The sequence below is a fragment of the Pogonomyrmex barbatus genome, unplaced genomic scaffold, assembly GCF_055798465.1.
Source record: "Pogonomyrmex barbatus isolate J1 unplaced genomic scaffold, ASM5579846v1 scaffold2, whole genome shotgun sequence".
Taxonomy (NCBI): domain Eukaryota; kingdom Metazoa; phylum Arthropoda; class Insecta; order Hymenoptera; family Formicidae; genus Pogonomyrmex; species Pogonomyrmex barbatus.
The window spans coordinates 8,065,324-8,292,407 of NW_028297116.1; the positions used below are offsets into that span (position 1 = coordinate 8,065,324).

The following is a 227,084-nucleotide window of genomic DNA, read 5'->3' on the forward strand; positions in this document are numbered from 1 at the left end:
TCGTAATCTCACGATGGAGACTGCGGTGCCTCGGGATTTTGATGGCCCCAGGGGGGCCACCGCTCGTCACGACCTACGAGGGGAAGCGACGCGAGGGAAATAGATGATGGGGATAGTACCAAGAGAGAGAAAAAAAATCACAGAGAACGACGTTCTCTCTACGACTATTAGGACTAATTCGCGTCAAATCGCATTGGAACGTAACGGCGGCTTTTTCAAGTCCTTCAGGGATGGCGCCAGTACTTGTCGGCGCCCGTGGTGTGTATGCCCCACGCGTTGCCTACGTGACACGAACAAATTGTACCAATTTCCTGCACAAAACCCCACCTTTTCTTACGCACGCTTTCTACCACCCGTCTCGTCGTGCGTGGTCTTAGCGCGTGCAGATTTTATCGTCTTTCGAGCACGCATATGCACATGCGCGTGCAATTATTTTAACCCTTAACTGACGTGCAGCGCGATTTCGCCGACCGCCGCCACAATTATCCGTCTGAGTTTTTCATCACAAAAACAAGATGGAAACACGTAACGCTGCTCATTAAAAAAATGACTTTTCCTTAATCTTTTCTATGTGTTATTAATAGAATAAAAAATTATTTTCACGTTCATACATACGTAAACTTACCGCATATAAATAACGATATGCGGCGAGTATTGCGTCAACTTTCTCGGTTTCTCCGCACGGTGTTTTCTCACCGTACGCAAATAAGCACCGCTTATCGACGCGACGATAAGCGTAGGTTTGTAAGGGAGAAAAGAAAATTTTTAATTGCAAATTCACCATATCAACGATCTTGTCGTAGAGGTTTCACCGCGATATGAAGATCGATACGATGATTCCGTTGTAATACTATGTGCAATTTGAAATTAAAATTTTAACGGCGTATCATTTTGCGAATTTCACGCTAATGAAGTAAATGATAACCGGGCGAGAGTCGCTAATAAAAGCGCGATAAAACGGCAGGAAATGGCGGGTGGGTCCGGGTAATTATGTTAATTCTTCCACGGCGGTAAAGCAAAAAACGCACCCGGCACCATGTTTAACGGACATCGCTGATATTCGTTTACTCCAATTAACTTAATCGTCACGTACTCGACGCGGGTATCGGCGGTACGAGTTAAGGAGATTGTAAGACAGGAAGCTGCATATTAAAATTATGGTCATTAATAGTGTATCTACGCGACGCGTAATTTTTTACCGTTATCTCGAAGGCAACGGCAGTATGATTATCAATCTGCTGAAAGATTGCTTGGGGAAATTGATATGCCGCAGCGATCACGCTGGTAGTTATTGTCATCTATGGCCGTTATGCGTACGTGCGTTGGAAGAGCAAACCGGTTAAGAAATGTCTTCATGGCTTGTCATCAGAGTCTCGTGTAAACAGGCTCATAAATCTCATAAAAATTCTCATAGCTCCAAAAATATGAAAAAAATAATCCGTGAACGTATTAAAAAATTTTACCTTTATAGAAAACTATTAATTATTAATAGTAGCCTATTGCTGAGAACAGCATGATGCTCCGCCATTAAAACGGTGTTGAACATTTTTCTATTAAAATGTAGAACGATCGTCCAAAGTTGTAATTTCCTGAAAATACAGCGCGCGCGGATTCAACAAATTTAACGTTACAAGCACATTTTAACGTGCCATTTCCTTTCTTGAAACTAATTACATTGAAAAAAGGACGTATGTTTCCTCGAGCATTTTCGACAAGTTTTATTTACTGGAAAAGATTTTACGATCATCAGAACGAGACAGAGCATTCTGCACCATCGCACGTCTTTGAAACGATGGCTGTAAAGTTTACGTCGCTATAAAATTTTTAGCGAGAGAATCTTTTCTTATCGGCCATTTCTATTATACGCACGCGCGCACAAGCGGAAAAACAAGGAAACGAAATTTTTATAAAATTTATTAGTCACGCTATACATATTAAAAATATATTCAAACGGGAAGAAAGACAGAGACAGAACGCCTCGGCCGGTTATGCATGAAAATTTACGGATTTGGCAGCGTTCGTTTTGCTCCGTTTTCAAAGAAAACGTTTAGTCGGTGCCCGCGAGAGCAACAACTATAATTTTCTGATGTAGATTTCTCGCACGTGATTTCTGCGCGAATGTTTGTTTTCGCTGGTCGCTCATAAGCACCCGTACGAGACCGAAACTTCGGATAATTTATTTCGTACTCTGCAAAAGTACGAAAAAAGAAGACGTGCCATTTAAATATTCGTTCGCATAAATATTTCGCACAGTCAGGGATTAAAATCCTATTCCAATTGCCTCGCGATAATTATCGTGCGATCGTAGGACGGAAGAGGAGAATGAGAGCTTCGACGCAGGTGCAAATATCGTTCGTTGGAAATAGGTGTCTAAAAGATTGCTTTTTATAATAAAAGGAGTATTTTTTTCCTTTAATTCTCTGGCCTTTCCGCTTTTCCAATAGGATCCAGCGACACTGCCGGTGAGCGTGAAAATTAAATGTCGACCTCTTCATCCGCGAACAGCTACTAGCTTCCGTGACTACTCTAAACGCGTCGCTTTATGAAGGCGTTTCTCTTCCTTTTAACAAACGACTTCTGCGAACCATTCTTTCCTAGTGGTACTTAGCGCCAGAAAGATAATAACCTAATGCACGCCTGTAATAAAATGTAACCCGCGTTATTTAAATCATAGAGAAACGTAATTTGTTCGCCACCCCCGCGACGTACCGACACACGCATATCGGTGAGATACGCCCAGAATGACATCGGGGACGTCGCGCGTGTATGTAAAGAGAGAACGGAGCTATTCCATTTCTTCTCAGCAATTTCCAATAAATCTTTTGTCCTCGAGACACGCGCTTGCTCGTCTAGGGGAAGAGAGATACTAGCCACCGGGAAGAGATTGCGTCTCGACTTCCCGCTGAGAAGGGAGATTTAGGGTCCCCTAACCGAAAATTCGCGCCAGCCTACGCGCGACCCCGGCATTATATTTTCATTTGCGAGGCGCAAATTTCGAAATCGCAAACCGGCGGGACACAATCGCGGCATAATACGTAAATGATGATCGCGTCCCGAGGCAACCCCGACGGAAATATGACTGATACACTGGGATTCGCTTCTAGCCATATTTAATGTCCCTATGCTTTGCATATCCCTGATTTACTAAATGCCACTTTCGCAACGTTTCAAGCGACTATTGTATGTCATTCATAAATTTGAATTGTATTCATCTCGTTAGTGTAGTTAACATAATGTAGATAACATATATCTTGGATTAAAAGTAAAGGGTCGTCCATCATAAATTACAAAAATTAGTACTAATATGATAGTTCGTGAATAGAAGGGATAAATACAATTTGTCAAAAACAGAAAAAAAAAAGAAAGAGGAAAAAATACATTTCCATTTCCAACTTAAAAAGTTCATAGGACGAGGGACAAATGTACAGCTTGTTTCATGAAAATGTCGCTACTTCTGCCCGAGGCACATATTAAATACGCCATTCTGTACGTGCCTCGGCACGCGAAAGTGATTCGTTCTTACCGTTACAGCGGCGCGTATTCGAATTCCGTCTGGCACCGTTTCTCAACGTCGTGGAATCCTTCGCACGATCCATCTGTCCGGCATTCGCCGTCTTCGATACGGCAAAAAGGGATCCGCAATACGAAAAGTGGTGAAAAAGGGGAAGGCCGAGTGCACGTGGAGAATAAGAAAGCGCGGTCTTTAGGGAAATAAATACTAAACACACCTCCGTCGTTCCTGCTTTCCCGGCTTTATTTCACTCGGCCGGGTAAAACGCATTTTCTCAGGCTTCTCGTGAATTCGAAAAGAAACGTAGCCAGTCGACTGCGCTCGCCCGTTTCGGAAAGGATGTACGCCTTATCGAACGGAAACGTCGGAGCCACCGCGAAAAGCGTCCATTCTCGACACGGCAAAGTGATAAAGTTCGCTGATATCTCTCTGGAAATTATGTTTCGTGCGGCACAATTACGAAAAGTGTGTTATCGACAGACTATCGTTACATCAGTGAATCGAAGTTTCCCTCCGCAATTTCTAAAACGTTCGGCGGGGAGTAGGGAAAAGTTTGTGAATAAGAAAAAAAAAATCGAAGGCGAGAGGAACAGGAAGAGAAGAGGAGAAGAGGAATCGGCGGGTTTGTTATACTCTCGAATGTAAACTCATCTATCTCATTCTGATGAGAACCAAGAAGTTTGAACGTTAAGAAACTCATAATCAGAGCGCTGGAAGCCGTAAGAGTACCGACAAGATAAACACAAGCACAAATGAGATCGTGATTAAATTTAAAGGGCTGTTGTCTTATATTACGGGGTTTTTGCAACTTTGTTAATAGCCGTTGAAAAATTTATATGTCTTACATCAAGTAAACATTTAATTATTTTTTTTTTTGAAATACATATGTTTTAATATATACACATATATATTATTTCACAAGTGACGATCTGTCTGCATTTTCGTTATGTTTGTCAGACGAAATCCAACTGGAAATGCTTACTGCAAAATCACATCGTAAACTCCAACGTCTAATAAGCCGGTATGGAAACGTATGATTACAGTCAAAATAGACAGGTGTACGTGGTCAAAATGAATATTCCCCAGCCAAAGGGAACGAGGCAACGAACCTGAACGTTTCCTCATTATGTTGTTCATGATTACAGTAGCAATCGTCTTTCGTCCGCGACGGAATCGCGCTGCAGTGAAGGTTACTCTAATGGTACTTCGCCGTACTACTACTTGGAAAATCTCGAGGACAATGGGAATCCGTTAAAATGGCCGTGGAGGAATACACATCCGGCGGGTTGGAGAGTGTACTATCTTCCGAAAAAGGTGAAAAAGATGGCGACTCGTTGGGGCGGCGACGGCGGGACGACGGAGGGTACAAAGAAGGAGACGACGATTCCCATGCAACGAGTATGCCGAAAGCTTTTATCGTACGACGGAGAGACAGGCAAACGGAGATGGAAGGAGTTGTCCTACCTATACGCCGGCATTATTCTTTCAAGGAGCTTGCAAACCGACGCCTTCATCGCCCGCGCTTTCACACCCTGGCACTCGACGCAACGCGCAGAAATACGCGCGTCTGGAATCGATCGTCGACGGTAAGGACCGCGTATAAATGATCATCCGTTACTGAAGTATACTTTCGCGTATAGAAACGACGGCATATATGGTTAGGTTTGCAAGAAGTATTTGCTGTATTTGCAACAAAGATCTTTCCTACGTAGTATTTATGGCTTTTCGATTCACCATTCACCGACTGATATCTTTTTCTTCTGCCGATGGCGCTAATGAGACCAAAGCGTCATAATAAAATAAATTATTCAAACATATAATTCTTATCGTGTCTATTACGTACGTTACATATTTTTAATATTATTTTTAATATTATGTTAAAAACAAAGATCTTGATCCTCAGAAATCCTGCTTACTTTTAAGGAATCATTTGTAATGCAAGCTATCATAGCTGAGCATTTCCATTCTTCCGTTAATACATTCCTCACGAACTATATTCATCAAACTTGTCTTATATCCTGCTCGAAATAGCCGATTGCGATTGCTCGCTCCGTCAACAAGAGCTTCCTCGGGCTTAAATATATATCGATTGTGCTATCCAAGTGGAAACAGGCAGTCTAGCTACGTGCTCCGCTTGCAATCTTTATACTGAGTGGCTCGATTAAACGTGGGAGGCGTTTCTTCCTGGATTCCATTCGACGCGTGGTAATGACTGTAAGGACCGTCGTTTCCTGACTGCCGAGCTTCGGGAACTTATCTCGTCCCTCGATTCTACGGCAAAGGAGTGTGAGAGAGAGAGAGAGAGAGAGAGAGAGAGAGAGAGAGAGAGAGAGATCAGCGACGGCATCGCTGCAGACGAGATTAATCGACGTCGTCCCGTCGACGTCGCCGTCTCGGTTTTATCGCTCCAACTATATCGCGTCAGATCCGTTCAAACGCTTTGTCAAGGAGAAGTTTTGGCAGCGGCAGTGCGTCCCTCGTTTCTGCGGAAATGGAATATCGCCGATTCGGCTCTCGTGTCAGCCACGGCAAACTTTCTGTACTTTCCGACCAACTGCTAACGATTCCTTCCACTCCCGCGAGCAACGAGTACCGTTGTCTTTGTCTACGACACGAGCTTGCTGTTCCATTTGTGAAAAGCTCTCTACCGTGCGAGCCAGAATTGTTACGTTTATTCGTAAATCGAAGGGAATGAATCGCGCTACAGTACAGAACTCACTCGAACTAAGGCAGAATCGCGCTTAACGATATAGTCCTGCTAATGCAATTCATTAGACTTTCTACGTATGTACACATCACGAAAGAAGTTTTGTTCTGCTGGATCAATTAACGTACGTTTGTTGGAATTAAAACAATGTTTACTTTTCTCATTAAACAGCTCTTCCGCCAAAGCTTTGTTAACAATGTTTTTATTAAGACATATAAAATAATGTTTAATAATGTAACATATATTAAAATAACGTATAAATCTAATTCTTTCTCATTTTTCTTATTCTTCTTAACTTAGATTGCAGTTTGTTCCAATTTTTCATACTTATAAAAACCGGAAGTTTGTGAATTCGGTAAAATCAAGTGATTATATGGCTCAGGCTTATTTTTGTGAAATGTTACCATAAAGAAGTATCTTATTATTAATGTCTCTTTTTTTATTCGGTAAAATTATCATTTTTTGATCAGCACGGTTTCTCTTAAGAAACATAAATCTAATTATTAGAATAAAAATATTTTCATAAGACAGTATGTAAATAAGACAGTATGTAAAATATAAAATTAAAAGGATAACGAAATTATATCACGACCAAAACGGATATTCAATCTTGAAACAATACTTCAAGAAAGGACACATTTTTGGCGCAATCTGCTTGAAATAGAACTGGATAAATTTTCGAAAAGAATAACTATTATTAAATCTTTGCTCCTTCCTGTTTGAAAGAAAACGGTTTTTATATCTCTCCTCTCGTTCATCGCAGATAGGTAAAAGCGACGATTTTATTGAATGAGAAGGAACAGTTTCTGGCGCTAAATCACACCGCGGGTAGCCCGGTCGTTCCGCCGGAAAGGGCCTCATAACTTCACGCACCCAGCCACCCTATCCTGAACACCCCTTTTTACCGCGGTTCAAACCTGCGGCCTCGCCCGTTCCATTTTCTCAACGCCGGAACAGCCGGGCATATGAAATATTAACTTCGGCGCTATTCCGGATGTCAGGCTGAAAAAAAAAGGATGAGCAGAAAAGAATGGCGGGGCACCACTCCGACATTAACAATTCCGCCGACACATATCATTGTCGTTATAATATCAGATCTCCCGAAAATATTATTTTTTTTTTCCTCTTCTCGCTAACCTCGTGACGCGCGTGGGCGTATGAAGCAACAGAATTGTTTTCTCGCCAAATATTCCTTTATACCATCACAATGTTAGCTACACCGACAGAGGAAAGTTGTTGTCTAAGCTCATTCGATAAACAACCATACATTCACTAAAAGCGGTCGGGAAACTTCGAATAAACTGGTCATCCATATAATAACTAGCGATAAATTCTAAACCATGTGTACCCTGTTTTCTATCGTGAGTCTGAACACCGCGAAACTCCGATGCGACCCTGGCTCCAGCGAAATTATGCGAAACGAGATAACTTTACTTCCCGTATTTCGCAACTCGTTTTATTACGAACACGAGAAGACAGGAGGTAATGTATGTACAACTTTCTGTGACAAAGTAAGGATGATTAAGTAAGTGTATTGGTAAAGCAAAAATTATACAAGCGAAAGTAATTAACGGCAAAATACACGAAAAAATAAGAAAACGCGTGGGCAACATCAAAGTTAGTAAAAATATCGCCTCCGTAATATCTCTCGAGCGGAGAAAATTTTCTTCCTAGTCGCTTACTTCTGGTGAATTACCAAAAGCACGGTAGAACTTTTGTCGCACGCTCATTCTGACGATGAAATACAACATCCGCTTGTGGATTTCGCCGCGACGGCGACAGCGATTCAATCGACCGACTCGGTCAAGATGCGATTAAATCTGCAAACCGGGCTGCAGTGAATTCACAACAGCCCGTCCATTTTAAATTCATGAAAACTTAATGACTTTCCGTTTCGGATATGAAAAATGAGGCGAGTGGTAACGTATTTAGAAGAAAATTGACAGATGAAAGAAAACTAACAAACACACATAATGATGAATCAGAAAAGAAAACATAGTTCAAAATATTTTCAGCGTTTTGCGTTAATAATTTTTATGAAAAATATAATAAATAAAACGATAAAAATAAAAAAATAGAAAATTGTCTTGAGAGAATTTATCGATTACAATTGCATAAAGAAGTACCACTTCGAAAATTGTCTTGTCACTTCGGAGGAAAGTTCCTTCGGTTAAGAAATTTAAGTCGAGTTAATCTCGGTCGAGAGATGACATCCGCTCGAGAGACGTCACCGCGAAGGTCGCATCACGGACGTCAACGACGAGACCCACGAGCGCACGGGCGGCTCGTCGTCGGTCAAGTCGCAATTAAATCGGCGGGGCGCGCTTCCGCCGGCGTTTGCGGCAGAAGTGAATCGCCGAGATGAGGATTTTAGAGAGACAGAGAGGAGGGGACAGAGCGACGGGGGGAGGGGGGTAGTACAGTGGCGCCCGCGGGGTTTGCAAATAAGGTTAGTTAGCGGCAACGCGTGTATAATTGGGACGCCGACGCCGTCAACAACGAGGCCTCGCACATCCCACGACCAAGTTATAATGAACAGGAGGCTCGAGCCGAGGCCGCGCGCGGGACGAGGCGCCGTCTACACCTTCTAGGCGCTTAGCAGACGCGCACCGGAGACAGAGAGGAGGAGAGAGAGAGAGAGAGAGAGAGAGAGAGAGAGAGAGAGAAGATGAGCGGCTTAGCTCTGCGCTGTTCACGCTTGCATGCACATCCGTCGCGACGGCCACCGCCGGAACAGTCGGAGGCGTCTTCCACCTCCGCGTCGCGTCGCGCACCCGCGCTTAATCGACGAACTTTATCGAAGTTCGCGGAACTTCCGCCGCCGCCGCCGCCGCCGCCGCTGCCGCTATGAGTGGTTTTCAGCTGGCTGCCGAGCAACGAGGAGAGAACCGAAGAGCGCCACGACGCGACGTCGACAGGGAAGAGAGAGAACGTCAAAGACGTCCGTTTACACGCTCGCTCGTCCGTACCCTCTCAACTTCCTACGAGTAACGCTGACGATTATGGAATAAAACAACTGGCATTACGTCGCCGTCGAGTACGCATTCGCTCGTGGCCAGAATGATAATCCGCCTCAGCTTCTCTCCTCGCTGAAGCGACGGACTTCCGATTATGCACGGATATAGCAGCGTTGGGATCTACGAGACCGATAGCAGCTGTCGCGGTTTAGACAAACGGCGGCCGGCCATTCCCAGGAATCGAAGATCATTGCCCGGATAACGGACATTTGCCTCGTCTACGTTACCTTCGCATAGTATCCGATATACGACCCGAAAGAAATTATTTTTTAATATTTCTTTCCTTTCCTCGCCCCTCCCCCTTTTCTTTCTCTCTCATTATCACTCATCTTCATACGTATTGAGGCTCTTAAGTGGTCAATGAACTTACAGGAAGAGCCACATTCGTTGCATGTCCGCACAATATGAATCATATGTGATATAACCATCCACGTTCTTCGTACCAGGTTCGAAGAAGTCTTCAGCTTTAGCAGATTGCCGAGAAGCTTTCTTCTAAGAGCGAGGTTCACCTCGAGAATGGAGTCTGCTTTATTTCACGAGCGTCTCCCGCGACGGATGTGCGACTGGACCGACCGAAGGGAGGGGAGGAGGGGGAGGGGGCGCCCTCTCGAGACTGGATTGACACTTTAATGAACGAGAAAGACCTTCGGCCTGTATCGATTGTCGCGAAAGGGAAAGCGACGAAGAAAAAGAGCCGAGGCGCGCGAAGGAAATCGAGCGCCTTGAGAGGCGATAATGTCTAGTGCCGTGGCGCGTAATTGCCTTCGTTTCGTGTCGACCTCTATATCGTTGGGGCTAGAACGAAGGGCAAAGAGCCTTCGAGTAAAACGGTGTCTGTGTGATAACCCCCAGCAGAGGCTGTCTTACTACTCGGGAGAGAGATCGCTTTTACGGAAGACTGACGGCGACGGATCGCGTCCGTCTCGCGTGCGAAAGTCGACGGTGCGACTTAATTCGTGGGATTTATTTACGTCGTATACGTCGTCGGATTTTACAACACCGAGAAGTAGAGAAGTAAGTATGAACTACGGCGCTGGACGGATTAAGGGATCACCTCGCTGCCACTGCATCCGGGGACGCGAAACTTTATTTTCAACACAAGCTGCTTAACGTAGAGAGAACAGGAGCTTGACGGTAAATATATCAATGGTATTAAGGAATAAATATAGAGCTTTCGCCGAAAAGAAAAATAAGAGTGCAGTTGAAAAACGTTTCTATTTCATAATATCGATACGACATTGTTTTCACTGTGATATGCGGTATCCGCTGGAGGAAATAATGACGGTATCGCCGTAATATTTGCACGAAACTGTAGTGTAAATACAGCGTACAAGTTCCAAACTTCTTCCTAACTCCTATCTAAACCGAGCTCAAAGTTTGCTAACGATACAGAAGCGATGCATAGATATAGCAAGTTATGTTACTCAAGGGAACATTTACAACTTCAATAAAGTAAATCCACAGATTTAGCCGGAAGAATTAATATTCGAAACAAGCTACCGTCGATCACCGTTGATCTTTGTCCCCCTTATCCCTAGGGTCTAGAATTATTTCGAGTCATTCGGCGCGAAACTCTAACCTGCGCATAAGTTATTCGTGACGGCACGGAGTAATAAAATTACTTGGGTATTAAATTACCATCGCGCTCGAGATAGCAAAGCAGCGGATGATCACTGAAATGAAGAATCACGTAATTTTTACAGATGACCGAACAAAGCCGTTTCGTTTCCACAACGAGGCAGTCGGTTTGTTTTTTTCTCGTTCGGATCGCCGACGCGCACGATGCGAATGCGATGTTCACGATTGGTCGTTGAGCTTAAGGCTTAGCTTTTAAGCTTCCTTACGTACGACGGGCCTTAACACGTCGCGCGCGTTCGCCCGGGGATCCTCTTCTCTAGATGTGCACTCGTGAGTCGAGTGAGCGTCTCTCTCTCGAGAGGATTGTGGCTTTTCTCGTCGTCCTCTATCCTGCTTCCTCGACCCTTTGCCTTGCACTCGAGACCGGCGGTACCGGCTGCACCGAGAGGAGGACGTGGAGAAGAGGGTGTGGACGAATGAACAGAGTGAGCGAGCGAATCACTTTGCTGCTGAATCATATATACGTACCCTCCTTATATCCCTCGTCCCCCAACAGCGCTATCACCGCCATCGTTCTGTTTACCGGCTTTCGAGGCGACTTGAAACGAATCTGTGGCTCGCAGAGCCGAACTCTTTGCGGATTCCAAGCTGCTTCACGAGCAAACAGCTGAATGGCGACCCGTGAAGATTTCAGGCATCAATTCGATGAACGTCTCGACTGGTAGAGCACTTCAAGAACACGAAAGAAAATTCAGCTTCGCGAAGGATAGTTTAGAATTTGTTTCTCTCTACATTCTAATAGATAAGGGAGCAGACGAAAAATGACTAATAAAAAGTGTTGCGGCATACGAAATTACATGCTCATTTGATTCAACATGACTAATAGTCATGTTGAAAAACTTGCAGAAACAAAAAAAATTATATAGTAAAAGATAAAAAAAAATATATTATAGTGTATATATATATATACAATATAAAAAATATAAAAAAATGTGATAAATGTAAATATAAAAGTAAAAAAATACAACAAAAAAAAAGATAACTTTTAAACTTGCGAGAAACATATTATTTCACGTATATCTATTGATAGGCAAAAATACAATACGCATTTTACAATTTTACATTATATTTTTAAAATGTAAATATTAAATAAATCAATACGCTGTACCATATATCAATAAATAAATGGCATTATTTAGAGAAATTATTGAACACTTTTCAATAGCTCACAGAATCAACGAATAATAAGCAAATAATGTCCGACCAATGACGAAAAATCCCTTCGAAAGTCTTCTTAAGTCTTATTCAACTTAAGAACGTAATGAGGTAACATTATCGAGTGACGTCTATCAATGAACATCTCGACATAAGTCCGTGGAAGAATCTTAACGATCGTTGCAATGGCGACAGGGACAATATTCGTGACAATTGAATCGATTCGCAGTCACAGAAACGCAACGATTGCAGAAAAATCTCTCTCGCTTCTAACCGAGCGTGCGTACAACCGAGACAAAGGGAAAGGAAGACGACGAAACCGAATGAAGAGGAAGCGAGACGGAACGAAAGCAGTCAGTCTCACGAGTTTCAATCCGATAGGCACTCCGCGAGCGGAAGGGAAATGTCGTCGAAGCGATTTGTAAGCTGATTTTAATGTCGCGTTTACAGAGCCCCATAGAGCGCTTTGGGGAATCCCTTTTGCCCCTCAATTCTTTCCCGCTTCTTTCCGCCGTCCTTCGCCGTCGATTCGACGCGTCGGCGAATTTCTGCCCGAGGGTTCGCTCCTCGCGTTTTCGACAAATACTCCGCCCGCCCGCGTCTCACGTTTCTCCGCTCTCTGACTACTCACCCTCCCTCTCCCTCAGCACCGTCCTCTTCGTCACTCCGCTTCGTCATCCCGTCGGGATGTTTTTCGATAATAAATCACGTTTCGGGCTTTTCTCGTTACGCACGACTTCACCTAAGATAAGGTCAACCCCCAGGGTCATTAGAGGGTCATTAAGGCGACGCTAATGAATGCAGCGCGAAGGATTGATTCTACCACGCATAAGAGCGCCTACCGGCGCTGCGACTCGAGCGGATCTTTGCGCTTTCGTCGCATCGTTCCCCGCCTAGAACTGAGAAATAAATCAGAAACCACGAGGATTTGCTTCGTAATGGAGATGGGATCGAGACTCCGAAGCGTAAAACCCCGTGTTTATTACCTACAAAAGTCGAATCCAAATATCGAATCACAACTCTATTAAAAATATGTGATTATGACCAAGAAGTTAATTTGTTTTGAGCATGACGTGTATGACATAGCGATAAATCACCTGACAGGTGTGATCGCGTTGATTTATGTGCGTGCTCTTTATAACACGCGGCCCCGATGGCACAACAAAGGGCGACGGTAAGTGATAATGTCGTATCGATGACGGACGGTCGTCGCAGCGCGTGGAATGTCAACGACGTAAAGTGGCTTCGATTCCCGGCCCTCGTTCTAAACCAGTGAACGTTCCCATAACTGTCGTGAGAACGTTTACTCGTGGTGGCTCGTATCGTACCGTGAGTTCCGACTTACTCCACTTCGCAAGCCGATGGTCTTTAAAGGTCGCCACAGCCGTAAATTCTTATTGACACGCGCGGGCATGCAAGCGGAACGGTCGACCCAATTTTTCGCCATTTCGCAGGCGCATACGAGATATAAAAAAAAAAAAGAAAGAAAAAGAAAAAAGAGGAACGCCCCGAAACGCGAAGGCCTGGAAGAAATTAGATTGCTCCCGGCTCCGTGCGTTTCCGCCGTTTCGTGGGTCCTCTCGCCGTTTCCGCCGTACCATCGGCTTTCTTCTCGTTTCCGCCGTCACGCGATCTCTTCAGCTCTTTTTCCCTCTGGCGGTGATATTTCTCTCGTCTCGCGACCGTTCGTATACACACCGCATGTCGGATCAACCGCGGAGGAAACACGACGACGCGAGGAGGCGTCGCGTCGCGCCGGCAGAAAATCGTCGCGCGATGAAACGGACGTCGAGGCCGACGCTTTACAGATATTAAAAATCTCGTCGCCATTAATCACTCGCGCTCACTGTGCGCCGCTCGGTTCTTTATATATCCATCGCGTGTCCCGCTTTTTTCACGTCTTAATGAACGTGCGATAATTTAATCCGACGAATTCGCCGCGGACGGAGCGACACCCGGATGAATGCGTTACTTCAATGTCGCTGATTTAAAATTTTGCTACTTTAATTTGACAGTTATTCAATTAAGGTTATCTGCAATCTCGGGGCGCCGTGACCTCTCCGCGAGGGTAGCGAGCACAGGGTTTCTTCGGTGCTGAAAGAAGTTAAATTGGCTCTTCCACGGTCGTCAGTCACTCGGCTTTTTCGTCGTTTCATTTGTCCTCCCGCACCTTTTTCTCCAACGTCTCACGGAAGATGAGTCGAACCGATAAAAAATAATTTCAATAATATACTGATATCACTAGCAAGATAAACATCTTCGTAGTACAAATATAATTAGCCTTGTCTTCTCATATCTGTCTACTTACAATTAATAATGAATTAAACGTTTAACTGTACTCTGTTCAATTACTTTAACATCCATTATTTTTTCATTTATATATCATTTCCACCAATAATGAACTCTGATGATGTCGTTTATTAATTCAATGTCATCCTTAACTCGACGATCATCTGCCATCTTTAATCATGGAACCACGTTTCAATTTCAACGAATCTATATCCGTAATGGATATTTTATTTCTCTAATACTTCACGTCGTGAGTTTCTTTAGTATTATTTTTTTTTTCTCTTCTTCTCTCTCTCTCTTTCTCTCCCCTGTTCCTTCCTCCACCTCGCGTCGCTCTCATTGATCGTAATGTCTCCCGTTTCATCGGGAACTTTTTCGGTTCCTCTCGCTCGACAGGCACGTGACTCGCTGGATCGTACTTCCGGCCTATGAGCGGGGGTGCAAAAGGTCCCCTTTACTCGTAACTTGCGACACAAAGTTGATATATATACATGTATATAGTACAACGAGCAGCGTTGGCTCATCGGTTTCCTCGGACTTCCACGAACGATTCAAGGGTATCGAGATGGCAGGTTGACTTCGCCGCACTCCGGCTGTCCTTGTTGAGGCGTACTTCCTGACTGAGTCATAGATCAACTCAACCCCGAGGGATCAGACAAGCATCGAATACTTACCCCCTAGTGTCTCTTGTGTCTCTTGTGCGAACGTCCATATAGCATACATATACATGTGTCCTTCCCGTTGCCGCTCTGACCGCCGAATTCCTGAGAGAGAATATTGATTTCCTTAAAGGTCGATACGTATATATCTCGCGAATATAAATATCTCTTGATTTATGGTAGCGATCCGTTAGCTTAACATTTAGATTTATATCTTAGCATTTAGAATCCATAATTTTTCACAGGGAAATACGTCACATTATTGAAACATATAGCAAACTCGAAATATTGCTCTGTTATATATTGTGATACAGTTATCATTCAATTTCAATTCGCAGAATAAACTCATAAGTCATTTTTTATCACAAATTATTATCGCGCTATCTTTAATTGATATCGAAACAGTATTTCCAAGAAACGAAACGTAACACGTATTAAAAATGATTTACCTGATACTCCTCCTACTGCCCTCTGGTATCCCGTTCATTTTGCGGGATTCCGGCAAATATTTGCACTCACCTATACATTTCCTACCAAATATTTGTAGCTGCGTCGTCGAATGAACTATTCACATCAACCATTTTTCGCGATGAAAACGCCCGTTTTTTAACAGCCTTCCCCGATAGCAGTGCATTGATGCATTGTAAACGAATATTTCTCGCGCAAATTTTTGTGTACACTTCAAAATAAATCACTTTGAAACATTTAATTAAAATCTGCTTATATTGCGTGTAATACTATTAGAGCAATGTAACTTTTCTCTTTTGATTTTAGTCCATTAATTTTGGATAAAAGGTTTAAGAGAAAATGATGAAAAAAAATATTTATCGAGAGAGATATTCGTTTTTTTATTTCAAAGTCCATATAGCAGTTTAACAACATTTTTCGCCAGTTTGCCGAATACGTACGCGCATTTAACAGTTAATAGAATTATAGAAGTATATCAAAAGTGCACACACGTTCAACGTGCGTGGAATGAGAGGGTGGAGAAGGGTGAAAGTGCAATAATTACGCGCGTACCACGCAAGACATCGTCATCGCTGAGAAGCCTGCGGTGGAGACGTTTTATTGCGAGAGGTGCCATCCTAATTTTAGTCAGCTATATTTCTGTACATCCGACAACTATCCTCTCGACGGCGACGGGTAGGCCCGGTATATTGCGGGATACGCCTCCGTTCGTCGACGAACGATGATAGTCGACGAGAGTTGCGAACCTACACGTGTTCCATATTCGAGAAGCGGTCTTTCTCTCAGATCTCGACGCGGCGTGTTACGTTGTCAAACACATGGCGTTTAATGCTCGCGGTATTGCTTACGGGTCAGAGAAGCGGGGCCCTTTAATCTTCCGGAGCCAAGCCAACCAGCGTTTTTCTGTTCCGGGCGAGTTAATCGTTCCGCTCGCAATCCACCAATTCGGAGTATCGAACGATTCCTGGAAAACCACTTGTACTCGTCGAAACAGAAAGAGAAAGGAAAAGAGGACCCCGCGAATAATCGAGTTCCATACGCGCAGATTGGAATTTGATTGATAATAAAATCTCAAAAACTGATAATATCGTACTACGTAACAATGAATAAGTTTCAACCGTTAAATTAATTATTACTACCAAATTTTAACTTTTTTTTTAATGTCATGCGCCTTAATGTGCTCTTTAAAATTTCTTCAAGTAGATTAATAAAACAACTCAGCTCGTATTAGGTAATAAATAGGAAATGTAAAAAAGAGATAAAATAAACGAGTAAATTGGATGGATAAATAAAATGTTAGTACAAATAATAAATCATAGAACGTTTCGACTTAATTTACAATTAATTACCATTATCTGTCAGCATAAAAATGAAAATTAATAACAAATGAAGAATACGAACCATTGGATAAAAAACCTATTAGGCTTATTAGGATTTTTAATCATATTTTATCTAACGGTTCTTATTCTTAATTATTATTAAATTTCATTTTTATAATAACTGTGGGAACGTTCCATTTCTTATTATTCGTGATAATTAAACATTTTATTTATCCATCCAATATACTCGTTTATTTGATCCTTCTTCTACATTTCCTATTTTTCAAATGAATAATGCGAAATAACATTGTCGAATGATAAACGACGAGTTCCGCGCTCCAACGACGAAAGAATTCTTACAGTAGCCTCACACTCGCCCGCCGGAAAGTTCTCTTCCCAGAATTCTTCAACCGCGATTATTAATTTCGGACACCCATGTGTCGCGCTCATTTATCCTCCTCCTCCCGGACTCCTTAACAATGCCATCGTATTACGACGCTGGTAAGCGAGCCGTTTTACGGAATATTCGATGTGTCATGTTAATTGGAACTGAGTCACTACAGGGAAGCAGTAGTAGTCTCGCCGATCTCGTTTAAACTTCGCGGCAAGTAGCGCTCACGGAAAGCAGTCACGGAAACCGTTTATGCCACGAGGCCCTACGGCCCTAATATCCCTCCGGCGCGCATAATAAGTCGCGTTTACCTGGGAAAGAGCAGTGGCGCCGGTCGTTCATCGTCAGATACCAGTATCCTAGTCACCGAGGAGTCGAGGCGACGATCAATTAAGCGCAGCCCGCAAAGTGCTAAGACGTTTATGGCCGACATCTTATTATACCGAGCAGATGGGGTGTACTACGCGACTGAGCCGGGTCGTTGTCCTCCTCCGGGCGGCTGCTCGCGATCACAGGCGACGAGCTATCGAAGAAGCGGAACCCGTGAAGCCCCAATGGAACGCGACTGTCTCCAGCCGGATATCTTACAAGATTCGGTTAGGCTAATCTCGATGCGATCTCGTTGCTTTGATAACGAGGTTCAATGAAATTAGTAGATTCGTTAGATTCATCATCGAGCTGTTGTCAACCGTAATCGCGCATAGCGATCTCTGGGAACACGCGATCGAGAATATTTCTGAGACATGTTAGTATTTCGTTGTTTTTCCGACAAAAACAAGCATAAAAGGAATTTTATGTATCAAGACGCGGAAGAGAATCTAGAGTAATAGTAATAATAATAATAATAATAATAATAATAATAATAATAATAATAATAATAATAATAATAGGAAAAATAATACATCACATACCGTGAATTAAGAAAGAAGGGGTCGAACGTCCTTGCAAAAATTGCTATCTAAATCATAAGATTCCGTGTGGATACGTTCTAGCGTGCGCGGCCGCGCCGCACGAGGAAGACAATAGTATGGGAGAGAGAAACTGGCCTCGCCGACCATTTGCGCGGTCCACGAGGCAACCCGCTTATCCGGCGACCGTCGTAAATCAGCTCGGGAATAAATGAAAACTCCAGGTCCGCTCGCACGCGGGTCTCCTCGCCTCTCTTAAGGGGCCACGCGGAGAGGTCCGGCTCGAAATGTACGGCTGGCCAAGTTCCGGCGTAGTATTAAGCCTCGAATATCGCTCTCGAGAATTCGATGCGGCTTTCTTATTAGACCGGTGAAACTCATACGAAATGCTTCTCGTTAGGTACCGAACCGGTACCTCTACGCGCCGGATTAAATCTTTTTGTAAGTTTAATCAACCCGCCGCACTCCAAGCTCTACAACGGTGCTCCAGAATGTCGCCCGGGGGGCAATCATTTACGGTCGTTGTCGCCCGGGTGCGGACACCGCGTGCTTAATATGCACGCGCAAAGACCTGCGTCAAATAGTTAATTAAAGTTAATGCATGCGGCTCGCGAAGTTATTATCCCTAGACGCGTCAGCTGGTGCATGACTCGATGCCAAAGGGCCTACTTACTTACCGGCTGTATCGGCAGATCCGCTCATTCTTTTTCTCCCTTTTTCTGGCACCAAGCATTATTGCATGAACTCGACGGGACTTATAGTTAAGGTCGTGACGCGATGTCGATGGCTGTAAACGATTCAGATCGCGTCGTCCGAATAGCTGCCTTTTAACCTGAATTTTAAAAATTTGCTCTTAAAAGGGCGTTTTATATTTTAAGAATTTCAAGCCGACTCATTCTTTAATATACTCATTAATTTTTATTGTTAAGAAATAAAACACGTGAAAAATACTTTAATATTAAGTTTGCGTAACTTCGAAATTTCAATTTGTAAAAGAAAACAATAAGAAAAAGAATAAAATATGTATAAAATATTGAATCTTTAGTTTTTTTATAAAATTCCTAAAAATAATTATTAATTTTCCCTCAAGAAATGAAAGTCGGTGGATATGCTTTAGAAATGCACCCACACATGTACATATTTGTACACTTCTAGTTATCGTCACATGCGAGCTTCCTTCGACACGTATGTGGAACCCTCCAGCAATAATTCATTGCAGGGATCCAACCTTTCGGCGACGATTGACCCGTGGCATCTGCGCGACGAGAACTAGCGGGATGAAAGGGCAAGATTTTTAACGAAAGATGACCCCGAGGCATCGAGTGACCTTACCCTCGGCCGAAACGATAATCCGCCTTTTCCGTACATAAACTCGATTTCGTGACACGCGGCGGTATGTAAGTATCACACGCACGTGTGATAAACGTCCTCGAGCACAAGCATTGCTTTCGGAATGTCCATCAGGCAGCAGGCCCTTCGAAAATTCTCTCATATCTACCTCCACACTTCCGACCAACGGGTCTGGTTCTTGTCCTACGATACGATCTACTCCGCAAGTATAATAACGCTATTATCCTAAGTCCACGGCGTTTTCTCCTTGCCTTCTCGTGCTTGCGTAATGTTTCTGTTGGAGCGCTCTCGATTGATGGCGGACCCATCGACTTGTTTTGCGAAAATAAATACGACGCGCACTTCTCGTTCGTCACGCTCTTGATACCGGGGCAAAGAAAAGCGAAAAAAAAAAGTCTTCAAAGTACACATCATAAGTTTCATCTTTTCTTATCTTTCTTTCAGATGAAGAAAAAACGATGTATTATTATGATTCCACAGTTAACTTTAATATAAGTTCAATCTACTTCCTAAAACTATAACTTTCACCGTTCTATCGGAATCTTTACAAAAATGACAGATCGTTGAAAAATTAAATATATCTAATAAATTATCACAAAGATCCGAATTCTTTTCTCTCTCTATCTCCTTCTATAGAAATATTCTGTTACAACGAGAATATAAATTCCCATCATAACTTTTGCTCCATTGAAATAGGATATCATTAACTTCTTCGACAACGCATCGAAGTAAGAAGAATATAGCAGGCAATCGAGTTAGCCCGCTGGTCATCCGTAATTCGTGCTTGCAGCGACAGAAGCACCATCCCCTATTTTACTACGCAGCCGACCACTTCGGCGCGAGACCGCCGAATTGAATTAAAACTTTCCTACCAGTTGGCTTTTGCCTTCCTGCTCTCCGCATTAAAAGTGGGTACTGAGTTAAGTGGGATTTTAATCAGATATCCTAGATTCCCTGGTAATCCACGATTCAGTTAAAAAAACGAACATGGTTTCTGTACACTTTATATAACTATATAATTAGAAATTATATAATTACTGCATAATTTGTTTATCCACTAATTGAATATTTATTAATTACGTGAAACTTTTTACTAATTTCTAAAGTTTCTAGATCATTTTCATTATCCCTTATCCCATATACTTATCTCAACGCTCTTTAGAAGTCAACTCAAATATTCTAAGTCTTGAAAACTACTATAATCAAGTAATTAAATCACAACAAATAATCACATTTCATTTTGAACGTCGATAGGCGAGAGAAGTAAATCAATTTTTAAGAACTTATCAATGTTTTTAAAACATGTTCCAGACTCTGATCACGTGCGGGTACCCTGTGAAACGAGTACCTGGACTGTTATCGAGACACTTGTGAGATATACACCGAATGGAATGGTTTATAGGAGAGGTGCTGCGGAAAGAGGCTGCACGAGTCGCTTGATCCTTGATTCTGCTGGTCTCTGGTTAAGCTCGGACGCGATAGCAGCTTATCGATTCGCGGTCCGCTTTGAATTTAGCCGAGTTATCTGACGAGCGTGAGGCATGCATCGGCTACCGAGCGATCGGAGCATCTGTTCGAGTTCCTCAAGTTCTCCAGCAGCGTCCCCCGACTCTGCCAGTCTCTGTCTGTCTATCTGCGGAGAAGATCTGTATGCGCGCACTCGAGCACTACGATGACACACGTACTCGTCATACTTGGAAGGCGGTCGCTCGAGTGATGCTCGAATTCCCGATGGGAAACTCCGAATACCGGCCTCCGATCCCAGAGATACCATTGCATTAAATTGTACCGGATATTTTGATATTGATCAATACGTCGGGAAATGACACGAGTCGCGTCATCGTAACTTAAAACATTTTAATCAGATCGATGAAGAAATGGAGAAAAAGAATTAGAAAAGAAACAGAAGGAGAAATAAGCATAATGTGGACAACAAAGCGAAAATTTTCCATATTTTATGATGGCTGTAAGTTTCTCAATCAAAATGAATCGCTCAGTACGAATATGCGGGAAATGATTAATGATACCAAATGCATAATTTCTACGAGCCCCTATTCATGCCCATTAGTTAATAACGATTAGGCAGTAAATCTCATTTGCGGCCACATATAGTGGTATACTTCGATATAATCTGGTGTAATCCTACGATTAACGATAGGGAAATATTCCGCGCGCACTATAATCGTTTCATTTCGCCGAGACATTATGTTCGTAACCATGAAATTAGAGCCACTAAAGTCACATAACGCCCCTTTCATTCAAAAAAAAAAAATCTTGGATACAGTCCTTTATATGCGACACCAAGACAACCCGGTGCCGGTAGATACGTTATCGTAACATGACTTTGACGACCTCTATAACTTCGTAATGACGCGGTGCGAGCGTTACAGCGCCGTAAAATTTAAGATGACAATCTCATAACAATCCACGCTTTTCCGCAACGCCGTTTAGCGTTAAATTTTGCTTCAGAATGCATAAAAGGAGATCGTTTTATTCTGACATCAAGTAAAAGACGACTTCCTCCATCTTTAAAGTTCGGTTTACTTAAATCAGAGAAAAATCGTCATCAAACGTTTAAATATACATGGACATGCGGATAAAACCACGTGAAATCACGATGAATCATGCGTCATTACGCTGTCATTAATAATTTCAAGTTATAATTAATTCAACCAATGCTGTACATCAATTATTTACGATCGAACGGATTTCAAACTGCAGCATTTCTGCTGAAATAATCTTCCGCAAGTTTGATCTTCAATCTTACCTGCTTTCACTCTCCGCTTGGATACTCTCCAACTCGCTAGCGACCTCCGATAAGCGACGCTTATCCAATCTAGACGTCGAGCTAACGGCCAGAACATCCAAGTTTCTGCAGGTCAGTCGCCGGCGAAAGAAGCGTCCGTAACTCTGTTGGCCATTAGAGGTAATAAGCTTTCGAGAGTCTTAAATAACGCGAGGGTACCGCGGTAGATGACAGTTATGACAGGCACGGCCCATTGTTCTCGGGTACCAGTAATTATTGGAGTTGCGGCAGTAGCGTTATAGTGAGCCTGGGACACACAGAGCGTATTTCTGCCGCCTCACCTATCCGCGGTATTTCAACTTCAGTGACCGAGAGGGGCGACGGGGAGGGGGGGGGGGGCGGTGGTGGAGGGAGAATAGGTGGGCACTTCATGCGCCATTTAGGAAGGTAATGAAAAGACCGGCGTCGGATATGACGAGGGAGAGTAATTGCGCGTATACCCGAGGACGTTCCCGACGTCTCTCTTCCGTTCTGTCTTCGTCGTCTAGTCGTGCCCTCGTCCTTGGCGTTATGCCGCACTCTCCGCAAAAGAGACACAGAGACAGAAGGAGGCAACGAATAAGAGGAGAAGGGAGAGAGAGAGAGAGAGAGGGAGAGGGAGGGAGGGAGGGAGAGAGAGAGACAGAGATCCATGGACAACAGTCATCTACTCTAATTTCATTCTTGGAGCGTTTGGCATCTTGGACGAGCAGAGAGTCGACTCCGTCCTCTCCGGAGCGTCATCATTCGTACGGCGTTTGATCGCTCCAGCAGCCCTCGTTAGCAGACGCCGTGGAATTTTCAGACGCGACGCGGGTAAAATATTAGCGATAGCGAGGACGTTAATGATCGGTGATAAAACGCGAGGAAACTTCGCTGCTTCACTGACTCGATCCGTCGGCAGGATGAGCGACTCGTCGCGTGAAACTGTGCGGCCTCGAAGATAGATCCATATCTGCGAATATTTATGATAATAGTTGAACGTATACACGGATGTTGTTTTGAATTTGATTTTTTCGTATTATCAGCTGTTTTAGTTATTACACAGTGACTGTCATTTGTATATTAAAACAATAACAAAACAATAAAAAAAGATTCAAATTAAACGGAAAATTTGTTCATTAGAAATGAGACAAATGAAAAAATCGAAAAAGAATATCTATCCTGTTGATAAAATATTTAAAAATAATAAAGTTATAAATTATCAAAGAAAATACAGAATAAATTTCAATGTCTCAATATGTCATCGTTTCTCCGATAATAGTCCACAATGCCACGCAACAAGCGGTCACTTTTTGGCCATAAAGTTTGATAAATTCAACGAAATCACGAATAATAAAACACGGATCATTCAAGGCATTACGTGCAAAATATCGCAACATGAATCAAGACATGATCCTTCCGTCGATCGCCATACGATACTGGCTCAGAGTCGGACTGTTATACTTTCAAATCAGTCGAGTCCAAGAATACGAAATCGAAGATCATCCTCTCTCCTCCACTTTCTCTCTTTGCTATTCTTCGTGCAAAGACGATTCAGCGGTCAGTCAACGGCCAGCTGTATTTTCTGAGCTTCTTTTCAATGGCAGTCTTCCGCTTCCCAATGCCGGAAAGGAGGAAGAGGGAAAGCGAAGGAAGGGAATGTGCGATGGAAAAGAAAGAGGAAAACGATCGACGGGGATGAGACCGGGAGGAAAAGGAGTCTGGTCAATGCTCGCGAAAATTGGCTTCTAAATCTTGGGGCCGGAATGAGTGCCGTATACCCCTCCGTACCCCCTCAAGTGCGACCTCAGCCCACCGCCATCTTCTCACGACCCTTTCCCTCAGGTCCAGCGAGGTTGCTAAGGTGGAGGGAATGAGAAACTGCTGCGGTCGGAAACGGAGCGGCGGGATGAGAGGGCGGGGGTGGAATGGAAGGCCATTGTCGACGACGTGGAGGCTTACGGCCCACCCCACGAAAATCCGCGAGGCAACTTTGCGGAACGGACTTCCATAAGTTGCATTCAATGGGACATCGGTATAAAGAGGGTATAAAAAGGTGGGGAGGGGAGAGGAGGGGAGAAGGAATAGGACGGGAGTATTGTCGCAACGGCGAGAGGACGTCCCTATTCCCTGTCTGCGTTTGTATCTTATTCCCTTTTGCGCTGCTCGTCGAGACCATCATTTGCTCATTTGACGCAACGCGCGCAATTATCCACGCTGATATCCCTCCTGTCCGCTATTTTTTAATATTCGTGCGATTTGCTCTTTTTCGCGTCGCGATATCATTTGCATTTCCATTAGCGTTAATTTTAACATCGTTCCTACATTAACGTTAATGTTGCACTTATTTTGTGTAGGTTGCACAAAAATGAGTTTGCATAGTAACTCATGCAGTCAGTAATCAATATAATGATAAGTAAAGAGCATTATTAATTTCTGCATTTTGTATTTTTGCAAAGCTAAATTAATTATTCAACAAATGAGTATATATGAATATATATATAAAATTTCCAAGTTCGCAACAGAGACTGAGCATGGTCGTTGATGTATAATGCGGTTATTACAATTTCTTGAAATTCCGTAAGCAGAAATTTACATATAAATAGTTTTTATCTAGAGTTAGTCGGAAGTCTTTCCAACGTGACTTCTTCTTCGTTGCTTCGTGACAGTGGCTCAACAGGATTGTTACTGGTTGCTAGTTCACACCGATATAATCAAACCTGTCCATCTCGCATGAACTACGCGCACCTGTTTCTCCAGATTTCTCCATTCTCTTAATAGAGAATTTTCTTTATAGATGGTACTTTTTCTGATTAAGAAAAACTCAGGTTACATTGTAAGAATTTATTAAAATTGCAATCAATAAGCCAATCAAACATGATAAAGAAAAAAATACCATGTATACAAGAATCAATCATATAAGCAATAAAGAATTTTTGTCAAACCGTTTTATAGCTTCAAATTATTGTACTTTTAAAATGTCTCTTAAATTTAGATGGCGCATGATTTTTGCATCCCAATAAAGTGCAAGATTATAAAATATGGATCTCCTTTATTCTATTTACATTAATGTTTCGTGAATTACAACTGGAACTGATGCTCAAGCCAGAATCAAAGTTAGCTATCTACAGACCTACGTCAAGATCTTGCTCTTAAGTATTCCGAGTGCATCGGTCGCGTTATCTCGGACGTTATCACGTCGGGAAACTCCGGATAGGACGCGACAGGCACGCACATGCGTACCCCACATGCAGCCTAGGGGCAACTAACGCCGCGTGCAAATACTAACAGGCTACCGGGTGTGGTCTCGACCATGGAAACGTGATCCTCGTGGCAAACCGCTGTTTACGCAGATAGAGAAGTGGCTCTCCCTCTCTCGAGACGATGTTCACAAAGTTGATCGATGTGCGAGCAGTTAATCCCCCTGTTCAAGACGCGGATGTCAATTCCTTCCGATCGTCACCGTGGACAGACAACTTCCGCTTCTGAAGCATGAAAAATTTCGGATATCAGAGATGTCGGGACCAAAATGTGATAAGAAAGGATAATTTGGAGACTTCGAGGAAGTTTAGTTTAGGTTACAAGTTATATATCATTGAAGTGACAAGATTTCAACATATGTGATCAGAGATACGTAAATATCTAATCTCAGTTTTTTAGATAAGATACCTTTATGATACTATACATTATCTAAACCGAAGCGAAAAGAAAAAGAATAAAATTTTTTGGCTATATTAATAGGAATAAAATATTTGTTTAAATTAATATATTTAACTATTATTGATTTAGCGTGATAATTATATATTGCGACATTAAAGATTATATCACTGCACGATGGTCCAGCGAAGTTGCTCGGTAGAGGGGAATCGTTATACGCTTTTCACGACAGGAAACCGTCTGTTTGTTGTCTTAGGTCGAGTCCGAATGAAACGCGAGCGCTTCGATGCCGGCAGCGTTTGGAATTTCTTGGTGTGATCCTAAAGAAACATACGAGGCGCCAGCCGTTATGAACGGGTTATGAGAAAACAATAGTTTCCGATAGATAGATAGAGAAAGCTGAGCACCTGTGATTTCCAATATTGCAAGTTGATGTTCTCGCACTTCACGCTGATGTACGATTTATTTCCACGTTTGTATCTAAATTAACTCAAGCAGAGTTATCAATCGGCGAAAAAAATCCAATGTTATAAATCAAATTCGTATTTCAATTTCGTATATCGTTCAATAAAATATTCTTTCAATAAAATCCGGAGAATATTATTTAATCTACTGTACTCCATCTATTCCTTGTAAAATCAAAAAGATTAATTACTTAAAGAATATTAGTAAAAGTAAATATAATATAAATAATTAACGTAAGTAGAGACATGGATAAATAGAATTATAATGGAAACTTTCCATTTCATCAATCGTCGTCTCGCCTTTTCCTTTGCGGATAATTGATTATCTAATATCGCCTTTCACAACGAAGCGTTTGCGTGACTGAACGTTGACACGAAAACTATGCGCCAGTTGTATAACCCGAGATAGTATTACATATCTCGGAGATCCCATAGAAATCGTCTTCGCGGAGACGGCTGTGTGTTCGATACGCCTATCGGCGTTTTCCTCTAACTTTCTCCCCCGCAAAAATCCCTTCTCTCAGATTTCCTATATTTTCTCCAATCTCTCTTATCTCCGTATCGTCAGCTTCGTCGTGATCCTATCGAGAAAAAATTCGGAATGGGAATTCGGCCAGGGACGAACTTTTGTCAATCTAACGAAGTCGCTTGGATAAGCCGATTATTTTCTTTTCCTCTCCAGCGAAGCTGCCGCTTGATATATAACGAAATACATCTTGCTGCACCAATAAAACTTTCACGGGACTCCAATAAATTGATTATATTCGTAACAAATTCTATAATTGATTACATCTACAATTCATCAAATAAGCCCGATCAAAAGTAACCTTTGCCATTAAACATGATTTCAAAGTGATAATAGTCAAATTTTAGCAGTGTTCAATAATGTTAAATTTATTACAGTCTTTCTTTTTTACATCGATATTCAGTTTTCAGTCGATATTCCCCATACAATTTCTATCAATAAAGATCTATTCGAAAGTGGAACACGACTAGGTTCATAAATAAAAAACAAAAGGGATCAACACAGCTGTTGAGACAAGGGCACAAGATTGCCGTTTACGTGCTACGGAAGGATCCAGCTCGAATTACAACGCTCGTTACGAACCACCGGCGTCTCGAGTTCCGGAATGCACTTTTAATGAGTTCTCTGCCATGGTCAATTAGTTCTGAACTTGCGGCCCTCGCAAGACCGGAAGATTTGGATCGTTTGAGTATTAAAACTTGCTCTAATACGGTGAAAATTGTATAATCGTTATGGTCCTTATGGGTAATCTTATAGAAAGACAACGCAATCGCATCTGAGTGAACATTTAATTTGTGCCGAAAAATCTTTAATAAACTTTCACGTATAAAAATTAAGAATGTTAATATTAATTTATTAATAAATATTAAAATTTATTTTTCTTCTTCAATCAATTCCAAAAATACTTACTACAAAAAATAATACGTTTATATAACATTAATTGTATGATTAAATATCGGTATAAAACACATGTTGCGCAATTTTTTATTTTATATTATGTATTAGGTATTGATCAAAATATAATTATAGTTAATTTCGAAATCAAATCGACTTAAATATTTAAAACGAGCGTATCAAGAGATCAGACTTTATCATAGCGCATTTGTTTTTACTCAGATGGCAAGAATGGTGCTGTTCGTAGAGGAGAGTACAATTTCACGAATGTCAGATAGAATACGAGAGCGTGCAAGAGGCGATTAGATATCGTAGTCACGACCAATAATGCTTTTACGGTAGCAAGTAGGCCGACCATGCAGAAGAAAGTAGAACAACGACATAAAAGTTAACGATCCACAAACGTCTGGAGGCTGATGAGAAATGCCAGTCTCGAATATGAATGGCGCGGACCTAATGGAGTGCAGGTAGCTGATAAGGTTGAAGTTCTTTCATTCAAATTGCTTAGACGCTATCGCGTGAAATGTACTTGTTCCGCACGTTTAGGACGATATGCGATCCGAGAAATGGGAGCGGCAGGGATAATTTATAGGAATGCACTCTGACGACGATGACGAATCGAACGCGGCGGAATGCGCTCGATGTCCGCAATTAGGGTAACGAAACGACATCGGCGAGAGGACATATGCAACATTAGACATATATTCGGACGAACGAAAGCGAGAGCGTAGATCGACGTAACGTCGATCTTTATCACCTAACAATGAAGTAACGAGGACCATTAGCTTTTTGCTTTATTGCGTTTATTGAGTTCCTGCGTCGCCGACGACACGAGGGATCAAATAACCCTCATTAAGATAAACGGCTTAAACAACGCACGAATCGCGATTTATAGCATAGGACAAGTCGGGCAATGGCCTGAGTGCCGCCAGAATGCCGACATGTTATCGATTTCTTTCGTCAGCATGCAATCGGCAGTTATAATTAAGGCTATCGATTAACGCGAGCGTCTAATCAAATTCCTAACTTTTCCAGGAAGCAGCCATGATCTATTCGCCACGGAGGATTGCGAAACCGTTACCATTATAACACGAATGTGCTTTCTCATCTTATTTAATCCGACACTGATCGCCGAGCAATCTATCAAGTGTCAGCTCTCAATATATCTCGCCGACAATCTATACTTTATTGGTCGCACTTTTATTCAAAGTCGTCCCATGTCGTGTAACGGCGAAAAAATTTACGAGAAAAAGGATTAATGAATTCTTTTTAACAGAAATTTGTGTGTTCACGTGATAAGAATTCTTAATGTCAAATTTAAAGATATTAATTTTATTCAGTGGCACTTTCATACAATAAAATACGTAATCATCCGATAATCAGCAAATAAATTACTTTTTCGTTATTTAGGTTTTTTTTCTTTAATAAAAATATTTTACATGTCAATATAATTATCTTATTGCACGAGATATAAAGGTATATGGATTTAAGATGTCTTTTATTGATAGCTATTTCCGTCATCGAAGTCGCTTCTTTAGAAAAAGCGACGACTTCTCAGAAATTATAGAGACAAATATATATGAGGGTATCGACAGCGGAAATAGACCAACTGATAACTGTAACACGATGCACTCAATTATATCTTAATTTCATTTTTTATGTCCCTTACAAAGTCTTAAAAAATTTATATGTTTTACTTCAAACTTTTAAAACATTCAATAATAATAATAATAATAATATAAATTCAAATCTTTACATAAATAGGAGAGAGAGAGAGAGAGAGAGAGAGAGAGAGAGAGAGAGAGAGAGAAGTAGTTCAGTTTCTCAAATCTAATTGATTTAAACCAATATTTTCGTCTCCCGCCATTTTTTCTCTCCCTAACAAAAAATGCCCAATAACTCTCATTTCTTATCATCATATTTGAAAGGAGCTTGTCATCATCTAGCCTAGCTACCCATTATAACGATCTCGTTTCAAGATATACATGATATTAACGTAAATCATAGACAGTTGACACATCTATGACACAACGCGAGCTGTAATTGCCAGTTGAGAATCTTGTTCGAGGAACAAGCCGCGAAGTTACGGTTTATTCGAAAAAATGACGCTTGTAGTGATGCAGCGAGAGCACCGGGCCCTTTTTTAGGGGCGGACGCGGTAAGGAGGAAGGGGGACAGTACAACTAACGACGTGGCAGGTCGAGTAAATCAGAAGGGAGAGTGACGATAAGTTTTTGCTCGTTACAACCGGCCTGGGAAGCTCATTACGCGGCTCCCGCGCTAACCCCACCAGAAGGGCGAGATGAAGGTGGAGGATGCGGGATTGGAGGAAAGGGCAACACGGAGGCAGGCTTCGACCTTTTCGCCCTCGACCAGCCGGCCGGAGTAGTGCTCGGGGAAGGGGAAAGTTTCGCGTGGGTTTGTTACTCCGGAGTTAGAGCTTTCGATGGAAACTAGACGAGAGACGCCGTTGCTGCGCGTGGCTTCCCGCTGAGTCCAATTGCTAGAAATCCCTCCTAAAACTATGGCTAAGCGAAAAGTATAAAAAAACCTGGCGGGAGATTGATGCGGCACGAGATACCGAACGCCTCTCGTCCATCGTGAGAGCGTACAACGTAATCGTGGCGGACGGAAGCTAGAGAGAGGGTGAGCGTACTCCGTAATTGGATCTATCCGCTTTAAGGTAAACACTAACATAGCCGGCTCCCCAACAATTAGCAGAGTAATCGGGCGGAAACACACTATGCCTACTCCCAGGCGTGCGTAACGGCAACATGCTTTTTTACCGCAATTACAATCCTACATTTGTAGGATGTTCAAACGTGATGTAAGTAAAATTACCCTCCTAATCGGCAGTATCGTAATAATATTAATGCTGTACGAAACGTTGCGAAATCAACGAATATTTATCTTACATGAATTACATTCATACGTGCGTTTCACCCTTGGAATTTGCAGTAAGAATGCGGACTTACCGGATTGACAGAATTCTCGCGGTGCGAGGCACGACGATGGAATCAGCGAAATTCCGAGATCAGCGCATAGGGCCGTTAAGTGTACAAAGTTATCACACGTTCCTACCGCACATTGGCCAGGTTCCCAGCCTAAATGGGCGGCAAAATAAATTTAAGCGGCGATACCGGGCTTTCCCGTTCGCGGTGGCGAAGCCCAACGACGAACACTTATCGTCGTTGGCTTTAACGTAGGCCGGAGTCGCGTCCAATTATGTCCGAAACCAGTTTGCAGGAGGGGGTTGTCGGAGCCAGCCGGGACTGCCAACCCGGATCAGTGGCTGGCAAACGGCGAACGAGGAGCCTCGTGTACGAGGCAACGACGTGTTTCTCAGGGATCACGCGCGCGGAGTGTTCCACCGTGAGTCGTTACTTTTAATTACACGGAGGAAATACCCGGCGGTGTCGCGCGAGAAGCCACGCCGGTCTTTTCTATCGCTTCCCTCCTCCGTCAGATAAGGCGGCTGATAATTAGAAAGTATTGCTCCCCCTGCGCGACCCGGCAACGGAAACTACCTCTCGCCAGGAGGCTTTTCTCGGCGAGATGCCAGATGCATCCTTCTACCTCATCCTGCCGGCGCAACATGTTCGTCTGCCAAAATTTATAATCCATTTGATAGTCGATTAACTCCTTTCGTTTCTTTCGCAATCGGAACATTAGGAACATACTTCGAAGCGGGACTAATTTTCTACGTAAACTTCGATCGTTCTTGATCCTGAGGAAAATAATGTCTGGCCGACATCGAAACTCAATTTGGAATATTCAAGGAACTTTCCTGATTTTTCTTTCTATTTTTCTCTTAACTACGAAAGTTTGCCAGTGTTACGAGAAATCAGAAAGCAAACCGGGAAAGCGTTTCAAATTTTATTTTATTTAGTTGTAAAAATATTTTTTTCTGTTTAAGTTTCCTCGATCTCGTTCCTGACTATTATTGCCGGAATGAGAGTTCAAAAGTTGTTCAAAGTTAATTCTTTCCTTATTTCTTTCCTATTATCGGAGGATTGAGTGTAGATAAACTAATAACACATACAATATTATTGGCATAGTTGTAATAAAAGTTACAAACAACTGACTACGCAATATAAAGAAAATGTGCAATTTTCCGCGCAATAGCCGTTTCCACAGCGTACAATCAAATACCTACACACATCCTTTCGCGTCGGGCGGCGACATAAAGGAAATAAATTGCGGCGCTTTTGCGGAGCGTGCGACAAGGATCGATCGATCGAACGATCGAAGGGAGTTGATATAACGGGCCTTCTTTCCTTCCCCGAGCACATATTATCGAAACGTAATATGATATTTTCGCAGGAACGCGTCGCGTCTGGCCGCGACGACGAGCGCGGCGGTCGCAAACACGGTCCCGTTGTCTTCTAATCGCTTATGCACCCTAGCTATCTCCACACGATAATAACGGGAGCGCGCACCTGGCGCGCCGCGCACGCGGGAGAAATTGTCGGCCGAGACGATGCGCCGAGACGACGTACGCGAATAACCAAGTTTCCACCGCTGCCCGGGACGACGCCGCGACGCGACGCCGACCGGTCTCCACGAACTGGTTACCAATTTATAGCGTTTGTCCGTCGGTCGGACGGTGGTGTGTACCCGCGACGTGTCTACACGCGTTCACTACAAGTGTCCGACACGCGTAGTCCATTAATCGGGGAGACCCCGCTGCTCGCGGTGGCGAATCGTATCCACCGGTTCTCCTCTCTTCCAACCCTGGCCCGTACCGTGGCTGTCGTGCTGTCGTCTCTTTTGCCGCTCATTCGTACCCCCGTCCTGCTAAAACCATCGTCGTGGAAACGCAAGCCGAGCGTATGTTTTTCCTGAAACTTGAGCGGTGTTAAAGGTCGGATATAGATGGCTTCGAGGACGTGGACGCGGAGGAGGAATGGCAAAGAGAGAAGGCAGAGACCTTCGTCTACGTTTGCGAAGACGGATTTTCAGGGTACACTCCCTCTCTCTCTTTCTCTCTTGGTACATTCCCCAGTATCGTGCAAATATATCTCGTATACCTGTCCCAAGATACACAGTGGTTCTTTGAAACGACTCAGGCTCGGCTCGCTGTTAGCGAGCGCTTAGAAAATATCAAAATGAAATTTCGATGTAAATTAATACGGACGGGCGGAAACGTATCGATAAATGGATAGAGCCGACTGTACGCGTCCCATCGCGTCTGTGATTTACGCACTACAAATCTTCCGTCCTATTTCGGCCCGAACCGAAGAGATACGTAATGGACCGCGCGCTGGTCTCGGGCGCGACAACAAATAACAAATCATAAATACCTAAGGCGGCAGAGTTAAAACTGCGCTTAAATCTCGGAATATAATGGACTTCCTGCGGATAGCTGCTTATTATTAATGACGTCGCGACACACGGAGCGTTGTTTCTAATGGATTTTCCGAAAAAAAAAAAAAAAAAAAAAAAGATTTTTATGACTAGCGTTAGGCGCGTCGTCGTTTCTTCTCTTCTCCTTAGACGGTGCGTGGCTTCAATCTCCGCAGCTTCACTCCGCAGCTTCACTCCGTCACTCTGTGCGTCTTACCCACGGTACTTTCGTACGGAACACGTGGCGAGCGTCACTTTAAACAACTTTCTCTCCATTCGTCTCTCGCCGATGGCACGGGATGTGACAGAGGCGCGCCTTCTTTGCGGCGTCCCAGTGCCCTTCGCGTCTCTCATAAAGGGTCTAATTGTTCGGAGGGCTCACCGAAGAAACCGAAGGAAAAAAACGGCAGCCGGCGGTAGTAAATTATATCGTCCGAGATTCTCCGCTTTTGATTTAGTTACTTCCTGTATCGAGTGAGAATCTGGCCTAACGCTCGCGGCATTAAGATTGAACGGGAATATACGTCTTCGTTAAAGAAGCGCCTCTCTCAATATAATACCGTGCGCCTATGTCCGCGAAATAATCGAAATACTTGTTCCTCGAGATATAATTGGACACAGGATTCGATCTCGCGCGGCAAACGCAATAATGCGTTCCGCGAATAATATATTGCATAAATCTTCCTTCTTTCCATCTACAGTTTCCTCCTTAGACCATCGGTTGCCTTTTTCAGAGAATACACATTCTTCTTGTCGCGACGAGAGAGACGGCACGTAAAGCGAAACGGTGTGACGCGCACACCGTACACAATATATAATTATTTATCTACACCTATGTCATGCACACTTTCTACGAAGGCGCAAAGAGCGGGCGGATGGAGTTTCATTTTGCGCAAGACGCGCGCCAGCGCGATAGCAATCCTATTATTACCGCATCGCACTTTTCTATTAAAGAGCACATCGTATACGAGCGCACGTATCTCGATTACGTTCGACCGCAATTTTTCTCGCACGTGGCACGGCCTGCCCACACGTAGCCTCATCTCGCATCCACCCTCGTGCCGTGCTCACTTATTATTATAGTTCCGCGTACGATCGATCTTTTATCAAGACCGAATCGATCTACCCACAGCTGGATATTGATCGTTCGCCGCGTGATTTACAATCGGCACGAAGTTCGACGATCTCGTGCGTGCCGCGAACGTGGGGCCCACGTTGCCACGGCGGTAGATATTTCGCGAGGTACGTTTACACGGATCGAGGAAGTGCGATAAGCCCCGCGGACAGTTATCGCCGGCGCCTTCGAGCGCGAGCGCCATGCGAGAAAATACACATGGTGTGCGCACTCGTCCCATAGGATGCCCCGAAAATTACGCATTTTGTACAAATTTAGGGTCAACTCCTCTCTGGAAAAAAAAAAATTGGTTCGCTATAATCTTTCTTGTAGTTGCCAAATATGTTAAATGTTAAATTCATTCAAGTCATTGGCATTGAACAAATCACAAATTTCTCGAAATAACATTTATTAAAATCAGAGATGTTATCTGCACTTTTCGAATTTAATCAAACTTTTAAACTTCCAATCGTTCCAATTCTTTCGTTTCAACTCTCAAACACTATTGAATTTTTCGTAATAAATGTCATTTTTCTTCTTTCAGTTTTTATTATTTATACTTTCCGTGCGGAAGAAAGTAGCACGGATTTCTCGGACACGCTGTACAATGTTTCTATTCGCCACCGCGGCCGTCACTTCCTGGCGCGTGCGCTGCCGCAGCCAGGTCGCCGGCCTGCTCCGGAACCCGGACACCGGCGACGAGGTGTGGGATGAATGGCTGCGTTACGCTCCGTAGCCTCCGTTGGGGAGACGTTGGCATATCTCTGCCCAGGGACGTACAAAGTCCGGCAGTTTTACGATCATCCTGAAGAAGAAGCCGGGTTATCCAGTTTCCTCTACGACGAAAAATTATTCGAAGTCATAAGTTTCCCCATCGCCCGCATATAGTCCTCCTTTATATCTTTTCCTGTGTCGTAGCTGATAACAAATACGAGGTGCAGATAGTTTGGTGGCTACACATTCCATAGAATAAATGTTATCGTCTTTTTTCAAACATAATATATATTCAAATATAGTTTCCCTGAAACTTTATCGTTTATCCTATCTTTATCGCACAAAAATTCTTATATTACCGATAACATTAATGCTGTTAATTTAAAAGCGTCTAATTCGTTTAATTCTTTACGGAGGAAGTCTTTAAAATTTATATATATAATGATAAGTTTCAATCTATTTATAATCTCACTATATAACGAAGCCGTTTTTTATACCGTTTTGAGTCATTACTAAAACTTCCAAGCAGGTCTAGACTACACAAGCATGCCTCAGGCTTCAGGCCTATGGACGCCTAAGTACCTCACTAGCTCAACATGTGGTCAGAAACCACAAACTCGCACGGATAAGCGCCCAGAGCGATATATACTTTTTCTAATGTTCGTGGAATCGTGCTACGACAGAGAAAAGAGAAACGCGAGAAAAGGAGCGGAGACCACGGACTGCGACCGCTGAATATGAGTCAGCCGTCGAGGCCTCGGCTCATAATTACGCTCCAATTGTTGCCTCTCGGGTCTGTTGCGAGAAGAGGAACATCTCGCACCATCGCCAGGACGAGTTTTAATGCGTCTGACCGCCCCCGCGGTCTGTCGCTCTCATTTCACATATATTCGCCGCGTTCTCTCTCGTGAAGTACTGCTTTTTCACTCGTCGGTGACTAGCAAAAATTGCAACCCTCACGGCCGCCCTCGAAAACGGCCAGCCCGAAGAAATTACTTCCTGGGAGGAGAGGCACGTCCTCCTCCGCCGTCCTCGCGAGACCAGGAGCGCGGCTGCAGTAATGAGAAGAATTTAAAGCAGATATTCCTCGTAAACATCGACGAGTCGATCCATCCTTCAACTGTCGGAATGATTGATCAAGTGAATCTAGTCCGGCGCTTCTTACTGCGGATAAGACTTAACCCGTTCTCTGCCTCGGGGCAAATCGATAGGCCCTTTATCTCTTTGATGGATCGCTGATGGGATCTCGCTATCGTCGAAAACCGCTCATTGTCCGCGTCTGACCCTCCACTGCGATACATTTATGAAACATTGATCGATCGCGATAATACGGATCACTTGCTAGGAGCATCGATATTAGTGTTCTCTGGCTTCCAGTATTACTGTACTGTTGCTTACTCGGCAAGTTTCCCTTTGTCACTTGTGTTACAACTTCAGTTAGCACAAGATATCTATCTGTGAAACAAGATAAATTAATTTACTATCGTTCTGTACATATAATATAATTATAAGATAATCGTAGGATAACGTAATTTTGCGTATAATTAGCGTAATTCTTCGATAACAATCAAGTTATCGAGCAACAAATTACTTTAATCTCCTACTTGCATTACAATTTTTTTTTTAATTAAGCCATAAATTGCAAAAGATCTTCTTATCTAATATACTGTATTAATCGAGGATATAACAGGAACTAATCTTGCCAATGCATTTGTAGCTGATAGTTCTCAGCGAAAATACATTTAGCCTTCCGCAAACGCAATTAAATGCTTAATATACCGCCGAAGCGTGAAATTCACAGGGAACCAATTACAAATGATGCCGTAATGACATTAATGCAATAAACGGAATTGCAAAAAAAATTGCGGTGGTGCTTACCGCGAAAACCAGACATATCCCGACGCTACATTAACACATATCCCGACGCCGTCCATGGCCAGCATTGACCACTTAACGATACATTATCGGGCACTTCGGACTCTCTTCTCACCTCGCGCCAAATCGCTTGAGCATGAAATTGCGAGCGTTCGAAGTACAATCGCCGCGGTCGTCATTAAACTTTTTGCCGTAAAACGCTCGACGCTGACGCCGGTCCCGGGTCTCTCATCACCGTCATCGAAAATCTCGCGCTTTTCGCGAAAGGAAGGGGAAGCCCGAGATAAAAAAAAAAAGAAAAAAGAAAGAGACAGAGGGGGAGAGAGTAGCACGCGGCGATTTTGTTCTGCTCGCGCCCATTATTCCGGCCCATTGTTCCGCCCTGATTCTCCCGCGCGCGCACTCGCGCGGATATATAATATCCGCGCGACGATAAATCCCGCGCCGCATGCTGGTGTGCACCTATTCCGCCGGTGTGCCCTATCCCGACCATCCCCTGAAGGGATCCTCCGCGCGGCGGTAAATAAAATCGGTAAGCGCCGCGACGATTTACGAAGGTAAAGGATGAGGGGAAGAGTGGAGCGAGGGGAGAGAGGGAGGGGGGGGGGGAGAGGGGCAGTAAAGGTTTCCGCTCGATCGGCCGTAAGTGCGGATGCTCGATGTACCGATATGCCGATAACTGGTGCTTCCTTTCTCCATCTTTGCCGATAAGTCGTTAGTTTTCCGACGAGCCTCTGTCTCCCAACGAGATAGACCTTTTATCACCTCTTGCTCGAATCGTCTGAATATATATATATATATATAGTGTTTATAAGCACCGGATTTTATTGTTCCTCTCTCTCGCGCGCGCGATCGAGACGTCGGAACCATTAAGCCGGAGTCGCATATTTCGAGCTATGAGGAAAGTGGACGTGTGGATAACGATCGAATAATGGAGACCCACTGTCTCCTCGTTAATGCACGCTCGTCTCTGATTTATACGTCGACAAACATTCTCTGGTTGGGAAAAAAAATATGACAACCGAACACGAGGACCTCGCCTCGGGATGATTTAGTTACTTTCCGTTGAGTGTCCGTCGTGTTTGATCCGAAAAATCAGCGATCGAATTCGAGTGAAGCGCTATCACGCTGTAGACGATGGAAAAAAAAGTCCTTTTGGATTTGTCATCGTAAACAAACTCGTAAAATAAAACTCGTAAGCGCATTTTAGATACTTCGACTTTGCTATTGCCGAAGACCATAAACGTCCATCAGGACTATAATTTCACCGGAAAATTATAGCAATGTCATGCTCCTCGGGAGTGCTCGGAAAAGATTAACGCTCGTTACATCGCGCCGCAATAAAGAACGAGAAACCTGTGAAACCACATCATTCCGGTCCACCACAAATGTCCTTTCATACCGGGACGAAGATTTTTTTTATTAGACCTTTCGTTTCACGTTTACCCCGCTCCCCGAGTCCTCGTGAAGTGTCTCGGCGCAATGACCGAAGGATCCCGCGAGGTCCTCATTAATCTCTTGTCGCCGACGAAGAGTAGGAGGCGTTGACGAATCTCGAGCGGGCAAAGTGTACATTCTCGTTACCTCGTTCTCGGCTGTGTCTTCGTGGATGATGATCGGAGACTGCGGGACCGAGGGGGAGCACATCTTCTCCTCGTCCTCATCCTCATCCTCCTCCTCCTCGTTCTCGTCTCTTTCTCCTTACGTCTCGCCTTACTCCCAGAGTGGGCGAGAATTACAGGCATTGTGTGCGCTGGCCGTTGCGGTAATGCGGTTCGCTGATTTATCGCGGAGGTGAGCCACGAGGAGGTGTAGCTAATTGTTCTTGCATGCAGATCCTCGCCGTAGCGCGCCTCGGCTCGTTTCCTCGTCGCGACGCTTCGAAATTAATTGTCCGCCACGGTTCTTTTCACCTAAGTCTTTCCCTTCACCCCTTCCCCTTTATCGCTCCCGCCTGTCGCGCGCTATCTTGCCAGCTCTTTTTTGTATATTTTTCCCGGGTCCCTTATCATTCCATGCCCTTCCTCAGCGCAGCGTCGTGTTTCACGGTCGTCGTCGACCAAACCTTTCGCGCTGACCTCTGCACCTCGGCAGTAACGTATTTATTACGACACGCTAGAATTACATTATGTAGATATTAATCTTCAGAAAGCTACCTTTGATAGAAAAAAAAAAACAATCCGCGCGTAATCAGTCGTGGTATCGATTAATAATCTCACAAGAGCGCGCGTACCTTGTATAATTGTACCTATGTATAATTCAGAGTTCAAAGATTTATTTCGTGTACAAAGATTTACTCCTTCCGCAAGAGTTTATTTCTCAACTGCATACCACTTTCATCAGCTGTTTCTCCAGTATTTACTGCGATACAAATAATGCTCTCTTATCACAAAATATTTATCGCTTTCGCGCAAATTAAACAAAAATTAAAATTTGTTCTGACATAAGTTATAGCGCAAAAATTATACGAAAATTATACAAAAATTATGCACGATAATTATTTAGATAAATAGATAGGTGAAAAAGTATCAAGACGAAGTTGCAATGAATGAAAATCTCCCACGGTATTTCGTGCACATCTGGAATTAATAAATTAACTGTCTAAAAGGAGAACTCGTCGGCGCATTTCGTACTAAATATGCGCCGTTTATGGGCCGCAGCCGCTCGTCAACTAGACGAAAACGCCCAATTTTTCTCCCGAGTGGATACAGCCAACTTGCGCGCGCCGCGGCGAGTTGAAAATAGCAATCGGCGCGAGTCGGAATCTTGGAACGTAGTCGTCGTCGTCGTCGTCGTCGTCGTCGTCGTCGTCGGCGTCGTCGTCCGGCGACCCATATTAATGGAGCGCTACGAACGCGGCTCAAAGTCGGGGACCATAATGCCCGCGTGATATGAGGAACTCTCTCCTCGCGGATACGCGGTTTGCGGCGCGGCGAACGACGTCGTTCCACCGCGTCCTCCACATTTCGTACCGACGAATGAGGCCAGCCAATGCCGCCACCGGTCGAATCGTCCCCATATTTTTCCGCGATCGCGACAACGGCGAAAAGGAGCAGTCGGACCGGTCGGTCGCACCCCGGTGCGAGCCGGTCACCGCAATTATGGCGAAAACGAGGGAACGAAAGCGACGTCCGTTCTGTGCAACGAACCCCAGCAATTTGTTTTGACGACAAAGCACAGCAGCAAAACTTCTTGGAGACGATCCAACGACTCCGTCATTCCGTCTCTCTTTCTCTCTCTCTCTCTCTCTCTCTCTCTCTCTCTCTCTCTCTCCCTCTCTCTCGAGAGAGAGGAATATGTACTTCTCGCCTTCGTTCCGTCGTACATGGCATAGCGAGACGATTCGTTCGAGCTCCACGATACTCGCTCCTTTTTTTTTTTCCTCAACATCGTCCGTCCTTGTCTACGTGGTTCCGCGCGAAACCGATGGCCTCTGTTTGTCAAGAGGCATCACGGAGGAGGCACCCGTTTGTCAAGGGGATTACACTCGGCCCTTTCTCGCCGCCGAGAAATATTAAAATTCCAGCGTATCTTCGTCGAGCGTGGCGCGCGCGAACCCGCCTTCGTTGTACATACATCTCGCACGTCTGCACGGCCGCCCGAAGCCGTGACTTTTTTGTACCCTCGGGAGGGATACTCCGCCCCGATGCACGTTTCACTGTCGCGTTTATATAACGAGGTCTCGTTTGAAGGCTCTCCTCCGCGACGTGATGATATTCGATTATCCCGATTTTATTGCGCGCTATTAAGTTTTTGCGGAGATACTGTATGCATATCAAGTTCCCGGTATCGTTACGTTGTCGTTTCGCAACTTGAGAGCAAAAAGGCTGATCTCTCTCACCCTTTCTCACCACGCGTTAAATAACAAATGAAAGATTTGCGCGGATTAAATCCGCGCTTTTCCATTTATCACCCCGATCAATCCGCCGTCGGCGATCTGTCGGGCGCATTGAGATCGGTGATCGATCGGTCGATCGGTCGATCCTTTCTCTCAGTTCGCTCACGTTTCCCGGCGTGGATTCCAGGCTGCGTCGAGCAAGCCGGTGAACGCGCGCGCGATCGAATAGCGGAAAGAAAGTCGGCCGTGTGCGACACACTCGGCGCTCGTTAACTCCATTATTTATTCGCGCACGGGTCGCGGATACATATCGACTTTTGCGCGCAATTTGTGCCGCCGGTAGCGAGTGCATAAGCCGGAGGTAAAACGGCCGAGGAAACGAGAGCTCGTTTTTCCTCGGACGAGTTAATTGACTCGACGTGCTCGCTCGGAATAATAAATAAAAGCAACCAAACGGGACGTTACGTCCACCTTGCGACATTCTAGCGCGCGTGCCGTGTGCCGTACTGTGACGCAGAAAGAAAAGAGAAATAAAGAAAAAAAAAGACTCGCGCATATTCGCGACGCCATACACGTGGCGACAAAAAAAAGAAATACGAAGAACGCGCGGTCTCTCGTTCGTCCGTGCGTTGCGCCGTGCGATCGCATCTTGAAATGTTGACTCTCGCGCACTCGGCGAAATAATTTATCAGCTTGGAATTCCGCCTAGCACACACGATTGTTAACATCGGCGCGCACGCACACGCACACGCGCACGCGCGTGTCGCGTACCGCGTGCGTGAACGAGCGGCGCGCGAGCGCGCACATTATGCGCCTCGGTACCGCGTAATCGTGTTTAATTTGAAGTGACATATCTTACGTTATTATCTCGCATATTACAGGAAACGCGCTACCCGCCATTAAAACAGCAGCGCGACCCGATATATTACGCGAGACCGCTCAAACGGATGACACTTGCATTCTAACGTTAACTAGCTCGGTCTTACCGCTGCCATTAACCGGTTCCCGGACGACACATCGCAAACGCCCGGCAAATACTCCGATTTCCATGAAGCCACACGGAAAAATGTTTTATCAAGCATTTACCAGTTATACCCGCCCTATCCGCAGGTAACTTGCGCAGTAATCCACGTACTTGAAATCGTCAGAGATCAATATCTCCGCGTATCGATCGAAAGTCTTTACGGAGATCTCCCTGTAAGAAATCGTTTCCTCTCCGGTCGCATGTCGATCGATATGGAAATGCCGTGACCCAACTGCAACGTCACTTCGCGGTGTGCAGTCGCTACACATCCCTTTGCATGCGCGTGCAAAAGGGAACAGAGCGTACGTCTGTGCATACGATCGTTATCGAAATGCAATATCTCGAAATTAACTGCGGTAATTATTTACACAGTGCAGAAACTACACCGTCATGAAGCATTCATAATGTATTGCTCGAATTAAATTATCCTTCGTCGAATCTGGTAATAGGAGAAGGAGAATACGGTGATAACGTATTAATTTTTTTAAGTTAATGACAAATACTGATTTGATGTCCAATTTGTTAAAAATTTTGACATAATTTGTTGTAATGATTTGATTTTGAGAAATATAAATTTTTGAGAAATACATAAGTTTTTCCAAAATTATATTTTCAAAAAGTTGTATATATGTATTTATCAATTTTTCAATTTATAAGCAAGATTTAATAAAAAAATTTTGAAAAAATAAATTATCTTTATATTATCACAGAAATTAGAAAAAATTAAATCTTATCTTATTCTCCTTTCCATTACACATATTATCTTATGTGTATGCGCATGTTGTTAAAGTTTCATCGGTGTCGTTGCTGCATGAATATTTTCATACCTTTCAATCCTCCTATATGCATACAGCAATGATGTAATTAAAGCACAGAGTTAAGCGACTAGCAGCATTCTCGAGACACCTGTTTGCAAATAAACAAAGATAAACAAAGATTTCAGTAGCTTTGAAATAAGTGATTAAGAGAGGACTTGCTCCAAGAGGATTGTTCCACACAATTCAGCTCCCAGCGTCACCGGTATAACGACAAGCGTTTTCTTCTCCCATGATAATGGATAGCTGGCGATGATGTTTATTCCAAAGGCTGATAAGACGCGGCCTGCATTCTCGAGAGCGATATTCTTGGCTAATTGCTCTCGAGATAATGCAACTGCCTCGCGGAGGATACCGCGGCGGATGCCGCTCGAGTGTTCGTAGATCCGTCTAAATACTTTAAAAGAGTTTCACTGAATCCGGCTATCCAAGTGGATATATACCCAAGAGCGGGAGGATATACCCTATATAAAAGAATCCATTATCGCGGCAACTTTTACAGGCGCTCCGCGGTGGTCCAGAAGAAGTTATAAGTTGCGCAATCGGCAGAAAAGAGAGAAAAAAGAAACGGAGGAGAGACGGCTCGAAAAGTCAATTAAACGTTCACAGTGTTTACTCTCGATTGGACGGTAATAAGCGCGCGACCGAGATAAGTTATGGCTTTGAAATAAGTACAAAGAGCAAGCCGGTCCTCTCGTAAGTAACTCGTGACGCGACATTTGATTTGGATTAATGTATTCGTACCATTATGACCCTAGTGACGTTGTTACGAGCACGGGCGACGAGATGATGACTCTATTTATGAGTGATTCCGTTTTCCTACAGCCGTCAAACCTTTGTTGAATAATGGATAGCATCCTGACGTCATAGACATATAATATTCTTGGTATTCTCTGGTGTTATATGTCGATGATATATCGTATTATTCACGATGATGTAAGATGTAAAACCGAAAGCTCATTAATTAATTTTGGAGCAGTTATCAAAAATATTATTGTATAGTTTGCTTCGTAACCGTTCTTGCTACCTCAAGACAGAAATATGTATATATGTATATCGTAGCTAGGAAAAGAAAATGTTGGAGAAAAAAGACGTTCCCCCAATTTATCGGGCATACCGCATTCATCCACGTCGTCGGCAGGGAGTAATTAATAACCCGTTTAATCAGGCCTATGCGCGTTGGATCTCCAGCGAAAAAAGCGCATCCGTAAAAACGCACTGATTTATAGTCAGGCGGGAGAGACAAAATAAAAGCGTCCCGAGGAAGCGATGCGGCCTGGATTGATTGACGTTAAGTCGACCGGCTGACTCGATTATCGTTCGTCCCTGGTCATTAAGAAGAAACATCGTCTACTCCGAAGTAAAACCTTCACTTACGCGGATTAAGATAAGTAATTATGTCTTATGCTTTCAGGAGGTTTCCAGATTAATCGATTTCCAGCGAAAAATCGGATAATCGACTGCCGATGCGCGCGGACCATTAATTTTCGTATCATCCCATATTAATACCCACCGCTTTCATCGACGGGCGGACGGCAATGCTGTCCTGGCGCATCTGAAGCGTTTTATTTCTACATGGGAATCATTAAATCAATTAATTGCCTCATTACAGTAATTAATCGTACGCTGAATTGAGCAAATGAAAAATATGAATTACTCATGTAGAGCGAATATAACGATACCTGCGTGATTGATGATGCCGGCATTCGAACAATCTATTCTAGAAATATATATCGAATATCCAATGCCCCGTTTTCATTGCTCTTTCGTTTTCGTGCACTTTCGATTCTCGATATAGCGAGAAATGTGGGACAGTCCAATAAACTTCTCTCCGCATCTTAATTCGATCGCGACACACCTTCGCGCTGATACGGTGCTTTTCCCCGATATTCTCGTTCTCGACGAACTCCCCGGACTTGCCGGAAGTTCTTCGCAACACATTCAAGGACTCCCATTGTTTCGCAAGGCGCAATACACGGGTCTGCTGCCGGTTGAGCAACTTGCTCGCCGCAATCTCGCCAATATCGTCCGAGTTTGAGTATTACTTCTGGGAAACGTCAGTTTGCCGGAACTCCGCGAGAGGAGAGACCGGGGGATTCCGGTTCATGGAACGAGATAGGTCTCGCTCAATTTTCATATGGCTCCCGAGAATCTAGAACCATGAATTTCACGAGATTTCATGGCCGGTGTAACTCTTTCGAGGAATTAAATTCCACGTGAGAGAGGCTTCTTAATACCGTGGCTGTAATTCTTTTATATCCATTATCAAAATTATACGCTTGCCACCGCCGAGTATCGACCACCCGCAGTCATTCGACAAATCACAACGGGTTGTATTGCCGCATGGGAAAACGAGATTGAGGCAGGTCTCGAAGGTTGCAAGCAATTTCCGTTAGCATAAAATTAATGTCTATGTAATTTTAAGATAATCCTCACCTAGTCGATATCGAGTCACTTTTGACCCATGAAAGGCCAATGACAATGACAATGACCAATGACAATGAATATGCCACAAAGTGAATTAAATGTATGTGACACAGCAAAATATTTATGTACAGATGCATGGTATTTAGTAAAATAATTCTAAAGTATATTGAAAATTTCAATATGATAATTAGTAAGTAAAAAAATATCGGTTCTTTGCTGTTTACGATTTATGATCACCTATTTGAGGATTAAATAAGAAACTATTAAATTTTATGTGTCCTTTGAGGTTATAAATCTAATCTCAAATATCATAAAATCATCTATCGTATTTTAGAAAAACTCGTTCACACATTTGTATGAATATGTAGAATCGGTAAATAAAAAAGATGGGTTTTACGATCAATGTCCGATGCGAATCTGTCATCAATATAGTCATAATCGATGGGAGGCTTATTCCTAAACTTATGTTGAAACCAAAGACAAATTATCACATAAAGACATCGATCTTCTTGATTGATGTTCATGGATAGGCCAGAACAGATGCGAGCGGCCATTTCGATAGGCGCAAAAACGAACGACGGAAACAGAGACGAATGAAAGCGAAATTTCCCGAGTATGAAGAAAATTTTTTCGTAAACCAATGCGTTCCTCGCTGGTGAGCTGGAAAACGTACACCCATTGTACATTCGTTGAGAAGCGAATTAAGAGCGAATAGATTTTTCCGTCTATTCCTGTCTCTTTCCTTTAAAAGCGAGAGAAAGAGAAAGAGAGAGAAAAAAGAAAAGAACGCCGGCATCACGATAGGCAGACAGAGCACGCGTATACGCCGGCAATGCACAAAGGGCCCGGTGTTACCCCGGCGCATTGTGCAACGGTCCCGCAATCCATTGCGAGAGCCACGGGACTGTCAAGAGAGCAGTTCCTGGCCCTCTCGACTCTAAGAAAGGAAGAAAAAAAAATAGTGGGGCACGAATCCGTTCCGCCGGCCACACGACTCACAAGCGACACGGCGTCAAGGTAGACTGAGCACCGGCGACAGAGCGAATCACATCGGTAAGAGAAGGATAACGACTCCTTCCACAGATTTGCAGCTGCTAGTAAATAGAGCGGTCCTCATCGGTGGCGCGAAATAAACGAAATCTGCACCTGCGATGTGAATACAGGTCGGGGGTGTTAGACGTGGGATTTTTTCGAGACGGAGAGAAGAGATATCGATGGATTCGGCCATTCCACCTCTCGACTCTTTCCAACCCCGTCGCCTTTACCATTCTTTCTTTCCCCTCACCCCGATGAAGAGCTATCACCGAAAGGACAGACGGACTTCGGACAACCCCATCCGTCTATTAATCCGACCTTTTGTACCCACTATCGATCACTCCCTCTGCGCTCTGGGGGGCACTACGTATCTCTTCAAACCCTTCTTGATCTTCTTTATTCTCTTGCCACATCGTTCAGATAATTTCAGGTAAAACCACACGCTGGCGTAACCGAAAATCCCGCGGCTTGGGTCGGGAGCCGCAGGAGGCACTCGTCGGTCGTGTATTAATTATGTTAATTATGCCAGACACTGGTCAGGCCTGTAACGAGAGTCGCGGAGAAAATAACTCGGATGGATTTCCCTCAGATATGACGAAATCAAATCGTTGACTTGGTGGGAGTCTTACAAAACAAACAGCATGGAGCTATTCCGGAATTCGTGCTTCAACTTCGTCATGTAACAAAGTTGGAATGAACAAAATATCCCAGAAGTTTCAAGCTTAATTGGACGTACAATAAATTATTAAACAGTTTGTTTAAATATGTATCTTTCCGAAACGTGTTACACAACTTGCCGACTAGTTTTTAATTTAGTCCCTAATATTAATATTCACGAAACATTAATATTTACTTAATAGTATACTTTCACAACTCTCGCGTGTCTCGCATATAACTCAAGCTGCAGAATTGATTTTGTTAGATTTCGAAGTAACGATACACGACTCGTGCCCTCGTAACTTGGAGCAAAAATTGCACCAAATAACCGCTCGTCTCCTCGAGGCGGATAGCCCATGCGGGCAAAGCCTTCGAGTAGGCACAGCGTATTGAATCGTTTCACGAGGGCCGCGCGGGGAGCACGGCAGGGATGCCGACGCATTCACGATTGCATAAGTAGCGCAACGGCTGTATAAAAGCCTGTTGCACAAATGCATATCCCGCAGCGAGAGAGACCAGAGTGATCGTCGAGAGAGCCTACTCGAGTTACTCGCCGCCGCTCGCCCGAGCGGACAATTGTACCGCCCTGCGTGTGCACGCACGTAAGTCCTATCATCTATCTTTTTCTCCTCCCCCCTCTGTTCCCCTTTATGAACACACAGACGATTCGCAAACTATCGTGTAATAGCACGATCCACAATGTCGATTGCAGGGTGGCACTCGACATTTTCACAAAATGAAAGTACGTGGAAGCGCGCGCGTCGCGCGAACGAAACTCCCCCTTCTCCTCCGCCCGGTTTTCCTGATTATTATTATCCGCTGTCGTAAACTGTCGTCAATACAATGGAACTTTGCGCCGAGTTGGAGTTTGGCGCGCGAACAGTGCGTGCACGCGCGCTCGCCTATGGTAGTTTAATGACGACAACTTTTGTATACCATTGGGTAGTCCATTGTCCGCCTCTAGGCGCGTAGAAGCGCGAATCGTAAACTCGCGCTCGTGTTACAACGCGGATCTTCATTTGCAATGCACTCCGTGGAACAACACATGCGTGGTAACCGGAGTATTCTTCCAACCACAATCAACGGCGATTACATATCCATTTTGTGTCTCCGTGAATACAAGAGACATATAAGTTCGTATTCTCTCTTTAGCGCCGCTTTTAAGTGCGAAATATAACCATCTAATTTTGTATTCTATTTGCTTAATATATATATATATATATATATATATATATATATACAAACATTAATGACGAAATACGAGCTAGATATTCGTATATTATGAAGAAAATAATTTCAACTTGTCTACGTAAAAATTTTTATTTTTAAATAAAAATGGGGGATTCTGATTTTTTTCTTATATAATTTTTATCCCATTTTTATCCATACAGCATCGATTTATATAAAATGAAAATGAAGTAATATAAAATAAAATATTTCAGTCTGAAAGTACTTAATCTAGATAGTATTCACACAGTATTCAAAAATTAGAGTGTCGTATTGAGAATCAAATACTTGAAAAATAGTAGTATACTTTCGAGGAGTGGTTCCAGATGCGCCGACAATCTCGTAACAATTCCATTATATCACGGCACAATCGCGATAATAAGCGTTCCTTCACGTGGAACGTTCACGTCTCTCAGGCATTAGCGAGCTAATGAAACGTGAGTTGGATTCGAATCCGTGGTGTCGCGTTTCCGGAAGCTGAGAGGGGTCTACTATCGTACGTCCTGTTAAAGCAGGAAGAAGAAACGGGATAGACATTTGCGGGGAAAAAAAGGAGACGAAGGGTGTACAAGACGAGACGGGGAGAAACCTGATCAATTTATTTATTAAACGTTTTTCGTGCCTTTGTTGGGGCTGGCGAGTTCCCACGGGAAATACGAAGCGCTTAAATGAGTACTGGCGGCGGCAGCGGAGGAGGCCTGGAGTGAAATCCTGCCGCGAGAGGGAATCGTCGCGAGGCGAGATCAGGGAAGAAGAGCGAGATCAGGCACGAACACTTTTTTCCTAATGGAATCAGCGTGGAGTACCGGCGTCCGCCGTCCAAAGATTCAGAATATAGCCGAGTCTCAGATATGCTGTGTGGTGCGCGCGCGCGCGATAGCTCGAATTTTCGTCAGCGAGACGCTTTCTCATTGACCCTCCCGAGGAGGACAGGTAGAGCTCCTGAGAATCCGGTGCCGGTGCGGGAAAGGACGCGGAGAGGGCAGGAAAAGAAGCGAGAGGCCGATTCTTCTCTCGGGAGGAGACAGCGGTTCGCCATTAGCGCAATCTAATCGTCGGGGGTCCCTTAATAACAGGTTGGCCTCGAGTTCGTCAGAAGAGCTGCAACCGCGCCCGAAGGAAAAGAGAGAGACGATACACCGGGAGAGGCACCGCCGTGAGGGAGAGGGAGAAGGAGAACGATGTCAGACGCTGCGCGCCGCCTGAAATTCACTCGTTTTCTCGGATACCATTCTACGCGAGAGGATCCTCTCTGTAATCTCTCGACCGGAGCTCAATTAATGCTTAACGACAAAACCGAGAGGAACTCCTTGGAAGAAGCGGTGAGTGGTGGTGCGTGGGACCGACGAAGAAGCCCTGTAAGAATGCTGCCTCGGAAGATACCGCTAATTGTAAAGCGCCCTTGTACCGCAAATTGCCGAGCACGCGTCCGAAGAATGCGCGTCGAATCGCTCGGATAGGTCCTTCTCCCTTCCTACCGTTACAACCATATCGTCGATCGAATGTGTTCCCTCGTCCTTGGGCGGATCAGGTTCATCCTCCTCCTGTCTTCTACGGCGCTCTCGGCTTCCATCGCTTCCATCTTGCCCCGCCGCTAATTGAAAATCGCGATAGCGGTGCGGTACGGAGAAGTAAATAGCACGTTCGGATTGATTGAGTTTATTGAGTGAGTAGACACGGTATAATGTTCAATGATACACTCTGAATGGGGGCCTGATTGGCAGGCACTCGGCTGCGAGAAAGTACACGTCATTACGAGTCTTGATTCTGATAATGTGTAATCGAAATAAATATCGTTTTACTTTATCACATATCGCTCCTCGTCGTCTTTTCAGAAGCCGAACGTCTAACGAGCGATTCTGTTAGCCTTTCATAAATACGCGAATCGCTGTTATTACACGATACTGCCACGGGGCGAATCGTTCGCCGATCGAACATTAATCAAATAAATGTCCAGATTTCTTCAATTTATCGATACATTATTTAGTACGTGGCAAAGAAACGATAGAAGTCTTCGAGTCATTCTCCAGTATGTTTCCATAGTGATTAATAAAATGAAAGTATAGTGTTTTTGTTAAATGTCAAGAAAGAAAGGAAAAGAAAGATAGAGAGGAGACTGACGTGAACCAAGATCTTTGATATAATATGATGATAAATCGCAAATATATTTAGTATTGAAACATGCCACAATATAAGCTCATAAATACTTGTACAAAAGATCAAGTACATAGCGATTAATAAAACGTTTGTGCGAGTGGATTCCTATTGAATTCTGCATTATCACAAATTATATGTGAATATCATAAAATCATCAGCAGCCTCTCATAATCGCTGTTTAAAGATCTGTGCAATAAAACGATAAATCCTCTCGCCATAAAACTTGTATACAATCCCATGCATCCGTATCTATACAATTTTGTTGCACGGTTCTTCCCGGAATCCCATGGGATCAAGAGCTCCATCATTATCTCGATAGATACCGGGGACACCGCCCAGGAAAAAGCACGAGACAGGTGCAGCGAGACGAAGGCTACAGCTCAGTTAGAAGTGGAAATTGAGAGGGAGAGAAATATCTCGTTTCTGAATTATAACCGCCGGTGTAAAAGTCCCAGGAAAGGTAAATCAGCCCGGTCGGACCCTACAGCGGTCCCTTTCGCGTACAGTCGAGATAATTCGCCTCCTAGGCAGCGTTGGATGCAATCTGCCAGATTGTGGGGCACATCGAAATTGCCGGGTTACGGGAAGAACTTCGTAGACTGGGCTGGGGAGAGTCGTCGGCTTTCAGAAAACCAACGTGCCATTAGCGGCCGGTCTCCCTCGTCCGGTCGCCGATATCCCAGCGTGCACAGGCGTGTCGTATCGCCGGTAAATAATGCGCCGCGAGAGGGTGTGCCCCTCTGTGAGACAAAGGGAAGGACTCGGCCCCCCCCCCCCTTTTGTTTCCTCGGACCGAAGATCCTGACTTCCTACGCCGTGATCGCGTCGCCCCGCTTCCTGAATCTTCTTAGCTCGCGCCATGCGGCGGAGAGGCTTCATGATCCTTTTCATCGCCAACAGACAATTATTCTACGTCATGGAGAGCTTCCGAGTGATTAAAATCAGAAGGGAATGCGAAATGATATATAATTGCTAAGTGTGATACGCTTGAATACTCTTGGTATTTCCTCCAGTTGGATCTCGCAGCAATATTAGCGACATTAATAATGTACTCTCTCGTAAGTCATTTCTCGTTATCGCAGATTCGAGAATTTCGATAACGGAGGAAATTAAATATGAAAACAAGGACGTGTGGGCATCGAGGAAAAGGCCTAGTGCTGAAAATAATTATAGCGCCCATAAAGATTGCAGGTACAATAATCATAAAGATCGCGGTAGCTATAAAAAAGACAAAGCTAGCTTGCTTTAACTTTCCGATCCATGTATCGTCTAAGGTAGAAATGTAGTCCGAGGGATCGAACGGCGTACTAACATTCGAGAGCAAAGGTCAAATTTATGACTAGCGAGTTTTATACGTGGGATACCAGAAATTTGTCGTACAACTTATCGATTCCATTAAATACTATTAGTGGGGATCATGGGAAAGATGTATACCTCGAGGAACTAAAATCAACTAGGCACGCTGCCTACCTGAGCATTCCATTCGACCGAACTATTTTGTTTTAGGTAAGCTCCCAAGAACGCAGAGATCCTGCGTTCCAGATAAAGGACTCAATCTTCAACTTTCTTCCTCCTCGCACACGACCGAAAACAGACCATCAAATATTTCGAATGCATCGGCTGGACGTAGCGTATTCGTCTTCTGTACTCGTTTGGTCCCTCCGATATCTTCGTGAAACCCTCGAGACGTCTCCTAAGGTCCGTTGGGTGAACATTTTTCATCTTGTTCTTTCCTTCCCGGTTTCTTCGTTACTCTCTCGCTTCTGCTTTAGTCCCTTTTTTTATAAGAAAACTCGAATTTCATTCGTGGGGTCTTCGAAGAGACGTCGACCTCGTAATTCTAGATGGGCGACATCGATTTTCTCCTTGAAAATTAATGGACACGCTGACACGCGCAAAAAAAAAGTTATACCCCGTTCCACAGTGAGTTTTCTATGATCCTATCGCACGTCAATTTTGTCAAAGCGATTATATGGCTTCGTCGATGAGTCGCGCTGCATTTCTCTCTTGTTTTCCTCTTGAGTTCTTTTTTACTCAGCTCCTATTTCATTCTTACATTTATTATAAATATAATAAAATGGTAAGAAATTTTAAGCTATCGACAATATAATAAGAAATAAAATACAAATCGGGAAAAACAAATACAAAAAAATATTTTTCTACGAGCATACATATTCAGCAGATATATATATACTAGCTATTTTTATATATTCGTTTATTTACAGAAAAAAGGAATTTCGTATGGTTCGTATTCTTTATCCCTAATCATCCACCATGGATCTTCCTAACACAATATTCTATACATATTTATGCGAGTTTTTCTGTTGATATAAAACCCATTCCCGCAAACGTCTCTCATCCCCGATTCGATTCAACCATAGAATTTCAGTCTGGTTTCTCGAAGGGGAAAACGATACAGCAGCGGTGAGGGGCATCTTCGAGTTTCGTTGACCTCCTGGCGAAACGAAACGACCTTACAAGAGTTTCCTCTTAAGAAAAGCAACCCACGAGAGTGAATACGAGGGTTTGGAGAAAAAAAATATTCTACAGCTTGTCGGGCGAACCTTCGACGAGGTGCTTCTAGATGAATTCCGCAAGAAGAGAGCTGTTATATATCTGAGAAGGTTTCATCGAAATGTGCGTTGGAAACTCTTCAATTGCCAGTTTCCGTTTGATTAAGGATTGATTTCCGCGTTTCTAGAAAACAATCATATTTTGGCGATACTGTACACTGCCGCACGTCATTAGCGGACAGAAAGAGTCTCCAAAATGAGATACATTCGTGGGCGTAACATGCAACCGAGATTTTTGAGAACGAGTGCGTAACACATGTTACTGCGAAGCTGGCCAAGCCAGCTTCTTTTAGTCATTCCGAATATTACGGAACCTGTCTACCAGAAATGTGAAAATCATGAATATGATATATGATTATGTACATGTAAGAACAATAAAGTATTTCAAGAAATACTGTAGCAAAAAACTATAGCAAAAAATAAATTATCACTTTTTGTTTCTAATATTTGGTGAAAAGTTATTAATCCCTTGTAAGTTTGTATAAGGAACAACCATTGACCCTTAATTTTTTGTGTGACTCACCAGAAATTCATCACATACTAAGTATTTTATGATGAATCATCATTAGTTGTCGCTACCATGTTTTTTTTTTTTTCGATAGCTGTTATGACGATCCATTTCGAAAAACGAAGGCGTAGGTTTTCAATCGTATACATAAGACCCTTAAAGAACCCGGAGACTATTTCGACGGTCTGTATCATGGACCATTCACCCCCCGCTGTTAAGCAGCTTCGTGGCGGCAGACAGGAGGGGGTGTGGCACCGGTACACCCCCCGGGATCCTGTGGTCATCCCCGGCTGTCGGCGGCCTTTAAAGCTTCGTGCACAACGAATGTGGTATTATGCAGACTGGAGGTTACACGTTAGGCTGTTACCGAACCGCCCCATAATGGGATAAAAATAACCGTGTTTATATAGGATTACGAGGCGATCATCTTTTTTATTCGAGACACTACATAAAACTGAGATAGAAAGAGAGTGCGCTGGAAGGGTACAATTTTTCATCTCCCTCGTGCTTGTTATATTATTGTCTACCTAGTAGGTTTCTCATTTATCGATTAGGAGTCAAATGACAGAGGGATTTGAACGGTAAGTCACGTCGTGTTACCATGTTGTCAGGATCAGATATGAGATTCCCAGTAATTATGAATAACGAATGCACGAGACAAGCACGAGGCCAAAATAGCCAATGATATAAATGGACACGTATGAAGAGAAAATTTTATTTGTTCGTATTTAAAATCGTTTAATCAATATTTTACTGTAAATAACTGTAGAGAACTGTGACAAGTCGACGGAAACACAAATAAATAAATTTTTCATAATGATATCACACCGGGTATTCACCTTGCTATAGTTGTCCCGTTTGACACATGCGCATTGATATTTTCATGATCTATTTTTAATATTCAATTCTTGTGTCTCTGGCTTGAAATATCGTTGGGTTTTCTTACATCAAGTCTAGAAAAGAACTCTATAATTTTCTGTCTGCGTCAAACAAACGCCCGATATAGATCGCATGAAAGAGTGAGGAACGCGTTAAAAAGAAAACAGAAAAAGATACATCAGAGAAATTTGAATATTCTATGAATACAATTGAAATATTGCGGAATATCAATCACACTTTAATTACACTGACACGAGATTTGGCAAATGAAATTATCTTTAATATATATCGTTCTATAATAGATATATTTAAAATTAAAGAGATTGTGCTCCTCGTGAAAATCAATTTTTAAAAAAACCTACCCTTCTCATGTCCACCGACCCCTTTGCATGCATTCCCTTCGATCTAGGGTGAAGAAGGTAAAAGAGAGGAGGGTCGGATCAGACTATATATCGATGAAACTTGTATATTTGCTTTTGTAATGTGTGCGTTAACGAGACATACCGCGAAGTTGGATATTAAACATCGAGGATTATTTGATTACAGCCTCACGAATTTGCACGAATCCGATTCTCCTACCAGTTAGCGCCATTTTCTCTCGCATATACACGCTCTCTCTCTCTCTCTCTCTCTCTCTCTCTTCTCCCCTCTCTTGCTTTCCTTCTCTCTTACTCTTCTATGCCGTTTCTCACGATCATGATACCACCTCTCTGTCTTTTCGGTGAACCGTACGATCGCCGGGTGGAGAGCGAGAGGGGGGGGGGGGAGAGAGAGAGAGAGAGAGAGAGAGAGAGAGAGAGAGAGAGAGAGAGAGACGATACCGAAGTGGGAAACGCATGGAAATGAACGTTATTAAATTGTTCTACCGTGACGCCGAATCCACCGCAGACATAAATTGACACCGACAACGTCGAATTAGGTGCGGCGAGTTGTGGGGCAGTCAGATTGGTACAGGTGAAACTCAACGCGCGTGTATTCGCGCCCTCGGATTCCGCGAGTACACGCATATACCTCCGCGACGGGTCTGAATTTGTGTTATTAATGGATTTGTTTGCGGTGCCCCTACCGCGACAATCAATATTTATTTATCGAACGTAGCGACAAGAGAATGTCCACGTTGCACCGGCGAGCAGGAAAAGGATGACCAGGGAAAACGAAAAGAAGGACGGAGCTGGGCAAGGGGACACCATAAATAAATAGTCAGCATATTTATTTAATGAAACAAAAAACAAATTTATGCACCGACCGAAAACGCGGATTCTGTGATCAACGTGAGCCCCGTTGTCAGAAAGAGAAAGCCAGCTCTCCAGTTTCCAAGATTTTGCCTTTTCTTCAGACTTTCTTTTTGTTCGAGTAAAAGGCAGCAAACAAATGAGAAGCGCTTTTCTCGCTTGATGTACGACCTTCGGTCGATCTAGATCGACAGTTTCGTTTGCCCATAAAGCATCGGATTCACGGATATTCTCGATATAAAATGTATTCTTCCCCTTCTCAATACTTGATTACTATCATTATATATATATTTTGCAACAAGTAAACGCGTAACCATCGAATGTCTCGAAATTCGCCCCTGTGGAGTCTCTCGAGTAACAAGCATCGGGAAACAAGCAACCTGGACAAACATTCTACCGCGCGAGGGCACGCGATATACCACGACAACCGAATAGGATGAATATTTGACAAAGTTTGCGGCCATCTCTCTGTACACGGAGATGGTGCGCTCCGTCTCGTGTGGCAGTTCGGACGATACTCCGCAGCATCCGCGTGTACAGGAACGACTGCAGAGAACAGCATTTACGCTCCCACCAAGACTCCACTACTCTTAGCAGCCTCTCCGCCTCTACCGGCACCAACACCATCGAGTTTCGCCTCCGCCGTTACTACTACCGCCACCACCATCGCCGTTCAGCACCACCGCCACTACCACTACCGCCGTCCGCGATACCTCCACCACCGTTCGGCAACCTCCACCACCATCGCCACCACGTTCGCCCAGCACCGGCGCCCAAGAGGCGAAGGACCCCGAGGTTTCCGCGCTACGAGTCAGTTGGCCGACATGAGCCGCGCGTGCCGGGGCTCTCGGGTGTTTATCCGCTCTTAACAGCTAATCCCGAAACGCGTACCCTCGTACATTCGTAACGCGCGCGTGCACCGTATACCGCCGGTGAAACGTATACGAGGGGTGAAACTGAAACAGTTTCTCGCAGCTTTTGTACCTGTAGGGAGAGAGAATTTTTGACGTTCAAACTCCGGGGATCGGACTGCCGATTTGCGAACGGCGTGAATAGCTTCTCCGTGACGAAGGGGATTTGGTGCGTTTTTTACGCGCTGCCAAGATCAACCGCCACACATATGTGAACCGAAATTGTGACGGCGATGTAATAATTTCTCGCTCGATCGACGAACGAATACGTGTCTCCGACAATCGTGGCGCCCGGGAAGAAAAAAATGACGTTACCACGCGCGGTGTAACGAACTTGCAACGATGATAACGCCAGTGTCAGTGCAGTGGGGTTAAAGTGCCAGCCGGTTTATGGATAACCACGCTTCGCTGATTGGCTGCACGAGTAAGTGATATCCGATGTTAGTTGCGTAATGCGTCGTGTAGCAAATTTTTCTTGTCCTCCGCGCCGACCCAGGAAATGTGTCTCGATAGCGTATGTAAAGCGACGTTTTTACCTAAGGCGCAAGTAGAAACACGATATGAATTTCGCTTGCAAAATTTCGCTGCTGTATGAAAGCAAAGTATTGCAAAGTATGTGCAAAGAATTTCACAAAATTGCGAATTTCGGAGTAACAAAATCGGAGCAACGTGCATTCAAATTGTAGCCATTTGAGTATCGATTCGACGTGAAGAAAATTAATATAGCGCACCTTAATATCCAACTTCCTAGCTTAAAAGATTATATTTTTTTTTTTTTTTTAACGAAAAATGTCTTCCTCTTCTCGTCTACTAATTAAGACGTTTCAATGTTGGAGATTGGTCGCGATGTTTCAGACAACTAATCGAGATAATTCATTACACGCTCTCGAGGGACTAAGAATATTCCCGATTGATTCCAGTGGCTGCACATTTTCAAAAGCCCGCTAGGGAGCGAATTGAAAGATGGACGTTAATATTTAACCCCTGCACTCCTGCTGAGCCGCCGACATCGACGCGATCCGAAAAGTCTCCTCGAGTGCCTATTAAAAATTCGCGGCGAATCGTAAAACTTACGCTCGACGAGGCGAGCCTACTCTGTCCGGTTTGTTCCAAAAATACCGGTTGTTACGACGCGCGACTCTCGATGATCACTTTTCGATATCAACTACCGGATTTGCGCGAAACGGCTGTAATCTTCAACCGCATGCAGCCGCTGACGCTCTGGCAGGCTAAAGTACGCTATATTACAGGTCTGCGCATTAAATGAATGAAGTCGTTGGAAAAATTACACGAGGCGGCATTAACTCGCGATATACGCTATTACTTGTTGCTTCATCGGGGCTATGTTTATATTCCTCCTTTACGCCGCTGGCGTGAGACCTCGCCGAAGTAACGCGAAATTGCACGGAATGCCTTAAGACGTTTATTCGAAATCCATTTTACTTTTATTGGACAAAGTACAACGTATACGCGGTATACAAGCGCTGCGCGTAAATAAAAAATACAGTCGAACATGTCAATAAATGGCTCCCGGGCGACGGGGGTAACTACGACGAACGTGCGCGAGCACGCGTAATCGTAAAATATCCTCTCGGTATGCACCGTCAAATAGAGATTTACAAGTACTCGGGGGCACTTACTAGGATTACGTATACAGGAGCACGTAGCTTCGGCAGAGCTCTCTTAACGGCAGCAGTAAGTTGCCCGCGATTTATATCAGATACATGCCTGCATCTTTTACCCCAAAGCTTTAAAATTGCACGCTCGCCGTTACCTACCCCCCTCCCCCCCATATCTATTTGTAAATACGCGAAATACGTATGCACATCATATCGGGGAGCGGGGGGGGGAGGCCCCCGGAGGAAGGGGGAGAGAGGGAGAGGGGAAGTTCTCCGAAGGTCTGGAGATTATCAGATATCCATATGCGCGCGATGTCGATTCTCGATAAAAGCGGCGTTATTACGTTGTTAGATTGGCTGGATCGTCGACGGTGATTTGCAAAACGATCGATTCAATTACAGTCCCATCAACGGTATTCCGGTAGGACGATCATCATATCTATCGTTTGTGATAGATCAGTACGTTTGCACGGTTATAACGAGGAAAATGACGCTGAAAGCACGGCATTATCTCCAACAAATCGGTAACATTACGCTTCCAACTTTATATCAGGCATTTATTGACTGTGAATCTTTAGTCGTGACACTCACGACCTCACGATCGCTCGTAAAGATCGCGTCTTTGTGGCACGAGTAAAATAAATCGCTCGGGATAGAAAATGCCCGATCTATCATGACGCGCGCGCGTCGAATGTCATTAATTAATAATAACCGCGCTATCTCTTTAAACTGTGCAACGGTAGAATGTATTAATTATATCAATGGCACTGTATTAATAATTACCGCTTTGTTCCATTTCGCGGAGTCATGATCGTTGAAATATTTTCGCGTACCATTCACGATGGAACGTTAACCAATTATACCGTGCATATAAATTTCACGATAATTATACATGAAAGATACGATTATACATACATGAAAGAGAGAGAGAGGGGGGGGGGAGATAGAAAGCTTCGGTATTTTCATCATATCGCAAAAAAAAATTCGCACGCGATTGGAATCAGATGCGATCGATGAATGTGCAATCTGGAGCAGTCCAATGACGCATGATTCCGCCGTTATAAATAACTTCGGAGCGCGATACGGAAGATCGCGCGGTTTCAAAACGATTACGAGAGAAACGAGAGATCTAGTCGTTGACTAAACATCTCGACCGGGGCCACGTCCGCGATGCACGCTCGATGATCGAAAGGAGGGGGAACCTTATTTGACTTTGTTACAGACTTTATTAAGCGGCTAACTGTCGCTACATAGTCGCATAATGATCGTCACGACGTGGAACCTTGTATGTAGGAAAGAGCTCTCGAAAATAATGAAGCGGAGGCGCAAGGCGCGTTATGGCGATGGATCCCTTTATTTCTCTGCTTTTACTGCGTTAGTCGCTTTCTGTAAATACACCGAGCGTGACACGCGCGCGCTTCTTTGAATGTTCCCGTCACCGACAGGAGTTTGCCTCTCCAACCAACTCCAACATTGCCCTCCTCGTCCGTGTCGGTTCCGTATCGACGCTGGCCGCGCTTTTAACTTCCGCTTTTCTTCTCGTGTAACAGAGTGAAAATAATTATACACTGGAACGGTTCGCGTTTCTTACAAGATGCTCGTGGATTTTCTGTGTGCAACAGCTGAGGGCAAGAAATTTAAATTACACTAACGCTTCCTCGCAGAAAGGGAACAAACTCGACAAAGCTTGATGATAAATAAACACTGTGTAGCATAAACGCTTCATGAATGAAACGTACAAATACTACGTTACGTTTTATTTACTTTTCAATTTTAATAGCCAATTCAATGATAATCAATTAAAATTAAAGTAGTGCTATTTCTAACTGGTAATTTCAGATATATCGATCGGCGAATTTTAGAGGAGCAATTCACATAAGAGCTTATATATCGCTTCCCTTGCTCCCTCGTAACGTGCAATTTCAGCTTCATTGCCGTGTGCGCGCTTTATAATGCGTTCGTTGAAATTCCCTTCCTAGCTATCATGAATAAAAATATCATGTATATGGGATATTCTGGAGTAAAACTATTACATGAAACCTACACTCTTGAATCTCCACGGGATCCGTGTGGCTAAGCGGGTGGCCGGCCCGATACTCCTGGCGGGTTAATACGCCATTCACACGCGATATTATTCGCGGAAGATTACATATTCGTGCGCATTGGTCACGTTCGTGTCGGGTCCGACGATTTTATGCAGACGTCTATCATTTTATGTCGCCGCCACCGGCGTTTTCGCGGAGTGCGTTTCTTCTCACTCTCTCCGCGCGACGCGCCCGTTTCCTGAACTTCCGTTCTCCGTCTTTACGACGATACGTTACACGTGCCCGTGTCAAGAAGATCGTCGCGCAAATGCTCTATCGAGGAAGACAGGAAGCCCCGTACCGTACGTGCTGGGAGTGCGTGAGCCCCGGCTCAACCGACGATCGTGCTCGTCGTCCCCCCGTACCCCCGCGCTTTCCGTGCTCCGACCATTAAAAACTCAGTATGGTTTCGCCTTATCTCGCCGTCAAGATCGACGAAGCCCGCCGGGCCGCCACGCAGAGCGCCATGTATCGCGGTTTCGATCGGTTCCCTTCGCAGGAAACACCGTTGTTGCATTGGTTCGAGAGGACCTCGCATCGTCGAAAGGGCCCACCTGGCACGCGCAGAGCCCCATCTGCGGCGGCCGATTCATTCGGGGCCTCCGTGAGAACACGAAGTGCCTACCTGCTCCGGACGGGCGCACAAAAGGGGCGCACAAGAGAGCCCGGTGTGTCCGCGTGCGAAAAATATATTCACGCGTCGACGAATTTCGGCGGTGGCGAAACGGCTGTGTCTTCGGGCCGATCGGGACGACCGATCGATCGGACGATCGATCTTTAAAGGCCCACTGGTGCGGTAACGGCGTAATCTGCTCGGAGAACACGACCGATACAAATCGAAATGCGACGAGGTAAGATCAAACGGCAGATGGGCCAGACGTTAAGCACTTTAAAGGATTATTTGATTGATCGACAAACGACGCCGCGGAATAATCTAAAGAGTTAATGTAGGAAGAAGGAAGGCAAAATGAAGATAATAAAGAAACGAGTAACTACATTTTCAAATAAATTCGCAATTCGCGAAACGCTTTTATTCCCCGAGGCATCGATACGATAAAACAACACGGGTATAAAATGCTGAAACGAAAAATGCGTTTTAACGATATAGCCACCATATCAGTGAAATTTTAATAGTTCTAGACAAGAGACTCGGGAGTTTTCCACCACCACAGGTTACCTTACCGCAGGAGTTTACGCAGCAGACGAGACGGCGGGAAAGTCACGCGCGACGCGAAAAACCTCACGGAAGAGGAGCATCCGTCGTAAACAACTTTGCGCCATTTCCGACGCGCGAACTTTTACTGCACTCGGGATTTCTTATCGGCGCAGATAAAATCGGGAGAACTTTACAGGTTCGCGCGGGAGGCAGAGAAGTAGAGGAGATCGTCGTTCTTTACACGTCGTAATATCCGAACGCCTGAAAAATCTCATACGCTCGCCGCGCGCGAGAGAGCTTCTCGTTTACGTCCGATATATGTGCGGTCGAGGTGAACGGCGGCGCGTCGTCCTCGTTTCCTCGTATCTCCTCCCCGTCCTCCCCCCCCCTCCTCCTCCTCCGGCCTCGTCGTATCGTGCGCATAGCTCCATCGCGGAGCTGAAGGAGATCTCGCCCGGGGCGATCGTAGTCGCATTGTACCTTATATTCATGCAAAAACGTCGAAATAACTTCCAGGCACGGCGCTCGCCTCGCCGACCAAAAGCCGGCGCAGGAACGTTTGATCCTCCATCGGGTCCGCGCGCGCGAGCGCGCGATCGTCTCCGTGGGTATATTTTCAGCCGGTTCTACCACCCTTCTTGGCGTTTCTGTTTGCGAGATGACTACGCGCAAAGGAGCCGTAGCCGCGCGTTACACACAGCCGTTGGCTCTGTGCGCGGGCGATGAAACGATCAAAGAGCAAAGGGAAGGTGTATTTCGGTGTGTCGAGCGAGCGGAGCGCGCTGACGTGGCACGGCGCGATGCAACGTGACGCTACGCGACGTAGAGCTCTCTCTCTCTCCATCTCTCTCTCTCTCGTTCTAGGGTCGCGCCCGTGAGGATGCTCGTTTTTCGAAAATGCCCTTGAAAAGAGAGCCGTGGCAAGCATGGGAAAACTCTTTAACCGCGATCGGATCCTTTGATCCGCTCCGTAGTGGAAGTTGTAAAGATTCTTTGTGCCCGGATGCCCGGAATCGTGACATCTCCACGGAATCGTTGTTCTCCACGCTTGATTCCGCTCGCTTCCGTCTCGCGGGCGAAGCAATCGCGAGGTCCGCGGATACCGGCGACGCTTGATTTTACGGGTTGCACTCTTTTAAATCCCCCTCTCGCGAAACTTCCTTTGATCTCTCTCGAGTTATTACACTTACTTTATGTTGGAAGTCGAAGCACGCGCCACGCCGGAGTTTTACTTCGCTACAGCGGGGGAGGAGGAGGGGGGAGGAACGTTGAACGTTGAGATAGTATCCTTGATACTCACGAACAGATAATTTATGTTGTGTACCCGCGATCTTCTGAGTAAAAGGTCTCACCGTGCATTACGATTGAAATGCCGTGTGTACAAGCGCGGAGAAATAATTTCCTTTCGTAATTCGATAGCGTATCGCAAAAGTGAAGAGGTCACTAACTACGTCGGCGGAATATTGATATCGCAGAAAAGAAATTTTTACTCGTCTAGACGTATAAAATCACGGAAGTAGGATCCATCCCGTTATAAACCATTAATAACCAGAAATCGATAACCACATTGACACGTCTTCGAACATCTGCAAACGTCTTTTCTGACAATACAAACGCTTTTAAACCGCTGAAACATGGCGTACCTCAAAGGATACTACAATAAATCGAATCCTTCTGCCGCGGGTAATCACGTATTTGTACAGGTTCCACAAGACCGCAGGTTTCCCGCGGAGTGAATCATCTCGTTCTCATCGTGCCTCCTTTTCTCCCCGACGATGAAATAACGATATGTCTACATGCGAAGGAAAAAAAAAATCGTGCGGGCCGATACGATTGATCAGATAAAAATAAAAAATAAAAAAAACCGCGATCTATCCTTGATCCCCTGATTGAGGAGGATCCAGATCGTGAGCAGATAGGGCGCGTGACCGATCGAATTCGTGTGAACCTGACTAGACGCATCTGCCCGTTGGCTAAATAACAGCCGACGAGAGAAGGAGGACCGGTATCTTGGAGAAATCTACGTCGCCAACGAGCGAACGTCGTGGAGGGAAGACGACGTATGTAAGCGTGAGGTAGAGAGAGAGAGAGAGAGAGAGAGAGAGAGAGAGAGAGAGAGAGAGAGAGAGAGAGAGAGAGAGAGAGAGAGAGAGAGAGAGAGAGAGAGAGAGAGAGAGAGAGAGAGAGAGAGAGAGAGAGAGAGCGGGGAAGAGGCAGCGCGCGGTGAAGGAAAAGAAAGGCGATATCCTCAACGTGCGGTCTATAAAGACGCTGCGAACCCACATCCCCGCGGTCGCTGCGCCGCGGGGGAGGTTGACATGTTTATTTCGCTCCGTAATCTTCTCGGATTACGTTACCGAGAAGCGAGGAGGAGGAAAAGAGAGGGATAGTCAGAGAGAGATAGGGAAAGAAGAACGAAAAATGGGGGGGAAACGAACCGAACGAGAAATAGTCGGCCTCCGGGGCGCAGTTTCTGGATGATACCTGCGGGACTCGATGCGTGCTCTAAAGAGATCCCTTGCGGTTGTCGGTATATCCTTGAGGAATGTTTACGCGATTTACGCGGATTAGTTTCGCACGTTCGTAATATATACGATGCTCCGAAGTGTTAAATTACATCGCGCATACGTTACGTGTCCTGCGGAATTTGGGACAAAACAAATGGAAGCGATAGAGGAAGAGCGGTATCTCTCTCTAAACGCTAATCCGTTTATTATCCATTACAATGTAAAGGAGAAACCGAAACTCGCGTAGAACGTGTCCTAATACGTTCATTAAATTACCGGTTATTAAGACGTTGGAATTTATGTCCAGCGGACGTTCCTAATCCGGTGAGATTATCCCCGTTTATCACCAGCGAATATTGGACTACCGGAGCGCCTGACTCTTCTAAATGAAATTTATAACTATGTCTACATCGACCCATCTCTCTTTCCCAGCACGTAACATCGTTCACCTTCATCAAAAACTTTTCAAAGGTGCGCCCAGTGCTGTATGCACAATTTCTGACTCTTCTGAATCGAGAAAAATGAGGCGTCAAGAACCGGTAGTTGAATCCTTTTGGCTAGGTCCAGTCTGAGAGTCGCTCTACCTGTTGTTATACGATACTCGAGATGCATCGTGCAGGCTCAAAACCGCTCTCGCATTGTGCTCGCTTTCTACTTGTTACGAAAAAAAAAAGAGTATCATCTTTGCTCCCTTTAGTCGCGAACGCCGACAAGGCGCCCATATTGTGCCGCAAGATGCTACGGTTTACCTGAATAAATACAACGAAAAGAAGGAAGGGAACACTAGTAGGCTTTTCTGGTCGATTTTTTCCGACCAAATGGAGGTCCAGGACAAGCGGATTCGTGTCAACTGCAGTGTGAAATGCCATGTGGCCGCCACGCATGACGCAACGCCGTTCGCCGTCGAGTGTTTTAAACCTTTGAATGGATAATACAAAACGCGTTTATAAATTGAGTCCTCATCCCGGAGGATTAGGATGAGCCCGAGATGGGAAATTTTGTGCAAGGGTGCTGTAATACGCGTGGCCGTAATGCGCGTGTTGCATGGATCTTGGTCGGATTATTCCACGTCATGAATCTTCGAGAGTATTTTCGACCTGTATACACCCGTCTACATAGTTCGCACCATGTTGTGCAGTGGTTTCATTGATTTTCGAGAAATTATTCTGTTGATGGTAAACACCGATGAGCCGACGTTCAAGCATGAAAAAGTTATATTGAAATAATGTATGGAGATTGCGTGCTACATATGTATATCATAAATAATACAATAACCTTATCAACTTAATTATTTTATAAAATATGGCTGTGAGTGACAATTAAATTTCGTTATCGTGATTATTTCCGGAATTATTTCAAAGCTTGTGAGCACGGAACTTAAAGACGACTTGATATATTTTTTTTCCTCGCAGCGTAAATTTCATCATCATTCTACCTTATTGCATTGCGTTCGCTCACGAGAAAGCTGCTGTACAACAGCAGTTACAGTTGTAATCGAACATCTAGCGAAAGACCTTGACGAATGACATTGATAAACGATCCCTTAGTCGCGTTTCAACTAGTCGACTCGGCGGGATCGTGTAACAACTTGCTACTAACAAGCTTTGCATATACGCACGCTAAGCGTGTTCGCGATCATACGTTTCTGCGCGAATTTTGTTGCATGATATGCACACATCGCGTGAATTTTAAGCATCTCGCTGGGAGTTTAAAACATCGATCGATAAGCGAGAGTAACTCTCGCGTAACACTTAGAGTGTAATGCCCCACGTACACACAGCATATTTATTATTTAAATAGAAATATAAATTAATCTGCGCGATTAAATGTTGCTAAAATTTTTATCGTAATACAATGCAACGTTTCTCGGGTGATCAACGTTTAAAGGTAAATTCTGAATCTCGAATTGCGCAAATTCGTCACGGGCACAATTTTAAACGCATCGCAACGCTTCCTTCGAATTTCAAATCCAGTACACAGGTAATCCCGAGGAACCATATTTCCAGTAGACGAATCGTGCTTAATAATTAATTCCGACGGATTATCGATCGGAATTCACCCCCGAAGAAACAGCAGTTTCGCGTTCGAGGGAGCCATCGAACCACGGGGGAAAATTACGCCCTCTCCCTGTCTCGCTTTGGCTTTCCTTACGTTCCTTTCACGGTAGCAACGACTGAAAATGAAGGCGCCGCGAAGGAAATTTCGCGTGCGGGAAAGTGTCTGCCGCCGCTGGAATATTTAAATGGCAAGGGCTGCCAGCTACGTCGTAAGTGGCACTCTCGACTTTCCTAACCGTCTTTTACGCTTTCCGGTAGAAACACAACGCCGTGGCGGCGACCCGGCCGACGTTAAACCCGTTTCACCTCGATACTTCTTTGCGTTGTTGCGTGCGAGAAGGAATTTCCATTTTGTGTAAAGAGTAGCCTTCCGTACGGCGTATGTAGAAGCGAAATAAGCTGCGTTATCATGTTTCTCGAAATATCGCTAAACACAGCATATACATATTTCATTTACGTTCCTTAACAAAATACCAAGATTTATGGCGTGCATGATTATACCGCGCGTTGGTAGATGATTATCTTCCTCCAGCGTTAATTAAAACGGAACAATTATTGTACTAATTGTAGGATCCTTTGTAAAAATCAGCGCGCTAAGTCCTATAGCGAGTTGTTCCCTGCGACGGCGGCGCGTTGTCAAAGACAACGGTGACTGCCTTACATAAATTGAATGACGCCCTTTAGAGCTCGCGAAAGTGACGCCGCCAATCCATAATCGCACTTTGATGTATTGTGGCGATTATATCGTTGCATGCATTGACATCCGAATCAGCTCAACGGAATAGACTTATATATTTTTTATATTCTCTTGTAATAATTTCTTTTTGTATTAATCATATATTTCATGATTATATATTTTCTTTGTAACGTTATAACGTTATTTTCTTTGTAACATAATTTGTATGTTTAACGAAACAAGAGACAAACAATAATAGTAAACAGATTCTCCTTACTATTCTTGTTATTAAGAATTAAGATATTTGTTTTTAAGAAGGAGAAAAATATAGAGAGTTGACATACAGAATAACGAACGAGAGATTCGATCAACGGACACCGACGGGAACGGACATGTATTTAAAATAAGAATAAAAGACCTTCTGAGTAATCGGACTTTACGAATATTAATCCTTCCGGCTGTAACATTCCATCCTGCATATAACTCCAAAGTATCTATATAACGAGTTTGACATTGTAGTCATCCTGTGAATTCATTAGTTAGTCGTTCCCGGATTTTTGTAAGAAATAAATCCGCTGAATAAAGCTTTCTTAAATTTATTCTTACACAATATCAAATCACGTTGTTCTCTTTTTGTGTTACAGGTGCGGGCTCGACGAGTCAAGCCGACGAGTAGCCAGTGTCGTGTCGAGTGACGTCGAGTGACGGTATTTAAGTGTGGCTCCGACCGGTCGGTACCTCCTTTTACACCGCGTGCGAGAGATGAACGAATGACTGAACCGCGGTGATCCGTGATACGCGATGAGGCCGAAATCTTGCTCGCTGTTCCTGTTGTTCTGCGTGCTGCTGCCCGGAGTGGTTCGTCCCTTCACATCCGGCGAAGGTAAATAAAAACTTTGAGTCGAGAGTGAGGAAGCTCCGTCGTGCCGCTACGTCGTAAAGCTTCGGGCGGCGAGGCCGCTGCGTCGAGGAAGAGAAGATCTCGTAGAAGATCGTTAAGTTCGCCATTTAACTCGTGCCAAGCCTATAATGACCTCTCATCCCTCGTGGACTCGAAGTACCGCGCGCGGTCTGAGTACCCTCGCTCGAGGTACTCGCGCCGAACGCGCGGCGTCCGAGTACCACTTTACAAGTTCTTCTGCTGGCACCCGTTTGCAAGAGAGAAATTACTATTATGTTGTAAATTGCGTTGTGTCATTACGTCGTTGACGGTACGATCGCATTAATTTACCGGGAGGTTTTCACTTGGAAAGCTCTCAGACTCGTCAAGGTATTTCGCGCGTATTCCTCTCATTTCGCGGCTGATAGTTATGCGAAAAACGATAAACATCGAATGCGTTTCGTGAACCGTTCTTCTAATAAAATCCGCGTAACGGATAGCGCAACTTGCGACGAGACGGCGGCGAGCACGGCGAGCTACTTGAAAATATCATTCATCGACGCTCTGGTCCGCGATACTCGGAGCGAGACGTAATACACCGTGACTCGGACGTTTCGCTAACGATCGCGAGCGGGAAACCGAAACAGAGGCATGCCTTTTACGAGCTACGAGGCGTGGAAGGAAGATCGAGCTAGGAGGCTATACACGAGCGAGCGTTACGAATATGCAGGAATATCCTAGCCGCGAGAAAGAGACCGAAAGACTGCTAATTATACGGCGAAGCAGGCTGACTGATTAGTCGTCGGTATAACCGGCCGGTTACATTACACCAGCCCGTTTTCGATGATGGATTACGCTCCCCCGGAGCTACTTTTGAACGACCTCCTGGACTACCCGTGGAAATCCCCGTCCTCGTTGTTCTTTCTTCAATCTTCTCTTCCCTCGGAGGGACACCGCGGCTAACTAATTAACGCCCCCGACGTATCCTCGTCATCGTCGTTCGCGTTAACGACGGATTGTATCTACCGCGACGCGGACACAAGCCGTCTCTCCGTCCCTCCAACGTGCACGCGTTAACGTGAAAAAAGGGCATGCGACGATCAATCTCTGTTAACTCGGGACAACAAAAGTATCGCGCGCGACGTCGTCGTCCTAAAACAAACACGATCCAGTAATCCATCTTCCATATTCTTCCGTCGACACATCTTTTTCACGCATTGTCCAAATTCCGCCCCTGCAAAGTAATATCGCGACATCCGTTATCTTCGCGGGCGTTTTTGTTGGCTCGTGTGTCGTGTAACAGTTTTCCCGGTAATCGGACAGTCGCGAAAAACGGATGTGTATGATTTAACGCTAGGGCGAAACGAGGATACAATTATGACTTGTTAACCATTCTTCCTTTAAGATCTAACTGTGTAATCTTGGCGCACGCACATACACATATGCGTGGCTCCTATCCTTATTATCCCGCACGAACGCATGTTGCCCACGCGCGCACATCGACGGGAACAAACGGCGCCAGCTTGAAAACATTCGTTTTCCATTCCCCCAGGTACGTGCTGTACAATAGAAATCGCAACATAGCGCGCGTACACACATCATACGTATACACACACACACGCGCGCGCGCACACACACACACACACACACACACACACACACACACGTCATCTTCCTTTACTCATTTTTCTTTTGCGGCGCAACGGGTAGATAAATAATTCCCATTCTGGCGCGCATCCTCGTGATGGAAGCTACACAACAAGCGGCGTCTCGCCGGTATTCTTCGCACGGTCACCGATGCAAGAAATCATATCTCATGTGCGTCTCATGTACACGTGCTCGCCGCAAAGTGTGCTTTCCATTTCTCACGCATGTCTCTCGGATAAGTAACAATTATCTTGAACAAGCACGTCGCGTTTTCACGAGACAATATATAGCGGATATAGTAACGCGGTTAAAATCGCTACAACGTGTGCTTTGCGTGAAAGCTAACATATACAATTACTCGTCGCCAACCAAAGGTTTTATTGCCCGCTACGTCGGTTAAATAAGATATAACGAAGCGTTACGGTCTGGGATACCACGCATAATGACACAGGCGCGACCGCTGCACCTTTCATATGAAAAAAGCATATGAAAAAGATTGCGATCTATTCACCAAGTCATCGCGTGTAACTCGGAGATAATTGCCGCTCTCGTTATTATCATCGTTACGCGGGAAACAAGCCATAATGGCGATATACTTAGCCGCCTCGTCGGCCCGCTGATAAATAACAATTACGGCCTCTGACCTCGTAATAATTCCAGTGAGAGTTACACGCTCACGTGGCGCCTATCGCGTCCGCGTCAAATGCGATCGGTTCCTTTACCTCGGTTATGGTTCTACCTCGGCTAAGAATCATCGTCGGACGTCGGCGACGATGCGACGTCGTCGTCGTTGTCGGGCAGAAAGTGGCGGACAAACGGCGCCTATCTCCGTTCACTCGCAGGCCACGACCACTTCTCCTACGTGTAACTTGCCGGGCGAGAGAGCGACGTATTATATGCATGCACGCACACACGTGCGCCCATGTGAATAATTACCCCGACGATTTATCGCGACGTGATATCGCGTCATAATTTCGCTGTCTTGACTGGTCTGGCGCTGCCGCCGCGCGGCGAGAAAAATATTAGCCGCGTTAATAATTAACGGTGCGCCCGCCGCGGAGAGGTCCCGCTCCAGCGACTCCGCGTTCTCACGTTTTCGTCGGCCGCGCCGTGCGGTAGCGGCCGCACACAGCGACCGTAGCAGACCGCACCGGTTTTCACCGGCGTTCCGCGCGCAGCGCGGCGACGTATAATTTTTCAACCGCGCTCTCGCGTTATCTCTCGCGACTGACGCTGCCCCGAATTTCACGTCCATTCGTCGGGAAGGTATTCGGCACGCGGGATTTCTTTTTTACGACGCGTTTCACCAGACAGACACCATTACCTTCGCGCGCAAATCCTATCGCAAGCCCGGGTCCCCGTTCTCCGCATCTCCGCTCTCCATGCGCGAATATTAAATTTATGAAACCGATAGCGCCGCGCGTGCCCCCGGCCGAAAATTTATGTTCCGCGACGCGGGATTATGCGGAGAAATTGATCGTTAATTCGTGTGCGCGCCCGCTCGGAGTTGCTTCGTGATTTATACTGGAGCTTAATAAGTACGATGCGCGTAAGCATGAGGGGAATCTCGCGCAGCTGCGAGGAGAACTGCGAGAGTGTAGAATTGATTTTGTGATCGACGTTTTTATGACCCCCAATAAGGACTCACCTCGGCAGGTCTCGCCGTTGTAACGGATCGAGGTATCCTCGAAAAGAATTGTTTCGTTGCGCGCGCGCGCGCGCTCCGAAATAAGCTTCCTTAATCGCACGGTATAGTCAATTACGCGAACCGTGACGAATCCGTGTACCAGCAATAGCAACGGAGACGGCGTTTCTAATCATACCTCACGGGATAGATGATCACGCTATAAATCGCCGGGCGTTATATCATCGCTTTCACGATCAGATTCGTTATCCTCGATCACAGAGCGCGGCGCTTACACGTCGGGAGAGGATAATAGGAGGCCGCGCGCGGGCGCGCAAATGCATCGCGGAGGCTCGAAAGGATCCGCTACTCACGCCGGCCGGTGCAACCATCGCCCTCACCGCGTTTGATAAGTATCATAAGTAAATCGCGATTACCAATCGCGATTACCGTTCGCGATATAACCCGAGAGCCGGTCGCATGCGGTGGAAGCTGAGATCTGCTCTCGCGAAATTGTCACGGGCAAAAATGCAAAAGTTGCGCGCGCGCTCGCTCGATCGCGCAATTACCCGGTTGATTCCACCGCAGTCCGACCGTCTCGTCTTGACTCCAGACTCGGAAAGAGTGTTGTTTCTTGTGCGACGAGGCAGGGGAGGGAGAAGGAGAGAGAAAAAAAAGGTCCGAGCAACGATCGGGAATGAGAATGAGGACGCGGGGAGGGGGAGAGTTTCTTTAATATCTCTCGTAGTCTCTCATCGGTATACCCGGCCGACAAGGAGTCGCGCGTTCCTCTCTGTTGCGACGAAAGGTCAGGTCAGCTTTAATTATCGTAAATCAAACGAGCGCCCGCCGCACCAACCAGCCGAGGAGGCTCAGAATTGCACAAGCATAATTATTGTTGAAATCGAGGAGAATATCGACGAGCGGGAGAACCGAAAAGTACCCCGCGAATACGCGAGGGAACGGTGATCGTGAAATATCGGCCGATCGGATTATGTTCCTCGAAGTCATGATATTCTCGCATGATGAAATTCTGTTTTTTTATTTCTTACGATTATAGCACACGCGATTTTTTTATTAGCCTTAATTAATTATGAAATTATAAATGATGATTGTGCAAAGATCTGAAGTAAGAATTGAAGGGAAATATAAGAAACTTATCTTCATCTTAACTGAATATCGCAATTCCCGTCTGTATTAAAACGAAATGGTAAAATGTGAAAGTACACTTTTACGTTTAATAAGTTCGCGTGTTATTACAGTTGTAGTTTACACTGTACAAAAATGAAAAAAAAAACGTGATACGATATCTGATCCGGTTTATGAAACTCATCTTACCTCGGTCTTTTGTGCTTCATCGCGCTCGCTTTTATTTCGGACAAAACGGAACGGATCACTTCAATGCAATTTCGTTGCGGAATTGAAGATCGTTACGGAGCGCACACGTTCGATATATCGTAACTTTAGCGATGAGACTGATAATGTTACGCCAAGCGCAAATTTTCATTCAATTTTAATGGCCTGGAACCACAAAGGGATATATGTGAGAGAGTATCGAAGAAGCATATCGGCATGACGCATGCGATTCGACTTCTCGTTGTTATCAATACACCCTCCAAGAAGCCACCACGGGTGGTAACACGCGAACAGTATCTGATTCTGTTATTCGCTTAATTACGCGCCTTAACGTAGCGGTGCCGCAATCGAGTCGTGTAATACGCATCATCACCCTCCATTTTCCACTCTTTGCGCCACTCTCGCCCTCGCTGCTCATGCATTTTCGAGCTCTTTAATTCATTTAGCCGCCGTCGACGCACACATCGCCGTGCGTGCGTTGCGCTTCAGGCTATATTCGATTACTCTTTCACAAAAATTGTGATCCCCGGCCCTCCTGCGTTTCGTGAATTTTTTGCGAAAAATTTGAAAAAGAAATTCGAGCGAGCGAAATCGTGGGAAAATCAACTTGGAAGAGTGTCGAGCGAACGACATTGTCATGTGTGCCGACTTTAAATTTGCGAAACAGATTGCGAAGCTGTCCTACAAAATCCGCTGGATAACATGTGCCATTTTCGCACGCGTGCAAAATAATACGCTCCCGATAAGCGATCTCCCTCTAAGGGATTAAGATACACCGACCGAATATGGATCTCAGTTGGAATACATTAATCCGTTTCACACGGTGTCATCCCGTCGCCGATCTCGTCGTCGGAGAGCGGAATATCAGAATATCACGATCTCCATCGACTTCTCTTTTAGCTCTCGCTAGCGATCTCCATCTGCGTTGGACCGTGTCCCAGACGCGCACGCGGGCCCATGCGATACCGATCGATAAAGGAATCGTACCAACCCACTCATCGTCGTATCTCTCGTTAGTCGGAATGACGATTCAACAAAGTCCCGACGAGCGCGGAACTTGACTCACATTATTTAGGCCCGGAGGTCGTGATCTGTGAACGACCTGGAATACAATGGTAACCCGATCTGGCTAAGCGCCGTCGTCTATTGTGACGTGACGACATGGCACGTCCGCGACATCTTCAAACCGGAAACAGGCCCTGCGACGATAGGTCGTGGAAAGCGTTAATTCAATACGACTTTTCAGTCGTATTGTCGGCTCGCGCTTTCTCAAAAGCCATTCAAAATATTTGCCCAGCACCTGGATCGTATATCGTAACGCGCGACTTCGAGCTAATCCGATTTTAAAAACTGTCACCGGAGGGATCCCGTCTCTTCGCACCTTTCATGTCGCTCGGAAGGAGGGTGAGATATTTCGTTCGATAGGATTTTACCTATCGAGAAAGCTTTAAACGCGTTATTTTCGCGTGCCGATTCGAATTTCGCTGTTCTCTTATACGTATCATTCGCACACGCGAAAATCAGGAAACGGTACAAGCCGTTGGGTCAATGTTGTCGCGGCCACGAAATAACGACGGCGACGGCAGACGGTGGTGGCGAATGCTCGCAGTTCGCCGGCTAAAATAACAAGGCACGTGACGTGAGAAACAAGGAACCCCTTGTATCTTCCTTAATCCATCTCTCTTCGTTTCGTAGACGGCGCATCTTGTTGCGCTTGTCCATACACTCCGTGTATACCTTGGGCTCCTTTGCGAGCGTGGCGTCGATCGTGCAAGAACCTCTCGACCAGTGCTCTCTCGGTGCTGCTGTTGCAGGTACCTTTTGTTAATTAAGAGGCGTCATGTGTGGTCTCTCACCCTCCCCGGTGAGCGGACGTACCGTGAAACCCCGTACACGAATGCACAGTGGCTCGTGTCTCTGTCTCGTCCCGGCGCGATACGTGGTCAACCCGCATAGTAGCCACGTGGGGCTCGAGGATGCGAATGCACATCATGTTCGTGTGTACGTGTGTGTGTGTGTGTATGTGTACGTACGTAGCCGCCGTTGCCTGCCTGCGAGGCGTATCTAACGGAGACACGACTAACTAGCTCGTCCGCCGTGGCTAACGAGGAAGGAGGGAGGGAAGATGGGAAGGGGGGGATCTCATGCTGGCTGGCGCCGCGACCAGGTGATTCGACGACGATATGAGACCGGATACAACGTTTCCATCCGGGTCCTATCGCCCATTCGATCGCGCCCGAATTATTGGAAACCGATGACAATTCTCCGACCGACGGGCCGACACGACTGCCGCGCGTGTCGCGTGACGTCGCCCGATTAGACTCTTCTCGCCCCGACTTCTCGAGCGCGACATTTTTTTTTTTTTTCAATACCGCCGGTATTATTAATCAGTGGATCCAAGGTAAACGTGGCTTTCGGGCCGCGGAACCAATTCGAAATATGTATGTACACGCGACGGCGCGGCTCATAAGACGACGAGCCGTGTACGTACGTTATTCGGTTACGCGCGTGTAAAATGAATAATGATCGTGACGCTCTCCGCTCTCTCGCGATCATCGAATATTCATTGTGCCCAAGATTCTACGCGGTCGTTCGGAATAATTATCCAGAACCGATGGTGGGAGAACTTTTATCCGCCGCTGACTCGGCATTACAGTGTCGCGTGACTTGCCTCAATTAAGTCGTCCGCTTCGTGCTTGAATTCTCTCCCCGCGTTCTTGTTTTCGGTGTTTAAAGACTCTGGCCAGGTAGAGAGATTGCCGGGCAGCGCTTCGATATAGGAGAGATAACTGTGTCATTGAAAATTATTAAAAAACGTATGCGACACACTGCGTTGCATTCGATTCGCCGCTAAAAGAGACAGAGATCGAATCGGCGCATTCCTATCGATGATTCGATCTACTCGAATTATCGGGAACCAATAAAAATCCCATTTCAGCTCGTTCCACTTCCGCGTATCGCGTGACGTCGCTCGATTAAATCCACGTCTTGTTATCGCGTGCACTCTTTTCCTTTGTACGTATCCAATGTGCTGGAAAGGCCGCTATCGGTACGCGGGCTAGTCGCCGTACGGCGTACAAATAGATCATGACTACAAATTATACAGCGTCCGTCCGATTCGCAAGACGAGCGGCCGCTAAAACGCGCTCGAGGCACAATTGCAATTAGGAGAGAAAAACCCCGAGATAAAACCTAACCGGCAATTCCAATTGCCGGGGTCTGATAGTTATTTCACTCGTGTCAGTATTAAACGCCAACCTTTCGACTTTCATGCGACGTTACGCAATAAACAAGACGTATGACGGGCGATACGACAACTAACGTGATACCGCCGTTGCATTCGCGTATGCAATATCACGTTGTACAATAAAATCCCGGACGAATGCAACGGAGAGCTCTACGCATGTTCGAAATGGTTAACGAACTGGCCGCATGCGCCCAAACGGCTAACGAGAATTCGTATGGATGAATTCGCCATCAAGAGAAACCGGATAGAATGATTTCGATGGGTCCTATCGGCCATTCGATCTGCTCGAATTATCGGAAACCGATGAAAATCCTATTTTACTTGCGTCTCCGTACTCGTACGAATGCATCGCGCGTTACCGAATTTCGGCTCTGACTCCACCATACTCCGTCGCCGCCCCGCCGTTGCGTCCCATCCAACCCTTGGCGATTGTCAAACCCGATTGTAATATCACCACCGTTGTGTTTCTCTCTCCCCCCCCTCAAAGGCGGTGCCATATATTTTTTAACGCACTCATTTGATCTCGACGATATGTATTTCGAGCGATGGAATCAAACGATAGGACGAATGAAGCATTTATCGTTAAATTGTATCACTAGTCAAAACTATTGTTTATTTGCAAATATTCTTCTTATTGTATATTGTATTGTATATTATATCTCGTTACATCGAAACGTAAGACGATACTACATTGTAATACATCGCACACATTTATCTCGACAATTCGACAATTCCGATATGCGAGCGCATCTCGCACTCGGTTAACATTAACACCTCGCGTGATTTCTTCATTCGCGTATTTATGTCGCAGCGGCAATATCGGACGTTCGATATCGGGCTTCCCATTGACAAATCGAGTAGCGTATAAAAAATGGAATACAGACGGAGTTTATTACTGACGCGTTGCATTTTTTTAAACTTCTCCATACAGACTGCGAAAGAGGGAGGGCGAGACGACGGTGGGGGTGTGGAGTGGTGCGCGTTTATCGCGATAGAAATTGTGGCCCTCGGCCAAATGTCGCACGGGGATAAAGGTCTAACCACTCGTTGGCGGAAAATACATCGGACTTGTGCACCGGTGCGCCGCGTAAATCCGAAAATTCATTACTGCAGTGCGCACCGCGATTGTTCGTAGTCGGCGTTCGTAGTCGGCCTGCGCGAAGCGGCGTCGCATTAATGGCCGGGCGTCAGGATTTACAGGAGGGACACCATTGTTGACAGGCAAATATAAAATTTTCACGACTCCGATAGAACCCGCCACGTGAATAACGATCATCGTCGAATTAATAACTGGATCGTGAGTTACGGTTACGGTGTATTTGGAGTGTAGACGGTCGCGACTCCCTGCGCTGCCGCGCCGCCAAATTTTCGCTGATTACGAGGCATTATGATAGCTATAATAATACACAATCGATCCAATTTATTACGTAATAACAAGCGCTATCACGTATCACGTTTAATTGTCAATATTAACGTGCGAAATTCGTGTGCTAAAAATAAATCGATATTACTTTTTTAATTATTAATTTCTAGTATAGTAATGATGTAAGTAGATATATTATAGCGTTATTGTAATGATAAACATCTACAAGAAATAAAAATTTATAAAAAATTGATTTTTCGTCTTTTTTTCGTCAGAAGGTGAGGATGCCGCAGAGGAAGAAGATTCGTATCTTTTGGAAGATGACGATGTACCTTCGGCTACGATAGCCAGCGATACCGAGCTCATTTCTGAAGGCGGTGGTCATTTACCAGTTTTCCTTACGGAACCCGTCAACTCTTTCGTCGTGAAAAACAAACCCGCCACTCTACGTTGCAAAGCCGCTCACGCGCTGGAGATCTATTTCCGTTGTAATAGCGAGAGAGCGAAGGACTCTCAGCAGCAGGATTTTGTGGATCCCCATACGGGAACGAGGATCGTCGACTGCGAACTCAATGTTACGAGGGATCACATCGAGGAGTACTTCGGCAAGGATAAATTCAAATGTGATTGCATCGCTTGGTCTGGATCAGGGCAAATCAAGAGCCAGCCGGCAACTATCGATGTCGCCTGTGAGTACACATAATTTTTTCATATAATTGTAAATGTCTTATTTTATATTGGTAAAATTTGTAAGTTGGTAAGACGACAGCATAGTAATATTACAGCATTCTCATTAGAGAATTTGTAATATTAGATTTAGTCTTATTTCTCTTATTTCTAAGCTAGACAGTTATTATTCTTAATATAGTCAGAATATACGTGAATTTGTCGGAAAGGTTTGAAATAAACGTCGCGAGAGAATTCTGGGGACAGCCGACTTTTCGTTTCACTTTGTCTTTGTCCTCTCTTAATTATCTTGATTCTCCTGCCAGCGAACTCGTTATTTAATTCTGTCTCTTAATTGACGACAATGCAATGAGCGCCGACTTTCCAAGAGAATCAATTTAAAGAGAGAACCACTTGGCCAATTTTAAAGTTACATAATTCAAAAGCTAAACGTAAAAATACATTCGAAGAACACATATAGATCACCATTATTAAATAAGCTTACAAAGATATGAAGTATAAGAAAGAAAGGTTGTCAGGATACCGCAAAAATATTCTTTCAATAATTCAAAATGAGTAAAATTGATTATTGATATTTTAAATTTAATATGCTCAATTATAAGTTTATCTTATTATTGTATTTATCAAAACGAGCGTGTACAATTATTTCTTTCAGACTTGAAAAAACAATTCGAATCGCCACCATACTCTGTCTCCGTCGAAGCAGGTCAGAGTACCGAACTTAGGTGCTTGCCTCCGGTGGGAGTGCCACCACCAAGAGTTTACTGGTTGAGAAATAATATCCCCGTGGACACCGAATCGGACACACTTCTGGTATCCAGTGAAGGTCATCTTCTTATTGGCCAAGCAAAACTTAGTCATCAAGCGAACTACACCTGCGTCGCCGAAAATATTGCAGCGAAACGATCGAGCGAGCCAGTCAGCTTAATAGTTTACGGTAAATTCACAATCAAGATTTGTTTTTATATAATTGCGTATATTATTACTAAAGACCCAATTATAAGATCGAAATATTTGATGATTTTCATTTATATTAATTATTGTTTTTATTAGTTTTATTTGATTTTATTATAACCGATTCAATACCTAAGACCGCCATTGTATTTTGGCTTTTATGCTCCTTTCTTTAATTATTTATTTTATTACGTATGTTTGTTTTTTTATCTTACATTTAAAAAGTATTTTTACTGGTTTTGATTAGTTAACGGTGGCTGGTCGTCCTGGTCGTCCTGGTCGGAATGCCATTCGCGATGCGCGAAAGGCGGTCAGAAGAGAACGAGAACGTGCACGAATCCAGCGCCCATGAACGGCGGTCAGCCGTGCCTCGGTCCCTCTCAGCAAAAGATGGATTGCAACTCGGGCTGCTCCGGTGAGTCCCTTGAATTCATTATCTGTCAGCGCGCGCGCGCATAAGATTTTCGACGAAGAAACTTCTCTCTACCGAAGAATCTCCTTGCCTGCCATCGTGTACCTCTTTGTTATATCCTAACCGACTACGACAACGTCGCTCAAGGTACTTAAGTTGTAAGCAAGTGAAAATGGTGTCTACCTCTTTCCTCTCTCTGAGTTAGTGTCGCGCAAATGCGATAGGCGAGTAGGTTTTCGCCATCGCAAGGCGATATTACCGATGCCGAAGAGAGAAGATTCTCTTGATTTACGACCCGATCCCCTCTCGCCGTCCGTGTCCTCCTTCCTCGTCGAGCGTATCTATTGCACATGCCACACAGTCTCTACGTATGTACGTATATACTGTGAAGTCTCTTAAATCGTATTCACCTTTCAAAACGTTTGCGACATCTTAAAGGCACCTGTGGCTATCCTCGTAAAGAATATGCAGACTGCATGCAAATGACCGAGCCCATGGGGATAATGCCCGGGGAAAGTCGGTGTCCGCTTTATATCGGTGGTTAAGACATTGATCGATCTGATATTCTTTCGGCGTTTTCACGCGAGAGACACGTTAACTGCTCGCACTCACGTTGGTCAATGCACTCACGACGCACTTTTTATTCCCTTTAACGCTCGCTCGCTTTGGAGTAGCCGGGGCTTTGGAAGAATTCACTAACACCCTGGGTAAGTCCTTCACATGTGCATGAATCATGTCCCTCGGCCCGGAACGAAAATTAAACCGCGACACATACACGACCGCTTATACCGTGGCCGCGTATAAGGGCCTTTTAATAAAACGTAGTAAACCGTCAGCAAGTGCGCCGCGCTGTTTATCCGAGGGCGTTCAAGTGCCAATAAAGCAGCCGGCTCGGAGCGAAGGATTAGGGATGCAAACGGGTTTGGCGCGTCCTTGGTTGGGCATCCTTCCCGAATCTTTTCTTTCTTCACACGCGTGATGATTTAAAGAAAAACGTGTCGATATAAGTGAATTACATAAAAGAGAAATATACGTCGTTGTAAGAGCCGGTACAACAGCGATAAACGTAACCGAATTGACAAGTGTAGTCTCCCACCAACGAGACCGCGGGGATTCATGCGAGTTACGAGCCCGTTTTGTTCTGTCGAACTTTTTTTATTATCGCTACACGCCAATTCGGATTCGTCTTAACGACTCTGAACGGAACGAGATCTCGATCTTGCTTTTTTCTTTTGCCAGCCGTAGACGGACAATGGTCCAGATGGTCGGCATGGTCGGTGTGTGGGAACGACTGCACGCACACCAGGAGAAGATTGTGCGACGATCCGCCACCCAGCCACGGTGGACGGTCGTGCCAAGGCAGAGACATCAACGTGGCGAATTGCACCGGTGGCATGTGCAACGGTAAGTTACCGACCAACTTTTCCACGTCTTGATTGCGCCTTCCGTCCGTCGCAATCTTTTTGCGCGTCGTAAAGTTTCGATGAGCCACGAGCTCTCGTGTCGAGTTTTAAACGACGGGAGCGATACACTTTTCTCATTTCGCGTAAAATAAATATTTTTGTTTAATCTCTTTAATGTTAAATTTAACATATCCGTGGGGATTTCTTTAAAGTAAAAAATTATATATATATTTTTTTTTAAACAAACAGTAATGTATATTATTATTTAAAATTTTAACGCTGATTTCTTCATCGTTCCTTGATATTTATAGAATTAAGACTCAAAACAGTATATTGTTAGTTGTAACATAAAACAAATAGCAGATAAAACTAGCAGGTATACCGCATCTGCAAAAGTAATTTTATCAATACTATCGAAATCCTTTAATTATCCAACTTACCGGCGCTTCCTTTTACAGTCGGCAACACGAAGGTGGGCGGCGCTCATTTAACCGAGGAAGGTGAGTTGGGCAAGCAATAAAGCATTTTCCCGCTCTTTTAATCTCCCTCGATCCGTTTCCTTTTACGATTTTACCTCGCGTCGTTTCTCGCGCCGCTCGTTTCTGGGCCGACCGCGCCGCAAAGAGAAAAGTTTCTCGATTAGATAAGCTACGATCTCTCTGCGATGTACGCGGACCTCCTCCTCCGATTCGTTCCGGATTTGTAGACGCTCGCGAAAAATAAAACGAGAGAAGTGGGAGGTTCCCTCGCGTATACGGGGCGCGACCGAGGCGTTCAACCGCGAAGCAAATGTCCTTAACTCGTCGTGCGACATTCTTGGATGGATTCTTCACGCCCGATGCACGCCATTTATATTCCCGGCGACGCGGCGCTATACCCAACGATCTGATACCATTCAAATCAGATGTTTTATGCGCCTCGAAAAAGGCAGCAAAAATAGAGAGCGTGAATCCAGGCGCGGTGAACATTAGCATTATTCATTACTCTGGTATAATAACGCGAGTCGCGCGGCGCCCGCGCCCGCGCATCGGGCTCTTCGATCTGCCCGCTTATGCTAAAAATAATTTCCGAGAATTAAACGAGAGCTGATTGACTCTGCCCACGATATCGCTCGCTTTACCATCAAGTATTTGTGAAACGTGTTTTTCCGCGTCGATAACGAGCGCGAATGGTTCTATTGGTTCTCCCGCGAACGGTACTATTTACTTTTAATTACTCGACCGGTTAATTATTGACGCTCCCGCGAAGGCCCGACATGATCGTCGCGCGACCCCTCTTTGCGCGATCCAAACAATCGTAACAATGAGGCGGCTCGTAGCCAAGGGTGGCCCGCTGGTCCGCACAGACGCTAACCCCTACCCCTCTCCTTCCCTCGTTGCGCCACCCTAAGGTAGCCAATTCTATCGACCGAGGCACATCAAAGTTGCACGCGATACGGCTGCACCCTCTCTACCCCCTTTTGCATCGAGGGGCGGAGAGACTGGCTTTAATATCGAAGAAAATTATGTAATCGGTAGCCGTTACGCCCTCGCCGCGGAAGGGGGAAATTGATCGCGCATGCAAATAAAGTGCCATTATCCCGTAGCGCAGAACCGAGCGTGTACACGACTGGATCTCTCCTCGAGGGGGCTGGATGCCCCGAAACAGCCCCCTTGAATCCAGAAGTGAGTTCGATTTTCCTGAAAGCGGCGATAAAATATAGATGGAAGATACCGCGCGCGCATGCTGCCGGAGGAACGTGATGCGATTTACCGCCTTAGACGCCGGCAGGCGTCTTACGAGAATCCCGAGTCATCTCGGACGTCCCTGGTTTAAATATTTAAGACGCGATGCCGTCAATCGAGATAGGACGTTTAAAGTGGACAGCTCATATTGATCGACGCATGAGTGTGCGTAGATGCAGCGAGAATAGAAATTACAGAATTTTACTTTCCAATGATATAAGTAATATATAAGAATAAATTAATCTCTTGTAAAAATAATAGTCTTGTTAAAAAAAAAAAAATTATGCAATTATCATAAAAGGAGATGGATAAATTTATCAGTGGCAGTATTTGAAAGCATCCGCACAATACGCGGCCTCTCGGAAATAAAGATGAAAAATAGCTTCAGATACATTAGGTCTATCCGGTTTATGAAGCGTTATCAATAGCTTCGAAGAAAATAAATCCCGACACCCCTACGGAAAGCCACTTTTCAAACTGTCTTCGGGAGGAGGGTGAGATCCGTGCGCGTTTCCGATCTCGTCTCACCGCGTCCTGCGGGTAACGACGTGGAACTATTACGTTTTCGAAATCCGTCCTCTGAATTCGTATGCATTTTCGTCGCTGTCGTATATATTGACGTGCGAGGCACGTGTCGGGAACACGGCGTGCGCCAACGAGACACACATGATCCCGCAAAAGGGAGTTTGGACTCGAAAGTCACGTAGCAGGGTTACGACCTCGTATGGCTTTGACATTCTAAAATTGGAAGAAGCTTAAGAGTGTCAGGCGCTCCTCGCGCGACAGGCGGTTGAGGTATTTTTCGAAAAATTTTACGACCGCGGGGACATTTTCTACGCAGTATCTCGTTGCCGCAAAACCGCGCCTATACAGGGAACTTGGTAATACTAAATATGCGATATATATATATATATATATATATATATATATATATATAATTCGGTAAAAGGAAAAATTGCCCGTAATTCAGATACCGCAGCGAGGTTTCCGCAGCGCATCGCGTTTTATTACTACGCATCCGGTTTTATTTTCGAGAATTTTATTTCCTTCAGTTGTGCATTTACTTACATTATCCGCAACACGACGACGGTCGTAAAGCTCCGCGATGAATTTGATATTTGCGTAAACGCGTCCCCGCGTACCTCGACGACACTTGTATTTTTCGCGTAATTTCGCTTGTGCGTGCCTTGCTAAATAATTGTTACATCGCGGTGCAATCTCGGTCGATCGTTTCAAACCGTTTTCTCGCGCGCCACGCTTTTCGTCGACGAGTTCTCTTTCTTCCACCTCGAGCACAACGGCACCAATGTAAAATTATTATTCCGCTTGAAACGTGTTCGCGGCGCGGTGCTTTTATTACGTACGTTAATGGCAGCGATAATAATGATCGGAATCTTTATAGCCGTACGAAATAACGCGGAGCTGTAAAACGATAAACTGACGCGCTAAAGAAAACGAGCGCGCGAAGGAAACGAGCGTGTCGCCGGTGTAAATGGAGAGGAACCTTAAAACTTTTCTACGACGCTCGTAATATTTAGCGACGCGCGGACGTTTAACACTTTACGGTGCTTTTAGGCTTCTTTTGTCATCACAAAAGAAGTCTCACGTACAAAGTAAATAAAAGTTACGACGTTAAGGATTCACAAGAGAGCGGTGCGGTCAATCGGGTTGCTCGATATACATTGAAAATTGCTCGCAGATTTCTTACCGTTTACGATAATAAACGTTTAATGTCCCACTTAGGAAAGAAATTTTCACATGACTTTTTTTTCGCGTCTCCTTCTTGCTATTATTTCTTCCATGACAAAAATAAATAAAGGAAAAGATAGGAAAATTTAAAAATTCGCAATGTGTGATTCTATTATAGCGAATCGTCAGATGGATGTTGCCTTATATGTCGGTCTAACGGTCGCCTGTGTGGTAATTGGTGGCTTGGCGATCTTTCTGGCGAGACTTTTGCGACGAAAAGGACGTGATCATTCCTTGTATTCCATGGCTCGTAATGGTAAGCATTTCAGAGGTAAAAACAAACCAAAGGCGAAATCAAAGGCGAAAATTATACATTTTGCCATGTTAAATTCTAATTATGTGAAATGTAAAATTTTATTTTTTACAAAAATTGAAATGTTTAAAGTTATGAATAATTAAATGTACGAGTAAAACAAATATTCGTATTGTATTATTCATATCAGAAATTATTTCTCATGGTACTTCATTATCACGCCGAAAAACGTTGTCAATTCCTCGTATGTCTTTCGCGATTAGAATTGGGCAAGATACTATTTCGAGATAAATAAAAATGTAATACAAGAATATTAAATTACTTTTAAATTTTGCAAATATGAATAACTAACCAGCTAAATCATTAAGTGAGCAAAAGCGAAATATTGTTAAAATACTAATAACGAAATAGATCCAGCTACTCAATTAACGTATCGTATCGTAATACTTAATTTCTTTTCCAATGGCTTAACATCGCGTATGAATGAAACGCGTAAAATCTCTCGTAGCCCATACGTAGAATCGGAATAGTATCTCGGCGGCGTTTGTCCGCAGCGCGCAGAGATACCCACGAGCCGTGCCTCGGCCGTGTGCGTTTCAGAATTCCAGCCGGAGTTCTTCCCGGATCAGGACAAGAAGCTGAGTCTGCAGCCGGACGTGACGGCGACGAGTGTGCCGGCCTGCTACGAGTATCCTTTCGACCCGAAGCTGTCGATGTCGAGATCCCTCTCGGAGCACCACTACGACGTCCCGCACCTGTCGATCGCCCCGCAACCGTCGCCGATGTCGCCCACGCCGAGCACGTCGACTCAAGAATCCTGCAGCGACAAGCAGATCCATTCCGACAGCGAGAACAGCGTCACTAGTTCCTACCCGTCCTCGGATTCCACGTACAACGTCGCCTCGGAGAGCGTCCGATTGCCGAAGCTGGAGACCGGAAATGTCGCTAGAGCGGCGGTGAACACGCGCGGCGCCCTGCTGGTCCTTCCGGACTCCGGGATCTCCATGTCGGTGCCCGAGGGAGCAGTTCCCAAACCGCTGCGGGAGGAGCTCTATTTGGCAGTGCTCAATGAGGATCGTTACAGGCCCCGATTACCCGGTGAGTGCAAATTATTCATGGCGTTGCGCCCCGCGGGGGGTAGATGCCTGAGCTTTACGATCGCAGCTGCGAACTTTCGCAGTATATGTTTGAGACATTCGCGATAGCGCAATGTTATTTTTATATCAGCGCCGTTTCGCGCACGTGCTTCGTGCGAGTTATAGCCTGCTTGATTTGAGGTTCAATATAGGGCATCGCCACACCGACTCTTTTGTGTTGGAAACATCGAGGATAAAACCGATGTAGGGGAAAAAAAAAAGAATTTGATAGTTTTTGATTTACTTCGATTTACCCTTGATTGAGAAAAACATGTATATTAAATACAATTAATCAAGTCAATTAATGAGTTTAATATGACGGATATTGCAATAACAACAACGGTGATAACGTACAATAACGGCATTAAGTTCGATAATTCATATCGCGTTTGTCCCGATATTATTTCTACCGTCCATCGTTCACACCATTCGAATCTCGATCTCGTTTTTTCCCCACAGACGGGATAACCCAGTTATCGGCTGTGGTGACCTGCGGACCACCGGGCGCGTCCTTCAACAAGCCTGTGATCCTCCAATTCGAGCATTGTGCCATGTTGCATCCGGCAACTTGGGAACTGAGCATTTGGGCGTGTGACGGTATTAACGTAGACGACGGTTCGTCATCGATCGTGCCGAAAGACCATCAGTCAATTACATGGAGTAGAGTATTGACTCTAGGCAACGAGACTATCAATACACCGCTATTCACGCAGCTCGATCACGCGGAAGCTTTCATCGTGACCGAACAGCTCCGCGGTTACGTGTTAGCCGGACAGAGTTGCGAAAATTCGATCGCCACAAAGAGATTGCGATTGATACTCTTCGCCAGCCAAGCCGGCCAGTGTTGCGTCAGAGTTTACGCCGTGGAGGACACGAGGGCAGCGATGAAGGCCATCGTCGATCGGGAATCGCAGATCAGGGGCTACATGCTGGACAAACCGCGCACGTTGCTGTTTCAAGACAACGGGGAGTCGCTCTGCGTCAGCCTCGAGGAAGTCGGGAACGAGTGGCAGAGCAAGTCGCCCACGGAACGCCAGGAAGTCCCATTCCGGGACGTCTGGAATCGTCAGGAGAACGCCAAGCACGTGACCTTCGGCCTGGACACGGCTTTTGGCCCGACCACCACGAAGAGCTACAAGCTGCAAGTCTCGCAAGGAAACTCCGACACGAGACAGGTCTTTAGAATCGTTTACGACGGCGCGAAACAATTGATCTCTTCGGGTAGTGTCACGAGACCACTCAGGGAAGTCACCGTGGTCAGCAGCGGACATGCCAATAACGCCACTACAGACTCGACAACTCTGCGACCGTTCCGATTTACGAGATCCTTGAGGAAGCAGCTCTGCCAATGTTTAGATCCGCCGAACGCTCTGGGCAACGATTGGAGAATGTTAGCGCAGAGACTTCAAGTCGACAGGTTAGTAACCCGGCCGACAACTTTCCGCTTTGCTTGTTATTCAGAGTAAAGCTTCTTTAAATACGCAGAGTTATATTTATGCGGACTATGAAATACATTCACCAAATGCGAAGACGTTTACATACGCACAAATCAAACAACATAGCAATACTAAATGTTTATTTTAACAATAAAATCAAATAGTCTTTTTTAACATGCAGTTTAACATGCTTAATCGTCTATATTAATTTTTTCGCACCTTCGGCTTACGGTTAATTTTAAAAGTTATAATGTCAATAAAATCTATGAACAAAGTTTTATTCATTCATTCCTTGTTGTATAAACTTTTCCTAAACCTTGTGTTTTATTTTGTCGGCGCGATATATGCGCCTGTGCCACTTTCTTTGCTAATTATCTAGCCGGTATCTTCGTGTACAACAGGTACATCAATTACTTCGCGACTAAGGCTAGCCCGACCGAGCACATTCTGGATCTATGGGAGGCAAGGCACCGGGAACCAACGGCGGTGACGGATCTGTTGAATCACCTTAGAGTAATGGGCAGAACCGACGCCGCCACGATTCTGGAGGCGCAGCTCGGCCCGTGGCTTTGAATAAACAGAAAACCGGATCTTGGAAAGCGTTTTCAGCGGTGAGTGAAAGTCGAGACCGTCGTTGTACGCCCACTCACGTGGGACGGGTGATCAGTGAATCAGTGTGTAATCGAACGGCGACCGATAAACTCGAGACCGATCGGCGAGTGAAATGGATTGCCGGAATGAGTGCAAGTAACGTACAAGAGACAGAGTGATGACAAAATGGGAGCAGGAGAACTCGTCCGTTCTCCGAACGGACTCATCGAAACACGGCCTTAATTGTGCGCGACAAACGCGTCGGTATTTTGTAAATAAACGCGAGAGTTTGTGGGAAGCCTGAGGATTCCAAGAGAAGATCCCATTGAGCGCGCTAAGGATTACGGATCAGGAAATGCTCGTTCGAGAGTAGAATGGTCCGTAAGAGAAAACCGTATATAATTATGACGAAGTAATTAGGGACTGTGCATTTAGACGGACGTACATGTACATACATACTAAAAAAAAAAAAAAAAAAAATACGCGCGCAGATGGATATATCCATTTTAGATGGATGTTTATATATATAAATATATGTTATATAGATATATATATATATATACAGGACACCAAGTAAAGTTCGAGCGGATCGATCAATATCCGCGACACCTCGACGCGACAACGTAATTTTTTATCGATTTGTTAACACAAATGCACGCGAGCACGAGCGAGTGGTTATTATTTTTCAGAAAATCGTGCCAAAATTACCTCGGTTTCGTAAGCGTACACTTCCGTTATTGTTACATCAGAGTTTCGTGAAACACCGTATGTCCTTTTTATGCGTGACGACAATACAGATCGCGGTACACGAGGGGGTTGGGGCGCGTCGTGTGCGCGCTGCTCGCGAACGGAGCAACGCGCGATCGCATAAAACGAGTTAATTACGACAGAGATGATTTAAATCGACGATTTATTTGAGAGAATTGTATATTTGTTACTTTCGACGAATAAAATATTCTTGTATACCTCAGAGTCAAATTGTCGTTCGTTCATTTGTCATTATTGTATCCGTCCGATTCCCATCCCTCCCGCAGTCGAGTAAAATATTCCTTCTATTTATTTACGTTCCATCTGTTTATTAATCTGCAAAATTTTGTCTTGCCGCTTATATTTGCTGTGACATACCTTCAAATATTTTATTTCACAACAGATAGGGGCACATTTATTTTTATTTTGTTTCAAATGATGTCACCTTTAAAGAAAAATTAATGCAAACGCGCGATGTAATTCCTAAAATCCACGTAGCATTTTCCGACGTGAAATCTCATATCAAGACTGCTGATGCTGTAAAGAACGTTGCACCGTAATAACTCTGCAAACATACTTTATCGGCATACTGTCAATAATTTTTTGCCAGCGGAGGAACATCCTTCTTGGCCGGTATTAAAGGCGCACCTTCACTCGTGCGAGCAAGGGCTGTATATTACTTCAATTTCAGCTTGTCTCCGGACGTTCGACAGGGACAAGATATTCTATCTTCCACCTCCTCGATCCCGACTGTGGCGGCCTTCCTCGATTTTCTCTCGTCGAAAATAGGTACGTACTTTTGCGGAAGTTGAAGGAGGCGGAAATAGGTGACAATGGACGTCGAGCGTTGCAATTTTGAAATGTCGATACCAGTCACGCGTGCTCCCCCCTCTCTCTCTCTCTCTCTCTCTCTCTCTCTCGCTCTCTCTTCGTTCTCTTGGTTCCAATTTCCTATACGAATCTTTCTCAAGCTCGACAGCTCTTTGCGATATCTAGTGTCGATATAATTCACTTACCACATGCTGTGCCTCGTAACGACATAACTTTTAAAATCCTAGGACAAACATTACATTTACTGTTTGGAAACGACCGATCTCTTTTAATTCACTTTTAAAGGACTGCAAGATTTCTTTAAATAGACATGAATTTTACATCAGAAAAAATATACATGTTTAATTTGTAATGTAATACAAAATATAACACTGACTTCAAGGTATATATTTTCCCGTGGCATTCTACGAACGAGATTCCATTTTCGTTGAATTATATAAATAGAATATTTATAGATTTTTAATCATTAATTGTGAATCTGAAATTAAAATTGCGAAACTAATAAGGAGGAAATATGACGGTTTTAAGTGGATAATTTTTATCATTAAAAATTAATAGATTAAACCGCCAATACGGATCGAGTAAAATCATCAATAATATATAAAATTGAATTTTTAAATCCAAGAAGATGCTCTGTTAATTAAATGGAAAGTTAGTTTACCTGACGCATATGTCTGTGAGGGCACGTAACATTTAAATGGATTGAAACAAAAACGTTACAATAAATTCGACGGCCGATCAGGGAGCTCGATTATCGAAACCAACGTTTCCATCGTATTTGTACGTGTTAGTACGGTAAATTAAACTTTATCTGATTCAATAAATGCTTTATATATATATATATATATATATATATATATATATATATATATATATATATTCTGCTGAATTGTGGGAAACTTTCATCGTTGTGCTGGCGATGCGATGTGCCGGAAATTAAACGGGTAAGGCGGCATTCGGTGGAATGGGAATAAGGGCGAGAGAAAAATACTTAAACTTTTTTTTAATCACAGTAAAAATGACAGACGTCAAAATTAATTTTTTAAAGCGCAATTTTATAAAAATGTCGACCACATGTCAGATAAATTATTTAACTTATCAGATAGGATCTTTTTATCATAATATATTTTTTAACACAACGAAAATATGCTGTGTATATGTATTAGAGTAACGTGAAGCGAGATTATTTTTTAACGTATCAAACGCGACTTTTTACTCGATGAATGCACACTCTTTGTAAACAAGTTGATCGTTCATCATCTCTCTCTTCTCTCTTTTTCAGCTTAACAAATATTTTCTCTCCGTTTTTTTCAGCAATATCAAATAGCGATCGCTAATTTATTACTCATAAATGAAAAACATAAATAAACTCGAGTTTTTCATAAAAATATTGATCAGACGTTCAATTCTAACAAAATTTATCGAGTTTGTTACGTAGTATCGAACAAATTAAAACGAAATAAAAAAAATAATGAATAGCATACGTCTATTCAGGAATTAAAAATGCCCGGCAATGAAGAGGCCGCTGAGCAATTCTATTTCTTTTTTCTTCTCTTTCATTGTTCTCCGCGAGATCGTTGCGTAAACGTAACGGAATGCACACAAGTGTTTTTCAAGTGCTCCAGCATGTCGGAAAGACTAAGCGCTATAAAAATAGCTCAAGAGCAAGACTACTTCCTCACCGGATAATACAAGTGAACTGATACTTTTGAACATACTTTGTTACTCGCATGATAATCAATAATCCATCGACGTTATTTCATTCCATTCGTTCAGGTCGCACTTCTCTTGCATTTTCTCGTACATTTTAACAAAATCTAATTTTCAAAAAAACATTTTAACAAATTTAATTATTCAAAAAAATCTTTTTTTATTTCTTCTTTATTAAGATTATCATTACTTCAATGAACAAAATTACCGACAATAAAATTTCGTTTGCTTCGTGGGAACCTTCGTGTGATTTGTACGGATCGAAGAATCGTGTAGATTCTCGCTTATTACGGAGCGGCGTGAAGTATCGGATCACGTATCGCATATCGCTCGCCATTCGAAAGACACGTCAATGACGCATCGGCATGTCGAATCCTCATTGAGAATACGCCTGTGAAAATAAGCGTTCCGATTCGTTCCTGTCGTGTTGAGGCGCTGGGCGGACAGAACCTCTCGTCTTTTTTTCACTCGGGTCGGATGTTCGCGTGGGTATATACGAGCGGTCTATCCGGCCGCGTTAGAGCGAGAAGGTGGAGAGATAGGGCGTAAATTATAATAAAGCCGCGCACAGCGGAGATCGCAGCTTTCGAGCGTCTCTCCTCTCGAGCCGGCCCGTTCATGCGCGTCGGTGCTGCGTCGACATTAATGACTTATTGGCATGTTGAATCATCATTAAGAGGCGCGGAGCGCGGCTCCGAATGCGCGCGCACTACGATTTCTTTCTTTGGCGACGAGGCTTCGGCTTCAGGGTCGCTTTTTTCCATTGTCCGAGGCATGCCAGTCGCGTCGCGTGCGCGGATGCTCGCCCGTACGTTTCTTCGTGACAGAAAGTGCAAGTAATAACACGCGTCGCGGCCGGCCTCGTCATTATTTTCTGCCGTTCGATCGCGCGCGTGTACGCCACGCGTGTGTTCTGGTCACGGCACGGGTGTATCGACGTGCAAATGACACGCTAGACGGACGCCAGAAATCGCCGTATAACCTGCCCGTGTATCCGTCCGATCGAAGGCTCCCGCCTAGGGATATCGTGTCGCAAGAATTTAAATTCGTACCGAAGGCGAGAGCACGAAACGGGCATATCGCGCGCGCGATAATTTTCCACGCGTGTTACGCGCGAGAGGTGGTTCTTTTTTTCTGCTGATGCTTTAAGTGGAAAAATGTTTACGCCGTCGTAACGCTGCATTTCCTATCGACGGTTTAACGTACGCGATACTTAACGATACGATGTATATACGTATATATATATATATATATAACTCTCCGACACTGCAGGAATGCACACTCGCATTCGCCGCATTCGCATAGATCGCGTTATAATGCGTTACACCTTCGTAAACTTCGTGCGCACTCAAGCCGCGTCTATTATTATTTGCGGCGAGATAAACGCCCGCTCAAGATCCCCGTATAAACATTCTGACGATACCATTGGCATTTTGTAGATTAGCGTTTCAATGATCAAAGATGAATAACGGTTCCGCAGGATAGTAAATTCGAATAACTTATGTGTGAGAGTGACGTGTTGCAATTCTTGAGAGATCATAAGTGAAAGTAATGGGAGAGTAAGGGTGGATATCGTAGCATATTAATAGAACACATAATTTTAACAGAGCATATAAAATAGCAATATATTCGACAGTTTACAATATTGTGAATGATAAAATTCATAGATTTTTTTAGGCATACTGATGTTACAATATCTTTAGAAAGTCCAGCGATGTGATGTAAAACACGTACATGGACAACTTTATTGAAATATCGAATGTAAAAGTTTTTGAAAATAAATATGTGAAAAACAGAATCAACGTGAATGTCAAAGACAAATATGTCAGCTAATTATATAATATTACGATTGGACAATAATAAATCTTGATGACTTTGGTTTTAGACAAAATGCGACAAGTACCAAGTATCAATCTCAAAATCAATAAGTAAAAAATAAAAAGGCGCGTTGTCAATGACAATTAATAAACATTTCTTTACAAAGGGCAACACTATAATTATATGAATCAGATTGTCTTATATATCCTTGATTCCGTTCAGCTCCCTTCCAGCGAGCATTCGAAACATATGCGAGGAATTAAATTTTTTTCTCGTCAAATAACAAAAAACAAATTATAAATTGTAGAGGAACAATCTTTAAAGCATGATAACACACCTAACTGCAGAAATGAAAAACGGCATGTTAGCGTCGTTGATAACTTTAGTCAATATTATTATGACTTTCGAGATATATTTATGAAAATTATGCAAAGATATGCGCAAGGTGTAAAAAGGTATAATATAATGATATCTTTACGTAAGTGCGTAACGCGCCCGATCATTTCGCAAGATAGGCGTCGAAAGGCACTTACCGATGATTTACGGCGCCATCTCGTCACCTTCGATCGCCCGAAGAAACCTGCAAATTTTTCACGATCTTCGCCTCGAACGGCGCGGCGGGCGTGCAAAACGCGGTGTCTGCGAAATCCTGTAAATCCCAAAAAGACACGTGTAAATACGTGAGACGAGGAAGATTACGCCGTGCCTCGCACGGCGCGTTGAGAAACGGTGGCGTTTCAACGATCGCGGATGCATAATACATCGAATCTCGCGTATCTATATCCCCATGCCAGCGACACGAAGACGTATTTATTGCAAACTCCATTGGAAAATGCCATGGTTGAGCGCTCGCATATAAACGCGCACACAGCATTATTACATCGGACGGCATTCTTTTATACGAAATCGATTTCGACAAGACAGCCTAGCACGAAAACTGTCTTCATTCCTTCCAACTTGTTCAACGAGCGTGCCTACTGGTCTCCGACGTTTCTCCAATTTTCTTCGCTCATCACTTCGTATATTATCCGTGAAGCTTACTGCCATGTAGTAGCCGCAACACGAGAAAACATTCGGATAAATATCGTCTCCGTTGTTACACACGATGTTCTCACTTCAACGCCGAGTTTCCAACGCGAGTCTCGTCGTTGGGGCAAGTTAAACTTGAAAAGGTAGAAATAGCAAAATCAAAGATCGCGTAGAGTTTCATTGGAAAACATCATTGTTTGGTCTCATCTTGTTTTTCAAAATGAGAAAACACGATACGGCGTATCGGACGAACGCTCAGCGTAAGTCTCACGTCAGATTGTCCGGAAAAATAATAAAAATCTTACGTATATAAAATTTATGTGCTATAAAAATTCATATATAATAACTAATAAATAAAGCTTAAATCAACAACTAATTGTTTGTTTTTTTTTTTATTAAAAATCTAATTAATTTATTAAAAATCTATCCTTTTATTTTCAGGCTCTCCGTTTAGCTGCATACAATACATTGCTGCTTCATTATTTCATTTTTTGTCCAATGATTGGCAGTTTAATATCCTTACAAACGAGAGAGAAAGAGCAAACCGTTGCAATTGTATCGCCGACATACGTACATATGTATCCGCCCTTCCGACTATTGCCGACCTGGTTCTGAAGACAGCAGATAAACGGCGGAACGGGATACCCGTTCGTAAACCCACGCAATTTTCGTGACTCACATCGGGATATAGTCGCGAGAGACGCTACGCTTCTGCGTGTCATTTACAAATGGCTTCACGACGCAGAATCGCATAATGTACGAAAGACGGCTAGCTAGTTTATCGTGCGTTCAGCCTGAGGCGCGATAAGATCGTGAAGACGAGACAATCTCCTCTGACACTCTCTCTCTCTCTCTCTCTCTCTCTCTCTCTGCAGTCGACGTGTCCAATTAAATACTTTCCCTGACCCGAGATAATTACGTGCCGCAATTTGTTTTCGCGTAACCCGCCGTTCTCTAGCCATTACTCTTCCCACTTGGTCCGCGTTCTTCTCGGACAAAGCAGATGCTCGAGTAATGCGAGCGCAGCTGTTGACATCTGTTTCCCGAAATGTATTTTAACGTTTTTACAACAGAGCACACTGTTGATACAGCCTGATTATGCTAATGCTACAACGCGGCGTTCTCCTGCATCATAATAGCTCCGCTGTATCATAAAGTCGCGTCGCACGTACATGATGACCATGCTGTTGCACTATCAAGATCCATTTCAACAACAAGCCGTCCTCCCTCTTTCAGCTCCAACATTTGTATATTTTCCCGCCCTTCTATCACGTAGACGTCTATACCTCGGCGGCAACCCTTCCCCGTAATATTTCACTCACCCTTAACTTTGGAGGATCGAGTTAATGTTTTTAAAATTCCTACCGTCGTGACCCACAGCGATACGTTTCGTCACAGACTAATTCTCACCCTTCCCGCGTCAAGCTCCTCGAGATCGTTTACGTTTCGAGGGAGCTGTCACGTATACAATCGCGCGTGCAACCACCGTCGATGGGATAAAAAACCGTTTCCGAAAAGCGCATCTTTCATTCTCATATGTGCAACGCGGAAAAAAGAAAGGAGAAAGCTCGAAGAAAGGAACAAATTCCCAGCGTTCTAGGGGGGGGGGGGGGAGGGGGTAACTTGGCAGCATTGAATCCCGAAGAACGAAGGGGCCGCATTGTGCGCCTCCAACTTTGCTCTCTCCGCAATACAATAAAATCCTCTTTGCACGGCGCGTCATTGTTTAACGGCTGATTGACGTTGATCGAGGGGCACGCGCGTCGGCGCGTTCTTCTCCCTCTTGGCAAAAGTGTCACCACATGGAGCCTCACACGCTCGAGCGCACGCGTGCGCGCACAAGAGGAAGAGAGAGAGAGAGAGAGAGAGAGAGAGAGAGAGAGAGAGAGAGAGAGAGACGCGCACAACGACAACGCGCGGAAATCGAAGCGCACACGTGCGATTCCCTGACTTCTGGGATATCTTTGACGTCCGGACGGCGTTGTCAGTATCGAGCGTTGTGCGACGGGAGATGCGCGGGGAATATTCAGTGACGCGTGACACGTCTCTTGAGAGCCGAGGGCGCCGTTAAATAGAACGCCCATTAGTAACGAATACCGCGAGGAATCCCCTCGTGCACGCGAATACGTAATGCGGTCTGAAGGGGAAGAAGGGTACAGGGACCCCTTCGAGAACGATACGCCGATGGTGATAATTTTCTGTTAGCCACTCGCACTCCGAGCCGAGAACGAGGGGGTTGCGGACTTTCGGCGCGGACTTTCGAAGCGAACTCGTCCAATCACGCGGTGCACGTAATGACTGCTTAGCTTTAATCATCTTCGCGTGTTTCCACGCAACGGTGGCCTGCACCGTTTGTCTAAGGGAAATTGTCTGCATACGCGTACTGTTACAACAACTGTTTGAACAACGGAGCAGCTGGAATGAAACAGCTATTAGGATTACGACACCAGATGCTAATTTGCGGATGAGATTGGTGCTAACAGCAAGACGCAGATATTTGATACGTCTGCGTCGAGCGTTCAAAACGCAGTAATTTACATAAGATGTTTACGTTTCCGTGTAGCATACGCAAAAGGAAGGTGTTCAGTTATTTATCTTGCCAGTCCTTTACAAATATTTTATATAAAAATTTAAAAGATTATATATTTTTTTACTAAATGTTGTAAGAAAAGTTTATAAAATTAAATACCGAAGTTTATGTTGATTGTTTTAAAATAAATAAATAATACAATATGAAAAATATAAAGAACTACTGTTTAAATGAAATAATGATTTAATCGACGTGAAAACAAGCTCTTTCACACGTGACTCGAAAGGACGGAGAACTGCAAGCTTGCAATCTGATTACATACGTATAATCACCATTCGAAATGTATATTTTATACATTGTAATCATTACTAATAATTATGATCTTCCATAAACAGCGACCCTACGGTTTAAACGCTTTTACTCACTGAATCATTCGCGATCGAACATTATTGTGGAATTACGAGTTGTAGAAGTAATGTCTGTATATGTATGTATTTACGACAGATTAGTTAATTGCATAGCCGAGTGTAATTAAAAGCGTTATTATCCTGACCTTAAATTAAAATCCAATATCGCTGCTCGTTTTTTTTTTTCTTTTTATCGCAGAGTGATATCTCTGTCGACGCTAAAGCGGTATCATAATAATATTCCGGTCCAGTCATCCGCGTATTTTACCGCCTCGTTCGCGCAAAATTCATGCGCTACCGTGTTACTATGCAATTAGCGCGTTTCAACATCCTTTGTACCTATCAATTTGAACCTTACTTTCCGTGTGATTAAAGCACAGTCGCTGACAAGTGAAATCCCCATACCGGCGAGAAAGTAGGCATTTCTCAGCGCGGAAACACCCGCTCGTTTAGCAACATGGAAATCGTTACCCGCCAATTGAGATATCAATCTCGACAATCATTTAATCGCTAAGATATCGATACAAGATCTAAGATCCGTGAGGCGCGATCGAGCGCGATTGGCGCAACTGCGGCTTGCGAAATGCCGGCGTTAGCCGTGCAATTACGGATTTTCACGGATTATCATTAAATCCTACTTTACGTGTTTACCAGCGACGGCGCATACGAGTTTGTGAACAGATGTAATAGATGAGAGCCAATCAAGTGGATTTCTCACGGGTCCGTAATTAACCATTTCTAAACAATTTTTCTTCATTTTGCGTTCGCGATTTATAAAATTGTTGCGAGTTTGCGAGCGTAACGAACAAACAGAAGGAACGAGTTCATTCTTCGTGAAAAGAGAGAGAGAGAGAGAGAGAGAGAGAGAGAGAGAGAGAAAGAGGTGAAAAGATACGTGAAAACTGCATGGTCGTGCTAAAACTCACCTGAAATTGGCAGCTCCGCTCTGCACGGAGGGTGCTAATTTCGGAGGGCCGGCTCCGTGGCCCTGTAATTAATGGGGTTTGTCATCCGAGTAAAAAAGCCCCGTGGGTGCAGCCGCATCGACAGTACGCAGCGACGTGGCGCGATCGTTGATTGGTATCGGTAATTGGCCTGATTGTCTCATGGCCCAATTAATTTAATTATCTTTAATTGAGAGCCACTCTTTCACCCGGCTTCTTTGCCGCAACGTGCGCTTTTTTTTCCGCACGCTCGAGCCATTTTCCTGCCGAAAATCCAATAAACTCGCCGAGGCTTCGATTTCAGTGCGAGATCTTTGAGTGCGAGTTTCACATCGGAACGAAGAAACTGCGCTTGAAGTTTGCGATATTAATAGAAATTCTAGCTCATTACGCGCTCGGATCAGCCTTCCACGCCATTTGTTACCGGCTCATCGCGTTATGTACCTACATTCGAGTACGTACATATCCACATGTTTATTATGTAAAATGTATTTACAGGATTGGACAGATAGTTCAATGAAGTTTATAGTTTATACGAGCTTACATGGAACCTGGAAAATTTACATTTATAATTCCAACAGAATATACAGGATGTTTCAAATTGATGTCATAATTATTTTAACGCCAAGCGAATTTAGATTCAAATGGGACGTTTCATATTACGGTAAAAATAACAAAATTTCTACAGGTTTAACTTCGAGATATATTAACGCAAAAAGCAAAACTTATATTTCAAATTTGTAGCTTGATTACACTTTTATATATAAGTTTCATTTAATATAAGATTTATTAAAATATATAAAGATTATAAAAATATACACATAAATATTAAATATAAATATATAAAAATATACAAAAATTATAAAAAGTGTGAAAGACATATATAATAATTATTCGATAGCCATACAAAAATAATATAAATTTACTCATGAAAAAAACTTATATATCTAGAATATTTTTCTATAAATCTAAGGTAGGTCTTTGTACTCTGAAGCACTTAAGGGAGCAGCAGCAAAATAGCGAGAGCAAATACGGAAAACCCTTAATGAAGACTAGCGAATGAGCCGCGGCAATATATTTACACGAGACATATAAAGACGCCTAAAGTAGCGACGGAGTCGGCGGGAAACCGCACAGGAGAATTATAAGTTTACGTCCCAGTCAGTTTTGTCATTCTTGAGCGCCTAGTTAATGTAAATTACGGGGGTCGGCAATCTCTCTCGCGCAAAGCCCCCTTAAAATGCTACGGCGACGATATTGCCGAGCGTGCACGCGCGAGAGCGAGCGGGGCCAACCGTACTAATGCCATGCAAATCTCAGCTAGTTTCGAAAGTTCGTTATAACAAGCTGCTAGAATTTCACGAGACGAACACGAGAAAAAGGGAGAGAACTAAGGTGCACGACTAAGCGGCGAAACGAAAAATTACGCGCTAACTCGCGACAGTACTTCGCGTTATTTCGGTGCTAGCGGCGGTCGCGAAACAGAAAAAAAAAAAAAGAGAGAAGAAACGTCGACTGCTAGGCGATCCTTTGTGCATGAAAACTAGCTGGAAAATGAGCTTCCTGCGGATCCCTTTAATTAAGACTCGAAGCGAGAGAACAAAAGAACGCCATGTACTTTCATCATTAAGCAGAGTTTCTAATCTTGCAGTTCTACTTCTTCACATTCAACTCGCAGTTTATTCATATCTCTTTTCCATTGAATATTCACGTTCCACGCGAGAGTTATGTAATACTTGACAACGGAATGGATACGATGAACATAATTTGAACGGTCCAATTTGGTGTAAGGACAATGACAAACAGCTCGGGACCACGGGAATTGAATCAAGTGGCATCGCGTGTATACGCGAGACAAACATTTTCCAAAGACCAGCGAGCAATCAATGTGAAATACCAATGACACACGGAACTGGAATTCGCCGAAATAGGCGACGATCTCCTGATCGGCTCGAAGGCAGGCACGCGTCGCGCAGGCTGCGCAGCAATTTCCGGTTCGGTATTTTCGGATCGATTCGCAACCCCTTTTCTCACTGTCGACGCCACAGCGCCTGGTAGCTTGGTGTACTACGTTCGACGAGTGCGGGTATTCCATCCATTCCCTCCCTTCGCTCGCCTCGTCCAGTCACCCTCGTTCGCTCGGGCACCCCTCGCGTTCAATTTTACTGCTTGTGCTGCTCGAGCGTGACAGAGACACGCGCGCGAGAGGAACAAACAGTGGCGGAAAGCGAAGCGGCGAGGAGAGGAGTGGAGAGAGAGAGAGAGAGAGAGAGAGAGAGAGAGAGAGAGAGAGAGAGAGAGAGAAGAGAGCGAACGAAAGAGGCCGAGTTCCAAATGGATATTAATAGTTCTGCTTGTAGCACCCCGCGATCGTCGCTGATTACGCCGTTACAGCTGTTATCCTTGATTAAAGCCTCTGGGCCGGTGGGTGCTTAGACAAGCGGCAGCGGCGCGAGAACGTGCACAGGGAGGAAGACCGTAAAAGAGAGAGAGAAAGAGACGAAAAGAGATGGAAGAAGGGATAGAGATACCGGGAGAGAGGAACGCAACTCGGGCCCATTTATATAAATTCAACCGCGGTAGCGCCACGACAAACGGCTCCGGTGGGCCCCGTAAACAAAGCTGCTTCGCTGCTGCTCCGGAAACCGGTTTAAAGCGCATCTGCAGCGTCGCGCGTCTACGTGTATACCCGCAGGTACGCTCGTGGCATCTCCAGGGTGCATCTCGGAGGATCCGCTGCATAAAATGCCGAGCCTCGAGTGGATAATCGGTAATGACAGCGGCGAAGCGGTGAAGATACGCGTTTACGCGCCGCGATGGAGCTACGATGCGATCGCGCGATATGTTTCGAGTCGACGCAACGAGTCTCGAGGAGAGCCTCGTCTTCCGTTTCGCGCCACGATGTGGGCGAAACTGGCGCAATTAACCGCTTAACAAGGCCAATAAAAGTATCGTTAATCCGCGCGAGACGCTCGACGATAACTCGGCAACGGTCCGCGCGACAATTGTGGCAGGAAGCGATAAACCTCCGGCAATTCCGCCCGGCGGAGGTAACACGATGTCGCGTCTCGTATCTCGTCTCTGCCACGATTCGCTCGAGACTCGCTCGAGAGAATGCAGGAGATATTCGGGTCAGTCTGTCGGACGTTACAAAGAATTAAGCGATATAATGCGGGGCAGGCAACAACACGCGTGCTTCGCGTAATGGATCATTGATTGATCAAATTAATGATCGCCCGCAAGAAACGCCAGCCGGTCGTTAAAGCAAAATATGAAAGTTTCATCATCGAGCGGTGAACGAAGATATTGATATTCTATACCGATATTGTTTCAGATATAAAATTCGGAATAGAGAGCGGGAAGGCTATCCTTTTGTCATCAATTTATCTGTACCCGCTGTTACTCTTTTAATACCTCCATATATAAATAATTCTAATCTTTTCACAAAAAATAAGACAGTAAATTTTGTAAGACAAGACTTTACATATTTTAGCTATTAATTCAATGCACTCATGCGAGAATCTCTGTGTGATATCTAGAGTTTTAGAATGCAAAGAAATGTTATTACGCACTGAACTATAATTACAAGGAACGGCATTCATTATAATCTCAAATATCTCGCCTTCGTTACAATTTTCATGACTATGTATGCGAATGTATATGTTCTATGTTCTGCGCCCCGCGGTGCTCAATCGGGCATTAGATTAACAGACACGCATCGTTAGTAAGAAATCGTCTAGGGCTCCTTGCGAGCGTATATTTGCACGCGGATTACGAGCAAAATCACGAACGAGCGTGGAAAGTCGTGTTGCGAAAGCAAACACGCGTTTCTGTTATTCTATCAACTGCGAAACGGCGTATGTGACGTGCCACATGTAAAAGCAAGCCCATCCGATATTTTATTGATTCTCTGTGAACCCGCGCGAATCTCTCCATGACCGGAAAAGAAACGACGCGTTATTTTTTCGATCAATATTTATGAAGACTGCATCGTAGACCGCACCATCACGACGATTGAGGGGGGAAAAAAGGCAGGTGCGCACCCCTCTCTCGCGCGAATATGAAAACCCGAAATACTGCGATTGATTCTCCGTTTCCGTTGCGATTGCGTAACCTAACATAAATATAGACACCGTATGGCTATTAATTCGACTGCAAAAATCGTCAATAAATAATGTCTCCTGTTACACCGCCGTAAACTACGAAACGACTCTATATAAGGTACTTCGCTTTTAATTACTAACGGAGTAACGTACAATAATCTATATTTAACATGATCGCCTAATAATGTAGCTATAGCAAGTCTGTCGATTGGCCGATTTTACGCCGACACGATATACGACTTAATCGCGCGACAACGTCCACCGGCGTAATATTAATATTAATTAACGACGATAAAAGCGTAACGAGCCGCGGCGCGTTAAAGGCGAACAAAGATATTCAATTTCGAAGAGATATCATGCCCCATTCGGGATCGATCGATCTTACCGGGATCTCCGCAGGGCCGGGCCCAAATCTTCTTCCTTTTCTGGCACGGCGTGTTCCGCGTGCCGTCGCGATATCGATCTAACAACGTGCGCTCTCAGCGAGGGGATTTTGTGTCGGGCAGAGGCCTCCGGCCTTCGTTATTTGCCGGCACGATTACGCGTAGGAGTTGTACGAGGCCCCGTTAAATCAACGGGGGCCCCGCGTAGTTAAAATGCCGATGTTAATCGCCCGGAGGCCTCGTTAGCGGCCTTTACCTCGCGGTCTTGCGCCTCACCTCTCTCTCCCTTATTTCCTCCATCTTGCCGTTCTCGCGCGTTTTCGAACCGGAACACGGCGACCAACGTCACGAGGTATGACTGTCGGGATGTACGCTTCGCGGGCGCAAATAGATCGCTCTATAAATAGCGGAGGATGCCTGCGCGAGAGAGCCGCGACTTGTTGCGGAGGCGTGGATTAATTATGTGTAAGAGGAGAATTACCAAGTCTTCCTCGAGCGACTCGATTATTAACTCTTCTTCCTCGAGCGATGTGAAAAGCTAGTTATATCTTTCTTGATTTGAGTTCCAAAGAAAAACATATAGGAAAAGAGAATAAATATTTACCTCATATACCTAAAAATTAAAATGTTAATTTTAAATTAATAATTGCATAAATAAATAAATTAGAAATATCATTATATTCTTAAGCCGATACGGTAAGGAAGAAAAAGGAGAAGCCGTCTTTGACTGCTTTGTTAACGACGCGCGTTTCGCGCCTTGGCCAAATTGAATTTGTCCCCCAATTCGGTTGTTTCCGGTCCACGGCCGCCCTGGGACGACTTCGAGTGCCAATTTAGCGGCATCTGGCCGTGGTCTGTTTTTCTTTAAGGGACTATCGAACGAGAGAACCAGGTCCCGCGATGTCATTCCCGAAAGGCTCTTATTCTCCTTTTAATGTCGTACTTTATGGTAAAGTAAACTTCCTCTCTGCGTTAATTAAGAATCTCACCTCTTCGAGATAGAAATTCGATAAATAAAATAATTCCGTTCCGTTGAATTAAATGTTGAATCAAGCATTTCGACTTTGACGAAAGACGGAGAAACATATTGTAAAATACATATTTTGAATTCCTATTGAAATATTTTCTTTCCAACGCCGCAGGACTTCGTTATATCCCGACCTAATTTCAATAACCAGTTCATCCACTTATCCCGGCGGGATTCCACCCTACACGCATCGCTCCTCCTTGTTCCGGAAAGACTCGATCTACCAAGGAACATCAATTCTCTCCGCCAAAACTGCATTATCAATCGTAATTCGTAATCCCTCGCAAGCATCCTCAACATTGCGATGTCATAGGGGGAAAAGCCAAAATCGTGGTCCTTCGTTAACATTAAAATGTCATCTCTTCCCTACGCCTACGCTTCTTCTCTACCCGAAAGAAAAGAAGGCAAGGCTCGTCAAAGAGGCAACGCAAAGGGGAAGTAAGGGAAATTCGTTTACTCGTGCCGCGAAAGAAGCGCGCATAAATCTCAACTCGCGCGAGCGGGGATACTGTCGTGAGTCATCCCCGTGGAACCCCCATGAAACTTTCGACGCATCTCTCCCTTCAGCGTCATTGTGATCTTCGCTGCCATTAAATCGCGATTTTATACGACTCGGTGTGGGTCAGCAAGAAAAGTCGGGCATACAACGTAGGAAGAAGGCCACTTCCCACCCTCGCATCTTCCACTTCTCGACTCTTACGCGGCTAATGGCACGTGGTCCGCATCTCCAACCACGCACGTGACGCATGTCACAGCTATATATCGTCACGCTAGGCCTACAACTCGAAAAGGAACGAGATGACGCGTCCTACGACAGTCTAGATCGTAAAGACGTCCGTGCGAGCGATCGTAAAACGACCATCGAATATTGATCCTGGATATTTTGGAAACGTATATCATGGGAAAATGATGAATTCATTGTCCCGTGTATAAAATCGTACAATAAAAATCGTACAGTAATTGCATAATGAAGACGAACAACTGCGGAAAAAAAAACTTATATTAGAGAAATGATATCAAAAATACTGTAATTTTTCATGACTTGATTTGATCCATATTTCGAAAGCGCAAAACTCATATTGTCAGTGCAGTAAAATTGTGCAGTAAAAAATAATCGCATAATGCATGAAACTGTGAAGACGAGTAATTGTAGAGAGAAAACTTGACTTATTTTGGAGGAGTGATATATTATCAAGAGCACTGTAATTTTTCATGACGCAATTCGATCCATATATTTCGAAAGCGTAAAACTGTACGATCACCCACGTGCTCGCTTTACTACCGCGGAAAATATCAACGGACAATAAAAGTCGCGCGAATCGTTCATTCGTCAGGCGTGCCGCAAATGTCATCAATTACTGTAAAAATATCGTTTACGAAGTAACATTTTAGCGCATAATTGTCCTGTGGCGTCGTAATAATGTGGAAAAGGTTACACGGATAACTTCCAGCGGACAGAATTACGGACGACAACGGCGTGGCCGATAATAGCGACGAGTCTCCCTCCCTCCCTCCCTCCTTCCCTCCTCTCTCTCCCCCTCCCTCCCTCTCTCTCTCTCTCTCTCTCTCTCTCTCTCTCTCTCTCTCTCTTTCTCTCCCTCTCTCTATCTCTCGGGGATATTTCTCCGGGCGTTCATCTCGTTGCATTCTCCACTACGAGACCATTGCGTTTACCACTGCGCCGGTGCCGTAAAGTAGGCTACCGAGCGTAAGCCCGCGCGCACGGAAGCTACGAGGCATTTGCATTATTGCAAATTTATGACTGCACCGACTACACCCCCTCGGACCCGACGCCAACCACCGCGCGGTCGTTCTCCACCGTCTCAGAGATGTATTATGCATTATCTTTCCAGCACGTAGATCAGCGTTAGTTCGAACTTTCCGAAGGCGCTCGCTCCCGCCACGATCGCGATATGCATGCTAACTCCGCGAATCGGCGAAGGACGGGTTCGTCGATTTACATTCCGAAATCACTTAACGTATCCTCAAATCATATGTCCGCTCGTTAGCTCGTAACTCTGTGTAGTAATTTATGGTAGACGGATTAATTTCCAGAATGTCCGTTCCTCTTGATATCCCCGGGAGTAAGTCTGAATAGCATTGGAGTAAATTGCAATTATAGTTGGGTATTACGGCTTACCTACAACTTACAAAACTACTGATCGATAATCCATTAACTCGATCCCGCGTGTACACAACACAGCGTGCGGCAGCGACACCCACTATCTCGCGTGTGTCATAACTTTACTTTATTATTCTATCACATCGTACGTACGATAAGGATCGAAAGACACGCGCGCATTGCTTGCCCTTTCGGTACGTGACAAGTTTCGATTGACTTCACAAAAGACATTCATACGCTCAGCAGCCGATGGCGATATTAAAGAAGCTGTAGCTCTCGGGCTAGTACATGCCCCGGCGGACATTTCGAAATCATCGCGATGATTCATCGAATCGAGATATCGTACGTTCAGAGATCTTGAGCTTATGATTGTTCATTACGACACTGTATTCACAATTTCTTATCTGCAATCATCTCTCGGTTACCCGTACACCCGTATATCCTCCACGTATATATATATATATATATATATATATATATATCCTCCGGTATCGTCATTCCCGAGTACCTAAGATTCCACGAGAGCCAACAGATGTCTTCATACTGGCGTTATTGTTTCGTAAGCCGTACGTGTAACGAGAGCTCTCCTAAAGCGATTTATACGTCGATAGCGTCGCACGACTTTTCAGTAGCGATCGAGATACAATTGGATAAGGCTTGTCTCGGGAGTAAAGTACTCCCTCGCGTGTACCTTCGCGTATACGGGAATTGCTTTCCGGGAGTGAGTTTCACGGCGCGAGGTATCCGCAACGTATCGCGAATCGGGGCAAATCGCACGGGCACGCGTCCGTCGGGCGCGACGAAGGTGCCTGAGGAAGTGTCGGCGCGTCACTATTCCGGCTATTCAACGACTAGGAGCCTTTCTAAATCGGCGCAATAATTCATCGGATACGCGCAAGCCCAGGCTTCCAGGAATGCCGCTGACTAAACCCGGGGGCATCCCGTATTCGCCTAAGCCTGGCAACTTGACAAGCCAATCCGCTCTGGGTGCCAAGGCGCCGTGTTCCTATTTGTACCAAAACAAAACGTATCCACGTGCCGCGCGGACCCCTGCCTGTTAGAGAAGATATCTCGCACTGAAGATCGCACACGGCATGTACGTACGAAGCTCTCTCTCTCTCTCTCTCGCCCTCGGAGCTCTATGCGCTCCTCGCCAATCGTAAAACTCGAAAACCACCTCGCGGCGTAAAAGCAAATCGAATGCATTTACGGAGGTGGAATGACCGAAGCGGAATCGAACGGTGCCCGTCTCATTAGTAAAATCATCAATTATCTCTTGTCTCTCTTAATGAACTAAAGCTTTGAGATGCATCGTTAATTCGAGTAATCTGTCAATAATTGGTTAAAATATCATTCGCTAAATGGAAAATATTATTAATTAGAAAATCGTGAATTCTCGTGTCTGTATAAATATAGATATGAATCCGATAAATATCGTTATCGTGAAATGCGATTCTACCTAAAATCTAGAACCTAAACATAGCGCTCGTATATATCTTTCTCCCTTATTGCTCCTGGTAATAGTGGCGAGTCGATTAATCCTACTGCGGGCATTCTCTATCACGCAAACGTCTTTAACTCGAGCTGCTCCAACGAACTGTCCAATTAAGATTTCTCCGCGAAACATCCCCCTGCAATCTCCCCCCTGGATCTGCAGGCACAAAGGGAAGGGGAGACCCGCGCCCGCTGTGGAATCAGGAAATACCCTCCGCCCGAGAGAGTAAATCTGTCGTCGAGGACGAGCGCTTATCGCCGCGGTATAGAAATCGTGCGACGACAGGAATCCGATAAATATAGAACGTTCTATATACCGTCGCACGTCTATGTTAAGCCAGATGTAACGTTTCACTTCCGTTTTCGCTGGCACCTCCTCGCCTCTCTCTTCTCACTCCATTTTTTCTTACGCCTGATTTCCCCGACTGAACCCGACGGTACGGCACAGCTTGCCTCGGCCCTCAAATATGATAGATTTAATTGGGAAGGACTAGGAAAACGATTTACACCACCAAAAGGAAAATTACGTGTATTTATAGTTAAGCGCGCTTTCGAAAGAAAATCGTTAATGATTTCATTATACGGAATCAGTACGTAACAGACCGCGCTCCAGCGTAATGAGATTATGTAACGACTTAACGGTAAATCTATCGAATCGTCGGAGTTGATTGATAATTCAATTAAATTTAATTCCTTGTTACGTAATGAAGACAAAATGCAATAATGTCTGTTCTGATATAAAAAACTGCTACATTATATTTGACGAATTCATTTACAAGATAAAAGACAAACCGTTGTTGATAAAAAAAAAAAACTTGTCACATTTGCTCACGCTCTCCCTCGGGCACATTCATATTCACACACTCGCAGAGAAGTTTTAAGCGAACGCTTTTCCGGGTGCCAGGAGTTGGGCATCGTTTCAAAAAATCCCTGGCAAGCGAGCGCAGAGTTTTTCGAGATGAATGGCGCCGACTAATCAGCGTGCACTGGTAACCGAGAGTAACATTTGCATTCGACTTCATCGGCTGCGTCGACCCTCATTAGGAAGTGTAATGATACACTCGAAATTTACGATCGCGGAAACGCGACCGTGCATTCGTAAGCTCCTCTGGGAAGAGCGTACTCGAAATGCCTCAATAAAATCGGTATGCATGTAGGTCACGGCGAGGCGAGGCGTGCGGGACATCGCATTCCTTGGATCTGCGCGCTGGCAGCGATTCAACAATAGCGCACGATGGCGGGTCTCTCCTCCGCGGACGGTAGAATTAAATTTCGCCGGCTTCATTTGCGCCGGTCGCATCGCCCGTATCATTTATTTGCTCGCGGACTTGGTTACATTCCAAGCGATCGACCGGCGCGGCGCGGCGCGGCGGTAAGAACTTTTCCGATGACTCCGGCGCGACGCGAAGCGACGCGACGCGACGCGGCGACGAGCGGAACGGCTCCGATAGGATCGATACTCTCTATCGTGCGCTTCTGCATTTGCATCTACAGCGACACGGGCCTCTTCCTTTTTCGCATCATAAGTAATCGCTTACGCCCCGAGAGCGCTTGCTCGGAGAGCGCGCTCCGAAAGCGATACGCCTAGCAATTAATCGGCCAGCTCGGCCAGCTCGACCGAGTGTGTACGTAACGCGCAATACGATCGGGAACGACGTCCGTTCTCCTACCGAGTCAATCTCTTAAGCGTTTCGCGCCGAGGCTATCCCGCTCCCTCCGCACCGGGCAACATAAATCAGACTAGGAAAATGAAATAAGTGACTGCGCGCACTTGGAGTCCTATCTACCACTCGCCACGGCGATTCATCTGCGCGATCTCGTATATGTATATGTATATCTGATTATGGGCCAAGTACGTAAAATCTCTTCTCCAAAGGGATACCATCAGCCATTGGCACGCCAACCGGATGAGTCGATTTACCCATAATAGGATTACTATCAACGTCGGACTTATGACTTCGGACGTACAACCAACCGCGCGCGCGAGCCCTATAAATATCGTTTCTCATCAGGAAACGCCAGATTTTTCATTCGACGATGATGCACGGCGCTACCTTTCTCTCCTCTTCTCTCTCTATCTCTCTTTCTCGTCTCGATAGCCCACCACGTAAATATAGACGCGTCTGCACAGATATATCTCGTGGCTCGTTGCCGCGACCAGCCCGTTGCACTTTCTTTCTCCCTCTCTCTCTCTTTCTTGCTCTAGCTCGTTTATATTGCCCTTCGCTATTCTATCCTCTTTCTCTAGCTCTTACGGCGGGTAAAATACATCTCGCGAGCCTCAACGGACATCCTTCCAGGACGAGTTCCTTAGGTCGCAGACGTACAGATACGCCGTTTACCTATCATACAAGTCTCGTCATGTCCGCCGAAGGTGGACCGAGACAGTGACCCGAACTTACCAGTGGTGAGAGTACCTATAACACCACGCTGCACCCCGTCAGTGCCGTGTTTGCTTATTTTGCCGTAAGAACCGGTCGTTTGTCACCACTGTGCCTATTTATATCAGCTCGCCACAACGTCTCTCAGTGGTGACAAATGTGCCGGGTCCACATCGCGGCTCGCGTATTCCAAGCTCGTTGTTTCGTTTGTGTTTCGTGCAGCAACTCGTTCTCGAGTATCGAGATGCCGTCTAAAACTCTGAAATTGAATGAACGAAACCATTGGGATCCTCCCGCTGTGGTTCGAACCAGATGCTGTGTAGACTCGGAAGCTGACACACACACACACACACACACACACACACACACACACACATACACGCGCGCGCGCGCGCGCGCGAGCAGGAAGTGGAAAAATAATTATGTGTTAAAAGGCAGGCGTGGCCGAGACACGTGAAATAGATGTAATGTAATACATTTAATGATAACGTTCAGTCTATCTTCATGAATTCCCCATGCATAACATGTGTCGAGAGGTTAAAATTAAGTTTTTTTACAGCGCTATTTATAACAATAAGATCAATTATGTGATAACTTAATACCTCGTCTCTATATATAGTGTTATTTCATAATGTACCGATACACCTCCTCTTCTTTCTTTTTAGAATAAAAATCCATCACATAAAGTGCAAATATAAAATATATATCAAAGATATAAATTATGTAATGTTTTGTAACGTTCATGTCTTTTATTAATACCATAATACATCTCAGTCACGCACGAATTTTATATTTAACACACTTTGAGAATGTGCACGATGTAGAAGTACCTCCCAACAGTTTAAACATCTACAGACTGCGTAAAAAGTTTGAGCTAAGTTCGTTTAAGAGCAAAGTTTTGAATACCGAGAGAGAAACTTTTTAATGAAACATTATTTCGCATGATGTATTAACACGCCGAATTAACTAATATCCCCTAGTTGCGTTGCGTGATACTATTCTGGCGAACCGTGATATTTAAAACTAATCAAAATATTCGGCGTTATGTAAGAAGCTGTCACGAAAATAATTTTCATCTACAAAATTTTCATGTTTACACGCGCTCGAGCCCTTGTCGTACTCGTTGACCCGTAATTTAATTTTATTATCATCCATCTACCTTGCAACCCACCACTAAACTCGATTCGTTCTCGCCCTACGCGACTTGAAAATGTTTTCCTTTAATCTTAACTCGATACAAGACACTCACGCTCGAAAAGAAAGGGTGATCCGAAATCGTGCGTGCGCGACGGCACTTCGTAAAGGTCTCACTATGCGAGTTTCGGGACGGCGTGTTCGCAACGTCTCACGAAGGTGCGTTACGTACATTTGGAAGGCATTAACGTGTCACTCCGAAAATCCGACAGTACCGACGAAATGCCGCTCATTAAAATTCCATCGAGAATCCCTCTCCGCATGACATCGCGCATCAGCTTTATGGGTTCCGCGTGTGTCATCCTGTCGCTCCTCGCCGCGTAATGACGTAGCTTCTACATGAGTACATCTGTCTAGAACAGAGTCGTGGACAAGACGGAGGTTCCAACTGCTGGCAACAAAGAGAGACGCTATTCTTTTTTTCGGACTAAGTCAGCGGAAGATAGGCACGAGAGTCAACTTTGTCTAAATAAAAATCATCTCATTTAAATTTGAAATACTTCAGCGTCTAAATAATTTGACACGCGTCTTTTACGTTTCAAATAACATATTTTCTTCTTTCTTCTTAATTATTAGCGGAATAAATAGACAGTAGAGAAATATAAATGTTAATTTGCAATATTTTATATATATATATATATATATATATATATATATAAAATTTATTGTATTTGTATATTTCATTTATAATAAGATACAAAGAATACAAATTTTAAATATATTATTGGAATATAAAAGAATCATATATTTTCCAGTCAATGAATCTTTTAAATAAAGAAAAATTGAAACCTCCAACAATAGCATTCATATTTGATATCATGCAAAATTTTATTCCAAATAAGCATAAGATAAATAAGGCCACTGTCCTTTTTAATGAAATAAAATTCTTTCCCAGAAAATAGGTTCCAGTATATTATCACTTTTTATAATGTTGATTCCATTATCTGACATTTACATTTAATTAAGGATAATATCTGCCGACTATAAATAATCCGGCATATTTAATTAAGAAAACTATCAATTACTCGAAAAAGGACTTTTAAAAACGGAGATTCCATGAGAGCACAATGCGGAAGCGGTGCGAAGAAAATACATCATAGTCAAATCCTTTAAATTGTGATGCGTCTCATGAGCCACCCTTTATTGCCGCAGTGATAAGAACAGAATCCAGTACGCTGGCTGGCGAGAATTTATCGTCAATATGGACGCCCGCGAAGAATCGTTATAGCCGTAGCATCGCGCGGTTAAAATCGCGACTCTCATAACCCAATATCTAGCTACCACAAGTTGCGCGGTCGAGAAAGGGACTCCGACTCCGGTTCGGGAGGAGACCTTCTTCCTTCCGCTTAATTTCGGCGTAGTTCGACCGTTAAAGAGGAGCTTTAAGGCGGAGGTGGCATATTTCTGCTCGGAATTGCAGGCTTAAGACCGCAAGCGGCCCTCCTGTCGTCCGCCGCATATCAAGTACTTGGGGATTCCCCCCTGTCTCCGCTGCCGTCTTCCAACGCCGTCTCACTCCCGCAGTTGTCTTCCGCCATGTCTCTTGCTCCCTCTTTCGGAATCTCCCTTTTCGTGAGTAACGCGTGCCACCCCTTTTCTGCCCTTGTCCTGTTCCCTCAGCCACCTTGCTGAGGATTACCCGATATTACGCGGGTTTGACGGTTCGCCTCGAGTGGAGCCTCGTAAAATGAACGGTGGTAGTCGCGAGGGGACGCAGAAAGGCCATATCGCCGGGCAGATGCCTCGCCTCCGAGCAGACTCCGAGTAAGAGAACTCTTTGGATTCCGGCGATCTGGCGAAGCTTCTCAGAAGTGAAGACGCGCGATGGGGAAGGCGTGAGCTCGGCTTTTACTCGGGTATTATATGATTATTAAGACGTGAAGGGCGTCTGCTGCAATATTTGACGTAACCCTCCATCTCGCAAACTTCCCAGCGTATTTTGTTTCGCTCATAATTCGTGGGAAATCGCGTCTCGCTTATGAAAGAGGCAAACGATTAGGAAAAAGAAATTAAAGCAGAGAAATAGCCATATATATATATATATATATATATATATATACTCGATTCATATGTAATAACTCGATAAAGGGTCATTAGACGTCAAACTAAACGACGTCGCATTTATTTAAAAAGTGTGGACAATGTTTCGTGTTTGTAAATCGAGTATGCAACAACGCATACGGCGTCTTCCCTCATATTTAACCGTCATAATCATTCGTCCGATCCATTTGTCACTCAGCATGGTAGCGTGCCAGACCGAGAGGGAATTATCTCGAGTGACGCAGTGAATTCCGTAGGAACGAATTAGATTCGTGCATCCGTCGAACGTCCATCGGATCCGAGTGTACGTACACGCCGAGCTTTTAAAACAACAAAATTAAATCGAGAGATATGCGGTCGTCCCTTCTGACCGAGAGTGTTCTCTAGCGGAACTGATCGTCGTGGAAGAATCGAGCTCGGCAAAGTGCATCGGGTCACGCGGGGTCGACGAAAAAGGAGGATCGGCGAGGAAAAAGAGCGAACTGAACTATCGCGAGAACAGTGGAGCGAACGCGCGCGGGTGGCGAGGGCCCCGTAAGGTCGCCAAGATATTTACATTGGAATGATCGTCGGTCCCTTCTCTCGGCCAGCGGTATATTATCAATATTCAAAATCCGGAGCTGGAGACATCCGTGGAACGTGCAGCACGCCGGCCGACCGCATACAGCGCATGGACGTAGAAGCGGGCGATGGGGAAAAAAATGAGAAAGGGCCCCGGATGGGAACACGCGGTGGGGCAGCGAGCGTAGAGCGAGAAGGGGCCCTGAGAGAAGAGAAGCGAACGGAGGGCGCGCCTGACCGCAAAAGATCCAAATCGACAGGTAAATACGTTGTTGACTCTGCGGAGAGAAGCCCGAAAGCCAAATGGAATTCGGTTCGGTGATTTAGTGGGCGGTCTTCGGAGACCGCCGGCCGCCACGACTGCCTCCGCTCGCTCGCATCCTCCATCCACTCTTCCTCACGACCTCTATACTGACATCCCACAGCCGTCGCCGCCGCCATCAGCATGAAGAAGCATCGCGATGCGAGGCTGCTACTGTGCGGATACGTGCGTGCCGATTCCTCTCAAAGACTCTCGAGTGCGCCCCGCAAGTTCCGCTCGGATTCGATTGGAGAGCCAGAGGCAATAACACGATGAGCCACGCGAATATAAAGAGCAATAAAGTAAGATCGTGAATCATCGATGGGCCGAAAGAATCGTTTTGGAAATCATCCATTCAGATATCTGATTGCTTTTTAAAAGATATAAATAAAAAATAACTTTTAGTTTTCTCCGCTTTGTGTCAAATATATGTGTTGTTTTTATTTTTATTATTCTTTATATATATATTTTTTCTTCTTTAATTAAATTGTATTTCTGTTCCCGTTCTTCCTCAGGTATTTATAAAACTATCAATTATAAAAATATATGATGAAAAATATATGATATGTGTATAAAGTATAAGTGTATATAAATGAATGTAAATTGAGTTCGACTCCGTGAGTTCGCTAAACTTAAATAATTACGCGGATCAATCATTTCTGCAAGAAACTATAATCTACATTTTATTTAAATATGCATTAGCCGATGTTTATCTTCCTCCAGGAAAGGGATAGTAATTTTAAAGAAATCATTTTCAAATTAATATAATCAGGAGCGAGTTAAGATATTTATAATGACGCATTTTAAAAGAGTTTAAAAATATATTAAAATTATTATATATTATATATTAATATATTATATATTATATATTATTATATATTAAAATTACCTCGATTGATATTTCTATTTCTGGCCTTCCTTTCGAAGGCCAGAAATAGAAATATCAATCGAGAAATATCAATCGAAAAAGAAGATCAAATCGGGGATATGTCAAATAAGAGCGCATAACTTCTTTTCATGTAGCCACAAATATACGCAATTACAGAGTGCTTTACTGTTTCCGGATTGGCGTAATTTCTATTCAAAGAAATCTCCGCAAAATGCAAATCTCTTTATGCTTTCAAGCGCGACGTCGAGTTCAAGCATGTAATAGTGGGTCACGGAGGATATTCCGAAAAGTCGCAGTCATATCTGTGCCGAGCTTCTTGCAATGGTAAGAGAGGTTCGGGGAAGCGAACCAATTAGTGTTTTGCCCGGCTAATGAATCGTCGTCCGGACCATTCCTGCTCCTGGTTGCAGGTTGGGTTAGAACTAGCGGTATGTCTGGCTCGTTCATAGAGAACGAGAGAGAGAGAGAGAGAGAGAGAGAGAGAGAGAGAGAGAGAGAGAGAGAACTAGATTTGCGGATCGAGCGAGCGAATGGACGGGTAAGTCCACGAAGCACAAAGGCCGAGCAACCTCGCCGAAGAAGTGGGTTATTAATTATCAGTGCTACCTCTGTCCCCTCAATCCCGTCCTACTCCTTTACAACCGCCAACAGCCATCCTACCTATCTTCTGCCATGCCCGCAGCCTCCCGACTTGGCCGCGAGTTTCACAAACGTATACGATAAAAGCGTAGGTATAATGTATATAGTTAACATTTGCATACTATCATTAATCATTCATAGCTTATAAAAAATACTATAAAGGATGCTTCTTAAAAGTTGCGGTAATAAGCTTTAACATTTGCAAGTAGGCACATCAATTAGAATTTAAAATCGGTCGATCTAACAGCAGAGTCAGGTATTTTTCATTTTGTAATCAATGGTAAAGAATAGGCGAATGGTAAAGAACAGACATTTAATATTGAGAATTATGAGAAATTATTAAAATTATAAGATCATATCCTGTTCGTTTCACTAAAAAAAATTTGCAATTACTGTTAAGACTAGTTAAATTTATTGATTATTTTTTTCGTTACGTTTACGTGCGATTCATTAATCGTCCTGTAGTTAGTCCCGTAGTTAATTCAAGTATTTTATCATCTTAAATTTTCCTTGTATAGAAAAATTAAATTTTGATTACAATCTGAAATCCAGTAATAGCAGTTGCCAAGCCTGTAAAAACAATTAAGCGTGCACGACCGTCATTAGAAGTTAATCTTAGCTCTTTGTTAAACTCATGAGACAAGGACATTGCCCATTCAATAAGTTTTGTGTTTCGAAAGGAATTAGCATTGATTTTCATAATAATTAAAATTGATTCCAAAACTACCCCATTAGTTCGGAACAATTGCTTACATAATTCTGTATACTTACCATGCGCCATGCGTCCCTTCCGCCCTTCGAGATTACGCTTTATCATCGGATTGCACAATTTCGCTCATTCTCTCGGAGATTAACCGCGAATGAACACATATATATGTATTCGTCTGTATACCAAGTCACAGCGTGGAGGCATTTTGCTGGCGAAAATCATAATATTCACAGAGAACGAATACTCGGCAACGTGCTTCTTCTTATTGTAAAAGTTTATAGAATATGATAATACTCTTTCAGGCAGAAAAGATCAAAATTGCGAGAGAGAGAGAGAGAGAGAGAGAGAGAGAGAGAGAGAGAGAGAGAAGAGGGGGGAAGGAGCAGAGAAGAGAAGAGCGCCGATAGAAGCGAGCGAGCAAACCATAGATGCTGAGAGGGACCTTGAACCCTGGAAGGCTCCCATCGCTGTTGCGCGAGTTCGTTTGCCTAGCAAGAGACGAGATTTATACCTCAATTCCTACGAGTCTCAATCAACAGTGCGCATACACAAATATTAAACGTCACCAGTACTTCGAAACGATTAAATCTGCACTAACATTCGAGCGGTATCACAGTGCAGTGAAGCGTTATTAATCAAATCAATCTCTAACGCCCATCGTAAATATAACTTTCAATTATTTTTATTGATCATTATTTATAATTTCCATAAATTAAGGGAAAAGTAGTCCCGCGGGTTTATTCCACAACCGGAATGAGAGAGTTTTGAACAACTCTCGCATTAACAACGTTAAGATCACTCTTTCATGTAATTACCCCGTCGCAATAAGAGCAAATAAAGTGTGCGACATTGATGCATTAAGTAGAGTTCAAGCTGTACATTTCATAATAACCGTAACTCGATATCCGTGTAACTGACAAACTTGCTTATAGGAAAATTAGCTTGGCGTCGGTGAGCAATCGTCGATGTCGATTCGAAAGGGCTGTCTATAGCTGTTACCTCCACCACGAGCTACCATAATCGTATGTTCACTGATAAAATTTACGAGCGCCCGCATTGTCCTATCTCAAAACGGTCGATACGATGACGTACGACAGGTACGATGACACGCGGATTACGAGCGGCGTGTGTGTGTGTGTGTGTGTGTGTGTGTGTGTGTGTGTGTGTGTGTGTGTGTGTGTGTGTGTGTGTGTGTGTCGAACACGAAGTATCGCTCGATATGAACACAGATCGGCCGGCTGTCTATCAAGCAAGGAAACTCGCTGCTTGTCTCGTAAGAAATATCACACGTCGACGTGCGTTACTACCATCCTCACCTAACGTTGCCCGAACGCTCTTTCGATACGAGTGACGAGTGTGAGATCTGCGGAGCGATACGCAAAATCATTATCATACGCGGGAATCTGCCCGTCGATCGAGCGCCCGTCGCGTCGCTTTGCGGTTCGGCTCGAAAGTCACGGAATTCGACCCCGCCCGATTAATTAAACGTGATTAAATACTATCGGGATATTATATCGGTGGACGGATTTCCGACTCGCTTATTTGATATCACCGCGCGGCGTTTTTGCACGGCGGTGCTCGAGGTGCGCGAGGCGATGTAAATATCTCGAGTTGAAAATCGACAAAATTGAATTCTTTTCCGCGAATTAGCTCGTAGTTGCTCCGAGAGTTATGCCACATCCGCGAGGCCGTGTCTAAGCCGAGGCGATAAGTCAGCCGGTCGCGTAAGAAAGACGGCATTATACATTCTAAACTCTGACACTTTCGCCCATCGATCTAACTAATGGCGGCCTCTTAGCCGATCATAAGGCGCTCGTTACCGCCTTTAGGCACTAAAAGTCAACTCTGCCGCTATTTACGAGCGGCCGAGCAACGATAAAGGCATCGTCCGAAAAGTCTTTCACGAAGTTCTCGCTTCTAAGTCAATAGACGAAAATTTTCGTTTCCTACGTTCTCGAGCATTAAATCGTGACGTTATCGTCGTCGCGGCAGTTGATGTTCGGATACCACCGCGCTTTCTATTGCTTTTGGAGTAACGGACAATCATCTTTACGGACAGCGGTGCTCGGTCGTGTGTTTCCTCGATAGAAAGTTCTCCCAGGAACCGGAGAAACCGGAGTCGGAGTCAGAGTCGAAGAGCGCGGAGTTCGTGAAACCATTTTAATTGAAGAAATCCCGAGATAATCGCGACTAAATCCTGGCCTCGCGCTCGCCCCGCACCCGTAAGAAACGCGAATCAGAAACGATTAATATCGCATTTGCTGACCAATCACGGATGTCCGTTCTCGCCTTTGGGCGCTGGAGGCGAGTAGCTCGAATGATATTTACAATCGGCGAGACCCGGGGCTCGGTCGTAGACACCGCAGATCAACTTTCTTAGTCACAATGTAATAATGCGCCTTACGCTCGGCGTGCGCACGTTTACGAGGCGTCGTCGGGCACATTTTACCTCGTAAACGTAGGCGGCAGCACCTGGAGGTAACCTACGGACACAAATTTACGTCCTTTGTCCGGCACTCGACACTTTTCTACGTCTCCGTACCGAGAAGTGGTTTAGTGGTTTGCGAGAACGATCTCGCGAAACAATTTCTACGTGCGCATGATTGAAAGACAGGAAGATGCTTCGACAATCGTATCCATAAGGAAAGAACAGAATCACCATGTGACAGAATTACCATCTATTTTATCAAACTCGATAACTCGTCCCATCAAAATTACGTCTATCGTGTCAGAATATATAATTTACGAAACATATATATATATATATATAATCTTGATACGCAGTTTTGAAATTCCTTTTCCTCCCCCACTCCTCTCTGTCTCTCTTCAGAGATGATTCATATTCAAAGATCAAACCACTCCTTGGAGAGAAGCCCTTAAAGTGGCATTTAAATGTGCTGTTACCCGGCTAATACAAACGGAATGCGAATTGCATCGCTGCATCGCCGATGTAGCACAGCACCATCGTACGGATCTGGCAGCAGGTCCCCCGTTTGATTTTAGCAACAATGCGACCATGATATCCGACGTAACAAACTCCGCGACGGTCGAAACAATACGGGGGAATCGTGAAGCGAATGAAAGGGACAGAGAGGTGATGCGGTATATAGATGAAGAAGGGTTACCGCGCGCACACCGTGACTGCCGGACCCGGAGGGCACTCATTCTCTTAATCTGATCGCTTAGCCCCGGTTATTATGCTATTACGCCGTATGACTTGACGGGTTCGAAGGCAATTATCGGCAGTTAGATTTCCAGGCCCCGACACACCGCGCCGTGGACAATGGTCGGTGAAAGGCGAAGGTTCGATCGATATCTCGCACGGGCAAATGCGAGCCACGTCGCTGCCGTCGTTGCTGTTACCGTTGCTGCTGTTGCCGCTGCCGCTGTTGCTGCTGCTTTCCGGCGTGGTCGTTGCCGCTGCCGATGGCTGCCGCCGCGGCAATTGCTGATGCTGCCGATCCGTGATTGCCATAGGCTGTCCGCTCTGTGTGCGGCCGTCGCGATTACTAGCCCTCGAGGAGCGGCGCTGATCAGAAGATCGAGATCAAACGGTCGGTAGGAATCTCTTGTTGAGCGTTCGACGGTGGCTTAAAGTACTTCGGAAGAATAAACAACCGATTCGTAACTTGAGGCGACTTGAGGTAACTTTGAAATAAACTTGACGTAAGCACGAGATATAATCATACCTGTAGAATGCCATTAAATAATTTACGCAAAACATTTTTATTAAAAAAAAAATATCTATTTCAAAATACATATCTAGCGTGCAAAGATGGAATATGCAAAATCTAAGCTCTCTTTTCATCTCTTCTTATATATACATGTAACAAAAGCATTTAGAAGAAATTATCATATCGTGATCGTCGATCAGGAAGACCATGATTTTACTAATCGCGCCTATTTCACGCTTCCTTGGCGAACCGCGGAACGACTCAATCGCCCCATCGTACATCGGCGCACGGCGATAACGCTGCCAATGAGCAAAGATTCACGGCGTAGGACACGTGCGTGGAACGGGCGGCACGCACGTGGCACTAAGTCCGCGCGCACTCGTAGCCTCGAGTTCCGCTCGCTAAGTCTAATATAAACGACGTCTCTCCTTCCTCTGCCCTTTTCGTCGCGGAGGTCGATGGTCGCCGGTCGTTAACGGTCGCCCCGCAGGAATAATTAAATGCTTCCTTCTTTCACGGTGGATAAAGACAATGGGCCGTGCTAAGATACGGCTAAGGTCGGCAACGAGATTATACAGCGGGGTAGCAGCTGCTCCCCCGTTCCCCTCCCCATTTCCATTATCGTCGTGTCGATATCGGCGGGCGCACGCTCGTGATTCCAGATGCCCCCCCCCCGTCCCCGCGGACCGGTCGCATCAGCACGATCGAGTTAATCCGCGACGGCTGTATGCGGTATCGGGCTTATACACGTGTAGATTGAACGCGGGTGCACCGCTCTCTCGGCAATCGAACAATCGCGCGGATCCGAATACTCTCCCGGGACCGGCAGGAAGAGCCGTTTGTTTTCAGCCATCGAGCCTTTTTTTGTGTTACGCGCTCGAGTTGCGGTTCGCAATCAAATCCCCGTCGAGAACTCTGTCGTTTGACGCCCGCTGACGACCAGCATCCATTTTCCATGACTCGCGGACAATCGATGGCGACGGCTCCACGAATGCGGCCCTACAGCTACAGTCGTCTCTTTGTGTTGCTCTTGGATCAGAAAAAAAAACTATGATAAAGATTTATCCAACATACATACGTAATCTCGAAAATATATTTCAAGATTATTCGAAACTTTGATATATAATACGTGTCATTTTTAACGTTAAGTCGCATGAAAAGCTTCATTAATAATATATTTGTATAATTATGAACTATAATTGATTAATCGTTTTAACATAAAACCTCTCCGTAACGATTATTCTCTTGACTTATAATTAGTAAAAATGCAAAAAAAATTTTAGAAAAGCAATCATGACGATAAACTTTTTTTTTTCACAGCAACAATGTTAAACTCTTAAAGTCATATTCAAACATATGTTTGTGTTTCATAATCTCCTGAAAATCAAAGACAAATATATTAAACTCATTCTTAAGATTTTTAAGTCTGTGCGACGATGATATCTGGGACAACAGCAAAAGGGACTCGCTCTCGAGTTTCGACTGGCAGAATGAGAGTAAATTGCATTTCAACCTTATTGTTCTCTGTCGATTCACAATGCCGACCGGAAGTCGGTCAGTAATGGAGCCCGTAGAAGAGAGCAGCGCACTTGTCGCAATAAAACTTCTCTCCGGACACTCCCCCGCGTCCCCCTATAGTTTGCTATGTACCCTGGTCATCTTAACTACCAGACAGGACATTCACACCGGGTGATACAATCTCGCGAAGCAAAGAGAGAGAGAGGAAGTTTCTCTTTTTTCATCTGCTCTTCATCTTACAGCCATCTCATTCTTCCATAACTGCTCCGCCTTCCATTTCAGAAACGTTCTCATCTCGATAATATGCAAACGAGCACTAGTACCTTTTGCAATTGCAACTCTTATCGGAAACTAATGAACAAAAATAACAAAGATAACAATAATTTTATATGTAAAATCTCAATAAAAAATATACTTGGGAAATTCAATAATATCATGATTAATAAGATATTTTCGAATATGAGTTACGCTAGTTATTGAATTTATTTTTCTTTTCCGACTAGATTTCCCGACGAGTGAAGATATTGTATAAGGATTAATATAACTTTTCAACTGCTGAAGAACACAAAACGATCCTTTCATCGGAAACACTGACCTTTATCCGCATCCTCCGAAGTGTCGTCGTTCTCGCGACGGTACGTACGGTAACGATTATCCTGATCGCGGGATTAAGGGCCGCGGCTTGTCGTGCCGAGGTTGAGCTACGGCATGATCCTACAGCTTAGGGCCGTTTGTCTGTCGGCGCGGTGGCTGAATTTAATCGTCTGAAACGTACCGCGCTCTCGGGAGCAGCGAGCGCCACTGGAATCCTTCCTGTCAGATGACGAGATGTTAAACGGTATCCCTGGAGGTATTACCAGTACCCAAGTACGAAACACACGAAGGAAGGCGACGGGGGCAGGGGGGGGGGGGCGGGGGCGCGAAGACGAAGAGTAACATCTCGCCGTACGTCTCTCCGCCGCGTCTACGAATGTCCCGTGAGTTCAAAACAAACGTCTCCGGGAAGGATGTCATCAGACAAGACGTGATAAACGTCGTGGCGCGTCTGGAAATATGAGAGTGCCATGCGAAACCCGTAAAGTCGGTGAGTAATTTTGATAGCGATGTGACGCACAACGCCGCCCGTTAAAACATATCGCATCCTGTTACGTCCGTTCGCCACGACGATCGTATCTTTCTCTCTCTCTCTCTCTCTCTCTCTCTCTCTCTCTCTCTCTCTCTTCCTCTCCTTTTTTCCAAATTTGTTCGCTACGTAAACGCGTATGTGCCGATGTGCCTACGATGAAGATGGATCACTTATCGTATTCGCGCGTATCATTACGAAACGAGAATCGCATGGACAGAATTTTTTCTATTAGATTTACAGAGGAAACTATGAAACGCAAAAGAGTGCGATACCACGACGGAGCTATAAAATATAGCGTTTAGCTACATCTACTCCTCCGTGGGTTCCTCCAACGATCGACAACCATAAGACTCGAGAACGATCGAGGCTCATGGGAATCCCCTTTTGGAAACAACTTAGAGGCTCCTACACTCGCGAGGATGACTCAGACGACGGATGTAAAAATCCACCTGGCTTCCTGGAGAGATCAACGGATCGTCGGAGTTCACGAAAGGATTCTCGCGTAACGTATCACTCGAATCACGGTGAATACGGCGATGTCCTCCAGCGGGTCGCATGGAACGCCGAGCTGTGTGCGTCGGCACATAAACGACGGGGGGAAGAGGAGGAAGAGGACGAGGAGAAGGTCGAGGATATGCGCGCGCAACGGCACCTACGCGGCTTAACCTCGCACACGTACGCCATAGGATGGCCGGGCTTTATTTGAGGAACGTGCCGCGGGAACACCCCGAGAAGCTTTTCGGGTAAAAATAGCGGAAATTGCATCTCAACGGGGTGGTGGATGAAGCCCGGTCGCCAGTCTGTACGTGACAGTCGCGCCGCGCCACCTCGCACGCAGGGGACAGACTGACACCTTGTGTCTGTATACTGTCGTATATTTGGATGCGGTGTTGACTCTTTACAGCTGTTACCTACGTACGCGGACGTCGGGACGGCGGTATTTTACCACTCCATCTCCGAACCGAGATAAAACTGGACCGACTTCTTTTTGCGCCGCGTCGCTTCCGAAATACGGCGAGCGGAATGCGCGCGCGTTCCGTTGAAATCTTCATTTACTATACAGGATGCCGTTACCATAGCCAAAGGGAGGATTTCTCACGGAAAATTAAGATAATCTTTCTTCTGCTAGATTTAATTAAATGCCATCTTGAATGCGCTTCCCAGAATAATCTTCGACATTTGTTGAGAGCTATTGATATTTCTCCGTCCATGGGATTAAGTCGAAGAAAAGTAAGAGAGTTTCCTTTCGCGAAACTGTACCGATTCACGATTTAGTTTTCTTCGGCGCTGAGGACCAAATGTCGCTCCGCACTTCGAAAGTTTCCAACAAAGTCGACAGTGACAACGAGTACCATCGGGGAGATTCGTCTTTTCGGCGCCTTCGAGTTTTCCACTGAATAAATTCAACGTTATCATCGTCAGCGGAACTGCCGGAGGGGAGGTGCGCGCTCTCGTTGATTGCTCGCGCTCGCGCGGCTAGGAATTCAGATTTCTTAATCCATAATGCATGAATCGTTTAAGGAGCGCTTAGCCGAGGACGTAAACTAATGTAGCGGATTGCCGAGCATTGGGATGAAAATATCAGCCCGGTTCGCGGAGCTTGTTTCTCCTCGCGCGCCACGGCAATCTTTACATGGCAATCCCAGGCTTGGCGCATGATCCAAGACTCGCAAAGAGCGAAAAAAAAAAAAAAAAAAAAAGAAAAGAAATGACGGGTGGGCGAGGGGAGCGCACATTGTTGGCCGTGAGATTGCAGCGTCATGGGTCTTGAAACCGCTCGTAAAATTGCGAATGGCCAGAGAGCGAGAGTGTCGACGAGAGTGCGAGAAGGAGGGAGAGGGAGAGAAAAGCCCGATGTATCTATTGGATAGGCAAGATCGATGCCAGTCCAGGCAGGACATTCCGTGCGTGTATCTGGTGTGTATCTACGTGAATTCTCCTTCGAGCGTGTACGTGTACGTGCATGTGCACGTGCGTGCGCGTGTGCGTGTGCGTGTGCGTGCTTGCGCGTACGTGCTTGCGTGAGTAAATGCCTCCCACGCGTACGGATAATGGTACATCCGCGTATCTTGCCGCGAGTACAAGTCGATACCTACGCCGTTGGCGTACTCGAGCGAACGTAATCGCGTTGTGTAAACGATTTTCTGCTCGATGTGTTCACCGGCATTGCCGGACACCCGTTTCGTGTGGTTACTAGAGACGCGTGCACGACGCTCGTCTTTATCGGGTTTCAAAAGAAACACGGTGTCGATCGTAAAGGATATTGAGTACTCGATGCTTTTTAAGGGATATAGCTTTATCGTCATTTAACCTTTGGCTTTCGCCACACTTTACTATAATGAGAGAGAAGTTAATCTAATGGAAATATAAATATCACCCCCTTGTGAATTCAAAACTAAGGGCACATCGAAAAGACACATTTTAAGGGAATATATATCCGTCATATATCCTTATCGATTTCAAATAAAACTTTATTGAATATATATTTCATGATAAAAAATTTCTCTAAAATTGATCAGTTTAAAATTGTATCCTTTCTCAATGTAAATAAAGAAAATTCAATGTGAAAATATCATATATAAGATACAATCATTTTCATGTCATTTTGAAATTCTTGTTGTGTATAAAGAATAACGATCAACATCTGATCAACAATACGACCGGTAAATCATTCGTAATTTTCTGCACGCGCACGATATCTTTCTGCGATACTTTAAAATGTTCGTATATCTTGTATATGTGAATGGACGGATTCTCGTTATAAGAGTGCCACACTATCGAATACGAGCTGCGCCGAATAACGGGACTATATTCGAAACAGACGTGTAATTTTCGTATCTAAACCGTCCCAGCTTCGTGTACAATGTGCTAAGTGGTCTTGTCCGGCATGTTTCTCGCGTGGTTGCCAGAGACTGCCGACAATCGTCTTTATTAGCGTTTCAAGGTAAAAGATAGTAAGGATTTCTTAAAAGAGGGAACGCGTCGATATTCTAATTACACAATACGAATCGCGTGAGAAAGCGCCGTTAAACGATTCGCGCGCGGAATCTCTTTCGTGGCGAACTATCGTAAACGCGAATACGTTCATCATTTTCACGCGCGTGTGCGTAATTACGTTCGTGTAGACAGCACGCGCAGCTTTGCCCTGTTTCTTCAATATTGCTATCAGACAGACGGATAATGATTCAGATAGCTTAATACTATATCGTTTATAACAGATATTAAGAAATGTCAATAATCATATATATATTCGAGATTATGCCGATCAAACGACTAAAATAGCAATAAAATAGATAGATATTGCAATGAAGATGAGAATAAAGTTTCCGTTGTTCTGAAATATACTAACATAAATTACGATATTTTATTCAAAAATGTTGTAAAATGATGAGCTTAGACATGAGATTTTAGACATGATATTTTATGACTTGAAAAACAAATGGCGTAGTTAGTTAAAAATTTTAATATACAATTTGAAGCGATCACATCCGATTAAAAAGCCAAAAAGAAATTTTACAGTCTGAATGTACTCGTCTTTATACAAATATTGTATGTCTTACTATATTTAGAATAAAACTCATAATATCCATATAACAATTTTTCAAATACAATTATGTGATTAAGCATTGTTATTATAAAGCATAATTAAGAATACAATTAATTGCTAATTTTCGTAACATTATAAATACTATAACTGTCATACTCTAATTTGACAACAAAATATAACAAGAAGAAATTGATTTTTTATGTAATTTATATCACATACAATTTTTCTCCGTGCATTCTTCAAAATTGCAATTTCGTATAAAATGATTATATCTCAGCTGAATTCAGTTGAATCGAACGCGAGTACCAAGCACGTGCAAATCTGAAAATTAGCCATCCGATCAGGTTTATCTCCGTATATACGACCATAAAGCACGACGGGGACGACGTCGGTAAGGATCGTTTCGGTCCCTCGGACCGGAGATCCACGGGCTTTGCGCCGTTTTTCGCCTCATCGGAGAGGAAAAAAGTCGTATGGGCGGCTGTCCCGAGCGCGTTCCACACGGAGTAATTTCGCTAATGGTCTTGAATTGCGACGGCGCGGCGCGTCGCGTCGGCTCGCTCCCTGCTCATTCGACCCCGGTTGGGTCCACCGCCGGACTCCAGCGGCGGCAGAGGTAATTCGCTGCTGGAAATTCGGAAATTAAATTGGTACCTACGAGGAGGCTCCTTTTAATGCGCGTAATTACGTGATTACGCCGTGGAGGGGTTCGAAACGGTTTGAACTCGGCGGCTCGCATTAAAGTATATCGTTGCGGTATCGGGCGGAATGAAGACGAGAAGATAGATGGATAGAGAGAGAGAGAGAGAGAGAGAGAGAGAGAGAGAGAGAGAGAGAGAAGAAAGACGGAGGGAAAGAGGGCTCATAAATTTGTGTGCGTGAGTTATGACGAGAGGAAACACGGCTTATGCGTTACGAAAACAGGACGTGGACGCCGGTCCGCGCCAATCATGAACGACATTTAAATATGATGTGAATGCACTTAAAATACAGTTTTTGTCATACCTTTCGTAAGGAAGCGATTGCTAAATGCACATTATTCTTAGTAATGTATCAAATGTACTTTCACTGTCACAATCCGTGTCATTCTGAAATAATATCATGGTAAATTATTCAACAAAATTAAAATAATACTTTTGATTCAAAAAAGAAAGATTTTGTTTGTGATGTTTTGCATGTATAGCTTTTTGAGTAATTTACATCATTTTAAAAAATTATTGATGCAACTGTTATCAAGAAGAATTCAACGATATATGATACAAAGTTATTAAATATTAAATATTTCTACAACTTTTTACAAAAACTAACTTTTTTTGTAGAGAAGAGCTAGGGCTTTACCAATTTTTTTTTTTAAATTCTGAAAATGAGAATATCATAAAAGTGAAATTTGAATAAATTAATCGAAAACAATGTGACTAATAAATTTCTTCCCCTTTAATCCTAAATACCATCAATGTACATAAGGAACTCATATCGCCTATCAACTAGAAAATACATCGTAAAATTTACGCACTCTTGAACGCGGTACCCAGATACCGCGAATAATGTCAGAAGCACGTGCGTATCAGATTTTCAAGTATCGCACGCATGTGTTCCACGAAGAAGTCCTCACGTCGGCACAATGCTGACATTCATTTGTTTTTAGCACATCATCTGCGGTGGAATCGGAGCGATAAATTGCGGGGCACGTCTGGACGGCGGCTGAGAAACAGCGCGATTAATTGCCCCGTCTGTGTGGCACTTAACGAGTAACGGCAATGAGTAACTCTCGCATAATATTAGCCATTAATTGCAACATTTGTTTTGTTAATCGACGTACTATCCGTTTAACGATACGTGCAATACGTTACGCCGCACCGCGCATGATTAGCGTCACGGTATGCAATGGCACGTAATCAATTTCATTCCCATACGAGCAAGCCTGTACAGACAGATACTTCTTTTAATTAGGCGAGAACATTTATACTTTCACGGCGCGAGATTACCGTGTTACGCCATCGCTACTATCTACCTTATGGCTTTCGAGGGAAAGTCATGCCTGAAGAATCTTTACGACGTGCAGATTAACTGATTCCATCAAGATCGCACGGTGATTCGATTTGAAAAAGAAGAAGAAGAAAAATTCCGAAAGATCTAATATTGTAATCTTGCTTCGTGGCCGAGCTCCGTTTTACTTTTACTAGATAAATCTCAACAAGAAAAGCAATTTTAGACGTGCTCCCTCACACTCGCGTGCGTACACACGTAAGCCGTCTACGAAACGATAAAGTAATTTTCTAATTTAGGAAGACTGAAAATAACTGAGGTGGGTACTGAGGCATGCAGCGGCGAAGGATGCTATTGTCATTTACGACGAGAATATATGAATGCTGAAGTGAATGTCGGATGATATTATCCCGCGGCGTCCGTAATGATAAATCCCTACGATGTATTTTGACTTCTGGTACCGCCCATCGTAAGCCGGAAAATATAATGCCGCGTGATTTACAATTCGGTAAACTGGCCAAGTTATCTCTCTTTCTCTTTTCCTCTTTTCCTCCCTTTCTTGCCCTCCTTGTCTCGACTACGAGCAGTCTATTACTGTCAATGAAACGCAAACACTAGCGCGAAATACGTCCTGGCCGCGCGGCGAGGCAGAAAATCCAGAGATTGCGGGTAACTCGCAATAAGAAATGCCGTAAACTTTCATTTCCTTCCACGGATGCGTCACGTTGCGTCATTGCGTTATGTCGTCGTGTCGCTGTGACTTTTCACATCCGTGTTCAAAAAATCCCCGGCGGAGAAATGAATTTCGAGGAGCGAGCCGCCGATGCGCCCGGCTAATTATCATATCTCAGAATAGGATACCGCGAGGAGTAAGTAACGCGTGCGTACTCTTTGAATTACTATTTATAGCGGAAGTACGCCTTCAACTTTTTGCCATGGTGATTGAGCGAGAGACTGACAAGTGCTAGAAGGATAGTATATCTTCGCGCGCACTAGAACGGATACTCGGTTGTCACCGGCAGAAATAGTTTCACGTACGGAGGCTTTTATGACATTCACGGGCGAGAAGGAAGATGAGGAGTGTGCGAGGCAAGAGGAGAATCATTCTTCATTCAGTGACTTAGAGGAACCGCAGCCGCAGCCGTTGCGCTCGGCCCGACCCATTCGTCGATGTGCTCGATCTTTATCTTCGAGATATTACCGATGGCGGGGCCTGTAATTTAATCTAATTAATCACGCCGCGAACCGCGGTATTGTTCACGCTCGTGTGGCATTAAATTCTCGTGAGCCTGACGGATTAAAATTACCTTGTCGTATATTTAAGCGAATCAGTTTCAAGACACTTATTTTAATCCCCCATACGAGATATATTGTACACGGTGTCTGATTATATTCGTTATCCCGCGAACGCCATTTGTTGCAGCACTGTCCAATTGCGCTATAGCATTTCAGATTCGATTTTGACTGCATTTTGCCCCCGGGACTTCCGGCGACGTTGATTCCTATTGTGTTACGCTGTTACCTTACTAATAAACTAGACAGTAAAGTTTCCGACGTTTCTCACCTAACATGATTAATAAATCTACCTACAGGGCGTAAAATATGTCTATAGAAGAAATAAAATCAATCGCGAAAACGAAGTGAGTGGAGTTGCTGGAGGCAAAAAGCGATAAAACGAATTTTCGCAACCTCACGTACACGTGATTCTAAAACATCATTACAATTTTTCGACCGCTCAAATGGAGATGAACGTGAATTGCTCGGATCGATGCAATTTTCACTCATTCTGATCGCTTCGTGCCAATTGGTGCAGATGCGATTCAACATATGACTCTTTTTTTCACTCAACGCACGATCGACTGCCGCATGCAACAATGCAGCTCGCGGCAGCTAATAGATACGTTTATCAGCATCCGCGCACGGCGCGAGACAAATACGTACTCGTATTTCGTGAGTACCACCTCGTTCTATTTTCCTCCCCGGCACCGGCAAAACTCCGACGGTGGTTCTCTCGTCCGTGCGAAGCGGGGATGGGATGAGAAAGGGAGCAAAACGAGCGGCGCTTGAGTTATGACGGTCGTGGCCCGAAAATATTTTGCGAGCTTTATAATCCTCGAGAGCGTTTCGTCGGGACGAAAGATGTCTACATATAAATACGAAGCACCGGGTATATAAATATATAAATGCGGACGCGGAGGGAGAGCAGCGAGCTACCGCGAAAAATGTCTCGATGGACGTGATACTCCCCTCTCGCCGCCGTCGTCTCTAAACGCCGTCTTTCAGATAGCCCGGGAGCGCATTTATATGCAGAGCGCACTTTCCGAATATGCATAAACCTCACGAAAGAGCACGGGGCAGCCACGTAGATACTAGGAATTCTCGCACGATGTGCCGCGTTTGTAAAGCGACGGCACCGCTTAAAGCCGAGTGGAAAAATTGATATTCGATATATATATGTATGTGCAATATTATTTCTATCCTATTTGCTGAAAATAATCTGAAAATTATTGTCAATATCCCGATCATCGACGTCACGTGCAAATTTTTAATTGTCCCACGCATCATTTAACTTCCAATGCAGCGCGCATCATTAAAAAAACAGCGAGTTCACTCGATAATGAAGAAGAATGCTCTGATTTAGCAGAACGCACGTGGTCATTTCCATTTTCCGCGATATTTATTTAACGACAGTTGCGAGTTTTTAATGCAGAGTAATTGCATTACGTCGGTTCAGCGAATGTACGCACCCGGGGCATAATTGAAATTTATTTACGTGTAATTTAATAGCCAATTCTATTAGCCGCTCTCACACAGTTCTGTAATAGTCCATTTTATCTATTTAGCAATTTGTGCCTAATGTTTTTACAAAGTATCTTATAATACAATTATGATGAAAAATTTATATATAGATAAGGATACATAAAATGGATAAATATCAGTGAAACAATTAACTAACTAAAAAAAGTTTATATATTTTAACTCACTTTGAATCGCTAACGTTGTCGAAATTTTTATGCAACTCGTCATTCTGTACTTTATCTAGAAATATTGCGATTACATTTTGCGGTGTAAAAAATCTCAAAGATTTATATATAAGTAAATATATAAAATAAATATCAGTTAAACAATTACTAATTGAAAAAAGTTTACACGTTTTAATCTATTTTGAATCGCTAATGTTGTAGAAATTTTGCTTTTTCTCATTGTTCTAAATTTTATCTAGAAATATTTATTTATTTACAATTACATTTTTTTAGCGTAAAAATCCCCATGAATATGTAATGTTCCTACATAGTTAATTCTTTCATTACAAAATGAGCTTTTTAAAGGCACACAACCCGTTAACCCGACGTGATGCGCAATCTCCTTGCCTGTAGGTGCTAAAAAGACAGCTAGTTTTTATCATGTCAATTCAATTTCGCCCGCACGATAATTAACGTTTCTGTAACGCCCTTGCAGCCGACGATTACGATTTATGGCAACCGCGCTAACGTGTGTTTTAACTGGATATCACTATCATGTTTTCGGTTGATTTACTTCTTAAATTATTTAACCGGCCCGTGAAAGTATTACATATCTGTACAACACTAATCGCAACGAGATACACTTCCGATTTAAGGCTGAATACATTAAGCGAAATGAGGTTTCGAAATTATCGCTCTTTTCAAAACGCGATAATTCGAAATATCAAAACATACCCGAAAGAGGCGCAAAATGGCTGTAATTTGATTTAACGAAAAGAGCGTGGCGTCGTCGGATGGCGGATACACGATCGCTCTGTAGTTAGATTAGTTTGGAATCAGCCTCCGACGAAATTGGACATAATCACTACCGTCCGGCAGTTAAATCGATCCTTTCGTGAGAATGAGCATCTTTAAAGCCTTGGCGTTCTCATAAGATTATAGGGTCTCTCTCAGGCGGGTCCCTTAATATTCTATCGCCACGGCTGGGCTATCTCCCGCCGTCGTCGTCATCATCATTATGTCATGTGCCTAAAAATTTCTCGACATCAACATATATTTGCATATTCAAAGGGAAACAGCCGGACCAGCCATTTTAAAAGGCGCGTCTTTAATTTATTTTCTCGCCGTGCTCTACCTACGGGCGCACGTTTGTGGCCCGAAACTGGAATGAAATCAGGAACATGCTCAACAATGTACGCGAGACCAGGATTTATCGTTCCACGTAGGAAAGCCGGTTCGCGAGAGTGACACTCGTTTCGTTCCTCCTTGGCAGGCGTATTCGTCTTTTCGTGAATTTATTCCACAGTTTACCACGCGGCCGCGAACGCGAGAGTTCTCTCTCTTCCTCTCTTTCTCTCCCCCTTTCCGTCCCCCCTCCCGTACTCGAGATGTGAATTTCGTCGATGAGCGGAACGTAGACAAAACTACTTAAGTACGATACGAAGGATGAAAAGAGAGACAGAGAGGAGACGTGAGATTCGTTCGCGGGGGAAGCGGCCAAAATCCAGTTTCGTGTCTGCAACACGAATTCCCTGTCGGAGGCGCCTCTAAGTAGCCGTAGCTCATTTCATGCAGGGCGGTAATGGGTTTTCGACTTCTCCGCACGTGAATGCTAAAAACGTCTCTCCATCGCGCGCTACGCCATTTACGCTCGACGATGAAACTTGTTACGCGAATCGTTTCGCCGCGGTGGAAGCCGAACGGCATTTTATCGGTATCGCATACTCGATTAAGAAAATAAGAAGCGCGTATATCTTACATAAAAAAATATCTTAAAAAATACGTCCTCTCTCCGGGGAGAAAAGTTTTTGATACGGCTTTTTTTCTCCTTGGTAATTATTGAATAAGATATATGATAATTTAGAAAAGTTAATTGTAACTCTTCATCAATGTCATTTATGTAAGATTACGTATTTAAAAGTATATACGCGTGTACATAATATCGCTTTAGGATATACAATGTATAAATCGATGGAATCCATTACATTATAATTTCAACTAGTACGTATTAGGCGTATGTTATGATAATTATCCGCTGAAACGTGTGTTACGGATTATATTGGGCATCATAAAAATTTACTTACAAACGGTCATTGATTCTTAACGAGGCGCTGAAGTATGGCGACTCGAAACGCCGAGGTAATGACATCTTTTCGCGAGGCGCGTGTGTAACAAGGCACAACGACGCGGATATTTAAATACCGACTATAAACTGGTCGGTCAACCGTGGCCACTTTAATACCGAGCGCTAGCACGACAAATATTAACAGCGCATATTACGAAAGACTCGTAAAACAAAACGCGCGTACCCGCGTATATGTGGGTATACGTATTCCGAACTTCGACATCGGTCGGACTGGCTTTAAAGAGTCGTCAGGAGAAACGGTATTTGCATAAAAATGCCATGTGTTTCTATCTGCAAGAAGACAAATGTATATTGAAGAATAATACACGCACGGGGGCTTATACTGGGTGTCTTGATTAATACTTTGCTGATGAATTTTAAAAATTAAAGTTAAAAATTCTACTACGATAGAATTGTGGTCGATTTTCGAATTATACATGATATATTTGGTTACTGATGATATCGGATAGAATTTGCGTGGTCAAGCGCCCTGCGTTTATACGCGTACCAATCTATCATCCGTTATTAATTCTCACGGTTCAGGTAATATTGACTTTCATTGCTCAGCTGATTTTATAAATAAATATCACGACGTTCTATATTGCCAATATACATTGTCATGCTTATTTTTAGTACATCAATTTATCAATAAAAGTGAATAGACAAGCTATAAAAGATTAAAATAAGATCGCCATTATAATTAATTTATAAATAAATAATTAAAGAATAAATTACTCTTAATTTAAAATATGACACAAGATATGATTTGAGTGTCAAAAAAATAACCATCGCTCATAGATATAAAATTATAAAAATTATAAAATTATAAAATTATATAATAAAATAAAAATTTATTATTTATTTAAACTTAATTTTGACCAGATTTAATTCTTTTAATCAAATAATTATATTTTTAAACAAGATGAAGTTGTGTAATATTCTTATTTATATTATGATAGGCAATTGTTTATATACGCTTACGAATCGTGTGAGTTAATCAATTAGTGTGCATTGAAGATCGTTATTCATAGGAGATAATCGCGTTCTCTCCTAACATTTATCGCAACAGCGTTTCGAAAGATAATAATGCGACAACACGGAGCGCCTCAAGCTACTTTCCTGTTTGATCATCACCGTACAAATGACAACACAAGCCTTGTATACGCAAAAATACGTCGTATGTTATTAAAATAAACATCAAGCCACATATCAATTGGTCTATATCTTTTATAAAAATTTTTTACATTAATCTCTAAAATAAATGAATTAAAATTGGCACGACATTTTAATAAAAAAAAAATAAAAAAAACCAATTTCAGCAGCACTTTTTCATAATTCTATAATTCTTGATATCCATACGATAATCATTCGATTACATTAACTTAATGAAAATGTCGATTTATTTTGTTTACGTATTAGCAGAATAAAGCCATTCACAATAATATTATATTAAATTAAGAAAAATATTATAGAGTAATTAGTGAATTATAATATAATAATTATGACTTATATTATAATATTATTATAAGTCATATTATTATTATAAGTTATAATTATATATTATTATAATATAATAATTATGATACTTATAAACATTAAGTAAAAATTAATTGAATATTAAATTTGAATTTTCCATTATTATTCTCAATCAAACAGATTTAAAATAGATATTTCTCGATTCAATTATCTATACGTTTACATTTTGACTAATCAAACAATGCATATATTTCCGAGTATATCTCAAATGTCGTTTTCAATGTTCGTTCATTTAATCAAATTACATTAACAGTATAATATAAAGTAGATAATTAGTTCGTCTTAAATATCGTAAAATATACAAAAGAACCTCTAGTATATATATCGTCCTTTTATGTTAATCTTCAACCGATAGATGGATTCTGTTACAAATATTTTCTCGTATTCAAAAAGACGAATAATTAGTTATAATTGGCAGAAATAAATGGATTTTAGTGAAAAGTCACCATATTTTATTTTCATAAAAATAATATGCTTCATTTTTTGGAAGTGTGGGGTTTTGTTTTAGTGTAACAAACTAGTACACTTATGCTCGTCCCACCAATAAATTGAAATAAATATAAATTAAATTAATTAATGTAAAATTATAATTGTGACAAAACAAGACACTAGAAAAAGGAAAGAATATCGATAATTTCATCAATCAGTTTTTTTCTGTTTTCAGATTATTACTTTTAAATGCGGAATCATGCACTATAAGCACTATTTTTTTGTACAGAGATATAATATAAAATAGATAATTAGTTCGTCTTCTAAATAATCAAATAAATTCATTAATTTCATATTATGAAATTAAAACACGTATAAAAATTAACATAAATTATCAAAAATAACTTATCAATCATTTATTTAGATGTGCGTATACATGTGTGCTTTTACATGCATGTCCTGATTTTTAAAATTTCTTTCGATAAATTTGCATAAAATTATAAAAAATGCTACTGGAAAGGAAATATATCAGTGCTTTTTTTTTAATTAATAAAGTGTCATGGCAATTCTATAAACATATAAATTAAAACATTGTAAAATGATAAAGGAGAACCTCTATTGTATATTTATATTGTGTATATATATATATATATATATATATATATATAAAGTTATCACCCTTTATGTTAACCTTCACCGATAGATGGATTCTGTTATAAATATTTTCTCGTATTCAAAAAGACGAATAATTAGTTATAATTGGCAGAAATAAATGAATTTTAGTGAGAAGTCACCATATTTTATTTTCGTAATACGCTTCATTTTTTGGAAGTGAATACACCAATAAATTGAAACAAATATAAATTATAATGTAAATTTATAATTGTGACAAAACACTAGAGAAAGGAGAGAATACCGATAATTTCACCAATCAGTTTTTCTTCTCTTTTCAGATTATTATTTTTGAAATGCGGAATCATGCACTATAAACATTATTCTTTTTGTACAGAGATATTTCTCAAATCATATGCAAATGAGAATTGAAAAAAGTCAGTATAATGAGTAACTTAATCCCTTCTTTCTTTCTTTAACCTATTCTCGACAGCTTATGACTAATGTCTAATAATCAAGATACATGCTAATATCCAACTTAATCGATAAAAATTATTATGTGATCGCTCAACTATCATATCTATCGTTGATAGAATTCTATCCACATCAGAAATGTTATGGACTTATTTTCCCGCAATTCAAGATGACTGAAAAAAGATATCAGTTCTCTTATGTTTCCATAAACTTGATTAAATCGACACAATTGATATTTCTATCTGAGTAATCTATTTACAACCATATTATTTGTATAAAATCTAAATAATGAAATAAACATATTTCAGAGATAATCTTTTACAATTTTAAATTAATATTTTAAATATTTAAATGATATTTCGAGAAGCATTAAATTTAAAAACTATAATTTAAAGACAAATTAATTTTTAATGAATACATATATTGTATAAAATATTTAATTTTAAAAAGCGTATACAAAAATTATAAAACGATTTGTTAAAATTTAAAATTTTTACGATAAGATTAGCTCACTTGTACAAAGTCACTCATATAGTGTACTTTAAAAATATTAAAACAATTAATAATAAAATAGATGTTTTAAACGTTCAAAATTCCACCAAAATTTATTATATTAATATTGCTAATTTAATAATTCCTCGTCAAAGCTAAATTTAAATTGAGAAATATATCACTAATATGTTCAGAAGATATCTAGATATAACTATCATAGTTATATGTTTAAATATTTAGAAAGTTATATTTATAATAGACTAGTCCTACAATAGAGATAACATATATAATTCATATATGGCTCGATATTTCTATTTCTAGTTCCATTTCTCAAAAATGCGTTTACGAAAAGTGATTTTATTAAACGTAGTTATATTTGATGTTAAATTCTTTTTAATCTCTGTCTTTATATAATTTCAAAAACTTGATAAAAGAAATGAAAATGATAAGAAATGCGATTTACTAGTGAATTTGACGATTTATTGAAATCCTTTATGTAAGAAAATATTTTGTATTTCTGGAATGTATTTTCCAATTATTAAATATTTCATGTAATCTTTCTTATATAACATCATGTAACAAAAAAAAAATTATTTTTTTCAAGCATAAAAAAATCGACATGTTCGTGAAAATAGAGACAAAATCTAGTATAGAAGTTCTGTCCCGTGAGATCAAATTATTTACGTTTTTTTATGTATATTTGAAATTTGAAGATCATCATTTCGATCACAATGCAAGATACAATTTTGCGATTATCTGAAAATCATACATTTCCATGTAAAATTAATCGCTGAATCCGGAAATAATAAAATTAAAACGATTGAAACAGAGAAAAATGATAAAAAATGCACTTTTAGTCAAAAATCACTCAAATTCTCCCATTTCTCCCTTTTTTTAACTTTTCTATGATTTTCTTTGTGAATGAACCATTATGTAACGCGAGTGCACTTTAACATTTTAACAGCAGTTTAACATTTCGCAGCCTGCTCAATTTACATTCAATATGAAAAACAAAAGCAAACAAGTTCGTAAAGCAAACTAAAACTTAAAAATAAAAAAATTCAGTTCCCGAATCATAATTTTTGTTATGTATATTCGCGCCTTCAAAACACTCGCGCAGTACCTCGAAAATTATATTCTTTTCGTTAACATTTACAAAGAAATTGTAGAAAGATCAAAGAAAGAAAAGAAAAATTTCAGAGATTTTTTTATTAAAAATGCATTTTTCATTATTTTGTTCTGCTCTAATTTTGTTTTAATTTTATCATTTTCAGATTTAACAATTAACTTTATATGGAAATACATCGCAAAATTTCATCTTGCATCACGATTGATCTTTAAACTTCAAATGTACATAAAAACATAAATAACTTGATTTCGCGAGACGAAACACATTTCTTGCTAGAAATTTTACAGACGTATTGATTTTTTGTGCGTAAAAAAATTTTTTTTATGTAACGCAGTGCAATCACTCTTTGAAAAAGAGCATTTAAATGTAATCAGCGTAACATTATGTATCAAATGCTAAGTTAATAAAAAAGGAATTTACGTCTGAAAAATCTGACACATAGCTAACATTTATTAGACCCAGGTGCAAAGGATTTAGCAATTTCGCGAGCAACGGCAAGACGGCGAGAATGAAAGAGAAAAGGTCGAGTGGTTTGTTAGCTTCGACAGTTAATCCGGAGCCTTAATATCCAGGGGAAACTCGGGGCAACGAGTAATTCCACCCCTTTTTGGTGCCTAGCAGCGGGCGAAAACCATCCTTTCAATCTCCCTCGATTGGATATATCGTGAACAGAGGAAAAAAGGAAGGTTAATTGGTCCAGCATTGACGGACGTATCGGACGTAATCCAGACAGACCCGTCGACTCCACGATTTCGCACGAAAAATGTCACGGCTTTGATTACTCCGGCAATACACTTCTTTTCAATATACTTCTATAATTTTATTCAATATCTTCAATAATACTTCTATTCTTCTATAATTTCAATATACTTCTATTTGTCGGTGTAAAGCAAAGTACGAGGATATTTTTATTTCTATTAATGAAAACGGAATCGGATATGCTCGGTCGTATCGTCCCTCGTTACTGCATAGTTTCCATATATCTGCAGGAAAATAATAGGGAATAATTCGCTTACATTGGGTCGCAACATCGCTTAAACCGCATCCGCATCATAATGACATAAATAAATTCCGCGCGTTCGTATTATCGATCACGACCGTATTATGTCGTGTCTCGTGACGTTAAATAAGCAAGTTACGCAGAACATTCGTTTGTCGTATGTTTGCTACAATACCAAATAGGAGTACATCCCTTGCGAGAATTGCACAAAATTTTCAATGCTCCCGACTCGTTTTCCCACGCAGGTCGCTTCGGAGAACGCGGGAAACAAGTTTACGCCGCGCGCCGGACCTTTGACCGCCAAGAACAATAAAATCTGTGTGTATCGTTATTATTCCCTTATTTTATTCAAACTGTCATTCGCCGTGTGGCTCGTCGCGCAATTTATACGTAAAACCCGAGGCAGCTGTTCGCTTAACGCGACAAAAATCTCCCGTAATCTCCGTCGAAAAGATAAGTAACGGAAAAATATCCCAAGAGCACGAAGAGAAGGGAATATCGAAAAATTCCGGCTCGAGAGATACTCGCGGGCACCGGAGAGGATCGATTGCGAAATGTATCGCGCGCGCGCGTCATGCATTATTTATTATTATTATTATTAACCTCCGATCTCTCGCCTTGATTCGCGTGCTGTGTCGAGTAAGCTCGGGAAGAGAATTATCCCGCCGCGATGTAATTCACGAGGCGACCATACGGAAAGGTAAGGGAACGCAGAAGAAACATTTTTCGCGACGATCGTTGATGAGGAAACACGATCCTCACAGCTGCGTCCACGGCAATAAAGCGCATCGCTTTATAATGACCGAATCGAGCAATTATGTTCCAATCACGATTACTCGCCGCCCGAAATATCTCGTGTGTGTGTGTGTGTGTGTGTGTGTGTGTGTGTGTGGAGCGCGCGCGCGCGCGCGCGCCTCGAGAAACACGATGCCCGCCGTTTCTTTTTCACTTGGCACGTGTCCTTGGCCCTACCTTCTCTCTCGACTCGTCGTTCGCTTATTCCGCACCTTGTGTCGCCGAAACAAGTTTACGAGATCTTTGAAACAGTCTTCTCGTTGTTGCGAGAGATAGGATCGCGATCCCTTAATCGACCGCGCTCGATAAGTCTCGTGAGAACCTCGCTGTCGGCAACCTGTTTATTCTAATTAGCAGATATAAGATAAAAAAAAAGTATGGAAGGCGGGAAAAATATGTACGTGCTCACCGATATGTACAAGATGACGCAGAAGGATAATAACATAGTAAGTTTTCTTTGAGATTTAAATGGTCGATCAAATTGCGTTTAAATATTGGTACATTAAAAATTTCTGATATCCTGTATAATTATGGCACTCTAGCCGTTATGATTTCGTCACGTAGAATTAAAGGCAAGAAAATTCAGTTATTTCGATGTAGCATAGAAAAAAAAACAAGTTTGACAATTTTTCACTTTTGGCATCCACAACTCGGTACGGCGCATCGATGGATTCAGACGCTTTCAAGTACGTAAACAGTCAGCGAGCTGTAGCTGGCTGGCTATTAACGAGTCATAAAGGGGGTATTAGCGTTAGCTGGTTAATTAATGCGACGCTTATTAGCGTCCCTGTTACGCCCGATAATCGCGAAAGTCAATCACGTCCCTTCACCGTGCCGGATCGGTAGCTTCTTCGAACGTTTCGCGCTCGCGGCGGACCGTCTCTTTGCGGCGCCGTTGCTTTACGCAACAGTCGCGCTTGTGGACCGACGGCTCGTTTGCGTGAGTAATTATTAACGTCCTAAGGGACAAAAGGAGATTTTCTCTCCCGCGGCGAGTTGACGTCGACGAGGCGACAGCGGAGTATTCTCGAGCGCGCTCGTCCGCCGCGATTTATGGCGACCAGACACTCGTGCGCCGCGTCTATCGAGATGAAAAGAGTACAATAAAGGATCTCACGGTTGTTCGACTGGTTAGCCCGAAGTAAATAGGCATTAGTTGAAAATTGAATAGGCTCATGCTTACGCATTACACGCGCGCATTCTGATCCCCGCGTTTAATCGCGAGGGCGCGCGCTGCCGAACGATTTGCGCGAAATGCGAGCTGTATATTAAGCCAAATCCATCTGATACGATTCGCGTGCGTGTTAATTGCGCGCTGATTTAGGAACAAATTCGATCAACATTTCGCGGAAAGTGTAACGGACGTGAGCCATAAAATATTTCAACGAAACAATTCGAAAATATTTGTAACTTTACATACAAGTCTACTGGTCTGTTAAAATAATAATTAGCTGTAAAAGGTATCAGATAATTATAAATATATAATTAAGGTTATTATTTTCATGACGTAATTATCCCCCCCTCCCCCCGATTCATCACGGTAATTGCAGGCAACGATCATGCTACTACCAATGTGACGTGAAATTAATCATACCTTAGTTTTACTTCACAGTCGATAATATTTGCCATTTGCATTTAGTCTATCTCAATAAACTCGCACAAATCAACAGCAAGGTGGTCCGACAGCAGCAACAGCTTGCATAGCCGATAGAATTTATTTCAGATATGGATACGCGGATTTATTCGATACCGGGCGACTCGGCGAATGACACGCATCGGACGAACAGAAATCTATTAAAACCTGAATGTTCGCAATTCTCCCGTGAGTCAGTACACTGGCAGGGGATTTTCGAGTGGGCGGTAAGCGAGTTAGCTGGTATCGCGCGATTTGTTCAACGATATTAATGACGCGTGTCCATTTCGTATGCCGGATATTTTCACGGGATTGTTATGTAAAGCACATTACTTGTCGATATTTAGCGTATTTATGGCCTCGCATGCCGTAGTCCCTAATTTGAAGCATGGAATAACGCTAGTTAATATTCTCTCTCTTGCACGAAATTTGCTCGTGCATATTAACAAGCAAAATGTAATGCAGCGACAGATCACGTCGTGTAAATTATACCAGGCCAGAGAAGATTAGAGATTAAATGCTAAATTGCTATACTTGAAATTACCGTATCGGGCATTTAGGATATATACATATTACTTATTTACGAATGAGGTGATTTACGTCTGCGAGGTGAGCAAATTTTTGCGCGACCTTCAGAGAACAAATGGACAATGGGCCAGCGACCGTACAGGTTAGCAAACTGTATACTCTGGGCAAATAGAAATCCATCGCTGGCCATTCCGTTACATCGCTTTGCATGGAGTTTCGAAACAGCGACTGTGTTCAATCTCTTAGAATAAGAGACCGTAGTCGTATGTAATATCATTCTATTTTCGTTATAATATGCGTCTGTGTGTCATAACGATTAATTATTAAAGCTTTTTTTAATCCACTTTTTTAGAAACATTTTGAACTATAAACCGTACGTAAAAAAAAAATAAACGCAGCGTACCAATGTACACGAAGGCAATCAACCGAATGTTTCATCGCGCCGACAATTAAACGCGAAAAAATTTTTGTCGACCAGCTGGCGTTTCCCAATGCGTGTTCACACGATGCACCGAAGAATTTCGTGCTGCCGTTGCTCGAGCATCATCGGTTAGTGGGAAGCTGCCTCATAATAACCCGCCGGAGAACCGGTACCACGACGATCCTGGTGGTCTCTCTGAGAGAGGAGTCGGCGCACGTCTCGGGAATATTAGAAGCAGGAAGAATACGAAGTGTTTCGCTGATTACTCGCGCGGCATCGACGTCTTAACATCAGCATGGAGTCTTCAAACACGATCATACCGCCAAAGTGACTTGGATCCCAAGAGCGATCGCCTATTTACATCGAAGCCACATTAGTCGACATGGTCGATTTTATCGGCGACTACGTACATGGAATTTTTAATCCTTGATTACGCCATTCTTCGTGAACGTTTAATCGAAGTAACACTATATATATATATATATGTGTGTGTGTGTGTGTGTGTGTAAAATTGCATCGTTTTTTTATCTCCGTAGTGATGAAAAATTTCATTACATCGCAGTATTAAATATTTCGAATTTTTACACAAAAAAAATCGCTGTTCTTATTTTAACGTATCGATTTTATAGAAAATTATGTACGTTTATTTCAATCAGATATTTCTGGTGAGACGTTTGGACATGACGTATTTATCAAAGAACAGAATTATTATTCGACAAATTATTATCGTTACATATCAGATACTCGCGTCCAGTTCGTAACGTGTAACTATTACGTTTAATAGCTTTACCGCCGTGCAACCACTGCGATCGATGGTATTTTATCAGAACTCGATTTATCGGCATGCGGACTCATGGTGCGTTTTCGAGAGCCACCGGCTGAGTGCTTTCGAAAGTGACCACTCTAAATGAGGCTTGTGTTTGCAGTCGGCTTCAACCAAACTTGGTCCATATGTAAATGATAGAATAGAAAATCGAGTGGTCCGAAAATCGAGTTCTTCGGTTCCCATTAATCTGGCATTTTATCACGGCCAGACATTCTTCACTCCATCAATCATCGAATTTAATGTTCAATATTTACCGGCGCGATAAATATTTACCAATGCTCATTATAAAAATAAGTGTCTCATTATTTCTCTCATATATCCCTCGGACTGTGCAACATTTCGCGTAAAAATTACAAATTTAACAAAAAATTGTTCTTATTTTTTTCATGATAAAAAGAAACTGTAAATATCACATTACCCAAAAGTTATTTTTTGTTAAATAGAAAAATTTCTAACTTTCATAAATGCACATCATGTTTTACGTTATATTGCATCGCAATTACGATGTTTTTCCAAGCCTTCGTGCGAATAAATCTCCCTAGATACTGCAACCTTTTACGTCGACAAATCAATCGATCTTCGTTCACGAAATTCGACACCGCGACGTCATTCGTCAAACGAGCGCGACGCTAAGTGCAATTTAAATCCGGACGCGGTACAAAAAAAAAAATAAAAAAGAATGACAAGGAAAAACGTAGAAAAGTAAATCAGGCTCGCATCGCGACGCGACTGAAACGCTGAAAAAAAAAAGTCGCGGCTTTAATTTAAGCCAGGTTTACGATCGTTCGGCACGGAAAGTTCCGCAACAAGCGCGAGGCACGTCGCATCGCGTCGCGTCGCGTCGCGTCGGTGCGCGCGAGCGCAGAGCGGAAATGAGCTTTTTATTCCACACGGTGAGTCGGCGCGTCTCCTTGGTTTCACCTTTGTGAGCACGGCATGATAATTTTGCACCGGGCATTAAGCGCGGATTTTTCAATATTGTTTTTGCTTCGTGCGCGCGGCGGCTCAACGTGCCGCCGAGCGACCGATTCCGCACGGCATCGTTATTACGAGGGCGCGCGTTACCGCACATTTACGTTTCGTCTCATTGTTCACGGACTACCGTTAACCATCGCCATGCACACCGCGAGACAGCCGGGAGAATTTATCTCGTGAAAATACAACGGCGTACAAGTGCCGCACCGGCCGCAACACTTTCCGACGAGAGCGCGCACTTTCGCCGCGCCACGCGGGACAATTAATTGAAACGAAATTTGCCCGCGACGAGACAATCGATCGGAGTTTATCTCTGACAAAACATGAATTGCATTATATCACGCCTATTCAGACTGGAAACATTCGGATGCGTAAAATAGATCGGGTTACATCCATTATACCGTTTCTTTAATTAATCGCGAGCGCAAATTGGTGCACGCGCATATTTGCTTCAGAAGGCCAAATGTTAATCGTATATCTTATCGATTAATGGCCCGTAAACACTGCAACGCTTCAAATGTATGCCATAAATCAAGAATTATTATTGGCGCGACTAATAATTAGAAGTAATAGGTACGGCAAATATCTCCGAGGCGTCCGGTTTTTCTAGAGGGATGCTCGTTCGTTGATACATTAAACACGTATATATCATCGTAGCGCCCATTTATTCAGATTACGCACAGCATTCCTGCGGATCATTGATATCCGCATATAAAAGCGATCGTCAACGCCTGCATGTTCCACGTGCATTTTGTTTTAATATATTATTGGCAATATTATTTATAGAAAATCGAATTTGCAGCACGGTAACGTTTCGCGGGTCAACGGTAGTAGACGGGGGACATCGATTTCATTTAATATTTTCATCGCTCATAAAATCGGACACTGCGGAAATCGACACGCCGCGGTCAATTCCGCATACGGAAAATTATATTAACGACGTACGGCTTAAATGTCATCCGTGCCACGGAATAAACGATCAAACTCCACGGGGTTCCCACTGTTCCATCATCGGTGGCACGTATTTTCTCCTGGAGACTTATTACATACGAAGACGAGGGGGGGAGGGAGAGAGAGAGAGAGAGAGAGAGAGAGAGAGAGAGAGAGAGAGTGCTATACCCGCATTACGTGACTCGCAAACTTTTATTGCTAATTATTTTTCTCTGTTTACGAAGGCCTCCGTTACGGGATCTTCACGTTTTCCATCCGCACACATAATCGGGCATGACAATAATAGAAATTACGCACAGCTGGCTGTCCCGCAGCTTCTCCTCTTCCCCATTTCGTTTGACACAACCGCCAAAGTAACTAGTTTCTGGAACAACTACTATCTTGCGCCAGACGCGCCGCTTATCCCACGCTCGCCAAAAGAGAGAAGCCGTTAATCTCGCCGTATAATCCTTCCATTTTCGTGCAAAATAAAATTTACATAGAGACCGGTCGCGTGTTCTCACCGCGCGAAACGTATAGTCGTGCATTTCCATCGCTTCGCGGCGTACTTGTAAAAATCGCCGGTACAAGAATCGTTTATCTCGTCGCGCGTCCCGCATGACGATAATGTCCCGTAGTGGGAAACGAGTGTGTTACTCGACGCCGAGTATGTACGTAGGTGCAAATACGGCATATAAACTATATTTCAACGCAGCGGACGAGAGAAAAGATGCTTTTAAAATCGTCAAGTACCGCCGTATTTGCTTACCGTCACGCGCCATACCTCATACCTTCGCGATGCAAGCGGAGGCGCGAACACATCCACGATGTATGATAATTAGATGTACTTAAGGGAAGCTTATTGAAATCCTACTAACTGCAGTAGCATTCTGTTGCCATGCCGGATAATATTACCGGACTGCCATTTCCGCCCTAACAATCACAGTGAGAACAATAGCATTGCACTGAATGTATTAAAAATACATACTCCTTATTCTCATGTTAACAAGTAATTCCTGCGCCCATTATTCAATTTCAGAACAATATAGAATTTTTTGATAAGAATAAATTCTCAAGAAATTTTAATATTTATACATAACACGTGAGACCTATAAATAGAAATAAAATTTTAGCTAAAAAGGAGAGAGAGAAAGAGTCTCAAATAATTTAAAAAAATTATAAAATTTTGACAGCAGAAAATAGAAGATATCTTTATTTATAACATGTTATTTTTGTTTGCTATCAAAATTCGCTTTAAAGAGATAAAATCTATTTCTAAAAATTTTCTCTATTTTTCACCAAAAAAAAAATAGACTAAAATTTTATACAAAAAACTTATTTTTTTAAATAAGATTTATCGATTTGAAAATTTATTTTTTCTTTAAAAAATTATAAAAAATATATAAATATATATAAAAAACAAATAGAATATATTTTTAATACACTTATATTTTTTCAATGTGTTTTTTAAAATACTCTAGAATAAATTCTGACATCAAACAAAAATAGAACATTATATTAAGATATACTTTATATACCAAAGCTTTATAATTCTTCTAAATTCCTAAATTGGAATCTTCCCTCGTAAATTATATCTATTTTGAAAACGGATAAGTTACTCTCAAAACTTTATATAACCGAATAATGAAATTTTATCTGCAATTTTAGAACAAATATTTCTGAGTACATTAATTCACGCATATTTTCATACGCGTCAGAAGCTCTACGTCGACGTACGCTTTGATATTCAAGATGAATCGCATTAAAGCTGAAGCCAAATTCCATTCGCTGATGTAACCAACAGTCGTATAATAGCGACAATCTCTTGAAACTTGGCACACACGTGACAGTGGCACGCATACCCCGCATACGTCGCACCGCGTGAAACGTGCTAATTAACAATTAACAAGGACGAATCGTTCCGACGGCGCCAACCGACGAGTCTAGCCGTTTTACATTTATCGGCTTGTACGGCTCGTATGTATATCAGCTACCGGCGCGGTAATAACGACGTCGTTATCGTCGCGCCGATCGCCGATCGCTGGATCCAGCACGATACCCTATAACGCGTTCTGATTTCCCGCCGATAAAGTGAATGACAATAAAACAGATACGACCGAGAGCGGAATACGGCGTGTGTAGCATACGTTCGACAGTTTAACGCGATACCTTGCATCGAACTTACCGGTGCGGAGTAATGACACGATGGTTGAATGGTGCCGAAATTGCCGCTGTTGAAACCGAACCGGTCCCATGAATTTCGGTCAGCATAATCGAATTATTCGACGGGGACGTGAAGACCGTGTCCATCTTTTGTAAATTATGAAAATCAAACGTGTTGCGTTTATTAATTGTGATTTTGATAATCCTATAAAATATTTTACACGGAGATTAATAATTTATTATAGCCTTTGACTGTTGGAATATATATCAGAAACTGAAGATTTATGTTGTGCGTATTATACTCATATATCTCATATATTTTTTATTATATTGTGACATAATTATTTTCTAAAGGGATATTTTACTTAGAAGAATCTGACAGAAATTCTTCTTTCTTAGAAAGAAGAATCTGAATCATTACAATCACATAATGAGAATAAATGTCTGTGGTTTAATTTATGTATTTTTATAATTTCAATAATGCTGTTTATGTGTACACTTCTCTAAATATTAAAAATCCAATAGCATTTTCTTTTTAAAATTCTGTCATGAATTTTATCTTTTGACCATTTCGCGGGAACGAAAGTTTCAAAAGAACAGGCTGAGTCAATAAGAAAAATGGTCTGAAACTTTTCTATTTATTCGAGAAGACCGGAAATCTGCCAATATTATTTTATATCTTCGTTAGAATTAACTCGACCATTATTTTTTTATAATCTTTTGCAGTTGTCATTTCTGTAACAAAAAGTGATTTTCCGTTTTTAAAATTTTAAAAAAGTGTGTTTCAATCTGTGCATAGTGTATACAAGATTTAAAAGTGATTTACGTTTCTAATTTTTTTTAATTTTCAATTTTTTAATTTTCTCGCAATTATACTGCATTCAACGGACACAACACGTTAATGCGTTACTCTCGCGAAATAATTACGTGTGTAAATTCTCGAATATAGGGAGTATTGAGACACGTGTAATCCTACTCCCGAATGTATAATCTGTCGCGCCGATTATCCCGTTTATTTGAATTTAATTAATTATAGCTTATGCCGCTGGATTTGTTTGAATATCCCTTCGCGAAAGCGGGCGGACCGTACACGCACACGCGGAAAAACGGGAGTCGGCATTGTTTTCGATTTTAATACTTCCGTCAATAACGCCAACAACCTTTTCACGTCGGGAACGTGCTCGTCAGAGTGTTCACGGCTTTCAATGGCTGTCTCGATGAATCATTTTGCCTGATTTCAAAGCATAATGAATTCACATGTTTATACGTCGCGAATGCGAAAATAAATTGAGGAACGCCAGGACTCATCCAGCACACGCGCGGTACCCGATACTATACCGAGGTCTCCATTAAAAATGCGTTATTTCGATTAAGCAGGTGCGCGTGCATCGGGCGTGTAAAAATTCGCCGCCACCGCCGCCACCGCCGCCTCTCGATAAACAAGCGACACGAGTGAACGCGTCGCGGTTATCACGCTCCGCGTATCCATCCATTGCCGAGTACCAGATAACACTGCATAAAGCCTCCTCCATGGTGAACACGTGTCGCTAATAAACGTCATCCCGGCATGTGCGACGAGAGATTGATTCTATTAATACGAGTAATTACCGAGTGTACTTGGCGCCGCATGCATAATGTAATTTCGAGCCCACTCCTCTCTCGCGATCCTCCTCTTTCTCTCTTTCCCCCGCTCTCTTTCTCCTTCTCTTTCTCTGTCTCTCGTTCATTACGCCCCGCGAGCGCGCTTTTAGCGCCGTATATTTAAAATCCGATTTAATCCGAGGCCTCTCAGCCAATCTCTCTCGCCACTCATATTACCGTGTGCGACTATTTGACCGCAAAAAAAAAAAAATTCCCGGCTACAATTCCCGTTTGATTTGTACTTGTAAGCTACATTCCCAGTTCACCGAGCAACTTGTAACACCGAGATCACGTATATTTCATTCCTAGAATTTCATATGCGCGGTAAAATAAGCATGAATATGGTCTGCGGATCTCCCCGCAAAGTTCCTTCACGCGCAATATAACCTATACTACACACTATGTAAAATTATCACGCACTCGCGTGATTGCATAATTCTTCATGTATAATCAAACATCTATCTTATCGTCTTTCTCTCTTCCCCGCATTTCACTACGGCGACTATTAGTTTCTTTCGACTCCTACCAGCAAACTATTGTCGCAAGCTATTCAGCCTAGACTACGCGCAAATCTTTTCTACACACGAGATTAATTCGCCGATCTCTCGCCAAGTTTCTACTCGTCCTACGTTATAATTCTTCGCTGGAAATCTGGCACTGCGCTCACCGGTCGACACTTTTTCCACGACGTACAATACTGACGGTAGAGCGGAGGCGGGTAATCGAAACTCGTGATCTTAAAGCGGTTTCCTTAAGTAGGGTTCGATATTCCCGAGACATACTACTCCAATCATATTAAAGACGATGTCGCTGAGGGAGAGCGACGATGAAGAGGATGAAGTAGGAACAAGGGCCGAACGGGACCGGGCAAGTAGGCGAAACAAAAGAGTGAAGGACTGCAGTCGACAAGTTATGCAGAGCCCCTGGAGCGTGCATTTGACTAAGCTCGGTCTCTCTGCCTCCATCTCTTCTTCCTCCTCATCTTCTTTCTTCTTTTTCTTCTTTTCTTTCTCGCTCATATCTTTCTTCTTCTCGCTATCTCTGTCTACTCAATCTCCTTCTTCTTCTTCTTTTTCCTCTTCTTCTTCTTCTTCTTCTTCTTCTTCTTCTTCTTCTTCCTCTGCTTCTTCATCATCATTTTCTTCTTCTTCCTACTCGTCTTCTTCCTCACCAGCGCTCGCTGTGACTTTATCTCGGCATAGCAGCTTCTTTCCGGCGGCTGATTACGTATGCGCGAGAGAGACGAGGCCCGGCTTATGAAAGTGCAAGGTGGATGAGTGGAGACCCTCCATCCTGATGTCCTCTCCACCTCCGGCACGGAAGAGACGAGAGGCAATAAATAAGACGTACTGAATGTAACCCGGCAAAACCTTGCCGTGTTTCCACGTACGCCGAGGAGAGGTAAAACTTTTCTATACATATATATATATATATATATGCGCATTAAGTATAGTCACGGTTATACGTGAACGGAGCTTTACTAGCTCGTAAATGCGGCTCATTCATTGGAAAAGTGTCTCCAGCATCGCTTAACAAATCGTCCTTGAAATGGTTTTGAAACAGAACTGTTCTGAATTTCTGAACGCTCAATGTAAAGCATAATAAGATGTTATACCACAAAAATGCTAATCGGAAATCAATAAAAGGTAAATCTTAGGAATTGTCAAATAAATATCTCATATAACTAAAACGCTTTTTTAAGTCTCTCCAATAATAACAGAAAGATACGACATAAAGATGATTCTTTTATATACTTTGTTCGCTACTTAATAAATAATTATAATGTTAAAGATAATTTTAGTTTTCAATTGTCTATTCGCATGGAAAGGTTCATATTCATATTCATTACATGTCCATGTCATATCATACTAGAATTTTACTAATGCAATATCTCGAGTAAATGGTATATTCTTGATATTCTCTCTTCCTATTTAGATTCTATTTTAACTAAATCCTTACGTCCACATAATTTAAGGATATTTTCGTCCTTATCTTTATGTCTCCTTATCCGCGTCACGTGTCACATTACGCTAGATTCTGCTAGATCTATCTGTCTATCACGCGGGCGGAACGGATTAATAACTTAAACGACGTCTACCGAATATTTTAACGTTAATTGCCATCACAATTTTGATATCTGAAGGGACCGCGCGTATCCAATTTCTTCTGACGATCAGCCCTCGCCGGCCAATTCAAAAGGACTTCGAGGCCAATTAATATCCAAATAGCGACGGCGCGCAAGATATTGTTACATATGGATCGACATGTGGCTGGCTTGTAATCACGCTCGATCGAGCGATTTTAATCGATGGCGCAATCAGCCCCGCATCCGCCGTATCATCGGAACTTTCACTTCGGCCACATTAATAATAATCTGGCTCCCTAAGCGCCCGCAAGCCTCATTAAAAATTACGACATCGTGCTGCAACGTCGGGATGTCATTAACGAAATCGAATTACAGCCCCAACTCCCCGTAGTCGCCACACGGTCCGTCGCCATATGTAAACGTACGTAGATGTACACAAATGCGAGACACACGTAAATCGCGCGTGCTCTGCGCGGCGCGCGATATATATTCGTGTATTTTCGCCAAGCCGCGCACGTGAGTCGCATTCCAATATCTCGAGTTTTATCGCTTTGGCACACAGTATTTTTGCTAACGCAGCGCGCTCCGCGCGTTTAAATCGCGCGTTAAAAGTGATGATAATTTGCTTACGAGGCGAAGGGATGTGGAAAAATGAGGGGATGGTGGTAGTGACCGGAACGAAGAACTCTAAGAGCTCGATAATCGTTAATAATTTCCCCTCCTCCCCTCTTTCTCATCTGCTCGCGCTCATTCGTCTCCACTCTTTTCGCGAAAATCCTTTCCCTTCCCGACTTGATCTTAAGAATTCCCACCAACAAAGAAATCCCAGGATCGTCGGTGAGATACCTACCAAGGAAGAGGAATCCGCCTCTATCGTCAGTTCAGCTCTATCCGTCCGCTTCTCTCCCTCCGCCCCTCCCCAGTCCTCCCCCTTTCTGGCTTCTTCAAAGATCGAGATATTCCATCCCTCGGAATTAATATGCACCGACTGGTTAACATCGAGCGAATTCCCAGACAGACACGTGAATCCAAGGGGATTCGACGCGCACCTTTATGAAGATGCTTCGGCACGAACCACTCACGCGGATAGGCTCTCCCGTTACAAAGCCAAATCTCGTTTCAAGGAAGTTCCCCCGGTGGTTTCTACAGTATCACATCAAAGAGGATTAGTATTTTAGTAATGTATCTTCGTCTTATATTTTCGGAAGCGCAGTGCCGATAACAGAGTAACATACCTTCATTACCCAAACATCATTCGTCTACGTATGAACACGGACAATTTTCTATCTCGATCGTTCTACATTTTACAAGGTGTACTAGGTGATCACGAGATCCAATCGAAATCACGTATATACGTGATACGTATTTTAACGGCACAACCGGCCGCGAACGCTAAGTAGTCAATATACGTCGGATTGCAATCAGAAATGCTACTCGTCGACCATGACAGCGCGCATTTGCGATATACTTCATACTTTATGCCAGTTGGAAAATACCAGTGGTCCGTACGGTCCGGACAAGCCGAGGAATCGCCGATCAGGCGCCGACAACATTTCAACTAAGATACATACAAACTGGTTTCCGCGAGCATTCACAAATCGCTAAAAAGTTGCCTAATTACATCGCGAATCCGGGTGAAAGGCACGAGATCTCGTGACTCGCGCCGACAATGGCGAGGGCCGCCAGGAAACTACGAAATTACGATCCGATTATTCCGTCGACGCGACGACATCAAATACCATCGGCGAAAACGGTAATTCGCGGTAGGCGATCGTAAACTTCCTCCTCGCGCTAATATCCGAGGCAAATCATTCAGAATTATCGGCGGCGGCCGACGAATCATTTTCAACCATCGGTACCGGGATCGTCGGCAATTTCAATATATTTCTCGGGACTACAAACACTCGGAGGGACTCATCAATTTTGCATTATCTCACCTCCCCTACCTCTGAGCAAGCTATTAGAGGACTGATCGATCGTTGCGGATAATCCACATTACTCGCTCGGGGCTGACATACAGAACTACCCGCCTGGTTACACGCCAGCCAGATCTCACCATGTAATTCCGGTAGCAAGGTCAAGGGCGATAATTACAGTCATGAAAAACGATACCGCTGTATCGCGATATCGTTATCCAAGGATCGTTATCGCTGTATCTGCTAACAAGATCGTTTTTCATCAATTACGTATGAAAGATATCTTCAGAACTCGAATTGGTTCGACAGGAATATATTACTTGGAATTATGAAAACTATCATACATAATATCATACATAATAAAAATAATTAAAACGAAGCGAAGTCTCTTTTAATTTATCACTGAGAAAAAATGAAATTAATTTTAATTTCGATTGACGTAGCGTGATTAATGAAGAAAAACGTATTAACATTATCTTGCATTTTTAATGATCGTTCATTGCAGTAATGATTAATGATGAAATAATGATTAAACTCGGACAAAATTTATTTCAGCGAAACAGAGAATTTACGAGAGAAATTTATAAAACTGTCCGTGCAAATTATATATCAGGCGGAACCTTGGAGACTTCAACCACGCTATAAAGTTTTCGTTTCTCATAACACAAAACTTTACAGAGTTCCCGATTCTTTTACTCGGCTACTCGGTTCCGCAATTAAATAAAGTCATTCGGGATATTTTCTTTCAGTGGATCTCGTCGTAGCGGACTGTTTCTCAGTCTGTTGGTTGCATCGAAATACGAAGTCCTTTCCGTTTTTCTATGTCGTTTTGTATTTCAACTAGTTTCACGCAACCTCCCCTCCCCTGTCCCCACGGTCTTTATCCGCCACACTGGCAAGGAACTTGTGTACAAGGTATCGAGAACAATCCCGAAGACGGACAAAGCGCAAGGTACGAGAGGAGAAAGGAGGGAAGGCATCGTGGTATGGATAATTAACACGAGCCAGCTTCCCGCGGGCTTGTGCTATATTTGCTTGAACACGAGACGAGGAGGGAGCCAAGGCCAGAAGGCAACGAGATGGCGAAACTGCTTCCCACCACTGCGGCATGGTAAAGTGAAATTAGGGATGCCCTGTAAGGATATTTATAAAAGAGTTAATTAAGGGCACGCTGAAGCCGAGCGCGTACAGCGTGGTTCAATCGCGCTCCATGGATGTCCATCACCCTTTTCGCACGCCGTATACCCTATACTTTATATCGCTTGGAAAAATATCCTTTTAGACTCCTCCTTTTCGTCCGCTCGTAAAAGTATAAGCTCATAAAAACAACCTTTTTAATACGCTCCTTAAATTGTCTCTTTAATGCTCACGGAAACTGAATTAATTCTCGCAAACGCTCCGCGGTCATTCTCGCGCCATAAAATCAAGAACCGCTGCGAGAAATTCTAATTCATTTAATTGGATAACTACGCTGATTAGAAGCAGGTATAAATTATAGGTGTAAACGTGTAAACGTTGACATACTTGTTTTCCTCGGTGAAGTTGACTGCTAGTGGGTTTTCTAAATTATCGCCATATTAATTAAGTTCTTCATTTAAAAAAATAAACCAGATGTCTTTTTCTTCATTTAATTGCGATAATTTTGTGTCTCAAATGTACAAGAAAATCAGAATGAAAAGTTCTTAAATTAAATCTCCTTGAAATATTTAATAATAATAAATAATTGTTTTTTTTAGCAAAAAATTACAAATATAATTTCTTTTATACTTTGTCTTACAACAAATTTTTGTACGCTTAAAAAATAACTATTTCCTTATTATTATTATTTTTTTCTTATTTTATAAATTAATATTATATCCGTATTATCTAATAATTTTATTAATTAAACGCATTCCTGTACGTAACCGCATTTCAATATGAAAGGTAATCTTATATTACGTAAAAACTCCTAGTGCTGAGTTGTTAATATGCATGTTGTACAGTCTGTTACTCCCGGTAAAACTGTCAGACTCTCATTAATAATGTCTATTTAACTAATTCCCTGTTACGCCCCGGTAGTCCAACCTACTTGGCACTTAGCCTTCTCTTGAGGATCTTGCAATCGTGCAAACCACTTATTTTTTATTCTTATCTTAATTTCGACCACTCGGAAATATTTCATTAAAGCCATCGTCACGTTACGTTATTAATCCGCCAGAGTAATTTCTTATATTATTACATATTTTTTCATTATAGGAAACGTTGCTGTAGGAACGAAGTATCGATCGAAATCTTTCAATGCGGATAATATCGGCAAATGTATCTGTATGCGCGAAACGGGAACTTCTGTGTTTGTCAGTGTCAGTATCAATTATCCGATGGGGAACGCGCGCGTTGCATTGTCAATTATCCTGTTAATTACGCTCGTCCTAATTAACCAGCCGAGATATCTATTATCCGCCGGCGCTATTCTGATTGGTCGTGTTTCCTTGGCTCCGCGACGCAAAGATTTCTACCGCGACTAAATACCGCCGCCGTCCAGAATCGCGGCACCGGCGAGAGCTCGCATTCTTGTTTCGTAAGCTCCGTTGATCTTCATCATCCATCAAGATGTCTCGTCCGTTTTCGCCACAGAGTTCTCGGCGTTTGATCACGTTTCAAAGCTCCTCGTCGCGCGCCGCGCGCATAGACCTTTATAATAAAAGACGGCGAACAGGCGTCATCATGGTGAATGTTACTCCCGCGTTTATACGCGCGACCGACGGCGTTGGGTCGCGATCCTGACCTCGGCGGAGAGCATCGTCGACGACGAGATCTCGTTTTCTTCCCGCCTCGACGGGGAAGCGACCATTCTTCCGCGTAATCAGGTGCGAGATACGATCGAGATTACGACGCACTCGCAAGCGGAAACGCTCGCGTTGTAGTCTCTTTTCGTCGACTCTTCGCGCGAAACGAGCGCGCGAAGCGCGTATAAAGACAAACGTGCGAGGTGCTCGTAAAGCCGGGGTCTCTCTCTCTCTTACCCTTTCCACGGGAGACGGTAGTTTTGCCAGAAACGAGGAACGACGCAAATCTGGACGAGCTGACGGCCCGTTAAATACACCGAACACGGGGAGAAGCCGACACGTCCGAGTCCGCCGGCGATAAAACCTCTCCCGGTCATGAAAGCCGTCTATCGATAAGCGAATATTTACTTTTGACGAACGGCACTTGTGCCCCGTAGAGAAAGAATTGTTTGAACAGGACGTGGATGGTATCGGGCACGGTAAATCCTGTTAACGAAATTCATGCTTTTCTTCGCGAGCGTGAAAATATATTTTAGCGTACACCAACACGAGATAGTTTGGCATTTTGCCTTTCGCGAGAATAAAAGTAAAAAAGAACATTTGATATCTGAAGACTGGTCCGACGCTTTCGTTTGCCGTTTTTTCTCCTTCTTCTTTTTTTTTTCTTTTTTTTTTTTTCTTATTTTATCTCTCTGACATTGGCAAACTGTCAAGCCTCTGCATCTCGGAGATAAAGAATTCACACTTTCTCAGCGAAAGATATTCACAGTGTCGTATTCTCGGCTGGCTGAAAACGACGAGTGTTTCCCGTCGAAAGACGACACACGGAACGTTGGCAAGCGTGACGTTTTCCAACGTTTCCATATCTATTACTTTGTTTCCACGAAAAAGACGTTCAATAAAACGAAATATTGTAATACGATAGCAATATTGGATTCGAAACGTTTACATCAATTACTAATATCCACGATTGCGAAAAGAAATTAAAAAAAAAATTTAATAAAAGAAGACAGTTAAAATTGCGCGTGTATTTTATATAAAAAAAATATATAATTAGTAATAAATTTATTCAAAATAAAAATGAAAATAGATATAAATGAATATATAATAATGAAAACAAAATGGAAATAAAATTAAGAAGATAAAATTAAGAATATATAACAAAAATAATAATGATATCTATGTTATAATTATAAATATTCTAAAGAGAGAGAGAAAGGGACGGGAAAGAAGAGAAGAGACAAAGAGACAGCGAAAGTCGTGCAATTGCGGTGCATAATTTAATTCCAGTTACTACTATAATAGACCTAGCGCCAAGGAGTCGTTCTTTCTTCAAGAGAATCCGAGAGACAAAAGAACAATTTTACAATTACATTTGCGAAGAATAGCGAATGTTTCTATTCATTAAAATCTCTTGAAAGCCGACTTTCTCGGGAAGCAATGGTATCCACAGATTTGACTTTTCAATCGATAAAACTCTTTTGCGAACTTCTGGTGGAACAATTGTTGACAAATTATGTTCTTAAGTTTATACACCGCAGTTTTAACTGGATTGCATCGCTTGCTTCGTAATAAGTCTCAAATAATTCGAAATAAGTCGAAATAATTTGTCATTTGCTTATTTGTCTGATATTTAATCCTCTTATATTAACTTTTGATGAAAATTACTCAACTATATCATTTTCGTAAAATACGAAATTATAATTTATATACAGATAAACTGAACTAATGTTTGTACCTCACGCAGCTTGAAATCTCGTGTTTTTAAGAGAATTAAAGAGTGTATTAAATTTTTCTCATCGGATTAAAAAAAAATGATGAAACATATAAATCCTACATCCGAGAACGGCACGGTCAACGATGCGGTCAACGATCCCATTTTGATTTCACTAATCAATCATCGATATGTTTACGACACTCTGTGAAGACGCGCCGCCGCTGTTTATTTAGCATTCGAGCTTCGCTTTGAGACGAACTGACTCGCCCCACGTTACCACGAATTCCCATTTCCATTACTAGAGACTCATGCCCGACTCTGGTTCGTCGGCTCTACGTGGGGGTGGCCACGTCTATCTAGATGCCGTAGAACCGACGAGTAGAAATTCGTGTACCGCGAAGGACCCTTAATACCGGCGTTTCCCAAATTTACTCAGGTGACGAGGGCCACTAGAAGAGACTAAGAGCAGCAAGGCGAAATGGTAAATGGCGGACAGAGAGAGAGGGGTTACTTGGATCTCACTCGATCCATCGATCTATGGAGACCCGCCATGACCCTCCACGGACTGTGTCGCGACGTCGTCGTCGTCGTCGTCGTCGTTGTCGTCGTCGTCGTCGTCGTCGTCGTCATCGTCGTCGTCGTTGTCGTTGTCGTCATTGCCATCGACATTCAAAGGCTACGCCATCGAGAAACGACGGCGACGGCGACGTGCATTGAGACATTGAATGGTAAAGCTATTGCTATCGGCTGTGAATGATCGCTAACACGATCGGTATTTCACCGATCGATCATCGATCGTGACGTTTATGTACACAAAAGGCTACAGCAAAAACATGTGGATTGTCCGCATTACCACTTTTTGGCTGTTGAATCTTTTTGATATGTACGCATACCCCCCGAATCAAAAAATTTCGCAATTTCCAGAATTGTTAAAATTCGTTGTAATTCTAACAATTCTGCGTAGCTGGTGAACTGTTAATAAAACGTTTTAATCATCAAATGAATACATCGCTATTATGCCGATAAAGGTATTTCATTACAATTTTCATTTATGTAACACAATGTAATTGTTTTACACGGCTACGACAATCATAGCATTACAGATAATGACGCACCCGACAGATGCACGAATTATTATAACAATAATATAATAGTATAATTATAATTATCACGTTACCATCACAAATTATATTATCCGTATCCACATTATACGAAATAAAAAATAAACATATCTTATAAATAAAATAAAAATGTTCACGTAGTCTTTTACAAAATTATATCTTTTAAAAGATTTGTATCGAGGAAACATAATGACATGCTTGCATAATGACACTTTGTGTATCTCCTTTTAGACGATAAATTTCTTTCCAGTTTTCCATGTGCTGCAAGATATATTTTTGTTGACTGCTGTAGAGACCACATCATTCGGTAACCGATTTTCGTTCTCACGATTTTAACGACGCGTAAGAAAACTCAGTGAACGATTTTAATTAAAACCCGCCAGGTTTTGTCGACGACACATTAACTGTTGATTAACAGCATGACTCCTCCTCTCGTTTCTCCGTAACGTCTTTTTTTTATAGGGCGTAACTGCGAGCGAGTTTGTCTTTACGAGAAAATTAGTGCTCAAGTTCTTAAATGATTCCGATGACCCGAGAAGATAGTTAGTCTCGCTCTTCAAAAGACTTTGGAAAAACACCCACGATGGCTCTCGAAAGAGATAAATATACGTGATAAATTGCACAGACAATTTTTACATAAAAGTTAGAAATTGAAACTAGAGAATGTAATAAAATATCAACATTGTATAGTTACTTTTAACATTCAAATTTAACTTTAAGGAGGAATGACAAGAAATGATTAATTAACAAATAATTAGCATCGCAGCCGTGATATATCGTGAAATAATTCCGTGCATTTAACAAGCTCGTCGTTACGCCGCGCACAATCACAGTCGCACCGATGTTTCGATTTACTTACTCGAGAACGATGCAAAGCGAATCATAAAATGAGTACTCGCGCAGCGTGCGCGTGTTTAAAAAGCGAGTTGCAAAAGCGCACAACATGAAAGAGGATCAATAGCCGCATTAACGTTCTCTGACGGGTAATTAGTAGAGATGCGAGTTGAATTACCGTATAGATGTTGGCAGGTACCAAGTAGCTTTTCGAGCGACCGGCGGTGTAAAAGCTTTCAACGAGCGAAGCGGCAAAGCAAACATTGGTTACAAATGGAAGGCCGCGTTACCATTTTTCCCCCTCTCGCTTTTCTCACGCGGCGGGTCCTCCGCCTTTCCTCCTCTCTCATCTCGCGCCGCTCTCCACGTTGCTTTATTTCTCTCGTCTTTGCCGACCGACCTTCGTCTCCTCTCGTTTAAGCGGGGGCACGTGCAACCACGGCAGGACGTCTTCCGCATAAGGGGGATGGCACACTTTCACGATCCTCTTTTTCCAAAGGACGCGCGACCGGCCCGCAAGGACGAGTGGAAAACGATCTTGACGACAATTTCATTTCCTCTTATTGCCGGCACGTGTCGGCGATTCGTTTAGCCTCCATCTCGTATATATATATATATACATATATATATATATATATATATATATATATATCTATATCGAGGACGTATTATACTTCACATGTTGCCGCGGGAGTATATTAATCTCCACCGGTGAGACAGAACTGTCGATATATTTGACGACAACGTTTCTTGTCAACGCGAGGAAACTTGCTATCGAAACGGATTCTGACAAACTATTTGCGTAATTCTCTTTTAATTTGTTTCGAGAGATCACACTTTTATACTGATTTTTCGTGAATGAAATCGTAAGATTTCACGAAGGCGCGCGTAGACACGGAGAATCAGTTTTCGTCAAACTTTATCGTTTATCCACAGTGCAATTACATTTGACGTCAAATTTAGAACTAATCCCTATAATGCTAGATAGTAATCGGCTCCCCAACGTTGATTGCCCCCGTGTAATACCTTCCGTTTCCGCAACCCTCACAACGGTAGAGCTCAGCGCACAACCTGGCATATCCAATTCATTAAATACATCATCGCGGTATATATCAAAGTTTGGCCAACAAGCTTCAATGAAGTTTCCATTTCATGTAGATCAACCGTCTGAATTTTCCCACACGCATGTATCATTCACCTATAATGCATGTACTCGAAACACACATTTCGAATTTTCCTATTTCAATCCATCCGTAACATCCGTATGTATTTTTATATATAGACGTTAGAAATATAAAACTCGTATATAAAAAAAAAAAAAGACTATAAAATATTAAAAGGTTAATTCCGACATGGCGTCTAATAATAGGTAAATTAAATTAAATTTACGAAGTGGCTTCTCGAAGCCTCTCCTCCTTTTCACGTCTTTCGGAATGATTTATAATATTCTACATAATTGTGCGCGATATACAGCGGGGTATACCCATCGCGGCTGGAGAGGATTTCCATGTTCGTGCAAAATGATCGTATCGCCTCGCGGATAGCGGAATCGGCGGAATGCGCGCATCGCCCACTTAAAAGCCACGAGGTATATACACGCGGCAACGTAAACGTATTATAAACGGACGATAAATCGAGGGTCCGTAGATTATCCTTGTACACGGCCTGGCGGGAGAACTTCATTACCGCTTCGTTCGGTCTTGCATAAACCATTTAACTCAAACCTTCGCGGTTTCTAGGCGGAGTCGACGCCTCGTACTAAATCTGCCGCTAAGCGAGTTCCGGTTCCAGCGCGGAGATTTACGTACTCCGGAGGCAAGCGGCACTGCTACGTTACTTACTCCCATGTTCTCCATGTTCTCCGCGAGCCTCCTCCGCGCGACGTCTACTCACCGCTCTATCCTTGGTAGGTAAGACGTAAAGAGGGAAGCACTTATCTCTCTCTCTCTCTCTCTCTCTCCTCCGAACGGCTAACGTCAATTTCGACGTAGCGATTTACTTAGGGAAACGGCCAACACCAACTAATTTGTACCGCGGAGTGCAATCTTGTATCTCGAGATATATACCTCGGGGCGGAGATTGATGATAACATTGTTATCCGCGTTACTTGTTGTACATCTTTATCGTTTCGCGTGAAAATATTTCTTGTAATTCGGCACGTGTTCGAAAATGCGTGAAAAAGACCTGATTGAAATAAATGCGTTAACTTCTCGAATTATCTCGGCGAGCAACGTCACGGGGGAAAAATTTATAAATGAGAATAGAGATATATGTAATACAATATAAGTGAGAAGTATAGTGAGTATATAGATAGATAATTCTTATAAGTATCGGCTAATCAGAAAAGCATTCATGTGTTAAAAGATTCAGATATGCCAAGAATTACATTTCTATTTTGTTCTTCATCGTTCTCTTGAACTCGAAAAGAAATTCGTTTGAACGGTGACCTCGTCTAATTTCTACCGCGTCCTAAATCACTAAAACAACTCGAGCGAATGAATAGCTAACGTGTTCCTATTAACCTAAATACGAACAAGTTAAGAAGGTATATGAATTGAAATATTATCTAGGACAATGGAAATATAACTGTCATTGCGCACGTATGAGAGAAATAAAATTGATAAATAAATTATGCTACATAAAAAGTTCGCTTAAAAAGAAGACAATAAAAATAAAAATTAGACTTTTTAAAATAATACAGAATAGAATAAGTCAAACGATAACTTTAAATGAATGTACCAATGTAACAAAGTAAAAAATATATTAATTTACAATTTCATTTTCATGATCAATTTTCTTCTAGAATAAATATTATAAAAGCGAGAGACTTCATAAGACATGAATACAATTGAATACAATTTTCTCCAAAAAATAATAGTTTCCTAGATATCAGAAAAATATAAAAGAATATAAAAAGGATCAATAATCTTATAATTTCTAATTCCAAGTGAAAATTAATATCATTATATGACAATCTAACGTATTTAATTCCCGATGTGGCATCGTCAACGTCAACGTCACTATTGTCGTCTTTTTCTTCGTTGTCATGGATGAGGATAGTCACAGCATGTTTACACAATGTCAACGCCCGTGTTTGCTCTCGACGCCTTGAATTTCCCATTCGATCCTTTTTCCGACTCAACAACAAATTCCTTCGACCTGGTTTCTAAATTGAAAATGGATTTTAGATGTGCTGTTATAGAGTTTTGATTGTTAACGTCTCGACGGTAGATCGATGGCCGGCAAACGACTCGTGACGATATAAACGAGGTTTTTATGACTTCAGAACGGCAGCGTCAAATTTTACAACAATATCGCCACTCTTACAGCAGAATAAACTGTTGCTCACTTCTTTTTAACTAAATTTGAAGAAAAACACCATTATACATTAAAACCCCATTGACTTCCTAACACTTAACAAATTTCAGTCTTTCACGCTTCACTTTATCCTCGTAATTACATTCATCTATTTTCCCGAACATGTAATGCATTTATAAATTTTCTTATATATATAAACAGTATTTATTTCCTTATCTTTTTTCAGAACTTATGTCAGTGTAAAAAGATTTGAAATCCCGCGCATCGACGGACAGCTTATCGTCTTCAGGGAGAAAGTTATCAAATACAGGTTATCCTTGAAAATCCGTAAAATAGACTCCGTCTGTAAGCCAGACTCGTACACCTAGCTGCGTCCCGTAACCTTAACGGAAAATCGAAGATGCTTACCATAAAGTTCCCCTAAAGCTCCAAATCCCACATGTCCTGTCGCCTTTTCCCCGGTCTATGGGATTGAAAAAGCATCACAGCTAGAAGTCTTGCCCTACCCGAGAAGAAAGCGCAAAAGTGAAAAAAGAGAAAAAGAAAAGAGCCTGACACTATTTATTTTCTCACAAAATAACACAGTAAAACTGCGCTTTACTAAAAGTACAACATTCAAAACCTATTATTTCTAATAATGGAAGGAATTTTTACAATATCTTTATACCTTTAAAATTATTATAGTAAATAGAGAAAACACACAACGAGTAAAAATTATTTCTAATTCAAATATCTTTCGTTCAAATGAATAACGATTTTTTAGCAAGTCTGCATTCTCTCATAATGAATTCGTCAGATATGATATTTCGGTAAGATAATCGAGTTTCTCAACAGTCTAAATCCATTCGCGGAAACTTTGCATGTATACGTAAGCGGCGGATAATGTAACAGAACACACCTTATAACACGTAGCTACTTCCCACGGTTATGATGTGAGTTGTAGTTTATGCTTAAGTAAACCCAAACCACGCTTGAATACCCAAAATATCAAAGTCGTAATACCAAAACTGCAAAAAAATCTAATAAAATCGTGTACGTGTTCCACATCGAGAAGATCCTCGGTAAAAACTAAAGTTATTTCGAATATTGCTCGAAAAAACAAAAATGTCGAAATACGCAAAACATAAAATATATTTTTATTACGGAACACGTTCTCAAATATAGAATAACTTAAAAATTCGTCAAATGATATATAGGCGTTCCATGTAGTTCATTAACGGTACCAGCGTATAATTTAATTTTACATTGTAATTATTTTAACGTGTTATAATCATCTTAGCTTAACTGCCATTAGACCATTATTAATTTACTTTCATCTGAACAGTTCACGTAATCAATAAATCGCGGAATGGGCGCGTCTGGTTTTTTCCAATTTGACGAGCTCGTCTAATTTTGGAGCACATCTGCGGTGGTTAAATTCGAAGGGGGGCCCCGGGTTTCTTTCCACGGATAATGAAAGAGGAGAGACGGGGGTCTCGAGGAGGGTCATGCGCCTCCTTACGCGTGCATGGAATAATCCCCCCGGCTGAACAGAGTAAAAAATCCTCGAGAGAGATTTACGTTGAGCGTACAACTGTCACGAGACTCTCGAGTGGCGATCTGACTCGAGCAAGTAACAACAATGATATTACGGTCGACCATATCCGTCGGGTATCGACACCTCGACGAGGCCGGCGACTTTTTCAGGAGGCAAACAATCTTTGTATATCCAATATATCCCTGACCATTATCGATTCTCTTTCGAGAGCCACAGGACACTCTCGAGGGTGAATGGACGATGGGTGAAGAGCGTGAAGAGAAGAATGCGAGAAAGGCGCGAGGTGCACGTTCATTTCGTAACAAATATCAAGATGATATAAGCCGGAGGGAGGGAGAGAGGAGGAGAGGGTGAGAAGAGCTGTTTACGGATGCTAATTCGCTGCCGGTGGGTGAATGATTTAATGAGGTTGTCAAGGCGGATATTCTGACGCGCCGCCACGTCGCGTCGTGTCCGACGCCCTGAGCGTTGCCCCTTACACATCGCCTCCGATATTAAGCTCTAAGTTGTACGTTTTGTCACTGTGTACACTGGGATTTGGCCCGACTTCCCGAGCAAACACAGTTGCACCCCCCGATTCCGCGACACGCCGAGGGGGTAGTCCCAGTTTCTCACGCGACGCAATAACATGACTGAGAGTGATAGATACACGATGGACCATTCCTTTGTCCCTGCAATTTCGAGATGGAAAAACTACCTTCGGAGTCTACCTTAAATTCAAACGTCAGCTGGGAGAACGCGTCGATTCTGGGCCGCGCGCACGTTTCTAATTTCTGAAACAACGTGCAACGTGATGAAATTCGATTCGAGAACGTGTGTGATCCCGCGAGCTCCTCTCCCGGGATAAATGCTCTCATCTCGCTGAATGGCACGGTACATAGGCGCCAGGTGAATTTCGTATGGCGCCAGACGCGACACGAACAGAAGACACCGCAATACTCCCCCCGGATTCATCTATACGCAGACTGTGAAGTTCACCAGCATCGTGTGTCCGCCGTATGCGACAACTTACGATCGCGATTACGCACGCGAAGAGTTAACTCATGCACGCATGTGCGCTCGTACCGTGCGCGCGCGCGCGCGCGCGCGCGCGTGTGTGTGTGTGTGTGTATGTGTGTATGTGCGTGCGTGTGCGTGCGCGTACACACATCATACCTACCGCACGGTGTGTATTACAGCCAGGTGTAGAGCGGGAACACGGTGCTCGTGTTCCTGACGGGCGCACGGCTGCTCCCCCCTTCCCCCGCCTCCTCCCCTGCCCCGTGACGCGTGTTCCGCCGGATAGGTGGAGTAGGTAGAAACTGCTCCGCGCCCGGGAGTCTGGTTTACATCTGAACGTGACAAGGCCGCCCCACGCGCGCGCCGGTTTGTCTTTATGTCATGGGAAAGTCTATACCGGCGGGCGTCTAGATCCGACCGGGCACTATCGACTACGCGCGATCCAGCCGCGATATGAATGTCGAACTAATTGCGAGCCGCGCCTCTCCCCGACTCGGGGGCCGCCGACATCAGCACCGATACGACATCACCGCGATCCCTTTGAAGCGGAAACCAACCGGGATTTGCGCCGGCGAAAAACTCGTATAACAAGCGCGCGCGAACGTCCTGTTTATAACGATCCGCGTGCCCTGTTTAATCAAAGGGCTCGGTATAGAGAAAGTTCAAATTGATTTTTTTCTGCCGATATCTCTACGCCCGTCAGGAAAGTGCACCGCTGTCGCTCTTCATTAATCCTCAAGCGAGTGGATATAAGAGCAATCGCATTTTTTAATGATACTTCAGTGTCATTACCACGCCTCGCTAACACGAGTGTATAATCACACCGTGTAATCACACCGTGTAATCAATGTCTCTATTCATATAGCATACAGCCTCTGTCGCAAGAAATAATTATCAAATTTCCAGACATCATGTTCTACTAAACTCCCCTCCGGCTTGGGTTAGAAACGCAAATAATTTTCATGGGTATCGCCGCTTGTTGTCCCATTCCTTCGACAAACGTCAAGACTTTCGTTGGCGAACGAACTATCTCTGTTCCCTTTCGCAACCCTATTTGCAGCTTCCCCGTTTACATTAAGAGAGAAAGAGGAGCAAAAGGGAGGGGAGAGAGAGAGAGAGAGAGAGAGAGAGATATATATTTCCGCTTCTCCCGATATTCATTACGAATTCACACGCGCCACCAGTCAACGTTTGAAGCGTCGGAAAGTCGTGCTGTCTTTGTCTCTGTCTACAAGCCGACAATTGCGTCGGTGGCGGCGCAAACACGGACGAGCGCGGTAGACAATCGAATTTCAATTTAGATCCGTCGAAGCGCTACTTCCCGTTACACGGTTGAACAAGCAATCCTTTCCATTAATGCGACAATGGTACCGCGCGCGCTCTCTCTGACGTATTTACCCGCGTCGGGCTGGCGCGCGCGGAATGATGACGCGGCCTCACCGTTGACGGGACGCATGGCACCCCCCACCACAATCGGAATCTATTTTCCATAAGTACCACCTCTCCCCCCCTTGCCTACTGCTTCTTTCTCTTTCTTCCAAGATCGTCGCGGTTCACCGACGAAAAACGTTCCGTTCTTTCTCGCGACGACAAGATCTATGAACTTTCGCGAGAATGCGCATCGCGAGCACAATGCGCAGAGCATCGTTCCGTCTCTCTGGCACGCGCCACGATATATGTCACTTTGCATAATGCAGAAGCTCTTTCCTTCCGGTGCGATTTTGGGGAAACGAGCGGGAGGGAGAGAGAGAGAGAGAGAGAGAGAGAGAGAGAGAGAGAGAGAGAGAGAGAGAGAGAGACCCCGCCGTCTTTCGTCTTTTCTCCGCGAGCTATACTGTAACATTTCCTGCTCTTTGCCGGAGCACTCTGTAAACATGACACCGCCGGAGATGACATGTAATATGTAAAATGCGTATACATATGTAATGCGCGGAAATAAGATACGTCGCAGTGCTATTTGGTGATAGGAGCTATGCCCGCGCGATGAAATTTGATTACAACACTTCATTTAATGCCATTTGTTGCATCTCTGAGCTGTTGTTTGTATAATGCTGAACATTATAATATATTATGTAAGTAGTAATATAAAATATTTTTTTTTTAAAATCCACCTCTCGCATTAATAATTGAAATCTACTTTTACGCCGGTGTGTCATGTAATACATATTTAACGCGTTGCACAATGAGAACATTAAATTAGATTGCTACAGTATAATGACTGCTACAATTTAATTTTTGCTATGCAATTATGTGTGTCGGCGTTTTCCCTATTTCGCATTATTCTAATCTAGTAACAAGATAGCTGCAGTTTCAGCCGAGACGGACTGCGAGAACGTATCAGAATCGAAGGGAGAGACGGGAGGAGCGAGCGCGGACGAGCAGGCGAATGGAATCTACATATTCATCGGATCTTAACGGAACAGCCCTTGAGGCGTATGTACCACGGGCGAACTTCCTCGTTGTGTGGAACATAGACAAAACAGGTTCCCGACGTAGCAGCGCATACGCCCTAACGGCACACATAATGGTATGGATCACGGTGTGACGCACAAAAATCGCGGAACGGACGAGCGACATCTCATTTCGACAGATGAAACTTGCTCGACGTGGACACACATGCGCTTGGCGATGGAACGCGTTAAAAATGCAAAGAATTTTTTCTCGAAGCTGGAAGTCCTCCCCCCCCTCTCTCTCTCTCTCTCTCTCTCTCTCTCTCTCTTTCTTTCTCCTCCTCTTGTTTCTCATACACTTATTTCGAAGCGTCGACATAGATGAAAGTCAGAAGGAGCGAACGAAAGAGAGGTTGACGAGAAAGAGAGAGAGAGAGAGAGAGAGAGAGAGAGAGAGAGAGATCGAAGCAGAAAGAAAGGCCCATCTGCATATTCATCAGCTCCTAGGCGCGCCGCCCTCGGGACATGTACGTCGCGCGAACGGCCCCTTTATATGATCGCTTCTTTCCGAAACTGGATGAAGGCGCATACCATAGACGCGTATACATCGCACACTTGGTCGGAGATGGCCGTGCAATCCTCAGCGCCATAATTAATTCCTGTAATTTCCTATTCGTATTACCGCGGTGGTATTAAACGTAAAAAGTTAATTACGCCATGGTACTCGGTGGAATTGAAACGGCGCGAGAATCTCCGATTCTCCGACACGTTTCGGAGTCGGACGCGGCGAGCGCAATCGCGAGATGCGGCGGATTTGCAGCTGGGCTACGAGTGCATTTTTAAATTGAAGCATATCCGCGTGTCAATTAAATCCCGATTATCGTCCGTGCTTCCAATAGCGCGTGATTAATGTATCGCCCGCATCCACGGGACGCAATATCGGTCCCTTTGCTCTTTGTTCGATGGCGCGGTTCGTTATACGACGTGGCTCGAAAACGCGCCTGGATAGTCCTTCTCCCAGTCCGCCGGCTGTCGAGAATAATGGACGTTGCCTATAATACATGTCTCGGCTTCCGCTGCACCACAAGCACGGAGTCTAGCGGAAAAAAACGTTACGATAGTTCCCAATCAAAATCGATCACGTGAGAATCGATTTGGTAACATCACTGGATTACCGCATATCCCAACGATGCTCGCACGAGCACTGAAAAAACGATTCTCGGTGTCGTGGTCGGTGTCGTGGCAAGAGCAGTGGCTTTTCGACCAGATCTATCTGTCCTTCTTTATTCCGCCTAACTCTCTTTCTCTCTTTTTCTCTTTCACGACTGCTCGATCGAACCGACAGCGAGCCGCGAAACGATTCTAATGAGAGAGAAAGAGACGTTGAGATGAGAGAAACGAGAATCAGGCCGGATCTGCGGGGCATTATTTATTATTAACGATATTCATGTGCTTGTCAATAGCAGAGATTTCCACTCGGTGCGATGATATCGACTGACACGCGGTTAAACCGAGTGACATGCGGCTGCGGCGGAGTCCACCGACGTCGGCGTCGGCGTCCGTCCGCCGCGTGTGTCGTCCTTTCTCGTCCTACCCTCTTCCTACATTGTAAACGTTTGACGCTTTATTTACACGTGCTACCCCAGCCGGTTCTCAAATCGCACGCGCCATCGGTTTCGATCAGTTCGTGTCCCCGACGGGATTGCCGCAGCGAGCCGCGCGCGCGAGAGTGACTTCCAAGCCGCCGAAATCGGCTTTGGGTTGGCAACTCAGACGCTTTAGCGGGGATGCCGCCCGATTAACTCGAAACGTGCCTCGATTAACCGCTGAAGCGTCAAAAAGTGAGACAAACCGGATATAAATACATCCGGTTTATCGCCACGAAAATGGTAGGTCCGCAGTCACTACGCTCGAACGCCCAATTCGTCTTCGAATGATTGCTCTCGAAGATGCCTTCCGACGTAATTTAATTTCGAGTAGGTAGAGAATAACATTTACAATTTCAAATGATTCGAGCACAATGCCGTATTTCTCTTCAAAATATCTTTGTATCGAGAAACGATAATCGTTATCTAAAATTGTAATAACACTAATGATGTTAAGTAATTAGATAATCTATTATTTTCAGATTCGTTATACATATATTTACTTTCGTAAAACAATATATCGGAAAAATGTACTAGAAATATCGTCGGTTTGTTAACTTCCCTCATAATTATGAAGTATTTGAAAACTGCTCAAATGAATATTCGAAGCGTATTTTCACTAAACACACTTTTCTCGTGCCCGAGCCCACTACATCGGGAAAAAAAATTAACTGCACTGCATTACGCTCGTTAGCTTGTCGAGAGCGAGAGAATACGGTGGATTGTATAAAGAAGGGCTCTTTACGCGGAATCGATCCGGAAGTTCTCGCCGATACCGAGTTTAGTCCGCCAGAACGGCAGTCCCATTGGTTACGGACTTTCTCTCGGCGAGTCCTGCCCTCCTCGTTTTTTTTTTTTTTTATTATTCGCGTTTCGATTTCCTATGCTGTGCTTCCTGCCGATTAAACAGCGAACAAAGCTACAGTCATTAAGGCCGATAATTACGTGCGAGATTTTATGAAATTCCAATTGCCATTAAAACGTTTATCGACTCGGATTACGATCAAAATAAAATAAAGCCAAAGTCGCAACAATCAACACAAACAGAATTATCATGAAAAGTTTGTTACGTATTGAAAAAGCAGTTTCTGCAGTTTGTCGTAAAATGTTTCCCTCTTGTTGGACGATGTAGTGAACGACCGTTCTTTATAATGCACTTTTCCTTAACCTCTATGGGACTTTTTATATAGTCTTCGTTCGAAAATGTGTTATCTTTCAACCAAATAAAGTTAAAGGCCACCTTTTTGAATTTCAATGACGAAGGGATAGTGGATAAAATAAAGCACCCGATCAGAAGAAATAAGGATAAAGTACTTTTATCTCTCGAGTAAAGGGATCCCCCCTAGTTTAACATTTATTAGAAATTCACCCATGTAGTGTGTTATTTATTCCCGCGTTTATCTCACGGCAAGGTTTTATGAAAATTATACTGATGTATTTTACAATTCGTTATAATAACAAAACAAAAAAAATATATTTGCTTGGATTTAAAACAGCGCGTTGCGATTCAATACACCGTTTTGCAGAGAATGTAATGTGAAATTTTATTCAGTATTGATTTTCGATGCCATTGTTTCTATTTTTCAGTCTTAACTAAACAACTCTCTAATTCGACATGTCATTCCGAGATTCATATATTCCTTGCATATAATTTCTAAAGTGAACAAATGACATGCAGACGAAAGGCTCCGATCTAAATTCATTTTCTGTCGACCGAGACTAATGGAATGTTTCAGAAAGATATCTATTTTCTGCACAATAGATTGCACTTAACTAATACAGACGAGAATATAGGTGTGTGCAAAGTTGGTAAAAGATATCGATGCTGATGCGCAAGCATCAAATACGAAATATATCTTTTCGTGCACGCATGTTTGCAATCTTGCACAACATTTTAGTTCGAGTTTTGAGCAGTTTCATGCAACAACCATCATCTATTATCGAAAATTAATAGATCTCGCAACCATTGTTATTCGTGTAAACAGCGAAACGATCGAACAGATTAACGCATCGGAGTATTATTGCTTCGAGAGGGAAGTCTTGTTCAACATCTCTATGATGCTTTTATTAGAAACTAACAATCACTGTAGAACGCACAAAGCCGATCGTAAATTTCCAATTAATGAGAAAGGAAATCCCTATAGACGAGTATGATCAGACATCGTTGCGAAGACGATCGTCGAACAAAACACGCTGGACTTAGGGAGGCCACCCTTCTTGCACTCCTAATGCAAATTCCTCGGATCTTATTAACATTCTTCGTAAGATCTATTTTTTTTTGAGTTTCCTCAAGATCCCTTTTGACGGACAATCCTTTAACGCGATAATTACATCAAAGTTAAAAAGTTATATATATTTATCGCTATTTCGTAATTTTAATTTTTATAAGTGACTTATTAAAACACTGACAGATATAACTCACGGATTTATTATATAAAAACCATATTTAAATAAAAGTGAATTTAATAAATGTTGATCTGAAAGGAAAAACGCTCTAGAAAGCGTCTTACATTCTGCAAAATTTCTTGGATAATTTCTTGTATAATTTTTGCCGTAGCTCGATAAACGAATCGAAAGTCGAGGATTTCCGCGAAAAAAAACTGTAATTCCCATGCACGCTACGAAGAAAATTATTTGCGCCATAAATACACGAGCCTTTCGCGAGAGATTGTATAATACGTTGAATCGATGGCATTGCGTCTTCGGACACGCGTGCATCGGCACGAGCCTTTGCACGGATCGTTTCGGGCGATAATACGTTAACGGACGATTTAACGCTTACCCATACATTATTTACCACATGCGCCGAGTAATGTGCCGAGAGGTTATACGGAGAAACTTTGGATCTCCGTCTCATTCTTCGCAGAGGAATGAGAGCCGCGCGAAACGATAGAATATTCCGGCGTTCTGCCGCCTCGATAAATCCCACCGTCTCGATTCTAAGTCGGCGGATTTTACCGCCGATCGGATTATATTCTCCCTCGGAACGAAATCTATGCTCATGCCTAAGCGTGCTGCTCGTCTCGATAAAAGAGAAAAGCTCGAGTTTCCACGAGAAAATAATAATGAGCGTGGACAAAATAGGTCAAGCTATTTGCTCGGATCGCGAAGGGTCACACGAAATCAAATAGGACTTTAATAAAGGAACTCGGCCCTTAACAAAAGCCCTATTGTGCTATCGTTATCGTGTAACACGATATCGTATCCTTTCAAGAGTCCTGAGATATTTTTTCCTTCCTTCACAAAATCTCTTCCTACCCCATCGAGGCGACACGAACAGGTACGAGCCCGCATCCGAGAGAATCGAGTTATATCACGAATTCATATAGAAGAAAATATGATCCACATGAAATCTCCCGAGATCGATATGCGATAAAACGCGAAGCGACCGTAAATTCGGAGCAACGCGTGGATTCGTCATCAGTTAGACGTTCCGATTACCGATCGCGCGAAAATAGCTCAAGGCCGAAATTGCATCCCGCAATCAGTGAATAAAAGTTTGATCTATATGCGCGCGCGTGTCAGCTGGCTCGACATTGACGAGCGACCGGGTGGAACCAGAAAACATCAGTCTCTCGTATTACCAACGAAGGACTCACCGCCAAACGATATGGCCGATGATAATTCTCGCGGCTACGGGCTGAAATCGAGCTTAAAAAATGAACGCGAAGCGAAATACGTGTGCGTGCATGCGTGGGTGCGCGCGCACGTGTATGCGTGTACGCATACACGCATACACGTACGGAGCTTGGCTCGCGGGAACGAGCGATGATGGTGGTTGTGCCGAATATAACGATTGCCGCCAAATTGCAGCGCCCCGTTCTACTTGCACGCGAACGACCGCGGATACCGCAAAACCATAACACGACACCGTATAAAATACAGTACGATGCCGCCGCAGGCCGTCATCTGCCCGTGACGGCAACAACCTCTTCAAGCCGCCACCCCCGAAGCTGATTAATTGCTACACGTGTCCGTCGAGCGCGTGTTATTTTTCAGGGCAGCGAAACACCCCCGTTTGGAGTCCTCAAAGCCGTTCGATCATTCAGAGATCGCTACCGAGATATAGCCTCTGGTCTGATGCTGTACCTAACTGCATACCTATGAATCATACGCGTGTGTATTTAATCCTGAAATGCTTGCGGGCTTGATACAATTTGAAACTTTCGGTGCGACCAAAATTATGTAAACTTTACGCAAAATTATGTAAACTTTACAGCGGCAAACATATTTTATAATATTTTTTAAAGTTAAAAAATTTAAAGTTTTCTCTGAATACTTGTTGAAATTTATACAACTAACGTTGTTAAATAATTGTAACAGGTAAAAAGGTAGGTTATTTATTACATATGTAATACTTGACGTTCACTCAAATTTTCAACTTGTCAACGCATCGTTTTTTTGCTTGACGAGTCGAGTACTAATTTGCGAGTGCAAACACCGGGCGTTTAATACGCGTCAGTACTTTCGCCTGCTGACTTTACGCTTCGCTTTTTCCCCCCTCGTTCGATTCAGCGCGCGAAAGGGTCGCGACGAGAACGCAACGCAATGCTACGGCCGAAAAGGGCGGTCCAGGAAGGCCTCACGCGTTTATCGGCATCGACGACGAACGTGGTGGCGTGTGTCCCCTCTGTCGATTCCCCGGGTGCAATATCGCCCGCCCGCCGTGCGTTTCCTCAGCATAGAAACGCTGAAAGCCCGATAACGTCACGAGAGCGGAAGGCGTCTCCTCTCCGCCCTCGGTGACGGGCACAGGCACCCCGTACGCTTTGTTATTTCTCCTACAGTCTCCTCTTTTTTTACTTCTTCCTTCGTGAAAATATTACGAGCTCGACTGCATCGATGGTAGCTGTGTCGCCATCACCGCCGCCGCCGCCACCACCACCACCATCTCCGCTACCACCGCGCGGGGTGCATAAATTTAAGGAAATTGTTTCTATCGTAGCGAGGCAATGTGGATGAGAAAGTGCTTCGCAACTAATACGCAAGCCATGTCTTTGCGGTCGTCGAGCTTGTCTTAACGGCTGGCAGGTCTCGAAAATTGGATCCGTCTCGATCGGTTGTTCGTAATCATGAAATCTCCATAGCTTCTCTCTCTCTCTCTACTTCTATCTCTCTTTCTCTCTCTTTTTCTCTTTCTGTCTCATTCTAGTGTCGAGAAAATTGGATGAATAAGCTGGTTACGCTTTCGCAATGTCGACTATTTATGCTCCGAACGATATGATTAGATGTGTACACGTAATGAGCTATATGCGTGCGCGCATTTCGCGATACGCAAATATGGTTTCGCCTTAATAAGCACGTTATGCGAACCAATTTTGATATTATTCGCATTCTCTTTCACTCGTGTTACCGTACACATGCTTTAAATACAAGGTAGCTATACAAAGGTATCTCAATGAAAAACATTTGTACTCTTCTACGTAGAAACAAAATTATAATCGCGTGCACAAAAAAACTTAATATTAGATATGAACTTTTTTTTACGTCATCTACTGAAAACAGACGGACAAATATACTATATAATTGATAGACGATTATTCTCGTTATCGTATTAGTCGCCAATCATCGTTTTGATATATCCGCCATATCTTCCGTGAAAGCTTCAGCTATCTTTGCTATTCATGAACAGGCCATCGCAACGGGCCCTCAGCGCAATACTGACCCACGGGTCCATCACCAGCGACGTCGATCGCTCGGTAATTTCCTTCGCGGTCTGCTTACCATGCAATCGAGTCGGTCAAAGGCGATGCCCATCGGCCGCCAATATAATTACTGGCCGCGTCGTATGCCGCGCCGCGCCGCGTCTCGCCTATCGTATGCGGCTCGCATACGTGCTAGCCGCACGCTGCGTTTGAAGTCCGTTCGGAATTGCCATTAGCCCTGCCGGCCGATACAAGGGATCTCACCCCGTGCCGTAAAGAGTCCCTCCCCTCCTCTCCCTCCCCCCCCTCCCTTCCGCCAACCCTCCTCCTGAACGATCGGCCAGCCCCGGTAGATCGGCATACGGGGTGGCCGAGAGCCGGTTATTGAAATTCTAAAATGATTTTATACCAAGTGACAGGTAATAACCGACGCTTCACCGAGCGACTTACGAGCGAGCGCGGTAACGATGTGAATATTTAATCCTGCGAGTCAGTACTCGCGCGTCTCCTCGCCTTTTAGCGCGACTGGTTCGATCGAACGCGCGCGCATCCCGAGGCATTGACGAGCCTGAAAGATGGGCATTAACGAGCATTAACGATGAACGAGTCTGCCGCCTGCCTATCCCGGCGATAAAGTATTTTTTAAGCCGGCGTAGAGAGTGTCGATTATCGGGCTGCCGATTACATGAAATATTTATCAAGTGGAATCGCTTTGTGAGCGAGGATTATCGTTCGTCTCGTGTCACGATTAACATTTCTCAATTATAGAAGCAACGACAATAGTGACGCGACAATGCCTCTTTGTTAAAGCGTTAATTTATTGTAAATTTTCTCTTTGTTTTAATTAACATTTTCCTCGTTATTGTTTTAATTATCAAATTTCTAAATTCGAATTATTTTCCTATCCCCTTTTTAATTATAATAACCTGCATAAAATTTACATAAGAACAAAACATATATTTGAATACAAAATTATAGGGCGGCTAATGAAATGATAATGTAATAATGATAATGTTAATGACATGAAATGATAAGCAGCGAGCCGCTTTCATATTTGATACAACAGACATTCTCTCTTGTGAATCAGTTTAATTAACTATTGCTTTAGTTACCGATATTTTATTGTGTAAATCATAAAGATAACGTATGCTAGATATGTGCTCGTATAGAGTCGTAATAGAGTCGTCTCTTTGTGTAAAGATAAAAAGCTGTCTACATTTTCTAATTACGGAGAAACTGTGTAAACGTCAAAACGCGATGCCGCGATGCGTAACGGTTTAATCGGGATGCCGAAATCTCGCCCGTACGCGATACCAGATACGCATTATCTTCGTACACGCTCCAGAGGAGGTGGAGAACAGAGGGAAAGAAGCGGACAAAAAGCGGCGGAGGGAGATGGTGATGCGCGTATCCAGCGACCCGTCAAAAATGTGGGACAGAGCACGCCGGTCCCTCTTTATTTTCCTTTTTTTCTTTTTCACTGCAAATAGCCCGCATGCATCACGCGGATCTCCGGCTCCCGTTTACAAGGGAACCAGAGTTCTGGAAATGATGGCCTCCGCGGAGAAGAAGAAAGGCGGAGAGGCGCGCGGCGTGTATATATCGCGGAGCGATATGTGTACAACCCTATTTATTCTCCGTCTCCGTCTCCGCGGAAGTACCTATCCTCCCCCTCGATTCTCCACCGAGAAAAACCCTCGCCTCTTTTTCTTCGCTTCTCCTCGCCCGTACCGTTGTACTTCCGTCCCTCTCTTCTCGCCAGCCGTATCCGTGGTATATATCAACAGGGTCTCGCCACTCTGACCCAGAAATACACTTGGAGATGCTCCCGAACGCTCGCCGGAACGGGGAGGTTACCTCCAAGGGTTGCTCCGACCGTGGAGCGAACCGCGTCACGGCGCTCTCTCGCATAAATTCCCAGCAAGGCCGGAAGAGAAAAACAAGGAGAGCCGGGAAGAAACCTCTTTTAACGCTTCTTAAAGTCATAATAATGCCGGCCGATGGCAGCTACCCGTCGTTAAGCATTGCGCTCTCGTTGTGAAGACATTTACGAAGGATACAATTTACACGATGTCATCGTGCCTCGTTTTAAGTCGCAAGAATGCGAAAGCACACACAAGTGTCGCCCCCCCCCCCCCGGCTACCTATTTCATCATCACAGGGAGAGTCCACGGAGCACAAGCGCTCTGCGCGATGATATTAATAGTCTTACGAACGTCAATGGCTGCAGAAGTCGTTTACGTTTTACCACGAGAAGGAATACTGTTCTTATTAGAGTAAATTTCAGTGAAGCGACGTGGTGACACGAATACAACGGAGACACGTTCCAGCACTTTAAGAATTATTTGTCCGAAACTCCGTCTCGGCGCATAAATTTTAATTCGCCGCTGGGGTAGATATTGCTATGGGAAAACTTCAGACATCCTTCTCCCCGCCTCGCCACTCTGATTGTAATGTCGTTTCCGGTAAAATTGTTTGGCGAAACCGCCTCTTTACAACCGCCTCCCTTAATGTCTCAAATTATTTTCAAATTTATGATCGCGTCTTTTAAAGTGTGTCTTTTATCGCTTTTACACCCGAAAAGTTTTTATTGCTTGTCAAAGTATACTTTTCATTTTGAACTATACTTATCTAACACCTCACATCGCTTATAAAATTATTTTACGGACTTTATAAATAATACAAGTATAAACTATAAATTCTAAAGATAATTTTTTACATTTATACGTAAAGAGACCGAAATTCGATCGATTGTACGAAAATTCTGAAAATAATAATTTTAATATATTTGTTTATAAAAATATATTTAAAGTCTCGAGAAAAAGTGCTTCATTTCTCTTAATGCTAAAACGTGGAAAATGGGAAGAACCTGCATATATTCTTCAGGAATGACTTTTCGCACTCCGACAACGATGTTGATGGTATCATCGAAGGAGCCATCGCAAGACGCCGCTTCGACGAGCGAGAGAAACGAAAACGTCGAAGCGACTCTTATCGCTGCGATTCAAAACACCACGTAGAATGAGACTTCGACAATCGAGAGTTCGAATGGAGGAGAAAAGTGTTAAAAGGGAGAGCTTGTTGGGGTAACTTTCAAGTTGTATGCGATAGCGGGAGAGAATTATGAGAAACGGCACTCAAGCAACATTCGAACTCCTTCAATCGAAAATATTTTTCCAAGCGTCTTTTTAAATTATTCCCACACTTCGTCCGTCAAAAGAATCTGTAGAACTCATTATCGGCAAAATTGTCGCTGCGAAAAAAGTGACGGCAAGCGACTCGCCAACTACGAAGTATTAATAACTGATACTCACTGAAAAAAAAAAAGAGGAAAGCGATTGGATGCGAACCCATAGAAAGTTTTCTGCCAACACCTGCGATAAAGCCATTCGTCGCGCGATGGTCGGCGACAGTTTCTTACAGCGCGATGAAAAGTTTTTCAATTGAATTACTGGTAGATTGCCCAATATATCTCGCTCACTATCATCTTGTCCGCATTCTTTTTCCGATCACCATACTTTTAATGGCTATTGTACGTAAAAAATAGGTATCACCGAGCTCTTCTTTGCGACGGAATTATATTGAAATAATTGATCCTTGAGCAGAGAGAAAAGGGAAACGGAGGAAAGACTAAAGCTATTGAAATTGAAGAATAAATTCAATTTAATACTTAAGTGCCGTCTGCAATACTTTAATACGTCTCGAGAGACGAAAGATGAGACTCGAGATTTCGTATAAATCTGCAATATATCTTTACAATTTACAATATCGAAAACAGATTGGATCGATAAGGGCAGGGAAGGGGAGAGTGTGCAAAGACGACCAATATTGATTTTCCATTTCTTAGGCCTAGGCCATTGTGTGAGGCAGTGGTCTATCGTCGGTGCGTGCGGCAAGAAAAAAAGAAACCGCCGACAGCAAACCTTCGTCCCTTCGTCTGCCCCCAGTTTTCCCTCCATATGGGTCATTACTTGGTCGTAACCCTTCTTTAAGCGCGGTTTGCCTGCAGACCCCCAGACATCGGTCACGCCCAGCGCTATCTTAACGCCCGTTTTCGGGGTTTCGGTATTTTTAGCGCGCCGCAAACACGCGGATAATATACCTGAGGAGAGAACCGTGGTCTCGAGGCTGATCTATGGTTTCGAGGAACGAGATGGGAAGGCAGGGAAGGGCGGAAGGGACTACCGGCGGTCGCGGGACGAAGACTCCAACGGTATAAAGATAGTCATCGCGAGTCGAAACCCAACGCGAGGTTTCGCGTTGGGTTTCGACTCGCGTTGCGCCGAATGCTCGACACGCATCACGCTCCAACGGCGCGAATGGACCTTCTCGCAATGTCGGTATTTTACGTGCCCACCTCTTACACTTCCTTCTTATACTTCCCGTTCATCGCGCCCAATGTTTAGGCATGCCTCGATGCCGCCGAGTTATCTCGTCGTCCGTCACCGTACTCACGTTACCTCGATAAGTATACGTTTGCGGCACTGTTCATAGCTACGTCGCGTGCCAAAATCTGTGGCTATATCCTTCGCATTCGCGTTGCGATAAGGCATATCGTATTATCTTTCATCTTGTGTGGTAGACCTATAATAATCCGGCTATTAGCACCTTTCGTGTGAATTCAACCGTATCGCGTTTCAAAAACACTTGATACGTTCAATTATCAATTATAAATGTTTTCACGGCGTTGTAATTTCTAAAATTGTCTCCCTCTCAAAGTAATGCTGGTACTGACATTTTTTGTATTAAAGTTGTAAACCGTACTGTAAATCGCGGTACGTACAGCAGTACTTTTTCATTTCGTCGACCAGAGGCGAAGTGGCGGAGAACAAGAGTTGCGAAATCTAAGGGAAACATGTTGACGCAAAGTTAAACAAATATCTCTCTTAAATGTCCAACGTGAGGACAATACGGGCGATCCTTTGGTGTAAACTGGACGACAACGGGACTAAGCTGCGTAAAAGCCGAGCGTGCACGCGCGTAAACATTTCATCGCGAGACGGGGCGCAGTTGAAATGATTTTCCATGACGCGATCGCGCGCGCGCGCACGGGCTCGAGAAATCTCTCCGCGCGGCGGCAAGAAATCGCGGCAACAAACGCGAGCAGCCACTTCGGTGATTTACGAGGGCGTTCAACGTGCCAAGCTGGTAATGGGCCGATAGACCAGACCATGGCCGGGCTCAAAGTCTGGCGTCGCGCGACCGTGAAACGTCCAACGGGCCGACTTGAAAAACCGCCACGAAGGAGAGCACATCGCTATCGGTCTTACCACGCTCGAACGAGTTCGCGCATCCTGTTTGGCCGCATGTGGAAGCACGTGGGACCATTCCGAGAGAGATATATATCAACGGATCTTGTTCTCCGTACATTTTCAAAAACATTTTTAGCCTTTATTTACTTCCCTCCTCCCCCCCCCCCCCACCCGACTATATTTCGAAAACAACATTCTTCATGCGTGCGTTCTACAAGTTATTCCGCAAAAAATAAGTTAAGTGTAACATTAATTACGACGAGATTGCCGCCGTATATTTATAGCACGCGAGGTGAACCGTTCACATTGTCGACAGAATCGCGATCGGAGTGGTTAATGATAATATTTAGTTATTCGAGATACGTGACGCATCAAAGGCTGATAAAGTTCATCGCGCGGCGGTCGATCATTATAGTCCTCGGTACTTTATTTAACCCGCGCCCCGCTATTACTCGTAATTTAAATGTTAGTAGTAGATATACTTCAAATTACGTAAAACTCAATATTGCGACGGTAATTGCCGTAGGACGTAACAAAAGGAGGAATCCCCCGTAATTACCATCCTGGAAAGAAATTCCGCGGCATGAACTCTCCGATCAATCTTAGGTTTACGCTCGAATGCATCCGCGCGCGTCCGGTTCGTATGCGTTATCCCCGTTATGAAGAACATCCCTGCGAATGGCAGCGAAATATCGTAAAACCGTCGGTCCCCGATAATTAATAGGGTCGAGGAGCGCGGCCACCATTATCGATGGGAAGTAATAAATAATCATTCTATTTCAGGGACTGTTTATTATGGGTCGTGACTCTTTATTGCTCATACCACTCGATTGCACATTGTTGCAACGGTTCTCCATTGTCTCCGTCGCCATGCCGGAATCTCGTAAAGCGTAAAAATACAACGTCCGTTTCCTTTTCGCGCATTCTTTGAAGCCACTCGATAATTGACGATCGTTATCGCAATTTGCCATCGTATCACGCTCCGAGAAAAGTATAATAAAATAATCAAGAAAATGTGCAGGTTTTTCTTCTCGATTGCCGAGTCGTCACATTTTAAGCGCGCTTATGCATCAATATTGGCGTGCGTGCAAAGAAGCATTTTATTAAATAAAGAAACATTGATAACCATTTTCGTGCAAAGAAGCATTCTATTAAATAAAGAAACATTGATAATCATTTTCGTATTACTCAGAACCAATTGGAGTACTGAGAATAACACAGATCAATCTGTTAACATAGAGAGCGCAAGATGTGATCACAGAACAGGCTTCTAGGAATCTTTTTAAAAGATTCTTTAAAAGATCATACTAACGAAATCAATAAAGGTTTATTGGCGATAAATTATACTCTCTAGAATATTCTCGCCGTTATCCGTCGTCGATATCAAAGTTGCGAGGAAATCAATGGCGAATAGACGAGCATAAAACGCGGAGGGACTTGCTACGCGGAATCGCGGCTTTTAGAACTTTAATTCGTCCCGCTGCGGAAAGAGAGACTTCAATCACGATATTGCAGAATCAATGGATTTCGTCGAAAGAAAGTGCTTTTGCGTTTAACTGCATTTCTATCGGAAGAGAGAAGAGAAAGGAGAAAAGAGAGCACGGAAAAAAGAAATCGCATGAATATTCTTATACTTTATTCGCGTTGAACACGGATCTCTGTGCTCCTACGGGATTACACGAATACGTAAAATTTTCACGGAGACAAATCTCGTTATCGACTCGATAATCGTTGCTCCTAGAGTATCGCGGTACAAAGAACGAAATTGTGATCCTGGAAGATCATGCACTCTTCTCCCCGAACTGCTTCTTCGTTCCCTCGCTCTAAGTGCTCGTTCATTAAAAATAACGAAGGTCGACTGCCGACAGGAAAGCGGGCTCAATAATTGAATTTCCAATACCTATTTACCTTTGCAGAACGGCGATGAGACTGGCTACAAAAGGAAAAGAGAAAGAAAAAGAGAGAGAAGAGGGATCGCGCTCTTAGTTATCTTGACGGTCCTGCGAAGCTTCGCCGTGCAATTGCTCGCTACGACTCAGTCGGAAACGGACTTCTTACGGGCTTGCTCCTAGACGGAAGACGGAAGTCCGAGTAGAAGCGGGGCACTTGTACGTGAAAAGATGGCGAAAACGCCGAAAACGTATCACCGCCATCGTCTATGACCGCACGCGAGGGTTTTTCGCGTAGGGCACTTAATGGAAAACTTCTCAGGATGGGCGGGAGTCGTCGTGACCGTTTAACCACCGCGTATATTTTTCTTCGTATCGTCCAGGAGGAAAAAGTTCCGTTGTGCCAAGACCGCCCCTCGTTTAAGGGACGTATGAGGGGAAGAAAATGGCATCGAAGGCAGAATAGAAAGAAGGAAATAAGAAGACGCTAGGCAACCGAGGATTGCGGGAAATAAGTAGCGCGTGCAGCCCAACGAGAATGGCTATAAGGGTAGACCTTAAACCGAGAGGCGCGTTTCACCCCCGTTTGGAATTTAATTTCGACGTTTTAAGAGGACCTTTCTCCTCCCGCTCGCCCTCCCCCCCCCCCCACCCATTCGCGGCATTCGCCTGTCGATAGGCGAAAAGAGTTTATTGACCTATCAGCAGTAAACCCCGCGAGAAGTAGCCCCTGTTCGCTACCCTCGCGTCACCGCATTCTCTCTCTTTCTCTCTCATTCCCTTTCTCGAATTCGTTTCTCTCCGCACCCTCAACCCCGGACAGATCACGATCCTCTTTCCCGGATGAGTCAGACGCGCGTCGAAGGCAGACTTGAAGACCAATCGATTAATGAAGGTAAATTAGCTCGTCCGATCCATTAGCATTCGTTATCGTCAATCGACCGGTTTGTCCATCCCGTCCGTTTGTCCATCGCTCGACCCGCATGACGTGTAACCCGAGATCGTTGGGAACCTCCGCCGAGCCTACGTCGCGCGCGATTCTTTTCGAATTATACCTATATAATATATACCTATATAAACCTATATTATCGTGACAGAGCGACATGCATATATATATATACATGCTCCGTTCTGTTGCGTAGCGCGGGAGCCGCTCGGTTTCAATAGTCGTGCCATTGAGGGCCCCTTTCAGAGAGAACATCACTCTTTCCCTCGCTCATTCTCTCTCTCTCTCTCTCTCTCTCTCTCTCTCTCTCTCTCTCTCTCTTTCTCTTTCTCTTTCTCCCTGCGGCACTATACACACAATCGTGATCCCAGGATCGAACCTGCCGCCACCATTGTCGGAGGTGGTCACTGCTGCTTTTGCACCGCGCGTACAGGTCGGGATTGACAAAGAACCGGGGAGCAAAATAACGCAGGCACTCCATTGATCCCTTCGTCTTGACTTCGAGGACTTCAACAGTCTAATTCAACTATCCCCGATTTAGCGAGAGATCGCTATTTCCAGATTATGATCCCATAATACAGGAAAAAAACGAAGCATATTTGTAAAATATATTTTATTCAGAATGTTCGCTAATCAACTTGCGTTCCGTTAATCGACAACGCTAACGAACGTCGATCCAGTCGAGCTTTCAAAAAGCTGCGAACTTTATTCATGAGAGGAGCGGATTCTTGAATCATGAACGCGCCGATTAAGATGTTAAAGGGTTCTGCGCGTAACTCAAAAGGATCGGAGCAAGGCTCGAGATAGATGCTCGCTTAATAATTTGTTAGCACTCCTTTACGTATATTAGCTGGTTCGTCCGTTATGCTGCAATTTGTTGAATAAGGGTAGATTATCCCTCTTAAAAGGATATTACCTGCATAAAGTACAATAAATATATTATAAAATTTTTCATAAAATTTTTGCAATCGCAAATCTTATCTTTTGATCTTTGTAATTTTTAAATTCTAAGGGGCAGAGTGCAAATGACAAATTCAGAAAAAAAACCGCGTAAAAAAAGTAAAATATGAATATTTCTATACAAAATTTGTGACTGTTTGAGAACAATCTAAATAGAAGGAACGATATATTTTTGTATCCAAAGAAACTATAAATTAACGCAACATTGTCGACCTGTATGTAAGCGTTTTCCGATACAAATGAGTTAAGACTCGTCATACAGAACGATAAAAATGATATAATGGAAAAGAGGGGAAATGTCGAAAAATAAAATTTCGGTATTTCACGAATTTGTATACGCGATATGTATAAAAAGCATACGAATGACTCGTGATTCGTAGCGCCAGTTTGAACCAGGAAATAAGTCTATGTTGTTCGTAACGACGTACGTCTAGAAAATCAACGTATCCAGGATTCAAGGGGGCAAAGGAATTTTACCCATAAACCACAGGCTTTATCACGCCGTTTCTAGAAAAACGATCGCGCACGCTGAATACTGACTTGCCGAAATCGGGTGGTATCGAGAGTGGAAAACCGTCGGGGATGGGTGAAAGAAAGGGGATAAAAAAAATCTCGGGACACTTTTCTTCTCGACGCAGGGAAAGCGAGAGACCGAACGAGGAAGCGGAAAGGAAATGTAGAAGGATAGAACAAGACGGAACGTACAAATAAACGCAGGAAAGGTAGAAAGGAAAAAGAGAGGTCTTTAATCGAAGGCACGTCGAATCGATTGGCAACCGGCGGGGGTTTGGCGGAAGGAGCGGAGAAGGAGGACTTCACGGAGGCAGTGCGGAGCACCGGTTCGTCGTCGAAGGGAGATCCGGTTACAGATGGCATAAAACGACTGGCAGCTTTGCATTAGCTTCGGTAATGGCGTACGTGACCGCGAGCTTAATATCCCGACGATTGTGCCCTTCGCCGCCACCCTTCCGTGCCGTTTCTTCTCACTCTCTTAAGACCGCTATCACGTCCGCGGCCGCGACAATTCGGATACGGACTTATCATTGTTAGAGCGAACTAATGATCGCTAGATCCACCCTTGCTGTGCCAAAAATAACAATGAAAATAGAAATGTAACGGATCTGTTCCGTCTTTACACTTAACATATGTATATTTGTATTTATTTATTAATTATAAATGTACCGCCAATTAAATAGATTATTAGAAACACCAATAAATCTAAATTTCTCTGATAAAAATATTTTTCTCTAAAAAGAGAAATGATATCTCAGAGCCCGAAAATTTTAACATATTTCCTATTTCTACCTTCGCGTACGTCACGGACGAATTAATGGGAAATCGGCCCGATATCCGCCGCCGCCACCTCCGCTTCGACGCGCGTGAACATGGCCGGCGATCGACGGTCGGTGGCGGAGATGGTTCTGTGCGTGAATTTATATTCGTGTAAAATTAAATCACATAGGCGAGCGGCGGCGACGCGGTTCCGGCCACGCTCATATGCATAAAGAACCGATATTGTGTAGTCCGGGTCCTATCTCTCGTTCTGCAACATTAGCGGACGCCGCGCAATCCAGTTGATTATCTTTTAATTAAATGTTTGCGTTTTATCGGCACGCCCCGACCTCGTCGTTGCACGCGGCAGCTGCAACCGGCCGAACCTCCATCGTCGTCGCGGAACAAACCGACCGACCGTTCTCCCCTCCCCCCGAACGCCACTCCCGCCGCCGGCGTCCATCGTCAGCCAGGAAGGGATGGCACGACGTGTCACACGGCTAACTCAATTATACTCGATAGCGAGAGCGAGAGACGGCAGGAGAATGCGGGGGGAGAAGAGGGGGAGGACATTCGCACGCGAGCGCGCGGGCTGCCGCGTCGCGCGATTTTAATCGCGACGCAGGAAAACGAGTTTAGCCGTTCGGCGGAGCTGATAAATGCTTATCTGGACGCGGCATTTTGATCACCGAGAAGCGCTCTAATTGGTGGATATGAAATATTCGACGTTCGCCAAAGTGAGATCGCGCGCGCGAGATTGCAATATTTAATCGAATGTTCGCGGCGGCGGTTCGGGAGGGGAATTTATGAATATGAAATAAAAAGGATCGTCTGTGTATACATATATATTCGTAATCGAATAATACAGCGGCAGACGCATGTATATCTTTACTTATTTATTACTCCGTATGTGTATATGATTAAAATTGAAACATATCGCATATGAAGCGAGCGTGTTCCAAGATGCTACCTGTATTATAAACGAATAGAATTTACGATGTTATAAATTTTTTATCAAAACATTCCCTAAATAATCAAGATCCATTGACGCGAGTTTTGAAAAACCTTAGATCGAAATTTGATGATCTGATAAATAACACGCTGCTACAGGAAGCCTTCTGTATGCGACAACGCTATCTATCTTCCGCCGCAGCAGCGTTTTGTTCGATCCAGCGAATCTATTGTCTCGCGAACGACGCGAATAACGACAGCGCGTAATCTAAATCACGTTGGGATTTCGCATTGGCGATTCTCACATAAGCGACAGCAACTAACAAAATAACAAGTAACAAAACGGTTACGGATGTTTTGACCATGGGATCACGTCTTCTTCCTCGCTCGACAGCTCGATATGGAGCACTCGCGGACGCACTCTCGGAAGCGGCGGGTCTCGTAAAAGTTCGTAAGAAAGACATAAAGTTAGTCTGCTGGCGTCGTAAACACGTCGTAGAGAGATCAGAATTGATACTTTATGCCTGAACCACGCGCAATAAATGTACGTGCTCGAAAATTCCTCTGAAGAAGAGACGCATCACGTTCTTTTTTCTATGGAGGTTTTCGATGAGACGTCGCGCTTCCTAAAATTCCTGCGTTATGATTTTTTTAATTAATACGTGATATATGTCTCTCTTCACATAGCGGTTCAATATTCAATACCTATATCGGAAAAGTACACAATAAAAGTGCAGAACGTAATTTCACGTTCAAGAGAACTCTCGATAAAAAGTCAGGAAAGAAATCTCGTGGGCTTTTAATTTTCACACGTAATAATGAAGGTAATGAACCTTGAAACGAAGCGTATTAACTTGTCGGTTTCGGCATGTTTCGCGATCCTCGATTTCGCTTATTCCACGCGTACGAATAATACAGCGTATCGCCGGCGTTGATTGATTCAGCAGTTTAATTTAAAAACTCCTCTTGTCCCTGTAATTAAGCCATAAAATTAAACTTCAACGGAGAATTCAACGCGTAATATTTTAACGTCCAACGCTACGCGTGAAACTTTTATTGTCGTTGAATTTATCTTTGTTTTTTCAGTTTCAATATGTATTTCACGCTTATGCAGCGTACTGACTTTTCCATCATTCGACTATAAAGTAAAATTGCATAATTCATTATATAAATTCATTATATAAATATATTGATTAAATTACGTATGGCTACGTAAGCAATAGCTTCAAGAATCAAGGAATAAACTTGATATATTTATTAAAGAAGTTTCGAAATGGTTACGTCGTAAAAATAATTGCGTTATAAAAGCGCGGCTTTGTTTTCCAAGTGAGCGTAATGATCGCGATCATTTTTCCGAACGAGAATTCCTTCCGCATGCCGCGCATCCCAGGAAGAATGTCTTTCTCTCTTTGAGTAACCCCGCGTCATTGGATTTCTATGGGCAGTAATGATTCGATAAATAGTCCGGCGATATTTCTTCTCTGTTTTATGAGCTACCATTTCCTTCGAAAGGGCCGGATTCTCGGGGGAACCTGAAAACAAGGCGGCTGAATCTGAGACTCTCGCTTTGGGAAGCCGCGTGTAATTATCTCCGGGATGCCGGTTTCTTCTTCTTAACGTCCCCCTTTCCTCGCGCGCAGCACGTGTTCCCGGATAAAACGTGCCTCGGAAAACATCGGTCCCGCCCTCTTCGCCTCGCTATTCCGCGCATTTCGTGAGGACACCCAACAACGGTTTATTGCAACGCGCCGGTTTACGGTTACTCGCACGACCTCGTAACGCGAATCATAACAAACGTCGACGCCGTCAATCCTCGGCTAGACCCGATGACGTACGTCAAAAGTTATACGCGCAGAAGACAATAACGAGCGTAGGGAAGCATTTTTTTTTACGATAAATGTGTGTTGAATGTCTTTAAAGCACCAGGAATATATCAAATTGATAATTTTATTATCTCTCGAGTAATTTTACGGAAAAACTTTTTATGTATATAAGTACGTTCAACATTAAAAAGAGATTATTTCCAGCGTTTTCAGGGTTTATCTTGGCCAAAGTCGTTATTCACGGTTTCCCCCCCTTTATCGAAACTTGCTTTCTCGCAGAGACGGACGACACCCGAGGGCGGCTGTTCATCTGGATATACACATTTTAATACCGCGTGCCCGGTGTATCGCGGCGTTACCCCCGACGTTGGACAAAGCTTTTTCGTTTCTTTTTTCGTCAACAACAAAGTGCGCGAGAGAGATGCTCGATGATTCGTCAAAGAATAGACAGAAGCGAGGCAGAACGATACGATGAGGCCGAGCTTCCCCGATGAATTATTAAACGACAACCCTCGCTTCTAATGAAGCTATAAAACGACCGGAGAACCACGGCAAACTGCACAATAGCAGAGAACAGAACGGAGCAGGGGGAGGGAGGAAGGGGACGAGAGAATGAGAATTGGAAAAATTTCAAACTTCTCGAACGAAACGCGGGCAAATTAGCGTCTCGCGAGAGTTTCGCCAAGAAACGACGGCGCTTCCGCGGAAGAGTCAAGAAAATTATCGTAATGACGAATCGCGCGGAACTACCGCTTCATTTACACGTACGACGTGATTCGTTAATGTCACAATCAAGCGACCTCTTCGCCAGTTCGTGCGTCGAGCAGTTTCCAGCTACGTTTGCCTAATGACAATGACTCATTGGTCAACCCCGTGTATGCGCTGCGTGTAACGTTGCCTCCTCCATTAATTTAACTCTTCACGAAAATATAAAAATCGTCATGTCGCGATTGCATAACGTCACTATTATAGTTGCCATCTTCGAATTGGTATTCCGTCGGAGATCGATTTTCCAAAGAAAAAAAAATTGAAAGATTCGATAATAGTTTGTTACATATTCAATATTTTGTTGGTAATTTTTATCAGTTCTATAAAAAGGTCATTTTTTTTATAGTATTTTTTTTAAAGAAAAAAAATTATCGCAATTCAGAATAATAATCGGAGATTTTTTCCGTCTGCAGGAACGCCGGAGATTCGTCCAAAAACCCGGAATCTCTGGTCGAAAATCGAAAAAGTAGTAACTGTGATTATTGTACGATACATATATAAGCTCCGGTTGCAAGTAAAATTCAATTAATTGTTTTTTTAAATAATAAAAAAATATTGATTTATTAACTCACAAAAATAATACTTTTCTAAAAATAAAATAAAAACCTCTCTCAGACAATCTCTCGTCCTTACAATTTTCTCTTATTTTATATTTCTCGCTGATCATATCCTTTCAATTCTTTCCAAATATTATTTATTTTTCTCTATCTATCGATCTGTTCGCTTTCTTGAAACCACAAACGTTTTTTCCCACTTTACTCTCCGGTAAATCCTTATTTGTTATTATTTGACATTTTATTATTTTTGCGACCTAATAGGAATCTATATTATTGATTAACTAAACTATCTTAGATCTTACATAAATTTATGCAAATCGTTATTAATAATACCATTCTTCTAAAGAGATATAAACTTCTAAAGAGACATAAATTTAAAAATAATCACAAAAGTTATCGTGTCTAGATTCTTTTTACATTACTTTTATATTACTTTAAATAATTTTGCATCATTGCATGAAGATAATACAGTTTTAGTAAGTTTTATTTGTTATATTTATGCTATTTAGATAAAGAATATTTGAATTCAAGACAAAGATATTATTTTTGTCTAATTTTGGGCCGCACGATGAAAAAGTTACACAACATAAATTGATATAGTAAACAACATAGGCATGAATACTCGTACTCACCGTAGACGAGCAGCAGTCCCCTGTCTCAATGGTCCATTATGGCCAATGGTCCCTCGATGCCCCTCGATGCTTCTCGATGCACTTGCGACGCACTCAATCACACCCGCGAAATAACACGACATACGCATATTAATAAACGAGTTCTTCGGATAGATGCGAATCCGAACGAAACGCGGTCGATATCTATCACTAGCACCGAAAAGTACATTCGCACTAATCAACATCAATGGCGGACATTCCATTAGATGCGGCCGGCGCGCGCGCCTAGGGTTTCGATAGTGCAGGGATCTCTACACACATGCACAACACACACACACACAAATCAAATTATGTCCGGGAATCAAAATTCACTAGTGCCCGTATCTATGCACGAAACGATGGCCACCCGATACTTTCCTTGACATTCCCGACAGTAATACCCTTATTTTCTCATGAATTATTTATTTTTAGTCAAACTTGAAATCATTTCAGATTATAATAAGTAATTCTGCAGCAATATTAATTTTAATGATTTTATCATTATCATGATTATTGCAAATTACTACTGGGTATTTCAATTACATGATGCGCGTAATCTTATAAACATATAATCGTCGATTATAATCGTATTAATTAAGCGAACGTAACTACAGCAAAATACAATGAATTAAGCGAAGTACAATATAACTGCAGTACTTCTAATCTACGGAACAATTGTGAATAGTGATCACGATTAATATAGAAAATGATCACGATTTTACCCCGTCAATTGGATATATGTGTATAAATAATATACATGTAGTGTATAGTAATTTATATTACTGGTCATCGTACGCATATTCGATTATCCGTGGATTCAATCGCATTCTCTCGAGACAGAATTATATTCGCGAATATTAAGCCCAACGTTCGTGTAAAGAAAGTTTTTCCATAAATATGGAAAAGTAAGCGCGCGAGATCGATACTCGTCAGGAATGCAGGAAAACATGTTTAACCGCGATCAATTAACGCACTGAGACATCCGTAAACTGCTGCGAATTCCGAGTATCGCGGCTCACCGGCACGGGTATGGAAGGGATGACGTATACGAAGAAAGAACCGTACGTGTGCGTCGCTAGCCGAAGAGCCGAGCGTGTCGGTGAGCCGCGGGACTTAGAATTGACAGCATAGCCATAGACTCGTTTCGACATTCCCAATGATCCCAATGATCCCCGTAAAAATACGCGCGAAAAGTGGCACACCGTCAATCATGACGAACGGACAATGAGTTTTACAGGAGTATCGTAAACAAGCAAGATCAACAGACAGTCGCCCCTCCCTTCTCCCTCCCCCCATCGTCATGCTTGTCTCTCGATGCTCGTCTCGCCGTTTTTCGATGTTTTCTGGAAATTGCCGTAAACAGACACACTCGACATGCTCGAACGAGCGTATGTGCGAGACGGACATCTTTAATAATGGATCGTCTCGACCAATCATCGTCGATCCGGGTGAAGCGACTGACTGTGTTCGTTGGAGAATGAGCTAATCACAATCGCGAGGTAATCATTCGCTTCTGAATTTGATATTTCGTTTCAAATTCAGTATCCAGATTGTTTCCCCAAGCAGATAAAAAGATTCGAGAGAATGCGAAGCAATTCGGTCACACACGGGATTTCTATTGCATCTTTTCTGCGATACTGAGTTATCTCGATGCATTCGTGCATGATTACAGTGATTATATTTTTTTCAAGAAAATAAAAAATAAAATTCTGAAAATTTTAGAAAGTTTATTCCTACATGTTTCCAAACTAGTTTGTAGCTGTCAGAAATGTGCACATTACGAAATTTTCTTGCGTATATCACAATGAAATATCATGTAATTTTCTGATAGTTCGAAACTAGTATGACTGTGTTGGAACAAACTTTTGATTTAAATTTGGAATAGGTTCGACAAATAAACACGGATCTAATTTGAATAATTCTAAATAAAAAAAATTAAAAATATAATTAATACAAGATAAATTATATTTATATATATTTATAGCTATTATATATTTTATTTTAAAAATTTATTCATTAGAGTACGACATTAGATATTGAAATGCTAAAAAAGAATTTTTCGAATTTAAAATAAAAGACAAAATTGAGTTTTGAGAAAATAAATAAATCTAAAGAACAGCTATCTGAAATAAAAAATTGTCCTTTAGACTAAAGAACGTATATGTAGTCACTATATGCATGACTTCATAAGTGAATATATTTTGTAATTCAATTTAAGATGAATTGAGGGGTAAATTTAATCTTAAATTTACTATTATAATTTTGTTGTTAGAAACAAATTTGATATAAAATTTATCTTTAATGAAAATTAAAAACATATATTCGAGAATAAATAGCACGTGCAAAATATTCTGGTGTGATATGTATGTACTTATAGATTTGATCACGTGATTGACTTTTTAATTAACTTTCTATGCGACACGAAAAAAGTTTTACTGAAACATTTAAAATAAATATTAAACCGCACAAGTTTGAATCATTCAACATCTGAGCTTTTAATAAAAAAAAAAAAAAAAAATAATAATGACGTGAAAATTTCAGCGTGTAACTGAAAAAATTATTTCTTACATTTATTTCATTTGTCTCCCGTTACGTTATCACAATATTTTTCCGTAAATAAATATTTATACATTCCGTCGATGCATCAAGCGGACATACCGTATTGAAATTATATCGATATATTGGATTTCATCCGCGAACCAAGTAGTTATTCAAACAAACCTTATTACAGGGAAAATTCCATTCTACGGTTATTATAATGGCATTCGCCTACATACATCGTCACATAGAATTTCGCTGTAAATATACACGAGGAACGAAACGGAAGAAGTATCGATATGCTATTATTCAGAAATAATATCACTCGCGTAAAATACACTACGTCGTGAAATTCATTTCGGCAGATGCGTCCCGCCTGCGCGTAGTTATTTGAAGATATCGCACTCTAACGAAATATCTCTCCTCGAGATGCGTTGAAACCGAGCGAGTTTCCAGCAGAATTGATTCCACACCGAATCGACGAACTTGCGCCCGAGAGCAATGTAAACTCGCGCGGCTATAGATCCACGATGAAATACCACGAAGGCGTTGGGACAGTAAATTCATGTAATTTGATTCGGTCAAGTTAACGAACCGTGTCGCTCGCAACATTCGTAGTTCAAGTTAGCCAAACAAAGGGCCATTAAGTATGCTAATGTCCATCCGGACAAGCACGTGGATGCGTTCACGAGATAAGCGTGAATGTCGTAAGCACCGCGAGGATGAAGATTCTTCAAAGTCGGATGCGGCCACAAGATTAGTTTATCATGTCCACTCGTTTGACGCGATTTATCTGAATTCTCCTATATATGATAAAGTGGAAAAAAAGACTATTAATTTTTAAGCAGTCAGTCAGTCAAGCAAAGGAAGAATTCGGTGAATGTCAAATTAAAATTTTTATAATAATTTATCGAATTATTTATTGGATTAACGTGGGGACTTTGGATTATGCGTGTTCCCTTCTATTATCCCGCATAACATATTCGATAAACAAAAATTTAACTTTTTTACACACTTTAATTATCCAATTTTTTTAATTAAGAAAATATAATTAAACGTGTTGTCACAACCAGCTTGTAGCCTCTCCAACTCGATATTACATTCGTACTAGCTGATTAAGAATTTCCGCTATCGTTACGAGACGCCGATATCTATCTATTGCGACAGGTTTTGTAAAAGTGACGCGTGATATTTCTATCGATTCCCATGCGATCGTGCGTATCGACTTGCACGTTTCCGTGATCGACGTTGGCTACGACGTCGTCGAAATCGACGCATACGCGACTTATCTCGTGTAACAACCGCGAGCGTGTTCGTAAGTGTGATTCGCAGATACGCGCTCGAGGATACGCGCCTATTAACATAAGAGTGGCGTATCTCGCGATCAGAACCTAGCTAGCATTAATTCATTCCGCCGTTCGCTTCTGATGCTCGCATACGCTATACGTCGCCCGGCTCGTATCTGCGATCGGGAAACATCACTCGGACGGAACACAGTAGCGTATCGGCTTTCCTATCGTACTCTCCAATGTAAGTAACATCCGAACGTGCGCGCGCGCGCACACTTGCATTTCTTTGATATAAATCTTTGATTACCGACAGGAAGGGCCCGACAAGAATGGCGTACGCCAACGTCGCCAGGATACGTATATCTACGACGGCGTCTCGTCGTCTTCTCTTCCCCCTCTTCCTCCTCCTCCTCCTCCTCATCCTCCTCCTCTTCTTTCCGCGGCTGCTGGTTTCTTTGAAGAGCCTTCCGCGCGCTACGATAATGCGACGTGACTTCTTGCTCCTTGCCGTCGGCCATCGGGAGTCTGACTTCTGCATATCCGCACGAGTCGTTATCGATTTCAAATCATCGTGACATCAGGCGGGATCCATCCTGCGCCCCACCGGAAAGGAATAATGTTAATTTTTCAGGAAACTCCCCCTCGTTCGTTTCTCTTTCACTCTCTTCACAAGCTAGATCGCCCCTAGGCGCTACGACTAAGGGTAGGTATTTCAATCGTTTGCCATTATCCTCTGGAATAATTCATCTCTTTCTTCTGCCATTGACGTGATGAGGAATCGTCGTGCGCTAAAACAAAACGGAGCGCGCTACAAGTTGAGAAAAAGTTGATCGAGTATGAATCTTCAAGATATCTCGTATGAAAAAGTGTCATCTTGTATCGTCGAGTTTCCTGGTAAGTTCGCTGTCCTGATATAGCGTGGCTGCGACAATCGGTCCGCTGGGGAAATTGTTTTAAGCAAATTCGCCAACGAACTTGGCGAACAGACGGCTTATTGCGATGCGAAGAACCGCGGCGAATTAATTTCGAGGAACTTGTTAGACCCGTCGTCGCACGCGTTACCGAGTAACCGCCGCGAATTTAATTATGCGACGCACGTAAGCGGAGGAAACTTTGCTGCCATATTTTACAATTATCATACGATTATAACTATCTTTCGCGTAATCTCTTATCGTTTCTCGATTTGAATCAGAAATTTAGGAGCGGGCTAAATGCACCAAAGTTTCTGGCGAACTTGCCTCACGCTACAGTTTGTCCTTTTGCCATCTCGCATCTCGTATCTCATCTGCGTCGTTAGAGGACACCAGAAAATTCGACTTTGTCATCTCGTTAATCGCCGCTGGCGGTGTCATCGTAAAAAAGTTTCGCCGTTTGTTCGGAATAAATGCAGTCGGGAAAATCCGCATTTTTCTGAACGACCCTACTTTCCCGGTTTCCGTCGTTCCCTTCAAGAGGGCGAGCGTCTCCTATATTTTCCGTAACGAAGAAACTAGATTTACTCCTGCAACCGGTAACTTTATACGCCACGCACCCTCTTCACACCCTTCCCCTCCTCCCACTTTCGAATTGTGCTCTCGATTGATTCGATTCGGCTCGCAATTCGATGCCGCATACTTTTACATGCGCCTGTATTTTACGCAATTCACGTCCTCCTGATTACCAATGAGAAAAAGAGTTTACTGCACGATCGCAAGGCGTAACCACCCTAGGAATGACTCATTCGTCATTTCTCGATCTCTGGTCCCCTTAAGTCGACGACTTTATTCTCGCGTTGCAATATCTCAACATCAGTAGTCAGTAATCGAAATAATTTTTACTTTAATAAATAAAACTGAGCAATTTTAACATCTTTTTGTAAAAATGAGAAATATTCCCATACAATGGAATGTGCGCGACAATATGTTTCCAAGAATAAACAGTAAAAAGTTCCGGAAATGTGGAGCGTCATACCCGAAGCAGTTCATCAAAACGAGATAAAATATTCGTTCCAAGTTCAACGGAATGTTTGCCCCGCGCTTTTTATTTTTCTTCGCAACCGCCGATCCCGCACTGCCGTTCTTCCGCCGGCGCAGCGCGGCAGGCGCGTGTAGTGCAACGCAAACGACTCTCCTTGCGAAAAAACTCGTGAAAAAGTGGAAGAAGAGCGATGTATGCAAAGTGGCGCGGCCGACCTTGAAGGAAACCGAAGTTGGGCGATAAATTTTCATGCGACGCCGGTAGAGCAACGACGAGTCGCGGGGGCCAAAGGGGACCGCCCTGGTGTAACTTTCTAGCACGTTGATTACAATTGTGATTTATGCCGAGGACTTTGCCCCTTTCCCCTCACTCTCTCTTTCTCTTTGCCATTTACTCATGCTCTCTTGTTCCAGCGCTCGCTCGCGTTTATTCCTTCTCATCCCCTTCTCGTTCCTTCGCTCTTTCGCTTCTTCTTCGCTATCATATAAGCGGAAGTTTCGCTGAACAATGTCCGATGATAGAATACGCATTGGGGTATTATTACAGCGTATTGCCGAACTTCGAGGAGTAGACGCAGTCGCTGAGGGCTAACGCATTTCGAGAGGAAGATAGAACGGTCCCTCAAGTCCACAGAGTCGAAGCAGTTACCGTATCGTCCGGCAGTCCGCACACAATACCAGTTAAACAAGACAACTTTACATAAATTTGCATAAGACTGAGATATTCCGCTAGCCGTTGTCATTTAATAGCAGAAATGCTACATGTTGACTAGATATATAAGATTTCTCTAAACACCGCCTGGTATAATTTTCCGGAATGGAATATTTCATTGAAAACGATAGAATGTGAAATTACCTGGAGTTAGCAGAAGTCGTTCCGAAGCAATAAGAAGTTGCTATCGTCCGTATTTTCAACCGAAAAGACATTCGCATTTGAATTTTTATTTTTTCGCCGTGCAGCACCGCAATTCGTTTTTCATGCTAACAACTATTTCGTTGTCCTTGAACTACAACAAAAGGTGGTCCTTCAGATTTTCGAGTTTAGAAACTACATGAACTACATGAACTACGTGCCAGATGTGAACTGCGGAGCACGCGCGAAGAATTCTTCGAGTATTTCTGAATTGAGATAGTTTCAAGAGTCACGAGAGGATCGTAAAGTAGAAAAGATCTTGTTTGAAATTTTGTGCTTTCCTAGATTATATATGTAATGTTACATTGTTCTTTATATTGTATTTTTCATATAGATTAAATAACATAAAATGTATATATATATATATATATATATATATATATATATATATCCACCAGATTTAATAATGAATAACTGTACGTTGAAATTCTTTGACATCACCCTTTGTTATTCAAAAAAGAATGAAAATGAAAAAATTATGCGAGAAGCGAATCATAACCGCCGAGATTCTTGTGTGTCTGAGTTCCATTCCTTTTGCGATCCGTGACGAAATACTTTTCTTTATGTTTATTTAATCAAAGTTCTCCGACAAATGTCATGATGCTTCCCTTCTGATCTCTCTTTCTCTCTCACTCCGATGTTACGATTTCATGTCCCTTCAGTTTCGCATCTACTAGATTAGAGGGGTAGTATACACTATCCCTCTATTCCTTTTCAACAGTACTGTATGGAAGCGGGGTCCGTCAAATTTATATAGATATTATCTCAGTTTTTGTAATCTTCTTTCCAATTATCCGTTGCTATACTGATCATATTTTTTTCGAGAAAATAAAAAATAAATCTGAAAATTTTAGAGCTTTGTTCTTATTGTTTCCAAACCAATTTGTGAGGATCTGTCAGAAACTTCGGAATTACGAAATTTTCTTGCATAATATATCAAAATGAGATTATTTTCTGATAGTTTGAAATCTGTTCGATTGTGTTGAAATCCAATCCTTAGTTGGATTTGAATTTGAAGTAAGTTCGGAACAATAAAAACTAATCTACGGATCTAATTAGTTTTAATTAAAAAAAATTAAAAATATAATTAACGTAAGACAAATTATATTTATATATATTTATATTTTATATATTTTATTTCAAAAATTTATTCATTAGTAAGATATTGGACATTAAAATTTTAATCACTAAGAATTTCTCATAAAATAAAGGAATAAATAAATAAGAATAAAGGTTAAAATTGAGTTTTGAGAAAATAAATAAATTTAAAGGATAACTATCTGAAACAAAGAACATATAGTCACCGTAACTATCGTCCATACACGTTGGTAAGCGATATTGCATAAATTTAACTTGCATCGACTGAACAATACGATTCTTGATAACGCGCGTACCCGCCCAGTCGCACTTTAAAACATTCAGTTAATGGCGCGTGCTAATTGCTTCGTGGCACGTCATTATGTGGCAAGGTATTTGACGTTTCTAAGGTAACGGCTCCGCGCTCGCGAGGGTTCGAACGAACAAATATACGTTCCTGCGTTTCATCCGTTCGGCAAACGTCAACCCCTCGGACCGCGCTGTCTGTCACTCCAGACTTCGGGGCTGCCAGACAACGAGTCGCGCGAGGGAATGAGCGAGATGGCGAAACAACGGGAGAGAAACGGCAGGGATCGGCGGGGAGCAGGGAGAAGCCAGGATGTAGGTATTGTCTGCAGGAAATGGGACGAGGGTTGCGCAACGTTTCGTTCGCGAGAGGGATGCGAGAGGAGCGAGCTCGAGCTGATAATCCCGAGAAAGAACGGCTTAGCGGCTAAGTTGTCGAGCTTATCTTGCGCTTTTTGCTCCTGATAGAGGAGATGCGGCACAGTCCGTGAGATATCGCGTTTCCCTTTCGCGCTTTTTCGAGGTGTGCATTTGAATTGAACGTCATTAGAAAATTATCACTCGCGCGAAAAAGTCGATGGTACGAAGTAGTTTCATCAACGGGTCGACCTGATCGTTACGGTCACGCATTACATTCGCTCGTGATATTAATAATTACGCGGAACTCTGTGTATGGTATTTCGTTGAAGAAATCCGACGAGAGATTGTACTTCTTTTATATCCTCGAGGGCTGCGCGCGCGAGGAAACTTTCCTCGTTTAGCCCTCCAATTTGTGTTGATAAACTCTCGCGTGATGCAGTTACCCCCTTTCGCTCCCTTTACCCCGGATACGCTTCTCTAATCAAATAATTCCCCTTTTCATCTAATACACGAATGGAATAAGTATCTTGGCAGAACTGACTACGCGCAAACCCGTCATCCCGTCTCGGAGATAGGCTAATGTGACAAGATACACGAAACAGTATCGGACGTGAGAGATGAAACAAGAATAAAAGTCCGAAGCAATTATTGCTATAAAATATCCACGCCCGTAAAATACCTCTCACAAAATGTCTCACATACGTAAAAGAATCGGTATGTTCCTTTTTACGATTGCTCATAGCGCAAAAGAATATTTCACTCACCTATCGTGTGACGTCAAACATTCTCTCGATGATACGTTCCTTCAAATAACCGTAGTACGCCATTATATTGAGTACAATGTCTCCGCCAGGCACTCAACCAATATTGCCTATACCGAGAATATTGTCTCAATGTGGAATTTCATATCGTCTACGACGTTCGGGAAGATCGCGGTCCCAAAGTACGAAGACGGCAGACAAATCACCAAATATCGGGACTTTTTTGTCACGATTGGATCTTGCTGCGCATTATTGCTCCGCCGATAGTTGGCATCGGGGAGAGCCAGAGTGAAAAAGAAGCTTTCAATGAGAAATATCCGACAGAGAGGCGCGTCGCGCAGCAACGACCAAGTCTCGGCTTGCATTTTTCAACGTCGAAACTTCTTCCTTGCCGTCGGTCTCGCGGGACACTAAACGTGAAAATCGGAAAGAAAGTCACGGAAAGAAACTCCATCCCCTGACGTCCCTAGATGGACGTTTACAAAGATCTCAAATCAAAAGTCTAAAACGCCTCCGAGCGATTCCGCATGTGTTTCTATGAAAAATTCTGCACTCGCCAAAGAATGTCGGAAGCTTACGTGCGCTTCTCGCATGGGTAATGAATGCCATGAGTTTCTAACGATGGAAAAAGATTTCGGAAAGTTTTGTTAATTCTTTATGGAGACTGCACGAAAATTTTACGTCCCTATGAGACCCGTGTCACGGCTCCGTTGGACTTTGAAGTCGTTAACATTGACAGGCAATTACTTGGACGTCAACCGCGCGCGTGTTCGCTGTTATTTCATGAAATGTTTAGAGAAATATTAACGATTTTTAGATTTCTAACGAGTTCTAAATTTTATGAAAAGTAACAACGCAAACATAAATTGAACACTCAACTTTTTATTAACTTTTATGTAATAGTAGACTTTACAGGCGCGCGTTATTTATTTTCTGGCGCCATATATTTTTTAGTTAAATATAAAATTCAAATAAATTCTATTTATGTCGTTATGTTATATTATACCTAAATAAAAGACAAATCAGAAACTAGCCAGAAACTGGCCAAGAATTTTGATTACTAGCCAGTATTTGGTCAGTTTGACTAATTAGATTTTGATCAATTTGGGCAATGTCTGTTTGATTAGTAACTGAATAACAAATTTCATCAGTTTTTAATCATTTATTAAGTTTCTGGCCTTTTCCTGCTTAACTTTAGTCAATTATTAATCAGTTTAGTCAAAATATTCCGAGTTTTACTGGTTAGAAACTGACTAGCTGATTAGTTTGACTTGGCTGGTTAGTTTAACTTGGCTAGTTTCTGGGTAGTTGATCAGTATTATCTAATAAAAAATTTCTGATCAATTATTGGATAGTTACTGTCCAGTAAATTCAAAAGAATAAAAACTAGTCAGTTTCTAGTGAGTAATCAGTTTTTCTTATATATTTTTCTACTTGGATATTTTGTATTATTAAATATGAGAAAATATAAAACAAATAAATTCATATATTTTTCTTAAAACATTTAGTACACATTAGTATATATATATATATACATATATATATATATATATATATATATATATATATATATATATATATAAACATAAAAAAGCATTATTTTAACAAATAAAAATACTTGTAAAGAAGAAAAACAAACAAAATGCAAGAACATATATTCTAATATATGTAAATTATAATAATAACATATTATGAAGTTTCAAAAATAAAATACAATTAATAATGTTAATTTGATGTTTGCGTTTCAACATGTAGTTCTGTTACAAATAAATGAAATAAGGACACACAAATACAATTTATAATTTATTTATTTGCTTAAAAATGTATATAGTATCATTTATATTCACTTTTTTCGTCTCACACTTTCGGTTGTTAGTTCAATTTTTCAACCTGAAATCCTTCGAGTATACTGTCTAACTAAAAATAATAGTTTTTTCATTAACATCAATATAATATTATAAGACCAATGTTTGATTAATATATTGTTTGCATATTTACAACTGGTAAAAATGCTATTTCTATTGTTTTAAATTAAAAAAATAATTTCATTTAAATATTAAAAATAATATATTATAAATAAATAATATTATGTTATATTCGCTTTTCCCTTTCTCTTGTATTTCTTAAGAATTTTATTTCTATTTTTTCGTTTTTCCTTAGTGATTTTAATTAAAAACATTTATAATATACATTAAACACTATTTTATAAAAGTTTTTAATTAAAATCACTGATGAAAATAAAAAAATCTATAAAAATAAAATTCTTAAGAAGTACAAGAGAAAGGGAAAAGCAAAAGGAGAGAGGATAAAGGAAAAAAGAAAAAATTCTTTATATACTATATTTAAAATTATAATTATAAATGTAATGTCAATGTAATGTTTCAATGTCTTCCTGCGAGAAGATATCATTAAATTTATTATTATATAATTATTCAGAATTTGCTATAAAAGTTGCTTTAAAAGAAGTCGAAAGAATAAGCTTTAATATAGGACAACAAATACTTACAAGCCGTCAAGTTCAGAAACAGCCTCTGCTTCTATATTTATGATCGTCATGATGATAAAAGTCAATGATAAGAGCCAACAATAGATATGATAGTTGCATTTTAGTTTTTAAAGCTCAGATTATAACTGTATATTTGAGATTTATTTGCGACGCTTATATAGTCTAATTCATGCAATCTAAATTTTTTTTCGTACCTAACACACGTTCTTAAAAACTATTATGTAAGTACAATAAAAATAATTTTTTATTTATGTGAAAAACATGAAACATTAAGGAAATGCTATAATAAAGATTACATACATAAAATTATTGATATTATGTGTATACATGTGTATTAGTGTTAAATATACACAAATATATTTATAAATAGAATAAACTTTACAAATGAAGAAAGTATTACTACTTGTAGAAAATAAAGTCGTATTATTTAAGTCAGTATAAACTTCCGGGTTAGATACACAGCTGCTTTGTGATAACAATAATTGTGTAGACTCCTAACATTTTGTGCGCGTGCATATAATGCTATTAATTATAATGCTATTTCGTGTCTGACATTAACGTTTGACGATTAAAGCAATTAATAATAAAATCAATATTTTGATTAATTTTCATTTGATACGTTGACTGATTATTTATTTTTTTGAAAGAAGGAACAGAAATTAATATAATACTATTAATTTCTTGAAGCATACGATACACAGAATCGTCAAAATGGCCGATGAAAACCGCTCGTAAAGTAATCGCAATAAAAGAATCAATTCGTATCGCAGAAAAGAGGTAACAATAAACTTCAATAAATTTGATATTTGCGAGTTTCGATGTTCGCATGCACTTTTAAAAAAAGAAACGCTAGGTGTCTGCCATTTATTCGATTTAATTAATCATTTCACAATTCGAGCTGTCATCATTCACTGTCGCGAAATCGCCACGATCTCGATTTCGCCCGTCTGTCATCCGACGAGCCAATCGGATATGCGGAAAAATAACAATAATACACGCGAGATATTCGACTCCAAACACGCATTTTATGGATACACACGGATTTTTTTTATCATGGAAAATATTGTGAAGTAGACTTTCGGAAGGCTACAGAATCGCATTTCAATCTTGCATTGCAAGATTGTTATTTAAGAATATATAAATATATTTACATATTCATACATACCTTCTACGTTTAATATTTAAACATTTGAAGTAATCGATAAACTGCAGGACGGATTGAAGATATGAAAAAAACCGTTGGTCTTTTAGCAATAGCGGACAGCGGTTATCGTCTCTTCGATATTTTCCACCTTTTTTCTGAAGTACGAGCACCAACCTCGAAGTATCCCATTACCATTCTCTTCTCTTTTTCTTTCTCCTCGAATACAATTTCCATCCTACCACGAGTACGTTCTATTCAGAGCTGGCCGTCGCTTTTTTTTTTGAGTACTTCACTCCGGTTGCATACGGAGAGCGCGCCGCGACTCGCAACGGGCATTAAAGGGGATGAAGCGGAGCCGCGCGTGACACAGATTTAGATAAAACGCGCGCTACAAGACGCACCGTGTACATGCGCGCACATGCGTATGCACGCACGCGCGCGCGCTTGTGCACGCATATATCTATGTATGTGTGCGTATGTATTTGTGCAAGGCGGGCTTAAGCGTGGAATTATAGAATTAGAATCGGCGATCGCTATATCCCTTTATCGTGCGGCAGCACCGCGCGTTTTCGAGGGGATATCTTTCTCTTTCCCCTCGGTCCACGCCCGCCCCTCGCCTAACCGGACCCTCAGCTGCCCCTGGCGGCAGAGGCAGAAGAGTGGAGAACGAGAAGACGGGCTTGTGCGCGTAGCCAAACGCGGTCCATGTTTCGGGTGTTCCGAGGAATAAATCCGCTCGTACTCACCGCTCGTACGCGCGGTGACGGCGGCTCGGCAGCTACGCCAGTTAGCGCGTACACCCACGGGATTTCCATAATTTGAATTGTAAAAGTATTCGGGCGCCAATTGCAGCCTCCGAATTTATGCAGCCCACCCTCGTGGTGCTCGTCTCCGACTACCCGGGACGATAACGCGCCACTGTCCCTTAAGGCAGACTTTACACACGGGAAATATCGATGCGATGCGACGTGACGCGACGCGATGCGATGCGACGCGCACTCGTCCCGCGAATTTAAACTTAAATTCAGCCCCTCGAATTAAGCTCTTTCACTGCGAAGCGGTATTATCGCGGGCCGCTCGTCAGAAGTTAATTACGCGGCGCGGACTCGAGACGAGTCGAAGCCTGCCGGAGTAATTGCGCGCGGCAGAAAAGTTTCGCGATGGGCGAATCGCACGATCGTCGCGAGCGAAAAACTGTTTCTCATTGCTTAATTATGCGATACTTCTCGAAATTATGAAAGCAATTAATTTATCCTAACCCGTATATATGTAGTTAAAAATAATTTACAATGTACAACGTTTCTAATTAGAGACACGTTGCGAGCTAGTAGTCGCATATAGTTTGCTTCTTATATTCGTTACCCGAAAACGGAATGTAAATTATAGTGCGTCTTTTTCGAAATGAAAATTTATGTGAACCATCCGCCAGAAAGGAGGACCCTTTTCGAACCCGCAGTTCACGTAAAAAAAAGATCGAGTCGGCTCTTCATAAAAAATGATGTCGGTCCACGATGATGATGCGGGAATGACGATGGAGAACACGGAGATGCGGGTTATACGATGAGCGTGTTCGACTTTTACATTTGCTTGTTAGAAGGACAGGTGAAGATTGAAGGTTGGGAAACACGATAAAATATTCAGGCACAAAGTATATAATTTTATCAACGTTCAATAATTTAAGAAAGAATTCCCTCCTGCTGATAGACAAATCAATTTTGAATTAATCGAAGAACAGAAAGATACATCCATCTCGTAAGCTTGATTGTTTCTTGCATTTTAATTTTGCACCTCAATTCATCTCGATTGAGCTCGCGTATGTATGTGAGCGTATCACTTTCACACGCATTGATCATGTACGCGAGTTACGCCGCGCGAACCGTGACTTCGATGCGCATAATGAGCCGGTGTCCGGCGGACAGAACGGGTTAATTAATCCTCCGGAGACGGCGCGCATCATACGTCGCTCGATAATTACGTGCGCAACTGCGCTCATATTCACGATCTCGTACATACACCGAATCGTATCGCTCCGCGAATCTCCTCGAGGGAATCACAGTAGAGATATTATCGAGATAATATGATTTACATCGGAAGCAAGATATGAATAATAACAAGTCGATATTGAGAAGAACAATCTATTTTTCTTTATTTTTACAAATAATTTTTGCGAAACTCTTTACACGCGGAATATGAATATTTAACTTTTCCTCTTGGAACGTCCTCTTGCAACCCATTGGCAACGCTGACATGTGCTTTATCGTCGTTCGCAGAATGCAAAGTCTTTAATCAAAAGATCAACGGAGAACACTCTAAATCCTTTGGAGAGACCTCACGGTAAAAAGGATTCCATCTAATCGAGCTCATTAGTGGCACTACGGCCAGCCGGTAGCCGCCAAGGTGCGGGAAATAGAGTTCTACAAGCTGAGCTCCCTCCGAGCGAAAGAGTGGCAGGAAATTCAATTCGGCCGAGGGCTCCGGGGAAATTCATTTATCGTAAGAAATGTTAATTTAGTACCACGTCCGCGATGCCCGGGAAAATTCTTTGATATTCGTGCAACGACACCGGAACCTGCCAATTGGGTCCGAGATTGCAGGATGCAATAAGCCGCCAGAGCTTTTATGCGCCCCAAGATGGCTTTCTGATTACGGGGTTTAATAACGTAAACATAATTATAATCGAGAAAAAAGGATTAAGTAAAATATATTATTTATTCATTTTGACAGCGTCCACACACAATTTTAATCCAGAATTAATCAAAAATATCTAATTACAAAATGTTAACCGAATAAATTAAACTACAAAATTAAATTAAAACTTGTCCGAAACATGTCCATCACACGTATTCCTTATACGTAGATGTATTTGTGGATCATTTTTGATACATTCGAATCTGCAAGGAAAGCCTATGCAAAACCTCACGAGCACTTTAACCCATGTGTAATTAATAAGGGTAGAAACGTTGATGGGAACTCGATGCCTAACCCTTCCCGTAATATTATCGTCTAAGCGAAATACGAGCGGTGTTAAAGGTTAACGCGTAGCGCTCGACGCTCAGCGGCGACGGCCCAGAGAGGCAATTATCCTCGTCTAATTCTAATCGAGTCGAGAGAAAATATTCGGCCGGTAACGAACCTGTCGCGCTTTTCGTTCCCAGTCATCTCCAGAGTTGCTCCTCTTGCTCCCTTTTTTCCTTCTCGATCGCGACGTGTCTTTCGTCTTACGATAGAGATTACAGAGGCGCGCGCGCGAGAAAGAGAGAGAGAGAGAGAAAGAGGGAGGAAGGAAAGGGGGGAAGGGGAGCGAAAGAGATGCGTTGAGTAATTATCCTCGAAACGGAAGCGCGCACCCTAATCCTCGGAGCTCTCCTCTCGACGTCCATCGGCTGGTGGTCCCAGCCAGCGTGTGCACATTAACGGCATGTGTGCCGAGTGCATGCGACGTGATTGATTCGCTCGGCGTGTGGCTAACTCAAATCAGTCGCGGTACCCACAAGAGTCACGGTCCTCTCTCGCTCGCACTCCCGTGATACCACATGTACCCGCGATCCGGATACTTGTCGGCTTATATCAACGCCTCGCAGAGAACAGTTCCCTTTTCGAGAATCTCCACGAGAATCTCCTCGGACCACCGCGACACGTCGCTGTGGGTCCTTCGAATCGCGGTCTTGACAAAGGAGCATTTTGTAGTACGATTTGAAGAAAGAAAGAAAGAAAGAGAGAAAGAGAAAGAGAAAGTTCTTTACAGTTGCAGGCAGCTGCTAGAAGCGTTGCGATTAATGAATTTATTTGGCGACTGTTCGGGTATACTTGAATAAAACATTGTTGATATCGCTTGGTAAAACCGCGTCCTTTATTTGAAATTTTTATTCAAATAATGCGTGTGGAAAATCGAACAGAAAGAAATTACGCGTATATTCATTCTCGGATCATTGTATTATTAAGCAAGAGTAAAAATATTTTTACAATTATTTACGTATTACTTGGAAAAAAGAAAAATCAAATTTATATTTGTGACACAATCTCAGATATTGTCTATTTCTATTTCTTCAAATTACACTAATAAGTATTATTACTTCAGCAAACTGACTGCTTTATGAGTTGCATATGATCTCGGAGCACGTGTGCGATTCCGTCGTTTCTTTAGTTGGCAGGGAACATCCTCCCCAGTGTATGTCAGAAATATGGAGCTCCGAGAAAAATATGGCATATGGCTCTCGGAGTGTAAGGTCCCTTTGTACAAGTAAACATTTCATATATCTTACTCTCGGAATTCTAACCGAATAACTTCGTCAGAAAATCTGTCTCGTTCGATCGATTATAAAACATATTTCGAAGACAGTGATATTTTATCTACGACATATCTTTTTTGTTTATATCAAAACAATAAAATCTGGAAAAATATATTTATCGTATGTTTCCGTCTTGTTTATTGGCAATATCAAAAAAGTAATTTACCGCGAAGCGGGATTGAAGAGTCGAGGAGAGGGAGAGCTCTCTCTCTCTCTCTCTCGTTTGCGTTTATAAAACTTCGGGAGATGTCTATTGGCCACGCGTTATTAACGCGAAGAATTTTATGAGGGCCATTCCATAAAACACGGCCGTTTATATACGACTGCGTATACATGCGATATGGGATGCCTGTATATACGCGTGCTACATGCCTGATTCGCGTACTAACGTGCCTAGGTCGAGTGGCCGTGTCGCGTAATGCCGAAGCGCGTGTGGGCGACGCGCTTGTGTTACTCCTGCGCTTTTGCAAAACGCCGACGTTCCTCTGGCGTTTGTCAAGCCCACGACACTCGGCATCGCGAGAGTTCCTCTTTGTACAAACAAGCGTCTCGAGCCAGCGACTGGTACAACGTTTGCTCGACATCTTTGAACTCTCCCCGGCTCTCCCAGAACTCTCATGGATGTAATTGAACGCTTAATTAATTAACGCCGTCTCCCATTAAATGGCATCGACTGTTAACCTCACTGGAAGATCAGAGATAATTAATACCTACCACCTAATTCGCTCGAGGACACTTTGACAATGTGTGTAAATAATTAAAGCACACTCGTGTGGTTTAGAATATCTCTATAAATTTAACCAATTTATCTTTTCCAAGGAAAAAAATAAAAACGATAAATGCAAACATTGATAAAAGATCGCTAATTAAGAAGATAAAGCAAACATAGTGAATAGATTTTAATTACATTCGCTAAAAATCATAAATAATTAAAATCTACATGCAGCAATAAAGAAAATTAAAAATGAGATATGCGATACATAGTAAAATATGTATCACGTAATTAAGAATACCCTGAACGGGATACACGAACGAGCGACAATTTTGCGAAACAATTGCCGTAGAAAGTGCAGTGTAAAATTTATGATCACGGTCAAGGAGCAAAATAGCGCAAATCCGATAAGAGTACCTACGCGAAGCAACATTCTGCGTTTAATTAAACCGCACGATGGTTGAGATAACACCTTTCCGTTTCGCGACGATTCTCTGGCTTTGCCATGGCTAAGATAAAGCGACACATGTTGTTCGCCATGTGTAATGATCGGAAGAAAGTCCGCTCTCGTTAAATCGTAACGTTTCTGGTTCTTGTGCCTCCGTCCTTTTGTCTTTCTCTCGCTAATTGCCTTCCGCCGTCGCAATTTAATTTGCCATTCGTTCTTCGTGACTCTGACAAGTCCGCCGCGAAAATCAGCCGCACGAGACACATTCCGCAAGTTACTGACGTAGATCTCGGGATAAGGAATATGTATAGGGAGTACGTTTTAATATTTTACAGAATATTTACATTTTAATGAAATCACGAATGTCGTAAGTTACATGCGACTCTTTTCTTCTTTTCTTTATTACTCTCTCCTAAATTGATTTTGATTTCATTTAAAAATACATAATTATAATAAGACTTACTTATAATGTATATTTATATTTATAATGTAGATTTATACAATATCATATAGATAAATAATTGTTACTTTTGTAAACATTAATCTGTAAAATAGAAAATAAATATATAAAAAATAAAAATTGTACGAAAAATAAAAACTCGGTTTTCAAATTTATTTTGTACTGAAGAAAAACTCAGAAAAAATCTAAAATGATAATTAAAGTTTCATAAATATAGATTCATAGATTAATAAACTAATATACATATACAAGGTTTGCCATCTGTTTCAGAATGACACCAAACGGAATCGACTTTGAAAACGACTATATCTAAGTTGTCAATTTCGTTGTCTTTATTATCAGCAGTTGAAAGAGAAATATTTGATATTATGAAGCATCAATAAGAAAATATTTTTAAATGAATGTGTAGAATAAAATATGAGAATATGTTAATTTACATCAATTTGTATTAAATAAATTATACAATAAATAACAATTTTACAAATAATTAAAGATTGATAAAATCAGGACATCGCTGGGTAAAATCTTCAATGGAGTTCTGCAGCGAACTTGTCCGACTACCGTCGCTAACGATCTACCGACACTCCACTGAATTACCGACAATTTACAAAAAAAAAAACATTTGTACATCTTTTTTAAATTGCAAGCGCGCATACGATACAATACAATATCCAACTTAATATTTTTAAATATTTCATGATATAGCAATATTTATTGCTATAAACTGCAAACTTATTATTCTGGTAACTTGAAAAATTTATTGGTTGATAAAACATAAACAATTAATAATAATTTGAGATATTTTTATAATAGTCATTTAATAAATTCTAACATTCTAAATATATTATAATATATAAATATATTATAAGTATAAAATATATTAACGCAGAGATAATATAAATAACAACTCAAGTTCTTGAGAAACGTAAAGAAAAACGGAATAAGCTTGGGAAAAAATGATTGAAAGTACTCGCCACGGAAAAAGATGACGTAAGAGAAATATTTCACAAACGTATTTTCCGCATCTTGGCACGTGCTTTTGAAAAAAAAGGGAGAAGAACTAAAAGTGGACCACAGGTCCGTGGGAAAATTAAAATGCCGCCACCAAAGAGGTACAATTGAGATACTTTAATTAACGGAGAGTCCATCGTCAACCCACTCAGCACGCACGGACGATGATTTTTTTTTTTTTTTTTTCTTCAACCGAAGTCAGTACACCGTGGAGAAGGGAACTTAGGAAATCAGCGTTACGGAGTAAAAGCAGCGGAGCATGAACGGGGATCCTACGACACAGGATGTACTCCTACCTTTCGTGTCTCCTAAGGCTCTACTGCCGACCTACCGGAATATTGTCTATTCGTGGAAAGATCTGCCGACAGTGCTGTTCGAAACAATGGCAACTGACGCATAAGTACGTGCGAACTGCGAGATTAGACGCAGATGCGACTTCGGAGAAGCTAATCATCGCTCTGTGACCACCGAGAGAGATCGCGCGAGAAAGTTAGAGAAATAAAAATGATTTCTTATTATTATCACGATAATGTACTATACGACGATAATGAGAGTTTTCGAAACAGCTTTTACATTTAATAGAATCTGAGATTTACGAGATAAATGGGAGTCGCGTCAAGATGGAAATGAGCAACGAATTGAATAGAATTAAGCAATTGCGATAGATCCAGTGAAATTATAATTATCTTCCATTATTATTAAGGCTTACATAATATATTTTTTACAACTTTATGCAACGAATTAGTTCTGTTATTTCTAAGTGCCTTTTTAAAACGGTACATTCGATAAAATAAAGAAATCGCGCTGCGTGCCGATTTAGAATGCAATTCTTTTGTTTGAAATTTTCACACTGTGTTCCGCAGCTTTGTTCGAAAATTAACTATTAAAATCTCATAAACACATCAGCATTGCAATTAATATTATACGACCGAACGAATATGTTATAATAAAGATAACGATTATAATAAAGTTTATCAATTCTTTTCTTTATAACGGTGCTTTGTAACGCGTTTTGTAGATCCTGAAATAACAAACGAGATACAATAAGCTTGTATCGCTATCACTTATATTTTTCGGCGAAGATTAACTTTTTTTAATTCTTATGTGATAAACCATGAGCAGGGCTGATGACTTTTTTAGACAATATTACATTAAAGTAATTCAATAAAAAAAAAAAAGCATACTTAAAAATACTTAATAATATTTATAAAAAACATATTTTATTTTTGTATACTAAAATAACTTTATATATTTAAAAAATTATATTATTTTAAACAATTATATGTTATGTAATTATTTAATAATAATTTTATAATATCTTTTGAAGTATATATATATATATATATCTAAACGTAATCCTGGCTAACGTGTATGCGTTTGGATTAATATTTATTTTGTCATACGACAAAGTATAATTATAAAATAGTAAAGTTTTCAAGTCTTCAGAAATTCTTTATTTTGTAACTAATCAATACGTTCAAAAAATTTGTTGTACGATATATAGGAAATATTACAATTTTACAATAATTTTACAATAATAAATAATTATTCCACATAAATTTTGCTGTGTGTAAACGTGGCGACAAGACATGTCGCCATCCATTTCTCTTAATTTAGTATAGTACTCTATCATCTTGTTTTCATCATTAATATAATTGATCATAATAATAATAATTTATTCAACGATATGCCTTATAGATACAATATGCTTTTTTTTTAACCATAACGCTAAATATTGTACAAGTCTGGGAGAACCTCAAAGGATTAATTACTCGATATATTTTCTAATCATATTTATATATCTTCTAATCGTATTTTTATATATTTTAATATAAATCTCAATATGTTTACTTTATTTACTATGTTTTCTTTTGTTATGTGTTAATGTAAATATGCATTGCGATAATTATTACATTGAAATATCTGTTCTATTTCTGTTAATTAATATTTGTAATCCTAACACGAACATTTTTTTTGTCCTTCAGGCAGGATTACTCGTTCAGAACGGATGCGAATTATTCGTTCGTTGTTGAGTGCTTCTAAAGTAATCCGTGGCTTGGTAAATTAAGTAGCTCTCTAACTGCGACATGATCATGGATGCGGAGAGCGTTATCAGGAGGCAACGCTAGATCCAACGCTGCATTACGCGTGCGAGCAAAACAGCTTTTCCTCTGAACGACACGGTTTTCTGAGCTGTGTGTTGTTGACGGAAACAGTAAATTATTTCCTCTTAAATCACGAAGGCGAGAAGCTACTAATGCCAAGGATCAGGGACGGATTAAAAAATATAAATATAAATGTCCGCTGTGGGTCGCATTTACGATAGTTACATATTCTTAAAAGTGCCGAATAGAATTTCACTTGTGTGTGTTATGATTAGTCGTAAAATCCTCAAAGGAACGCTCAGTACAACGTACGCATTTTATTTTGACAAGTTTAGCTCACGAGATAACATTGACGATCGCTTAAGTTATCGTTAAGCGAGTTTATGCCACTGTAAAACTGGTTATATATGACATACTTTTTTTTTTTTTTTTTTAATAAACAAATAAGATAAGACAGACAACTTTATCATATCTAAATAGAAATGTTCGATGCTTTCTCTGCGTGTATTTTCTATTACAGCAAAAACATAATAACGCGCTCGTTCATAATATCGTTCATAACGCGATATATTATAATTACGTACAATATTCAATATCGCTAACATATTTTTATCAAGATTACGATCATAAAAACAACATGAAGTTTAATTCAATTTGATTCGCTATAACATGTTCCACATTATCCCCATTCATCCGGAGTGAAAGCAAAAAAATCTATCGATCGTTATAGAATATGGTAAACCGTTATTCAGCTTGAAGATAGCTGTTAGCTCGCTTAAGAGACGAGCTTTAGGGAAACTCGTGACGATTTCTTCACGGTCCGAAATCCGCCCCTGGAAGGAAGCAACGCCGTGACAGGACACCGTGCTCGAGGCACGAGCTATCGCGCGCGTCGCTTCGATTCCTCCGGGTAGCTACGCGTGAAACAGAAGGAGCGGAGGAATGAGGGAGAGACACGTGGTGGAGAGAAAGAGAGGAAAGGGGACCCCGCGGGAACGCGCGGGGGAGGGGAGAGGGGGGGGACGGGTCGCGCGGAGACGTGGAAAGGAACAATGACTCGGGGTACCGGCGTTTACAAGGTATAGTGGTGAATCGGTGGGGCGAGCTCGTAATTAGTCATAGTGCGATGCGCTAACAGCGGCACTCTGCAAGAGTGAGCCTCGCTCGTTCTCGACCGTGCCGCCGCGCGCGATGCTCTCGTCGGGGCGAATCTCGAGAGCACTCGGCTTGATCCTCTACCGGGTGATGCGCGAAATTTGCGACTCATCGCTGAAAGCGGTAGCGTGATTCAGTTTCTTTATAAAAGGAATCACACGTCACTCCTTTCTGGAGTTGGATCGCGGCCGATGAGGCGTATCCTTTTTCACGCAAATATAAATATATATTTATAGGAAAGCTTACGAAACGAACTAGTCAAACTGATCTCCCTGAAGAAATAAATATTTAATAAAAAAAAAAAAAAAAAAATACGATTTTTATATTCCGGGATTTTACCCACTTTTAATACGCTTGTTAAATAATTTCTTTGCATGCCATGGTTTTATGTACCTACTTTAGGTACGTTAATCAAAGCCGCATTGAAGTCTTCAGATGTGCCAAGCGGAGAGCTATTATTCTTTAGAAATATCTTATTTTTACCAACCGCTCAATGAACGATGTAACGCGTATAACGGACCCGAGACACTTGCACACAAAAGTCCTATCCGAGTCGATCTACGTCGACCGCGAGTAACGGGTCGTCGTATATCTCGTAATTAAGCTGGCATAAGTGAAGCTCACGAATCATCGCCCTCGAGTTACTGCTTAATTAGTTCGACCTCAGCCATCGTAACGCGAGAGGCTGGCGGCCTTTCCCGATCTGTCAGTACAAAATTATATGCAGCCATCTGTTGCGGATTGCGACAGATGATTTATCGGCTCGTAATATTATAAACTGCGCGTTAACTTTTGAATCGTGGCCACATCTACTTTAATATTTATGCGCATGTACATGTATATATATCTCTTCGCTATATGTACCAGTAAAATTTTAGAACACGATCCGTACATAATATACACAATGTGCACAATGATAGATTAAAAAGAAAATCTATTTCTCTCGTACTTCGAGGACACCCCGTAGATATACACCTGCGGCGAGAACGCGCTACCACCTCACGGCATAGCGGAACAGGTAAGAAGGGTTGCAAAGTCTTTCAGTGGAGCGACGACGCGCTGCTTCGAAGTAAAGGGGGAGATGAGGGACAAGTACCTCTCTCGCGGAGAAAAGGAGAGACGCGAAAAGCGGCAGAGCGAAGCCGCAGGCGGCCAGCCGTGTCTCCGGCGGCAAACTCGGTCGTCGGCAGGCAGGCGGGCAGGCAGGCAGGCAAGCAGGCAGGCAGGCAAGCAGGCAGGCAGGCAGGCAGGGCTCCCTTGCCAATCCACCGCGGCGTTTCCACTTCTGTGCGCGTTTCACGCGCCGTTCCGATCGCGCGTCGCTCGCGACTCGACACGGCACGACATGGCACGGCACGGCATCGGGCACAGCGCGTTGCGCGGGTACCACTTACCTGTCGTGCGCACATCACACGCGATGTATGTTCTAACATCGGCGAACACAATCCGCCGAGTCGCACCGCGCGCGCGGTACGCTGACCTTTTTGCCGGCGAACAGAGCCGCGGACGCGTGGAAAAATCGCGTGCGCGCTTCGTTGCCCGCGCGCCACGAACGAAGCGAAACGCGGCCGCAAACGAGCGGAGTCGCGTAATGCACAGATAAGCACACGTACGCGATTCACGCGCGTAAAATAATCAGGTGCGCGTCGATCGTCGTCGTTACGCGCGACGAGACGGCGCCGATTACCGCGGCGCGACCAAATGACGCGGCCACGGGCTCCACGCGCTGCTACGTGCGAGCGTTTTTCCGTCCGGATCCGTCGTCGATCGTCACAGGTAATCGCGCGCATCGCGCGTCTTTTACCGCACGAGATACATGCCATGGCGGAAACCGCCGCGCGCTACGCGCATCACACTCGCGCGGTGATTCGCCCTCGTTCGCTCCGCGGTTCCGCGCGCTGAATTAGAAAATACTTAGGTTCCACGGACTCCTATTAACGTGTGCACGCGGGTTTTTTCCATGACTTAAATTCCCCATTACCGGTTAATAAGCCGACGTGGTATTAAGCGAGAACGCGCATGACCGCGTCTTTCTCGACGCTCGCACGCTGGCCACGCTCGTCGGCCGTACGAATCTTTCTTCGTATAAATCGTCTTACATACAATGTTGATTGTAATTATAGGATATTGCACTCCTAGGATGAACACCGGACCAGCTCGGAAGAAAAAAACTCGACGCTCTGAGCTGGAAGAAAATAATAGAGAGCACAATCATCGCGCACACGAATATCCGTGCGAATTACTCGCGAGACCGTGTTCTTCTATGTGTTCTTCTATGTTCTAGAATTAAATGTAGAACGTTGTTACTGAGACGCGATAGATGTTTAACGCTGATATATCCGCGATATATGAAGATAAGGGCACCAACACAGATGGAGTCCGATCGCGGTGAAATCGAGACTATTCGAACATTAAAATCTCCCTCATGTGCGAATTGCACACTCGCATTAACGTGACACCTACGGTGCGTATCGCTTCGAAAATTATCGCTACGCAATAACAGTATCGGTCTCTGAAATCTAAGAACGGTACCGTGATACAAAGTTCTTCTTTAACCCCCGTCGAGAGAAAAATCATCTAAGAGTGGCCGGTCGAGGTTGGCTTTAGATTACTTCAACGCAGTTGTAGGTATTATCGGCATGTATCTCTAGGATCATCAATTGGAGGATCCGAGAGAGAGAGAGAGAGAGAGAGAGAGAGAGAGAGAGAGAGAGAGAGAGAGAGAGAGAGAGAGAGAGAGAGAGAGAGAGCACGAAGAGGAGCCGGTTTATTATACTGACAAGATTAAGATATGCCGCGGCCTAGAGCGTCATTATTTGTAAGAGGCGGTATCGTGACTGTTTAAAGCGTGAATGAGAAAAAGGCGACGACGCGACCTTAAAAACGAGAGAAAAAGCGCCAATTGAAAAGCGCTTTTGCGCGACAGAAATTTATGACATTGAGACATTAAGAATAATTATTGCGCAATTAACGTTACAACAAATCTTTTTTTTTTTTCTTTTATATCTTTTGCATGCAAAATTGTATATAATATGTACATTTTTTTTGAGTTAATAAATAAAGACTCTCTCTTAAAGTTAAAACAAAGAATATAAAAAAAGGCTATAAGAATTACGCGCAGTTAACAGTGCGTTAATTTATTTAAATTTAATAGTTCGTTAAGATTACGTATATTTCGACGTTTTAAATCACCTTCAACAATAAAATATAAATAGACTTTTATAAATCATATAATTCTAGTAGCCTCTGTAGATAATCCCATGTCAAAATAAAGCGATTTCTCCTTCCCCACTTTAACCTGCAGCTGCAGACTTCACCTGCGAAACAGTTTGTTGCCTGCGAACCATCGGCACTGTACGCCGTAACTGTTGAAGTCGAACAGCGCGCCATCATCCAACACCTGTTACACAAAGGTTCTTGTTGAGTTAGTTATACCATCGACTATCGAATGACGATTCATACACAACATTGACGTCAAAATATACTCTGTTTGTAATTCCTCGTGATTATTTTGATCATATATATTAATAAATCACATATAAAATAAAGCGTATGATTCTATATCAAATGGATGTATCTTATGAAAATAACAAATTCGTGCCATTCTGAAAACAATAAATTCTATATATCTATATAAATTCAGGAAAACAGATTTGTTAATATATGAAGCTTATTTATTTTCAAATTTTTTTTCTTGAAAGTTAAACCGTCTCAAAAATTACATGTAAAGTATGTTAAACAATATGTAGTTTACCGTCACCGCTGTTACATAGAATTTTCGTACACTTAATTTCATAAGAGTTGAAGCCGTGATATCTTCGTGGTGGTTGTACGGAATGTTTATCACGTGTATTCGAAAAGAGGACAGAATACATGTGTATAGGGTCAGGGCCGGGAACCAGCACACGATAGTCGACTTCCGTCAGCCCGTAGACTCGACAAAGAGGAATCCGTAATGCGGCGGAAATGTTATTTTTACAGGGGTGAACCGCACCGGTAACCGTCATATAGATACTCGTAGAAGAAAAATATTTCACCATGGAAGAACCAACGAGAGGCATCGTTCATTTATTTGTTCCGTTAAGTGAAAGAGGTACCTACGCGTCACTTAAAATCATTTTAAGCACACCACGCGACACTGTCATATCTTCGCAGCGTCGCACCTTCGGGCACGATGAAACGCATGTGAATTTCTCGAAGTTGTCAAGATAATCAGCGATACACGTGATAATGATAATGATATTACGTCTACGTCGAAGTTTCACAATAAAGAACGTTTAGGATTTGAGGCGTTCGTTATTGCGCGGTACGATTTTTTTCGTGACAGCGCGACCTCAAAAATTTTTATTTGCCGTGGTGAAAGGCGGCGGTTAAAGGGCTTGGAATCGAGGTCGTAATTTTACGACGTAACATCGTAATATCGTTCCGAGTTCTGGAACATTTTCGGGACATATGCCGCGCAGTGTTAGATGTGAGATAGCGGTCGTACACTCCTCGCCAGTCGTGGAAACCAGTTTTTCGTATAATATCTGTCAGGAATAACGAGTGAGGTGACGTGAACTCGCGAAGACAAGTCGCGACTCTGCTTTTCTCTCTTTTCATGTTATTGCCAGTAGATCTTAATGCTGCGCTGAGTATATAACGCTGAGTAGTAGTTTTAGCTCGTCAAAAGACATAATACTATTAGTTTATTTCATCTTTCTAAAATAAAAAATAATGGTGATGTGTCATCGCGATTATACAACAAAAAAAAAATCGGATTATTTTGTGGTACGATACTTCAGCGATACGTTTACGCTGTCCCAAGTGGAAAATTTATGTTTTTCTACCACTTTCTGCGAGCACTATCAGTACCCACATGATGGCCCTACTGGTTAACACAGTGCGGGAAATGGATAAAAGTAGGCGGACCAGCTTACTATAACGGTGTTCACCATAAAAGTAATCTAAGCAACACCGTGAAAACTTTCCTCGAAGCATCTGTCATGTTAAAGAAACTAGTTGCAAAGTTATTTATGTCACATAAATCTTAACTCTATATTTTATGAAAACATTCCTGTTTTATTATATAGAATACTCCATTTATTATTATCACTCAAAATATCTTTGTTGTTTCTGAAAATAGAATATAATAGATATTTATAACATGAATATTTATTATAATGAATATTTATAAATGATTCAGCTCGAAAGAATATACATATTAAAGATCTAATAGAATTAGATTAAATGTAAAAATTGCCTTTAGACATTACATTCTAAAACAACGAAGATATTTTGAGTGATAACGATAAGGAGAAACTATCTTGAATATTTGAAAGAAATTAAAATATTTTTTTAATCTTTGTATTTCGTGTCTGTTGCAACATATTAAAATCATTCATTGAAATATAATAAAATAATGAAAAATTAAATATTATTAAAATAATCTTTAATTCAACTTCTATATTTGATGAGAAATCTCTTATTGAAATCATTATATTAAACATTTTTGAAAACACACACACATATTTTTTTCTCTTTCTCGCATGTTATTCGTAACCTTCATAAATACATAAATAGCGTTCCAAAATAGAGCTTTCGTCGTACTTTAGGATTCTTCTCTTCTATCAATGACAACGACGAAAACCAGTTTGTCATGGAAAATGTCTATCGAGTATTTCAATGCGTGACGTTATCGCCATCTCCGCCGTCGAGACTCCAAGTTTTCGATCTATCTAAGATTTTATTTATAACATTACCGAAAGTTGCGTCTTCGTAAAAAGCATATGGTCGGATCAGTCAGTCAGGGCCGGTGGCCTGTCGATTGCGGTTCGCACCTGTCAGAGTCTGACGGTAATCTGCCGCCTCGTGCACTATGCTTCCTGCTTTGGCGCACCGCCAAAAGCCGCTTTACCGTCTTGATAGAACTGGTTCTTTATTCAATCTGAATGTTCGTCGCGTATCCAATGAAATTATCGTTACGATATACGTATGAGTCACGCGAAGTAGCACAGAATTGAATAACCGCAACTTACTACTTAAATATTAACATGAACCGTGGAACGATCGGAACGATCGAAAATTTTATATAGATTTTATTTATTTCTGTCGGATCTATTGTATCGTTCAAAATAAGGAACACACTTGGAGATTTATATTATTCTTCTGATTCAACGACGTCGTATCTACGACATGCGGGACATGGAACGTCAGCACGTAATGGCCTTGGCTGGTAGTTGAAAGTAGACGATTACATGAATCCAAAATTGTGTTTCATTCGAGATAACACGTCATGCGAGAGGTTGTTGGGCGAAATCTGAGTACGGAGTGGATGGTCCACTCTCCTCATCTCCTGATCTCGGATTCTGCGTGGGCGATACGCGCCTCGGAGCGCCTTGTGATATTAAGAGGAAACGAACTTGGTAGGACTTTAGCGTTTGTTGCTAACGACGCTGATCTTAGGTCATGGTCAAAAGTAGCCTTACGTTTGCGGTGGGTTGGTTGGTTGGTTGGTTTCGTCGAAGGTATCTTAGAAAGGAGCGTTCGTTTGAGCGCGGCGCGTGCATTGCTCACCAACGATTCGTAAGATTCGCGTGTGGGCGGTATTGTTGAATTGTTCTCATGGAAACGTGGTAAACGCGATAATGATCCGTGAAGTCCCTAAAGCAATAACGAATGCGAACGAACGGGAATAGCGCGCGTTTATCCGAACAGGACTGGCGACTGAAAAAAAATCTATGTACCAGGCTCGATTTTTCAGTGCTCAGAAAATTGCCAAGCCTCGAGATCTGCCAATAAATCATTAAGAAAATACAAAGGGCGATAATGTAATGAAACGTCGATGTCGATATGAAGGAATATTCCAATGAAGTGACGGTAACCGCGCACCTAGTTAGGATTTCTCGAGTTACGTACGTCGAGATTGGTTGCATTTATTTTTCAGCGCGCTCTATAAATCTTTCCGCGTGCGGCCGTTCGGCTCTCGCGTTCCGTTCAGTTCCTCAAATCCATTATCAATCCCGGAGAGAGAAGTCGAGGGTAGCATTCCTCCACGAAGAGACGGCCGACCGCGCTCTGCCATCACCGGCGCACCACCGTGCATGCTCGCGCGTCTAGATTTAAGCGCCGCGGTTTAGAAACGGGGCGCCGAAGGAATTCACGTCCCAACCATCTGTTCTCGGCAGCGGCAGACTCTAGTGGTTAGATGCCTCCCTCTTTCTCCGTCCACGGGGCCGGCGTTACGGTGCTGAATGTCCGGTTAATGCACCTGCGTAGTCCGCGGCCCGCGAGCGGAACACCGTGAAGCGAAGCGGGAGGCCGCGCGCGCGAAGGAAGGAAGGGAGAACGGAACGCGCGGCGGGGACAATCACGGCACGGACAACTCTGTCGAGCAGCTACCGATGACGAGTGGAAGAGGTTGACGGGACTAGGAAGATGAGGATGATGAAGAAGTCGACCACGTGGATCGGTCACCGCGAACGATTCCATTCCGCAGAGTGGGAGGAACGCAGAAACCAGCCGCGGAACACGATAGGCAAATATTAGCAATTTCTCTTACCATCGGTATAGACTTCTCGATTCAATTGATCTTAATATTGATCTTTTACGTTACTGAGTGAGAGTGATAAATTGAAATCGTGATGAACCGGAAGTAGCAAAATTTTTATATTTATAACATAATTTTATATTCACAAAGAAAGTGCAGTATAAGTTATATTTTTTTATTCCATATTTATTCGAACTCTCCAAATTTAAAAAAATTTTCAATTTCTTCTAAGATATTCTTAACGATTACACGCGTATTATATTAAACAGTGCGAGAGTAAGTAAAACAAGAATAAAAACAAAGTGGATGAAACTTCAATCAAGGTTCGTAGAAGAGCGGTAAGGAATTTTAGCGAATCTGGGAACCGCGCTGTTGAGTAGAAAGATGCGGAATGATGATATCCCTATTTAGAACCTTCTTTTCCTTCGGTCGGAAAAGGATAGAAGCTTTTTAATTCCTCTCTCTCTCTCTCTCTCTCTCTCTCTCTCTCTCTCTCTCTCTCTCTCTCTCTCTTTCTTCCTCTTTCTCCCTCGCTATTCTTCTCCCCTCATCTCTCTTCCCCTCTAACGTCCCACCGTACACCAATTCATAAAATCTCTGAAGCGAGCCTAAGCGCTCCACTAACTCTACCGACGAGTCGCTGACCTCAGGATTCAGCCGTGCGCATCAGCTGCATTTCTCCTCTTGCACATAGACCAGTTGCGCCGTGCGATGGTCATGGTAATCCAGAAGAACCATGGTGCACCGATAAGCGTTAGACAAGGTAATGCTCGTGGAGGATACGAAGAGAAAGGAGACGCCAAGTACGCTGTTTGAACACACAACGAGAATATATTATCAAATATTTCGCACAGAAGCAACATGTGTCTACTTTCACGCACATGATGCGGATTATATCGTCGAAAAAATTTTGGGAAATATGGGGAAACGATGTTAAAAGTCAGAAAAACTTTTTGTTGAAAGTCTCAAACTTTTTATGTATAATAAGAAAAATAGAGCATCGGTTTCTTTTCTTTCTTTGCAAGTCTTTTCTTTCTCTGAAATCAATATTCCACATATATATATCTTTTTTTCTATTGCAGTATGCGTACAATCATTATCTTTTAGTGAAATTTTCTTTGGCATACAAGTACAAAGACTTAATTCTGTCACGTAAAATCTATTACTTTAACTTAAAGAAAAATTTTTTGTTAATATTCTTAATATTCTTCGACTATTTTTCGAAAAAAATTCGTAACTATATCGATAAGTATTTAGCGTTTATTTCCTGAAACATCGCAGTAATTAGCCCACGTCGGCAATAAACCACACGCGGCAGTTAACGAGATAATTATTATCAATATAAATTTAGCAAAATTTAGTTCAAATGAGTTCGACGGCATCGGTCATGTCGCGGCTTTGTGCGACCAAGGAATAGAGAATACAGAAACGTCACGCATTGACGACGCTTAATGACGATCTTTTTGAATGAAATAACGTCCGCCGTGTCCGTGGCACAATACGTAAACGATGGCGAAATGATCTCTCTCTTCGCCATGGAATAGATACGCCAAGACCTTCGTGTTTAGAAGGGGACAGGGAAGAAAAAAAAAATGAAGAATCACCCATCGTGATTCACGTTCATTATGGTTCTCGTATGATTCGTAGAGGTTCTTGGCTCGCAGAAGCCGCCGTGCAAATTCTATCAAAGTCTATCTTGCTCTACACTATGGTACGGTCACGGGCCCCACTCCAGCGTAACTACACGTGAAAAGTCACGCTCTGTTGGATTCAGGTATAGTTAGTATCCGATATACCGGGTGGTCAGTTTCGTTGATCTGACGGCCAGTGGATTTTTGCCCAATTACGTCTGACCGAGCACTTTGACCGAGAATTCGAGATTCGTTCCGCCTCTCGGAACGCGTATCGTCGGATATTTTTCTTATACGTTTGTTTGCTTCTAAAAGATTGCGGTGCGTGGAGGTAGCGATGTGTGATAAAGAGGATTCTCCGTTGTCAGAGCGGCTATTGTTCATTTCCCCCGTGATTCGTGAACAAAAATAAACTCGTCTGGCCGCAATCGCGCGGTCAGGAATTTTATTGCCCGTGCAAGCATAAACTTGCAGCGTGAACGTTATTAAATAAACCGTGGAAACTTATTCCCATGACGCATATGTAATCGGCGTGTAAACCACGTATTACGATTTGGCGCGCGTATAAAATCCACCAGCCAGGCGAAGAGATTATATCCGTAATATTAATGTAACCGTGAACGGCATTAAATCCATGTACGGCTGTCTTTGAACTTCTCTCGATTCCCTTCCTAAGCGCGCTTGAAGAACGCTTCCTACGCGGATGGCTCTACATCTACGAATGGACACGCGCATCTTATTTTCGAGGGAAATCATTACCGGGTCGTCATCGAGACAGGATCGTCTCGCGTTCGTCATCGATACACGCGCGATCGTTACATCAAATCGTGAGAGTCAACGTACTCCTCTCTAATTACGTAAGCCCAAACCGCTGGACGCGGGACCGTCTCGATTGTCGCTCTCTCCGTAGCGACGATACCGGAAAAAGCCCGAACGGCTCGAGATACCGAGTCTCTTCTGGATCACTCAGTACGTATACATGTGTATCCCGTATACAACGTCAGCCTTTGCGGCGCAGCTTTTGCTGTGTGCTGTTGGCCTATTCGCTCATTCCGAGCTGAGTCACACACAGCGCGCACCGGGTCTCTCCTTGCCGCTCCCACCTTTCTTCCCTGTCCCACCACAAGGCAACGCGTTCCCTCTGGGCCCCGCGAGGTCCCCCTCACCCCCTCGCCCCCTCCGCCACCCTCCTCCCTCTGTTTCCTCTCATCTTTTTCCCGCCGTCGCCGTCCTACGTCCCACGGTCCCTCTCCGTCCCAACGCAGCGCGTCTTTCCTGCGGCCCCTGGGGCCGCAGGCTGACTCCCCAGGTCGACTGACCGTGCCGACTGTCTCTACGGCTGGCTGGCTGGCTGGCTGGCTGGCTTTGCCGGTGTAACCACCCAGCCGGCCGCCTTCCTCTTCTCCCGCGTGTGTGCCACCAGTCGGCCGGGGTTTACCTGGCGTTACCTGCCAGCCCGTAGTCTCAGTTCACTCACGTCACTTCGAGCAACCGGTTCGGAGTTCTCCCGGCGTTCGCGCACTCGCACACTCGACTTTTCGCAAAAGTCTCTCCTCTCTCGTACTCCTGCCTCCTTTCTCTACGTACATACGCGTGTACTCTTCTTCTTCTTCTTCTTCTTCTTCTTCTTCTTCTTCTTCTTCTTCTTCTTCTTCTTCTTCTTCATCTTCTTCCTCTTTGTCTTCGGCTCGTCTTCCTCGTTCGTCATTTTCCATCTGTTTCTTTTCTTTCTCTTCCTTCGCGTGCGCATTTCTTCTCCGCCGTGTCGTTTGTGCCGTGTCGGATGTTGGTGCGCGAGCTGTATCCCATTTAGAACGAAGAAACGCGATCGATCGCGTCAAGATTCTCGCGGCCGCTGAAAATCGTACCTTACTTCGCGCCAACTACGAGGGTTGTGAGCGATTTCGGTCCCAGGCTACAGTGAGATTTTGACGAACCGCTCGTAGCAGCGCGTATTTGGGAGGAGAAAGAAGACGCATGACCGGTCTGAAGAGGATCGTAAGGAAGAGGTTGTTACCGATACTGATCAGTATGAGGTATATTCTCTCTCAATACAGCAAAAGCGGAGCGCGGGTAATTGACGAGCGGATATTGCTAAGACGGGAAAATTGACTGAGTCTGATCGACATCTTTATCCCTTTTAGATCGAAACCGGTCGGCAGTTAGAATAACTCGATCGCTGCAAGGCAGAGTTATTCAAGTAGTCGTGTTAAAGTATTAGAAAGACATTTAATACTCATAAGCGACGTGTCTGCGATTTTTCATATGTCGAGAATAAAGCTTTACACGATTATCTTTTCCAGATTCAGGCGAAATCGTAATGCGATCTTTTTACGCATCGCTAAAAGCGAGATACGATCGTATCCCGCTTAAATGTTTGTTTTTTTATGTTTTTTATTATCGATGGTAACGATCGCCGGTGAAATCCATTTCTTTGGTGTTCGCTAAGGGGCACGTTCCCAACGGTTTCTCTTTCTTGTGTATCCGAGATTTTCATCGGGTCAGTGTCCTCCAGTACCGGGTGACCGTTATTCGCCAGCTCCGACCTCACCGCGAAAAACATCGACGCTGGAAAATCGCTGAATAAGAATGGAGCCATCGCGGGCGAAAAAAAATAATCGCGCGTTAATGCCGCTCGTTTCGCCGATCGCGAACGACGAGCGTTCTTTTCCCGTCTGGCGATTACGTAAATCCGGAATTATGTTACTCTACTACGACGAGACGAATTCTCTCGATTTCACGAGAGCCTGCTATTGCAGCCTTCGTGCGGCAGCACGAATTATAAATGGCTTCGATGTATCAAAGCCGTGACGGTTATCGAGAACTTATCGTGCGAGAGTGGCTTAAGAGGCTTTGCGCGAATAATCTCGCGAGATTCTGCCAGGTAACAGAAAAACATGCGACAGCCGGATCGTTAAAAATTACATAACTCCGCGTGCGGCATGAGAGAGAACGCGTACCGCGAGCGAAATTATAAGTGCGGGTTTTCTGGCCTTTAGCCTGTCGCGTATGTCACTTTTGCAAATATGCAAATGCAACAACGTGCCGCAATTTATCGGTCTCTCGCTCTCGCAGTCATATTGCCCGCTCGCGACGGCTACGTTCGTCTACATCGTGATTTAATAAGATTTCGAAAGTCACGAAGCGCGCGCGAAGCGTCGGGGCCCTTGTCCCGAGGACCGTTTGATATTTTATTGTTTTCACAGCTTCACCCCACCCACCGCCAATTATTCTCTCCTTCCCCATTCATCTATTCTCTCGTCCTAGATATCGTTGCGTCACTGTGAAATCCTTTCGTCATGGCACCGAGGTGCTACTCTCTCTAATCCAAGGAGGAACTTTTTGTCCGCTCAAATTTTTTTCCTCCCCTCCCCCCCCCCCCAACACTCAACGTCGAGAGTAACGATAATAACGATACTTATTGCGCATCGGACGAATTCACGGATATAAAATCGCTTTTTCACACGCTTAAAACTATCAGCTAAGTATTTTTATTCTGGTGAAAATAAAAAATAGGTGAAGAAAAATGCGAATGAAGATTAGAAAGCAGTTTCTAATGCGAGATAAAATGAGTTTAACCTTATTTATTTTGTTCTTAGGATACATAGGATATTATTATACTAACGCATTTGCACGCAATTAATATTTCATCAGTATTGATGAATCGATCATCAGTATTAATGATCGGCAAATGTAATTCAGTGCTGAAGAAATTACGAAAACGCAACATCCACGAATCGTCGACATCCAGATCATTTTCTCTTTAATCACGTGCCTTCGATACAGATTCATCGCCGTGCGTCGATCGAAACACGGAAGAGGGATCGGAATCGCGCGGCGGATCGTAGCATGGATCATGGAAGAAAGACGAAGAGAAGTGGGCATTCCAACGAGAAGAGAAGTCGAGGTCACACAAAACCTGTTCGAAGAGTTACGAGATCGCGAAATGGGAGCTTAAACATGCCCGAGACACGCGTTTGTGTTTTCGCAACCATTGTGTGGTCTTGATTTATACAAATCAACAGACCCTGTCGACTTGACAACACAACCGTTGTGTCTCAATTTGCGTGGCACAAATTTTACGTCTGGCTCAATCCCGACGGATAAGTTTTGCATATTCAAAGAGAAATCTATAACTCTTCTTTGTTTCATTAATCTTAAGTTGACTGTAATAAATATATTATATATTCACTTTAAAACAGTTTCATCACCAATTTGACAAAAAAGTGTTCTATTTTCGGGTTATTAATGTTTTTACAAAAAAATTATAATAATATTAATTAATAATATTTAATTAATTATAATTTTTATTTTTTGACAATATTTATTTTTTTGTTATTAAAATTCGTCTACTTATTGAACTATATTATTTGAAACAGAATAAAATTTATATACGAGTCAAATAAAATATATATATTTTTTTTTAAATATATTTATAAAAATTTTTTTACAATAAAATTACGCAAAATACTCTGGAAATAAATCATTTTTTAATCGCAGTTTTGTAAAAGAAACGTGCGTGAAAACGCATGTCTCTTGTCGAATTGACCAACGAATAACTTCGACTGACACACTTAACATCTCTTTTTACGACTATGCAGGCTCGATAAGACCTACCGACGAGCCAAGAAAAATCACACCAGCGTTGTTCAACGAAGGAATGCGATCAGATTATTTCCGAAGTAATAATTATTGTGCAGTGTATTTAACTGCGGTGTATTAAAAAGACTTTAGCGAGCAGCCATTATTTCCGTGCCGCGTTTCTCGATGTTCGAATAAACCGTGAGAACCAGAATGATGGCATGACCGGAAGAATGGCTTGAGAACTGAGAGACTTGCAGATAGTCAGCGAAGAATCGCAAGTATATACACGGTGCACTAAGAAGATTCGAATCGTGAGAACCAGGTGGGAAAACTCGAAGAAACGCGCTCCCTCGGATTTATACTCTCTCGTTTCATAAAATAAATTATTTCGCTGCGTTACACGCAAAATCGATTCCTCCATGAACTTCATCTCGATCACTTTCAACGATCGTGGCTCGATTTTATCTTAATCGGCATGAAACAGATGAAATTTAAGCTACACGCTGTAATCGCTATCGATTCATTAGAGGCAAAAAAGGGGATTGGGATTTCTCAATGCGAAAGATCGATAACTGAAGTATTAGTTCTTTAATATTCTTCTGACCATTGGTAATTGATTATCCTAGATGAGAATTATCATCTCAATATTAATTACCACAAGACCGTGAAAAATTAGTATAATACAAGAAAATGTAAAACATGCAGTAAGTGTAACATGCAGTAAAATATGTTATGCACATTAAAAGTTACAATATTTAATTGCACTTGAAATCTATTTTTCTGCAATTAAATGTTGTAACTTTTAATGTGAAAAGTTTTTTAACAAAGAAAGATCGAATTTGGATTTATTAGTAAATCTTAGACTTGTAATTGAAGAATACTGTGTGAGGAATACTGTTCTGTTATATTGTGTAGTAGAAGTGACTAAGAGGAGAGACAAGAATAGATAGATGGATGCTTAGTAGATTATAGCCCGCGGAAAGACGAAGAGGACATAAGGCACATCCCGACGTGGAGAACCCGACAGCACGGCTCCGGTCGAACCGGAAGAATCGGTGGGAACGATTTTGTGGGTGGGAGCGAGCAAATCGAGAAGCGGGCAAAAGTAGAGAAAGATGGAGAGGTTTCGAGACGAGACGAGGAGTTTGAAGGACGAGCGTGGAGAACGCCTGGAGAACAAATCATGGCGCGCTCCGCGAGATCTAGCAGACGCGAGCTTCCGGGAAGAGTCGTCGATCCGTGACGGAAGAGCAAGAAGGGGAAAAGAAACAGTCGACAGGCTCTGGATTACCTTCGAGGACTTCGTTTCGTCGACCTTTCCGAGTTCGTTTTTTTGAATTTTGTTCTCCTCTACGAAGGCAAATCGAATTGATCTAGTTCCAGTCCGTGATTTACGATTCAAAGTTTTCAAAGTAAACCTGGACTGTTAATATCGGCCTGTTAATATCGAGATCTATTTCCGCTGTCATAATTGTATACTGAGATTAATAGCCCGTTTTATATCGCTTCGTTACGATTGTTCAACGCTCGCGGTCTTTATCACCGGCCGTTGTATCTTTTCGCTTTGTTTTATCACGAACTTGTCTTTCAATGCGACGTTGACTCGATAATAGTTTTAGAATAAAGAATAGGCTTTGAATATTTAGAAAATATAATTAGTCTTGCAGATAAAGTCTCCATAATGTGAGCTTCTATCGATCGTGCGTGTGCATCTGGAGAACGTTGCGACATACGTTGCGTCTCTCCTCGAAGGCCACCGGTATCGATTATTACCTTTCGAAGTTTCTTTGTCAGAGTTTCAGCAAGGCGTAACCGAGATGGAAATTCCTCGTATGATTTCCCGCTGGCTTGTCTACTGGCTTGGATTCTGTAAATGGCACTGGAAGAATTCACGGGGGATTTAAGCAATAGGCCCGTGGAGCTCCCGTGTCATACACAGCGTCCGGCCTTACGGCGCGATAAGCCCAGGAAATCATTTTCTTCTGTACGCGTATCCGTCTACGTATGAAACATCCACCGACGCTCGCTATCGGTTTATAAACATCAAACACGTATGTATAGGAGAAACTCACATGGACCGAGCAACGTCGTTCGAACGTCATTGCCAACATCGTCTACTCCACTACGGTTCTTACCAGCTCTGCATGTGAGACAAGATTTATTTTACTCCTCGACTTTTCTCGAGAGACGTGTAATATAATCTGTATAGAAAATATCATACATCTAACTCTACTTTATCCAACTTTTTATAATTTATTTCTAAGTAAATTACCAT

The 227,084-nt window shown here is 42.9% G+C and overlaps 1 protein-coding gene and 1 long non-coding RNA gene across 5 annotated transcripts; one reads left to right on the plus strand and one right to left on the minus strand.

Moving 5' to 3' along the window:
• Positions 1–25,008: 25,008 nt before the first annotated feature.
• Positions 25,009–189,563, minus strand: LOC148936620 (uncharacterized). The gene is made up of 3 exons (XR_016139108.1): positions 188,020–189,563; positions 92,253–92,368; positions 25,009–25,664 (listed from the first exon to the last, which is right to left on the minus strand). It is a non-coding gene; the product is annotated as an uncharacterized LOC148936620 (long non-coding RNA).
• On the plus strand, positions 55,932–87,585 carry LOC105427653 (netrin receptor UNC5C). Of its 4 annotated transcripts, XM_089076150.1 has the most exons (13): positions 55,933–56,476; positions 56,973–57,747; positions 66,796–67,034; positions 76,544–76,957; positions 77,611–77,892; positions 78,157–78,324; positions 78,996–79,028; positions 79,561–79,725; positions 80,183–80,224; positions 83,316–83,453; positions 84,051–84,548; positions 85,046–86,003; positions 86,424–87,585. In XM_089076150.1, exons 3-13 carry the CDS (start codon positions 66,953–66,955, stop codon positions 86,593–86,595), a joined length of 2,952 nt encoding a protein of 983 aa, XP_088932276.1. In that variant the 5' UTR covers positions 55,933–56,476; positions 56,973–57,747; positions 66,796–66,952; the 3' UTR covers positions 86,596–87,585. The 4 variants fall into 4 exon arrangements, with proteins under 4 accessions (XP_088932277.1, XP_088932276.1, XP_011637802.1 ...); XM_089076151.1 differs by lacking the exon at positions 56,973–57,747 and having other exon boundaries at positions 55,932–56,476; positions 76,547–76,957; XM_011639500.3 differs by lacking the exon at positions 56,973–57,747.
• Positions 189,564–227,084: the final 37,521 nt, after the last annotated feature.

Coding starts and splice junctions, on each gene's coding strand:
- LOC105427653 (XM_089076150.1), top strand. CDS start 66,953: ATGAGGCCGAAATCTTGCTCGCTGTTCCTGTTGTTCTGCGTGCTGCTG. Junction 79,726..80,182: donor CACCGGTGGCATGTGCAACG/GTAAGTTACCGA, acceptor TTCCTTTTACAG/TCGGCAACACGAAGGTGGGC. Junction 84,549..85,045: donor TTACAGGCCCCGATTACCCG/GTGAGTGCAAAT, acceptor TTTTCCCCACAG/ACGGGATAACCCAGTTATCG.